Source organism: Dromaius novaehollandiae, chromosome 5, assembly GCF_036370855.1.
Source record: "Dromaius novaehollandiae isolate bDroNov1 chromosome 5, bDroNov1.hap1, whole genome shotgun sequence".
Classification (NCBI taxonomy): domain Eukaryota; kingdom Metazoa; phylum Chordata; class Aves; order Casuariiformes; family Dromaiidae; genus Dromaius; species Dromaius novaehollandiae.
Genome location: NC_088102.1, coordinates 20,682,482 through 20,926,274, shown reverse-complemented (window position 1 = coordinate 20,926,274; position 243,793 = coordinate 20,682,482). Strand labels below are relative to the sequence as shown.

Below are 243,793 nucleotides of genomic sequence, written 5' to 3'. Positions count from 1 at the left end.
GTCAGATTCCCGAGTACGTAGCAGCTACCTCACGCCTGCAGAGGCAACTAAAAGGCCTTTGGGACTGCTTCGGGCTGCAGGTTCGGGCAGCGGCACCAGACCAAATGCCGCGGCTGGGCTGCGTGGGCGCTCGGCGCATTGACTTCCTTAGCGGGGCGCTGCGTCCCCCCTCGTCCCCGTTAGTGGCTTTGGGCGCGCCAAGGCACCCGGTCGCCCCGGGGCCCGCAGGAGCTGTGCAGCCCGAGCACCGGGCCTGCAGGATGGCTTTGAAAAGGAAGCCCTTGGCACCTGCCTCATGCTGTGAGGGGAAAGGGGCCACGAAGGACACGGAGAGGGCAGGGGGGTTGCTGAGGGGGGCTTATAGGTGGCTCAGGCACCTTCTGGGAATATTTTCGTGCCCGCTTGTCTGCCAGGGTGCGTTTTACTGCTTCCCTTCCGCCCTCCGGCTTGCTCTCGCCCTCCTGCTCCCCCTCTCTGTGGGGGGGGGGGGCCGCCCGGGCCGTGGGGCAGGGCGAGCCCCGGCCGTGGTGTCCCCGGGAGGGCGGCGGCTCCCGGCGGGCGGGCAGGGGGGCGCCGCGGTCGCACGGCTCCCCGGCAGGGGGCGCCGCAGGCGGAGGCCGGCGCTCTGCAGCGCGGCCCTCAGAGGCGGCGCGGCCTGCGGCGGGAGCGCAACCGGGAGGCCGCGGCGGCGGGCACGGCGCGGCCATGGAGATCGGCACCGAGATCAGCCGCAAGATCCGGGTGAGAGAGGGGCGGCGGCTCGCTCCCCCCCGGCTCGCGGCGGGGCCTCCCCTGAGCCCCGCTCGCGTGTGGCGGCGCGGCCGGGGCTCCCTCCGGCGCCCCTCCGACCGACGGCGGCAGCGGCGGGCGCCGCGGCCCGGGCCGGCCCCGCCGCGCCCCCCGCTCCCGGCCTCTCAGGCGGAAGGCCGCGGCGGGGCCAGCGCGGCAGGGCCGCGGTTACCGGGCGGCTGCTCGCCGCGGCGGGCGGCCTTCGGCCTCGGGGCTCCCGGGGGGGGGGGGGGCGGGAGCGGGAGAGCAGCAGTTATGTTGTGGGAAGCGAAGTCGCGGCCCCGCCGCAGCCCGTCTGCGCCCCGCCGGGGGCGCGGGCTGGGGTGCGGGGCACCGCCGCCGGGCGCGCGGGGAAGGCCCCTTCCCAGGCAGGTGTTCGCACCATCGGGTGCCATCAGATCGCGTGAGATGGCTGCCAGCTCTCACCGCCCGGCTGCCAGTGCCTCTCTGGTACAACCTGTGCATCACAAACAATGTGAATAAGGAAAATAATCTCGGTTAAGCCAACACTTTCAAAGAACTAACAAGAACAACTTTACTAAATGAGCTTTCCAAAGCTGTGTACCTTGCTGTGTCCCTTAAATGCCATTTTATTATTTTTTAGGGTGCTATAAAAGGAAAGTTGCAGGAGCTGGGGGCTTATGTAGGTAAGTTTTCTAATGTATTTAGCAATCTTCTTTAGGTTCATTATATAGATAGGAAACCACTAGCCAGTTAATGCCATTCTCTGGATCAACATATTCATTTATTGTTAATTGTGTTACTGCATAAAGCATGTGATGAATTTTCTGATGTGCTGGACTAATACGAAAGAAAAAAGACTATTTCTCCACAAAATATGTATAGTCTAAGTGAAGAAGAAGATGGTGTGTGGACATACCATGGATGAAGGGACTAAAGGGAACTAAGGAAGTTCACAGCCTCCTCTTTCAAGGAGAAATGGTGGCAAGGGAGCTGAAAGAAAAACAAATAGTGAAATGGCTTTGTGCCCCTTTAAGGAAGGTTCTTTGAAGCACAGGAGAAAGATAAAGAAAGATGCTTGCAAATACAACAGTAGTTACATGTGAGCACTTTGAGAGAGAATCAGTCTTTTCTCTGAAGAGGGATCTTTTCAACTGCATTTTGAATTTCAGTTAAGACATTTGTCAAGATTAGGAGAAAGAACGTTACAGTAAGACAGAGAGACAGCTTAATTACATTAGTTTTACCGAGGAGCTGGAAAGGCCATGTCAGAAACATTGTATAGAACAAATCTGCAAAATACAAGTGCTTGGTTGGTGAAGGGAAAACTAAGGACTACCCTGAGCAAATGTTGATGAAACAGATGTAACTAAATCTCAGAGGCAGGGTGAAATTTTGTTTTGGATGTGAGGAGACAGATGTGAGCAGTGTGTGTTTTTTCTTGAATCCAGAATTAAATGGATATTGCACTTAAGAGCAGCTATTTGATTTACAGCAGTAAAAGTTGGTAATTTAACGCAGTGTTCTGTCAGAAGCAGACTACCTGAATCCTGCAACTGTCTTGTTGCTTTATGTGATATTCCCTGGAATGCAGATGAAGGAAAGAAGGTGAGATGTGTACCTGAGTGCAGAAATCTCATGATTGCAGGACCAAGTTCAAAGTTTGTAGCTTTGTTTTGAATTCATCTTAGTTCCTATCTAAAATGAGCCATTCTGTTTATGGAATCAAAATTTATTGTAAAAGAGGGTTATCTGTGAGTTGACATTCTGAATGCAATAGGTCCCAAGGAACTGAGTTTACAATTTTGTCATTGCAAGGTTGTCTTTGTCACCATCTCAGTTTGTCACATTGTTGTCTTTCTTGATTACTCATTTTGGGTTTTTTTGTTACTACCATTCTAGGTTTCAGTTTCTCAGTCCTTGATTCTTTTTCTGCTTTTTCCTGCATTTCTGAAAATACTTTATGCTCTCTAATACCAAGGTGCTAGTAAAAAGAATACTTGTAATCTCTGATTCCAGCTGTGGCCACTTCCTCCTCTCTGTTTTTCTTTTCTTTATGTTTCCTGTATTCGGAAGGCGGTTCCCAAGATCATCATACAGTGTCTACATTTTCTTCTCAGTCAGACTCTGAACTTCTTTACATTTCTCTGTATTCTTTATCTCCAAGTATGACTTCCCTTGGCCTCTCTCTTTTAACCGCTGTTTCCAAATTTTTGTCATTTTTCTACTTTCTTTTTTTGACTGAAGTATGGGGCAGCTTTTCAATTAATGTATTTCAAGTACCCTCTATTTCCTCTTTTAGGAAACTGGTAAAATCCCTTCTCCCTCATTCTAGTCACTGTGAGCTAGAGCCATGTTTCCCGAGTTTGCGCTTTTTATGTCTTTCTGTAAGTGCTGGTACTTTAATTTCCAAAAGTCTTTTAGACAAAGACATACTGAATATTATTTGTTGCGTAGGACTTATGAAGGAAAGATTCACATCTGTAAAACAAAGTGAAGATAGTAAAATATTCATTTAATGGATTGAGTGCCGCTATATTAGTGTTTCAGTTCAGATTCACTTTTCAAAGTGGATTTCCCAACTATCTTCACTTACTATTCTTTGGTTCATGTCATAGAAGGGTGTTGGAGACTATGAGCTGTTTGATTAAACTAAATTAAAAGAGGTGCTCAAGGAGCACACCTCATGCTACCACAAATGGGCATTCAGTCTTTGGAGTAGACCAGAGCTAGTTCAAAATAAAAAGCTTCAATATCAACTCTCCAAAGCCCTTAACTTGTTGATACCAGATTCTCAGCGCCTGCATATCCGTTCCTATTGGTAGGCATAGCCGGTGTGAACAGCCATATAATGGGAGCAGATTCTTCACTGCGTATGAAATTGTATATGTTAGAGTGTTAGAGAATCATAGTGCGTTGCTTTTTGTTTTCTTTTTTTAGGTCTGATACTCTGTGTTTTCATAGATGGAAAATCTGGGAGTTTAATGCAGTTTTGATTTGTTTAAAGCAGAAATCGGAAAGCAAGATTTATCTGTTTGGTCTTTGTAACTGGTGGAAATTTCAGGAAGGGGGTGCTTTATTTCACAATATTTGAAGTAATGAAAATTGTGGACTGTTGTGAACATTCAAGGAAAAGGATATAGGCAACAGAAGAGTCGCTTACTTCTATCTTGTCCTTCTTTTTGGGGTTTTATTTACTTGCATTTTAAATACTTTGATCTTACCTTCAGTTTGTGGTCTTGTGAAGTTCACTTTTATTCCTCATTCGTAACTGAAACTTGTATTGATCCTCAGAGAAGATGGAAGACTTGGTCATTTCTTTATGTAAGACTCTGTCTGCAGTCTTTGTAGTAAAACTGGAAAAAAAAAAATGATGACTTGTTTGAGGTTCTATTTGCTGTATCTTGTATTGTACTTTAAAACTACATATTTTAGTGAGCTTTCCAAAAGTAATATAGAGGCCTATTCTTTCTCTTTCTATTAGATGAAGAGCTCCCTGATTATATTATGGTTATGGTGGCCAATAAGAAGAGTCAGGAGCAGATGACAGAGGACCTTTCCCTTTTCCTTGGAAACAATACTGTCAGGTTTACTGTATGGTATGTTTGTGAGCTACTCATCACACTTCTTACCAATAATCAGGACTGTTTTCTATAAATGAAACTTGAGAATGTAAGGAGTTACTTATCCTTTAATTGTGTTGTTTACATTAATCAAAGCTTTTAATTATGAAGCTCTAATAAATAAATTACTTATAGTCTGTGAGTAGTTAAGCCATTGCAGTGGTAATTAAGTGACAAAGGATTGGAGGTCTTATATTTTGCTCGTAGGTCCAATTGAATTTTTTAATGAAATGCGAAATGCTCAGGTAACTGAGGGACATGTGTTGACTTCAAAAAATTGTTCGTGCAAAGCTCACTGTGAGTGCAAGAATTCACTGCAGTCAGATGTAAAGTAGTTCTTTAAAAATAAACTGATTTACTTTCTTGCTAATAGTGCTTCAGACTGCTATTGTACATGGGAATTACTATATCAGGGCAAATGACCAGTGGATCTAATTCTGTATACCTGTTTTTGACAAGGCTTAGCACCAAATGCTTAAGTATTCCCACCTCTCAGGCTGTTTATTTATCATCATCACCCAGCTCTGCAAAACAAAACTAGAGCCCCAGAATTATTGTAAGGAGAAAAAATTAGCAATAGATGAATTCTTTTCCAAGCTTCTGACAGTAGTGGATTGATTTATGCTGTGTTGTATGAGAGATTTAGCTATTACAATATTTCTCAGGCATTTTCTCATGCTGAATTTGGCTTATAGTATTAACCTTTAATTAACTCTAGATTTTAAAGTATTTAAACAGAGTATTCAAGCAGACTGCAGAGTTCTTCTGGCATTCACAGTTGTATATTTTTTCAAGTTAAACTTATTTCTGAGTCTTTAACCTAAGACAGTTTTGTTATTTTGATTTGTGTAGATAAGACAATATATTACATTCTTCGTGCTTTTTCAGTTTACTTCCTTTATCATTTTCATACTGACTAGTTATGTTCACTTCTCACATTTCTTCTATGTGGTTAGTCAGGTTCCCCTTTAGTTGGTAAGGAGCTTTTGTGCAATTAAATATCAGAAGAGAAACATTTTAGAAGTTGAATAAGTATGTTAGTTAAGCCATAGAAGTTGACAAAAAGTGAAAACTAGTTCCAGCTATTATGATTCACTATGTTAACTGTTTAAACTGATGGATTTTTCTGAGACAGTGTTACTCATATGGACATAATTTGAGTCTGCTTTCAAAGTTTTAAGTTTTTCTTGGCATTTATCAAAATATAAGAAAGAAGAATGGTTAATTAACCCTCCTCTCCCTTTTTTTCTTTAAGTACTCAGGCTTCTATGTTCTTTGATCCTGTGGCCTGCCTAAACAAAAATCTTGTCTTTCACTGTATCATTAAGTCATGCAGTTGTCTTTCTCCCAGTGTTTTTTGGGAATCAATTAGACAAATCATTGAGGTTTAACAAGTCGTTAAAGTTACTCCAGTACTAGGATTTTGACTGAATCCTAATGCAAATGAAAAAATAACACAATAATCTGTAGCAGAAATGATTTTATGGCTTTATAGTTAAAACTAAAAGTTAATTGAAAAAAGAAAAAGAACTAGAGAAGAAGAATTTCAACAGAGAAGGGACATCCAAGTTGTTTTTTTTTTTCTTTAGAACTGGATATCAGTTACATGCAGCAGTTACATTTCTTGCTTGTTTTGATGGTATCTTTTTAAATTCCCAAAGTAATGAGTCTTTTAATCTCTCAATTCAGTATTCTCATCTGTCAATAAATAGAAGTTTAATTTCAGACTGCTTTATCAGACAATGAAGTAGATATTGGTTAAAAGAACAATGGAAAGGAAGACTAAATGACATAAGTAAGCTATAAGCATAAGTAAGCTATAAGAGGGCAGGTGGCAAAAATGTTATATAGCATTGTAGTTGGGAGTTTCCTTTGTTTTTACTTCTTCTAAAGGCAATCTAGAATTTTTATATTTTTAGACATTGGGTCTGTGGCTAAACTAAATCATAAACAAGGTCTGCCTTCCTTGGTTTGTCTTTGTAGCTGGTAATTCTGGGTCTCCTAGCAAAAGTTCCGCCTCACTGGACCTGATACTCCTGCTCGGTGGCCAGCACTTCTTACTCCAAACCAAGTGTCAGGTCACCCATTTCCTTAGGTCAATGTGGAAAATGATATGTAGCAGTCACATCAGCAGAGTTGAGCTGACAAAGCTTTTAAGAGTGTTCTAGTGAAAACTCACATGGAGGTTTGGAAAGCTTCTTATATTCACATGCAGTCTTTCTTTTCACACTTTTCAGGATGATTTTGTTTCTCAACCGCTTTGTATTATCCGGTCTAAACTATGAAGATGCCTGTAATTACATTTGGATTTCAACTAGGATGTGCATTTAATTTTTTTTCTCTGTAATATTTGTGGATTTTTAAACAGTGTTCTTTTGTAGCCTTTTGATTTTTTTTTTCTTGTTTTTTTTTTTCTCAAGAATCTGTATTGCTTTAGCTTGGTGCATTTTGCATAGGCAAACAGCAAATTTGCTGCTTCCGGAAATGTTTTTTGCTCACCAGCATGTCTCGAAGAATGGTTTCTGTGTGCACAGAGTTTATTATTCCTGAATATATTATGTGCTATGAATTGTAAATTTGTTAGGTTTGGATTTAGACTTATTTTAACTATTTGCTGTATAACTAACAGTTTCATATATGAAGTAAAATTCTCATCTATACTTTAGGCTTCTAACTGAGACTTTTTTTAAAGTCGCTTCTTTTGGAGACACTTGAGTCACTCCACGGAGTGTAGGACTGGAGTGTAGCGCTTAGCATTGGTTTTAGTTCTCTGAACCAGCTAAATGCCAAAAGTAGACCATGTGATGAATACCTTACCTGCACATGTAAAGTTGACTTACTAGAGATGAGACACTTAAACCACTCACTTTTGAGTTCAGACATATGTCAGCTGATTGAAAGTGAAGTCTTAGATAAACAAGATGCTTATTATATGTGGAGAAAAATGTGATTTGTTTCTGGAAGATATTACAGTTCTTCTATTTTTCCATTTCCTCTTTTGCATTGTTCTCTATCCCTTCCTTCTTCCAGGCTCCATGGTGTTTTAGATAAGCTGCGATCTGTGACTACTGGTAAGTAAGAAAATGATTTAAGAGTGTAAGTTGATATATGCATCTCTTCTGTGTGGTGTTGCAGGTCTAGTGAGTTTCAGAAAAGATCTTAACTGACTTTTTTTCATTTTCAATTTATATGGTCTTTTTGGGTCCCGACTCTTCAGAAAATTGCTTTGATTTTTCTTCTGAAATGAAGAGTTTATTTCTGAGTGGTTCTTGCTTATGTTTTGAGCTGAAATAAGTTTCAGTGTGTTGTATTTTCTGGGCTGGGCAATGTCTTATTTGTAGTTTCTTAGTTAAATTTATTGCATAAGCTTTATTGCTATACTTCGATGTAAAACAAAAGGTACCTGTGTTCACAGAAACAGCTAGTGTAAAATCTTCAGAATCTAGTATCTTTGAGAGCAGCCTTCCTTCCAGCAAAAGCAGTTCCTGTGTGAGTGATGAGAAGAGGCGTGAGGATACCTTGCCACCTCTTGCAGTTTCCAGCACTCGGACTGAAAGAAATGACTCTAGAGTTTCAACTAGCTCACAGGAACAAAGAAACACTACTTCACGGTAAGGCTTCTGATTGTTTACTGACAGGGATTCAGACTTTAGGGGTCGTGTGACTGTGATAGTTGTTCTGAAGAGCACAGATACTTGAAAAGATCAGAATAGTTTTGAGAAGTAAAACATTGCTACAACTTGTTGCATAAAACATGAAATCAGGAATTCCGTTGCATGTCTTTAAGCAACAGATGTGCTTACATTAATTAATGAAACTAAAAATAGAGGTCAAGTGTGTTAGGTTTGTATAAACAATGGCATCTTCATGATTCCTCCCTGCTGGCTTTGTTTAAAGGAAAGTTCTTATTTTTTGGAAGTTGCAAGTTAGGTAATAGTTCCAAATGTCTTATTTTATCAGGCAGTCTTGTGAAGATGGTTCTGCATCCCGCTTAACGTCTACAGTGAAGCCTTTAAGGGAATTGTCACCCTCTGAAGCTGTAATTGACATTAAACCTGAACCAGATGATCTAATTGATGAAGACCTGAACTTCGTGCAGGAGAATCCTTTGTCACGGAAGAAACCTATTGTAACTGTAACTTACGGGTCTTCTCGTCCTACTGCTGAAATCTACCGACCACCAGCTAGCAGGGGTGCAGATGGCAACGTGCATGTGCACAGATTGTCACAACAGGGCAACTTACAGGGGAGTCGGCAGTTAGATGGGCAGAGCTGCCGGTCTTTGGAAACAGTCCAGCTGTGCAATCCAGAAGCATTTGGCAGCTTAGCAGAGAGTTACAGACCCACCTCCAAACTTTGCGGTGATAAAGTAGGCAGTGAGGTTAGTGTGATTTAAATATTGCTATATTTCACACTTGCTAGACACCAGAATTGCTATATACTTCTCAAGTAAGATCTTGACCTCAGAGAAATCAAAGGATTTCTGTCACTGATACCAGTAGGTTTGGGATTTCACCCCTTGGGTTCACTGATCAAAACAGATTGCATAGTTTAACACTTCCCAGGTTGCTGATTCATTGAGTTAATTACCATCTACATCTTGATGCCATACTGAGTTGGACTAATGAGTTAGCGCATTGGCATGATGCTCTTGATGAATAAGAAATAATCATTTTGGAATTGCATGGTCTTCCATGAGTGATATGTAAATCTCCAGCTTCACACAGAATTCTGTAAATCTGTAAATGTATTTTTTGGATGCTGTATATTTGTACCTGTGCTAGATAAACATTAGTCTCCAAAGCTTGGTAATACTGCTTATTAGGACTATTATTACACTATGTAGAATGGAATTTAAGAACTGTCTGGAATCAAATGCAGTCTCAAATGTGATTGCTGACCTTACTTTAGAGGCTAGAATAGTCCAGGCAGATTGACAGTCCCAGCTGATAGTTTTAAGACTGTGCATATGGATCAATTAAGAGCCCTTTGTGAAAGGGATGAAGATTGTTATGGCTGCTAATAATGTTGTAATGGCAGAGAAGTTTTACACGCCACAGAGAGAAAGTACCAAGGTGCATTCCTTCTGTGCTTTCATGCAACCTAACATTTACCTTTGTCACTACCATCTTCATGAAGGATGGTGGTGTTTGGCTGTATGAAAACCGGGCTATTGCACTGCTTATTGCACTGCCTAAGTTGGACCAGTCTGGCTCTGCATAGCTGCTAGCATCCTTTGGAATAAATATATCAGCTTTCTAGATATTAATCCTTACATTTATCTAAAACTAGAGTTGCTACAGTGGAGAGAGAGAAGAATGAAATTGGTATGAATGACTATTAAACTTTAAATATGTACCTTGAAGGGCGCTGTAAGTTGCTTCCAAAAGCCACTCTTTTTTTCTGTAGATCTTGAATAGGTTGTCTGTCCTTCAGACTTTTTTTCTTTTCCCTTGCTAAGCGTCATTTACTGTCACATTTTAAATGACATGTTTCAGTGTAATTACGCCTGATTTTGATATTCTCCAGTACTATTACTTTTGTTTCTGTGGACAGTATGGTACCATTCCTGCACTTTGAACTGAAGTTCTCCATCTTCTGGCTAAAAGTAGAATTGCACTATTTTGATTGCTGGTTTATTAATATGTGTTTCATGCTAAATAAATTGTTTTGGATGCTCTGTTTATTGTAGGAAGAAAGCTCCAGGAAGAGAAGGTTGCCTGTTGTAAGCTCAGTAGTCAAAGTGAAAAAGTTCTGTAATGATGGGGAAGAGGAGGAGGAGGAGGAAGACTATGGTTTACGAATAGGAAGCATCTCCAGCAGTGTGTCTGTACCTGCAAAGCCAGAAAGAAGGTACTTAAGACCTCTGTGATTGTCTGTCTGGTTTCCAGAATTAATTTAACGAACAAAAACTCTGGAGGTTGGTGAAAATTGTTTGCAATTCCTGAAAATTGAGGGGGGAAAAGACAGTGAGCCCCTTTGTTTGTTTTGTTGTATTTTGTGTTGCCTCACACCTCTGTGTGTGAGATGTCTGCTTTTTTTGTTTAATTTTATAATCTATCTTTATTATTGTGCATATGCTGCAACTGACTGAAATTTTAGATTCTCTGGGAAAAGTTCACCGGCAAAAGAATGTTAAAGTTGGCATGCTTCAGACCACATACTTAATTTAGTGTCACAACTTTCCAAGCGTTTTGATTACTTTGTTTTTACTTCAGGAATAGTCTTCAAACCAATTGTGACTGATAGACAAAGCAGATAAAGCTGATTCTCTTTCCTGCACTGTGCCTTTTGATGTCGTTGCAGTCTCTATCACTGTAAAACAAAACCAACAAATCAGTGGAATACTTGGGTGATTTCTTTTTTTAATAAAACTTGCTCTTTATATTGCTGTATTCCTGAAGACTATTTTAACTCTACAAAAGACTTGAGATTATTTTTCCTGACTTCTGTCAATCAAGGTTCATTCATGATTTATATCTGTGTTTCAATAGTGAGAGGAAGAACATTTAAACTAGAGAAGAGACTGTTCCGATCTCCAGTGCTAGCTCAGCACTGAGATCATCAAGTCATTAGATTTGTTTGAAGCTGTTACATTTTATTGAATTTATTTTCAGCCCTACAGCATGTGTGTCTGATGTAAACTTCTTGGTGGTTGACGTTCAGAGAGAAACAGGAAGCTTTATGTATAACTAATTTTTTTTTTCTTTTGTGAGAGTGTGAGTTTTCAGGCAGATCTTACTCCCTTGGGCAGCCACATGATTACTGGTGCAGACACAGAGGTAGCATCAGGAATGTGAGGGGCAGAAGTGGGAGTAGGAGAAAGGCAGAGTTTTGCCTTTTGGATGCAGCATGGTTTTATAGCAGCTTAAGCTGACAGGTGAAATCATGCCTCTGGACTTCCATTTTTGAGAGCATTTGGTGGATCCTAGTCCACTCCAAAAAATGGTTTAAAAGGCTGAAAACATACATAAAGTGAATTTTTAGATGGTGAATTTAGCAGTATTGTGCTTACCTCTGTTTAACATTTCAAAGCATCCACGTTTAACATGGATATAATGACTGTTGCAATTCATCTACAACTAATTGTTTTTCCATTGCCCTTAGACCTTCACTGCCACCTTCCAAGCAGGCCAACAAGAATTTAATACTGAAAGCAATCTCTGAAGCACAGGAATCGGTTACAAAAACAACCAATTACTCAACAGGTAATTAGCATTGTTTTTATTTGTGCTAGGCTACAGTATTTCAAAGCCCTGTTTTATAAATCCAAGCTAAATGTAGTGCCAAGAGAGAAAACAAAGTGAAATAGTGGATGTCAGCAGTATAGGTAATGGCTCTTGCATGTCCTGTGTACATTACAGGAATCTTCAATGATAGATTACAAAAGCATAAAGAAGGGAGGAAATGTCTTTAAAACATATTAATCAAAGTGATAAGTCTCTGAAGCATATACAGAAAATGCCAGTGCTGGAAGTTTTCCAGCGTTAATAGTTGCACATGTGAGAGTGACCAATGTTAGGGAGGTTGTTTGAGCTAACTTTATTTCTATTCCCCTTTCTGCACTCCCTTCCTTCCTTCCTGGAAGAGGAAGAGAAAGGACCAACAGCAAAAAAGCAAAGTGCACAGAGGTAATGGAGGTACAAAATAACAAGCAACAAACTGCTAATGATACATCAACCTATATTCTCTTCAAGCAGTGAGCTTGTCACTGTAGTTTTAAATACTGAGTTGCAACTTATACTGCAACTGAGCAGTTACTTAATTCTAGGCATTCAGTTTTCTGAGCTAGGAAAGACTTCCACTGACAAAGGGCAAATCCAACTGTGATCTTGGGCTTTCATATAACTGGGTATTAATAAATCTAGTGTTGTTGACATGAAACATTGCAAATTGCTGGGGAAGAGCATTCACTAAATTACCTAAACCATGACTTCTCTGTTTTAGTGCTTTCTGAAACGAAAGTTACTCAAAATCTGTCCCACTGTCTCTCAAAACCTACAAGATAACTGTAACAAAGACAGGACTTCCTTCTACGTTAACATATTTACAAAACAGTCATTGTGGATGTCTGCCCTGTTTTCTTGTAATTGTGTTTTCAAAGTTGCATGGGTGCTGATGGGTTGATCTAAAGGCACGAGAAATGTGATGGGAGTCTTCTGTGTTCAAAGGCTCTTGTACTGGGGAACATGTCCTTGCATGGTAGAAGTTGGGTGTAAAGTGAGCTGGTTGTAAAACAGGAGAATTGTATGAGTGAGGTAGTAAAGATCATTGCCAGCCTTAGCACTGAAGGAGAAATAATTTAAGAATTGTTCTAGTGGATAATCGTTGAATCACTTGATTACTTAGAAAACGTATTTTGTACAGTAAATGAACTTCTAAAAGAACATTAAGCTTCTTCATTCATAATGAATAGCATGAGTGCCTCCCAAGCATTAAGAGCTTATCTTCATTCTAGACAGGAAGCAGAATGAGCAGTTTTTGTAAAGAGAAGAAATAGGAGCTCTAATATTCCTGAGTTCTGATTCCATTTATACGGTGAAAAAAGGGTTTGTGGTGGGAAAAGCTGCAACATGGGGAACAGAGGGGGTTTGAAGGGATGCAGGAAGCTCTTTCCTGTGCACACAGCCATATTGCAGGAAATGGAACATAGCCAGAAAATTTTAAAATAAATGAATACTGTTGATTTGCAGCAGTGGTGATCTTGTATAGTTTGACTTACCAACATGAGAAGATTTCAGTGGAGAGAGCAAAAAGCACCACTTTGTGGTTTAACAGAAAGATGATATGTGAATTTTATCTGAAATATCATGTAGGTACTTTCACTTTAGGGATAATATTTCATATCTAGTTTAAATATTTTGAGCAGAATATGGAAATAAGCTAAATAGGTAAAACAAAATAAAAAGGTCTTAAATGATATATCCAGTACTGAGCTGTATCTTTTAACTCTGTGTTAATAGTTAGGTGTGATAGTGGTTAATAGGTTAATAGTGTGGCATGATATTCAGCCAGGGAATGGATATGCTTAGCTCCTCACAAGCAGTTTTGATGCTCTTGGCAAAAGCCAGGCAAAGCAGTCAACCTTTCATCCTTCTATCCCCAAATTCCATGCTTTTGTCATCAAGTTTTGCATTCAGTTTACAAGCACCTTAGCACAGATTATCTGGCATTGTATGTACTAGAAGCACACCTTGATAATCCATGATTGTTCAGATGAAAAAGTGGAAAGAAAAGTGATTTTAAGATCACAGGAGTCCGGTTTTTACTAGACTAATGCTGTGTAGAAGTGGATGAATGAATTCTTTGCTGGTGTCAGTCTAATTATTTTTGTGCTGCATTTCAGCTTTTGGTAAAAGACTTAGTTTTGTCTTTCAGGTAGGTGTTCTGAGGTGCAGCTTGTGGAGTGCTCTATACACATCCATGAGTGCACTTTTACACTACCAGTTTTACAGGTAGCTAAAGATACTTTCATAGAGGTACTGAGGGTTGGGGGTTTTTTGAATTTATTCAAAGTTATTTTAGGATCGTATACAAACATAGTACTGTTGAGTGATTGGGTAGTACTAAAATGATTTACCATTGTTTCTTTAAATAAAGTTCCGCAGAAACAGACTGTTCCAGTTGCACCAAGAACTCGATTTGCCCCAGAAGAATCTCAGTTAGAAGTAATCCATGTGCAAAGCAGACTCCCTGCTCTGAGTTCTCAGCTTCAAGTAGAAGAGCCAAAGGAACAGACAGTTGAACGAATTCAAGGTCATTTGATAATGTTCTTTAAAAATCTATACCTGGGAACGTCATTTTTACAACAGGCTGAGCAGCACGTTGTTCACACATGCTTTACCAGAATACTGTATAGACTGAAATTTGTCTGGGGTGCATTAGAGGGAAGAAAAGAATGCATTGGAGAGGCTGTCTTGAACATCTAATTACCTGAGTTTATTGAGTGCAACTTTATTAGCTGCTGTCATATTTATAAGCATCTCATAGAAACGTGACAAGTTCTGGGTAAAATGCTTTTAATGTTTAAGTCAGCATCGAGTTTCATGTGGGAATTAACAGAAAACCAAGAGGCTTTCTGAAGCATGATTATATGATATATATGGATAACTCAGATCAGCCACTCAGGGAGCAAAGGGTTGTTTAGCACTCTGGCGTATCGCTAAATAATAATTTTGTGTAACTGAGCAATAAGCAAATGTATCCATTTATATTGAGATGGAGTCTCTTTTCCCCATCCGTTGCATGCTTGGTGTCTCATGGGAGGAATTCTGTCAGAAAGCTTCTGTGAGAGCATTAAGATATGGTATGTTTGGAATAATTTTGCAGTGTATGAAGTATTAGAAGATATTTTCCAACATACGGTTATCACATAACTAGTTTTAATGTTTTCATTTACTTTGTGTAAGTATTAGAGTACTACAGCTGCTGTTACATGACAGTGGATATTAGGATAACTGTGTGAACAGCAAGCTTTCTTTCTACTTGTTATAAAACTCCTAAGAGGAAAACAGCATACCATTTACAGGCAACCAAATACTTTTTCAGCATGATTATGCTATAAATAAAGCCAGCTGTGTGCATTACAAAGAATTATATACCTAACATTAAAAAAAAATGCTTCTGTAAGAATAAACTTGCTTTACTCTTGCAAAGTATTTAGATTGAAGAGTAAAATTTGACTGGAGTAAGATCTGTGTTATATTGGCTCGCTGTCATTGTCAAGGAGTGGTAAATATTTGTCATTAAAACAAAATGAGCTGGGTTTCTTTAGTCTCTTATTTTTCATGTAGCTATACTTGGAGTTTTTCTGCCAACATAAAATAGTTTGAACAGTTTATGTGGAATATGTATGAAGAAGCTTTTTCTGTCTTTGATTTAATGTACAGAAAATAGTTATGCTAAATATTTTTGGCTCTCTTACCGTTGAAATTGAAATGACAGCTTACTTAACCTACCAAAAGCAAAATAATTTTTTTCAAGCTGTACAGTAAGTCAGATGTAGAACAGTGCGATTCCGGTTTGTTTCACCTCTTTTAACTCGACTATAAAGTAGTCCCTTGTAGTTAGCTGTTTTCCATGTGTATGTATATTCTCTGAAGTAGTTAACACCTCTAAAAGTGAAGAAGAATGTGACCTTTATCAATTTTTGCATGCACAGATCTAGTCTGTACTGAGCGATGATTATGGGAAAGACTAAATTCTTTTAATAATTCAACTTTGCCGTGCCATCCTGCTAGAGAAAACTTGCTACTGCTTCTGAAACAATGAGAAAGGGGTCCATAACCGTGAGAATTGCCTTTTCTTTTAGAGGTGTGGGGGGGGGGGGGTTGTGTGTTTTTTGTTTTTTTCTTTTTTCCCCAAAAGAATTAGAGGAGTATGCTTCAGTTCTTAAATCTGTCGTTTCTTTTAACATGCAGTAAAATATGCTCCCAATTCCTGGATTTTTTAGGAGCTGAACAAAAGGAGCTCTCTTCTCGGCTCCAGATTGACCCTGTGATTGAAGATACTTTGCAAGTGACTCAAGGTTAAGTCTCATGATCTTTTATTCCTAAAAAAAAATCCCTCGCTCTCAAATTGATGCCTACTGGTTGATGAATATTAAAATATAATTTCCTTTTAAATTAATCATACTGATTTTTAGCATTTTCTAATTTCTACTTGTTTAAGAAACAAAGTGTTACATCAGTAGACACTCAGAGCCTGAGAGATTTTTTTTTTTGTGTGTGTGCGCGTGTGTGTGTGCGCGTGTGTGCGCGCACGCGCCCTTCAATGCTGTTTCAGCATAGCCAGTCCAGTAACAAAGTTTCCTGGTCAGGCCTAATATGGCCTATGGCTTCTGTTGATGATTTTTTTTTTTTTGTGGAATAAGCAAGGAAGTAAAACTTTTTACTGTAAGCGGCTGGTAAGAATTGAAAAGAAAATTAGTTCATCAGCTGTATAAAATTAATATTCAGAAATATGCTGTAAGCTAGAGTACAGCTATGTGATCATTTTTCTCTTATTTTTTCTTTGTAATTTTTCTCCAATTCAGGTTACTATGACACAGACTCTGTCGTCCATACGGACACTAGGTCATTTATCCTGAAGAAGCCAAAGTTGTCTGAGGAGATAATGCCACAGAATCAGCAGCTGGGAAAGAGGGCCACAGAGGCAATACGAGCACTCTCGGGACGTCTAATACAGACGCGGTAAAAACTTATTTCTTTTATTACGCTAAAAATTTTAAGAGCTGTCATGCTGTCATAATAGGATTAATGAGAGTGCTTGTTTGTGATCTAAATGGAATCCTTCTGTAGTTCCTGTGCTGTATAAGCCCAGTCAGGATCCGTGACATCATGGAAAATGGACCGATGTTGACGAGTGGAGAGGTGGGAGAGAAGCAAGGTCCAGAAATGTCTTTCTAAACTGAAAGTAGTTCCTGGGGTGAGCTGTAGTTAGAGTAGTTCTTTGATTTTTAAGAAAGCAGAGGAGCTGAATAGATCAGAGCATTAACCTGCTTCTCTTTCTTTTCATCCTGGTTTCTAAAATCTTAGTTATAGAATAATTTTGCTTAAATAGCCTGGCAGTATAATTCAGTTTTATACCTATTTGACCTTGAGATACACTTGTTACAAAACGCCTTTTAACTCACTACTGAGTATGGCGAGCCCTGTTTGAGCTTTCACAGAAGTGTTGGAGGAAAAACAGCACACACTCTGGGTAGCTAAGTACCCATAAGCCAGCAAACAGTAAGTGGGGTGTGGGACAAGTCATTTAAGACTGTTTACTCTGGAGTTTGACCAAGAGAAGTTTAGAATTCATGTCAGCTGGTAAATGATGTGTTGTGGTAAATGATGTGTTGTGGATGTTTTTTCATTGACTTAAATGAGTGAGCAGTGAACTGTAATCTTCCTTACTCTTTTTATGCTGTGGTAGTTCCTGCTACTGAATAGTTTTATCAATATGTATGCACCTTACCTGTTAGGGTACAAACCACTCTGGGCAGTGTGATGTGCTTCATCATGTAGGCTGTTGTGCTCTGCCATTCCATTGCAAAAACTTTGTGTTTCATTTCCACGAGCAAAAAGGGTAACCTCACAGAGTAAAGGTTTAAAGCTGTGACTTCCTGCCATTGGGGAGTGGTGAATTTTTGCATCTAAATAAATCTGCTTTTGACTTCTAGCACTTGAAAGTTTTGGTTAGCGTGTGGTTGTTATTTTATTATTATTATTTTTTAATGTCTCATTTCTTTCTATTTTTAGAGGTATTATACACCATAATTGCTTTTAGCTTGATTTCATAGAGAAACAAAGTTTATATCATCGCTCTTTATCAAAGATGAGAACTCTTTAGTGGGTTACCAAATATTTAGAACCACATTCTGCTCAGGAAGTCCCTCAGGTAAAATGGGTGGGACAGTGCAAAAGTATTTGGAAAAAATATCATGTATGCATCCCCTGTTTTTATATTGCCTATTTTATCCCCTTTGGTTACTATCAGACATGGGACACTAGGCTAGATTGCTCTTTCGATCAGGCTGAGCATGCTTACGCATCAGTATCTCAAGTCTCGCTTCCCAGCCCTACGAACCTTTATACCCACTTTTATCATGTTCAGCATTTCTGAGGAAACACCTGTTGGTGTGTTTTTAAAATGTTCATGATTCCAAGACTGATATTTACCCTCACTTTTTTTGTCTCAAAACTGTAAATTCCTTAACAGATTAATTATTATCCTGTATTAAACTTTGTCTGTAAACGAGCTTTTGGACCCATCTATTGAGCAGAATGGACAAACTGAAATATAGTTGTAAAATCTTCTGCCGTATGCCATTGGAAGCTCTGTTTCTTCTTAGTGCTTCAGAGAGCCCAGAAGGCAAAATGTTAATTGAAGTAAATTATTATTTGTCTTAATAGAAGATTGTTACTGTGTTACACTCTATAGGTTAGCTCGTACTGCAATGTTAGTTATTAACATCGTTCATTTTTACTCAGACTTCTTGAGTCAAAAGCACATTTCTTTCTTTGGCAGCGAACAGCTTGCACAGCCAGAGAAACCTGCTAGTCCCAAGTTCATAGTGACGCTGGATGGTGTGCCCAGTCCACCAGGATACCTTTCTGATCAGGAAGAGGAGGATATAACTGAAGGATTAAAGCCAGTTACCCAAAATATGTGTGCAGGCAGAGGATTAAAAGGCCTTCGAGCACAGCAGATGCAAATTGTAACCAGGCAGCTGGAGAGCTCTGATGGTAATTAACCTAACCAGCAGGACCCAACAGTAGTGTGGTGGTTCGATTCTGGATATATCATTCTTAACAAATAAAAGTGATGGTGTTTATTCTTTAAATTAGAAAATCCTTTAAGCAAGAGAATGACTAAATGAGGCTGAGGATGGAATGAAGCTGCAGCAAGTGTATCACTAGCGAGGTTAGAGAGGCATGTCTAGGAATCGTGGAAAGCTTTGTAAAGCCAAAGGTTTATGCGGATTTGCAGAGCTAAGAGAACAGTGAAGGTGTAAGAATATCTGGCTTAATAGTCTGAATTTGGGAAAGTGAGGTTTTTAGAAATAATGTAAAATAGGGAAAAGTCAAAGTCCCAGGTTCTCATAGTAGTGAAGGTATTGGTTTCAGATTGGAATTTCTTAAAATCCTTTTTGAGAGTCTAGATTCAGGTAACTGAGGTAAATGTCTGTCAAATAATTACATGAAAATAGTTCTTTTTTTGGTCTGCCCCCATATTCCCCATACTAACAAATTGTATCTAATTAGTGTACAAATTGACTTTTTTTTTTTTTTTTTTGAAATAGTCTTCTGGAGCCAAAAATATCTTCTAGAAAGAAAGCAGAGCTCAACTAATACATAGCTTAACATGTGTAACTAAGATTCAGTTGAAGAATCATTTTCGTAGTCTTGCTGAATTCTTTTACTTGTAAACAGTGGATATTTGATCTTTTATCACTAGAAGGCAGCTTTCAGTCTAACATTATGGCTTGTCCACTTTCTAATTTTGGAATTTCCTTCAGATACTATGGTTGTATGTAAGGTTTTACTGTGAAATACTTTTTTTTTTTTTTTTTTTTTTTTTTTTTTTTTTTTTAATAAAGGCTTATCAACATTTGGGGTAAAAATAGAGAAAGAATAGGAAATATTTTGAATTTCAGTTATGATATATTTTATAAGCCAAATTGCACATGGAATTTTTAAGGTTCCAGCTTGGGGTTTTCTTTTTTCTTTTTTCTTTCTCTCCTAGTGGAAGTGGAGCAGTTGAGTGTGCTGCAAAAACAAGAGAAGGTGCTTGAGCGCTGCAAGTACTGGCCTGCTTGTAAAAATGGAGACGAATGCGTGTACCATCACCCCACACTTCCTTGCAAGTAAGTAGTACAAAGCTCATCCACTTGACATCATTTTTATTTTTAGTTCAATATTCCCTTCTTTCATTAAATACTTCAAGGCAGTTTAAATCTGTTATGGTAAGTGTAGGAGCTAGATTATTGCACTGTAATTTCTTCTACCAAGTGGCAGAATACAGTGAAGTTTGTAATAAGTAGAGTCACAACTGTACTCTTGCAGAAGAAAACTTAGTTTTAACATGCAGGGTGATGTTTTTATGTTTTGCTTATGGATGTGGGAATGGGAGTTGTCTTAAAAGAACAGCGCTCCTCTGCTAGATATCACAATGCTTTAGAACATGTTATATTACACTAATATGGTAATGCAGCAATTTTGTGATTTGAAAGCAAAGGCTAACTCTTGAATGTGTTGTGTCTTTGATTTCTCTTCCACAAGCAGTAAGAAATTAGGAACACCTACAGAGATAGGTGTTATGAGATTGGATGGCTTCTTTCATTTACTGAGATGTATGAATTTTCTTTTAAAATCACACATATGTAAATTCGAGGTATCAGTTTCTCTTCAGTAAGTGAACCATATTATGTAGGGAATTTCTGGTCCCCCATTAGCAAAGGTCTGAATTCACAGTTCTTTGCTGCTCTGCACTGCACACTCAGAATGATCTATATTAGCAAGTACTTATTGCAAGCTACCAGACTCTGCTGAGTGTAAAGTAGTTCACTTATTTACTCTGTGTAAAGACTATCCAAAAGGAAATGAGTAGAGATCGGTGTACAGCTAGTACACTACACCTGCATGCCCTGCTTTGATAATAACTAACACATATATATAAGCCCTGCTGTAGTTTGGATATTGTGTAATAGCCTGTTTTTCATGCACAGCAACTTCTTGGCCTCTTGTTCTGAGTGTGGATATGCAGCATAGAGTAAGACTAAAATATTTCTTTTATTCCTTCTTCCTCAGAGTCTTTCCTAACTGCAAATTTGCTGATAAATGCTTGTTCATCCATCCAAATTGTAAATATGATGCGAAATGCACTAAGCCAGAGTGCCCTTACACCCATGCCAGTCGACGAGCCCCACTTCCAGCTCCTAAACCAGGTGAGCACCTCTGGCTTTTCTGTGCTTCAAATAAATGTACAGAAGGGAAAATAGTGAATGTGGTGGAAGCAGAAACTGACACAAGTGAAGAAAACTTTTTTTTTCCCCCTTGATTTGACTTTGTTTTCCTTAAAGTCTTAATGTCAGGTGAAAAATAATAATCCAGTGTTATCACAAAAACTGTTTTTGCTCTCAGAAAAATCCCTGAACACCGTTATGTAGAAGTCCATATGAAGGAAAGTCCACAGGTTAACTCGCACAAGTAGTCACTTCTTTTGGAGGGATACAGTAGTTAGCCAACATTGCAAGAGCAGATATACTCAGATTTGTTGCTCAGATTGGATTCCTGTTGTAGCAAGAACTTACGACACAAACTGAAAACAAAAGTTGTTTCTGTCTTTAAAATTTATATGAACATTTTTCTCTCATTTGTTACACTGTAGGAGTTAACTCTTTGTAATGATGAAATGACTTTCTGGGAATGAGGTTGCTCAGTGAATGCAATTACTGTGTTTGGAATCTGGGTTGGTATTTCTGAGCCTTTGAACAATGCCAGGGTAGAGGGCCTTTATATCACTGAAGTCATGATCATGACTGATTGGAAGCCATGACTGGAAGTGGCTTAGCCCTTAATCATAGTAGGATACAGTTCTGCTACTTTACCAGAGGGCAGAGTACAATGTGCTCATCTCTTGTATCACTTCCAGTGTATTCCTGGAAAGTGCCCTGCTTGTGCTTTTCAGTCCTGTTAACTTTAATAGGCTTGCAGCTGTCTAAATCCAAAATTTGAATTTTTCTGCCTACCAAATTTTCTGCTTAATTTGTTAGAAGCAGTACCTTGGTACCTTCTGTCCTGAAATGGTAAAGAACTGATGCTAATGGTTTTGCTCTACTCAGGATGAGATTCATTTAGTGCATTGTGATATGCTTCCTATATTTTTTGCAGAGCTTTGGGTTATTTTAAGACTTAATTCCTTGCAGAAGAATTGAGATATTTAAATTTGTATGGAATCATATTAAAAATACGGATTATTCTGATCCAGCCTGTATTCCTGTTTTTTTTCTCTTCTGCTCTCAGCACCATTACCCACACCACCTATATCCTCCAGTAGTCCGCTGTGCAAGTTTTTTCCTGCTTGCAAGAAAATGGAATGTCCATTTTACCATCCAAAAGTAAGAATCATTTCCTATCTCTTTCCTTCTTTTCTAGAAAGATACTTAAAATATTTACTTTGAGTCAGGAAATGTTATTAGCATTTGACACTTTTTGCTTTCACTTTTCATGCTTTAACTGTAGCTCAGAAATAAAATATGGAAAAGCAGTGACTAAAAAGAAAGAACATAGAAAATCATATTGTTGAATAAGCTTCATAGAAGTGTAGCACATGTTGAATGTTAGATGAGAGCAGTTGCAATAGACTGTCTTCAAATAAGTCAGGGGCACTGTGCTGTGTGTTCAGAGGGGTGGCTTGATGATAATACTGAGAATGTTGGATTTGGGATTTTTTTCTGCCACCTGGGCATTAATATGATTAGTTTGGAGTATGTGCTAATAGAGGGTTACCTCATTGAAGACATGCCATCCTGGAGTTGGATACATTTAATAATAAGAGCATCTGCAGAGAGTGATGTGATTGTGTTGGTAAAATGACAGTCATCAAAGTAAGAAAAAAATGTAAATGCCGTGGTGAATTTCATGGTTTTTTGTTGTTTCTTTTTTTTTTTTTTGTATGCTGAGATGGTTGTCTTCCTTCTCTTTATGGCTAGCTCTGTAATTAGGAATTTCTGTCATTTTGATCAGTGGTGGACAGAAAATCTGCTTTTTTCTAATTATCTTTCAAATACTCATCAAGGGAGGGTGTGGCTTCTGGGACTTCAGAGTATTTTCTAGGATCTTACTAAAAAATAGCTTAAAAGTTCAAACTCTCATTTGTTAACGTTCAGTCTAAAAATAAATCTCGTGTAGTGCTACACCAAATTAGTAGTATGAGAGCAGTTCTTCGGAAGTTGGACACAAGGATACAATGGAAGAACGGAAGCATCTGGATTCTTACTGAATATTGAATGTATTTTTGACATCAGTGCTTACCCTAATGTAATCATTGCTTTATTGCTGTGAAAGCGAAAGGTGAGGGAAGGTGGTGTATTCATTGCTTTTATGAGAAGATATGAAAAGCGCAAGAAATAGTTTGCCAGGATACTTACTGGCAGTAATTGTCACAGGTAGAAAATTCCTAACAGATTAGCTCTTGAAACTGTTACATTTATTACTATAGTATTAGTATATATATAGTATATAGTATACAGCATATAATACTATATAGTATTACTATTTATTAACTGTAGTAATAACTGATAATGTAGTATAATATAGTATTGACTATAGTTAGTTAGTATTAACTAACTGAAATGCCGTTGATTACATGCTTTAAAATTGGGGTACTTAAAATTCTCAAAGTGAATCCTTTCTCTGGAGCCTTTGAATTAATAAGAATGACTGAGGGGCTGGCTAAGAAAATGTACAGGAAAAATTCCAGTATCTGTTGTAAACCTTCAAATCACAATTTTTAATGATGAGTATTGTATAGGTTTTAGAAGAGACAGAAGACTAGATAGCTATGTTTTTGTTTTTCATTAGTTAAACTTTCATTTTTAGAGGAAAACATTGGATCCAGCTTTATCAGTGTATCTCTTAAGCCTCTTCAGAATCCAAATCCATTTTTCCACTTCTCCGAGGAGCATCCTAGCAGCTAAGCCAGAAGCAAGGCCACCCAGATCTCTCCTGTTGGAGTTCTTTGATGCATCAAGTCAGAGGAGAGAATGACTGCTGCCCAGTATGAGGGAACCGTTCTGACAGAGAGTCTGAAATTTTGATTATTGCTGTCTTCCTGACTGCTAGCCCATTTTGCTTCAAGTTGTCACTGGATAAAGCAGACAACCAATTTGCTGGGAACAGGCACAGAAGCCTGGGACCTCTGTCAGAATCTGTAAGCACGCTCTGAGAATGCCTGATAATTTGAATTGCCCTGTGGGAATTCAGGGAAGCGTTTGTATCACTGAGCCTTAGCCAGCTTCTCCGTTAGACTTCATGGTCATATTACTCTCAGAAGAGAAGACAGGAATTGCTCCAAAGCAGGTGCAGACAGGGAGTTCTCTGAATCACCCTCTAGACAATACAAAATGGTCTCTCTTTATGGAAAAAAAATTGCTCTTTGCACAAAGGAAATTGAAAATTGAGCTGCACTTATGGGCCAGTTTCCTAATGTATACTTTGTAACAAATGACTCTGATTTTTGCATAAAGATTGATCCTCATTATCAGAGAGGATTGATGGATTCTGTTAATTCTCTCTGAAATAAAATACTCCTGGAACTCTTTGTACCAAATTATAAAATGAAAGACCCCAGGCGATCTTAAGTATGTGCAAAATCTCTTAAGAAATATGTATTCCATTAAGAAACCTTGTTTCTTGATTCTGTCTCCAGCTTGTTCTGTGTGCTTTTTGGACCAGCCAATGCAGTTACTTTTATGCACGTACATATCTCTTAGGGAGACATTTCATGACAGTTACAGAATTCTTTTCTTGACTGACCGAGGAGTCCTGTATGTAGATTATTACTGTCAATACTTGATAGGAAGGCACTTTTCTTAACCTAATCCTTTGATATCGTAGTTGTGCCAGTAAGACCTTGCCTACCCTGCTTATGCTTACCTCCATCTTGAATACTCCTGAAGCCTAATACTGCTCTGAAGCCATATTAGCTGTTTTCCTGGAAGATGGAAGAGTGACATCTTAACAAGAGGAGTAGATAAAATGTTACTACTTTAATTTCTAATTTATCTGCTTTTTTATTCTTTTTGAAAAGAAGGATGAGAATTTGAGGGATGATAAAGCAAATTTGAGGTAATACTAGTAGATATTCATGTGACTGACAGGATGTGCAGCGAAATGCACAATTATTCACAGCTACTGTGAGATCCACCTTTGTGTGTGCCCTTTGAGCTTAAGGCGGCAGTCTCCAGACTAAAGACCGATAGGTGACTGTGGCAGTGGAGTTTGAGTGACAGGCCTTGTATAGATCTTAGGCTTACTAGATCTGGGAAGTAGTACAGGCTATTATTTAGTTGCCTTTATGGTTAGGGAAAAAAAAACAATGAAATCTGTACAACATCAGCTATGGGCCTTGGTTATAAATTTATTGTCTCAAAGTGGTCTTGACTCTTCTCTTAGCTGAGAGAAGTGAAAGAGAAATTACATAAAACCAGCAGTCGTCTCAATACTGTGTAAATGCTGTGTATGTAACTGCAGTGTTTTATCTTTGAAGAATATTTACATTCCGCGTTTCAGCTGAATTTGAATTTGAGCTTCTCTTTCCCAGCTCTTCTCTCCTGTCCTGCTTCATAACCCCTGGGTCAGATCTCTGCACAAGTCCATTGCTGTTATGGAAACTGCTGCTTTCTCTGTGCTGTTGCCAGCACAATTCAGTGGTCCTTCCTTCCTCTGTCGTCAGCCTGCTGGCTGGTGACCGGCGGAGGTCACCCCTTCACCTGGGTCTTCCAGGAGAAAAAAATATTAGTTGCTTCTGGGGAATTTCAAACTAGCGGACAGCTGCAGCACTTGTCAAGCATCTGCCCAGCCATGATGCTGGGGGCAGAGGAGGATGACATTGTGTAGCCTTATGTGGAAAGAATATGTTTCAAAATCTGACTTTCCCTTTTGGTGTGCTGTGATTACCAGGAACTTCTTAAATTGCCCAGTGGCTCTAAAGTATATCAGCATAATTTATATAATACAACGGTTTATAACCTGAGTACTTTTGTTCTGGATTCTGTGTCCATGCATGTTCTTTGCTGCTTTTTTCAAGCCCTGACAATGCTGAAATGCACTGTGTCCCCAGGATTCGTTCCCAGATATTACTAGCTAGTTGATTTTGCTCTCTTTCAGTTAATGCTCTGTCATGCTCCTAACTTTTATGCACACATCAATTGAAACTAAACTCTGTAAACCCCTAAAACAAAGGAACTTCACCTGTGAGTTCAGTGGTGGTTTTGGAGCATTTTATTTGTAATTAGTATTTATGAAAGAGGATTTCCTTCTCTCATTGGGTTGAACTGATAGCAATGTGGGACTATGAAGCTGTTGATTCAGTTACCTATCAGGTCATACAGTAATACAGATTTGTATGTAACATTCCAGGTTAGCTTGTTCAGGACTTTAGACAGCCAACTCTGAGCAGCATTTTCTGAAATGCTTTTATTTTTAGCATTGTAGATTTAATACTCAGTGTACAAGACCAGACTGCACTTTTTACCATCCAACTATTGCTGTACCTCCACGCCATGCCTTGAAATGGACTCGAGCGCAAACCAGGTAAGTGATTTATTTATTTATTTATTTTTATTGATTAGGTTTAGAGGCTCTGGCCTTAAAAATACTTAAGTCACAAATGTAACTTTCCTCACAGGAGTAGGTATTTGTCTGATCAACAAGAATGAAGATGCCTATTATAGGGTAGCGTTCTTTTAAAGAGAACTCTGTACTGTTTGTTTTTAGTATATAAACATTTACTAATGATGTGATGCAACGCTGGAAAAACAAGTGCTCTGCAGTTAGGGTATGGCAAAGTCACTGGATTCCTGACCTAGGAAAAATCCAGTGGTCTGGGTTTTGTTTGAATAAAGCTGAAAATCCAGTATCAGTTCACCTTTGTTTTATATTGCATCCAAGCTGTCTGTCTCACAAAATATTCAGATGTTTCTCTGAGTGTTTGTAAACCCTATAATTCTCTATTTATAGGAGAGTTTCTGGCAGAACAGCTCCCTCTTGTCACCTATCCATGATTTCATAAGTAGCGAACTGGCACTCTCCAGAATATAATGGGAATTAGTCAGTGTTTAACAGTGTATGTTTTCTTCAAGTGCTATGAAACAAAAGATGATAAAATGTATTCTGAAAAGATTGCCATAAGAGGAATTTGCTCTTAAACTAAGCTAAAAGATTAAGCCCATGTTTAACACTGAAAATGGCGTTTTTCTGTCAGTATTTTTATTTCTGCATGCTGTACGCAGCTTGGTAATGTTTTTGCTTGTACTTATTGGCTGGCATGGCCACAAAGTATGTGCCAGGAAAGCCTTTGTAAAATCTCATTAAGAAAATCTTTCAGTTGACCTTAGGTACTTGGAAGACTGCATCCTGCAGGGTCAGCAGGAGCTGTAGATTTTGAGTGGGATATTATGTTTAAAATCTGTGCTTCAAATTTGACATCTCAATAAATGGTCTGTTTTTCAGAAGTGCACAGATGCCAACTGAAATTAATAGGTAGGTATCCTCAGAATGAACTGATAGAGATGTGTAATTGACATATCTAAAATCAAATTGCTACTGAAATTTAGATTCCCAAAGTTGCAGTCATCGGTCTGTCTTAAAGATATTCAAATTACTTAACCATTCACTCTATCTAATCCTACCTGAAAAGGCCTTAATCAGCTCTCAAATCATGTTTATGAGATGGTAGGACCATTACTTACCTGAATTGTTTTTCTCTTCCCCCTAGTGAATAATTATGATACAACTTGGGACTGAAGTTTGCCTCGTTTGGACAGTAGTGGAAAGGAAGATTAACCACCAGGGAAACAGGATGCTAGAAAAATTCATGCATTTTGAACTTTTAATATACATTGTTTTCATAAAATGAAGTTGATTGCCTACTTGAAATGTCTCTAATTTTCCAAGTTTGTAAGTTTGAGCAGTTTTAAATTTTTTTTACACTGTAAGAAGAAAATGTCTGTGTAAGAAAAGTTTTACTTCAAATTCCATTAAAAACTTTCAAAGCATGTTTTGTGTTCTATGTGGGTAATGTTTCTTTGCTTAACATTAGATGAAGTAAATATCATCAGAAGTTCTTACAAAGCTTATTTCTGTATTCAGATTGTACTAGAAATATTTTTTGTTTGGCAGATGCTTGGTATCATGCATACAACTGAACTGATGTTCTAGCAAATACTGACTGAACTCTTCACCCACTCCCAGGGAAAGGAGAGATAATGGTTTGTCTTTTGGGTTTTGTTCCATGTAATAGTCTTCACATACCTGATAGTCATTCAGACAGTGGAAGACAAGGACAAGGGCACCATAAGCAAGAACAATTAAACAATGACACTGTACTATATTTAAAAGAGAAAAGCTACTGAATTAAAAACTAAACCTGAAAATAAATGATTTCAGATATCTACATTTATGTCGGGAACAAAGTACCTCTCTGAAGCTCTTTCTCAAGAATCCATTGCTTTACCAGCACACATGCCTACTGGGCATACTTGTTTGTAATTACCTCATTTGAGAAAGTTCCTGTGACTTGCACTGAAAAAAGTAATCCCACTAGGTGACCCCCAGGTATTGTGAATGTTTTTATAATAATGGAAAGTGTTGAGCAGAAACATAAATACACTTTTTTTTTTTATTAAATCTTTTGTATCTTTTGGGGAACTACATTTTCACAAAAATATACAAAAGAATTTCTTTTTACAAATATTTACATTTAGATATCAGAAAACAATGTTAGCTACATATTTTAAACTTAAATTTGACAAATATAGTTGAATATAGTTGAATTCTGAAACTTAACACTCCAGGAAAGTATTTTTAAATATTATTTGTGAAATAAAATACTCAAAGTTCATATTCAAATTTAAAAAAATCTTAATTTATGCAAAAATCTGAACATGTAATTTTTGTTGTGTATATATATATTTATATATAAATGTATATGTATTTAATAACAAACTACAATATTGTATGTTTACAGGGATTAAATGTTCATGGTGGAAACCAAAATGGAGTTCACGTAAAACCATGATCCTTATTACAGTACTACATTACCATAGCTTTAGACTAGTGGGGTTTTTTTGTTGGTTTTTTTTTTTTTTGGTTAAAGCACGAGGGATTATCTGACACACTCTGTAATGAAACGCAACAAATCTAAACAGACAACTGGATCAGTGATTTTAAGCTTAAAGAACTACAGTAAAATATTTTCCTAAAGTGACGTGACAGGGAGTGGAGGCCCAGAGAACTGGCTCTTGCTTTGTAAAGAACAGTGCTGCTGAAATGGTTTTGTTTCTCCAGAGATGAAAGACTGTAAAATACATTATTTTTCAATAGAATTTTCCAATGCCTTCATTAGCTGCCCCATTCAGAAATAGCTGCCACCATGAAGCTATTTTCCCTTTTCAGTGTGAGATGAGACAATAATCATTCATAATACATAGGGTAGCAGAAAGCTAATACTACCTCCATCGCTGAATTTCAACAGCTTTGATGTTTTATTACCTACTGTACATGTTTAGCGTAAGGCAAGCTGCTGGTTCTTCTCTGCTAAGAACAAATGAATAAACCAAGCCGCTAAGCCAAAAAGATATGTATTTTTAACCTAAAGGGAATGGTTCTAACGCATGTTATTTAGATTGTTACACTATTTTAAAGCATCAGTGTGGCCTTGAGTGTAACCTTATGTGAATTTTTTACATTAAAAAAACATTAATTTTCTTCACAAATTAATAACGCAGCTTTTCCATTAGTGTAGTGTGCTGTATACCCATAAATGAACTAAAAAGCATAAACAAAGCTCATAATTACCACATGCTGCTTTAAAAAAAAAATTAAATAGCTACATCAAGCCTAAAAAAAATCCACACAATGATAAGTAGTAGCAAGTAAAGGAAATATAGATGAGAAACATGGAAGATAATACCTGACAGCACCAACGTTTTACAGAAGTACAGAAAACCAACTTTTTCATGCAGTTTGTGCCAATGTTCATGCTTGGAGTTTCTTTAGAAAATGTGTTTACTAAATTCCCCAAAAATACAATATAGAGCATGTCCTGGCTATGACTAGTGTTTGGGGGGGGGGGGGGGAATCACAAAGTTACAGAAGTACCATTTACAGTTCTGTAATTGAGTATTACATTTTACATATTCAGGTTTTAAATAATAGCCTTAAAGAAGGTATTTAACTACTCTGTTTCTTGTGAAGAATAAATATCTTATTTTTACCTGCTTGGCATGGAAAGCTCCCCCCCCCCCCCCCCCCCAAGTATTTGCAAGTAAATATGTTACCATACATTTCATTTCCAGCACTGCAGTGTTTTGTATTGGCAATTTTTGTTGTTGCAGAATTTAAAGTCACTGTGGTAACCATACAGCTGTGGTTAAGGCTGACTGACCTTTCACTGCCACTGCATTTGAAGAAATACCTATTTGGGGTGGTGGGTGGGAGAGTTTGGTTAATAGCTCCTGTGAGAGGAAAATAAAAACTTAAGAATAATGGCAAAAGCTAATAAATTGTCAACTTTTGGAGGAAATGACATGAAACATTCATTTTTCTCAAATGGCTTATAATCCTAAAGAGGACTGAAACTAAAATACCCTTAGTAACGCCCTCTTTCAGAACCCAAGGCAATTTTTTCCTGAAGCACTCATCTACTGCCTCAGGCCCACAGGGACCAGCTGAAGATGGCACGAGCTTTATGAAAGAGTCAGTTACACAGAACGACTGAGATAGATAGATAGATAGACAGATAACACCATTTGTCCCCTGCAAAAGAATCTGTTAGGAACACTGGTAAAACATGAACGGTATTCATCCTCTATTTTAAAATACCTGTTAACAGTGTGCTCCTTTAAAAGAAGTGGGTACAATAAGCTTTTAAAACTGTCAGAAAGAGGAGAAAAGACATTGAATCTTAGGTAAGATGTAGGGGGCTGCAATCAGTGTCAGTCCCTTGCAATACTTAAGCATGGGGAATACCATGTTATGGTATGCCTCTGATGCATCTTTAAATCACTGGCCATAACATGGCAATAATTTGTTGAGTCTCTTGTAAAAAACACCTTTTCTTAAATAAGGTCCTACATAACACCTACGACAAAAGTGAGCAAGATCGGTACCAGTAAGGGGCAGCAGGGTTCTGTAGGTTCTTGAAGTTATCCCACAACAAGCATTAGAAACTTGGGGAAACGCCTATTTTTGGCTGTTGGGAGAGAAATCCAGACACACAGGGCTAAAGGAACAAGCTGCCTCTCATGGTGCAGATGCTCAACCCTCCTCCAGCGGGTGCAGGAGGTGGCGCAGAATCAGCACAGATCTTCATGCACAGATTTTAACTGTATGTTTCCTACCAAGAGTTGCTACATGATAAAGTCAAGGCTCATTGCCTAACTGGAAACTGTAATGAGTTTGGATTTTTTTATTTAACGTTTATCTCAGTATTTCCTTACTTTGTAATGATTTCTTGTGGGATAATCAAGAACTTAATGATTTTTTTTTCTACTGATGTGTATTCATAGGCCTACGTTCACCTTGCCTGACATTATACCTATATTTGGAGGCCTAAGACAAGGAACCACTAAAGGGAAATTCAGCCCATGTATGATTTGAATTGTCCTCTGCAGATACATGTTCTGTGTCCATCAACTGCGCGTACCTAGTGTTAAATGGAACAAATGCATTCTGTGCATGTCTGGGAACTGAAATGAGAACTTGTGAGTAAAGGTTCATTAGAAAACAGATAAAAGAGCCAGTAATTGATAGAGGTTGGTTGCAGAGAGTTTTGCAAAATAAAATATTTCTTTGGTTTAGTATTTTTTTGTTTAAAGAAAGCATTTAAACACAGTTGCACAGGAAACTGAAATATGGATAATATCAGAAGAGGCCAATTAACATAATCCCATGTTTGGTTAACATGAGAAAGATAAGTAGCATTTTAAAATAAATACATTCTAAACTCTTTTACCTGAGCTCTCAGTACTCCGCAGCATTTTTATATTTATTTGTATTACTTTCTTCACTGCCAACACATGAACAATGCCAGCAGTGATAAACCTGTTTTACCTGCTGTACTTCAGCACTAAGTAGTTGTCCCATAGTTTAGTATGGGAGCAGCTGCATCTTCCCCAAAAAAAGAGGGAGGGTAATTGCGTGTGGCTTTTCCTCTGACATCCAGAAGCCAACTCGGGGCATTACTTTCTCTGTTTGCACAACTCAGTACTCCTCACTCATCCTTGCACTCCAACACCAGCCACTGACTGGTTTCCCGCTGAAGAGGATGTTTTCTATCCATTGGTAATTGGTATGACCCCCCCGCACGTCAGTCCTGCCTTTGCCTATTTCTGAGCTTTCCTTCATTTTCCTTCCTTTCTCCTTTTGTTTCTCTAAATTTATATTTACTGGTTCCATGGTGCTGCTTCCTCCATCACATCTTCCCTAATTTAATAAATGGCAAGAAATGATGACAATTGCCTATTGTCACCATGCTCAGACCTTACACATTCTTTTTCAATTGAAAGGGGGAAAGAACTTGTGTTCCTTTTTATTTTTAATAGGAAAAAGTGATTCGGTTGGATTCCTCGTTTAATTAATAGAGCTAACAAATGATAGATCAAGATTATGACTGATATTCCGTAGGTAACCTGGGAAGGAGTCAGTGAGTGGTTATCTGTTTCATCATCAAATAGACCAGGAACCCCCCTCCTAGGTTATTTTTAGTTACTTATGAATGATTTTGGCAAGGAAATCAATTGTGGCATTTATGCATACTATACACCTAAAGCCATTCACTTTTCTGAAATAAGATATACGGAATTTAAGTTTGAAAGTAAGGTTGATTCCAGATCAGAAGCTGGAGAGAACCAAAGAAAAGGGTTTGGTCTGACCATACCACAGTGACTGGTATAAAAAATGCATAGTAGGCTTTGGCAAGCTCATGTATCTATCCAGAAGTAAAATCCAGCAGTGCTTTAGGAAAACAGAGCAGATTGCAAGGAAGCATAAGAAAACTCTGAGAATGGAAGAATATGTACGCGCAATGCAGCTAGTGATGCTAAAACAAAAAATCATGACTGGTGTGACAATTTATTATGCGACTTGCAATCTTTCTTCCCTTTCTCTATGGAGACTATAGATAGGATGATTCACTTTGTCCAAAATACTGAGAAAAAGACATTTGCCTATACTCTACGATAATGAATAGAAAAAAGAAAAGATTAAGGCTTGTCACATCTTTGACACTGATAATGAAATAGGGAAACACATCATCTTGCCTCTGTAAGAAGAGTATTTGAAACCAAGTTCCTTAGCTTCTCACACTGTTACAACGTATGGACTAAACCTGCTAAGGTCCTCCAGTGCGGAGGTGGACAGTGAAATCCATGTGCGAGCGGCAAGGTAAGCACTGCTGGGAGGAATCCAGGCAGCAGGTTTGGAGCAGCACAGAGAGAACTTCTGGGCTTGTTAAGAGCAGGACTCTGTTTGCCTTGGCAAACTTTAAAGTCAAATACGGAGTTTAGGCAGCAGCTGAGAAAAGGGGATCGCAGTATTGAACTAAGCCACTCCTGAATGCTCTCAAAGTCCTGCCCTAGGTACTGAAGTCCTTTATTCTGATCTAGCTTCTGGATCCAGGAGATACTTGTCTGCAGCGTGTCTGCTTTCTGATGGTATGAGTCCAAGTCTGCTTTAACCAGACTTGCATAAATTTCTGAGCTGTTCTGAAATGAAAATTCTGTTAAAACTGAAATCCTGATATTGAGCAATATCAGAAGTTGATCTGACTGCATGCTTGCTTTCAACTATCAAACGAAGTGATGAAGTTGCCTTAATTTTCTGAAATGCTTTCTTGTATCCTTGGTTTTACATTGTCCCTTGCCTTCCCTGTCAAAATCAAAAAGTGATATAGGATGACTTGTCTCTTTAAGAATGAGAAATTTAAGATTTCAAGTCTAAATGATTCAATACATTTGGCTAATTAGTTCTCTCTATCCTAATCTAAACTGTTTTCCTCAGCTCCTGCACTATGCTAATTTTCAATTCTAAATATATTTATTTTTCATTTTTGTATGTTCTTATAAGCTGGATTTTCCTTCTCTTCATCTCTTTTTTCCTAACGTTATTTAAATAGCTTTCAAGAGCACACTTGTTTTTAAGTAAAATGGCATTTTGCTTTAATCTAGTTTATTTCTGTTATTACAAAAAAGATATTGCTGACTTTAAAGATCTCACAGATTTGTGTTTGCTGACAACTAGAAAAGAGAGTTAGAAAAATAATTAAGCCAGAAAACCAAATCATCCAGAAAGAGCAGGTGAATCTTACACAGAACTTTTGCCTCCCTTTCTTTAGGGCTGCAAAATCTCTGGTTTCAGATAAAGCCTTTCGGCCCACGCTACGTCTCTCTGATGCTCCCACAGGAAAGTCTATCACCAATCCCTTCCCGTTCTAGCTTCTTTCCTGATATACTGGTGCATGTCGTCCTCTGCCTTTTTTTCTGAACAAGCAATCGCAATGTCCCAGTGTCCCCCAAAATGGACGCTCTGCTCTGGTATACACCTGCTCTAACCACTCGCCACTCTGGCTGGCAATGATTAGCAAGTAACTACAACAGCACTTAATGTAAACAGCAAAGGAGGCACAACAGCAAGCACCATCGGGGGCAAATCTGACCAAAAAGACAGCAAAGCTGCCACCTTTAACTGTGGTTACAGCCAGCTGTATCTGGCATCTTGTCACACAAACTGCGTCCCAAACAGCCTTCAGCAAGAAAGCTGCAACTCGGCCTGTGCCGCTGCTCTCCTCACCACTCATGGCCACTTCCAGCTGGCTGACCACAATCCACCCGACAAACCACTGGCGGGGCCATCAGGGAAAATACTAGCTGCCAAATTGGCTGCAATAGGAGGAATGAGGCTGGTAGCTTTGTTTTTAAATAGCTCTTGAGCTTCCAGCTCCCACCCAGCCCTTTACAGTTCCAGTGAGGTTTGGAAGAGGATGAAGCAGGAGGAGGAGCTGGAGGCTCAGCACTGCGAACCACAGCTAGCAGCCCTGCTCTGCCGCACGCAGCCCTGCCGCAGGTCGCCCCTCGACTTCTCACTCGCACTCCACCTCCGACGCGGCAGCTGAGATTCCTCAGGGCGAAAGCACCACTGGGCAAATTATCAGAGGAGAGGCACAGCTAGAGCAACAGTATTAATGACTGCGGCAAGGGGCAGGAGGGAAGAGATGACTAGAGTGATGATACAGTGGGGAAATACGGGGATCAGAGGAACAAACCTCCTGATGGCCCATACTTCCTTCACTGGATGAAGGCCTACAAAAATCATGTGTTGGGAGATACTGAGCCTAGGATTTTGAGGGGAAAACTCGAAGAGGCAGAAAAGGAACTTTGATCTGGCAGTCTGTGGAGGACAGGCTATGAGGGAGCTGTTAACAGCCATCCAACTCCAACTGATGAAAGGCAACCTTAAATTAGAGGCAGGACAAATCTTCAAGTCAAGAGCTCCTGCTTAGATGCATCTAACAAGAGATAGAACAATTGATTTCTCTGGCATAGGTAACATTTAAATACCAATTACTAATTTTCACATAACATCATCAGGCAACAAGGTTATGAAACGGACCAAGTCTAATCTCAATTCTCAGCTGCAGTTCCCCTAAAGTCAAAAATGCTACTGATAAATCTCCCTGTACGGTCATGACCAAATCCACCAATTTTTTTTGTGCCTGTAGAATAGCAGCTGCATGACTGGCAAGACTTTGCTAAGAATCATCATGCCGAGAAACCTGATAATAGTTTAGTTCTTCTTCTTTAAAATAAGTATCTGTTATAGTTTGATATATAAAATATATTCTCTAAAACTGTTGGGTAACTAGCTTTGTATAGTGCATAACAAGAGTTTTGGACACAGGAGAGCACAGAAGTCTGGCTCATTTTCTTTTTCCTCATATATACAAGCCCTCCCATTCCCTCTATCACCACCATCCATGCAAGATGCTTACAAGAAGAGAGGAGGCTTATTTCATTTTTACTTTTATCTGGCATAAGAGAATGCAAGAGGTGAATAATATCAAGCCTGCTGACTGACCTAAACAAATGCCACCCTTAAAGCAACACTGACTTACATAGACAAGAACTGCTTTATGTTCACAGCAAACTGCCATTACAAGAGTAGTGATGATAACTGCAGAGATAAATTATTACTTCTGTTTCCTTCTATGTTGCATGAAAAATAACTGCACTGATTAAAAAACAGGTTTAGTCTGCAATGCATCACGACAACATGATTTAGACAGCTGATGTAATCTTCCTCACTTGTACCCAAAACGTAACTTGGTACAGGTTTTTATCATCACTGTAATATTTTTTCATCCTACAGTCTCTGTTATGTTGCAGTACAGAATAAATGCACTTATGCTAGAGGTGACAGTAGGTCCATTTAAAGAAGCATATGATTGGATGTTTTTACAATCAGGAGAGAAATCTAAGTAAAGATCTCACCCAGCTAGTCCCAATTCTTTTAAAAAGTCTGAACATACAAAATAAAATGTTTGGAAAGTTTATATTCTCTCTGAATCCCCCCTATGATGCTGAGAAAATAAATTCAATTCATATTGCTATGAAATTCTATTTTTGCAACTGGTGACACCCCAAGCTTTATCAGTCATGAAGACTAAAATCCTCACCCTCGTTCACATTTTCACCATAGAGGCTAGCAGCCCACTCAAGCAACACAGCAAAAATCTTTCTTCCACGAGAATACATTTATTCAAAGGCAAAAACTGGAGTTAGACTTTTAGGTTGTGGGCAAGGCACTCGCAAAGTGAGCAAATCTATTTTTACTCACAGAACTAATTTAATGTTTAAGTGCAACAAAAACACTAAATTAGCCATGAAGATCATGCATATCCAACAGCTTTCACCAGACATGATTGTGACCCAGGCCTCTAAATACAGAAAAACTTAAGTCCTAAGGAATCAGCTCTGTCTTTTTTTTTTTTTTTTTTTTGCTTTGCCAGATGATTTTTCCTTTTTTGACCAGTCACAGAAATATCATTTTCCATTTTAATATTTAACCATTTATTAAAATATTATATTCTTCAGAGTTAATATACGTTTTCTTTCAGTAATAAAATATGGAATACTCTTTTTTTCAATGATATTCAGACCCCAAAACTTAAAGGAAAAACATTCATGCTGAAAATAGACAATGTACAGCACTAGGTCAGAAATAACATCTCTTGATTAAAAATCCAGGATCTTACTGTGAAAACTGTACATTGATTAACCACTCACTTTTTCCTTTTATCCACGTATTTCTTTTTCAACATCTGGCAGTGGGTGAAATACAAACAAGGATTATCCAGTGCTGAAGCAAATCTAATGGCCTCAGCATATTTGTTACAGTCCATCCTTCTGATAGACTCTAGACACTGTCTTGCAGAGACAGATCACTCTGTGTCTTGGATCAGCACCATTTCTCAAGCATGCAGGGCACAGCAGAATGTCACATTGCAATCCTGGGCGTTTCATGCCTGTTACTTCATGCAGTGTCCTCTTGGCAAGTCTCCATCTCTCTCTCAGTGAGGCATATGCACACATTTCCAAACAAATAAGCTGCATTTTCAAAAAGATATTAAATGTGAGACATAAAACACTACAACATGGTTAAAAAGAAATGGCTAACAAGGTTAAAAGTATGTCGCTCTAAATTAAAAACATTTTAGTCTTTATTGACTATAGAAATACATGTGCATCTTAACTGTTCATATCAACATTTGGTCTATTTATTTTGTTTCAAATATCCACTTCTTTATACACAGAAAAAGCACATAGGTAAAATGATGTGAAATTTTGAACTCAAACTTCATACTTTAATAGATTGTCCATGTCTATTCCTATTTAGATAGTAATGGAAAGGATACATACCTGCAGTCATCCCCTCCAGCACTAACAACGTATCTATCTCCACTTGTAAAGCGAATATTAGTCAAATGGGCTGAGTGCCCTAAAAATCGTTTGTGTTTTGCCTGAAAAACAATAAAATGGAAGTCTAAATACAGTATAGCCTTGTAAATCAAGTAAGGTGTGCATGTTTGTATCTACCTTCTCACTGCATCATATATTTAGAACATTCAGAACACTATAAAGGTTTTCAGATGTGAAAGATCTCCTGAAGAGCTACCACTGAGCTGCTGCAATGCAGATTAAATTGTCTCCAAATGAGAAAGTGCCTGCACACTTGGGACAATGCTCAAGCTAACACAATAATATGAAATACATTTTGTCACAGGATTGACCTGCATAAATTTTGTGTAAAGTTCCTAACACTGAAAAAATTAGTCTCATTCTAAGTGTGCAAGCAATTTACACCGTGCAGTCTGAAAATTACCAGTGCTAGTGTTAGTGAAAAATCTGTAAACTCTTCATTCATGGAAATACACAGATGGAGCTAAAATTACCAGCTGTCTTCCTCATTTGTTAAATGGAAATTGTAAATGTAGCTAAATAGAACTAAGTGCTTTGAGATTTTCATTATAAAGGCACTATGCTAGTGCAAACTGGAAGGCAATATTATCACCTATCAGAGCTTATAGCAACAGCTATTGCACAAAATGTTAAGAAAAGCTGGAGATGAAGCACGCTTATAATAACACAGGCTGAAGTTACACAGATGAATTAAAAAGCTACAAATTTAGAGAAGGAAATATTTCTATCACACTTCCACGAGAGAAACAACACAAGGGCATAATATTGAAAGTACTTTTTGTTATACTGAAAGTACTTTTTGTTACAGTCATAGAAAAAAGAGTACTTACAAATTTTTCAGGACATGGAAAGTCAAAGAGTTTGACCATGCCAAAATCATCACCCGTGACAAGGTTGATTCCCGAATGAGACACACAGGCACAGTTTACATCAGCTTTTTCAGCATGCCTGGACCAGATTCCAATTACTTCATCCCCTAGGACACTGAAACAGAAGAGTGAGAAATTCTTTTGAATGTGGGAAAAACAATAAAGTCAGGACATGGTAAGCAACTATTACATTGTAGATGATTTTAAATCATCTACATATTACTTCTATGTTTTAATGCTTATACATACGAAACTCATGTGGATTTTATTCTGCAACTGATTTTTATATTATTCTATAATTGCTTTTGAAATTGATCCAATGATATAATGTCGCCAATGACAACACCAAAAAGACGAAAGTGAAATCAATAGTGCAAATACTGTTCACAGAGTCATTTGCCAAAAATACGAAGAAAAAAAAAAAAAAAAGAACAATGAAAAACAGAACTCCATAGCAAAGTTACAAAAACTACTTTTAGCTGTTGGAAAATTCACAAGATTTATTTTCATTATAACTGTGTTTTTGTTGATTCTATAACATTTCCAGAGACATCAATTAGATGAAAAAGTCCTTTGCCCTTCAAGTCCAATGAAGATTTTTCATTAATACCACAGACAGAGATAAATGTCCTAAACAGAAAGCACAATTATCTTAGCATTCCAAGAACTGACCCTGAAACAAAATTTCCTTTGCAAAAGCTTTTGAAAAGCTGGTTTTTATTCAGCTCTGCTCAGAATGTACACTTAAACTTCCAAGAATGCACAGAAACAAGGACTTTGGAAATTTTTCTGGGACTTCCCCCCCCTCCCCCCGCAAATCAGAACACAGTATATGATATTCAAAAGGCAAATGATGATATACTTAGGATGTACTGGATTGGATCAAAAATAAATAAATAAATAAAGCAACACAGGTTTCTTGTTTTCATACCAAAGAAGTGACAAAATGGATTACCCAAAAATAGAAAGCTAGCAAAACGATTCAGAACCCTTTAAAAAACTCTTCATCTCTGTCTGGTCTTGCAAGAATGTATTAGGGATTACTACTGTTTAAAGTGGTCCATATGTGGAAATTTTTCAAGCATTTATTCTCAATTTTTGTTTGAGGATGTTAAGCAGAGGACAATAATTGCTAGCAGGCAATTAGTTCATGAAGAAGCCTAGAATAGGGCATAGGCTATCAGATCTGCATAAAAAGCAAAATGTATAATTTAAATATCTAATAGAAATAAAAGTGTCTTTTTCATATAATTTGTAAGTTCATTTTAAATGCTTTATCACTTTAACGTATTTTCAATTACTTTCATATACTTTTTAATATGCAGACATTAATCACAATTTTAGGATACAGATACTACTGTAAATAATGTAATAATGTAAAACTGAATTACTGTCTTGTGTTGTCTTTTCCTGTTTTGACATGTTTTTATTTTCACTGTTCTCTTATCCCCAAATCACTGTTTTGAAGCAAATGGTGCAATACTCCAAGTAACTGGAACAGCAGAATGAAAAATTACTGAGGCTGCTATAGCTACTTGATTAAAGGAGACTAGAGATGCATAATAAATAGAAAGGCACTTTTTAGAGAGAATTTTTATCTTATATCCTTAATGGCCAAACAGCCCATGCTCCCCTGAGAAAATGTGTAACATACTTTATTTTGTTGTATAGCACTTATCTGATTTGTTACCAGAACAAATAGGTACATTTAAAAGAAAATACCTGAATGAATGAAGAGCTGAAATACACCTTTAAATAGTATGTGCTTCTCCTGAAAGTTACACATCTTTTAAAAGGTGTAAATCTGTGAATTAGTTACCTGGTCCAAGTAGCCCACGTTATTCTGTCAATCACAGCCTGATCCACAAGCTGTTTTCCTGAAGGCACTTCATAGACTTGCCTTTTATAAGACCCAGTAGAGACCTTTGACATGAAGAGAACAATTCAGATGAACTTAAAATACATGAACATGTTTGAAATGATGAAGACAGAATTCTAAAGGGCTTTGAAAAAGCATTTTTTGATAGCACCTTTTACCCTAAAAGTAACTTATCTATTGATAAAGCCATCTTTATGAGTCATCTGGCTCAATGAGTTGAGAATTCTCAAAGATCTATACAAATAAAAATGAACAATGAGAAAGGGGAAAGAATCTGTAATTTTAAAATGTCCAATCAATAAAATGTAATTTAAATACATTTCATATTCTGCACATAACATTCATTTTATGTATCCATTCAGTTTGCGTTAGTACATGTGTGCATAAAAATAAATAAATAAATGAGGAAAACTTAACTTCCATCTTTAAAACTGAAATGAAGCAGTTCTGCTCAGCCTGTAGATGTTGATTTGATACTGAAGAGGCAAAACCAGGCTCATGTTATTCCTCTTCTTGAACGTGAACAAAATGTGGAATGTATCCCTACTTTATTTTAAGAAATGTTTTTATCCCTTTGGCTGGGAGTTGTAACACCATGGTTTGGGTGCTGCTCAGAGAATGCTAGCACAGAAAAGATGTGTAATGGCACCATTCTGGTCTGGGATAGGAAGGATCTCCCCTTTCCCTTGGGGTTATTGAACAAAAGACTATACTCCTTCAAGACAGCCCATCCACATCAAGGAGATAACAAGGCAGAGAAACACATTACAGTCATTCTGAAATCTGTTTCTCCTTTCTATGTTTATTTCTTGCATTTAATACCCAGGATGACTTTTTTTGTCATCCATTTATGATTGTAACAAAATAACAGCCTAGTGACAGTAAGACAGTATCCAGCACTTCATTACAAAATACAGCACAGTTGTCAACGGAAAATACTTGCACAGTATCTGTCATCAGTATGTTTGCCATTCAGTTTTTTTGAACAACTAACAACTGATACCTGAAGATAAGAGCTATCTGCAGAGAAGTCCATCTGGATCACGAAGCTTGGGATATCTTTGCAGTAGCTGACTCGATTTAGTGTGGGACCCAAGGTCAGATCATAAAAATCCACCGCATTCTCGCTGGAACCCACCGCTAAGTAACGAGAATCTGGGCTAAACCTGAACAGATAAAAGGGTTTAAAACGGAGATTGGCGCTTGCAGTAGAATGTAACGTTTGAGAATCACAGGTACATTTGCATTTCAAGTATCTGCTACTCAGAACTGAAGAGGGAGGTGCTTCTACCCTACAGGGTGCATAAGCAAACTTTTCTTTCTGCTAACTGTGTCTTTTCTAACAAAACACAACCAAAAGTAAACCGACAAAAATACATTTCTATCATCTCTCACAATCCAGTCTTCCTCTGTAAACCTCTAATCTCATTTTACCTCCTAACCATCATCTCACCTGTTCGTTTGCACACCTGTTCGTTTGCACACCTTCAATCTGCCTCCGATTAGGGGGGACTCTTACTTCCGATCCTCCATTTGCCTCCCTATTCACCCTTCATTTTAACTAATCCTTGGCAATATTTCCTGAGCCTTCCCCTGCTCCAGTACCTGTTTTTTAATTGCTTGCTATCTTCTATCTTCATGTATCTCCTTCTTCCTCTTTATTCTTGGTATCAGAGTAATTGCATGAACTCTGTAATTCACTCATTGATTCCAGCTCTCTGAAAAGCCCTTGTAATGCTTCTCACAATGTATACAATATGTATGCAAAATACATACAACTATATATTTCTAAAAATTAAAAAGTGCATTTAACAGCTATGCTGAGTTGGGAAAAAATGAATATATACTTCTTGGTACAAAAGCCAAGCAAATACCATCTTTAAATCTGGGACTTTTCTTATACAATACAATACATTCTCTTCCATGACATTACATTCATTTTTCTAATTTTGTAGTCCCATCTATTTTTCAGATTTCCAGGATACTACAGCAGACAAAGCCATTATATGTTCTGACCTGATATCCTGAATAGCTGATCTTCTGTCCCTTTTTTTCCCCCATATTTTTAGAGAGGTCACAAGCAAGATAATAAATTCTCCATTTTTCATGCCAATAGCTACCATATCACCTTCTGGGCTGTAACAAACAGTACGAGCTGCGTGTCCTAAACTGACTTTGTTCAGCATCTTCTGTGAAAAAATAACAAGAGAAGAATAAATGTTTCTATTTATTCATATTCCAAAATTACCTTATGCTAACAGTGTGCCACTATCAGATGAATTATTCTCAAAATACCACAGTCTATGTCAAACAATTATAAAAGCTTAGTTTTTCAGGCCACACTAAAGAAGAAACTTCAAGTCCTCAAAAATTAAACAAATCTAAGATTTTTGGCTTTGCCAAAATGGCAACTATCCTTCACACCTACCTTTTCAGCAATATCCCAGAGTCTTACTGTGCCATCTTCTGCAGCAGAAAGGAAAAAATCTCTGGAAGGATGTGTTGCCAGACCCCAGATTGGTCCATCCATATGACCATTAATGAGTATGTTACATGCAGCATTTTTCTCTCCAACTTCGATTATTTCAGCATTCCTTGTCCCAACAAGAATTTTTCCCTTCAACAACAGCGAAAGAATTATCCCCGATATAATACATTAACTACCAGTGCTGAACAGCAATAAAGGTAAACACCAAAGCTATAGTTCTGTCAAGAACACCTGCTCAAATCTAAAAAATAAGTTAGCTTTGATTATTTAACTCAACTATGATCTATTATAGGTCAAGGTTGTATATAAAACATGCCATTAGTTGAATTCTTGCTGGTGAGACAAGTACTTGTCTTTCTATCACACAGAAAAGTAATCCCTAATTATTGTTTACTCAAAACACATACAAAACATTGTCCAAATTAAGGCCCAGATTTCCTGACATAGATTTGTGTTTCTTCTGTAAAGGCAGCTGTAGATATGTTGTAGCCCAATCTTTAATTTCAATTAATTGCAAGAGCAAGAGGAAGCAAACACTTTAATACATATACACTGACTGAGATTGATGCCCAGATTATAAGATTTATTTTAAAGACAACATGCTTTACCTTGCCTCTACAAACGGAGCGAACGCAGTCAGTCATTTGTCCTGTCTCCAGTCTGAAGGCACGACATCGTTTCAGCTCTTGATCCCATAGTTTAACTGCTCCCCCTTCCTTTGATCTAGCATGAAATCAGTAACAACCATGAGTATAAAGGCTGGTGCAAAAAAGACAATGAATGTATAAAGAACTTTGTTATTTACTGTCATTTAAGGTAAATCAAGACATTTCCAGTCTATTTTAAACCATTAAGTGTCCATTAGTTTTTACTACACAGATGATACTAATATGCTTAGCTTGCTAGCTAAGTAAGTAAACAAGAACACAGCTTTTACATAGTTACCAATTGTGAAACTATGACCACTTTTAAACTGATTGCAGATTTTCTTTATATATTTTTAAACTTCTCAATTACTTCTTGGTACAAATTATTAACGTACAGTATCCTTTTAGGCTGCACTATTTGGTTAAAGTAACCACATTCTGTATCATTGTCCAGAACAATGTTTTTCAGAAGGAAAATAACCAACACTTGTATTGCAGCTCCTCCATTTTAAGTGTATTTATTTACTCAGCTAGAATATTTCACCAAGGAATTGTAAAATCGCACTTAGAAAATCCTTTGACTAAAAACAGCATAGGAACGAAAAGTATATTTCCCAAATTGATTTACTACCTGAGAACAGAAAATATTTCTTGTCACAAAAATTTCCAAAGCTGAGAAGAAAAAGGAACATGGCTACTAAAAGACATTACGAGGCAAAAGCTGGGGAGAGTGCTGAAATACGAAGAGAACCAAGAGAAACGGGGATTTACAATGAAATAGAAAATATTTGCAGCACATATGTTTTAGCAGTGTACTGAGGAATACTGACTCAATGCCCTCATTGTAGCAGCTGCTTTAAAGAACAAGTTGAAAGACGGTCATTTAGTTCTACTAAGCTCAGTATAAAATTAGAAAATGCACAAGATGATGACAGGAAGATGGGAAAGGATAAAAAAAAGGGGCCAGATTCCCTATCACTCCATTCTTGTGCCATGTTTAGAAAAATGGAATTAAGGTGCCTTTACATGACTACTTCTATATCTCCCAAAATCTACTGCAGAACTTAAGTTTCTAGGCTACAACCAGTGCAACCTCAACCAGTCCGAATTACACTTACAGAGCAGAACTGATGTATGCAACAGACCAGTGAAATTGTACCGTTATTTTAACAGGTGCTCCAGATTTTGGAGGTTATTTTAATTATGTATTCTAGTTTTTTGATTTTCTTAGGCCAAAGGATATAAAGGGAGGAAAGCCTTAAATTTATGTTAATTGAGTCTAACTACTTGACATGGGCAATCAGAGATGTAAGTTATACATTTTTCCATATCCATAAAAATAGTTGTATAGTAGCTCTTTCGGAATTTTTCTGGTCAAAAAAGCAGTTGGCTAAGTGGAAAAAACTGCCATCTTTTTATTAAGAAAGGCAGATATTAGCAAAATCTAGTCGAGGGAAACAAGACAGATATGCCTTTTAGTACATTGGTTGCAAAATAAATAACATAAAGGATACATGAGAAAAGCAGAGAGAGAGTTAATTGCAAAAGATATCCAACAAATAAATGTTAATCATAAAATCAAAATACTACCCACCCCTTTTCAAGAGAAATGCTTTTTCAGTAAAGAAAAAGAATACCTTTGACTCAAAACAGTTTTTGAAAGGAAGCTTATATTTAATGAAATAATAAAAATCTAGCATTTCCAGTTCAGATGGGATATAATGTTTTGTCTATCTTCAAAAATAACACAAAAATTACATGTTCCATAATACTGAGCTACCAGTGTTATGACTTTGATTACTGAAGGGACCCCAACAAAGAACTCTGGAAATTTTAATCACAAACCATTACTGCTTTTATAGCATTATTACCAAGAGAATTGTAATGAGTTGTAAATTGATAGTCCTTTTAACGCAATCTTCTTTGTTTCCCAATAGTACTGTTTTGACAAATGACTGGTGATCATGCTCACCAAAAAGATTTATCAAAAGAGGCTGGTGAACTCCAATTAAGAATGCCAAGGAAGAAGTAAATATGCAATTTTTCTAAACGCAAAATTTGTCTGGAATAATTTGAATATGCCATTTTCCTATAGGAGATGAATCAAAAAAAAAAGCATGCTTCTCAGTAAGAACTGCTGTTTCCAAGATAAAATGGAAAAGTCAATTTCTTAAGATTAGGAAAGTTATTATTGTGGTTCACAATTACATTTTTAAAAGTTAGCCACTGCTTATACATGTGAACAATGCACAAATCTCACAAAATATTGTTTATGAAGAAGAAAAAATATCTCCTAGTAACACTTGTCACTTGTTGTCACAATTCATTGATGAAAACAGCAGATGAGTATGGCTGGGGAGAACTGTGATTATTAGTTGATATGTTGTTTTAATAACTTTTTCCACATTGTAACTCCTTTTGACAAATGAGACAGCCTGGGTACTGCCTAAAGTGAATTTGAAGTTCAAACCTTTGGAAGATAACTGAACTAAGATAAGGTTATTCATTACTGTTTCTTCTATGCCAGAAACAGTAGTTATTAAGAGGCTTTCAAACTAAGTGCTAGAGAGAACACTATCCTCATTAAATCACAGCAGTGATTCATAAATACTGGATGAAAATATTTTAAGCACAGGAATAGAGAAGTTTTGAACTGGATCTGAACATCAACCAGGACCTTTCAAGACTATCTATGGAAAAGGTATTAAGTGATCTTTGTCCTACAAAATGGGACACCATGATGCCATAAGATGGACCGTATTACAACTGAACCATTTCCCTTTTTTTGCTTGTCCATCAGCAAGACACTAAGATGATGAAAATGCTTGAAGTAATATTTTGCTTCCAACTTTGGAAACAAAATGAGGATGGTGCTGTACGTTCAGATTTGAGAGAAGACAGTTTACCTCTGCCATGATAACTAGACAGATGCTTCCTATAAAATAAGCTGTGCATTTATGCTACGACAAAATTTTTCATACATTTATTTATTCAACACTGTGCAAGTGACTTGGATTAACAACCTTCTACTCAATTCAACTTCACAAAAGAAAGTAACCCAACAAGGAGTAGGTAACTTTTTTATGCTTACCTCTATCTTTTGAAATAAATGCACTTGACTTCTCTCAAAAGTAATACCATTGCAATAAATGCCATTGAATTATTCAGTAAAATGATAAGCAAGGTGCTTTCAAGACTACTTTTAATTATAACAGCTCAGCCACCTTCAGCTTAGGGGGGGAGAAAAGTGCACCATCTCTTTCAGAACTCATGCACTTGCACTTGGAGAAATGTTACCTGCCTGATGTGATGCAGTGTGATTAATCATTCATTCATGTATTTTACACTTGCCTAGTTATTTGTAACCAAAATAATGCAGTCATTATGAAATGCCTGAAGTAGCCTGCATATGTGCTTTAGCAGAATGACTACTATCTAGAAGTTAAAATTATGAAGAACTATTTGTGCATCATTTAGATTCTCTCTCATCCCCCATTGACTTTAGGTATTTAAGCAAGGCACCCAGGTCAGAATTGTAATTACTGTAGGCTTTCTCTTATAATCAATGGAAAAAATTAGGTTCCTGAAGCTCACGTGGGCTAACATTTTGGAAGTGGTAGCTATTTTTTCTTCCTATCCACTATTTAGGGGTCCTAAAGTGACTTCTCTTCCAACTTTGACGTCTCAATCAGTTGAATCAGAAGCCCAGTTTTAGATGGAATGAATCCAAACCATAATTTTTAAAGAATATGCATGCATACAGAAAAAAGAAAAAAAAAAAAAAAAAAGACTCACGGTCTTTCCTTGCCTCCTGTAACGATCAAACCATCTCTTAATGTAGTATACATTGTGAAAACAGGTCCATTGTGAGCTTTGGCCACAATTCGTATCAGTACATGATCTTTCCAAACACAAACATCTCCACTGATAGTACCTGTAAATGTCAAGTTATTCTGAAAAGGGGAAAAATATATTCATCATCTGATTCTGAGTAAGGCAGGAAGAAAAACATTCAGAAATAATTAAAGGTCATCACCATTTGCATTTAGGCTAGACTGGTTTTATTAACTGCTGCTGTAGAAGAGCAGGTTGCAGAGGGGCAGTAAGAACCTCTAGGGTCAGAACAATCAGCTGCTATATACTCCCTTAAAGTCTGAAACGTGTGCTTTCTTGTAGCTAATAGGTTCTCCACTACAACAAGAAATGCAATGACAGATTCAGCCATAGCATTTTCTGTGTTGTCACCCCATCAGACGTGCACAATGTGGTAAAAATGTGGAAAAGCAAGAACAGCTCTAACATTTCACCCAGAAATAGGCAAGTTGCACTACCACTGCTGCAACATTATGCTTACAGAGACTTTCACTGTTAAGCAAAAGTACTCACTGGATTACAGTACCATTAGTTTAAGAAGAAAACTGTCTGATACTAACTCAGAAGTAAAAAAACTGTTTTTCTTTACTTCCGCTTCCTATTTTTGAAAAGTAATAAAAATCATTTTAATTATCTTTGGTATTTAAAATGAATTTATTAGGATACATTTAAAACCCATTGGGACTGGTTATTGACTTAAACTGTTTTATTAAGTTAAGTGAAGAATCCCTCAAGTTCAATATTATGTGTATTTTACAGTACAGATATTCATGTATAGATCTGGCAAGAACACTTTCCTTGACTGAGTGTGTTCCTGTTCTACATCCTCATTTAAAGGGGTGTGTGTGAAGATGGTGCCCCCAATAAATAAGTAAATAAAAGAACTTGAAGTGAACCAGGGAGAAGATCCTCTGATCATCCTCATGTTTCCAAGCCCTGTTTTGGATTACCCAAAGTAGCTCCTCCTGATACAAAACTGAGGAAGAAGTGCATTCCTGGAACTGCTCCCTACAGGCAGTATAGAGAACACACCACGTCTGGCTTCAATCTCTCTGCACAGTGTTTCACAAAATCCCTGCAGGCTTTGCATCCTCAAACAATCCTGAATGTCCTCATACCACACCCCAAGGCATTCAGCATACAGCCTGATTTTCCTGCTGAAAATCTGTCCCTCCATGGGAAAGTTCACAGAGGCTTCTCGAACCACAGATTAATGCCTGGGCTGTGCTTCTCCAACACCTATCTTTTGGAAGATACCTTTTTGCCTTGTAATATTTATCTGATTATAAATTTGTCTCCACTTCACTATAGGTAGAATAAATCATGAGTCCTGACATCCACTCCTCTAAGCAATCCTAAAATACTCAACACAAGACAGAGACAAAACTAAATGGCCAACAAAACACAAACCTTGTGTCTTTTTCTCCTCATCAAATATTAACATTCAACAAATATATGTTCCTTAGACCATACTCTAGTCAACTAACCAGGTTTTCTTTTTACAGCCAAAGGTTTCTCCTAGAAAGGGGATGTTGCCCTCTCTTAAATCAGAGGTAGCTAAAGAAACACCACTGTGGAAAGAGAGAGTCTCACAAACAGTGAAACCTCAGGACATTTACAGTTTCAAAATCCAAAATCAATAGTAAAAATTCAGTCTGGACCCAGCTGGCAGTTCAGCAAGCAGAACAGTAACACGTGCAATGAATGAGAAGCACCCTTTCATAAGAAGGCTGTGGCTTTTGGCCCAGCTGAAGATAAGAGTGCTGCTCATACAGAGCAAGATCTGAAATGGCAAAGATACAGAACTTAGCAACCAGGCCTGCATCTGTCAAAAATAAAACAATACCAAACCCCAAAACAGTCATCTAACAGCCATAGATGTTAATGAATGCCCCTGGACAGTGCAGCTCTCGGATCACCCATGCATAGAGATCATAATGTAGATCACCCCCAGGTGGGCATAAGATTAGCCTCATTTCTTCTGCTTCGTTCCTACAGTCTTCAGTCAGCATTGTTTTATCTGGATTAATGCCAACGAGCAAACAAACATCCCAAAGCACCTCTATTTGCTTCTTTTGAAAACCTGTTCATCTATAATCTTTTTTTCTTTTCTGTTCTAATGAAAGCTGATGTTAGTTCTAACTAAGAGGCAAGTATTAGAAATGTTAAACTGAGTTTAATAAATTAATTGACATACTCATCAGCGGGTTTGAAAAGTCTCACTTGAACTGAAAAAAGGCAGAAGAGTCAAGACATTTTTGTACACATGCATTTTTAAATAGTTTGTTATGGTACATACAGCTCCGAAAGCTACAGATAGCATCGTCTGCATTCGGGCATCTTCTATGGAACTCAGCAGCCCTTTTTTACTGAGAAGAGCTCTTCCAGCCAGTGTCCAGAACCTCACGTGTTTTACTCCCACAGAAACAAACTGGGTGTCTGAATCTGGTCTGAATTCTGCTACAAATATACGTTGGTTATGACCAGCTCGGCTGGCAATTTTGGCACCTGACAGAAAGAAAATGGACATTTTAAATTCACTGTGAAAATATGTATTTATAATTAAAAAAAATTATTTTGCAGAATGATGAATCATCCAAGACCAGAGAGGCCATGAAAAGCACAAATGATTCCTAATGCAAGCCTTGAACATGTTCTGCAATATTTTAAATTCTTGAAAATTATCAATATTTTCAAACTATGTACCCGGAGTAGGAAAAATTTGGATTAAGATGCAGATGAAATAAAAATTGTCTAATAATACCCCAGTATCCAAGGGTGGCGCCTAATGAAGGTGCTTATAATTTTCAATTTCCCCAAGAGCCCGAGAGAGTTAAGAGTCCAGATCCAAGCAAGTATCCAACTCCTATTAAATTCCTAAGATTCCTCTGAAAATTCCAAATTCTGGATAAGTTTAAATTTTTATTGTCTGAAAAGATGTTGTATTACCAGGCTTCCTGAGGTAATTTGCCCTTTCCAGGGCACGTACCACTTAACTGCCATGTTGAGGCTGTACGAACTCTTAAGGGTGAGCCCAGAGATGTTCTGACTGAAATGGCAGTGAATTGCACCGCAGGCTTTTACTTTACTACACAACCTCCATACAACGTAAGACTCTATAAATGCACATTTGACACTGCACTCAACCCAACAGGATCTAGCAGACACAAACTACAAAGGATCATTTTTAATAACTCAGTAGCTGATCTTTATATACCTGAGAGATACTAGTAGATCAGCAGAAATCTCCGAATGTAGAGGAAATAAACCCCTAAGCCTGGAGAAGCAACTTCACAGTCTAGGCATGGTTTTGCCAGACAGAAAGGAGACAAAGAAAGGAGATGACCAAATCCCTTTAGCCAATCTGTAGTATAGTTTAAGAGACAAATTACATAGTGGCATAGGACAGCTGTACTGGCATCATATTTTTGCAAATTACAACGTTTTGGGATGATTTTAGGAGTAAAACAACATAGTAGTCAGACTAGGGAATTTCTTCTGGGAGCAAAAAATATTTATAAATAGTTTTTACTTTGCAGCAAAGCAATAACTGCAGTAAGAAACTGAATGAAGAACAGGATTTTTTTCATTATTCCAACTGGAAATCAAGGAAGCACCTTGATCTTTACCCAAAAGTTCCCAAGGGGATATATTTAGCAATTATTAGAATGGATAAGTACATTTAGCTTACCTTTTCTTGTACAGTGCACACGGCACAGCATTTACTGTAATTACGTTCTATCAGCTGATATTTTTGTTACAGTTGTCCTCGATTCAACCCAACATGCCTGTAACACTATAAATGCATTTTACAAAAGCAATCATTTTCCTACCTTCCTGCCATTTCCAAATGGTAATGGTATGTTCAGGATCCAGCCCTACAGACAGCAGTAGTTTGCCAGTGGCACTGAAACTGACTGAGCAAACTCCCTTTGAATGGTAGCACCGCAGTACCGATAACGTCTGTTTGTTCATTGCATCCCACACATGGATAGAAGGGGCTGTAGCTACACAAATATAAAAACAATTTATTAGTATATGTTTTGGAATCACATAAAGATTTTGTTTACTGAAGCAATTAAGATTTTTTAACAATAGACAAATAAAATTGTTCTTGTAAGGAGAAAAAAAAGAAAGGAAAGGAAAAGAAGAGGTTTTGGCCTCCATTTGGAAACCAGTTTACAGCAAATAAGATCATTAAGTCAGGACTGAACTCACTGGCTTCGTAACACTACTAGAGATGTAAACTTTGCTTAACTTGTTACTTGGACTTTTGAAGCACAGCAAAAGCTCTACAAACAAGGTGTCTTCTTCTGTTTTTCTCACAGGAAAACTTAGTTCAGTATGCTAACTCAAAAATTTTCACAAATAGTGAGTATATCATCAAGAATATAATTTCTATGTGGGGCTTTCACACAACTGATAGCTACAGAAAGATTAGTTTACTGTGCAAGACCAAAATCTTCTTTTCTATAAAATAGTCATCTGTCTGAAATGCATGCTCTCTTAGGAAAATGGCAGCTGAATAATCAGCTTGCTTACTGGTGCAGAAGAACTAGGGTATTTAATGTAGTTTGTATTGTTTAGACTGAAAGCTCTTTGCAGTAAGGACTAACTTTCCATGCTACTAATGTACATGGTTATTTCTATTATGATGACATCTAGGATTTTCAGATGCAATGCCTTCTCCAGAGATCTTGCAATCTAAATACGGTTTACAATCTCTGAAAAACATCTAGGGCATCTTCAGCACAGTAAGAGTGTGTCTCAAACTTCTTTACATACTTCTTCAGTAACTCTGACTGCAGAGCCTGGAGGTTACTGGTTACTGTCTTAGACTCAGATTCATATAAACTAAATTCTATTTCAGCTCTATGCTTTGTGTTTCTGATCAGCTAAATCTAGCCCTTCAAAGGCACCCATCTAATAGGAACTTCGGTAAAATTTCAGCCACATGAATCTAGATCCTAGTGCATAATACCACAGCTGTTCCAAAACAGTCTTTAAAATAATCTAATTTCTTCCATTTCCCATCAGAGTTTTCTTGCTTAGCGTCAACATTCCTTTATCATCACTTTTTTGAGGTGCTACAGCATAATATAGACATGTCATTAAGCAGAAAGGGCAACATCCAGCGTTCCTCAAGATTTTCAACAAGCTCCTTGCTGTCCTTGTGGGAAGTTGAGGGAATGGAAAGCTTTATTATGGGACCTGAACAGTTTGGTTTTTTTTTTTCTTCAGCATTCCCTTGGATAAAACTATGTATTGCCCTTGGCCTGTGGACCTCCCACATAACCTCAACTGAAATTTTCTGTCGGGTGACAGATGGGAACCTTCATCTTGATTTCACGAATAAGAACTGAGGAACTATATCAGAGCAAGATATCTCTCTCTGTCAGGACAGAGGATGTGGACTCTTGATTCCTCCTACTTGATTGTGATCTTCTGAAAGTGCCTATCCTGATCTTGTATCATGCTTATGGAGCACTCCAGCTGCTCAGTGTCTGCTCTTGCAAGAAGTATTTTCTAAGATGTCATCACCTTTTGGAAGAAGTTGAAAAAAAGCTACCACGGGACAGCAGGACAAAAAATATCTTTACTAAGACAAATCAGACCTATACCAAGTCATTGTGAAACTTTACTTGCCATTTTGGTCTATAACAAACAACTCTGCTTCAAAAACCCCTGCATCACTACAGACAACAGAAACTGGAACTAGAAAAGTGAAAGTAGGTAAGAAGGCCGTCAAATATACATCAATCAAATTGAAGTGAAACTATCTGCATCTTTATAATGAAGGCAGGCAGCAGCTTGGATTCTAGACTAATGGTTGCATAAAGAATGAAAAAAAATAGAGTGCTGGTTTCAGGCCATGACAACAGAAGTTATTAATATACACAAGCTCAAACTAAATTTGCAATAGGAAGAAGGCAAGTGAGAAAGGAAAAGTGTCCAGGCATTATATGCAGGACTAGAGATGCTCTTTCATATAAATAAATTTATATTTATTTGTAAATATATCTGTATATATAGCTGTATCATCACTGCCTCTTTTATACAGATTAAAAGTTATCTGTATTCTTCCTCCCATCCTTGGAGCAAGCACAGTTTGGTGTATTTGAAAGAACTCAACGTATGTATTAAAAATGCCAATGTACATCTGTTCTTCACAGAGTAAGTTTTAGATCCACATAAAGATTATTAAACTTTCTAGGTACATACGAACACACATTTATGCATCTCTTCGAAGATGTGTCACAAGACAATTATGTCTGCCCAACAATGAACTCACTCACACATGATGGTGATGAATTTTTAAGATTACTGTTCAAAAACAACATACTAATAAAAATATCTCAGTCAAGACTGTCAAAGACCCAAAATGATACATAAAAAATTAAACTGACATCATAACAAGCATTTTGGATCAGTGGTAATAAGTGCACGACAATCATACATAAATGTGAAAAGTGATTGCTTTATTCACTCAGTCACCTAGGCCTCCTCAATGGAATTTACTTTGAAAATACATATTTAAAATTATACTCAATTGAGTATCTAAAACAAATGTTAATCATCAGCCCCAACATGTCTATAAAATGTAGACATATATATATAGGTATGCTACAGTAGCAATATGTATTAGAACTCACTTATCATTGGGCAGCAAGAAGGGAATACGTTACAACAAAAGTATTTTTTAAATGTGTTCTAACATTTTAATTGTTTCTATATTTACAATTTGCTGAGCTATTGTGGTTTATGTTCAGTAGTCACAGTAATATGATTGATATAGGGTTTTAATAAACTAGAAATGAATTCACAAAACTTATTGCTCTATAAAGCTGTAGACGGCTACTAGATACGCTAACTACACCTGAAGATTTTAAAATTTTATTTCCCTTACCTGACATATCTGCTGAGTCTCCTGTAATGGAAAAGCAGCAGAAAAATAATTAGACCAGAAATAAGATAAGTTTTAAAGAAAATATACGCCACATTTAGTGTAATGTCTTAGCACACACCTTGATGTCATCTCTTTGTATTGCAGCAGCATCAATACTGCTTTTAAAGATGAACAATTACTTATGACTAAGCATAAATGGTAGTCACGTCAGAAATATAAGTTAGTAGAATGAATATATTTTTATTTCCATTTTGAATTACAACACAAAAATGTCATTTAGGTGTATGTTAGGTTTATCTTTGCCAAACTCTTAAAAAAAAGCCCCATATTTTACATTTTACTGAAATGTTAAACAAATGAAGTGGGAAAAAAATGCGAATTGCTACTCTGCTAAGAAGCCATGTTGGAGTCTGAGCCTGACAAGTGGCAAGCACTATCAATACTATTCTGTAGTGGGGGTAAGAAATCAGGATTATAAAGATTCAGGTTTTGGGAAATATTACTGACACTCTATATAGTGGCATTATACTTGAAAAATACTTTAAAATAATATTTCTGTTCATCTTTTGAAGATTTAAATCATGACGGTGAAGCTATGTTTGTGTCAGTCATATCAGTAGCAAAAGCAGAAGCAGCTAAGTATATTGTTTATTAAGTATGTACTCCTTAATGTCTGTTCAGAATTTTAAAACAAGTCTTGTTGGAAAATATTTTGATTCCAGCTCATTTTTCAGATGGAATTCTCCACTTTGAAATTTTTTTTTTTTTTTATAGTTTTAAGTGTCATCTGCTCCTGCTCTGCATTCCTTAATCCAGGCTATGAAACAGCTGAAATTGCTCTACAGTTAGTTGATGCAGAAATGATTAGGAAATAAACAAGCATTAAGGGTCCCGTGTTTCTTCTTGGGTAAGATGAACACTGAGGAAAATGATCCATACAAGGAACCAGTTTTCACATTATGACTACATTCTTCCCATGTATTCTAGCCCATGGAAAGGCAAACAGGGCCAGATTAAGAAATGCGCTGAAAAAGCAAATGAATTCCTGAAGACTAAAAAAATTCTATTTTCCTGCAAATATATTTTTCAATCAAATCATAAGTAAAAATCTCCAGATATTTTTCCCTTCAAATAATTTCCATTATACATTAATGATTTCTTTAAATTGATGTGAGGCAAGCAGCTCACCAAGAAATGAAGCTATTTTAGCTAGGCAGCAATGGTGAATATCATTGTTGTATACAAGATACTGCTATCAATGATTCAATTTTAATGAAACATGCCACTAGAAATCCAAAAATCACAGGGATTCAATTTTAATGAAACATGCCACTAGAAATCCAAAAATCACAGGGAAGTAGGTAATGAAATCTGCCAAACTGACCATATTTAGATGAAACACCTAAAAAAAAAAATCTACAGAAAAAGTAAAAAAGTTGTTCTGTCAAAACAAGACTTTCTGTGCTTTATGCACTAAGCAAGACAGTGTGTTCTTGAATCTGCTCAGAGAGAACTGCAGGTATGAAAACTATACTTGGTTTGTAGGACTACAAATAATTACACTATTGGATAAAACTATAGAAACAGCAGTATTAATTCAGCTGTGCAGATGCACAGGGCTTTTTTATTATTTTGCGAGTTCATAGATGAATTTTAGTGTTACTATGAAACATATTTGTTTTCCTCAAAAATCTAAATTTAATCTGTAGGGAAAAAAACATTAGGGGCTTAGTTCTGCCTAGAATATTAGAACTATGTATTATCAAAACACTAAGCAGGTATTATAAACCTGCCTGATGGGATAAACCTACATAAACTGACAACTATTTTAAGAATTCTCTTTTGAGTCCAGATGGAGATGAGGGATAGCCTAATTAACCTTCTATGGAAGGCCTATGATTGTCCTAATAAAAGTTCATAGTTAAAAATAGACTAATTACATGGGGCTTATAATTTCTAAGCAATATTTTTGATAATGTTCCAAACAAAAGGTAAGCTTCATCTTCTTACACGCCTCATTGTTTTTGGTTTAACTTTATTAAATTACACTGAAAGAAACATATAAAGAGGACAGGTAACTGAGTAACACTCATACAAACGGAGATAGCATAATCAAATATTTTTGTGATTTATCATGAACTCACAAGGCCCTAATTGCATGCTCTTATGTTAATTTCTTTTTACAAAATATACAAACATACCTACTTGGCCAGTTGCCACTATGTTGGTAAACTTGGGGTGCTGATTTACAGTGAGGCACAGAATATCATCATTGTGTTCCTGGTAAAAGGACTGAGAGCCTGAAAAAAAAAGAAAACCCAACTTTTGTTTGCACACACGTGGAAATGATTAGTGTTTGAAAACTTTATGATATTTAATAGAAAACAGCATTATGGTGACGCCACACTTTGGAGCTTAAAACTGGGGAACAGGAACCTGGTGTTTTTTTAATCTTTATTTTGACACACAATATGCAATAACTCTGAACTATTCCATGAGCTTTTCTGCATCAATCTTATTCCTTAGGAAAACAGAGATAATGTTCCTGAATTACTGGTAAGACCTTCACACATTTAACTACTATGTTAAGTTGACAAGAGATGGAAGTTTTCTTATGCATAAGCAAAAATGTGACAGACACTGTAATGGGATACTGTAATGATTCTGATATATGGGGACTTCAGGGTGACACTTTCCAAATGTGAACTACCAGGTGCTTAAACATCACAGAAACAAACAGCACTGTGTGACTCCAAGTCATCTAAACTAAACTGGATACGGTGACTGAATGTATGTGGTGTGGAGGATTGAAAAGTAAAACAGATAAAATAATTAACTCTTTTGTTCTCATTCTCTAAATTAACTACAATGGCCACCTTGTTTAGCTGTTTTAATTTCTGTGATTGTCTTTAACAAGGATTGAGTTTCAGAAAGCTAGTACCAATTTAATTAAATCCTTACTTCCTTCAAAATTCAGTCAGAGATTTAAATATATCTAGTGTCTCTTATGCAGATATTGTAAGTCATCCCTACAGCCTGAATTTTCACAGGAAACAAAAACATTATTTTTTCCACATAATTTTGTAAGATTCAAAACATACCAGTTATTATATGAACTGTATCTCAATGTGTGAGAAGAAATATTTTTCTCAAGTAGCTTATCTCCTACCTGTTGCCACATTATACAAGATCCCAATAGATGCAGTATGATAAATTACATCAGCACCATCATTCAAATAGTGCACGTTGTTCCTGCAGTCCTTGCCTCGGTACCCAAATACCAGCTCCAAAATTAGGTCCTAAAAAAGATATTTAAATCTATCAGATACTCAAAAACTTTAAAAAATTATGAACTTCATATTTTTTTCAGGACTCTATTCTGTCCTTATGCAGTACAGGAAAAGGAGCTCTAACGATGCCTCAAACTGACGGAAATTGAGGTCCTGCCTGTTGTGTCAGCTCACACTGTTTCCCACCCTTGCTGTAAACAGTCCCTTCATCCTATCACCTCTTCTTGGTGGATCCTGTAGAATACTTATATGTGCACACATGCACACACACACACACACAACCACACAAATAAATTACAATGAGTCAAGGAGAATACAGCTATTTTGATACAGAAGATACTAAGAAACAAGTAACGATAAACATTGGTCACTAGTTTAGTATCAGCTGGCAATTAAGAAAGAATTACCACCTACAACTTCTAGAATGTTTATGGCAAAATGCCATTTGTTATACTACACGAAACATTTTGGTTCAAGTCACAGAGAATACTTCAGCTTATATGAAAAACTGCACTTTGCAAGTGTTCTTTTCATTTCATTTTAATTTCATTTCATAACATTTTCATTTCAGATTAATCAAAACCGAGTATATCTACTTATTTGTATTGGCCATGTACTGAAAAAAATGGTGCTGGGTACCAAAAGTCATCGAGAATAAATTCTTCTTTTACAAGTGTTAACAAGAGCGAATTTTGAATGAAGTTTTAAAATAAACTTAAATAAACTTTAAAAGGACAGATACTTTGTTTTTATTAGTGATAGTATATCTATTGATATACCAGTTATCTAAACAGGACATATTACTTTTTACACATGGCATTTAAATGCTTTTAGCATTACTAAGAATAAAGTCATGCTCCATTGCATCTGCAGAAAAAGCAACACCAGGCTTTTCAGGATTTAGAAAAAAATAATCTTTCCCTCCCACCTTTTTGCTGCCTATTTGCTGCCTGCTCAATATTTCTATCTTCAAAACTGTTAAAATGAATACAACCCCTTGGTATACCCAGAAATGTGTCTACTTCTGGCAAAAAATCCTAAAAGGAGAGGGAGAGGGAGGAGAAATCAGTGTATTTTTTCTTACCTCTATAGGCCTCTTTTTTTTCCCAACATTATTTGTCTGAAGTTTCTCAGGCTGTGGCAATGCCCTACTAACTGGTGGTCTGAAATAAAGAACTGTGAATAAGAGAAGGCTGTCTGTCACCCATTCCATACTAACATAGTACTTCCTAACCTGTCACTGCAAATGGAAAACTTATAGCACCATCCTGTTTAACTGGCATTGGCATTTATCTTTAAAAGAGATACCTCTGTCAAAGGGAAGAAAAGGAAAAAAAACCTTTGATTTCAGATGTGGTACATGTTAAACATGGTACATTTTCTGACAGTTCTCCAACAATCCATGAGATTAATGTAGATTCTTGTTTTTTGATGCATATGACTATTGATCTAATACTCTTAGCTTTTTCATGGTATACTCTTATGGTACTTCCTCCTTTTCTGTAGCAACTACTGTTGGATAAAATTTAAAGGCTTACCTGATTAATCTAAATACTTGACATCATCTTTCCCTCTTCCCACATTTCTTCAGTAGACCCCTTGTTTTCCCATTCTTGCAATAGTCTTTTCCTATTCTTGCAATAGTGCGTAAAGAACCCCAGATACTCTTGCCCATTCAGTTCTTATGTCAACAGAAAAAATTACTGAAGAACACCCAGCTGTAAGCAAACTATCACCATGCAAAGGCATGAATGTTAGCATAATATACGTTCCACTGTTCTGAATAGCTCAGACTTAAGAAATCTCATATAGATATGCTAGATAAATACCTGCTCATCATCTTTGCTGTATATATTTTTATACCACAGACAACATACATCTTTCAGACAATGTTCAACTGTATATAAACAAAGAAATGTAAAAACAAAAATAAACTTTATTTTTCAAAGTTCTGAAATTACTTCTAGTAATTTGCAGGTGCAACAGTTATTAATTCTACATGTACAAAATACCTGTTCCTTGAGAGGAAAAATTCATTTAAAAATAAATTCTGTAACAAGCTACAGTGAAATCCAGGTGATTTAATCCAGTGGGCAGGATAACAAGCTAATATTACACATACAGCAACAGTTCAGCTGTCTTTCATATTCCCTTTTTAATATGAAGTACTTTATCTTTTAATTACATCTCTGCTCTTGAGTAATGATTTGATGCAAAATAAGCACTCTTTCTATGCACAACAGACTACTTGACTACATATGTGAACAGCAAAGTGTTACTTCTGTTATTTAAATAAAATACAGTTTTCTGAGCTTTGTTACATTTCCCCATTTTCCCTGCTCAAGTTGCAAATGTAAGTCATATCATAAGTCACAAACAAATTTCAAACACTGGTACATACTATGAGGCAAATTTCAGTGTAACTACAAACTGTTCTGAGATACTTCAGATACTTCCTCTATCCCTGAAAGTACGTACAGACCTCTGAAATAGAAATTTCCAAAAGAAAAACTGGTGATGAAAAATGCCCATCTGGTTAAAAAAAAAAAAGTCCATTGCATGCACGTATCATCCAAACGTGATCAAGTTCAATAAAAATAGCTATTCTGTTAGAGAGGGCAAGAAGTAAATATTTGAAAGAAAGGAAAGATACTGAAATATTTAGCTCAACACCATAAGCCTAGATTTTATAACATTTAAGATACAACAGAAAATCCAAATCCAGATCTAAAAATAAAACTCTTTTACACTGAATAGTTAACATAATGCATCTTTTCACAGTATTTTACAATAAAATATGGGCTAGATCAAGCAAATTCTTCTCAGAGCAATGTATAAAATAAAAATTTAAAGTTATAAAAGATCAAAAACCCAAGGAATGAAAGAAAAGTAACTCTCGTTTCATACTGAACTTCATACTTCATTCATAATAAAGTGCAAATTTTATTAAGAACAGAAAATAGAGAGCATTAATTGGAAGACAAAGAAAGACCTTCAACATTTCACAAAGAATTTTAGTCTAACAGTTGTTTCTTGGAGTCCAAAATTCTTACTCTCGGAGAATACACTTCTAATATACACCGGCAGCAAAGTCTAAATTCGGGGACAACTACCATAGCAATGGAGGTCAGAAAAGGAGTCCAGCATGGACCTGCACTAAAGGCTGTCTTAGTCCAAGACAAATGTGAAAAGATAACAGCATTCAAATACATTCCTTCAGTATTTCTGGAAAGGAGCTTGGCGGGAATGTACCGAAAGACTTCATTCTTAAAGATCCTCAGTTTTAGATCTTTTTCCCTCCCAGAGGACTCCAGTTAGAAGAAATTCACAGGCAGCTCAAGACCAAGAAGCAAAGTAGTTGAGTTTCTCTTTCAGGTATAGCCTGGACCTAGCTCACAGCCAGAGCATCCCATGCCTTATTCTGTGAAAAAGGATGAAAAAGGATGCTCCCAACTTTGGGATAGGAGGAGGAAAAGCAAACCAAGCATGGGCTGGGCTGCCCTCATCTTCTACACAAGTGTAGCCCAGTACAAGAAGCAGGGAATAAATCTGATTTCTGTCAGCAATCCCAACACCAACTTCATGACGACTCTCTCAAGCACGGCATTCCAGGTGCTAGACTTGACACAAAACTCCCAGTCTCCCCAGCTACCTTCCAGGTAGTTTCTCCTGCCCTGTCATCACCGACTCCTGGCATCCTCTCATCTATTCTAACTCTTGACTGATACACTCCCAACATCTATTACTCTGCCTTTTATTCTTGTCCAACCTTTAGCTCAGCGTTTTTTGTCAGCCCTCCTGCTTGTAATAGCCACTCCATCTTTTCTCTGCAAGAGACTTCTCTTTCCTTTTTAAAAATCCGTTTTTAAAAGTCTATTTATTTCCTGAAGCTTTTCTGTAATTTTTACCACGTGTTCTTTCACGTAAATTACTGAATCACCTTTTCTTCTCCTCTCAGTGTTTTTGTTTTGTACCTGGTAAGTTCTGTTACTGGAACAATATTTCCTAGTACTTGTAAATTAACATACACGTGTCCTATATTACAACAATATGATCACCAAGCACAACAGAGATTCTCTATTTTTGTTAAAAATAGAGAAAGTAAACTTTTAAATGAAAGTTTCAAAGTTATCTACAGAAAACATTCCCAATAGGTCACAATATGTTTATCCCATTAGGTATATGGGGGGGAGGGGGAGTCATCTTCAGATTTGCAGAGGAAAAAACTTTGATCATGTTTGTTCTGCATTATGGTAGATGAGCAATTTCAGTTACAAATAGACTGATCAAGATCTTCCAGAGGTAAAAGGTATCTCCTACCATCATAGTAGCCTTCTAAGTGCTGTGTGCTAATCAGATCAAATTCAATCAAATTAAACCACTGAAATGCGTGAACAAAAATCCAAAGGCATGGATTCTCTATGGAGAATGGGCTTTTCAAAAGCACTTAAGTGATGTAAGAATAAAAATTTGCCCTTTTTCGTTCAAGGAAATGAGGAGAAGGAGAGGGAGAGATATTAATACAGCCCAAGTCCAATTAAAATTAGACTGAGGAAAAAAAAATGGATGGCTTCAGAAAACGTTTAATGTAAGTTTACTTTAGAATTCCCTCATCTTTTACAAAGAAAAACAGTTATTTTCAATATCTTTCTGGAAATGGTCACACTGACCTCCCTGAACTAGCTAACAAGTAGCATTTTATTTGGGGAGGGGGCTTACATGCATATCTGAGTAGTACTGGTTAATACTGAACAGATTCTACTGCTTGCAATTTCTGAAGTTAAATGACAAAATAATAACCAGTTCTATGCATATGCAATCAAGAGCCTTTGAAGAACGGATAGGATTAGAAAGTTAAATGAATTATATATACTCATGATTATACATATTTTGTTATTTCATGGGTAAGAACTGTATTCATGAAAAAATATCTAACATCTAACTTGTGTAACAAGTTAATGATATTAAGAATTGCTAACTATTTTTTTCCTACTTAATTCAAAGTTATAGCTTGTAAAGTTCCTTATTTCCTCTATTATATAGAGGCATTTTGATACCTCTATAACTGCTGCTCATTTAGTTGACTAGGAGCTTATATATGCAAATTTTTGCTTATATATGCAAAAAGTTCCTTAAAATCACTTATACTAACGTTGAGTTTATATCCTTTTTCAAATCAAGCCAATACAGCAGTCTATGTCACCAGACGTGTACCTTCCTCCTTTTAAAATGGTAAGCAGGAACAATGTCGAAGTGGTGAACTTTGAAAGATCATGTACCAGTGATTCTGTTGGTTCTAACCATTAGTTTCCCCCAGAAATGGGAAGAAAAATGAGGAACCTTTGATAAAAAGCATCAGTGTTTACTAGTTTTCCACTGACATGTTACCTCTTCTCGAATCCCGTTCAGCAGCTATCAAAACAAATATATAGTAGGGAGTATCCCAGGAATGAGAGACTGTCATTTTGTCCCTACTAGCAGAACTGTGCAATCAGAGAAGCTTCGTGTGTAAAGAAATCCAGCTGTCAAGGACATATTAAGGATTAAAAAGATAAGTGCAATGTCACCTTACTCAGCCAAGAAGTATCAATACCCAAAAAACAAATGCTTCTCTTGACAAACATACTGAGAAACAGAATATGGTTATCAGTCTATGCAAACACAAGCTGACAAAAACCCAAACATGCCTGAAGAAAGAAAAGTAGAATAAGAAGCAAGTGTCACAATCTTCTGACACATCCAGAAGCCCTTCCTAGCTGAGAGAGAGCATAGTTTCTGCTGTTTTTCAGACAGCAATTAAATTGTTATTTGTAGGTGGCCTCCTTTAGATTACATTGCAGCAAGCACACAGAACAAGGGTGTCAGATTCTAGGTCTTGCGTAAATTTCTCCGGTACTTCAAACAGCAGACCGAGAAGCATATCGGTAATTAACGCCTTTCTCTAAATCTATGCAAAGTAGCACAAGAGCAAATGAAGATTTCAGAGCAAAACAGGACACTACTACATAAACCACCAAGAAAAACTGATCCAAAGCAAGAAGTCCAAACTCTAGGGAATCGGGTCCTATTCTCTAAGGACAGTTCCTGACTTCATCTATCCATAAGAATATTTTTATGCCTCTCTCGATTTAGAGCTTCTAAGAAAACAGGCATTCCCAGAAATACTATTTTTAGGAGGAACTGTGTACGTTTATCAGCAGTCAGAGGCTAGTGCTGTTTGACTGCTGCTGCAGACAAGGGGATATCCAAATCAGAGATGGGGAAGACTACATAGGTCAGGAGAGATTCAAGAAGATGAAAAGGATGCAGCTAGAACAGCAGAGGAAATCCCTGCAATGACACGTGTTTGAGGAAAAGAAAACGAATAGGGGGTTCAATAGGTTTTTCCCTGCAAAAGAAATACTAAATACCCACTAAAACCAAACTTGACAGCACTGGGAAATTTGACGACCAAAGGTCATCCAAACAGCTCAGGAGTACAAGCAAGTGAAAATGCTGCTGCTGAGGAGGCAGGCATGATGCCAAGGCTGTGGGCATGACTGGTGGTCAGCCCTGTTTCACACAGGGAAAAAGGGGCAAAACTGTGTCCCTTCCACCTCTTGGTCCAGCAGGCTTCCAAATATTTCTGATTGAGGATGGGTAATTACTGCTCTAGGAATTGACAAACCACAGCATAAGGAGTCCTTCTTCCTCTCATCACCATCACATTTGACACAGCACTCAAGTGCTTTCCCCTTCCTTTCTTTCCCTTTCCTTTCTCCCTTTTTTCATTTATGTCTCTGAAAGATAAAGTGAGTTAAAGAAAAAAGGAGAAAAATTAAACAGAGCAGGAGAGCATAACTGAAGTTTTGCACGTTTCATTTTTCTCAGTAAAGAAAGCAATGAAAACAGAAAGGATATGATTCTGGCAGAGGTTTATGTTATCAAGACTGGATTGGAAGAATTCTCTGCTGTTTGCATCTAGAATGTGGCACTTTTGTAACATTTGCTGTTGCATCTAGAATGTGGCACTTTTGTAACATTTGCTGTTGCATCTAGAATGTGGCACTTTTGTAACATTTGCTGTCTGCTAATCTCTTGTGACAGGATGGCAGAAGAGATAAAACCACCTCCGACTATACAACTACTTGAAAAGACCATCTATATTTAAAAGCTGTACAGACAGACAGATGTAGACACAGGCAGATACCCACCCTTAGCCAAACATGTGGGCTGGAATATTTACATCCCATATTATCATACAAAAAAAATTGCAGGAAAATTGAATGTATGTTGAGTCAATAAAAGCGGACTTGACAATTTATGCTCAGTTATACCTCTCACAAGTCATCTAAACAGTTTATGCAAATAACCATCTAAGACTAACTCTCTATTGATTCAGAGCAGTGGAATTAGAATGCAAGCTACAAGAATGTATATATTTTTTCCCAATTAACCATTAAGGTGACAACTGGGGCATTAACAAGCCGGAATATCAAAGGATACCAAATACATTTTCCAAATGCTTCTTTAAAGGTACAAAATCTGGAGATCTTTTTCATTTGCCATTTCTTAAATCTAATGTGTAGGAAGATGATCTATTGCACATACATAATGGTCATATATCTGCATGCATCATATTGGCTGCATTCTCAAAAACTGTGGGCAGAAGATAGGTGGCAGGGGCATGAATAATATTTTGGATCAATGGACATGTGGATGGGGTTGCTCTGAAAATGCAGAAGGAGGTTCAAGCCATCTATCACAAGGGAAACAAGTACCTTAGAATGGGCACTTTATTTTCAGCATGCAAACAGAACGAGTATTTGTATTTTAATATTCCTTGTTAGGAGACTAAAAAAAGGAATAGAAACATTTTGAGGTAGTTTACCAAAAAAAGAAACCCTCCCTTCATGCTTTTAGATATAATTTCAATGTTACTGATACTGTTACCCATGTTGCCTTTATGATACTACTTTATCTTTCTCCCTCTATTTATTTTTGATATGCAGTTTCTAAAGTTACTACTGGAACAAAGGATGGTCTTTTGAATTGTGTTTCGTATAAACTGCCATTGATTCTTTGAGTTCCATGGTAACTTATGATGATGCCAATTAGGATTCTTATTTCTGTTTTAAAAATCAAAAATTTATTTTGAACGTGACTTCATAGAGCAAATTACAGCTGTTGGTACTAAAAGTTCTTTGCCTGTGAGTCATCATAGCTACACCTTATACTTTGGGGAAATTGCATATGACTTAGGCAATTGATTTTGCACTAGCCTTCAGCACAGAGTGGCTTCGCCACCCTTCCCCAAAAGGTGCCAAGTAGAGAATGAATTACAAAAGCAAAAAAGGGGGTTTTTTTGTTTTTTTTACATTTATTCCAGGTGAGATTTTCAAAGTCACTTGAGAAACTTTAGAGGTCTGATTTCCATTGGAAGATAAGGATACATGGCAGTTTTTAAATACTGCTCACTGACAATAATTAGTCAAAATGATTTTCATGTGTCCTATGAGTAAAAAGGGCCAATTTGTAAGCAAAATGCAGATATAGGTAATCTAAGGCTTAAATAATTTAGCAACATGTAAACCTTGACATTTCAGGTAAAACTGTCAGATCAAATGCAAAACAGTCCATCTGTAAGTTGGACAGTTGTCAACTAGGAACTGGACAAATTTATATATTTTAATGAATACTACTGCAAATTAGCATTAGTAAAACATAGGCAAGTTTAATGGTCATGTAGCTGATTTTTCCTGGTAGACAAAGAAATATCTACCTTGTTTGTATGGCAGAACAGAACACAGAATTATAATCAATTTAGAATTCGTTAAGTAGTACAGCAATATTCTGAAGAGTAATAGGTGTGCTGTAAAACACCCCAAATGACACCAACATGACAGATGGCTTTTTAAGGGTAATGAGAAATGACAGTAAAACATGGACTAGTTAAAAAAAAAAAAAAATAGAGCATTACCTGGAACCTCTTTTCAGCAGCAGGTAAGAAAGAGAAAAGGATTACTTATACAAGTCTGCCTAAAAGTTATGTCAGTGAGTTATTCACAAAAAGAATTTCTGGTTTGTTTACTTTTTTTTTTTTTTTAAACAAACAAATACATTTTATAATAACGGGATTATTCACAACTCCATAGTCTATGTGACGATTATTTGTGCAGAAAGCTCCCACTTATTTACATGGGAATTACGCACGTATGATGGCATGAGAATATAATTCTTAGGACTAATTCCTAATACAAAACAGAGAGAAAGCATAAACAGACCCCCAAAATTCCAAAGTGTATCAAGCATTTAAAGAGTTGGCAAATAAAACATCTGAATTATTCAAAGAAAGGTTTAGTAGACTTAACTTCTCTAAAAGAGGATATAGATAAAACAGATTCAATTCACTATTGAAGACAGATATACAAGCTCACTCACAGAAATATGTTCAGTTATCTCAGCTAGCCAAAACGCGGGGGGTATGGAGCACTACTGATACATAGCTACTCTGTTTTTCCTGATTATTTAATTCTATTTAAGTTGACTGAAGATACTTGGGCATCCATTCTACAAATTCGCTGGACGGCTTTTCTCAGTCACGTATGATGCATGCTCCTATATTCTGACTAGCAAAAAGCCATTATTAACCATCAGAATATACAGGTATGTACGGATTATTCCCTAACATTTGTACGATGAATCGGCACTTTCATTAGTCTCATTAGCAGGCACACTTTCTCTGTTTTGCTTTCCATTTCTTTCAAGAACTTCCAAGCAATTTGGCTGCAGTACAAGAGACGCTAGTTACCAATCTTTTCACTTTTAGGTCAAGCAAAATTAAGTTTTACTTTACCTAGAAGGAAAATATTCTCCAAAACAAAGTGTTATCAATTTACTAACAGATTTTTCTTTTCCCAAGGAAAACAACCCAGTTTACTGAATCTTCTCTGATTTGTTCCAGTTTTATTCTGTGAGGCAAAGCTCTAAGAATAACTGATGCATTATTTCTTTATAAAGGAAACCACTAAATTATAGTTGTTAATCCCAATAAAATTCAAATCCATCTTGATCAGATTTTACATTCACTAACGTGTTTGATCCTTCAAGGACTACAGAGTTCAAATATCTTCAGATACATTTTAGGATAAGCATGATGCAGAGACAATGACAACTGTGCTTCATGCTTGGAAAAACTTTCACGATTTTCCTCAGCCTGCTGAACTGAATGTTCATATGAATAGCCAGAAGGTAAATTTTAGGTTGCATCTGGCCGTTCTAGCTCTTTAATCTCCAATTCCACTTTTTCAATCTCATGACTGGAACAACATTTGTAACCCAGATTCAAAATTCCCCCTAGATTTTCACTTGGATTACAGTTTGAAGTAAACACAGGTAAAAGCCACATTCTCTGGAAATCCAAAAAATCCAATCATAAGCCACAAAGGTTTCAACCAGATAATTTGGATAAATCAAGGGACAGTGAACTCAAAACAAGCCTTTACCTCCTATCTTTCCCTAGAAGGAATAGCTTCTAAATTCAAGAGTACGGATTAACAATTTTCCATCTTGGATGATACTGGCTTTTTTTGCCATGTACCTCAGACTTTGGATTAGTTCTTCCAAATAATCTAGATGTCCCTGAGTCTTTTAAAACTGTGAAAGTAATGTTTTTATCACACCTTTAGTCATTACAGTTACTGCATTCAACAGAATTAAATAATCCTATATGAGTCCTCTAAAGTCCTGTTCAACATGGTCCCTTCTTTTCATCTCAGTTTGTGTCTAAATCCCTTTCTTTCTCCTCCTTGGGAAGTGCATATATAATAACACAGGGATCCATCTTTGAAACATCCAGAATGTCACTGATTTCTATCTATAGTATCAGAATTTTTCTGCAAATTTTCTAGAGCTCTGAAAGCACAAAGGAAATCTGAAGTTCAGGCCATTTCAGCTCACAAGTTATCCACACATACTGGAAGGGACATACCCTATTATTAGCTGACAAATATTTACATATATGGAGACAAGATGGGTACCCAATTAGGTACAAGGCAGCTTCCATAAAAGGCTTCTGCAGTGTCTTCGTCACTGAAATATGCAAGACTATTACTTGGAGCTGTATTCCACCTATTTAGTAATCCGCCTGCATTCCAGTTATCCTTTTTTTGACTTCTATGACAAGTGCATATATGGTTCAGGTAACAACTTCTTATGTTTTGTTGATAAAGCTAATGTACACAGATCATTGCTAACCCAAATACTAATACTCTAACTCTCACCACTGGGGTGTGTAATTGTTTCTCTAGGCATTTTTTTCTTGGTTAAATCCAATTATTTTAGTTACAAAATTAATAGTTTTATTTTTATTTGCAATCAAAACAGGATTTTGTAAATCTTGATATGTTGGTAGTTGGTTCTTTAATTTCCTAAAAGAGACGAGTTAACCAGCTCAGCTTTGGGAGGAAAACAATTTACCTCTAAGTGGAAAAGGGAGAGCATCTCTTTCCACAATGTTGTTCTAGTCTATCCTAGGGCTCAGAGACACAGAAATACAACCAATAATAATGATATTCTTGCTCATGAAGAATGAATCTCCAGAAGTTTCATGCTTTTTAACCTCAAGGTTAATGCCTTGCACTAATATACATGCCAATGTGCAGAAACTGATTCACAGGAAGAGAGTTTCTTCCAAGAAACTGTTCCTTTTCTAAAACTGTAAAAAATCCAACTGCAAAACCTTAGCCTTAGAATAGTAACTTGAAATTACACAGGTTAAAATTTAATCAGTTAGATGTGTAACCCTTCTTTAGCATATAAACTATCCTATAATTTATTTATTTTTTCTACAAAGAGGGTGAAGTGAGAGAGTGAAGACACTACTAAAACTAAAGCCCATTGGTTTAATTTCTCATTCTGATACACAGCTTCTCCCCTCCCCCAGATCACACGAGTTGAGACAGGAAAAGGAGATTCTAAAACAGACATTTTATAAGAAGCTGTATTTACAAATGAGTAATAGAAACACATTCAAGTTCCCTTTGTAAAGAGAAACCTATGTAATTAAAACAATTATTTTGCAACTGGGCCATCTTCTGACCTTCACAAAAGAATCCTGAAAGAATTTTAGTGGAAGAGATTATAAAAACTCTGGAATTCGTGATATTTACATTCATGTTAGAAATGACTAGACCGGCAAGAAGAATTGTCTGGTTGCATTCCATCTATTCAACCAAAACATATTCAACATATTTGTATGAAATCTCTTAATTTCTCTTTCAGTGCCAATTTTTAAGGTGGCAATTGCGAGGTGATTCAAATTCAGATACAGGAATCTCTATTTCAACAGCTTCCTCTTCCCCACTGTGAGCACAGTTTAGGTTTATTTACTTTCTGTATCAGGTCCAAAAAAATATTTCATTTCTGGGTCAGTAGAGGACTAGTTTGCTAGCTCCCTATCCATTACAAATATGCAAGGATCTAAAATTGATTGATTTTTTGTATGCATCCTTTCAGGCACACAAAAACCCTTTCAAGACAAAAAGTACTCAGAAGCAATTCTGCAACAATGCTTGGTTTTGAATTGCACCTGGGAGCAGATAAAGAACATCCGAAGGATTTTAAATAGAAATACAATATATGGGAATCTTCCCATGCAAGTGGACATGCACATGGACTGAGTAATGATATCTATTATGAAAACAGGACAGGGATGACTATCACAGACAAACATTTTTAAAGGCTTTGGTTGCTTGCAAATCTTTAGTAGGCTAAATTCATGGTGAATTAAACCAGAATTCCCTATTCTTCAGTTTCGATTTCTCTTGGTACAGCCATTCTAATCTAAGGGACATTAATCACAGTATCATCCCTCTGACAGTGACAAATAGTGAATGCCTCTGGGAATCATAACAACAGAGTAAGAATGCAGTAAAGTTCCCCAGAACACTCCTCCAACCTCCAAGGAGCAAGAGGTGTTTTCATAATTAATTGTCCATGATGGATTTTTTTTTTTTTTGAGCATAAAAACATACTAGGAAAGAAAACTTTAGTAAAGGATATAAATGGTTTCCTAATTTATTTTGTGATCCCAAACATTCATAAAGCTATTATAAGACAAAATTAAACACCCAGACATCTTTCACATAAAAATATCTTATAATAATGTCATTCAGAAATACAAATAATTCAAACTACAGACATAAGTGCTGCTTCACAGCCAATACCATTTTGTATTTTGATAGAAGTTAAAATAAATATTCTCATACCAATGATATATTATGGCAATCCTACCTCACTAGGAAATGATGCATCATTAGTAGAGCTGACCTTAAACAATACAACAAGAGGTCCTTAAACTGATATGAATCTGCATGAAAATTTGAATTCTAGCAGCACCCAAATTTTTTTCAAAAAATACACCTAAGATTTAAGGCATCAGTATATTTTTAAGCAGCAAGTCAATTTTTAAAGCTGTAACATCTCTTATTTTCAAAAGATACCCTCTCTCACTTCCTAAGTTAGATGTTACATTCAAAATCTTTTAACTCTAGCGAACCATCTGATGATGTTTTTGTATCATTACATCACATAATGATGTAATGCTGATTTACATTTAGGACTTGGAAAGAATGTCTCTACTGCCATCGTTTTTCACTTTGAAAACTTCCAATAAAGTGAAAAGTCCTTTATGGAACCTAAAACAGCAAATAAAAATAAGAAGTTTTCAAATAAAACTACTTTTTATTCTTGTAAAAACTACAGAATAGGAAAAAAATCCATCTTAAAAGAGTTTACCCCTGAAGTATTAGTATATTTGTCACTTCAGGCGCTTGAGCTAGGTATATTACAAAGACAGGAGTGATAACTAAGATACTTCATCAAAAGCAAGCTGAAAGAGATTTCAAGCCAACGCAGTCTGTAGCTTTTCCGTTCGCATTTCTCCTTGCTATCCCAGAACAAAGATTCAATAGTACCACTGCAATGCTATCAATATTTCACTTCATTCTCAGCATCAGTGGGCCATACTAGAATGAATTAATGTCAGCTGTATTATTTCACAGCTTGCATCTTCTGGACATGTGTGCTCTCTTATACTAGAGCACATAGCTTAATTTGGTTGTTGCTTTTTGTCCTGTGAACTATGCAATGAGACTGCAAATGGTTATGTGTGAAGGCTGGGGCTTGGTGTGCAGCAAGTCTGCCACTTATCTCTAAATGCTTCTTTACAACTTCTATTATCTTCTTTAACTGCCTCAAGCAGCAGAGAAAACAGACCTAAACATTTAAGGCTTCAAAAATATTTACACGATTTTCTTCTGAATACTGAATTGCATAGATAAGATCGCTGCCATAATTAGCCCCCCCATCCCACCCCCCCAAAAAACGTTGTCCCACAAAAGTGGCAAAATCATGTTTCTCCTGAAGGGAAAAATAAAGGCAATGTTGCCTAGAAATGTGACTTGATTCAAACACACATCCAAGTTAATATGCTAATTATAAAAATGATTAAGACAGAGCACTGTCCTTCCCTTGCAGTGAAACTGTGCTGTTGTAATGGAGAGAACAAAATGTTTTTTTTTTCCTTCTGCTATTGTTAAAGAGAGAAAAAAAAAAAAGATTTATCACTTCCCAAAAAAGTGAGAACAGGACCTTGACAGAGCAAAAATAACCCTTTATTCAGGTTCATGTTCCAGGAACTACATTTACATTTTGCATTGAAGGGTCATTAGAAGAACTGAAAACAGAACCCCAAATTCCCTACTCCACAGAGAAGCTCCCCACCCACCAGACTGCAGAGTTTTGCAGTCTCTTTTTGCTTCCTCTCTTTCTGACTGTATGATTCTTTTATTCTTTTATTCTTTTCTGCAGAGCTTTAACAGAAAGGAGTGACTCTATTTTGACACACCTGATAATTAGGCCTAGCATATGTATTTGAACTCTTGACAGACTAAAGGCCCTAAAACTCTTATGTCCTACATCAGCCTACTACTTACGACTTGGCCATTACATAAAAGGTGAGGTCAACTTCTCATCCTCTCTAACAAATCAAAATGATTCTAGGGAATCAGTTTTTGGTACCCAATAAAATCATTTCTGACTCTAAATTCAGGCCACTGTCTTGGACTACAGCTCCTGGCCTCACAGATGTGCTTGTGTGAGACAGAAACAGGAGACAGATGAGATTTCAGGTATGTTTGTTTCTTTAGCACTGCCCTTTTGTTTGACTTCTCTTGTTTAGCATTCTGGATATAAAAAATCGTATTCCTAGGTGTCTTTCCCTCTTGCTTCTGTACTTAGGGAATGTCAATAATGAACTAGGGTTTAATCAAGCCCACTTCTGCTGTCAGGCATCTCAAAATTAGGTGCAATCACACTAAGTAGTAACCACATTTTTGATCTGGCCTTTAAAACCTACATAGACTTAGAGTTCAATTACCCGGTAGTATTTAGCTCCCTTTCTCCCACACAGAAGTACGCTCTTCCTACACTAATTAGCAAAAAATGTTCAGATACCTTCCAAAAAATGGATTATCCTTTATACACAAGATTAAAAATATTTGAAAGACACATTCCATCAGAAGCTTAGTCTACGTTGGTATGTACCTCTGTTCCTGAGAATACATGAAGTCAGAGAAAGTGTTACTACAGGAAATGTTTCTCTTTTATTGTTAGGTGGTCAATATAACAAGCTTACTCATAATGTGGAACGTCACTGATGTGCTACCACATTCTGAGCAGTATATCCAAATATTGTGTGAATGAATGAACATAGAAGAAAAACACTTGTTTTATCTTATACAGACTCTCCAGGCACACTTTTCTTTTTTTTCAATAAACCTAAACACAGAAATAAGATGATAAAAGTTGCTATTTTTCTCGGATGATCTAAAATTTAGCTAGAAATGCTGGTGTTCTTGATTGTGTCAAATTGCTTACAGGGGGATATGCATTAATCCCTACTGTTGATCCTATCAGGGATTAACACAGCCCTATCAACTGTCACTACAAGGGTATGATTGTGGAAAAGGAGACAGGCAGATATGACAGGCGTTTTGCTTTCTTAACCAGTGCAGAACTGAATGCCACGGCAGCTCAATATACAGCTCTGGGAAAGGGTGGATTTGTTGTCCTACAGATGTAGGAGTACATCTGTAGGTATGCATACATTCCAAATGGAGTACATGCAAAAACTCATTACCTTATGGAGATTCCTGATCTAGTAAATCTTTATGTCACAGAATAATGCTGTACGGACTTAGCAGTGCAGATCCTTAAGCATGAAGGTGCATTGGCACAATGATGCAGCAAAGTTAATAATGCCTTTCTCACCCCTGAAGCTTTCATTAACTCCGGCACAACTGTGCAGACATGGCGATACTGCTTGTGTAGCCACTTCAGGTACCTCTGCGAGATGTTCCCCATACTTTTTATCCCATCTTGGACCTCTACACCAACAGCATAAATGATGTCGCAGAGAAGTCCCCAAGAAGCTAGTTTAGCTCTCGGACCATAGCTACTTAAGTCAAGCTGTTCCTTAGCCACTCCAAAGTACCAGGGAACACAAGGTAAGATCTGATCACCTCCTCCCATATATACTATTTAGTGCCCATTCTATCTACTCAGACTGAGTACTGGGCTTTTTCTTTGTCCATTCATCCCTTTTCTACTCAGTAATGAACTACTATTTAGTAGTAAACTGTTAAAGTATTCACATCTATTTCAAAGTATAACTCTACTTTTCCAAGCAGTTTAGTTTTCAAAATGTGGTTGATCCTGCACTTTGAGAAAATAAACTTACCTCACTACTCCCTGCCTTCATAGGAAGCAAAAGGGAAGGGAAATAAAATTAAAAAATTAGTGGCTGTACAAGCAGACTTGCTAAAACATTTACCAGTCTTACACAATATTAACTTCAGTAGACCAGAAGCTAAAATGCATACAGTTAACGTATTTTGTTTTCACTCTTCAAAAACTTCTCTTTCCCTCCATTTGAAGTTTTAGGGCCCCAAACTTTTAGACCCCTTTTCAACAATGAAGGCAATGGAATTCTTTCATCAACTTTTGTGCGTTTTGAATCAGTTTAGTTACCTTACTACAGAATTTATTTTCTTTAATTTGCTGTTTGAAGCAGAAAAACATAACCCAACCAGCATCAGAAAACAATTACTGAAAGAAATACAAGAGGTTTATGGTTTCATTAAAAACAAAAAAAAGCCTCTTTAATTACAGCTTTGATTTACAAGAGTAAATATAAAACATGAAATGTCAATTCCAGGCATATTATTTCCTTTTGATTTACACATCAAATGTGCACAATTAATATACAGAAAGATGATATTTAATTTTAAACGCAAGACTGACAACCACAGCTTTATACGAAGCTATCCCTTCATTATTTTCGCAACATAACTTAAAAACAAACAAACAAACAAAAAACAAACCAAAAATCCCCCATACTTGAGGCTGCATTTTTCAACGAGGGCATCACAGACAGTCAGCTTCATTGAAGAAAGAGGCATACATCATAACAGAACCCCTTGCATTCCTGCAGGAAGTTATCTATGCTATTTCTCTATATCCTTCCTTCTAAGTAGTGTATGTTTTCCCTCACTTCCTACTCTCTAATACTACTGTCAATACTGATAATGCAAAGCAAACAGCTTCATTTTGCAAGGCTCATGCACAGAAACTGCAGAACCACTGTGGACAGAAACTTTCAGAGGAGGAAGTTATCTGGAGAGAGGAACCATGCATAAAGCAATTTCAGAGTGATTAGTTACATTTGGGCAAAACCAGGAACAACTGAAAACTGCCTTACAATAAAACAACTGTAGATGGCCATCACTATGGTGCCATTGCTGGCTACCACTAGGTATTTAAAAGTTTCAGAAAGAACATGATACTGTCAAACATTAGCAAATAATTCAATTATCTTAAGAAACTCTCCAAACATAATATACATACATCAATTTCAATTGCAGTCTTTTGTTCTCTCTGAAAAAAAGATTTAGCCTAGTCCCCAAGGCATGACATTTGGTAGGCAATTTCTTCTTTCTTTTTTTTATTTTAAAGTATTTCCACTTTTTTATACACAGCCTTTTTAGTTGTATATACATTCTAGGATAATTATATTTTATTATTAATCACCTTTTGAGATTGCTTTTTCTTGCTACAATTGTAATTGAGCAATTACCTTTCATCTAATGTTGGCTCCTTTTGTTGCAGATGAGGCTTAATTCCAAACATTGGTCTAATGTTTGTTGATAAGGCTTTGATGGTGTAATTAATTTCATTTTCCCTTGTCACATCACTGTCATAGCCTAATAAAAATCACAGAGTGAACGTTATTAAAACAAAAAAGATACAAAAATTAAGAATAATACATTTATTTCTGCAGCTCTCACCAAAGTACTGGACTACAAAACAACTGTAACATGCACCATTAATAACATAAAAACACAATTGAAAGGAAGTACATGGCAATCATCAACATTGTCCATAGAACATTTTAAGAAAAAAAAAAATCCTCTGCATTATCCTTTAAAATTGGAAAATTACTATTAGAGAAGATTGAAGAGATATTCAAAGCTATCCCATTCTGCTTGGCTGGCTTTAACTCAGAGTCATTACAAAGCACCTCACTACATGACACCTGCTGCTAAGTTCTGGAATATTTATTGCCAGGTTGCTTTCAATTTCAGGATCTACTTATTAGATGCCAACCCTTGCATGGTATTTATAGCTCTATACCAAGTGCCTATATAATGCTTAGAGCAGGTCAGGCACATCACGATGACATTCACTATAGTAAACACGGCGAAAAGGGTAAAATAGTGACATAGTTGTTACTTACCCTCCAATTCTTTCAAAGCCTGAGATTACTAATACCAACTTCCTAAGTAGTTCTTTAGCCTAAATGAAATTAGTTGGGCCTGATACAGAGAAAGCTTTGTGGAAAAAGATGCCACTGTCTTTTCTAGTAAAGCCTAGCAGACCTTTTGTTTGCTTTAGAACATACCTGAACACATACCCTAAGAGGATTCTGTGTAAAGCACCAGAGCCTCGGGACTGGTACTGGGCAAGGATGTGCCAATAGGTCACAGGCAGAAGCTAAGCAAGAGCTCTACAGACTGTAATTTTTGATTCAGGTGGCTGAAGCTGACCAAGTTCCCCTGCAGGTAATTAAATTCCTTTGTTGATGTAGCCTTTAATACTTTTTAAGCAGCAAGTTAGTGCATAAAAATTCTTCTCCAATGAATGTTTAATATGCCTCCAATATTTGATATGCTTTAATAATAATATTTAATGTAGTAATGTATCTGAGATGCCTCTTTGGTCATCTAGTAGATTTCAGAGAAAACTGAAGTTAAATTTACCATATATAATATTTAAAGATTAGCAGAAATAGTTTAAAAGTACTTGAAGACTTTGATTAATGTAAGAAAAGGAAGAAAAAATGAATTTGGGAGCAGAGGGGGAATTTTCTTTAGGAAGTTTTTGGGCACAGGAACCCATGGAGTTATAACATGAAAAGGGAAACATTAAGTATGGCAAAAACAAAAGAACTTAATTCTACAAAATATAATTAACACTTTATAACTACTGATTTTATAATATTGCAATAGCTTGTTGTTTAATATGAACACTGGTCTACTTCAGTCTACTATGCTTTTATGGTATGGACTTGGATGATATAACACAAGATAACTATGTTCTCATATGGCATAGATTTCAACATAATTTCATATAAATAGTGCCAAAATCTAAACTGTCATGAATTTACTTTTCTATAGATGTCTGTAAATTACATATAACTGGCACCTAAGTTTTTTCATCTTAAAGATGTCAAGATTCTTTTTATATACTCTGACTCAAAACATTAAGCTAAGTAATTCACTATCATTTTCTTCACAACAGTTTTTCAGTCCTTTCCTCAAACAGCAAATCTAATTAACATTTTAGAAATATCTCAAGTATTTAAAATTAAAGCAATCAGATATAAAATTTGATTATTTCTAAATTAGCAGCTTTCCATTAACAAAGAAAACAGTTTTCTGAAGCCGGCCCAGTTTTATAAATTATTACTAACCTCCATCTTCTTCAGAATCTAGATCAGACTCTTCGCTGTCACACTCTCTGCTATCCCGATGTCCTTCCATCTCATAAGTCCACAACATTAAAGAGGTGTCTGCTCCTCCAACAGTGACCAACAAACTGTCATCATAGGTCCAACGGACATTTGTTACATGGGTACTGTGGGCCACATACCTCTTAAATTTTCCAAACTTTCCCTAAGAAATGAGAAAAAAAGGCACAGACTAAAAATCAGACCAAAACTGAAATGAGTTGCCAGTGCACTTTTGTTCAACAGCACATTCTTAACTTCTTTACAGTTTGTGTGTTTTGCACTTGTATGTATTACATGATTGGCCAAATTGCTCTCCTACAGCAACTTCATGAAATATTAACCATATTTCCACACTAAGTGGGAAACACTTTCTATGAAAAAAAGAGAGTAAAATTACTGTAATTTGAAGCAAGTCAACATTTCATTGCTTGATCAGTTAAGAATCTGTTTCTAAATGGATTCCAGCAATAAACACTGGACTATTTTTCATAAAAAAGAATAAAATCTAACAGATTAAGAATAAAATGCACACAGAATATTTTGGGTCAATACCTTGTGCGCTGTTGACATCACTGGCATGATAAATATTCAAAACTGAAGAAATAGTCACTGATAAATACACAAGAGAACTAGAAAGGTCCTAGAAGAGCAACAAGAATAATGTGCTTCTGGAATGGCTTTTGTATGATGCATGATTAGAAAATATTAAAGCTCTTCATCTTGGAAAAGAGCAACCAAGGTGGGACAGAACAGAGGTCTATAAAATAATTACTGACATGACGAAATAAGGAAGAATCGTTCATCGTCTTCCAAAAAGAGAGTAAAAGGGGCCAAAAACTATATTGATAAATCTACACTGAGCATACTAATGCCTAAAACATTAGTAGAAATTGCCTGCCCCACAAACTGCTACAGCCTGGTAGGGTATCACTAGATGCCTTCCCTATTCTACTTTTTCCTAGACATTTGCCACTAGATAGGACACTAGACAAGATGGATCCTGGAATGGCCAATTCTTATTAACTAAAAGTTTAATCCACTGCAAGTTGCAATATAATACTTAATGCTTTCTTTGATCATAAGGACAAAAGTTTAAAATCATTATTTTGTTCATAGTGGTGATTTTTTTACAGTTTTGAATAGGCAGTTTTATTAACCAGTGTTTCCACACACATAGCTGAAAGTTACTTACTTTAGCAGGGTATCGAAACAGTTTCACAAATCCAAAATCATCTCCTGTGGCTAATACTTTACTATCGCTAGTAAGGCATGAAGAAGTTACATCCGTGACTTCACCAATTATTGGCCAGATTCCTTCACAGCAGGAGCCCAGAACACTTGTCCATGATGCCCAACCAATCTTTTCTACCTACAAAAATAACCTGTTTGAGACAAAGCATGCTTCTTCCCAGGCAGTTTTCCTTCCTATCTGATTTCAAGAAAAAGTCCTTGCATTGTAAAATGTCATCCAAAATATAGTATTTTAATCACTTATGTTATTACTCTTTCAGATTTCTTTTGAGAACATTGATTTTTATCTCTGTTAACTTCCACTTCCAAAGACTCCAGAAGTATTTAAAACATACTTTTGACCTTACCTAACCTTCAGTGCTAGACAAAAATTGTTTTTCAACCTCACAGAAAGCATTATTTTGAAAATCACCCATATTCACTTTACTCTAAAATAATCCTCTAATATTTGAGAAAACAATATTACAGCTATCATAAACTACTTTTGTCTGTATATACTATGTATACTATACTGCATTATAATATAATGCTAGACATGAGGTCTTCAAAAGCAAGGTTATTCATTATTCCGATTACATTACTAGTTGAACAGGCTGCAAAAAAAAGGACAAAGCACAGCAAATGCTCAAAGAGAACTTTTTTCAACAGAGAAGTTAAGATTATAATTTTATACATCATTCTCTATTAGATGGCATAGGCTGTTAACTCTTTTGCAAACAAATTAAGACAATGTTTCCTCACCTCCAAACTAGGAATTGTCTGTTTCTTTCCACGAGGAGCTTCAAAAAACAACTGCTCTTTAGCACCAGTGTTCACTTGCAAAAGCTTCCCTATAATACATAATACATATTGTATATTAACATTAATTAGAACATTCAATTTTACTAAAAAAAAAAGTTTATTTTGAAATATTTTGCTAACAGCATTCCACAAATTATTTGTTTCTATTGAACAAGCTGTTGCCTATATAAACAATGGAACTAGAAGTCTGGTTTTCTGAAGATCTGAATCTTCTGATCCCTTACATTCACGACCCTTCCTTCTTTCTTCGAAAACTGCAGTAATGCAGCACTTTCCCCTATTACTTATGGCTGTCCCATCAGACAGTAGACAGCATAGCATGCACTGGGTCTAATTCAGAGCTCATCTGTGCTAACTGGATGTGCTCTTTGGCTTGAGAAGCATGCATTCTGGCTTGCCAATGGCTGTTTCCAAACAGCCGAGTTCTAGTTGCCTTTATACTTCTTTTTTCCTGAGGGAGATTCTCATTAAGGTGTTTGTCCTCCTCTTATTTTCAAAATTCTCAAAGGAATTTAACTTCTATCACTCTTTCAAATTCATTTTAAATTGGACAATGCACAATTGTGCAGCCTTGTTTTTGTATGAAACAGAACTAAAATTAGTGTTTAAAATGATCACATATTAATATTCAGGAATAAAGCAGAAAAGACAGTCTTTCTTCCATTTTTGACAATATACAAGGATACATATTCCTGAGCTACTAATACAATTGCATTTGCTGCATCATTTTTCAAGACGCAGCAGTCAAACAATATAGAAGATGTAAAAATATGACAATCTATAGAAAGAATATCTTACTTCATCAAGTTACACAACTTAAAAAAAAATCATATATTTATATTTATTCACATGCACGAGCATCTTCATAAACTGAAGGAATGTATCTGTCAGTGGCACCATGAATTCATGCTGCAGACATAATTTACAGTGATTTAGTCCATAATATAATTAATATTCCAGTAGATTCTTAGAATTCAGATGAACGCTACTTACCTCTTACATCCCAGTCCATGTGTGTTATATAGCTGGAGGCTCCCTTGCAGATTCCTACTCGCTTACTGCTCATTACATTGTAAATATCTACAAAGTTATCACATGATGCCACAGCTAAGTACTTTCCAGCCCCTAAAATACATCAGTAGAAACACAAGACATTTTCAATTGTGTAGTGTTTTGTGCAACAAACTACCTTCTGGAATCTAGCTATATTCAACTTAGCTTTCTTTGAAACAATTTTGGTAATTCATACATAGCCCCTGACAGACTAGTGTTCATAACACATAAGAATAAAAATTTCAGTATTTTATATATATAACCATTACATCGTTACATTTTTAAATAATAAACTATTAGACCAAAATTTAAACATTTCTTGCAGTCAAAGAGCAGCAAGGCTCAGGTAACCAAAAGGGGGAGGGGGAAAAAAGGAAAAGGCACCACAACATTCTGACATCTCAGTTTCAAGTGTTCTCATTAGCTAAAAATAACCTAAGTGAAGAGCCAAAATGTTACGCAGTTCATGCAGCAGAACGCCTTTTTTTTTTTTTTTTTTTTTTTTTTTTTTTTTTAAACAATCTTGCCCTTAAACAAGCAATATAGGACTACACCCAATAATATTCAAAACATGAATATTAGTTTTGCTGGGTTTTATTTGTTATGTGTAAAACAGTACTACAAATCTCCACTTCCTTAATCTTTTAAAGAGTATCTGGAAAACAGGAGTTGAAGGATATGAGTTAGGTTATTGCAGTTATCTTTTGTTTCCTTTTCCCACAGAGTAAGTGAAAAAAGGCACTTCATCAGGCCTATGTATTTGCAACATAACCCATCTTCATTGCATTCTATCAATCCATTTGATGCAACTTACAGAGCAAGACTAGAATGTCCTCAGTGAATTAACCAATATTCACAATGTACATCCTTATGGCTGATGATGAATATAAAGTTTGCTTAAAGAATTTGGATATGAAAATCTTAATTTAAAATCACTTACCAGGAGAAAATCGGATCTCTGAAATAACATCTTTTCTGTGGTGGAAGGAGACTAGATCCTCCAGAGTATCTGCATTAACTATCAAAAAACTTCCGTCATTGAGACCAACAGCTAATGCCTTTCCATCAGGAGAAAAGCAGCAACATCTGCCTCCTACAAGGAACACAAAAATGGCATTCAGGTACATCTGCAGTGAATAGTCCGTCTTTTTGTTTTATTCCTACAGTAGTAAAGAAAAGTTGTTCTTATAGTCTGTGGACTAATGAAATTTTTTACATGCTACCAAGATCATTTCCAAGTTCTACTTCTGTGAAAGTACACAGAAGCTACTGGCAAATCAACAAATACACAGCACCAAAATCTTTATTAGATTTATATGCATATTAATCAACATTTATTCTACATTAGTAATGTAGGTTAATCACTATTTTATATATATTTCTAATTTGCTCTCCTTCTTAGCATCTGATGCCAGGTGTTTGCTACCATGTGCTCTTTTAAGGAACATGCAGCTGGAAAAGGCCTTCTGGAGTTACAGAATCCACTCGTTTGCTACATGGTCACTGTGTCACATAATCCTTCTAATAAACATGGCAACTTTCATTTGAAAAAGTTCAATTTCCAATCTAAATTTATTTATAGCCATTTTATACACATTTGTTTCCATTCCAGAATTTTCCATTAGCTTAAATATCTTCCCTACCATTTTTCCTCTGATGAACTTAGAGACAGTAATCTTCTATTTTGCTATGCTGACTCCATCAGACAAAGCTCTTCAGTCCTTATCCTGTAGCTGCTCTTTCTCTGTGCTCAACTTTAAGTTCAGCTGAACATGGATGAGTAGAAATGTACATCAAAAACATTCTGATCTTCTAAACTAAATGAATACCTCAATGTGCCCTGGAGAAAATACCTCACTTCATCACAGGTAATTGTCATTCTCTGATCAGCTACAACATTCTGAGACTTCTCCTCCTCAGCTATATAGACAATTTTTTCTTACAGTCAGCAAGTATATCGACCTTGCCTTTTTAGTTACCAAATATCACACCATTTCTATTACTGCAGCCTGCAAAAAATACCAATTTTTTTCCTCTATGGTATGCAGATGCTTTTCAATATATCAAAGTGCCTCAAAATTTGTCTCATCAGCAAGCTACATTATCACAGTCCTTACATTTATGCCAACTCTACTATTAAAAATATTAAACAATATCAGCTTTAAGACGCCAAACTCCGCCAATAATCTTCTACCAACTTGAAACTTTCTCTTTTAACATTACCATCCCTGCTTGGGCCAGCTCATGACTCTTCTTACAGTTACTTTATCACATCAGATCCTCTTCAGCTAAGTTTGCTATACAGCATGGATTATAATGGTTTACTGAACTCCAAACACATGAAGTCTATTGCATTTCTCTGTCTAGGAAAGCATACGTATTATAAAAAGCTAGTTAAGCCCCGTCTGGTCTAATCCTAAAGAAAGAAAATCTCCTTATGTGAAGTCATGTACAACATATTTTCATCTGTCAAAACAGAATTTTATTATATAGCACACAATTAGTAAGAATTTTATGACTGTCTCTTTCCTTGTATTTCCAGATTCTACTTCTAAGACTCCCAAATAGCAAAGAACAGAAATTCCACATTAATGCTGAGATTTCTTCCCAAAACTTCTAGATTTGAATTCTCCCACTGTTCAAAATGCTTGCAATATATATGCAAGATGGCAGATTTATGCTAATACCTTAGTTTTTTTATTGTAAATTCACTGACTTATATATGTTACAATTGCAAATAATCTTAAACAGCATTACACAAAAATCTTTTGTACAGCTTCATTAGCTGAAGGGCTACATAACACTCTTGAATATATCATCAGTAAAATAATTTGAGTAAAGAAAGCAATTCCTCCATACTCTGGGGCTTTTGCAAGATTCACAATGCTGACAAAAGTCAACTGAATTCCGTTAAATCTTTTTTCATACTAAGTATCTTACCCTTCTTCAATTTGCGAACAGCTAACATACAATGGCTAGGAGATAAATCCCATATTCTTAAGGTTTTGTCATCACTTACAGTGGCACAAATAGGTAAATGAGGATGAGTAGCTAGACCCCAAACTTCCCCCTCCATGTGACCCTGAAAAAACAAAAAAAATCAGATAATTTCATATTAAAAACTGCAAAAATAATACATATAAGGAAGTTGAGAAAACCAGAGTGAGAACATACAAATCCTTACAGGATAATAAAGACACCTCCAAATAAAAACAAAGAACACCTAAAAAAAAAAAAAAAAAGAAATAAAGAAGAAAACCCTCCTACTTACAATAAAACTTCTAATTATACTAATTAGTACTAGAGAAAATTACTCTCTGAGGAATAACCCTCACACACATTTATTCTACCTTTAATTGAGGTTTTAATACATTCTTTAAAAATCTAGTTATTTACATATTGCATTGTCCACTCATAAGTGATTTAAACACGCACAGAATTTTATTTAAATACTAAAGGAAGTCACATGATGATATGATTTTATAAAAAATCTGTTTTACAGTCATGCTTAAGAAATGCAGTATATTAAGTACACCAGACAGAAAACCAAAGCAGTTTTTAAGTAATTACAAAGAAAAAAAATGAAAATAAACCTAAAAAAGACCACTTTTAAAAATAACACAAGTGATTAATACTCAGAGCAACTTAATAAGAAACCTGGCAGAATGTCCATTGTTTGACCAGATTTTTTAGTTTTTTTTTTTTTTTTAATGTACAAAAGCGTGATCGTGCTCTGTTTGAAAGCATGAACATGATGAACAAATTACTACATGAAATTCTGTGATCTGTGTTTCGTCCACCAAAGAGTGGCAGTGGTCTATTCTAGCCTTAAAAAAATCTATGAAGTAACTGTAATAACTCACTATCTTTGCCAACAGTTAAAATGCTTGTTACTTAACAACAGTCTTTACTTGAAAATTAAAATAATACTTGTGGTATGGAGTATTTAATTGACATTTAACATGTACCTGAACCAGCAGTGTTATTGGCCCACTTTTATCCACCTCCAATATTTCACCATTCTTTGTGCCCACTAAAATATGACCATGTCCTAAAGATATGGCACGTATAGAAGGATTATCTTCTAAGAGGAGACCTAGGACATTAAAGTGTCAGAAGACAGAAGATTTTCAAGTATGCACTAGTTCAGAAGGATTTTTCACACATATGAACATTACATTCTCGGTGCAGAAAACGATACTCAGTAGGAAACAAGTAAAACTATATTCTGGCATGGAAGAACTTATATGTGAATTCCTTTTGTGCTATTTAGCAATATATAATTGATTAAAGAACGTACAGTAGTCGCTCTTCCTACCTCCTGGTTTGAGGCCTTTTTTCCCTAACTAAACTGCTGTATCAAGCAATTGCCAATGATCTTTCTGCTCAACAGATTATCTTTGAAATTTAACCAGTCTGATTTATTGGCAATCTTAATGAAAAAGCATGCATATGAAGTATCAGCTATATTACTGCCTTAATACTATCTATGTTACCTTCAAACTTAGCATTATATCAAACATGAGATAAGCTGTAACAGAATTTTTTAATAAATGGGTAACACCATTAATGATTTCTGAAAGTCAGATCACATACAGGAAATGTAATTTTGAGAGAGAGGTGAAGGCGAGAAAACTATCCAGAATGTCAAATAGGGAAAACTGTATATAAGCACTAAAATCAAAAATAAATAGAAGAAATAGGAAGGAAAGTGTGTTCGTAAATCATTTCAGCACAGATATGCATTTACAGAAAAATAAGTCACAAAATGCACTAATCCCTTATGAAGCTAAATAAATTCTATTCCTCTTAGACTCCTCCTGCAAAAAAACCCAGAACAGACAAGATACTTCATGATGAGAAATACAATAGGCGGCTTCTTTGTCACTTCAAAACAAAAAACCAAAAACAACACAAAAAACCAAAAACAACACAAAAAAACCCAAAACCCCCCCAAAAACACAAAGAAACCAACCCACCTTGGATAAAAAAAAAAAGACTCAAGTTTAAATCAACTCATTCAGGCAGATTAAGGTAAAGATGCAGATCTGCCCCCTACCAAGTGTACAACCAAACTACTACTACATGCCATTCCCCTCTCTCTCTCACACACACGCACACACACCCCAGAAGTATGACTTATTTGGAATCAATAAAGCTCTAACAGAACTTCATTTTTAGTATTTATTATGGCAAATCTGGATTTCCTTCCATTGGGGACAGCAATTCCATAAAAGGAGTTTTCTAAAGAAAGTATTTTAAACAGAATTAGAGAGAAAAGTCTGATGCTTTACCTTTAGACCCAGGGGCCAAAGCAGCCCTTTTGATGGCATAGGTTTTGAGACAGCGCTCAAAGGTATCGTCCCAGAGAGCTACTACCCCGTCCTTTCCTCCAGTGACAAACCCCTGGCAAAAAAATCACAAGTTAAAATCATTTCATTATTTTTACTTAATTTTGCAGTGATTTCTGACAATACTGACAATGGATTATGCATAACACTGTAATTGTACATGCATAGAACTACACACGTCAGAGATGGAAAGATCAGGAATAAATGATCCAATTCTCTTCCTGAACAAGGTAGCATAGGTCTCTACATGCCATAGACACAGGCTGGATTTAAAAGTTCTAACTAATAAGCTCTATCACATTAGCAAAGCAATTTAACTGTCTAATATATCAAAATGTTTTTCTTGATATTTAGCCTCAATGTTGCTTTGGTCTTTCAACTCATTACTCTAAGTCACACTTGGTACAACTTCCAAAAATTTCTTTAGTGTTTCCCTCCTTCAAATGTGTGTATATTTATGCCATTTTATCTTCAAAAGTGATTTACAGCTATTTAATGGAGCCATAGGTATACTTAATACTGAAATTGTTAATACTTTCCTTTGAAGAATTTAATTCTTGCAATAGCAGTCAGTAAGATATGATTTGTCCAAAGCTTTTACACTGAAACCCTAATCTTACAAGGTGCTGTAACTTGTCTAATCTAGCAAAACACATAGATATATACCGAATTTTAAACATACAAATAGTCTAACTGGAATACCCATTTGCATTTAAGCACATGCTTAAAGGCTTTCCTGAGTCAAGGAAAGTTGAGAGTAAGGACAGAGTACTCAGTGATTTACAGACTGAAGGCTTCCACTACGGGATTGTTAACGACAGAAAAAAATAATAGTGAAAAATGAATTAATGCTATTATCAAGCAGTCATGTCTAATCACCTTACATTTGATATTCAATGTATATTCAATATATATTCAATATCACAGTCTCTGCTGAATACTTTCATCGAAAATAAAAAAACAAATACAAATAATAAAACAGTATCAATCTGTTGTATACAGGTAGTAGTAATAGGTGTGAAGAATCTCTTACAAAAGTGGTCAGAATCCTTTTCTTCATGCTGTCCTAGCTGCATTTCTACACTAAGTCACTACTCTCCAAAAACAGGTCGGGGAAGTAAGAGCAGTGAGGTGCTGAAAACATTAACAAATTCTTCTCCTCTCACAAAGTCACATATTCATTAAACTTATAAGTAATTTAATAAAAAATTATGTTTATTTATCATGGTTATAAATTTCCATTATTACTTTAGTAAGAGGCCATGAAAACTACTGAATAAGATGTCATCAGCCTGAAGAATTTTGAGAAACACCATGCTACGCAACAAGAATTGGAAACAGGCACAAACCACTACTCTGAATCTGGACTCACAAAGCTTTTCTATAGAGGAAGTAAAGTAATGCATTTCTGAGTTTGGGAAGGTCTAGATCAGCATCTGAATTTTATGAACTTTTCTAAGTCTGTAGATGCTTTTCTGTCCAGACATCAAAAAATTGTTTCATTAAGGAGCAAATTAACAAGATACAAAAAGTAATATAGCTATGAACTTTTGATATTTTAACTGAGAAAAAAGTGCCTTTCAGTCTTAAAAGATTAACAACTTTTTGTCTTAATAAATTATGTTTATTTTCCCCAAAAGCAAATGGCATATAAAACATGAGGAAAAAAGAGCTTCCTTAGCTCACAAATAGGTAATTTATTTTTAACATATATCCTTTCCAGAGATATCAAAGCTGTCAGCTGATCCTCAATGACTGTTCAAGTACATGCTCCTAGTCTTACCAGTGTGATCAGTTCTTCACTGAGGGAGGTTGACTCAAAATTTAGAATTTACAGATGAGTTAAAAGTGTTCATGCTGCAATCTCTGATCAGTTCACAAGCAACAGCTCACTACTGCACAATAACTTGTACTATTATCCAAACTCAAAAGATTCTTATAATCCATTTTTAAAATCTGATTATTTTGGTTAGAAAGTATGAGTGAACTAACCTCAGACCTCCATCTGCAAGCAGACTGTACTTCACAAAAACCATCTTGTAGTAAGAAATACGGCAGGTTAATGCAGTGTAACAGAATTCACCCTCCTTTCAGAGGGTGAATATCAAATCTCAGCCACAACAGTCCATTCACTTTGACTTTTTTCACTGTCATCCTCAGAGCATCACTATCAGTGAGGACTCCAAGTTAACTGACATAACACCAAAAGGCATATAGCTCTTAAAATTAACCAAAGGATTACTACAACATAACAACGCAATGCATATCTTTCTACTTCTAAGAGAATTCTTTCTGAATTCTGAATTCTTTCTGGCTTGACAAAGAGGCAACTGGAACACCATACTTCATCGTAGCAAAAGACTTCATTTTTGTTAGACCTAGCCAAAAAAAGAGACAGTCCATAAATCTAAATTAGGTCTTTTGTAATATCCTCGCAGTTTACTTACTTTTTCTAACGCATGCATGCTGAACACAGGACCATCATGTGCTTTGACAGTTTTTATGAGAAACACGTCTCTCCAAATGCACACATCTCCTGTGGAAGTCCCAGAGAAGGCCATCTCTTCAGTCCAGCCATACACTGCACACATCATAGTGTCAGTTCTTCCCATTGCACCGATGCAGCCCTTTCTCCCAATGAGTCCCCCACCTAGTTTAAAACAAAAACAAGGCACCAAACGTTTGCTTACAATTATTTTCGAAAAACACCCTATAAAAACAACTTTACCCAGCGTAATAAATCCTTTTTTTCTGGTTAACTTGTACTTCCCCCAAAACAAAACTTGACATGATTTCTCACAAAACACCTACTTGGTACCTTTCAAGATCAAGCCTTACTTTTAACTGGCTACTTGAATCAGGATTTGAATACGGACATACACCCACATAGACATAATACAAAGAGAAAGCGTATTTGTAAACTCACACTGAAACAAAAATTTAACATCCACCACACTACCAGAGAAATTCTTAATGGAATGAACTTGAAAGAAAAAAAATTCAACTTTAATATCACTTTCCTTCCATGGTATGCTTTCAGTGGCAGGATTTCTAATTTTAATTGAAAGAGCTGCTATATTGGCCTCTGGATGATAGAAATGTAATTGCTATATAAATTTTAAAAATCTTTAAAATACCACAATGTTCTAAAATAATTTGACAGATATAACACATAGTAATTCCTGTGTAGAAAGCCAGATTCAGATTTTCACCATCCTCAGAGAAACTTCACGTTATAAAACAGAAATGTCTCAGGATGTAAATTTCCTATCATTCTCCTACATTTACAGAGCTGAGGTCTCTCAACTTCTTTGCCATCACTTGCACTGATGAAAATTTAGTCCTAAGTATACACAGCAGGGTCACCCCTCACCTCAGGTGCACCTGCTCTAGTGCAGACTTCATCCGAGACTTGTTAAGGTGGACTCATTCCACTCCTTGTAGTGACACCGGCAAGTGTGTTTTGCAGTGACTGCCTTACCAGTCAATTTCAATTTTGCACAGATAGGCTTTAGCATTATAGAAATCTGCTCCCTGCTCACTCTAAGCAATGGCTGCTAATAAAAAAGTGGGCTTTTTTTTTTTTTTTCAAAAGCACCATCACTAGCCTCTTATCATCATAGTTAAGACTTCCTTCTAAACAATTTATAGCAATTCTCCAGTAAATATTTTCTCACACATTTAATTCTTTCTTTACTTAGTAATAACAATTAATAATTGATATAGACTTCAACCACTTGCCCTCAGACAATCTTTGCTGATTTCTGGTGGAGCCTTTAAATGAGAAAAATTAGTGTCATTATTTTCCTCAGAGACCCTTCTTGCAAAAATTACTTTAGCAGAGACTCATCTGAGTTGATGTGCATAGGCTCTTAGAGAATTTTTAGCACAGAAGCTAATCTGTCATAGCTTACTTGTCTTCACATGCTTTCTGACGTTCGATACAATGAAGTTCAGACTAACATCGGGGAATAGCTTTTCTTACTGTTCTAAAGCAAAATTATTCAGGCAGATAAAACCCAAGATGAGCAGCTTGCTTTAACAGTCATGTTTAATAAAGGTATTTAAATAAACAGGTTACAATCACAGCAGATGAATTCACTTCAAGTACTTCATCTGAACTTTTGTATGTGGATTTTTATCACCTCAGTTATTTATATTTTTGCCTCTTTGTGACATGCACTCTCAAATTGTTCTTCTTCCAAAAATTGTTTTATTATTTTAGAGCAGCTCTACAACATTGAGATGTGTGAGATTATCATTAAATACAAAAATAGATAGTAGGAAAATCCAATGTCCTTTTCACTTGTAATGCCAATTCATGTTACTCGTAATAGAACTTGGGCTAAGCCAACCTAGAGATATGCAGAGAGAAAATATTTCCCCATAATGTGTGAAACACACTGTAACAGATGCTGTATTTATACCTTAAACAACATTAAAAGCTGTTATGATGAAAAATTAAGAAAATGCCTTTCCTTACCTGCTCTGCGCCAGAATTTCATGTGTTTAATTCCAACTGTAATCAATTTATCAGGCATATAAGGATTAATCTTAACAACAAAAATTTTATCTTTACTTCCCCTGAAATACAAAGTAAAATATTTTATTGTTTTAAATAAAAATATATCTATTCCTATTTTAAACATGTAATCTTTTATCTTGCTAATGTATCCTTCTCTATCTTGCTAACAGTTACATCCATATCATTAACATTTTTTTTTTAATGAGAAGTAGGAAGGAAAGACAGAGAACTAAAATACTGAGTGCTGTTCCATTTTCATTTGCCTTCAGTTTCCAGAATAAGAATGTGATTATGCTACTTCAGAAAGTCACTAAGTAGCATTTTCTTTGCAAAAGAATATACTTAAAAATGTAAATAAATAATGGCATTTAGACCTCTGACAGCTACTAATGAAACTTAATGGTGTATAGTTGCATACCTTATTTAAGATATCTCTCATTCTGAAAACAAATGGCCATTCTCATCCACCTTTTAACTGATCTTTTCTGTTTTTCCTTTTAGAATAATACAAATGCTGCAGTTATATCAATTTTAAATGAAAATTTCAGTTGCTGAAAAGCATGTTCCTTACCTGTCCCTAAACATATAAACTCAATGCTTCAGTTCTATAGTTTGAAAAACAGCTGTCAGCTATAGTTGTTATCCATGAAAGAAAAAACACTTGCTAATAATTTTGTTTATTTTAAAATGCAAAAGAGGCTCTAATTCCTAGGTTTTGATCCCCAGTCAAGAACAGCAGAACTCTTACCTTTCTATGGTTTTCAGATCACTGAATAAACCTTTCAAAACTCTCACTGTCATCTTCAAAGTAGAGATGTTGCTCTCAAATGTTCTATTCAATTCCTCTGACTAGACAGAAGAAAAAGTTCCCCAGAAACAAAATCCAGACTAAACTGAGGGAAAATTCACCTCCAAAAGGTTTCTAAAGATTAGGCCAAAGGCAGACAAATGAAGCACCAGAAATGGTATCTTAGGAGAAGCCAAGCTAACCGAGCTTCTGGTAAGTAACTGGGAAGGGAGTAACCCTCCTTTCTCTAATTGTATCATGTATTCAGGATTTTTATTCCTCAGTAGATAAGAAACTCAAAACATGTTCAAAACAAAAATAAGAGTAAATGTCACTGAATGGCAATAATGAAGTTAATGGGTAAGTAGGAAGTTGAGGTTTTTTTAATTGTATCTGGAGACAATAGTAAAACCCTTTCAAACTCATCTAGAGCAATGTTTGCAGTAGGTATACTGAATCCTGAGAGGGAACAGAAAAAAATCACTCACATGTTTGCCAAATTATATGCAACAGAACCTCAGAAATAATAAAACAAAAGATTTCCAAAATATCTCTCAACATTAGAAATTAGATTCCATCCTGTAGATCAAATCCCTTTTTAATAAATGAGTATGAAATAATCTGTGCAGAGTCAGAGAAACTCGGAAAAGTCAGCTTGGAAGAGACCTTTGGAGGTTATCTAGTCCGACCTCTGGTTCAAAGCAGGGCTAGCTTCAAAGTTAGATCAGGCTGCTCAGAACTCAGAAAGCAAAAGGAAAGAACCTTGAAGACAAGATGACCTCTAAGCAAAACAGCTGCAATCTATAATCTACCATCACAGGAAAGAGATGACCTCTGAGATCTGAAAGAGTACAGCATAGGCTGAGCTTTTTGCCTCAAGAAACCTGAGGTCTGGAAATGATATTTTTTAATCAGGCACAGCCAGTAGCTGCAGAAAGGAGAATAATATGTGAGAAGCATGGGAAAAAATGAGTTATTTCTGTTAGCGCTGGTAATGACTAAAGAACAAGCATGCATCTATGCTGCAGAAATGCTGAAGAGGGCCACAGAAGCTAGGATTATTAGGGAGGAAAGGCAAGACTCGTTCCCAAACTTTGATCAGACTGTTCAGAGGTACAGAGCCTTTGACTACTGATGTAATTATTTTTTAGCATAACAAATTATAGAAGCAACAGGTGGAAGTGTATGGGAAGAGTTTTAAAGAGATTTTTTCAGAACACATCAAACAAATGTAAATGAATTGTTTTCTGTCTTCTCTCAACAGTTGAGCTGTCACAGCAATTCCTGTTGACTCTATTGTAGTTTCAGTTTTTCTCCCAAAAGGCTGTGCTAAAGCTATTGCCTGTATAAATTAACAGGTAAAATGAACAGCAATTTTATTAGATAACTATTATTCTTTAATTAATATATTTTGTTCACTGTCATTTGAGACTAAATCTAGGTACAAATTTTAAAATGAACTCAAATTCCTACCTTACTGCTGAAAGCTTCTCTCCTTTCTTCCAGTCCCAGAGTACAATAGTATGATTGTCATCTATTCCAACAGAAGCCAAGCGTTTCCCATCCGCTAGAAAAGTAAATTTACGATAAGAGAGTAGATAGATAACATTATGCTGCAATAATAAGAAACTAGATTATTATATTACAGAACATTGTAACTTCAGAAATACTATTTGTACAAATAGTATGACTAAATACAGATAGCATATATTTATACACAAACAAATAGTGTATATATGTATGTATACACAACATTATATACATAAAAACACATAAATAATAACATGACATGGTGTGCTTAGGGGCAGCTTCAGCATTTGCTAGATTTTAAATTAGAGTGGTCAGCTGGATGCAGTTTAGGACTTCAAGTTAAGAACCCTAAATTCTATGTAAACATGCAGAATTGACTCAGCAAACATCTCCGGCTAGATGATTAACAACATCACAACTATCATTCTTAGACATTTGAATTATCCTGTCTAGAAACGGCACTAAGACCCTCTGTATTTGGACTAGATCGTTTGTTCAGCCAGCTCACACAGCTGCACAAAAGCCTTAACACAAGTTGTACTACGAGTATCCTCTGTTCACTGTGGGAATCCCTCTTCATTTCTAAATGGGAAAGTACTAAAGCAATTCCAGGAAGTTTATGAAATATTCCTAAGCTTCGTAACAGGGTAAAATCTTCCAGCAGCTCTGAATGTGTACCACATGAATTTTCCAGAAAGATGGTATTTGTGCTCATTTGAGATTAACATCTTTCTGTTATGTACTCGTCTTTGAAATTGCTAAGCATCCATGCTAGAATGTGGGAAATGACATTTGGGTAATGTCCTGAAAAAGGAGAGCAAAGAAAAGCAAGAAGCATGAAAGACCTAAGATCCGATACTACTCGTTCCTTGCAACCACACACCTTCACTGTGAGGTCAGAGGTCCTATCTAGTAAGACCAAACCATTAAAGAATGTACAGAAGCCAGTGGAGAAGAGGAACTTTAACCCGGTACAGGAATTCAACACATGTGGTGCAGAAATCTCAAAAGATTTAACTGACAATCTCTTATGGTAGTATGAAGTAGGAAAAAGAGGAGGTTCAGTTCCTTCCCAGAAGGACTCCATAGTGGGACTTTCAGAATTTTCAATGTGCTACTTGGTGGGCTTCCCGGATTAAAGCACACACCTGATCAATTGTTATTATTTGCTAAAAACAAACAAACAAACAAAAAAACCCTTACAGTCCTAATGCAGACTCAACACTTCAGAGCTGTAAGCCTCCCTAATGCATCAAAAGAAATTACAAGGTGATCAGCACAACTCCCAAATGCCACAAAACCCTTCTTTGTGGTTTACAATAGGCAAGACTATACAGCAGCACTGTTTAAGGAATGGTTGCTCTGAGATAGTCATTCGAGACTGATCACTGGAGAATATTTTTAATACAAATATAGTGTATTAGTGTATAGAGCGTAGAGTGTCATACAGTGTAGAGGAATTCCCACTAGCTCATTAGAACTGAGTAGTCTGCATTGTCATACAGAAAAGAAAAATTGTAAATAAATAAATAAATACTTATTACCTGAAAAATCAACAGCACAAACACCATACTGGTGATAGCCCTTTAATACCGACAGTGGTTTTATTGTTTCTGTATCCCAAATGTGTATTGAGGAATCTCTACCAACCTGAAAATATTAATAGTTATAGGCATTTTTTCATTTCTCTTTCATGTCAGTTATTTGACATTGTTTTTTAAAAGCATAATATTACCTTATAGCAAATACTTCAAAAACTATTTGAAAAAAGTTAGTGATAAAATCTTCCTAGTATTATTTGTTCTGGCTAACAATATATTATTCCCTCTCCTGCTTCACAACTACCATTCCCACACGTGGCTGTTTCTTCCTTCCAAAGACTTTGACATATTAATTACAATTAACTAATCTTACAAAAGATTCCTCTGTGAAAAAACTTCATTGATTGCACTGTGGCATATTTATTCCATCAATTACTTCTCTTATCAATCATTCCCTGTCTAAAAATAAAGGTTATTTTTATTGCTAGTATGTAAGTTACTCCATGCTTGAGAAATCAAGGTGACTTCTACTATTTTCTGGTGTCACTGCAAGTAACGAAGTTTCTGCAAGTCAGGTGCTATTGCACCGATACCTGTGGAGTTGCCTTCAGTAGACTGGCACTAACTCAGCTAACTAGAACCTGATTAGAGGGAACAGAATATAGCTTATTCTTTTTTAACTATGTTGGAATGTACAAACATTATGAACCATTATTTATAGGACAGTACGCAAGATGGGTTGCAAAAACAGAACATTCTTCTATGTTTAAGACAAGAGCAGGACTGAAGAAAAGTAAGCTCTGTTTCTGGTTTTGCCACAGACTTATGTAACGTTTGTAAAGTTTTTTGTAATGTCCACTCTCAGGAGAATCTGAACTAACGTTGCATGGGGAATTTGATTACTGCATTACCTAATTTTACTCTGCAAATTCAATGTTCTTTTGAGAGAGGAAGATACTTTAAAATACAGCAAATCCATGCATGTTTTAATGCATATTTTTTACTACCCCAAAATTCAATTGAATCCATTTTCACATTTATGTATTTATTCTATACAGTGACCAATAAATTTATGTTTATCTCAAGCATTTTCATACAAATTAAGAGTATTATCAGAAAAGTGTATTTCTATTAGAAATTTGAGCTCTCCCCACTTTTTTTGTGTGTCTTTCACTATGCCCAGAGGTTCTCCAATTTTCAACCTATAACAATATAAACAACAACAACAATTCAATCTCAAGTGTCAAATCAAACCTTCAAGTCCTGGTATATAAACACGTATAGGAAGGGTTCTTTGTCAGAAAACACAAGAGAATAATTACTTCAAATTACTGTCTAGAGAGAGATAAAATGAACTATTATAAATACTTCAGTAATACCGATACCTGTGCTGCATGTACAAACCATGGACAGCTTGGTCAGAGGTGATAACCCAAAATACAGTACATAGCTCATTAAACTGGAATGCCAGAATATAAGCTTAATGGATTCTCATGGTTGTGATTCTCTTCAAAACTAAGAAATTGTAAAAAATTAGCTGCATACTTTCCTCTACTTGTTACCCTGCAGCAGCAATATAAAACAATGCTGAATAAAAACATTAATCTTTTTATAAATAAAGAAGAGATAAAAAATCCTTCAACCAAAGACACTTATCAGAATTAATAAAGACAGCTGGAAAAACACATGTTATAGCTTTTAACACGATTGCATCTGCAACAGAAATACTGTCCTTTGCTGAAAAAAATGTAGACTGGACCCTTTTCCTCCCAAATACGCTTTTCTAAATTCAGTGTGGCAATTTCAGATTCTTACTGCAGATAAGCAGATAAACGTGCATCCTACCTGGCCTGTTGCCACGTAGTCCTTTAAGGGATGAATAGCCAGGCAGAGGATGTCATCATCGTGACCCAGATAAAAGCGCTGGGTGTTCTGCTGCCGATTATACACCACGCCCACTGCTGCAACATGGTACACGATCTCACCCGTCTGAGTGTAAAATAAGTTGCTTCGGCAGTCGTAACCTCTGTAACTAAAGAAAAAAAGATTTGCACATCAAGATCACAACCAAATATACTAAATACTTAATGAGATAAAAATATCCAAGATGCATCTGACATACTAAAAGCTCAGATTACTTACCAATTACTATGTTGCTATTTTAAGATTATTAATGCGCGTATGCCAATTTACCATTTTCAGCTACTATTCAGAAATCAGTACTACTGGCACTAGTTTGAAAGTAGCTGCTATTTAATAGTTACTCTTCACGCCAAGTTTGGGAAAGGATGTAATGGCTAATACTTTTTCCAGACCACACGGGAAATTCAGACAGGCAACACATAATTATATAAATTAGAATATGGCCAAAATAGTAGTTTTGGCTATCTCTTACTGCTCAAAAATCAGACAGCAGAGTTTCCACAGGAAACAGACAAAACAGATTCCATGAAATTGAAAGTTTCTGCAAACTTTCTATCAGGAAGATAAAAGCATAATATTTTTTTTCCAGATCAGTTTCTTTTCTGAAGGGACTGTCTCCTTTCTCAGATGGCATGAGCAGGCCAATTCTCAGTTAAGGCCTTTATGCACTGCCATAATATATATATTTCATCCTAGGTATGATTAAGATTCAGCATCCCATGAAAACCAGGGGTGGTATTTTCAAAAGGCCAGGGTCATACTGTCAAAAGTAACTTAAGATGCTCAGCAACCTAAAGAGAATTAAACACACGAGCAAGTTTTTAAATGATACTTTTAATAACTCTGTTCTGGGCACTTAATGGAGATAACATTTAATTGCATAAATTAAACTGGTTTCTTTCTTTCTTCTGATATAAGCAATGCTCTATAAATTCCCGATGCATCCTGTTTCTATGCAGCTATTTCCCTGTTTAATCTCTTCCTGTTCCAGTTCTTAAAGATCTTCGCTAAAGTCAGCTTTTTAATTATTTCATAAAGATGCAGGCAAAATCTGGTTACATTTCTAAACACACAGTTACATTTACCAGAAGGGAATGATTATGGGTAGAAGATGCCTGAATGTATTCGAATTGAATAATTATGAGTAGAAGATGCCTGAATGTATTCGAATTAGCTATGAATTATCTTGATTTAGGGATCATAAGGCTCTACCTAAGTATTTTTGCACTCAGCTACTAATTGCACCAGTTAAGAAAAACCCAAAGATGACTACCAAGTCATTCATGGCAAACAAAACAACTGATCAGTCACCATCAGCAATTCAAAACTAGCAGAAATCTCTAATGTCTGTGTTACAAGATACTTCTCATGCTATTAATTACTTTGCTTAATAAAAAGCATATATCATCAGAACAAATTATATTACTTTTAAGCAGAAAACAAATGCAGGATCTTTTTGTAATAGCGCGGTTAAGTTGTCACATAAGGCCAAGATGTATCTGTACACATACCACTGTGTATTATACACAAATTGAATGGGTTATTATTAGAAAATTAGTAGATACAAGACACTTAAAATGGTATAAATGAAAAACAGAAATACTGCATTCAGGGTAGAAGAGTCCTTGATAAATTTATATATTGCTTTCTTTGCATACATTGGGCAACAATATGCAGTGGTCAACAAACAAGTCTTTAAGGCAGTTGACCAACTTCAGCTTAATGAATACTATTCTGACAACTCCAGCCACGGATTCATGTTCACAAATACCTGATCTGTGTATTACTGGATAATGGTGCAGCCCGTATCTGGACCAGGTTTGAGCACATTGTATTTCTGTTGACTAGCCTACAATATATGTAATGGTGTTTATGTCAGATCATATGCGATTAAGGATAAATTGCTTAAGTCATCTCACAAAAAATTTTAAACAGACCAGCAGAAGGTCTGTCAAGGTCAGCAACGTGTGCTATGTGGCTGAACTCGTTTTCCTCAGTATCATATATTCTAAACACAGATAGACCACCTTGTCTAAACCCTGGCCACAGCGAAAGAGAAAATGAGAATAGCTACATAAAGATTAACACTTTGCACAAAATTTCCCACAGTAGGCTATCTTTGTAACCTAGTCTTGCACAGTGAAAGAACTGGTGATTTGTACTGTTACATATGCAAGTATTGTTCACATTTTTATATCAAAAAGAAATCTTTTGATTAGTACAGCCAATTCAGTTTTTCTGGGCTATGCAGCATACCCAGTTTATTTGCAACTACTCATTGCTAATGAGAAGAAAATAGGTAGGAAAATACAAAAGCAGTCTTTTTCAAAGGAATTTACACACCCAACCCAAGCCACAGACCCCCTAAAACATAAATTGAAAAATTTTCATAGAAAATTTCTGCGGATGGTTCTGTGCTCCTTGTTACCAGAGAGATGCTGATTAGCAGAAGTCATAAATTAGTTCTGGAAGAACATTTCCCTTTTACGCTCAGCTGAGGAAATGTACTGTTGTCTAAACAGTTTGGAGAATTTCCATTTAAAGAATCACCAAAACTTACCTGAATAGTTTACACTACACAGCTTTGGTTTGGTCCCAGTCAGGCAACCTTTCAGTGCCCCCTGAGTTACTGTCCCATCCAGGTCTCTAGGAAAATCTCTCCATCAGCTCTGAGGCTGAGTTATGTCTGCTCCCTGCTCTTCTCAAAGTGACCCACAATTCAGACTCATGCTAGAGGTGCTCTCTCCAGCCATGCTTCACTCTCCCTCCACCCATAGCCTTCGCTAGCAACTTCCCCCAGCAGCACACATGAGCCGTTTTGAAGCTGGTGTCTGCCTGACCCAAAGCGCAGCGGCCAGGCAAGGCAAGTAGGCAGCTGCCTTCTCTGGTATTCATCCATGGCCTTTTAAAGGGATATAATATACAACGGTCTGTAGTAGCTATGAAGAAACAAAACTAACCTGTTGCAGTAAGCAACATCAACCGCGTAAGGACATGACAACATCCAGTGAAGGGCAGGGATTACACTTGCATTCCCTTTTCCTATGCTTCACTGTCTACACAGCTTCGTTAAAAATACTGGATTACCTCTGCAAGCACAGAATCATAAAAACTGTGCTGAATACACACTGTAAACGAGACTATATAAAAAAGCAGCTACAAAAACATGTACAGTGAAATGCTTTAGAAATACTAGATATCAAGGAATTTCTTTAAAACTTTCTGAGAAAACCTGAATGGAACATATCCACTGCATAATTAGCAGGCCAGGGATACATAGTAGTAACATATAAAAATAAACATTAAGGCAACAAAAGAGTCTAAGACCCTTTTACTTGCAACTCACAGAATTCTCCTAGCTTTTGTCAAGGCAATTGTCCATATATTCTAAATAAAGCATAGTGAAACCGAGTATGTTAATGCTATATATCACAGGAATACCAAAAAAACAGAATGCATCTAGAATACAGGAAAAATAGATCTTATTACTCATATCTATAACTTCTTATAACCAAAGTTTGTATTTTAGTTCACTTCCTCAATTTATGGAATATGCTTGTAAATCAGTTGTTTATAATGAAAAAAACCACATGTTGCCAAAACTAATACTGAGTTGTGCAAGCAAAGAAATTTTGTAAGCTACCTAACCCATCCTATCTTTCTCACATGCCAGTATAGCAACTTCCCAACTATAAAGGTAGACTTTTCACCAGAAGGGTAAAGTGGTGGGCTCAGGTAGTCCAAACAGAGATGAAACAGAACACCTTTCAACATTCAAGACTATTCCCTGATAATACACTATGCAGTTCCAAAATACTTACATTTACATGTTATCAAGCCAAATAGAACTGAGGTTATCAGTTAATCTCAGTTCCTAGAAAAAGCGTAAACAGAAGCAATTTCTCAGCATGCAGAACACAAACCACAGAAGTAATTTACAAGTAAAAGACTAGAAGCAGATTACTAAAATTGCTTGATTAGCAAGTAGAAACTAAATAGTAATGAAAGAAAGCTCTCAATCATAGCCACTGGATCATATATATTCCATACCTAAATCAAGGCACAATAAACATAAAACTGCATTCTGTGTTAGCTGAAGTTTCCAAGTGGTGTTCATTAACAACTAAGCAAACCAGCAGTCCACGAATGGTTAAAGTTATTATGACAGTAATTTTCAGAAGACAGTTACCTCACCTCAGTGACATGTAAGAAAACCTTTTGTCATCTCAGCATCGAAAACAATCAAAATGCCATTATCAAGGTCATGAACAGCAGGGGCCGGAATCAGTTGGAGATTAAGATATGTAAACATAAGTTTGTATACGTGGGTTAGATATATTAAACCTATATTTTAATCTATAGAGTTCTAGTCAATAAATCAATGGAACCTGGGGGGCTACTCAGCTGACCAGCCCAGTCAGCCTTTGATTTTACATGAGCTAAATCACTATCTGTGCTCCATTAACTACTGACTGGATCTCCACTGACTGTGACTGAAGTTTAGATACATGCATAAAACACCTACTTTTAGACTCTAATTGTAAGTACTTTAATCTGAGGCTGTGGGACCCACAGTTGCAAGTTACACATCTATGGCTAACTCGGGCATCTTCACAAGCAGTGTCCTGTTTGGAAAAAAATAAGTGTCTGTATTTTGTGTGATGCTGAAAATGGTTCAAAAATGTGTGTGTTATTCTTCAAAATATCTATGGGAGATTTTTGAATGCAGTGCACCACTTCTCCCTCTGCCCCCCCCCCCCAAAAAAAAAAAAACCACCAAAAGAACCAAATGTCAAAATAAACATGGCAGATGGTCAGAGTTTAGCACAAAGGTAGAGATTTTAGGAAAACAAACCTCACAACAACGTTTTCTCAACAGAAGTCCCTCTAGCCCCTCTCATCAGATGTTATATTCATTCTTGCAACTTGTAGTTAACAGCCCCTGGTAAGAATTTATGCAAGGTGTCACAAGAATCTCACTTAAGAGTGTGAGAAATCCAATGTCATCTTCAAACCAAAACCAAATTTCACCTTATGATCAGGTCAGTTCAATGAATATGCTGAAACTCAAACCAGACTTTGCTTAAAGTTCTCAAATATTTAAAAACTCATTCTTGTGAAATGAACAGCATAGCTTGTAGACAATAAAGGACAAAAGCATTATATCTGCACCCGATATATGCCCTGACGACAAAAAGAAAGCATCATAAGCACAGAGTCCAAGAAAGGTATTCTCCTGAATACCTCAGAAGGTGTATCCTTTTTACGTTATCAAACCACCACTGTCAAAGACATGGCAGAAGGATAATACAGGAATTGCCAAAAAGAAATCGAACTAGTAAACCACTTCAATCTAATAACCTGTTTCTGATAGTGACAGCATCACATCTCTTAGAGAAAGATGCACATAAAGATTAACTTGATAACAGGAGAACTTGCTTTTTCATCCATACTAACCAGTGGCTGGTTCACATGCTAAGCATTATTGTTTTTATCCCCTTCCAAAATAGGAAGTAACCAGAGGCTTAAGATTTCTTACAGAAGAAAAGATTTTTTAAAGTTCATCTTTCAAGGCAGTTCACAAATTCAAAACACAAACAACTTGCTCACAAAGAAAGGAAAAAGAGCTTCCTATTTTCCTAGTTCAAAAAAGCACCCTTCTTACACTTTTAAGGAACATCCAAACATCCATTACACCTAAAAAAGATGAAGCAAAGCAAACTTCCTGAATCAGAGAATATGCCTATTACTCACTTGGAAGTGGGTCACTTTAAAGTTAACAGCTTGGGCATTGAGAAAAATCTGTTGTTCAGCATGGATTCTTCATTAGTTTCCTTGATGCACACTGGGTAACCAGACACAACTCAACTGGACATTCTACTTCTGGTCATTCCTGGATATTCTGGTCAAGCTTCACTTCTGTTGTGAAGGAAATAACAATAATCCCAAAGATCCAGGTCCCTTGGTTGTGCTACAGCTTCCTCAGGACGGTTTGGTTTGGTTTGATCTGATCAAATTTGAAAGACTACAGCTACCCACCCTAATGCATTTTCTACATAGGTATAAAAGTCTTCAGCTGAGACTCCTCAAGTATCAAAAAAGAGTAATACATATCAACAGCTCTGTACCCAGTTTCCTAGTTGTCATTATTTCCAAACCATTGCTCAAATTCTATGCTTTCTACAGACAAAATTACCGCGTTAAATGATTAACTATTCTTAGCCAATTAATTTATTAAGGATTCCATGTGGAGCCCTTCTAAAAATTTTATAGTGACATTACAGACAGTAATGTCACTATACAGCTAGAAAGTATCAGCAACTTACCTGTGCATTTATTTAACTCTACAAAGTAAGTTGCATTCCTGCAAAGAGGTATGTTTTGAAAGGAACACACAGTATTGTTCAATTTCCAATGCCTTATTTTAACAAAGGCTTTGGTTTTTCGTGAATCAAGGGAATTCATACTTGTGTTCATTATTCTAATGTAGTAACGTCTACTGTCAGTTTGCTTTAAAATACCACATTTTTGTTCTGATGAAAAAGTCTTCACTTTTGAAGAGTCATGGGAGACTACCAATCTACTACTGAAGAAGAAATCGTAAGATTTCAAGGAGTCATGTGGCAGTTATTTTGTTATTGAAATTATTAATACCAAAAAGCAAATTAAATTGAATTCTAACACTCTTACAGGACACACTAAGAATTAAATTTAATTCCTAAACTAATTAGCAGAGGTACTTGTACATTTTCTCAATTTAAAGGCAAATAAAGAGCTTATACATGATTGTTATACAAAACAGTGATAGAAAAGCCGCTAAGTATAAAATCCAAGTCATCTTCAACTATATGAAGTCTCTGTTGCAGCTTCAGTAATATAATACTAAAGAGAAATATTATTTTTCAGATACTTAAAAATATAGGTGAAAGCCAAATATTATATTTATTCACCACTATTCAAATATAAGCATCAACTAAAATTTCAGTGCATATTCATTTTAGGATACATATTCAGAATTAGTTTATCCTGGCATCAAAGCTTTCTAATAATCAAATGTAAATTTATTTTTTCATAAATATACACAAAAAAATTTTCCAAGTAATTGACCTAAAAGTCTCTCATCAGATTCTTAAATCATAAATTACAATCTACAAAGCACAAAATTAGTCAGTACGGTCTGCTTGCATATTTCAAAGAATTCTATTTTTCATACCCATGAACAAAATGTAATCTTATACTGTTCCCTGGAGCTCTCTCTCGTCTCTTAGAAGCTGCACTTTTTCTTTTTTCTTTGCATTGCTCTTTAAGTTGAGGTAGATCTTCTTTGTAAACCTTTAAGAAAGAGCATACATATAAATTAAGAGATTCTCAAGAAAAGCACGTTTCTCAGAACTCAGCCACAGTTATCACTCACAAAAATGTTTACTGACATCACTTAAAAAACCTTCAGTTGTTGTAGCCAGTAATTATACAGTTTAATTTATTTTTAAATTGCAACCAAAACTCTAAGAGAATATGCTAAGAATACACGTGATCATTTATTTTTTGTTGTGTTTGAATACTTTGAGTGTGTCAGATAGCAACGGTTCTAAAGCTTTTGCTAAGTTTCTCCTCAGACCTCAGACCTGGGAGGTGCTGATCAAAGACCTACTGAAACCCCGGGAAGCATTCCAGCTCTATCAGAACTAAAATCTTTACCTGTCGACGATAGGTGATCTGTGTCTCTTGCTCAATTTCAGAGTCCAGCTCTGGAACATCAGACTGATCTGAATCTGATTCATCACTATTAGAATCAACCAGACTCTCTGCAATCAGGACAACAGAAGCAGAAAATGAAGCAACCTAATTACAACACAGGAAGTGTTTAAAACAACAACTTAATGTTTCTAAGTATATTATCAATGCTTACAATGACTACAATAACTGCTAACATCTGATAAGATCACAGGAGGCTTTCCTGAATTCCACTGATACTACAGATAAGCCAACACTGTGATTAATTATAAATCTGTCACTGTGACAACAATTTTGGACATTAGCAACTGAATGACTGCAATGGAACTTGATTAGCACAGAATTTAAATTATGAAATTCGATTAATGCCAATCAAATATGATGCATAAAAACAGAGCTTGATTAATGGCACTTTATATAAGACTATAATCCTGGTTGGTAAATGATAATATTTTTGGACATCTCTGCAATATTTGATTTGCTCTTGCATAATATTTTGATTCAGAAACTGGATGCAAAATCAATCTAGAACACGAACTTTAAAAGACCTCAGAACATAATCAGGATGAGAGAATCATCATTCAGTAAAAATGTTTCTAGAGATATGCAATAAAGAGCAATCCTTCAAGCTATACTATTTAGTAGTATGTGGTGTATATACTGTCATGCAGCCTGAAATAAGATCACATACCTATGAACAAGGAACTACACTTACAGCATGAGAATTTTATCTTGGGAAGCAGTGGCTAATAAGAAATTTGGGTCATGGGAAATAATTGATTGAAAATGTGTTCCCAGCATGAAGGACCAAAACAGCTGGCTTTTTGGAGAATTTCAAGATGATGTGGAGAACTACTGCTTCTTCATTTGGCACTGACAGGTCCAGTACTGAATCAGTACTCGCTTCTGATGTTCACATTCAGAAAAAGTACTGATACTGAGAGAACTTGAGTAACAATTAAAGGAACTATGTGTAAACATGACATACTGAAATGATAATGGAATCAAAAATCAGTGTATTTGGAGAAACATAAAGACAACTGTTAGCTGGGTCCACGCTGACACCAATGAAAGGGTAAAATAACATTTCATTTTAACTGTAGTCTATTACAAGATAAGGTTATTGTAAGTATTATAAAAAAAATTCAGTATTTAGGTAAATGCTACACACTTACATAAAAAGTTCCTCTTTATATATAAACATGCAGACTGACAGATTTTATGCAGGGTTTTAACTAGTAGCTTTTTTTGTGGAAGCATTATGTCACTATGTTTAATTTACACCAAGGTCATTTAAATTACTGATTCTAATACACATTTATAGATGAAGAGTGTTATTGAAGGCATGATGCTCAAATTACCTTAAAATAACATTAAGGTTTTGCAAAGCATTTATCTAACCTGAAAGATTGTTCTGACAACGTCAGCCTAATATGAACCAACTAAATACTGACTTAAGGCTTTATTCTTTTTACAGTTTTGTCCTATGTATTTTATTTGTGATCAATATATTCCTGTATAAAAACTAGCATCTTGCTTTTCTACTTCAGTTTGCATTTTCAACTATCAAGATTATTCTTTCTTACCTATTACTATCTTATCTCCTAAAAATACACTCTGAAATCCCTAATTTAGCATGTGTCAATTTTGTATATTTGACTCACCCACACAGCCTGAGCACATACTCAAATTACACAGTCTCTAAAGGAATTTCCAAGCAAGGAACACAGATACTGAGTTTCACAAAATCAAAGAATATCTCCGATATTAACATATTCTATCTTTGGCTACAGAAGAATTACGGACAATCACACAGTTGCAGAAAATAGCTTTCAAGATCAAAACCATGAATAAAAATGTAAACAGGACACCTCAGAACAGGACTTGAAATCTGATCATCAGTGTATTAAAATTTAAGAAATTCTAATATTATATTTATAAAATGTTTACTTAAGAAATTAACAACTACACAATTAGAATTCATGGGCAATATAAATAAGAATTTTAATTCTCAAGATTATTTAAGAATTAATCTATTTTTATCCATTCTATTCTAAAATCAAATAGCATAACCAACACCATACATATTTATACAAATTGTTATTTTTTTACGAAAAACTTCCTTCTCAGCTATAACAAACTCCCCAAATTACAGGCAAATTCTCCATGTTCCATTCAACTTACTCAAAAAGAGATAAAAATGAACTATAAAAAAAAAAAATTAACATCCTGATGTGGATGTAAGTCAACATGACTAATTCTCTAGAGAACTCTGCATGTATTTTACTTCATATGCTGCAAGTAGAGTTCAAGATTTTAACACACATTTATAGAGCAAAGCCCTTAATAAAGCTATACTAGTCAGTGGTGAAAACATGATCTACTTTTTTGCAAATATTAAGCATCTGTATTCTGCTTCAGCTTTAATGATAGTGTGCTTTAAAAAAAAATCAAAAACAATGGTTATGGTTAAATTATCATACCAATGGTTATGATGGTTAAATCACAAACCAATGGTTATGGTTAAATTATCATACCAAAACTTTACATACACCAAAATACATCAAAAACTTTAATCGAATGAGCGTATACAACAACTTTTTTCAGTGACATCTGAGCATGACCACAGTGACATGAACATCTCCACTCTTCCTAAATTCAGTAAAATAAGATGTGTACAAAATTCATAAATTCATATTGATGATCAGAACTTTTAAGATTACCCTTGCACAAGGAACTCAACACTGAGTTATTTTCACAGGCTTGATAGACTGAACATACAGGGTGCAAGCAAGTCTTTAGGTGATGCTATCAAAACTGCAAAGTTTAAAGAACAAAAAATTTGTGAAGCCTGACAATGCTGAATATTTATTTTTATATTTACACCAAACACCTTTACTTCCTTATTAACACCCTTCCTCCCATTATTTTATAAGTTACTTACCTTGGGGTGCTATATGAAGAGAGTCCTTCAACTTCCGATCAGGGACAAATTTCCACTGAAAGACAGAATGATCAGCTCCTCCAATGGAAACTACCCACTGGTGATCATGGGACCACCTGACATTTGTCACATGAGCAGAATGTCCAAGATATTTTTTAAACTTTGCTCCTAGAACAAGAACAAAAATCCCTTTCAGTATGTGTGGAATAATTTTTTCAGAAGTATAGTAGAAAAATGTATCAAGGAACCCTTCTATAAAGTAATAGCTTAATTAAGAAACCTTAATTGCTAGTGCTACCTTAATTTATAGCACTAACTTTTGGCACTATTCCCAAATTTTAATATGTCTTTAAGATAAATATTTTAATTTAGGTTTTATGATATATCATCTTTAACAAGTCAAAGAGAGAAGACACACAACAGTCCAGTATGAAGTGTCATTTTTTTTAATTAAACAAAGATTTTGCCACTTAATATTTCTACACTGAGAAGATGCATTTATTTCATTTTTAAATCATGTATATTTAGCACAGTGAAAATAACCCCATATGTGTGCTCACAAGTGCTTGCTCTCACTTTTCCCTTCGTGGAATCTGAGCACTAGGCACTTCCATCAATTCACGTCCTCATATCTTTATTTTTATAACTACATCAAGTTAAGTTTTTCGAAGACTCTGACATAATTACAGCTCAATAACTGGATCTGTTACTGAAAAAAGTTCCTAAGAGCACTCCCCTTACACAGGTTCTCATTTCTTTAGCTTCATGAATCTACTGCAAAAATCGAATGAAATGGGAAAAATATTAGTCTCCTTCAGCTAGAAAGGAGATGGTTTCATAAGAATACTTTTGGATTATCTGAGTTGCCAATAAAAGCCTTAGCACTCAAGACTGACAAACAAAATTGGAAAGAGTGTTTGTAAAAGGCAACAATATTAAAAAGAATTTCATTTTAGAGTTAAGAAAATTATGAAGGAATATCAGTCTTTTTAAAAATTTCATCTCTCTAATAACACCTACTGCTTAAAGAGATATCCTAAGACCCATCAAGAAGATCATATGGTGGCAGACAGCATTAAACAAAGTATGATGCAACTGTAAGACATTCTTTCTTTCTCTCTCTCTCAAAACCTAACATTTAATATAGTCCCTAGGAAAACTTTTTAGGGTAAGATGATTCTTCTCTTATCACCATCACTTTGCAAGTTTGAAGACACACAGATCTCTGGGACTGATGCACTGTTTCGGCTCTATTTGTATGATGTTTACAATGGAGTTCTTGAATAACTGAAGAATGAAGCCCTTCTTGTCAAGCACATGCCTAAAGACAGACATTTCTCCCTCTTTACTTAGTCCTGAGGAGTGAGATACCTGGCTTTAGGCTTCAGCCTTAAAAATTTCCCCTGAGATTTCTCTTTACCATTAGTAAATTTTTTGAGTAAATTGTTTTGAAGAAGTTTTCAGACTTCAAAGAACAAAGACAGTGGGATAGTCTGATTGCAGAATCAATTTGCTGTTCACCTATTTATTGCCCCACTCTGCTTAATAAATTTAGTTTTGGTAGTCCCTGGCCCAGATCTCCATCACAGGGCCAGAGAAAGAGAACTACTTGAAGACAATGGTGAAATACTTGAATATATGTATCTTATATGAAAGGGTAGCTATTGCTTCACCTCATGGAGTTCTATCAAAAAAAGGAAGAAACTTTTTACAAATAAAAACATGCATAAAGCCTTTGAATATGCTATTCAAAAGTAGGCAAAAGAATACATTACGAAAGTTACTTTTATAGTTGTCATTTTACCAGCCCATTACTGTTTTCTACCTTTGAGCTTAAATTAAACTTCTAAGAATAAATACTGGCCATTTAGATAATTTTCAAAAAAGTTTCCTAAGGCTTTTTTATAGAATAACCAAAATTCATAAGCATTTATAACTGAACTCAAACGAAGGTACTACCTTTTCTTAGACATGGGTATCGAAAGAGTTTTACTATTCCATAATCATCAGCTGTAACCAAAACTTGCCCAATAAAATTTGCATCTACAGAATTTATATCATTTATATCTGAATATTTGGGCCAGATTCCATTAACTTCAAGGCCAGAAACACAGGTCCATGATGCCCACTGAATGCCTTTTAATTCTTCCTTGTTTGTTACTTCTTTTCCACCTAAGAAAAAAATGCAGTTATTTTTCAATATTCACTTATGTATTTTCTGAATAATGCAGAGTTTTCAAAAAATACCCAGAAATCAAATCCAACTGAGACAGAATTAAAAACAGGCACTCTAATAACATCCTGATCTAAAATTCTCTGCTATGATTGGCAATATCAATGTTAAGGCCTGTGGTCAAAAGCACTTAATGGAAGACCTAGTTTTTTGTACTTCAGATGTTTCCTCAATTTTTGCTCTAAATAATCAAGTTTTTAGAATATTTGAACAACAGAATTTTTTCAAACTTTATCTTAGAATGGCTAGCTGTAATTGGTAAAGCTTTAAAAATAACACAGCTTCAAGCAGGTATCAACAAATAATAAAAACTAGATTTGGCCATTGTAAATTCCTGAAAGTACCAATTTTACATTTAGATCCTTGTTACTTTATTTCATGTTAACTCTACCTGTAACAAGATTGTTTCTCTCCCAAACAGCTTCATACAAGAATGTGAGTGCTGAGTCAGACCAAAGACCCGTTTAATACATATAGTGTCTCCAGGAATGGTCAAAAGCAGATACCATGGAGGAACACAAGAAGAGTGCAAGTGAATATAACAGTTGTGAAGTGGACTGAACGTGAAACTGCCAGACCTGCAGAACCTGAGCAGGACATTGCCTACAATTTTCTTAATGCTAATAGGGTTCTGAGCAGTCAGCAGGGGGAAGCAGCTGCGTGTACCATAATGCAGAAGCTCTAGATGGAGGAAAAGGCTACTGAAGTAGACTAGAATAAAAAGGGTAAAGACCAGCCATGGGAAAAAGACAGAACAAAATGGGAAAATAAATCGGAAATGAAGACTTTATGATGAACATTAGAAAAAAGACTAACCACTGTATCCTCCTCCAAAAACAGAGAGGAACTCCGGTGCCCTTTTTGAACTTTCTTCAGCTAAGATGTAATAACTGAACCCTTCTACAAGGTATATCTTCTAATCTTTTCCAGTCACTAATCCATGTAAATGATGACTACTAATACTGATTATAGCCATAACTAAGTCCTACAGATCTCCTATTACACAGCTGTAAGTTCCTTACTCACTTATAGTGGAATTTCAAGTGTTAAAGGATTCAGTTCATTATTTTAAAATATTAAGGAGATTCCTCTAACCTCCCTGTCCTCACTAAAATATTTCACATAAACAAGATTTCAAAATCACACACTATAATATTAAAGAACTGCAGGCTGAAGGCTGCCCATGTTAACTTCAATTTGCTCCTCCTTTGTGCATGCATTTGGTTACAGTTTAATAAAATTCTATCTTTTCTTACACATCTTCTGTCTCACTCAGTGCACAGAATCAGACTTGTATACAGAATGAGTTAGACACTTCAGCAAAAAGAGTCACAAAAAGCTCCATGGAACTGCGAGCAACATACAGTGCAAAGTGCAAATACCACATAATAAATGAAGGGGCAAGACAGTAAGCGATGATGACAAAAAATACTTAATGCTAATACTGTGAGTGTAAAAATATAGAATGTAATTATGTAATAAATGCATACACACAGAAGAAGCAAGTTAAACCTTGTGACAAAGAACACTGCCATATCATGACTACTTAAATTTGAAGATTTATGTAATATGCACATATAATGTCCGCTGCAGAGGGCATTATTTTGACCAAAAACTGTTTCACAGGTGTGAGTCTGTTCCTATTGTCTTGGAAATATTTACAATGACGGGGCTGCCACATGCTTTGACTCTGAAAACTGTATCTTAATATATTAATTAATTCTTTAACAGTCCCCTGCCATAAAAGGGAAATAAAACCTGCATTTCAACTTATGTTATCCATGAACTGCCCAGCTAAATTTCATTGTAATAGTTTTATTCATTTTGAAGGTTGCAGGCTTGAATCATATATGTATCACAACTTCAACATTTCTTTTGCATCCACTGAATAGTTCCTAACATATCGATATCCTTACATTAGGTAACTTTTATCTCAATTGTCATTTTCTATACAGTTGTCTAATCCAGTTATACTGCCACACTCACTGGGGTTCCATTGCTCTATTACTGTGATTGTTTCTATCAAATATAAATTTCCCACTGTAAAAGCCTTTGTAAATTAAACTCCTCATTTCTGCTGCAAACATAGTTCTAAAAAACAAGATGACCTGAGACTGAATTTACTGATCTTTGCATACATTTTCAAAAACATACAGTGCAAACTATAACCCATTTAATATTCAAACTCAATACTGCAATGCTATTAAGATACTGCAAAACTGAAGTTGAATACATAATTTCTTTTCTTTCTCTTAAGAAGTGAGAGTGAAGTTTTACTTTTGAGAAATAAAATGAATTATAAGAAGTCAGCATCTCTACCATTAAAATACGTGTAGTAAAGAAAAGTAAATATATAAGGACAAAAATATTTAAGTAACTTTGGCAAAAATGCTGTACTTACTCAAATACAGCAAGTATTTATACAAACTTGAAAAGGAAAATTTTTCTCTACAAACCCGTGCTTTGAACCAGGATCTATGTTTAGCTGTTTTCATAAAACCACTATATATATACTAGCTGTAACATGTACCGATTATCATAAAGGCAGCTCAGAATCTTACTTGGCATCCTGTAAAAAAGTCTTTTCCCATTGCCATCATTGGTCTGTAAATATTTACTGTCTGAAGACCAATCCATATGGGTGATGAAACTTAAAGATCCAATACATTCCCCAACTTTTTTGTATCGCTGAACAACACCATATATATCCACAGAGCTGTCATTGGAACCAACAGCTAGGAAATTTCCATCTGGTGAATATTTCAGTTCATGAATAGCTTCTTTCCTGTCTTTGATATGAACAACCTCAGTCATATCTCTGCAGTATGAAAGAAAGCAAGTAATAAGTATAGAAAAGTTTTATCATATGGTCAAGTTGCCAGTTTTAAAAAATGACAAAATTATAAAGTGACAAAATAACTTTACTACCATATATACAAACATAGTACTGTTATTTTTATGGTTGGGTATGTCTTAGTGCCCCCAAAAAGACAAAGGAACACTGACACAGGAAGGTCCTGCATTGGCTGATGGAGAGAGAACAAAAGCTGTGGCCACAAAAAAAAAAAATGAATCCGGTAGAATACTAGATCCTTATTCACTAAGGGGAAGGAAAGTTCACTGACATGAGCCACAGACCTTCTCTGCCCTTTAAAACTGTGGGATCACAGCATCAATTCTGCATGGGTGATGGGCTGACTGTAGCATTCCAACACATGGAAACAACTAAGGAAGTGACAACAATTTATTTCCTAACAGTTCAAGAATAATTAATGAAGCTAAAACCTAGAGTAAGTTATATCCTAGAACCCTGTCTTTCTTCGTAAATAGAACAATATACTTTTCCAAATGTGCTGTTACGGAAAGTCTTTTTCATCAAATCAGAATGGCACGAAGGTATTTAAGCCATCTGAGCACCCTCAGGACCAGCAATTTCAAACAGAAATTAAGTGATCTCCTGCATGCTCACTACAGTATCAGTGTGTATATACATAGTTTGTAAAAACAATTAGATTCTAAGTTTGAAGGAGTTTAATATAGCAATTTTTAATTTTTATAGCATACCTGACTCGAAGCACAGTGAAGGAGCCGTCCTTCATTCCAAGTGCAAGATGGATTCCATCAGTACTAACCGCTGCACAGCGAATTGGTTCCTCCATATTGCACCGGGCAATCAGAGCATGGTCTATCAAACTCCAAATTCTAAAATAAAGTAATAATAAAAGATGTAGGGAATAGTTTGCAATTGCGTGATAGAAAGGATGAAGCCTACAATTTCAGTAGAATGCTGGATGTGGTAGTGTCCTATTTTAAAATAATTTTCCATCAGGAACTTCCAGGACAAAAGTCTAAGTTTTCCATACAGAAAAGAATACTTTTATATTTAAAAGAATGAGGAAGAATCTAATGAAAGAATTCAGGGGCTGATTAATCTTATTTGATTTTCTCAAAATAAAGAGAATAACAACATATTTTTAAAATACTCAGTGAAAATTCTGCTGAGTAAACTATTTTGCTAATCATTGTACCTAAAAAAGGTTGAAGAACAATTAAAGATTTTACAGTATAAATATATGCTTTCCTGTTAATAAGTTATCATTCATAATACATCTAAACTCCCTACATATAACTAGGTAATATTATAACTTCTAAGTTTTACTAGTAATAGCCGATTGCAAGACACATTACACAAAACATTCACAACATCTATCATTTACAATATACATCTAGGATTCTAGAGCAGGATTTCAAAATTTTGAATTCAACAAATCTTTGCTTAACTGTGTTATAGTTCGATATTTAACAAAAATGCCAACACTTAATTTCTAAGAAAGAAGAAAAAAGGCTTTTTTGGCAGAAAAGGCAAATTTGTAGAAGGCGGTCATCACCACGCTTTCTCAGAATATAGATTTTATTTATTATTTAATGGATGCATGAAGTTTATTGCAATTCCTAAATAAGAAGTCAATTTTCATCATATCAAAAAAGTGAATCTGGTAAGAGTGAAAATGATAAGTGCTTGACTATACTACGCAAAGATTATAAAAGTAGAGATAAAATTCATAGTCTGGATGATTCACTGGATACATCCAAGAGCTCAGGTGGTTAACCTGACATCTAATTTATTTTTCTGTGTAACCTGTGAATGTCCACCATAATTCCTGAAAAGGAAACACTTACTGGATACTTGTACACATGCAGGTGTGCTTAAGGTTAGCCTACATAAAATTTGTTAAAATTTGGTACTCTATAAATTTTGTGAAGTATCCATTTCTACCACATTTTAGAATTGAAGATCTCCAATATCATGCATAATTTAATGGTTCACAAGCACTTCAACACCACATTTTAATGCCATTAAAATCGGTACATATCAATTAAGTTATCTATAAAATGAACTGTGGGTATAAAATAGTATGCAGTATAAAAAAATTTTTTTTAACCTGACTGATCGATCGTCACTTCCAGTCATTGCTAATGGTTTAGTAGGATGGACAGCCAAAGCCCACAGCTCTCCTTCACAGTGCCCCTGCATTATCAGGAAAGGCTTATTACGTTCATGCACCACAATCTCAAAAATTTCACTGTCTTGTGTCCCAACTAGTATATGGTCTCCTCTCCAGCACACACTTCTTACAGAGAGACCTGCAGAAGGAGAAGACTGTTAGAGAGGTATATTCTGTGAACAAGCAAAACAAAGGTAACATAACATACCACAAAGAACATAACAAAACCATGAAAAACAAAAAAAGTATCAAGAAACACCTATATAATCTTCTCTTATTCCTCCATTTACTTGCATTATCTATTCCACACTACATCACATACCACTGCCTTTGGAACAGTAACTTTTCAACACAGTTCAACTCAATTTAAAAAAGTCTAATTTTAATAAATGTCTGTATTTTAATAAAGGTAATGTAGTCAATATTTGTATTATGAGATCTCTAAGAGAGTAAGATAATACTGACCTTTGCATTTGAAAGGATGTATTTAATACTCTTATATTTCAAAATAGCTGACAATATAAAATATAATTTCTGATCAAACAGTGGACCTATATCACTAACTGGGCTAATCCAAATTATGCAAGTGACAGAAGTATCAGTGGGGCATATCTTAGAGTAATGTAAGACAGTCCAAGAGCCTGATTCTCTTTTTCTCAGCCTGTTTCTGAGACGTTTTCCCTAAAGCCAGTCTTTGTAACATCTGAAAAATATCTGGAACTATTTTTCCAACTAATTAAAAAATAAAAATAGATCTTACTGGCAACAACATATAAAGAGTTGAACTGGGATTAGGATGGAATCTAACACACATTTCTGAGTAACAGACGTAGCCTCCAGGTTTACAGTGGAGCCAAGTACTCATGAGTTGCACTTGTTTGTGGAGAAGGTTGGCAATAATAAACAAAATGAAAACTAGGACACATATACTGAGAATACTGTCTTAGATGCCCAGTTTTAGGAATATACATTTTTTAAAACTGTATTCACTACAGTCTGCTAGCGTAAATCAATTCTGCCAGTTTCAGGTGTAGGTAACAACCAGGTGGTAACAATGCCTAACTCCAACTCACTTTGCCTAAAAACTGACTTTTGTGAGGGACAGGTCAAGAAAGGTTGTTGAAAAACTATTCTGGATTAATATAAATGAGGCAAAATTATACCCATCAGGCTAGAGAAGGGAATATTGTAATAGTGTGAGTTGATGTGCTCCTGAAAAATGTTTTTAACTGTGTAAGGGGAAAAGAAGTTATTAAACTTACAAAGAAGAAAAAAAATTAAGTCTTAGAAACAGTGAATGTGAGGGTTAGCAGTCCAGTCTCATGCATCTACGCTGGTGTTTTAGTTCTGACAAAGAGAGCTTTTGAAGCAAAGCTCCTCCTGGTCATGCCTACTTACCATGCTTTGCGCCCCAGAACAGCCTCTGAGTGCACAAACAAGATTTCTTCCACGTGAAACCGAACTGAAAGATGTGCTCCAGGAGTGCATTAAATTCGCTCCAACTGCTAAGCAACGTTCAGTCCACAGAACCAGACCAGCGGTAATTCAATTAAACGTCCCTCAAAATGAATATATATTATGGACATCAAGCCTTCAGCATCAACTGTTCGCTTTACACATTTGTTCCTACTGTGCTGCACTGGTGAATATTGGCATTACAAACCTGTCATTCACTCCCATGATCTAGACATTATATGGCTACATTGTCTACAGCTATTAAAAAATAAAGAAAGAAATAACCAGGATGTTTGATTAAGAGATCTGTTTTAGTAATATGGAGCTTCTTGTGGCAGACACAGATATTTTTGAAAACAGTCTGGTTGGAAAGAGATATATCTAGAGTCAACAGACAGCTCTGTGAGCCACCCATACAGATATGGTACTTGAGTCTGCATGTGCAGATAAAATTACCCACAGATAAGGTACAGGAGAAGCACAGAATGCAGCTAAGAAAATGAATAGAAGGAGAGGTCATGAAGGCAATCCTCAAAGGGATATGGTAAAAATAATCAGCAGTGTAAAAGACCAAAGGGAGAAGATTCAGGAGACTGAATTTAAGAAAGATATGATTTTAATAAAAACTGTTAGCTGTGCTACAGGCATTTGACAAGTCAAGCAAGATGAGGTAGAGTTCTCACAACTGATCAAGAAGAATTCAGCAGAGCTCCTGGCAAGAGTCTGTTCTGTTGAAAGCAAAGGAGACCATTTGGAGTGGAGATGAAGTTTGAAAGAAAAAAAACAGGGAAAGAAATGAAGCTTTCAACTACACACAATAGAAATGAGAAATGTAGCAAATTCAAAAGTAAGCCTACCAAAGCTTCTAATACATATACCAGCAAACAGATTTCCCTTTCTGTTCCAGTTGCCCCAATTATATCTTTTCCAAATCTGGATGGATTTTTACACTAGTGGCAAAACACAATTTTGGCTTTGGGATATTTTCCTTGGCAAAAGTCAAATTCTTATATAGTTCTTATATTAGTTCTCATACAAACTATGTTCTGTGGTTGTTCAAACTATAGGAAATTTTAACACTGTGAAGGTGTATGAGTTTACCATTAAACTTCCTATTGAAGATAGACATCTGTTTATGCTCAAAAGAAAAAAAACTGGAGGCAACTGACAAAATTATAACAAATGTTTCACAATTTTATTACAACAGCCACTGCTACACTACATTATTTATTCTTATTGCTAAAATGAAAAGACATCTAATTTTGTTAGAGACTTAAAGGGGGCTACAGTTAAATAAACTACTGAAAGAGAAAGTATCTACAGATAGATTGTTTTGAAGGAAAACTATTAATTAACAATAGCAGAAATGACAGATGCACTGATACTAGTAGCATTTTGAAAATGAGACACAACAGCAGAATAGCTTCATTTCAAAATGCATTTGATAATGTATAAATTCACTTAGAATCTAATTAACAGATCTGGCATATATCCGAAGAACATTAAGTTAATTGGTTAATAGGGTACCAGAAGACAGAAACATAGCTGAATGTAAACATATATTTTTCCTTTACTCTTGACAAATATATTGAAAACTAGATTTAATTTTCCTAATTTGAAGACGCAAATCCAATTATGTACACACTACTGTGAAACACTAATTAGGGTTTCAATACAATCCTAACATGCAATTACTGTATTTAGAAATAATGCATTTGTGATTTTTTAATGCTTTGAAATAAATCTGTCAGATATCACCGAAACAGAAATGATTATCCAGAAAAAGTCAGCTATGGAGTAGGTTTATAAAGTATTGGAGACAGAAAATGAGTCTATCTTCCTATGAAGTAAAGAAAGTATGAATATGGATATGCTTGTCCTTTCTTTGGAGACTGAAGCAATTATTTCTTTTAAACTGTCCCAGCCACAACAGTAACTATACTCCAGGGCATTTAAAACGGACTGCATTCAATCTTGTTGGAATATTTGACAATCTTGATGGGATTTCCAAACCAATTACAGAATACAAATATTTATTTTACTTGTTTGTAATCAATTTTATTGCCACTGATGTATCTGATTGTCTTCAGACACTGCACCACATGCCAAATTCTTGGCAAGACCTTAGAAAAGATCAGAGCAAAATGACTGGGGCAGGGGGAACTAATGCCAGTGAAAGCAATATTGTAAGTGACATCAGTGTTGCAGTATAAGTTTGTTTTATTTTCCTGAATTACTACAGCAACAATATCTAGGACAATAATGTTAAATATGCTGTAAATTGCTAGATGTAACGTTTTAGTGTGACATAAACCATAAACTGAAGTCATCCTTTATCATATATTTGGTATATCTAGGCAGAGTTCTAAATACTATTAAAGTGTAAATTAGTGTTTCCAAATAGTTTTGCTAAAAATCTGGCTAAGTATGTAAGGCAATTTCTGCACTCTGCTATTTTTCATCATAGACCTCACTGTGTCTTCAAAGTTCTCTTTCAGCATTACTGTTCCTTGGTAAAACCTGCTGTACTGTAGGGAAAACATGCATTTTACTAGCTCAGAAGAAGAAAGTTTAATCTCTGTGTCTACAACTTCTTTACGATATTTTGCATATCTTTGAAGGACTATGCGATCTTCACATCGGTGGGCATCATCAAAACAAACGATTTCTCATCTGGCAGATAATTCATATTAAAATACATGAAACCAATTTTTTTTTAAGAAGTCTTTTCTGTTCAGAACAGTGACAGTTTTCCTACCTGATGGTATACCAGAAGTTCTTTTTACCTTTATATCCTTGGTCTGTTTCCCTGAGATCAATCACAGTAATTGGTTTAAAATTTAAATCCCACAAGCGAACACAGCCATCCCTGCCACCAGTGGCAAACCCCTCTTCACAGGCATTCATGCTGAAAATTCCTGCCTGAAGAGAAAAGAAAATTCTGTTTAAGAGTACATACAGATTACAGATACCATGATGCAAAGCAGAATTCTTCTCTGTGATGGTAGAGAATGTTTTCCCATCTGTGATGCTATTGAAATTAGCACAAACGTATGCAACAAATACAAGCTTTGCATATGAAAGAGTCATCCAAAGAGATCTTAGGGCTAATATACATACGAAATACGGCCTAGTTTAACCGCACATCCAAAATTGAACTGAACTACATCAGTTCAAATTTTGTTTGACAGTTTACAAACCTGTCTTAATTTTATTTTGTCATAAATTAATTGGGGTTAAGTTTAAAATAGATAAAGATAAGCCAGTTAAAGCAATTAAATGTCCATACACAGTTGACAGTTGTTACTCTTAAAAAAAAAAATCATAGTTTCTAAGGACAAAAGGAATATTATAATCTTGATTAATAAAAGTATAACATTTTATTCAATAAATCCCGCAGCAAATCAACAACTTCTGTTTCAGTTATTCCAGTGCTTTTTGGAGAGTCAACAGATCTTCATTTGAAAGAAAAACAGACAGAATAAAATATATTCTTTGATAAACTGAGTGATGAATACTATCAAAATAAAATATCTGTGCTGTGTGTTTCTCAGTAATTTTTATGACTTTAGAACAAAAAAAACCCCAAAACGAAACCAACACATTCAATTTCTCAACAGTTCCAGTAAATATCTTAGTAATGCTAAGCACAGTGTTAATACCCATGACTTTATATTCTGTATTTATATTCCTCTACCTTTACAAGAAAAATTGCAATTATTCAGTTGATTATCCATCTTATTCATTCATCCTTTCTCATATTATTTGTTTAAAAGAAACAAAGAAATGAACAACCAAAACAGTATGCAGTTACCAGATTAACCTATGTCCACATCATAAAAACAATCTATTAAAACACTTTACTCATCTAACCTACAAATTCAAATTAGCTCATAGACTAGACCTCTAAAACACCATTTATCATGATTCACCACTCCAAACTCCTACAACAAACATTTACTATTTCTAATTAATTCCTTTTAACTTATATTTGTGCAAATATCATGTACACAAATGTATCGTGTTTTGAAGGTACAGGCTAAGGATTCTGAACAGATAAGTATTTTTGGTCCGTCAATAGAAAGGTTTCCAGTGATCTCCATTAGGCTTGGTTCAGGCTCTTTGTTGTTACTGGTCTGCTTCTATGCAACCAGCTCATAAACATATCTGAGATTTTTTATATTTTATGACAAAGAGTATTAATTTATAATGAACACACTGATCTGATTATTTTATACCACTTGATTTATACAAGTGATTTTAAAATATATGCTTTTATTTTAAAGGTGGGCCTCAAGAAACAAAAACTCACCAGTCTCACCAAAACATCTCAGGCATTTCAGTATGTGGTACTACTGAAAACGCAACTTCAGCTAATACTTCTATGAGAACTTTAAAAATTGTTCCTATACCTATTGAGAATATTTAACATTCAGCTATGACAAGAAAAAACAAACAGGAAATCATTAAAAATCATGGAAGGGAAAATGTGGCTGGAACTACTGTCCAAGAGACAGTAAAACAATTAATAACAAGCATAAAACTTCTATAATATTGCTTTAAAATATCAGTTTTGTAAAGGAGCAGAAGTACAGTTCCAATAGTTTCTCCATCTGGGCCGCGATTTTGAAGTACTGAAGCACATTATTGTCAAGAGTGAAAACTATTTCCAAAGGGGAGATTAATTTTGAAGTCAAATACACCTATACAGGTAAAGAACAAATTAGAACCCAGTGGCTTATGAGAATTTCCAGGTATTCACAACAGTCCTCTCCTACCGAGTTGCTTCTTCTCCTCAAACTATAACTAAAGCAAATATCACAATGGACTGATCATAATGAAGTATGGACTGTATTTGCTTCTCCAGTGTCAGTTACCAGGGATATCATTGCTTTAAGAGTTAAGAAATAAACAATCTTTGTCAGCTTTTACAAAAAAAGCAAAGCGTTGGTAAAAACCTCCAGTGACAATCAAGACTCAAAAGATCAATGTGGTAGAAGTCATTTTTTTCCAATGTGAAATGTCCACCCTAAAGCATTGGCTTTTAAGACAAGCCACATTTTCGTACGTATTTGTGACTAAACAGAAATGTCGTGGAATTTTCAAGTCATAAGCAGATTAGAAGGCTAACTCGCATTATCTCTAATGTTTTGAAAATCCTCCTCCTGTTTCTTTAGAAGCCTAAAGATTTTTGAAAATACAGTCCAAACTATGTTTGGTTTTGTGTGTGTACATCCATCTGTTTTACTGCATTAAATTTTTATCATCGTTGAGCAAATCTGAGGCTGAAAGAGTTTTGGCTCATTTTGTATCCTCTACCAAATTTTGCCCAAGTTTTGGCATATTGAAATCTTCTAAAGCTCTTTTTGGAATACAGCCTTGATAATAGAAATAGATTATTTTCTTTTCTTTAATTAACTCCTTTCAAAATCCATTATTTAATTAGTCTCTATCAAAAACAAATCAGACATTTAGTGATGGGGATACTGGCTGAATGTTCTGAAGATAAGATCAAGTGGGTCCAGGATTAATCTGCTTTCCATTTCACAGAATATTCTTATCCTGAAAAGGACATACTGGTTATCAAGGAGATTTGGCAGATGTGCTTGCTCAATCTCTTGAAATGCAATAGGACATCCCCATTTCAGTCTATGTGCTGCTGGAATAGTAGAATTATAGGCAAAAGTGAAAAAAGGCCCCTTATTAATAGGTATAGACAGGATCTACTGGAGGAAGTTGAACTAGCTACCCTTCATTTACTTGTTAGGCCTGCACTTAAGGGGGGGAAAAAAAATTCTTTATTCTGCTAGCTTGGCCAGTCATAATCCTTCCACTAAATCTTTGCTATTAGAAACTGTCAAGATTGTTAAGGCAGAGCAACTCTGGAGCCTTCCAGCTTCCCTTAATCCCTCAGTCTGAAACCATCATTAACATAATTCGGTTCTTAATGGTCACTAGGCTCCTAACAGTAATGAGGGGCAAACAAATGCACTGACTTTGTTTGATCCAAGTAAATAATGAAGGTAACAACTTTTTTTTAATTATTATTGATGGCCTTCCTGAATCAAAATAAAAGGTATAGATCAAGGTCTTCCACCTTAAAAGTTAAAAAAATGTCACCTACAGTGTTCTTCTGCTACAAGAAATTTCTCATGAAAACGAGACAGATCACGAAAGGTCACCCGCTTTTACTGTGTTATATTTGCCTGTTCAAAATGAATGGGAAGATCCTGGAAATAATAATTCAAACTGACTGGCAGTTTTCACAAAATCCAAGACATTTCCTATTTTTCCAGTATAACCAGCTGGTATTACATCTGTGTTCCCTCCAATTGGGAAAAAAAAGAATTGAATGACAGCGAACAAAGTAATAAATGTTGGATATACCAGAAATGATATTTGGAAAATGGAGAAGCACAAGAAGAACTGGGCAAAAATGGTCTCTACTGCATGAATATTTTTCCATTTTCTCTCTCTCTCCCCACTTCCTCCTCCCCAAGAAATCTGCAATACTGAGGTAGTCTTAGGTTTCCTACTGCTTCTGGACCTATTTTGCCTCCAACAGACAAAAAACAATTCTTAATTTATCTAAAATGCAGTAATTCATGTAAAATCTACCACACTAATCCTGACTACGCAATTCCTAAAACACATTACTGCAGTTAGCTGCAATTAGGGCCAAGCTATATATGGAAAAGTCAGGAAGGTACAAGAAGAAACTGTCTTCTACTGAGCAATATGGAAGATGGAAATATTATACCAGTTCTATGAAAACTACACTGGCTCCTTTTTACTCCTAGATACAACACAGGACATCCATGCTAACAACATACAAAGCAACACATATGCTGGGCCCTTACTCTAAGACAACCCCTCTAACAACGTACTGCATAACAAGGAAAAGGATCGCAAATGTTTAGAATTGGTTTCAGTACGTTCACAGTGGAGAGACATCACAGTACAATTTAATCTTCCTAACAAATTATGCCTAAAACAGTTAATCGAAAATGTGCATATTACTACAACAAATTAAAAACAATTGTCTATATGCCTCTCATGTTTGAAATGATGCAAGTGGACAGTTACCTTTCAAATTCACGAGCAGCCTAAGCAGTAGAAGAAAAATACTGTGCGACTTAATGTGCCGGTACACGATACCAGCTTAAAACCATTCATTTAGGTTCATTATATTGTTTCCATCTATATTTAATCAGCGTTCAGCCAACCAACATAGACGTGCAATAGTTTTAACAGGGTGCCTGTTATTTAACCTCAAGCTTGTTATTTAACCTCAGTTTCTGACATCAATCCACACAACTTTAATGTGTACCTCTGAAAGACTATCTCAAAATAAATTATTCAGCTGCTGAGAAAGCATCTTATGTACATTTACTATGCAAGGCAAAAGCATAGCACACAAGAATCTTTAAAATATACAGTGTTTTTAAAATAAACATACTAATTAGTTTTAGTACTTGATTAACATCTTGTGAGTATGTTTAACATACTTGATAATTATGAACTACCTCAAATTTAGAACTTACAAGATGATGAAAATAAAAAGAAGATTCTACTGTCTGCTCTTCTCAGTGGTAAAGAAGTGTGACATCGGATAACAGACCGCTGTGTTTTGGGTTTTTTTTTAATCCATGTATATATACATTGTTAACTCTCCAGAATCAGATGTACTGCTTACAAATAAACTCCTGCCGGGGACTCCTGTCACTGCCAGTAAGTTTACATATGCTTTCATGTTGCCCTGTTTTCCTTCTCCCTTTTAAAAATTATTATTATTATTATTCAGGAGAGATTTGCAAAAACAAAATTCCACAATTTCCCATTGCTATCTAACATCCTCTGCATAGAAGTGCCATGCCTTTACTCTTAACTCCTGCTCATTTTCATCTTCTCTACCTTTCATTCCTACTTCTGTGTTCGATGGAACTGCAGTCCTCTTCCAACTGATTCCCCAGTCATTCCAACATGCTGTTTTCTTTCACCTTTTTGTTTCCCAGTCAAACTCTGATATGAATCTGCCAGCAACTCTGTTTTCCTCTGTCTACAGTTCTTAGTATTGCTGTGACAGAAGACAGATAATTTGGTTTAGCTGTGAATTCTTATTTTGCCTGCTAGTGTTAAAGCTGCTATCTATTTCCTCTGTTACTTACACTGGGACATCACTGTTTATTTTTTATATTGCATTATTCTTAAAATGAAAAATGCCTTTTCAACTAAGGTAACTGTAATAAAGGTAGCCAAAACTTTGAAAAGAACCTGTTTGCTGTATTAACACAGACCACTACCAGCTGGACAGACTATGTCCTCAAATCCCTAACACTTCAGAAAATGTCTTCCTGTATCTCAAATCCCTACTATTTATGTCGCAAGAAAGCAATACATGGTGCTTCATGCACATAATGAGACATGTTTCCTCAAATAAATTTTCAGCCTAATTCAAGCCTGGTAAGGAGTGATGATGACAGATGATAACCAGGCATGCAAGAAGGATGAGGATTCCAACAGGAGCATACCGAATACAACATTGGGTGATTTATACCAGTTCCTTACCATGCTCTCTCTGTGCCTTTAACGACAACATATTCATATCACAAATATTATCATTTACGTCCACATTTTCTTTTAACAGAATAGACAAGATATGATTTATTACTTTAGTTATTTTGTATTAATTTTATAGCTTAGTATGGCTGAAGAGACACTGTTATTCCAAACTTTTATCTTGTGCTTACAACTGCCTGACAATATTATCCTTGTAGCTAATATTTTATTGAAACACAAGCTTTCATTTTGTTAGAAAGAAGGTTTTTTAAGAGAGATTTTATTGCATTTTCTGAAACTGGTGAGATTTGCAGTGACTCTAACCTCTTGTGAAAAGAATTCCAAAGTCATGGACTGGTGTACCTACCGCAGAGAACAACTCCATCGATCCGAAAGGACACAGCCAAAAATAGAAGGTTAGATGAGACCTACTCCAAGGTCACCTGAGCTCTGCCCACTGATGCTACAGATAAGGATAAGGAACAGAGCACTTCAAGTTTGATCTTGTGCTCAGCAAGGAACCAACACAACACCTAAGGTAATGCAACAACAAGTTCTCCTCATCCTGTGTTTAACAGCTGGGCTTTTTCATACTGAAACAGCTGAAAAGCAGTACATCATTTTGACAAAAAGCTGTTGAAGTTTTGAATACTTGAAGTAACAAATATTTGGATATACAGGACAGATGTCTTTTACAGCACTAAACTGGATGGAAGGGTATTCTCCTAATCCTAATGGAAGGGTATATCTCCTAGATAGGAGACAAAGTATGCTGTTCCTTTTAGGAATCCAGGTCTGTGTATGCGATCTAAACCATTCAAAAACTCCTTTTCCCAAACTTTAATATTAAAAAATAAGTATCCAAGTCACTTTAGGAAAATATGAATACAAAAAGGAAGGTCTGAAGAAGAGTAAGAATCAGGGAGTATTTGAAGGCTAAAATATTCCCTTATACTCTCTGGCTTCTGACTTGGGCCTTATTGAACACTTTACATATTCCAATAGGTGCATACAGGAGGGTATGTGTACATATATTTTTTTGTACATATATATGTATGTTTAGAAAGAAATCTCAAAAGCAAGAAATGCAGTCTAGGATCTGTTTCCCACACTTAAGTTCTTCATAACTCTACTTTTTATTCAGAATCAGATACACTGTCATATTATACAGTTTTCTGAGTTAACTAATAATTTAAAAGGGGTTGGATTGGTAATTCCTAAATGTACATTTCTAAATGATCAGTAAACCAAAAGGGTCTTCTTACTACAGACTGACTGAAACCTCTTCCACATAGATAATTCATCACTTTTTTGTTCTCTCCATTCTACCTGAACAAATTAAAAAGAGTGGTTTTAATATTTCAGTTGCATGCATCATCACATCCAGTCCAGTACTGCCAGCTCCAGTTACAAATGTATTTTTATGAAAAATACTAGAGAATGAAACAGAAATATTTTTATGAGAAATATACAGAAATTTTCTTTCTTATGTGAAACAAAATTAACTTTTACTGCTTTTATCCAGACTTTCAAAATTAGAACACATGAACTCATACGTTTGTATTTCCACATTATTTCAATTAGTTAATGAGGGAGTAGCTTCAAATAATGTCTAGAAGATATAATGCTTTCCAAAACTAAAAATCAATCTTCAAACAGCAAATAATACAGCACCATAAAGTTACTTGACAGTTACATGCCTTTTAAGTTCAAAGAACAAGAAAAACTGGTGGTGGTGTTTTTGAGTGATACATGGACAACCTTAGAAGTTAAGTCTTGCATTATATTGCCATACATTACCTATTACAATGAGAGGAAAAGGGCTATCATAGTTTGGAATGTACAAATTAGATTATGAACAATTAAGTGAGGTTTTTTTTGCTGCCTGGCTCTATCAGAAAACCATATGGTGTGAAAGAATATTGATAAAATAATGAAAACTTATATAAAAAAATCATTTCATAGTTGCACTAAGCATGTCATTTATAAATAAAAAGAAAAATCTTACCAAGCACATTTGAAAAAAAATTATTAAACTTTCCCTGATATGTTTTCACTTTTCACGGCTGTATACTGTTCTAAAAAGCTGAATTAATGCAGTAAAAGGCAGCAAGATAGGACAAGTAAGGAGTGACTGAGTCAACTTAAAATGACTAAACATGAGTGCCTACAAACGAGCTAGGTGTTAGGGTTTGCATCATCGTTAGTACAAACAATGGAGTCTAGAGAGCTATCAGATGATCAGCTAGTAGGACCTAATTCACTCAATTCAGAATAGCTGAAGTTGGAAGGAACCCCTGGAGAGCATATAGTCCAACTCCCCTGCTCAAAGCAGGGGTAGCCAGAGCAGGTTGCTCAGGGTTGTGTCCAGTTGGGTTTTGAGCATCTCCAAAGATGGAGACTCCACAACCCCTCCAGGAAATCTGTTTCAGAGTTTCACCACCCACTGCCTAAAGACAAAGTTTAGGCCTTCTGAGACGCTCTTGGATAAATCAGACATCCACAAAAGATGGATAAGAAACACCCACGGTCTCTTGAGGAGGCAGCTGTACATTGAGCCTGGGTATCTAAAATGGCACCAGATACCTACATGTGGGTGAATGAATAGAGCCACAGATGCCTGCTTAAAGCTAAATTAAAATGCATTTCAGGCTCCATTGATTATTGACTAAATCCCCATTGACTATAATAGGAGACATAATACACAAATAGACACCTAAATGTAGCTCTCAACCCAGCACTCAATACCTACCACGACAGTGATCTTCAGTAATGGGAGTGGGGTGGGGTGAGGGATCAAATCAAATCACTGAGCCTCTGTCATCAGAATCATTTAAGAACAAGTCAGACAAACACACACCAAGAATGACACCGGTACAGTTCATTCTCTCTGAGCAAGACAGATCGGGTGATCTTGTACTGCCCTTTCTGGCTCTCCAGAAATCTGTTTAACATTTTATATTAAAGAGAGATACTTACAGCATGTGCTCCCTGTATTGTCCGTACAAGGTTAATTCCTTTCCATACGTATATATCTCCATTAAGTGCACCGGAATATGTCACTTCATCTCTTGCACAGGCCAGGCACAATATAGTTTGGAGATCACCAGTTTTGCCAAAAACACCACGTTTTGGTGTCAATGAATTGCCACACAAGCTCCAGAACTGCAAGATAAAATGATTATATCCTATAATTTAGCATGTGCATCTAAGAGAAAAGTACCTTGCCTCTAAAAGACATGATCTTCTATAGTCTTCTCACTACTTTAGTTCCTCAGCTGTTTAAGAATTTTTTATTTAACCAACCAACTTTATCTTTCCACAAAACCTATGTAGTAGACTAGGCAAGCAAGAGTTTCTAGTATCAGTTTCAAATCAGACTGAAATTCAGCAAATTGTAATTTTTAAATTGGCTGTATTTTCAATAATTTTTGAAAAGGGTTTCATGACAGAATTAGTTGATCTTTCTTTGATGTAAGACAAGTGGTGCACTTTCAATCTGCAAGTGCTGTGTTTGTACTTTGTTACTTTAGGCATCTAACATTCAATCTGCGTATGTAGGTTTCAGATAGGGTTGCTACTTGCTCTGTTTGCAAGTAGCTCATTTTGTTATAGACTTATCACTTGTCATCAGAAACACGGATCACATAAAGCAGCTATCTGTCTAAGGTAGACATTTATGAGATCTTTTTAATAAACTGTCAGCTTGTGATCATGGCAATGATGTAAGGATGAATTTCCCCTTTGGTGGTGCAATGTGTGCTATTGACTCCTAACCCAAAGACAGGCTCAACAAACATGCAAAATCTCTTGTCAGAACATGGTACTTGCCAAGCAGATCTCCAGCTACACTCTATTTTCTGACATCTCTTCAGACAAGCAATACTTGCATTTTCCTGTCAAGCCCTCCTGTCCACACATGCTAGCCTGCATTAGAAACTCAACAGGCTGCCGGACAGAACTCATAAAACAGTGCTAAATATGAAAGCATTTCTTTCATCACTGCTAACAGGTTACATTTACATGGGTCATGCATCTTCCCTGTATACTTGTTTACTAAACTACATTTCAGAGCAAATTTGTTACCAATAATCTATTCAAAATTCTGAGCAGAGAGCTCAATTAGTACAGGATAATGTAGCAGTGTATCAGTGGAGAGATTTTTATACTAACAATACTTTAATTAAAAAATAACCATACACTGATTAGATAAATCCCTATATCTTAACAGTTATTTCTTTAACCACAGCTCCTGGATTCACAGATTACGCTGTTGCCTGAGAAGTACCTGCACAATTACTGCATAAGTTAGACATCCGGATACAATACAAAAGCAGATAACATATCTGAGAACAGTAATTCCTTGACATCTGTTCACTTGGAATTATCTACATAGCTTAAATCATATTACAATTTGCTTATAATACTTTATGAGGTAACAAACACAATAATATTACAAACGTTAGAATAATTATTTGATATCTAAAGAAACATAAAGAAGGAATGTGTTAGGAAAAAGACATCAAATTTCTTGCCTGATCAAAATAATTTTAACTCTCTAGGATTCAGATTTTTATTTAAAGTCATCTCTAAGGAAACACACTGTTTTTAAAATGCTCAGAATATTATTATTTTAAAATGCTTTTGAAATCCTCAAAGTTACTAAAACAAACTTTTTCTTGTCTCAATAGGTAGGTATTGACAACAGAAAGCCACCTTAAATATTTTAAGTCATAGTTGGCAAACGTTAGCTCACTGGTGGCATAATGGCCTATCTTAGATCTTGAAGCAGAAAAAGATAACTACTAATCAAGGTCATGGAAATCTTTAAACCTAATATTAAAGTGTGCCAAATCAATAAACCATTCATACGCATTCATCTAAGAGTTCATTGTATAAAAAGCAACAAGATTTTCCCACCATGGGAACCTAGATGTAAGAGCAATGCAGAACTTTCAAGCTGCCATCTACCGCTGTTATGCGGTAACACAGAAGACAGATAGTACCTGGGAGAAGGGAGTGACTTTCCTTAGGGAACCCGTATGATGGCAGCTGAGCACTGACAATCCTGCTGGCAGAAAGCTGAAAGAGGAACTGTTTCTGCATGCTTATTGGTACATGGATCAAAAGAAGCAGAATGTTTCTATGAAAAACTCTGCTTGAAAAGGGTGTGAATTGTCCAAATTATGAATCCTCTAATGGGCAGTATTACTCTGGTGTTCAAAATGACACAGGCAGGAAAAACAGCAGTGAACAGAAAAAGAATTAAAAGAAAGATTAAGCATTTTTCCTTTATCTTTACACTATATTCTTGTATTCTCTCAAACTGTAAGACGTTTTCTCAATTCATTTCATCTCTGCAGCATGCCAATTCATTAATTTCTCAAGGGGAATCAGAAACTTGGGTACTTGAACCAACCTCAAATCAGTGTACTTTATCTCATACTCTCTCATGCTATTTGGGATCTCAGTGTATTTTAGATTACCTAAATTTTAAATCATATCATGATCATTATATATGATGCTCCTGACAACTGTTTCATTCCTACTGCTTTTCTATTTGTCAGACCACAAACGCCTTTGAGCAGAGATGGTCTGTTTTCCACTGTGTATACTGTACAATGTCTAGTGTAATCAAGCATGATCCATTAATACAGTTCCTAAGAATTAGTATTATTTTTCTGGAGAAACTTTAATATTATAATTATATGCTCCTGTTAGATTCTGTTTTTCACATATTTGACAAAGTATAAACTAGTACCTTAAATGCTTTATGAACATTTATTTCATTACCTTGATGTGTTTTACGCCGCAACTGACAAGCTTGTTCGGCTGGTACAAATCCCAAGAAATATCAAATATCTGCATTAAAAAAAACCAAGAATGTCAGTAAAGATGGCCTTTCCAGCACGAGCAAGTGAAAACAGTAACAACTCACATCAAATTAACAGACAACATGCTCTCCACTGATCAGACAACAAAACACATATTTAGAAGCATTTCTGAAATGTTTTAAATAGGATTATTGGAATGACCTTTTCATCCCTTATAAGGTGCAATGCACATCTTATATTGTTTCTGGTTTCTTTCAGAGTAAGTACAGTACATGGTAAAATAACATAGAGGTTCATTTATGGACTAGAAAAATCTAAGAGATTATTTTCATTTTCATTTTCCACATTGGGATTATGATCTAAGTACCATCTTAATTTGGCACTTTCCATACATACTCAGTGTCACAAAAAGCATACAAAAATAAATGAGTTACACATTTTATTTTAGAAAAAGATTTATGCATCTTAAATATCCAGTATCTTAAAGCTGGGTCTTTATGCAAAGGAAATCAATTTCTGAACAAAAAATATTTTATGTTACAGACAAAGCTCTAGTATGTGTACATACACGTTTTAACAAACTAAAATTACATTGACACTCATATCATTTAGTTATACTTACCCTGTCCGTATGACCAGGTGCCATTGATAACAACTTTCCTTTTCTCCAGTCCCATACACATACTGTATTTTTTGAATCCAAACCAACTGAGACCAAACGCTAAAAATGTCCAAATTAAATAAATAAATAAAAATAACTCAAAACATTAAGGAAGGCTAGAGTCATAATTTTGAGGGATAACAAAATCACAATAAATTTGAATTAGAAACAATATCTATCTGTTGAATTGCATCACGATCATAAAAAACTAACGTCATCTCAGATAACAACATAGTGCTGATTTACAATGTATAATGTATAATTATCTATAATATATATGGCAAGCACCAATCTGGACAAATTTACAGAAAAAAGGAATAATATCACTGAAGTTAATGAAACTATTTGTGTTTACATTTAATCACATGTAACTTGCAAAACCTCAGTATTTATTTTAAAAGTTCAGGAGATACAAAGAAAAAAGATTTTCTTCAAAATTCCTACAACAAATAAAAGATTTAAAATAGTTAAAGGTTGAAAGAGTCTTTTGTTTGAATCTTTGAAACATGCATGAATAACTCTGTCTGAATCCTTTACCTAACCAGAATCCAACAAGGCCCCAAACTTTCTCTAAAGGATTTCATCAAGTATACTCATATGCAGAAAGAGTCTGAAGCCAATTAAACTATAAAACCAGAAGAGACCAAAAGATTGTTCCAAGGAAATATAGAAAAGAAAGTTTAAGATCTTCCTATGCTCTCTAAGCCTTAAGATCTTATTCTCATCTGTGAAGATATACTGCAAAAATTTCTTTACACAAATCATTGATCAGAATAGCTAACAGTCCACTTTTATTACATCCATTAATCAATGAAAATATTATTTGTGCTACATAAATTCTTAACACAAAAATTTTAGCAGTATTAAAAACTATACGAAATGAAGTTGTGTAGTAATCTTTTTTATGGAAGTGAAGTCATTTTATTGTTTATTCACGAACTGCGACATCTTAATTGAGAGATGAAAGAATTGCAAATCTTTCTGATACAGTTTTTTCTCTGTTCAATAGCTAATACTTATACAAATTCAGGAAAATTTAGTTTTAATTTCTATGTAGATCAAAGTGAGCTTGAAAAAAATAAAAATGAACCTCAGATATAATCAAAACTTTCCATCAAATACAGAAATCTACTTCCAATAATACTATTTCTTTACTGTCTGAAAAGTTCAAAGATCATGGGAAGAACAAGAAAAAAAGTTAAAAGCAAGTGATCTACATATTTCTTATTTACTAATGTTAACTCAAAGTTCTCTGATGCTCCAAAGTCCAACTTTTCTGTTCCACCTGAGAAAGCGTCCTCAGAAAGAACATCAGTTTCAAGCCTAGCTATACTTCCAAACAAGTCAATTGAAGTCCTGCTTCCGAAGGAGAGGAATAAAAGCAGGCTAGTTCTACAATTACTAAATACGCATCACATTTTGTGTGATGCCTTACCAGATATAAGCTGAAACATTCACTTCTCAAAAAGTGAGATTAAATGATGTTTTCAGTTTCTCCTAAGAACCAAAAAATCTGGATTTAAAAGGGCTGGCAAGATATAAAAAAACATTTTGCAGATCTTTCTGGTCTAGATTATGTTTTACTGTATTCCAATATGGAGGCAATTCTGATGACACAGATTTTGAAAAACCTATATCCAGCTTCCCTTTGAGAACACAGAATTCTAACAAATGTTTTGAAAAGAGTGATCATACAGAAATGCTGAGATAAGCAGACAGTCCAGATTCTGTCCATTTATGGCTCTAAGTATAAAAATCAGTACTTAAGATCCACGGATACTCCTAGAACAAATCACACATCTACAGTCAAATCTCTCCAATACACACAGGAAATACCTGATCTCTTTCTAAGAAAGTTTAATTGTGAAGGGACTTCAACAAACAATCTTAGGTAAACTTTGACCTTCAACTATGAAGGCTGTTCATGTGAGGAACTGAGACAAGGGTTTATACAGACAAGAATGGCATAGACAAACACATCACCGCCAACTAGAAATGATGTTCTAAAAGCAATTGACTCTGAAAAGCTGTAAAAAGCAAGTAGTCTAAAGCATAAAACTTGTAAATCATTATGACAAACTCAAAACTTCCCTACAATAATTTCAGGATGTTTTAACAAAACCAACACTTAAAACCAGGCTTTCCGTTACTTATGTTCAATATCACTCCACTTCATATCATAGTGAGGACAGCAACTGGTGTCTCCAACATTAAATCTTCACTTGGAAGCACAGTAACAAATAATAGAAATTGCCCTTTTTGGCAAGCAGGGGGAACTGGGAATACAGCTAAATCTGAGGATCATATGGCAGGGCTAAGTGGGAAGGGAAGAAGTGCTGCGTAAGACCAGGCAAGCACTACTACAGGAAGGACTTCCCTAGCTAGTACCTCTTCAACTGCTCAACTAATACGTATTTCTCATTTCTAATGAGACACCAGGGGGAGGGGGAGGGGGAGGGGGAGGGGGAGGGGGAGGGGGAGGGGGAGGGGGAGGGGGAGGGGGAGGGGGAGGGGGAGGGGGAGGGGGAGGGGGAGGGGGAGGGGATGGTTTTACAGCCTCCCTGGGCCTGACTGTACCTTGAAGAATCTCCCTATCACCTCATCTTCATTCAAATCTCTTTTGAAGTTACACTTTTCTTGCCAAATGTAAAAATTTGTCAGTCACTACTAACTCCAACATTTTTCTGGACCTGAGAATAAGCAGATAAAACCTGAGTCAATACATTTCCTTAAAAAAGAAAAAGCTACAAAAAAAGACTTCTGACAGATACACAGTTTCTTAAGTGTTTGAAAAAAGAATGTTAATTACATACCTGACCATCTAAATCAAAAGCCAAGCAAGCTATACCATGTGTGTGAACATCTTTCAGAACAGATACAGTTTGCACAGTGTATGAGTCCCACACACAGATATATGGTTCTTTTCCAACTTGACCTGTTGCCACCAACACACGCTCAGGATGCAAAGCCAGGCTGCCAAAAAAAAGTAAACCATTTAAAACACAAAAATGTTTTTGCACAAAACTTTTTGCATTTGTCTGTTTTCTGGGTTAATATTACTCCTTAAAAATTACTTTACAATATTTTTCATTATTATATATATAGTAGATATTAACATGTTATCTTATATCACAGATTTCACAATAGCTGTAAAACTTCCTTTAATACAGTCCATATCCCCACCTTTCTCCAGTTTGAATCTTCAAGCCTTTCTCCAATCAAACTCTCCAATATTCATTATCCTTCTGTTCCAAAATACACAATTTATTAAATTAAGCCAGATTTTCATGCACTAAAAAATATCTATTTTCTCTTTCTTGCCATATGACATTTGAAAATACAACGACAAAGGATATGGAACTAAAGTTGTGTATAGCTGTCAACAGAGAGAGAGATACATCTCCAGAGGCATTTTATTCCAAATATTCTTTGATGGCCTTTTCATGACAGGACTGAATAGCCTTCTGAAGGCTGTCCACTGACTGTGCAGCAAGCCAAAGCATCATTAGTTCAGACTAGATGGCTCAAGTTAAGTGAGATGAAGATCATCCTAAATGTCTTAATTTTACTACAGAACAATTTGAGATAGCTGATTTCCAATAATTATTTACTTTTCACATTGCTAACATTGTAGAAATTTTCTTAGGGTCGATATTTCAGTCTGTCAAAGTCCACAGAAGACATTCTCAGTTTTTTTGTCAAATCAGGGACCAAGCTAAAGAGCATGTTAGTCATTAAGACAGTTTTTTTGTTTTGTTTATGCAAGTAAGCTGCAAGAGAGGACATGAGGTCTCTTGATTCATACGTTATAATACGGGAAAGAAAGAAGAACACATTCTAATAGAAAACCAACCTATGTATTCGACAAAATTCTACACAAACTAGATACAACAAGCCAAAGTGATCTGAGAAACGTCACACGTGAGACAGGAAGACAAGCTTTTGAAAGGTGACTATTTAAATTTGTTAAGTTAATTGTGTCGCCCCCCCCCAAACAAATCGTAGAGGAACAATCTTGGGAGACTGGAGGGCTGAACCATGAACACATAGTATATGCATTTGTCTCCTTAACATTACTTGGAAAGAAGAGGGGTGAAGCACTTTGCAACGATAGTAAGATCTGACACCTGAACATAGATTTTGATAAATGAAGCTTCAAAGGGTGAAGAAAAGGGGAGTCTATATACATAGTGGAAATAGGGAGGATAAAGTGATCAGGAAATGACCAGAAAAAGATCAAATTCAAAAGATTGTATATATACTTTTATGTACAAAAAGAGTTAGACACAACTGCACTGGATTTTACTTAGTATTTCAGTAAGTCATGCTATACCATGCCACATACTTCTGTATTTTTCTACTATAACATAGTGTTTTGGATGGTTGCTATTGCATGACAAATTCCACATGCACAACTGTAAAGAGAGGAGTACCTTTTAACCCTCAAAGGTTCTACAAAATGTAAAGACTCTGCATCTTGCAGCTTTTCTTTGGGAAGTCCTCTTCCTTGCTACTCTGCATTATCCTTGGTACTGGGATCAAACAACCAACATTTCCCCACTTCGTTTCTCCTCAGTACCAGTTGTTTCTCTGGTCTATCATTCCTTCTTTATTTGATACAGCAACTTCATAACTAAAGAAGAGTGCAAAAAGGAATGGGCAAACAAAACCTATCACATTTCTCTCTAGCACCGCTACCTAGTCCTCACCAAAACCTGCACATCCCTTCCCAGAGCATGCACAGGCAGATTGTGTACGTATGGGGAAATAGTAAAAGCACCTGAAGCAGGAGAAAACGCTACATTCAAAAGGATCTGATTTTTACAAAGACACCATGAAGTGGGAGACAAAGGCCAGATGGACAATAAAGTGTAAAAAGGAGAAAGAAGAGACTAAGCAAAGAATAAAGTCAGAGATTGAAACTAAGAGGAAAAAGTAAAAATAAAGCTGACTGATTCATGGAACTTGACGTCAGGACTCTTCAATCCCTAGTTAGCTCTGCTGTTAGTGCATTGTGCCATTTCAGGCAAATGAATCACAGGAACCCAGAAATACTAGAAGGGATGAATAGATTAGGGTTACCACCCCACAACTGCAAATTTGTTAGACAATTTGTTCGAAAAGCTCCCTGGTGTCACTCTGGACACACACATGCAAGAATACCCTGGACATTATACCTTACAAAACACTTCCCAGCACCTTGTAACTAAAGTCCAAAACCCACAAACAATGCAATGCATCAGAGACAGAAGGGACAACCCTTGTAAAGGCCACCAAAGACTTAGGAACCTGCAATCCCACAGAATTTGATAAATGAAAAAGCATGGATAATTTCAAGAAGTGAGTCATAGCCCATGCTATAAGGGAAGGCAAAGGAAGTCTAACACAGACACTACAATGAGGAAAAAATTATATCCTAGAACCAAATTTCGCAACTAACTCCATTCTAAGCATATTAAATAAACACACAAAATCCTGTTCCCCTCCTTCTAATTAATAAATGGCAAGTAATAAATTACAAGTTAATAATATCACAGTATTAGTTCATGCTGTATCATGATACAAAATACTTCCTTAAACAACAAGCTCAAGCTCTACCTTGATATGGGATCGTGAAGCACAAACTAGGATCCAAAGCCTGTATTTTAATCACAACAGACAATATTGTAGATTCAACGATCTCCTGCAAGCACTTTCCTTCACCATTTGTTTCACACTACGAAGTAAAGGACAGGTTAAAGTATTACTTGCAAGTATTTTATCTCACTGGCTGTGGCTATCAGGATAGCTGGGAGATGCTCCTCCTTAATATTCAAATCCTGACTACTTATCTCATTCATGTGGCACTATGTAGAGTTCCAGGTCTTAAATCTTGAGTACTGATCAAAGCTCAGAAACTAGACTCTAATTTTAAGAGACCTGGAGACCCTTGTGTGTTCTTTCCTTTGTTAGAGTATGAACAGTTAAGCAGTCCTTACATACACAGACATTAATACCAAAATATCATATCTTGGTCTAACCTGCAGAATAAAAGCATTAATACAGTTCACAGGTTCAGGAATTTCCAGTATTAGAACACTCTTTGTGCAATGCACTATACACAGCTTCTTGTGGCAGAAAGGAAAAAGAATACAAATAGAATGGATGCTTGAGAAAGGATAACCATAAAAGTTTGCTATCCAGCAACCACTTTGACTCATGGATGTCATGCAGTTAACAGGATCAAACAATGAGCGTATGTTCTCTCCGGATGCCCCTGCTGGGAATCTCCAGGACACCACTCCAGCTGCAAAAGCTGCTGGTGTGGGCTCTATGGACTTCAACACGTTATCCTCACACAGACTTTTTTGCATTTCTTCCCATATAGAGAAGAAAAGGAGAGGACTGCTTAGTGAAATAAGAAAGTTCTGCAGTCATACCCGTTCTTTTTACTGTCCTGATAACGAACACTGGGATGACCTATCCGGATTAGACTGCTGACACTGTGCTTGCATCCAGCCTATATAGCTAGACTGTAAAATTGCATCTGATTTCTTTCCTCTTCACTGAGGGATGACTAAGTCAATGAATGAGAAATCACCACCTATCCAAAAAAGGAAACAAATATTCCTAATAAGACAAGTTCTGCAGGCCTTCTTGCCTGCCTCCAGCCTTTACGACCAGGCCTCTCCTAGAGCAGACATTGGATCTAACGTAGTACCTCTGAAGAGGCAGAGCTGAATGAATACATCCAAAAGGCATATGTGGCTTTGAAACTATTTGAAATTATTAATGCCTTCCTCTTGAAAAAAAAGTATAAAAGCTGTAAACACTGTGTCTGTTTAGGATGAAAACAGAGACATGGATGTGACCTTCTAATTTGTATTAGATTTTTAGTGGCAAGGGATCCAGAGGAAGAACATTATACGATAGACTCTTTTTATAATAAAAGAAATCAGCATTTTTCCATTCTTTTTGTTTTGTCCTGAGCATTAACAGGCACTGATTAATACAGACAGGCTGCAGACAAGGATACAGTATTAAAGATGATGTTTCCTTAGCAACAATATCAGATGAAAATCTGAGAATACTTTCATGTGACTACTCCTAAGCTTCATAAAACTAGGGCACCAGTAAAAATGCAAAAAAGAATACTGCAATAAAATAACAGCACCTCAGCTATCTGTCAACTAACAATTAATTTCAAGCGTGAAATTGCTTCTATGACAAAATACAGAAAAATCTTTTCATTAAATGTTCACAGAAGTTTTAAAGATACTTCTTCTGTTTACTTGTGGATATTCTCTTATTTGTTGCCATGTTTCCCCAAAAAGAATGGCAAGAGAAACTGCACATCATTTCTGTCAAACCATATAAGTTATTATAGCAGGAAGAGCTGTAAGAGTTCAGCAAACTTTTCTTATCAAAATTTAAATAGATGGACACATGTATTTCCCATAGGAGGAAAAAAAAAAACAAAAAAACCCCACCACAGTATCCATCAAGGAGCATCTCTATATGCATATGGATCTTCCATATACTTACCGTCATAGCACCAGCTTTTTGAAGACTTCTTAAATAGTATAAGCATACAACTTTAAAGTAAGAGAGACTGATAAACTGTTCAGAATTAGGGTGGAAAAAAAGAATCACTGAAACTGTATAGTAATTATTCTCAACTGCAGTTTCTCTCAATACTGCTCCAAATTCTCACCCTACCAGATCTGAATATTTTTATGTTAACAAGAACTAAGAGTTGAGACTAACATAGAACTAGTCAGAAGAGTCTAGTAGGTCCATTACCTGCAGACTATACTTGTCATCCGCTAAAAAAATAATACATTAATACATAGCAAAAAGCACCTATCAGAATTTCCATTTTCAAGTTTATTCTGAAATAATTTCAGAAAATTAAAATAGCAAGGCATCAGCTTTGAAAACTACAGTTTTAGACACTGTGTTCTCCATTCTCTTATAAAAGCAAAGGTCTCCATCCAGATATTCCAGAAACTTTGATGCTCTCTTGCCCAGACCAGCTGAGAATAAAATACAGGAGATCCATGACAGACAAGAGGAAATTGCAACAAGCAGCTTTCCAATATTGAATTTTACAAGATAATAGACTAAAAGTTTGATTTTTCTATTTTTGGTAAAAGTGTATCAAATTTCAGATTTTTTTTCTGGAATGTAATTTTTTATAGAGGAAGTATTTTTTTAAGATAAGAAATACACTAAAATAGCTTTTATTATAATTTTAATTGGAAAAGACATCATATTTTCAACACTGCCAACAGGTTCTCACTTTGAGAGGCAGATCTTCCACATATATAGTTTTCAGATCTATCTAGAAAAAGCAAGGGCCATTTTGACTATTCAATTTGCTGAGGAGATGACTAAGAAAAGGATCATTTAGATTTACAGTGAAAACTCATAAAGATCTTAATCTGTTGAACATAATTTTAGAGAGCAGTAAGCACTCCAACCAATGCATACAATGTTGAACAAACCGAATTCCAAACAGCTCTGGTTAAAAATCTGCACGCTTCCAAGCAACAAAAAAATTGGAGGACAGTTCTTTATTTATCCTAAATGTCAAAATCTTAAATAGCTTTTGTAAAGTCTGATTTAAAATTTTGCTTATTTTGCATTCCCAATGAATAAAGTAAGGTACTATGCTCTTCTTGGGGCATCTTTTCTAGACTGACAAAAAATTATTCTCTCTCTGAAAGCACCTGGAAATTTGTCCTCAATTTACTCCATCAACAAGAGCTTATCTGGGTCTTGACACTTTCATATGAACCTATGCATATTCTTGAGGACGCTCTTTTTATTTATTATTTATTGAAATAACCAACTCCAACACACACTCGCTACATGGTGATATTAACTGTTCTCAGAAAACGTGTTGCAAAGGGGTTTCCTCCTCTCACATTTTGGTAGCTTATAACTACTGATTGTGGCTGCCCATTTGCATAACATTCAAACAAGCAATGCAAGAGAATTCAAAAGTCTAGGCCCATACTGACGGAAGCCATACAGCAAAAGAAGTACGGGCGAAAATCTAGTTCACAGGAAACGCTCACACGGTCCACAGACATGTTGTCATTTACAGGCTCAACCGACCCCCAAAATACTCTAACAGGATGGTGGAGCCAAAACTTCACTTCCTTTGCCCGCAGGCGTATTTATAAGCAACCTAAAGAATGTTAAAAATAAAGATCTCTTTGGCCTTTTATCTGTTCCAAATCTTCTTTTGAAATATGAATGATTTTGCTAGCGCAGACAGGAGAATTCACGTTTTGATGGTAGTGTTGTTTTTTTTTAAAACAAATACTGTATGTGATCTTGACACTTAAATTTCTTTTTAACATTTAACATTTAAAAATTTCTTTTTACACATGTTCCTTGGAGAAGAAAGCTACAAATTTATTTGAATTTCTCTTTAATAAATCTCTGCAAATATTGATCTCAGAGAAGTCTGAAATATCACATACTCCAAAAAAGTTTTGGAGAATAATTTGCTAAAACAATGTCCCATTGTCTTCTGGTAACTATTCATACAAAAGAAGCAATATCTTTTTTCTGATTATAATAACAGCTGGTACAACAATGTGACCTACTAAAGCCTGAAGGTAACCAAGGAATGGAATACACCTAAAAAAATCCAAGTTTGTTCTTTCCTTGTGAAACAATGCAATGACTTTGACTCATTCTTTAAATCATTGTTAGGCATAAACTGACAAACATCCCCCACACCCAATAACAGCAGTAAAAAAAGAAGAAAATAAAAAAGGAATGCAAAAGAACAAGATGTGGGCAAAGAAGAGGTACCGCAGTCAACTGTCAATAGCTTAAAAGACTGAGGCAATCCAGCTATTCAGCTCCTCTGGGTCAAATACTGTGATGACCTAAGGACATCCCTTACCAAATCAGCAAACATTATTAAATAATATGGTCAGTAATCTGTCAGTTACAAAGTTAGAAACCAGTTCTTCACTCTCAAATATATTTGGTGAAATTATACTAATCCACGAAATGATTGTAGCTAAAAATTGAGGCACTACAGAATTAAACTGAAAATAGTGATCTCCCATTCTAACCAGGTGACAATCTAAGGAACTACTTAATTAATGCAAGTAAAAGATTATCATGCTGTAGCCACAGAATTTCAAATTTAATTTCAAATTATGTTTACAATGAAATACAGGGAGAAAGGGAAACTGAAAGACAGAAATCATTATCACAGTTATAACTGCCCTCATTTTTCAGTGCAAGAAAACTCATTGCACTACTTGTAGAATTAGAAATACACAGAATAAAAGATTTAAGGTCAAAGATGTGTTCACTCCAAATATGTTAGCCAGAAAATTTTCAAAGCATAGATATTTTCCAGAAAAAAAAACTTTGGATGCTCCCAACTTTATGAGCTAACTAAATAAACATGCGTGACATTCAAAATTTGTGTGTTCTTAAAAATTTCGTTATCATGGTACAACATTCAAACCACATTTTCTCAAAGTATCTCAGAAGACTGTTACAAACCTCATATTGTCATTACTGTTTGTTTCCTTTCCAGAACTTATTTGCAGTACTTTTTAAACTACTAGATTAATTTTCCTTCTACTCTTTTTGAAAATTATACCAGATCTTCTAATATTATAAAGAAAAAAATTGTGTATTATACAATTTTCTTTCACTTTTCCAAACAAGTCATGTAGATTAAACAACATTTTATTCTTCTCTCCTCTGGGCCATATTACGAATAACTTATTTGAATATGGGATATCTTATCATTTGAATATCCAGGAATGGAGTAATGGAGTAATTAGCATGAACTTTTGAAAGGTTTTTCTTTTATACAGGTCACCTTGATAAAATTAGCACTTGGCTTAAAATAAGGAATGGTGGGAAGCAAGCAAAGGCAGAGTTGCTAATGAAATAAGCCAACATAAGCATAATATGCCATGCTTCAACGAAGTCTATCTTATTACAAACCAAGTTAGGGTTAGAGTAGAAAGGAGCACTGAGACATCCTTTATCTGGCCAACTTTGGTGACTGCATATCCCTAGATTTCTTCCTGAGCTAAGCTAAAGCATCGTTCCTTTGGTGACTGCATATCCCTAGATTTCTTCCTGAGCTAAGCTAAAGCATCGTTCACCTTGCTTGCTCTTGTAGAGGGATTATAAACAGAGAACGAGGATTAACATGGTTCTAAAAGTCAGGAGGAGGTTTATATAGCTGCCAGCTAACCAAAACGTAAAATTAACGTCATTCTATGTCCGTGCTGTCTTGATAAAAAAATGAGACATCTCATGTCATCAGTCTAATGACAAAGTCCACACTCACCTTCAAATGACTAAATTGCTTAGATGTTTTTAAGTGATTTCTACCCTTAGTTATTTTTTTCCAGTTAATTTTAGAAAATTGTATAGGAGTATCTGTGTGTAGGCATAATGTTTCCATGTATCTGTATCACAGCCTGGCATTTTCAGGAGCCTTTCTATTAACATAAGCTACTGTATAATTAAGAAAATTGTAGAGTTACTATTATTTACAACATTATATCACAGCAGTTTTAGCCACAAAAACAGCACTACATGAACAGAAACATGCAAAGAAATAAAACAACTCTTTCATCTTGTCTTTCAGAATATCTTTATAAAACTGTGTCATATCTACAAACTTCATATTCCAATTCTGTTAAAGACAAAATAGAATATGTAATCAAAAGTGGAAAGTATGAGTTAGGAATGAGATCATAATGATTTTACTGTAATTATGGGCACTTTGTAATCATCATTTTTAGCTTGGACACATTTGCTTTACTGTTAGGTCTGTCATTTGCTACAATTTTATTTCTCTTCCATTCCTGGTTCAGTTGAATTCTTCACCCTAATTAAGCATTCTGTTTACGTATAATTTTATGTCAAATATTTAACATGATATAGCTTGTATGAGGGCACAAAAAAAATTTTTTAAATGTAACACACCCAATAGTCAACACAATATAAAAAGAAATATTTTCCTGTGTGTTATCTGTCATAGATCTGGCTGAATGGAAGTACAACCTGTGGTGCTATAAAGTCAATCACTTTGTTCAATTCAACACATTATTCTCCCCAAATTTACAGCACTAATTCTTTGGACAAGTTATTTTGAGGGGTGAGGAGTGGCAGGGAATTTCAAGAAAGTCTGATAATTTGAATTTTTTTTTTCCACATAAGAAATTTAACCCCTAGAATTAGAGCATATTTTCATCCTAAACTGAACACCTTCACTAACCAAGCTATCTACCCTATATCTAATATATTTCAACATGCATATAAGCATTCTACAATTAACAGTAGCTCTTGACTCTTACATAAAGTCAGTGATGTAAATATCTTCAGCATATATCTAGGAAACACAGGCTTATAATAATTTAAGAATCATATTAATCCTCTCTATAAAAACGTCCCTCTAAGTAATACTGCTCATCAGCTGGCTCATTTATTTTTGCTTTATTTTGACAATGTCTATAATATCCTTTCAAACAGCTATTTCAACCAGTTTTAGAGGACTGCTTTAGAATAAACAAATTTCTTTCTTCTTATTAAAGTCCTGGTTTAATAATCTTTTTTATTTTTTTAAAACTATGAAGCCCAAAGGATGCTGCAGCATTAAATTACTATGTAAAGTATACATCAAAACATTCAAGTCACCTCTAAGAGCCTGATTTATTCAACAAATTTAGGTCAAATCTGCATTGATTAAGATTGCTAGAATGTAACATGGCTGGAAAAATGCAGTTCAGAAGCACACAGGATTTTAAATGATTTAACGAGGTGGGAAAACAAAACAGTAGTTACAGCAATCTTAAGACAGGTAGTTTTTTATTTCAATTCAGATCTACAAGAATTTGTCTGCTAAGACATATTAATGGAAGATAAACAGTGTAATTCTTAACTGGCTTTACCACATCACTTCCTCTAGCTCCTTAGAGTTGTGTTCTTTCTACCAGCATCCTCCAGGCTCTGACTACCTTCAGAGACAAGTTGGGATTTTGAAAACTGGAATTAAATTCTAGTGAATTCAGTACTATAAATGGTAACAAGATCTTTGAACTTTTCTCGAAAACCTCCTTAGAAAAACTTCTTTTGTAGAAGCAAGGTTCCCCATCACCCTGTACAAGTACAGTAACTTTTACCCAGAGCCATAGAGAGTCCTTGGGGAAGAAGGTGCAGATTATCCTTTTGGCCTGGATCTCCAGGCTAGGGAGAACAAGGCACTGTGAAGGCATCATGCTGCTCTCATTGCCCTCACTACGGCTCTACTTCCATCAAATGTTAGACAAACATTTGTTTCTCGAATCTGAATTAGAGAGTCATCCACTGCAAGCTACAGATCACAGCAATCTGTGTGAAGAGAAAGGTCTGAACCCGAACAGAACTCTAGGGTCAGCTCCAGCGTCCTCTCGTGATAACCGCAAATCCCAACCACTACATATTAAAATTAGGATTCCTTTCAGTGCAACCTGTGCCTAAGCGAAGATTTACTGAGGACTGGCTCTGAGATTGGGTATGCATCCCAACAGTATGTTAGCTGAATGGAACACAGAGAAATCTCTTCGAATAAATCTGAAGTGTATATTTAAGTTTCCTTTATTTCCACAAACCTGTCTTAACACCTAGTAATACTGTTAATATTTGAACTGTCTAAAATAAATTTTGCTTGTGAACAAAATGGCTTACCTCATTTCAGGAAAAGAAGCATTTCAACTCAGAGCTCAGGAGGAGTTATTACTGCTTTTATATTAATCCACTGATTTTCATGATAGAAATATCATTCTCATGCAAAACAATGCTTTCCTCCATGGAGAAACAACACTAAGATACATCCAAAGAGAAAAGAGAACCCTCAAAAATATTTGTCAAAGATGACTCCATGCATATTTAAGCAATAAGAACTTGGACTTTGATGGGAGTTAAAAAAGGAATTTTTTTTTTTGCTGACATGGGAGAAAGTAACCAATGTTTTTAAAGCAAAAGAATGACTGATCTGGGCATACAGGTTAGGATGCTCAACTGTTTAATAAGCAGACTAAAGCAATAGGCACTATAATGAAAAATTCCTCTGAAAAAGCTTGAAAGATCAGTCAGAAACAAGAAAAACAGGAAAAACTGCTGGGTGGATTGTCCTCTGCATCTTCTAGAATAAAATCTGAATATCCAAGGCTTTAATGGGAGCATAAGCATCAAGCACTATCTTACAGATTCAACTGAAAAGAAGTCTACCAAGAAACCTCTCAATAATAATGAGGACCTCCAGTTAATGGAAAGTCTTTTTCAACTAGGCCTAGGAAAGTCATTCTGCAGAAGAGATCCAATATTTCAATGGAGAATTAATAATACAGATATTCTCTAGAAGCTAGGTAAAATATAAAGAAAACACATTTTTCTAACATAAAAGGTCAAAAACTTTTTCCTTCAGATGCAGTATAGAAGTGGAATATCTTACCTATTGCCAAATTAATATTATTAAGTAAGGATATGGCCTTTAACGGACAGACTTTCCCCATGTTCATAGGTTGATGAAGATGTCTCTAAGACTAATTTCATTCAAAGCAGCTGTCAGCCATTAACAAATAACACAGTTTATCCCCTTTTTAATAATCCTGACATCATTTTTGCAGTGTTTGTGACTGAACAGCAGGCTGAAGGACAAAGACAGAAACTTGAAATGAAAGCAGAGGTGGTCAGCAATAAACCTCTGGAACTTTTGTTGCTATCACACGAGTACATAGAAACCACAAAAAAGTTCAATATATCTTTTGGAACATGACTGACAAATCATATGCCTGGCTTAATAATTCAATCATATAATTTGCTAGCAAGAGTTACAGCAATCTTGCTGCTGATTTTGACCTTCTTAGTGCAAATTGAGCACTGTATTTTGAAGGATAATGTCTATTATTATTACAACCGCTACAACAACAATACAAATAATAATGATCTGGGTGATTTCTTGTAAAAATGAAAGTCTTTTGTAGCCACTGTAGTAATCAGAGCAATGTGAGATCCCTAATACAAGTTATAGGTACCTATAACATTTTGCGAGGTGTTTCACTGATGCTCCCAGGAAATTAACACTAAACCAGATGGCACTCACAATAGAGTCTCACTGCACAGAAAATCCTGACTATATACATATTTTTAAGAATGTTCATTCAATAGTATCTAGGTTAGTCGCTTAACTGAATTATTAAGATGGCCAGGGGAACTTTTACACTATGGCACTTAACTTATGCTTCTATAACATAATTTTATTTCATTCCAAGTGCTCAGTAACCTTATTTATCATGTGAAAGCATCAAAAACAACAGACACTTCCAAGTGAAATAAAATCTCTTGTGAATAAAACAATTCAATTGGTAATACTACAATAGCATTATAATTTTAAATAAAACTTAAAAGGAGAAATTTGTATATACATCTGTACATAAATTTTAAATCAAGCACATGACTGACCTTCACCAGTCCAAATTAGACAGCTTTGCCATTTTTCTGAGTAATAAATTATTTTTCTTTGAAAATCCTTGTTGATGGACAACAGTACTGTCCTAAATCACAAACATAACTCTGTCTGCAATTGAAATATAGTATTTTTAAAAAAAAGGGATAAACTATATTAAGAAGTTATTAAAAAAAAAAAAAACCCTTGAGACACTATAAAATGTAAAACTAAATTCCTCATCTCTTAGTTTTATGTCAATGTAAGCTTAAACTTTAAAAACAAAAATTTTAGATGATGTAAAACTAAAATTAATTCTTTCTAATTTGGGGAACATTCTGTAATTACTTTTATTTTTGTCTCAAAATGTTGTTTTCATTTTGTAAAAAACTACAGTACTTGTGTTAAAAGTTACAGTGGCATCTAAACTCAGATTTCCATAAATTACATAGGATTAGCATGCTATGTTTTTAATCTTAAACATTTAGAAGAAAAAAAAGAACTCCTCCGCAACTAATTTTTAAACCTGAAGCTGATTTTGTCTTAATTAAAGCTGTTTTTAATTTTGCACTGACTTCAGACAAATCCTTCAAAAGTATTATTTTATTCAAACATATTCAGCTACTGCCTATCACTATGTATGCTATCATTATAACATTGTAAACACAGTAATAAATTAACTTAATAATGCTGTTATGAAAAGAAATCAGCCAGGTACATTATCTACTTTCCTACATATATCAAGAGGATGACTAACAAATGAAAACATCCAAAATGTAGTTAAGCAGAAATATAATTAGTTTGATTGCAATTTGGAGAAACAGAAAGAATAGGGCAGGCCTCAAAATTTCTGCAAAAAATGCTTTTGAATTTTTAATGATCAAACATTATTAAGCCTTGGCTTATACTTCCTGTTCTTCTGTGACATGCTGCCCTAGAGCCTCATGTTGTCGCATTAGTTCCGAGAAAGAGAGCCAACTACCAATTCAAGAAAAGCATTTCCTACAGCACCAAGATGTTTTCGCATTTCTGTGTTGACCTGATCTGACTCTGCCTGTGAGTGCTGACAGAATCAGATCAGAAGGTGATGTGACTGCTGGCTACGAAAAGCATGAGGCATGAAGGCGAGCTTGTAAGCCTGTAGCTCCTTGCTGTGTTCATCTCCTCTAATCAACTTCTGGTATGTTTTAGCTATTCATCTCTGGTGGATATTTTTTGATATTTATATCTACGTAGTTTTAATTAAGAAAAATAAGGTGTTTAATGATATGCATGTGTATTAAACAACAGGCACATTCTAGTTCCATTTCAAAATGGAATACGTGAAATACTTTATTCTGTATTCCTAAAATATTTCATTTTATCAAATTAAATCCAAACAAAATACATTTTAAAAGACAGCGTGCACAACTTCCGGTTAAAAAAAAAAGAAGATAATAAAGATTCAACAATAAATCCCTCAAACAAAATCTACTACATATTGCCTGACACAACACACACATCCCAGAAGAGTCACTAATTGAGAAACTCTTCAACACATGACAAAATTAGTGAGCGATGTCTGTCTTAATCTACCAACAAACAGCATCGCTGGTGTTATCCATACTTCTGCTGAGAAACAGCCAAACAAAATTAACAAGACTTTGATCAATTTAATGATTCCTGGCTTCATGTATGGGCAGTCAATTTTCTGTTGCTGCCTTAATTGAAAAGCCTTCAGGAAGTAGCATAGGCCAGAAATGGACCAACAGAAACCATCCTCCAAAACTACCCACAACCACAAGAACGAAAGAAGGAACGAACGCATGCATGAACGAACATCTAGTCTTTCTTTCAGCTGGCAAGTGGAGAGCTGGGAGTTTCAAACACCCTCTGAGGAGAAGCTCTAAGATAGAGCCTCTGAGCAATGTCAGAAACAGAACAACTGAAATTCAAGTAAGGAGGCTGCAGGGAAGGAGATGCCCTCATCTGGGTGCTGCCCCTGTAAAACAGATATGCCTCCTCATACCTTGCCCCTCCTACTTGTTCCTTCTGTTAAAAAGGAGTTTTGACTATACTGCTTCTTTCTTAACTGGTAAATAAGAACTCCCTCTTCAAAAACTTTTTTACAGTTCCATTTTCAGAAGAATTATGCCATGGTCCACTAAGGAGCAGAAAATTCTCATATGAATGCTGACCATAGCACTGCTCTCCCAAACTGACCAAGGGAGCATGATGCTAAACCCCAAGAGGAAAATCTGATAAAATATATATGCATATAAATTCAAAGCTGCTTGCCTGAACCACTGCAGAAGGGGAAGCTGCATGAAAGACAGACTTGCCTGCTACGGTGGTTTTCAACAGAACAGTTCTATGAAGAAACAACCTTCTCTAAGGAGCCCTACCAGTTTTCTGCACATCTGCCTCTACTGCAAATTTATTTAGTAGGGTGTGCTCCTCGGCATCTCTCCTAAAAGTACTTCAGTAAACTAACTAAAAAACTTATCTTAAGGAAAAAGCAGATCATTCTCTCTCCATCTAAGACACGAAGACAAATCTTCCCTCCAGAGTTCTACGCACATGAAAATTTGAGATCACTTAACATAAAAAACTGGACAAAGATTAATTGTGACTTGGTCCTTGTGAACCACTGAATGAAATAAAGTGGTCAGAGTAATTATATCACTCATTTTCCTAGCAATTACTTCTGCTGTAAAAAATACCATTTCAACTGATAAACAGTCAAAAGACACTTGAGCTAGAGGCTCATAGGAGAACTGATTAGTTTAATTATGACATAATTTAGGTCCCATTAAGACGGGAGTTTTTTAAAGGAGGGAAATAAACTGATTATGCTCTTAAAGAACATGTGCAGATGACAAAGTGAGAGTAGATGGATTTATCTTTAGTATAAATACAACAAACATGGCACCATATGAACCTATGAAAAAGCTAAGAATAAGACTTGATTTTTAAGGTAAAAATCTAAACTTTCTGGAAAAAACAACCCCTCAAAATTTTCCTAAAAAATTTTCCGTGTTCAATAGGGAAAATAACCTAACCACAAAATAGTATGCTATCTTGGTAATTTAACCTATTTGACTTATTTGGGTTGCTATACCAAAACTCTTGGATTTAAACACACTAAATTATTTCACCATTATATTGCTTGCTTTCTTCGAAGCAAGAATCTTCTCATCAGTTACAACAACGAGGAACGATCCCTCAGCTGTTGCATTTGAGCAGAGACAAACTCCTGAGCCTGTTCTTCTTTTCAGAGCACATTTTCTCACACAAAGAGCACAGATATGCTTACCCACTTCTCAGATATCAAAATTGTATGCTTGCTCCCATCTTCTGTCCTTATGTATGACATTTTCACTCACTTTCACCAAATGGTATATTTTTTGGTATGTGCTAACTAACTGCAGACTCTTAGGCATATTTAAGTTTATTCATACAGCTAAAGACACTCATTATATTAAAGATACTCATTTCCTTCATTTTATGGGTTCCCAATTCTTCATCAATGAGTGACTAGAGTTTTCAAATTTTAATTTTTCATTTTCATCACTGGCTACTACACTTTCCGTGTTAGGAAAAAATCCCAAATTCTAATACTTAAATTAAAAGTACATAGAATTGCTTCTTTTTTTCAAAGCTACATATTATTATTTTCAGCACCCCATAATTAATCTCTAAAATGTGAATGTCAGATGTGTATAATTTAAGCTATTTCTTCAGGAAATTAAACAGTATTTACACATCATAGATCACCTAAAAACTCACGAACATCCTGGGGACCTTTGCCTGAAAACAGAACAAAAACAAAGACTCAAACAGGTCAAAGTCCCTTCAAGCACCTTGGAAGTAACGACGTACTATGGCCTCAAAAATTCTGATGCTCTTTCAGTGAAAGCACAGATTTCTTTGACACTTTCCTTACTCTGTAAACATAGAACTTTTTTCAATACATATCAGCTATGTCCACAAATACACATTCTCTGTTGATCTATAGAACAGGAGCAGTAACTGAGTTCGAGAAGCAGTCAGTCCTCTCACTGCATCTATTTTCGAGTCCCACAGTCTCTACCCTGAGTTTACCACCTCTCTCTGTACTGATACTGACATTATCAAGAGTCCAATGACTTTTGTACTATTTCAACAGTATGATCTGTCATAATAGCTGTGACTTCTCCGAGTAGGAGATTTTCAAAAAGAGTTTCCTTAACTAAATACAGATTTACATGAAATGATTTTTATTTGAATTTGCATATGGGAAGAAGATCAAAAACAGACATTTGCTGTCAGATTCCTGAAGCTCTCAGAACTGAGCCATTTGGGCTGCAATTTTGAGTTTTGGTCGGACAATTGCTTCTCTGTCTGGACGGTCGTTTGTGTCCGATGTAGAGTCTTCGTTACAGCATCTGGAAGGTTCCAGCGAACGAGGAGATGCAACAGGCTTCTCCTGGCATGGGGAAGGTCTCAGAACAGACAGTATCACAGAAGACACAGAGACTGCTGTTCGTGTTACCAACTCTGAACTCACTTCTAATTATATACAACTGGTATCACGGTCTTCAGTAGTAAGCCAGTAGATGATTTTCCATCTATGTTTTTCATTCTGTTGCTCAGAATTTCTGGCCTATATCAACAGCAGACAAGACCACTTCATTCTCCTTGCAGGATTATCAGAATCTCATCTCAGCTGATGTTGCCTCTTTCCCAAGAAGCATTACCTCACCTCATGCAAAACAGCATTAAATTTTCTTTTAAAAAGATCTGATATAATGACAAGGCATGCAGCCAACAGAAGGGATAGGCATCCAGTCATCCATACATCTTGGTGCCACAGGAGGTGACCTGTGCCAACAGCGGCCACTGCAGCTACCTACTCAGTGTCCTTCTTGCTGTCAGGGTATAAAGTGGTGTGTGGCTACCGAGAACAGAGAGGTGAAGATGACACATACATCTTTCACTGCCAGCCTGTGACTGCACCAAATCAAAGGCATGTACGCAAAACTGACTGACTGATGTGCAAAACCTACTGACTGCAAGAGAACAGAGGTAGCTTCAGCTTAGAGGACCCTCCAAGCTGGGGAACCAGTATCCACGCTTTAATACTGTGTGGCCCTTTCTTGACCTAACATTTGCTAAAATCCAAGACAGATACTTTACCAAAGACTTCCTTTGGGACTTCAGAACAATAGTCCTAGGACTATCCCTAATACCATAGGTTGCATGCACCTTGCAGAATTCCCAAGTATTACCCAAGCAATATTTTGAACTGTTCCTATGCATGACCATGCCAGATGACAGGCATAACCATGATACAGGTTTTGTTCTTGTTTTCTCCTGGTAAAGTTATTAAAGGATTCAAGGCAGATGACCAGCCTTCTCCAAAGACTATGACTGCAGAAATAATTTGGGAAGTTAGTTTTCTGTAAGTAAGTAAATAACAAAGACTACTGCTAGGAAAAAGGATATGGACAGCACAGAGTTCAAGGACATCCAAAGAGTTGCTTTTTGGAGATGGTAAAATGAGCAGTCCGTCTGTACTGTTTAATTAAAATAACCTGTGAGGTATATGTAGCTACATCTATATCTGCAGCTACAGCTGTATCTATATGTTATGGATCAAGGGTTGTGGTGAAGTTATGTATGGCATGGGGCAGTGCATCAGGATGTACGGGATTCCAATTTGAACTGCAAAACCTAACTGAGATTAAAGAACATGGATTGGAGAAAGAAACTTTAGGCAAGCATAGTCCCTGCAACCATGAGAACTGTACTGGAAAAGAATTAGTTTGCACAGTTCCTCTGTATTGTTTAGTTGGTGTGAGCTGGGAAGCATATTGGTCTGTGTTTGTATCTATGTCTGTATCTATTTATATGTCAAGGGCTGGGGAAAAGTTGTATGTGGAACTGGCTGGTGCAGGTGGTGCACTGGGCAGCACGGGATTTCAATCTGAAGTGCAGAACACCTTTTGCTGAGATCAAAGAACTTGGATTGGAGCAGGGAACCTCAGGGAATGACAGCCCTGCAACCACCAGAGCTGTTGCACATCGTTTGTGCTGTAGAGTTGCTTACACAGGGACAGTAGTTTTGTTTTGATGGAAAAGCTAATGATATGGGGAGAGGAACTACCCATGTAAACCCACCTCATTAACAAGTGCATTAACTTGCCAAGTCCAGGAACAGGGCCACTTCATCACTCAAACTTCAGGTACAATTTAGGCTGTCCTACCCCTTGATGATGTGGGATAGCAATGGGAATGGATCTATCCATGGACTGGAGTAACAAAGCACTCTATGCCAGCCTGCAGAACCAAAACACAGCTCAGCAGTGCCACCAAGAAACAAAAACAAGACAAGAGAAGGGCAATGCCCTGCAGGTCCACCAAGACTCCAGGGGCCTACCCTGAACCTGCAGTTACTCTGGTCCTACAGCTACCCTTCCTGAGGAGCGGGACTGTACAACTCCACACACCAGATTTGCATAAATAAAAAGCCCTTTAGAAGGTACCTTGCAGCAGCACTAAGTCTTCCGCTCCAGGGGCTTAGCCATCCCAGGAGATAAAACAGATGGCTGTGAAGTGGTGTGCAAGGAGAGGATGGCTATCATATAACCTAACGTTCTCCCAATTAAAATACTCATCTGCACCCACACAAAGGAGCACAGAGGCACGATGGCAGGTGCAGGAACTCAAATCACTGCTCAGGGAAAGGGTGTCTGGGCTTGTCCCCGGATTGCCCCAGGAGAGCCATCAGCCCCACTGTCTAGGTGTGAAACCCATCAAGACAAGTCAGGGAGATTACCTTTCCCATTGAGGGGGGACTACTGCTTGGGGGTATAGGACACTATGGGATGCAGTGAAAGAGCATCTGGGGGATTGGACAAGACTTATTATGGGATGTTTAGAGGAGGAACCAAAGGTGGAGAAAGGGTGATCTGGGTGATTTGGGGAGGAATAAACACAGGCAACTAGAGAGATAAGGGAATAAAAAGGGACAGTTGCATGTAAACAGGTCACTGGTCAGCACACTTGTCTGGCCACACAACCACAGGGGGAGATAGAGACAGAGACCATACGGTCTGAGGATCCACCAAGACCCACTTGTGTGTCTGTCCAAGTGGGGCCACTGCTGCCATTTGTGCAAGTGCTGAGTGTGCCTGTGTAACCAGCCATAGATGTGTTGTATACATGTGTTTGTGTGTAACTACTGGGAATACATTCTCAGCCTCACTACTGGATAATTAAGAAAAAATCTGAAATGGCAACTGTGGTATGCATTCAGTCATAGTCCCTGACAGCTGAAATACAAAACTAGTTGTGAATTTCCTGATGAGAATTGGTAAATCTACTGCCAAACCAAATGACAGAATCCCATTCGATAAAATTTCGTAGCCACACAATTTCTACTGTTTGACATATGTGCTTGATTGTCATTTGGAGTCAGGTCAGAGTCATACATCATTTATCATAGAGAAGAACAAGATGATAACCCTGAGAGCAAATACCCTAATTTTCAATTATTTGAATTATTTGTTGAGCTTTCTGAGAACTAGGATGGATCTCAGGCTGCCAGTCTCCTGGAGGACTGGAGAAGAGGGAAATAAAATAATTTCTCCCTACATTCTTGCGAAACCTTGTCTGGCTCTTTTTTTGAGAAAGAAATTCTCTTCTTTCAATAGAATTCTCTCATGAGCTGGATCTAATGAAAAGGGAACAAAAAGAGGCACAATGATACAACGAGGTGGTGAAAATACAAAGTACCTTCACAGATGAAGCCCAACAGCTATTTATCCAAAGTCTTAACAGTGCATAGTTAATGAAACAAGACAGTAAAAGAGGACCAGAGTCATTGTTCAAAACCAGAATCTGATTAATCACTGCACTACTAAAGTTTCTGTCTGTAAACCACTGTCGAGAGCTATAGTGAAAGCCTGGACCTACCTCTTGGACAACATTTTCTGGTAGCATTCACACTGTCCAAGAATTTCTTAGATATCGCAAGTTAGACTAACATTGAGAGTGCAACGATAGGTAGAAAAAATCTCATTTGAGAGACTTCTGTCTTCTGAAAAATTCTTGAAGCTATGCCTGCTCTGAAAATAGGAAGCTATGTGAAGAGCTGAGGTAGACACTGTGCTATTTCTTTCCCCTATCTTAGTCTGAGACAAGGAAAAATGCACAGTCTTCAAGATGAGTAGGAAAATGAATTTATCAGACACAGCCTATGGTTGCTCTACAGCAGAATTAGAGATAGCATTTTCTGCACAAATTCAGGCAGTTTTTCTAGAATGAGATGTGCCAGCTATTACCTTCAGTAACAAACGTGAAATATATCATAGACATCTTAACAAAGGAGTCACGGTTTACTAGTGATCAAAGTCTAGGAAGAATATACAACAGTACTATTATTTGCTGCCTAACTCATGTGATGGATATAAAAAAAAAAAAAAGGAGGAGAGGAATAACTCTTCCTCTTTTTTCTCAATTTGTTTCCCTTTTACAAACAAATGCAGTTCCTCTTCTTCCTTTGACCTGGATGGCTGTGTGGATTTTTTCTGCCCGCGCACAAGGTTAGACTCAAAATCAATGCTGTAGTTTGAAGTGAAGGACAGATGTCAAGGAAAGCAAATTCTGCATTTTTGCCAAGTCTATTAAAGATCTCAAAAAGCAGCATTGGTTTAATCTTAGCTGTTGCTTTTGATTTAACTAGAATCATTGATACCACCACCACCACAAAAAAAAATTGATTCCCAGTAAAATTCCAATATTCCAAAGCTCATGAAGAGGCAGTCACAGGGCAAGCATAAAGAAAAAAAAAAAAAAGGAGGAAAAAAAATGAAGCACATCAGCACAGAGAGTAATCTTGGTAACATCAAAGGATCCTTTCAGCAAATAGTTATTAAAAAGGTGGATGAGTCCACAGTTTACAATTTCTTCCCTTCTACGAGAGAAAGGGCAAGTCCATAAACTGAACCATACACTTCATGTTGCTCAGACAAATAAAGAACCTGAATATGAGCATCAGTTTCCAGTATGACAAGTTAATACCCTGAGTGGGTATCTTTTGAAGTCTTTATACAGATCAGGATTAAGTATGACCCTACTAAAAGCCCTCTGACATGGAAAGGACGATCTACAGAAAATAACCTATGCCTCTCTAAACCACTAAAATTACAAAGAGAAAACAAAGGAAAAATCTAACCTGAAGATACCAAGACATTATCTCTTCTCTCTCTCTCTACCATAAAGCAAACTAATCTACATCTCACAAGCTAGTTTGGTAGTTAATGAAATCCTACAGAAGACAGCTTAAATCAGTAACGTTGCAGTGGCAATTCACACATTCATCCAAAATGAGCATCTCCTACGCATACACAGCCCAGGCTGGACAGGGGATCTTATTTTCTGCATACACAGTAGATATTCATGCAGTTTCTCTCCCAGGCTAAAATACAAAAGAATATAAGGAAAATGTGGAGACTCCTACAGGACTAAAGCTAAAGTAGCTGAGGTTTCATTTACATAATTTACTCCCTCACATAAAATGCAGTAAAACCTTCAAGGAATAATTCAGTTACCAGCACTCCCAAAAGATACAAATTTCCAAAGCATTGTGCAGCTAGACTGACATCTTCCACAAGTGTCCACACGCTCGGCAGTAAAAGTGTGAAGATGCTTAAGAAATGGGAGAGAAATAAGAATTATAATATGGTACTATCTATCCCCTAGAATAGTGGGTTGATTTTTGGAAACTAACTTTCAGAAGGGTTAAAACCAAAAGATCACTAGGAAGCAAAAAAAAAAAAAAGTCCTTTTGAGGTAAATTGGAACTGAATGACTGAGATTGTTCAATTCAAAAAACAAACTAATAAAAGAGGCATTAAAGTATTAATGTTCAGTACATCTCTGCTAGATAAAGTAACCTAAGTGACCCTAGTCACGCTCTTCTATTACAAAAAACGCTCGACGGAATTGAAAGACAAAACACAGAGGGAAACTGTAATCTTTTCAATGCACAATTAACTCACAGGGTTAAACTGAGGCTAGGGCTGGAAATGTGATTAAGATTAGACATTTATGTTGAAAATAAATGACACTAAAGCATCTAATCATATAAAAATCTTAGAGCAGGTTTGTACATTTTCACTTAATAAAAAGATGTAAAACCTCATCGCAGAAGCCAAACTAGTTACTAATCCTAGAAAGGTATTTTCCTAAGGAAAATACTCTCAATCCATCCATTAATCTAATACTACTGTCTATTACTAAAGATAAAGCACTGATCTCTGACTTAAGGATTGCACTTCCTGTCTTCCTGACTGCTGCTTAAAATTAGAATGTCATTCAGAGCATAATAACGACATACAGGTTCTTATAATGAAGAGTACTAATAATATCAGCATGTAGCATGTGATGTTGCTTAGTCTTTGTGGCTACAGAGTTGTGCTCATTCAAGTTTGATTCTTTAAATATGTAAGATTTCAGACATCAGACCTGCTTTCACAAGTGAGATCCTTTACTTGTACAAAGGCAAGCAGTCCTCCAGTTTCATTCCCTAAGACATCACAAATATCTTAGAATTCATATGGTACTTGCTCACAAAGCATATTAAAAATTTTGCAGGATATTGAGTTTGATATCTTCAGAGAGTAAATGAAACAATACTGATTACTGTATTATATAATCTCATTTTTGCACCCATCTTTAAAAAATTCACTTTAATATCTGACTTTACTGCAACTGCTTGAAATACTGAGAACTAACATCATTAGGTACTCAAGTTATGAAAAGCATGGGATGCTGGCATGTAAATGGCACCAGCTGCTTTTAGAAAAAGGGCAGAAACTGAAGTGTTGATCACTGCAAGTATAACCTTATTTTCAGAAAAAAATGCTGTTTTAAAACTGAATATTCTTTTTTAAGCATGCTAACAGTTCTGTATAGCTTCTGTAAATTTAAGAAGCATAAAAAATTCCAATTGTAGAGAACTGAAGTGTTTTAATAAATTTAGTTTTACATTCTCTCAACATCAGTACAACGCAGGCAGGAGAATCTCTAGCATGCTTGACCACGGTATCATACAAATCAAAGTACAACCCCTAACAAATCAGATAAAGTCATTGCATTATTTCTCTCTGACTTTCCTACTTTTGTCAGATATTCTCACTCTTGGTAGCATTCTGAATAATGAGTTCAGTCACATTTTGGCAAAAACTAGCACATTGTACCAAAGCTAAGAGAGAGAGACATAAAAAACAAACAAACAAACAAACAAAACAAAACTGTTACCATACGAAACCATAAACAACTTCCCTCCCTGTAGTTCAAGCCACATAAGAATTATGGTGTAAGAAGTCCTACTGAAACGAACAGTGTCATTCGGAAGCACCAGGAGGAATGGTGGTGGATACACGATATTAAATGTATAATATTACACCTCGGCAGCTTTGGGCCTTAGATTAGAACAAGTCATGAGGCACTGCTCCCTCAGCACAACAGGCAGATGTGGATCTGGAGCTCCCACAACACCAGGCATTAGAGGTGGCTAACAGTGCTTAAGAAATACCTTTTCCTATATTAGGATGAGAAAGTCAAAACATTAAATAATGACGCAAATAATAGCAATTCAAACTTTTGACTCTATACCCAGTACATATACTGCAGCACTCTCATGGCATATCAGCTGCCCACTTTCTTCTTCACATTTTTAGCACTAAGAAAAAAATATACTATAGCCTTGTAAGGGACCCTAACAGCCATACTTAAAAAGCTACCATAAGTTCTTTGTGAAGAAGACTAAAACCAAGAAACGTATGGCCGTTACGGCAAGTTTTCCGACATGTATAAAACCTTGAATGAAAGACAGAGCATCCATTTTCCCCTCCGCGTGCGATACCTGTTACTCACGTCTAACACATACAGAACGCACAATTTGGAGCACCGAGTGCCACAAAAACAAGTGTTGTGCAGTGAATTACCTACACACTTGGCTACTGCTAACTCTTATCCAAACAGGAAAAGCAGAAGAAATCAGTATTAAAAAACCATCCGCAATGACGCCTACTGGAAGGGAAAAGACTGATGACTCAGGCTCACATCTGCCCTTCATCCCCCACCTCCTCCTGCCGACCGCGCGGCACCGCTGGGGTACGGACAAACATCCTCGGCGTGGAAACACGTTTCAGAAACACCACCAGCACGTCTCCTCTGCTTCCACACCACCATTTTTAGGTCCTTTTTATGCACTTCAGCACCGATAACACCCACCACAAAGTGAACTAGCGGAGGAGGAGGCTCAGTTCTGCGCGACCGGCTGATGTTTAAGCTTGACCCGGCAGCCGCGAGGCAGAGCCGCGCCGCTAACTCCGCACGTAGTCGCCGCCTGTCCGCGGCGAGGCGGAGGCCCCCTGCTGCAGACCAGCCTCCCGCGGCGGGATTACCGCGGGAGAGGCGCCGGATTACCGCGGGAGAGGCGCCGGATTACCGCCGCTCCTCCGCGCCCCCCGGGCGCCTCCCGCCGCCGGGGCGCTGCCGCCCGCCCGCGACCCCTCTGCGCCCGCCGCCCCCGGGCGTCCCCCCGCGCGGAGCGGACGGCGGCGGCGGTACCTGATGATGTCGTCCTGGTGGCCCAGGTAGAATTTCTGCCGGTGCTCCCGGGGGCTGTAGACCACGCCGACCCCCGCCACGAAGTACACGATCTCCTTGGCCGCCGTGTAGTAGAGATTGTTGCGGCACTGGTGGCCGCGGTACCCGTAGACCCACTCCAGCCGCAGGTGGCAGCTCGGCGCGCTCCGGTCAGCCATGTCCCGCCGCCCCCGCCGGCCGGGCACGGCTCGCCGCCACCGCCGCCGGGGACCCCGCGGGAGGGGGGCGACGGGCCGACCGCCCCCGCCGCGCCGCGCCGCTCGGCTCGCTCTCCGCCTCGCTACCCCCTGCCCGCCGACATGAACGCCCGCCCGCCCGCCGCCGCCTCACAGAGGGCGCCGCCGCCGCCCCAGCCCGCCTCGCCGCCCCGCGCCGCCAGACATGGCCGCGCCGCGACGCCGCCCGGGACGCGGAGCGAGGGCGCGGCGCCGCTCCGGCCCCCCCGCGCGGCCTGCGCCTGCGCCGAGGGCAGCGGCGCCCGCGGCGCCACGGGCCTGCGCGGGGCGCTCCCCGCCCGGCGGCGGCCCCGGTGCCCCTTGCGCGGCCGCGCGCCTGCTCCTCCCCCCCGCCCTTGGTGTCGGTATTTTACTGCTAATTCCCGCAACGTACCGCTTCCTCGCCCCCCCGCTGCCCGGTGTCAGCGGCTGCCGCGGCGCTTCCCGCACCGCCCGCTGCCTGCACAAAGGCGCTGCTCGCGCTGCAGCGCGCGGGCTGAGTCTCACCCGGGAGGAAAGCGGCAGCCGTAACTCGTCACGACGAGTATGTAGCCCGTTGACCCCCCTGCCTGCCTCCCGCAGCGCACAGGTCACCTCCCCGCCTGCCTTAGTCTCCCCATCCCTAAAACAGGAGGGCGATGCGACTTCTCGCGCTTAGACCTCCAAGCAGGTGCGTGGCGAAGCCGCCGCCTTCCTCGTCGCGGGGGGGGACAGGAGGGCGCGGGGGGGGAGCCGGCCTCCGCGCGCCCCCAGACCCCCCGTCTCCTGCGGGCACCGCGCCCTCCTCGCTCTGCCGAGCAAAACGCCGAGAGGCGCGTCCGGCTGGCACCCTGAGCACGCACTACGCGACTATACCAACAGCTCTGCACTGAAGAGTTAAATACTTGTTCTAAAAGTTCCTGGATAGTTATCCCGGTTTGACAGCTGAAAATAAACCCAATTATTTTCCCTTTACCTTCAGCACAGGTTTGGCTTTCTAGGTTGTCGGGATTTATTTTTAAATCCCCAAATCTTTAACTTCCATTTCTCTTCTGTTAGTCATACTGACTTCTCTTCCACAAAATTTCTTCTACTTCTGACTAGCTACTTCATGTTGGAGACGTTTTTCCATGGTACCCCATTTATGTTTTACTTGGTGGGAGCTTTTCCTCTTAAATCTTTCTTGAGCAAACTTAATACTGCATTTTTCCTTTCATTGTTTTAAAAAATGAATTATTTTGTAGCAACATAGGCATTTAAGCACTGTAATCAATTAGCTTTATATTAGCATATTTTCACAGTCTAGAACACAGAGATGACATTTATCTCAAGCGCTGACAAGGAGAATTTTCATGACACTAGTATCAGATGCGGTTTTCAATCCCACGCATTTATTAACATCAACACAAAGCACACAAGAGAAGTCTGCAGAGAGATTCATGCAACCTGAAACTCTTGACTCAAATATACAGCCAAGGAATTTTCCGTTCCGTGAAAAATTTCAATTTTTTGAAAAAAAGAAAGAACAAGGCTTCAATTTTTAATGACAACAAAAAGCCATATATATTCACCAATAAATAAAGCAAACATTACTTCCACAAAAATCATAAACTTTTTTCTTTTACTTGCTTCCTTCCAGAGCACTGTGGAAGCACCTTGGAACTTGGGTAGTCCCAGTTTTTTGGGAGTCCCCAAGATGGGGGACTGGCTAGGAAAGCAGATTGGAAAGTACCCTGCTAGCTCCTCTTAGAAATACGAAATACAGTATTCTTTTTAATCTGTTGATAACTCTGCGTAGTTGTTCTGTGTTGGTATCCCAGCTTTTTGATGGGAAGGGTGGTTACAACTAACATCCATTATGACCAACCTTAATCTCTTTCTGAAAATAATATGGAGAAAGAAAAATGAACACTGGTGTCCTTTTGGGGAGAAAAAAAAAAAAAAAAAAAAAAAAAGCAAATGCATTTCAGCTTGGCTTCCCCTTAAATTCCACAGTCTGTTTTCAATATCAATACACATTTAATCAAACTTCTAGTAAGATTTTGTGCAGTTCCATAAAGTTACAAAAAAACTGAAGCAAAAAACCCAAGAAATCACAACTGCAAGGCTGTTCCTTTCATAAGCTGAAAGTAAGATATATTCATAAGATGAGAAAGTAGGTTTGAAAAATACTGAACATACATGGTGACTGAAATAACTTGTTTCAAGCTTTTAAATGTTAATTGGTTTGAATATCAGCAGACAAAGACATTTGATATATATTTGACTGCTGCTGTTGGAAAAGCTCATTTAAAAGTGGGAGTATTTCTGTGCTGTAAGTTGGGAATATATTGATATTCTCCCTGCTGCACATTTCTAGCATATTTAAACATGAATGTAAAAAAATACATACTTATTGCCTCTCTATTTTCTGCTGCTATATATAAATATATACTTTTGTTGGCTTATTACCTAAAGTGAAATTCTGGTTCCCTTTGAGATCAAGAATCATGTGTGGTATTAACTTCAATGGAGATAAGATTTAATCTTTGTGTCTTACTCATAACTCACAAATTAGAACAAGACGATATTTGGCTACTTAGTGAAAATGAATTGGCTGATTTCAGCCACACATTCCAAAAACAGTGTCACTTAACAAACTGAAAAATGAAAACAGGAAGCAGGAAGAAACTTTATATGGTGTATGACATACAGCTTCTCCCATTCTCCTTGCATTGCATATGTATAGTTTTTCAGACCACAGTTTTGGGTTCCCCTGTTCATTATAGGTAATTTGATCTGAAACTTAGTTAATAGCCAATATGTCCTTACATATTAAAGAGCCAATATTGCCTTTTGATTATTCCAAACTTGACTTCCATCTCTACAAATTCTCAAAGCAAACTAGAAGATGAGGAAAATGCATGAGAGAAAATTCCAAAAGGAAACTAATTGTCATAGTTTGATAATCTGATGCCTATGAATAAGGCATGCAAGAGAAATTACACACCAGCATCTATTTTTGCCAGGAATGGGAAGCAGTGTAGTATCACAACTCCCTCCTCTCCCCTTTTTCTGTCTAGCGCTCCCACTCAGCTCTGACACCCGTAATTCCTTTGGTACATACCGGCCTGGCCATCTCTGCCCAGGAACACTCCGTCCAGGCAATCTTCACTTCAGGGACCGCGAGCACCCATGACATCTCCCCATCAGTGCTGTATTCTTGTACACCTTATGCACGTACACTGGGCCTCTGACCAGTCCTTTTCCATTCTTGTTCTTCGCATGCATAGAAACTCGGCGTGACATGCCCTTTTCAAACTTTCTCAAGAATCCGCGCCCTGCTTGCTTGTGGCAGGGTGCAGCCCAGGCCTGCTGTCCCCGCCGCAGGGCCCAGGGGCAGGGGACGATGGCACCGGGCGAAGCCGCAGCGCAGACCCCGGCGGGGGCCGCGGGCCGCCGCCGCTGTCCATGGTGCTGATCTCTGAGCTGGCGGTCCACGAGGCCAGGCAATATTTGCAGGGAGAGGAAATGTCTTTTGTTAGTCCAATTGATATAGTGGAAAATAAGCTTTTAGGCAAATAAGATATCTTATGTGCTTTCAGTAAAGCTTTTTATAAGCAAAACACGGCATTTAGCTGTTTTGTCTCAGCCTCCTATGACAGGTTTTATATCTTTCCTATGATACTAGATAAATCACCGCATATTACATTTTGTTACTCTACCGTGACACAAGTACATCACTTCTCTAACTAATATCATGTAAGTGACATTTTAATATCTCACAACACACAATTATAAAAAGATGTACTTTCTAACATATTGTAAATATATTTACAATGTACCTCATGTATTGCTAAATGGAACAAGGCTTAAAGAAGTGATTTCTTAAACAAATGCTCTTGGAACAGCTAATTCCAGAGCACACAAGATGAGGGATTATTCTCTGTTAAGTCCTAAGTAATGAAGAGTAGCTGGTTCAAGTAGTAATTATATAATATGAGGCAGATGAACGGTGACAACATTAATTTAAGCATTCTTGGGGATAAAAACATCTCCATCTATTATGGTAGCACAACATTTGTCAGTAATATTTGCAAAACTAAGAAACCTATATAAATGCAAAGTCCTTAAGAACTGTTGAGAGAATTACCTGCTACCTGAGGTAGGTACCTAACAGCACCGAGGCATACAGTAACAATTACAAAGGCATGTTGACTACTGGACAAAAGTATAAAGGCAAGAAATAAGATAGCACAGCAAAGTTTAGAACACTATTTGAGTTAACTCTTACAGAAAATGGAGAATTTAACCAGAAGTTTTGCACCATATCAGCCATTACATAAGATGCAAATTAAAAAGGAATTTAAAAGGACTACAATATATTATTGGCAATCTAATATCTCTATAAACACACTTAAAAATCTTGAAATATTAGAAGCAGGAAGCCCTGCAAATAATCAGTAGGTCTACTGCATCATCAAGAAGTAAAGGAGACAGTTAAGGGTAAGAAAATGGCAGAGAAAAATAAATACTGATTTTGCCACATCTCTCCTTAATACAGAAGGTTATAGGAAATACAGGAAGAGAGTAGATATGGAGTATAGTCACGGACAGATATCTTTTCATAACCAGTACCAAAAAATGAAGTCACCGGTACATTATACTATATCTCCAAAAATTCTGACAGTTTCAAAAAGTTGTAGCTGACATATTCTGAAGAGAAAAATGCAACCGCTCTTTAAAATCACATTCTGTTTTAAGAACAAGTCCTATTATAACCTTGGTAATTATAGATCTATATGTTTTCATTTGGTACTGACCTGATAAACAAGATACAATGGTTAACATGAAAAGACAACAATTTTGTGTGTATGAAATTAAATATTACAGATATTAATTTGTCCTGCCTCTGCAAGATAAATTATACTTTGGTAACATGGCAATTGTATTCATTCAGTAAACATTCATCCTGGGCACCAGAAGAAATAGGTACCCTATTGAAAAGACAATGAACATGTAATTATCATAGTGCAGGCAATAACCAAGGCTGCATTACATTCATTCAAGGAAATTTGATTTAGAAATGCCCTCACTTGAGTAACTCACAACTTTACTGGTTTCTTAACATAGGACAGGAAAAGGGATGGACAAGATACAAACATTATTGAAATCATCTATCATTAGTTTAGGAGGCAAGAACTTCTTCCAGAACAGTCTACAGCAGAAATAAATCTGTTTAGGAGAGGAGTTGATGCAAATACATCAGTAAACAATACCAGCTGAAACTGAAGATAGGAACATGATTGCTGAAGCTGAATAAAAGCAGTATCCTGGCTTCTTTAACCTTGACATTAGTGCCACAAGAAGACCTTGTTTAGGGCCTGCCCTGCAATCCAAGGAAGAAATCTTCACTCTTTTAAATTAAAAGAAAAAGGTTTCTACCACGATTTCCATGGCACAAATATCAGCCTAAGAATTTATGTCACAGCGTACATGTTTTTCCAAATAAATGCAAAAGAGTGTCTACATTTAGCTCCAGATTTGAAGTTGCTTTAGGAAAATTACATTTAATATTAACCTCAGAAGTTAGACAGAAACATTTGTATTCTTTCTTAATATGTCTATTACAAAATTTAAAGTTGACCCCAAAATCTGTGTTACCACATGGTATCAGTTCACTAAAAAATTCTTTTTAGTCTTTAAACAATGAAAAAAGTACTATGTTTCATACTGCCAACAATCTGACACTAGAATCTATTTTATTCTTAAAGCTACTCACTGGATTTTTTTCACCAATGACATTATGTTTGTACAATATGGCTCTAGTCACCACACACCCATTTGGATCTGCTTTGGACAGCTTTTTTCAGCTCGCATTTTATGCATAATTATGTGTGTACTGAAGTAATTCAACAAGGTGATTTGAAGAATCTGTATCAAGCACCACCACTTCATATCGCACGTGACAACCTAAACAGGCTTAAATGAAGTGCATAAAGAGAGGCTGATTAAATCCCAATGCATTTTCCATCAATAGACTTATGATGAAAATCTGATTCTGAACTTGAACTGATTTCAACTGTCTATTAATCTAAATATAGAATGCAATTTATTTTAAATTCTGCTTCTGTGACAGCCATTTCAGGCACTATCTTATGATATGATCTACAACAATGTGAAGCAACATCTTGCTTGCATGCAAGGGTAATTTTTCTACCCCTTTTCATTGTACTTCTTTACAACTAGAATGGTGTAGGATTACCAACCCCAACACATGACGCTGAATTTTTTTGGAGGAATTAATATTTCAGCTGGCTGATGCAAATTATTAGATTAAAAATTGTCAGGTCAAGATGACATCTTTTTACACAGTAGTGGACAAGTTTTTGAAAATATAATGCCCTGTACTAAGTTTGCAAAAGCTCTCAAAATAGGAAACACGTTGCCCGAAAAGGCTGTGGATTCCCCATCGACAGAGATTCTCTAACCTCAACTAGACAAGGCCCTAGGCAACTTCATCCAACGTTGAAGTTAGCCTGCTTTGAGCAGGAGGTCGAACTAGATAACCCTTCGATCCCTTCCAACTTAAATCATTCTGTGCTTTAAATACTAAGTTCTGTAGGCGGGTTCCCTAAAATCATACTGCACTTCAGTAAAATTTTTAGAGTTAAGTAAACCTATTTTAAGGACAATAAATACTTCTCTTTTAAATGATTCCACTGTAAAAGAAAATATGCAAGAGACTGCTACATGACATGACTTTTCACTGTACTATACACATGCCTCTGTATAAAACTGCTACTCCTCACTGTAGGAAAATAGATCTTTTTCTCATACTTTCCCTCTAAAAAGGATAAACTAAGAACAAAACAGATCAGCACTCTTGAAAGGAAGAAAGCAGATTTGTAGGGCCTCTACATCATTTTGTGTGGGAACTAACAGCTATATAACAAATAAGGCTGCTGGAAAGAAGATTTTGTGATCAAGACACTAGACTGAGTACCAGCAGATCTGTATCCTCTCTCTGCTGCTCTCCTATATATCAGCAAACCCACTTGCATCAAACTTTTCAGATATGCCTATTAACTCTATATTACTATCAGGGTTCCTGTTTTGATATTTGGGACCCACTCCAAATAATGGTAATGGAAGATGCAGGTGCTCTAAACTTGAAAAGAAATGGAGGGGGGGGGGCGGAGAGAACAAGAACCAACCTTTTTTTTTTTTTTTTTTTTTAAGATGAACATCCAGTCACCAGTGGATCCTTTGCAATTTTCTGCAACCTATTTTTAAATGGAAATGACATACCAGCCTTTCTGACAGGCCACTGTTTTTTTTATATCCTCATTGATTCCCGCTAATGTGATGCACACCAATCTATATTCAGTGTAGCACACAAGGCATCTGCATTAAAGAAATAGTGCCTCATATGAAACACTACAGATAAAAAGGATGTTTTTCATGTGAGGTAGCTGGTTACCATCCTGTTCATCCTGTACACTAGAGAAGGTATGGATCTGATCATGAAGATTGTATACAGTCTATGTATACATACAATAGAGAAGACCTAAGGTCATATGAAAGTTAATGGGTCAGGACCTGAACAGTTTTGCCACCTAAGTTCTGTAATCACTTGCTGGATGATCCCTTATCAGTTAGATCATGGTAACCATGGTTATGATACCATGCACGATCAGCAGAAAGCAGCAGTATTCTTATTTATGATAGCAATTAAGATTTTTGTCTGGCTAGGCACACAAGGAAACCTGCAGCTGTTACTACAAATTTTTTCCACCGACGCTGAAACTGAGCCTCAGGCCAAAACTCTGTTCTTCATACAATCTCATTTGGACTACCTCTTCTAATTTTATACAGTAAATAAGGCATGGGTCCTACAAGCAAAAAAACTACAGGAGCTGGAGCTCAGATGGCAGGTAAAAATAGCATGTGAACAGGGAACTTCCTCTTTGTGCTCTTCTACCACAAATATGTGCTTTCCTTAAAAGGAGACACTTGGCACAGCCTGATCTGTAGTTGTGGTTGGGTTCACAGCTTGCTCCTTATTCTGTTGCTCTCAATTCTCCCAATATAAAATTTGTCTGAATCATCAGAATGACCCCCTTTTGCACGTCACCTTTCATCATGCCAATGCTCATTCAAAGACAAGTTGAGACATCTTTAACTTAGGCAATCTGCAGGTAGATATGTGGTAACATCAATGTTGATTTTTCAAACCCTTGTTAATTGTATTGAGTTGGGAATGCTGTCTTTCCTCGGTATCTTTATACCTTGAGAGAGACGAGTAACTGACAGAAACAGTAACCTTCATCTGTATGACTTAGCTACTCTGAAGAGTACAGCATGTTTCACCCCAGGGTTCCATGAGAAATTTTAAGATACCAACAGAATTCTGTGAACCAAGAATTTAGATTCTAGTCCTGGTTTTACCATAAGAATGTGAGCTAATGATGAGAGACGAGGCCTGAGAATTAACATTCCTAATTCAAAAAACAAGTATGATTGCCTGGTGCACAGAAGACCCCATGGAAGACTTCCAGAGAAAGGAAAAGTCAGCTTATAGCTTCTATGTTTTTAAAATGAAAGCAGTCTTAGACGTCTCATCTCCTCTCCCCACATACACTTTGTAAGAGGCTAACTCATGTATCTCATATTCATAGTTTAAATGACTTATGCAGAACAGTCATAAAAGCATTTGGAAAATGCAGTTTCTTTTTTGTTATAGGTAGAAGTGTCTCCCAACTTTATGCATTCACTACAGAACTCTTTACTGACTGTATTTCAACTCTTTCCTCTTTCCTAAAGTAATATGAATTGTTTTGAGTTACCCCTTAAGTACAGCATGAAGATTAACTCTCTCCAGTCATTTCACATTATTTTCTTAATTTTCAAAATGTTTGGGCATAACATAGTTTACTCTAGGATAGCATGCAGAGAAAGGCAACATGAAATTCATCTATCCTGTCAGAGCTAGTTTTCAGTATCAATTTAAAGCACCCTTGTCAGCAGGAAGAAAAAGAACTGTATTAAAAGGGGAAAGTAGGAAGCACATTGAAATTTCTAAGCAACGTCTAATCTTGACAAGTAATTGAACAATTAATTGAAACATAACTGAAATCCAGTAAGCAAGATACATATGTCAACAAAACCTACATTTTACAAAAAGCAATTATACAAACCTGTGTATTTTATGAATAAAGGTCAATAATAATAGATTCCTGATATTCAGTAGAGCTCCTTGATATTTTCATTTAACAATAATTATAGCAAGGGTTTTTACTGTCCCCTTTCTCAGGGACATCTAGTTTTCAAATTAATAATAACCCAGCCATAGACAGAAGGGGAATGAAGCTGTCCCTTACTTCTGATTCCTGAATTTTATGTTCTGTGACAGTGGTATCATCATAATACCCCAGCTGTAAATGAAGCAGCACTACTACATTTCCTGTCCTTTCACGTAAGACGATAGTAGTCCCTCAGAATATGCTAGCCAAAGTTAGGTCACTTCTAATACAACATAGGAAACAGTTAATACTTGACTTTTCCTTAATAAACTCTGGCCATTTATATAGTTATATCACATAACTATCATTGTCCCAAGATAGCACCAACACAAAGACCATGGAGAGATTCACAATAATTGGAAGATATTTGCGCACTATGACCAAATTAAGTACTTGTACTAGAAGTAGGTGGAAAACACTATCCACTAGAGTATAAAAACTTTTGAAAAAGAATTTTTCTCTCTCAAATCAAGTACATCTGAGATATAATTTCCAAAACTTATTTCATCTGATGTCCAACAGGATTAATTTTCCTCAATTTGGGGAGAGGACATGTGAAAGAAGCTGATACTGATGGCCCAAACACTGTCTTAACCCTGAGCTATGGGAAGGAAACTAATCAGTTTCCATACACATTCAAAATTATTCTTTCTCCACAGATTATACACAAGAACTCCAGAAGTGATCCTTCCTGAAGTATAATATGGAGACATAGGCACCACTAATTTTACTGAAGCCAAATACTAATCTGCCATAAGCCAGTGAACAGCTATTTTGTGTTCTACACAGATGTGTGCTACTTCTTGAAATTCTCAAATGGGATGTCAGGGATTTATTTGAATAAAAGACATCATGAAGTAAATACTCCAGAGCTGAAAAACACTCAAAACCTTGATACCAATTCCAGAGCCTGAAATATACCATTTTTTAGCTTTTGTAAAGAAGGTCCAGCACATTCAATCTCCCAAGCTGTGATTGTGCACTTCTGGTAGAACACAAATTTGGTGTTGCCCACTTCCAGTGACAACAAATGCAATCCATTTGGTTGAGACAGAGCTACTTCATGCACTGCAGCCTGCGTGAGAAAACTCCCAAAAAGTAAAACACACTCTCCAGGCTGCTGTCAGCCTAATAAAGAATTCAATTTGATAGCAGAGTCATTTTATTTATAGGTCAGTTGTGCAGTGTGGCTACATAGAGGGGACTCAGGTCACTCATCTGCTGCCCAGCTGATTGACTTCTTTTTAGATCTATCATACGCAGCTTAAATGACTATAATTAACTCACAAGTCACCAGCTCACTTGATGCTCAGTTGTGCTCACTTGATACAAAAAGATGCATGTACAAAGCGCTAGCTCATGAGGCTGTAACTGTGTGGAGCCCTGAGAGTAGAAAGCTTTCCTGTAGGAAACTTCTGTAGAGCCAAATTTCCAACTTTGTGATATAGAATGGCTTTAGAAAAATGGGTATGTTGTAAACTGCACAGCTTTGCAGTAGATAGGAACTTGTCTTTGTAGGAGATCAGAAGGAGCATGCTCCTTTTTCACGTTCACAGGAATCAGCAGTGACAACTGCCAGGACGTGGGGGCAGGAGCAGGAGATTGCACTGTAGCTCAGCATCTGATCAGCTTTGTAACTGGCCTTCTGTATAGACTCTTTTATATGCACCTCAGCCCTGCAGAAATTCAATAGCTAGGCTTTTCCTTTTACTGTTAGCATCAGCCATACACAGAAGGTACATTTCTGGGGGGTGAGGCTCAGTGTTCACAACAGAGGCCTGTACCAGACACCTCAGAGGATAGGTTGGACTTATCAACATCTAGGAAGGTCACATCACCAGAGCGAACATGGCCACTCTGAGCCTGACATACGCATGGAAAGGCAAGACTGTTCATCTTACTCCAAAGAAACTGAGAACAGTAGCTGGGCTCCTTAAAGGCATCAGGTGAAGAATGACCAGTAGCAGATTCTTGAGGAAACGGAAAGAGCAAAAAATAGCCAATGTATAGTTTCCCTCTACTATAGATGCCTTACAGCAGGGCTCTAGAACACCCCAGTTACGCAGCTGGACAAGGGATATTCTAAATGAACCTACTCGTATCAGAAGGTGACATGGGAAAGACTATTTGCAAGCCTATGCTCAAACTGTGCAAAATGACCTGAGGCTGAAACATGAAAGTACATGGCTGCCCATGTTGATGGCCTATTGTAAAATTTAATGTAGCTGCTACCTAGGTGAAACACAGAAAGAAAGGATATGAAAATTCCTGTACAGTTGCTTCCTATAACGCATTATCTCAGTATCAGTTTTGGAGGACTGCAACCCAGAGTCCAGGAAATAACAGCCAGAGCGATAGTGGCTTTGTTCATCAGATTCTGTTTTACCTCCCTGTCAATCCAATTCCCCTTCTTTCCCTCATACACTATAGAATAATTAATCAGCACCACCAACCAGCCCTAGAGTTAGTCCTAAACCATGATCAGGACTTATCTCTGAAGTCAGCCAGGTATTTTAGACTTGCCTTCATGGACTTCTGTATTTCTAAAAGTAAAGTTTTTCTATGTAGTCTTATTTGGCAGGTTCCTCAATGTACAAGTTGTCATTTACTAGATCTCCAAATCCTGTTATCAGTGTTCCAGAAAGTGGGTAGCAAATATCAGAAATACTTGCTGGACTACCTTTCTGGCTTCTATGCTGTGTTTGAGAATTACACAAGCGTGCAACAACGCATCTACACATGCCAGAAATGAATGTTTTCAATTCAAAGTTTCAGATCCACACTATTGGGCAAATAAATACTATAAGCAGATGGATAGGGTGAGCTGCTCTCTTGAACAAGTGTGCAACTTCTCCCAATTTTACATGTCACTTAACTTCAGCTCAAAGGGATCACTCCTTTCTTTCCCTGGGGGTAGGCTGCTCATAGGCCCTGAATCTAAATTCTGAACATTTAGCTTTCATGCAGTTATACTGGAGGGGGACTGCCATACAAGAACCTACACAGCAGACAAAATCATAGGGGCTTTGTGTGTCTTAGTCCAAGATTTTAGTAAGTTAGAGACGTGGAGTGTGGCTGCCTGCAGAGATTATTATTTAGTGGAAGCACTAGGCTGCTTACAAGGTTTAAAGTTTGAGACTGGGATGATCAAGATAAATGACAGTCCATATATTTAAAAGAACAGAAGACTCCCCTGTGCAGGAACTGGAATTAGGCATTGTCAATGGAAAAGACTTCAAAGATCACATGCACAGGGTGATTTCTGTGCCAACACCAGAGACAGGCCAAGATATAAAGCTGCCAGGAAAGCACACCAGAAGAATACTTGGCAGTTTGGCCTTACTTAGTCACAGCAGCAGGCTGTGATGGATGGAATGGCTTTTTTATGCCTGTTACTGAAGTAGGACCAGACCCCAAGCATGAGAATAGAGTATGCACTGGAGACCGGTCTACCTGAAAGGTAGGCAGGCTGAATTGTGTGTAATTTTGTGTTTAAGCACTGTGTCCATGCAGAAACCTGTTGATATTGGATTGAATCTTCTTTACAGTGTTCCTCCAGGATCATGACATACTTTTTCCACAGTCGGATCTTCCGGTGGTGGAGCGAGCCCAATGAGTAATGCCATCTAAGTTCTACCTCAACTGTGAAAGACAGCACCCTTTGCTTTCAAGAATAAAACAGTACTGCACCTCCAAGATACATGGCATTACTGATGTTCTCTAACATTTTACAGAAGATGAACACAGGTACTGTTAGGTGTATATTTGTCCTCTGAATAATGCATGTAGAGAGGCAACACATGACCAGGGACTTATATCTACCCTAACCATTGACTTGGGTTCTGAGAACACACCTTTCTCTGTCCATCTTCACTTTTTCCTACCTTTACACAATAAACTCCTCTAGCAAAAGCATTTAACAGCAAAGTGTTCAATGCACTCAGCGAAACTGATGAAGCAACCTGGAAGAAGGACGAGCCTGACAGTATATGCTCTACCTTCTGGCAGGCAGGTCATGAAAGTAAATGATTTGATGAAAGCTAAATTTCCAGAATCACAATCTCCACCTTCAGTTCAAAAAACCATAGTTCAGGCATTTTTCTATGGAAAGGAAGAAGAAACAAGGCTGTTACTGAACAGAGCTTTGAAACTTCTGATGCTCAACATAACCGTGTAAAATGATGACTTTTCTTGTTACAGATAGAATCTTGGCACTATAAAAGTGATAGCTGAAGTTCAGTAATACGCAGTATTACTGATGTAAGATAAGGCAATCCTGTTACATGAAAAAGCACTCATTTTTCTCCTCCACTGCTTCTCCCAAAAGAGCTATTTGAAATGCTTTCTTTTTTTCTTGCTTTAAGGGGCATCCTCCCATAACTGGGGAATAAATGCTGGCAGCTCACATGATTCACAGACAATTTGTTCCCTTTGCTTTCTAGTCACACAGTCTCATCTCATTCTTTTCTTCTGAAAAGTCATCAGCTTTCATCAGAGGAACTCCAGGTTCCTCACACATATACAGGAAGACAATTTGGAGCTTCATGCCTTTTTTTGGATTTCTGCTCCTTTCTTCATTTGGAAGATCTATTCTCTTCTCCAGGGAACACAAAACAGTTTCCTTGTCAAGCAAAAAACCCTCACCTGAGCCTTAGTGGGGAATAGTTGATGACATCTGTGACTAATCCAGCTACTTTGCTCAGCTGAATGCACAGCTCCCAGGTTGACTGAGTACATGGCAACCTTCATCTGCCAAGTCTGCCCACAAAGACTGCTTCATTCATTTTCTTTTTGATTCACTATCTCAAAATGGAAATAATTTAGAAGTGTTATAATCAAACATTCTAAGCATTCTTAAGCATTTCATTTACTTTGCAGTCTGAAAGCACTCATTAAGATATTACAGCTTAAAATAGATGTCACAAGGAGACATTTATATGTAGAACCTTACATATGAGTTTTTTAAGAAGGCAGGATGGGAATCAATAAAGTTTAGGAGCTGATGGTCTCCTCTGTGTTTTCCTATGCAGATAAATGAGGTGTTTAACTAATGTGGTAGTTGTTTGGAAAAGATAACTGGCTTTTAACACCAGCAACCATGAAACAGCAACTATGAAACTTTGACATTTTAATCACATAACTTTGGAACAAATGTACTGACCTCATAATGTATCTCTACAAACAAAAAGTGCCCTTCACATTACATTCTATAAAAAGGTAGCACCCTAGACAGGCTAAATTACTTAATATGGTAACAGCAAGTATTTAAAAACAGACTATCTCATAAAAGTTCAGAAAAATACTTGGAGGAACTTCAGTTTAGCTTTCTAATAAATCTGTCGTTTCTGGCTAGCATTCACAATCTCTCTGAACAGCACATCCTGCACATCATACTATGCCTAGCAATGTATTTACATGCTGAAGAATTCGCAGTCTTAAAGAATTTGTAACAACAGAACTTACAACAACGTAAGATACCATCTTAGGACTCAGTGGTTACTCAACCACAGTGGCACAACTGCACAGTAGTATCATAGCAGGTGGTCAGACAGAGCAACAAAAAATACTGTGCATCCTCCTGACCCACCTGAGGTACAGAGCTCCCTGTGCACACCTGCTACATCTTCTCTGGGAATGCAGCCCGTGCTCTTCCACAATGACTAAAAAACAGAGAAGGGACAGAACATACTATGCTATTTCCTTTCCACCCTTAACTTGGGATTGCTTGGGTCCCAGAAAACACTTCACTCGTAACATTTTTTCCCTGTGCAGTCTCCATGGGACAACTAAAACCCAGCTGTCCACAGCGGCTACTTCAGCTCAAACCATTTACTCCCAGATTAGGATGCGCCATAGCCCTAGTTTAAAAGACACTTCTATTCCTACATCGACCAGCCTGATACTAATCTTGTCAGCCTGAATATGAGTTTCATGAAGCTTACATCATGGACAAACTGATACTTTAGGTGAGACAGAAGGAATAAAACAACAGCAATCTACGAAATTACCAGTGACATAATTTTAGCTATCATGATGTTCATCCGCCAAAGACTTTTCCCATCACAAACTCATTTTTTTAATTCTCCAGGCCTCCTTAGAGACTTTTTCTTCCTTTTACTTGGGCTGATGGCTGCAATCAGTATCTTAAAATACATATACAGTAAGAGTTATACTGCAGCTTTTTCTTCTCTAAACATCTCAAGTTATTTTTCCTCTGCAAAAGCATACAGAAGCTAATGCAGTCTGAGAGACCGAAAACACTGCTGTTCACAGCAACCTGTGCTTTCCTCAGCCAGGACTCCCATGGCTCTATAGGACTTTCTACCTGAGTAAGAACTACAGGACCGAGTCCTTATCGTTTAGGCATGTATGCCAGCTCCAAACGCCTCTGGATACTTTTACATTTTGGAATCTTAGAAATAGGCGCAGCTACCGAGATCAGATTCTCCGTTACACTTACTACTATAGGAGCAAATAACAAGACACAATTTAGAAAACAGGGGTTATTTGAATAATCTACTGCTCCCAGCATGACAGATCAAACTCTGCCTTCAGTCCTCAAAGCACGGGCTTAAGCTGCCTGTCTTTGAGGTCAATATGAAGTTTATCTACGAATTCAGTGAGATTAGGGTCGGCTACAAACCCACAGTAAAGTCACAGGAGTTTCCCAGATTTACACAGCAAAAGCCCCTTCTGCCCCCGGACAGAGCCGCTACCCGTCGGCCGGCCGGGCCCCGGGAGCGCCCTCAGCAGCGGCGGCGCCGGCTGCCGCCCAGCCGGGCCTCGCCCGCTGCCCCCTCCCCCGCTCCGGCCCCTTCAGGGCACTCTCGCGGGGCCACCGCGCGGGAGAGGCCACGGCCCCACCCCGGGAAGGGCGCAGGCGGCCCCCGGGCTGCCGCCCGCCCCGGCGCGGGGCGACGCGCAGGCCCCGGCAGGCCGAGGCGGGGCCTGCCGTTGCCCCGGCAGCAGCGCCGCCGCCCCCGCTCCGCCCCAGGCCGCCCTCGGGCCCGGCAGGAGCCGCCGCGGGAGGCGGGGCGGCGGGATGGGGCCCGACATGGAGCCGCTGTTCCAGGCCTGGAGCTGCTTCAGGCGGAGGAAGTTCTCGCAGTGCTCGGCCCTCTGCTCCCAGCTGCTGCAGCGGGCGCCCGGCGAGCAGGTATGGGCGCCCGCGGGGGCCGGGCCGGGCCGGGCCGGGCCGGGCAGAGCAGGGGGCGCCGCGGGCGGGAAATGGCGGCGCCGCTTCCTCGCTCCCTCAGCGGCCCCGCCGCCCTCCCCGGGCAGGGGCAGCTGGGTGTCGGCCCGTGCCGGCCCTCTCTGCCCGCTGCAGCCGCCTGGGGAAGCGGGTGTGCGCGGCCCTCCGCCCCTCGCCGGGCGGATACCCTTAAACGCCCCGCGGCGAGGCGACGACGGCGAGAGGCACCATTTTAGCCTAGTGCGCGTTGGCTGTGCTCTGCCTGCGCTGTTTCTCCGCTGGCAGAGGTGGTGGTGTAAGCGCCCCTCTGTCCATTCCCGAGATATGGTAGGTAACTTCCAGTGAATTTTGCTAGTTATTGTGAGTCCTCAGAGGACCTCCTGTACCTCTGCAGGTCACTTTGCATCCCTCCCTGCGAGGGATCCCGCCGCCACTCAGTGCTTGGCTGGGTAAACAGGTTTAAAACAGCCCTCGGAGTTCTTTTGTGTAAATGGGAAAGTTCAGGTAAAACGTTGTGAAAAGCATAATTTACTGTTCATTGAAGGTACACCCTCAAATACTTACATGTGTGATTTTTCAACAAACTGTATTTGATTCAGTGTAATCATGAGCAAAATGAACTTTAATTGACTTGTTGTATCTGACCTGCTCTGAAAATGCTGGACATGTGTTATTTAGTGTGTGTATTTTCTTACTCTTTTATTAAGAAATAAGGATTTGGGAATGGGGGGTGTGGGTGGATGGGTGGAATGGGCTTTATCTTGGTTATAAATACTTTACAGGAAATTGCTAAGTCTCCCAAAGCATCCTATAGCTACAGACTTTAAGGATCTTGAAGGTAGTTCTTTTCAAGGGAAAAGTATTTAAAAAAAGAAAAAAGAGGAAATGCTGCACAATCACATGATAAATATAAAGCACAGTAAGTGTTTTTATTAGTTTAAGCTCAATATTTTTCTTTGTGTTATATACTGCAAGGCACCAACTAGGACCCGTGAGCAGAAAGCAGAAAAGTTTTTAACATTCCAAGAAAATTGGTCCTGGAAACTAAATAGGATCCAGTGTCAATTCTTTGCAGATCCTTCAAAAATTTGTCTTGAATACAGTGTCATTTATGTATGTTTACATTATTGGGTCTTGATGCATGAAATCTTTGTATGTGATTGTACAGCACCTAATCCATGGTTGAAGCTCTTGAGACTATTACAGTGCAGCTAATAGCGGTAAATAAGAGTTGTAAAGATCACAGCGATTGTGTTAGTATTCATTTGTAGATCTTTAGATTTAGTAAAAGGTTTTTCCAAGGTATGATCTCAACATGGAAACGTAAAGACGTCTGTATGTCTAATGTGTGCTGAAGCTCAAGTATACAGTTGTTATGTTATGCCTGTTAACTCCAAACTTTTGCCAAACATTGACTGTCCTTTTTTCTGGTAGTAGTGGGGAACTTGTTGAAGAGATCTGCAAGTGAGAGAAGTAGAGTAAGGAATATAAGGTATACAAGGCTGAGAAAAATGCTTATGAGGAAAACTGAAGTAAGAGGATATAGGTCTAATGCTGATTTTTTTTTTCCTGTTAGGTTTTCCTTCCAAGTCTTTCATCCAAACATTGATCACATATTCTGCAAACATCTAAGTATATAAATTAAATCATTGCCTTAGGTAAAGTTACACATTCTCCTTAAAAAATCAGAACCCTACATACCAGCAAATATCATTTTTTTTGCAAATATTATACAAAGCTAAGACAAATAGTTGATCACTTAATCTTCAGAATGGATGATACCACCCTATATGCTTCATCTTTATCTTAAATGTTTTCACCCTTCTTTTTCATTTTTATGTAATTATGCTTGGAGAAACAAATAGTGGAGGATAGGGATATGTATGGTGTCTATAAACATCAAGTCATAAGCTCTTAAAAAGAAGAGGAGCTGTATGAAAGTCTCTGAAGTTCAGTTAAAGATTGAGTTTTGTGCCTTTTTTTTTAAAGGCTTCCAGGTTATGTCTGCCTGCAAAAGACTAGATTTTATAATTCGGCATGTTCATTTCAAGACTACATTCCTGTTCACAATTTTATCTCAAAATATACTTCTCATCAGCATTGCAAATCTACCTGAAAGATTAGAAAGAAAAGAAATGTCTTTGCTTTCTGTAGAGGCAAACTTGAAGTATAGTTAGTTTTGCTCTTGTAGGAGGAATCCTTATTAAGAGCTGTGTTTAAGCAGGAATAAATTACTTTTAAAATATTTCCAAATATATCTACTTTATCATAGCAAATGACAGTCATCCTTTTTAACATTTTTTAAAATGTGAGGATCAATGTTTCAGTCTTTCTCTGAAAAGAGATTTCATAGAGTAATGTTCAAGTAAAGCACATCTGTTTTTTACACTGCAACCTTGCACATCTCAGTAAATGGATTTTACTCTGTATAAGTACTTTATGTAACAGTAACAGTTTAGAGACTTTCAAAAAAATTGAGTGGCTGTCATTAAATTGCAACTCAGTGTATTTCTTCAGAAGGATTATGAGGTATACTGTATTTCATGATGTATTTACATTTTTGAAATGTAATGGTTATACAGCTGTTTTCTCCAACATTCCATATCGGGTGGTCCAGACCAAGACACAGCTCCCAACAGGAGAAGATGTAGCATTATTTATATCCTCTTTTTGCTCTGATACAGCAAGGTGGAGAAACTAGAATAACAGTTAAGTAATTTTCAGTGATGCAACTTGAACCAGACTCTAATCTGCTCTTCAGGGTACAAAATCTTACACATAAAATCTCCTAAAGAAAAACATTTTCTAATTATGTAGCTAAAATTTAGCTTTTAACATAGAATGGTATTTCTCCTTTTCAGTCAACTGTGCTCATCGTGTTTTAGATTTTACAGCTTTTATTGTTATCAACACAAAATACTGGTTACCTGTCCAAGAAAACCCGTATTTTACTATTCTGCTTCTGATGTGTTCGGCCTTATAGGTCTTTCCCCAGCTATGTTGTTGCACTTTTAGCTACTTACTTTCTAACACTTGCCATTTTCAGATACCGGTCTGTATCTGAGAGTCTGTGACCCTGCTTGTCTTCAGTTAGAGAGAAAAGGAAATAGTTATATGCCTCAAGAATCTACTTTATTTGTAGTTGAAAGTTTACAGGCTATTTGGAGCCTTCTTAAGGCAAGAGAATGAAAAAGCAAATCATATTCATGTACTGCAGTGTTTAATTTGCATTTAACGACACTTATTTTATAAAACATTTGAAAGATACTAAACTCCAGGGTAGAACATTGAGTCAGTTAGAACTCAAATAAGTGGCATACAGTACTCAATTTTCCTGGCTTCTTTATTCTAATGCTATTTATTATTATGCTGATAGTATTTATTCTAATCGTAGCTTATCAGTTAAGTTATGGTAGTTATGAATATTTTAAAAGTGATCTAAGATTACTTTTTTAATTGATGAATTAAGATTAAATAATGAATTTTCAAGCAGATTGCTGATTCCTGAAGTCCGTTTTACTTTTGAATGTGGAGTGTTAGCGAAATCAGTAGTTCCTGAATATTTTGAGCAAACTTTACTTCTCTCGTCATCTTCAACCACCTACCAGAAAAACGATGCTGTCTTCCATCTGTATGGACTAAATGAATAGTATTTTAGTATAATCTGGAGAAATAACTCGGTCAAAATTGTTAAGTGTATATCAGTTTTGCTGCCTAACCTGAAATGACTGGTCCATAATGCTTAAAAAGCACATAGCAGGTCTAAAACATTTAATCGTCAAAGCCTGTCCCCCTTAATAGGAGCACTTCTGCAAATCAGGCCCAAGGTATGTCATGTGGGGCACCAGAAAAACACAGACAAATGACAACACTTACAGGAAGTTTGGATTAAGTGAGATGTTGTGAATCACAAGACAATACTCAACTGCTGTAATCACAGTGCCATCTGTTCTCATCCCGTTGTCCCATATTTCACTAAGAGCGTGCCTCCCAACCTCTGCAGCCAGTGAAAGAAGGATCCTATGAGAACAGCAGCCTCATGCGCTGCTGAAGGGCTCGCTTCCTTGAACAGCATGCTTTAGGAGATGATAGTAGGAGTTGATATAAACCAAGCTGTAGGAGATATTGCCCAGGAATGGTTGAGTTAAACCATGACTGTTACAGGGCAGAACATTTTTGTGCTCAGGCAGCTAGCTTTCTTCCTTATAAGACATGTGATTTAACTGTAATAATTAACATAAGAGTCTAACAGTGCTTAATCTGAGTGTTTTCATGTCTAAAACAGAAGACCTTGCATGTCTGAAACCCTGTCCATTTTTCCCTTTAATGTCAGCTGGTCTATTAAATGATAGCACCACTCCTGCTCCCTTGCAACTGCAACACTGTCGCAAAGCTACATAGCCTTAGCAGTAGGCATCTTTGCCAGTCGTGCTTATAAATGTAATAATAAATAATAAATTTTCTTGACCAGTACAGCTTCTTATATCTCTCAGTTTGCCACTCTCTGTACATACACCACAGTATTCAGGATATGTTTTTGTTGGGAATATAAGAATATTTAAGAAGCCTTCCTTTCAAGCACAGTAAGAGAAAGATGATTTGAAGGTCTAAAAGACAGGTTTACTGATAAAGCTCTTTGAATTCTGTAACCAGATGTGGTAAGTCCTAAAAGCTTTTTGAGGTATGGTGTTGATCTTTCAGCCAACTGGAAATTTTTTGATGTAGCAGTATAAAATGCTATGCCACTATAAATCTGCACTCTTAAAGAATACATCAGTGAAGTCAATGCATTTTAATATCAATTCTGCTTAATGAAGAATTCTTTATGAATAAAATGTAACTAGATTAACATTTTGAAAGAAAATATCAGCTCCTGTTGAGTTAGATATTATAGAAGATTAAAATACTGTTTATAGAAATCTCTTGTGCATTTCTGAGTTTAAGAAATAGGAATATAAACTTTATTAATGAAGTTCACTTCTGTGCTGACAGTCTCAGGATAGATGACACAACGTATTCTACATGGCTAGCATTTGGGAATACAAATACATAAAGCAGTGATGTTAAATTCATTTATTTCCTGTCATAAGTAAGCAGGTATTGTCTTGTATGTTTATAGTAATAGCATGACCTAGAGGAAATACGTGCCATGGCTGTCTCTGCTGATCATCCTGATTAGTTATCTAATCTGATTACTTTTCTTTGTGTTCCATATGTCAGATTCAAGGCAATAAACCAGCACTGATGTACTAGGCCTGCTGTAGTTTAACAATGAAAAAAAAAAAGTCTGATATAATTAATAGACATGCAGTGGATGTCCTGTCTTGTTTAATCGTCTACTATGAGAATTTGCTTTTGTTCATTTGTTCTTCTTCTCTCAGGCTTATACTTTCAGCTACTATTATTACTTGCACATTGGTTTTTGTAATGTCATGATAAAGGTATCGCTGATGTCTTTATGTTCATGGAAATTCTTCAACTGAAATCAGTTATTGGTTCAAAAGATAATTAACTAAATGTGCATTAAAATTAATGATAGATACAGCAATGTCACTGTTCTTCTTTAATGTTTTCTCTGTGTTTCTGCTCTTAATCATTTGAAGAATACTTTCAGAATATACTGTTTTTAATATTCTGCATGTATTAAATCATACTCAACTGAAACTGTAGTTGTATATTGAAGCTCTTTTAGAATTTAAAATGTGTAATCTGCACTTTCCTTCCTTCCCTCTTCTAGGCGGTAAACATCAGAAGACTCAATTTTTATAATATATTTTTGGTCTTAAAGTAGACTGACTTTACACATTAACTTTAATTTTAAAATGCCCTCAGTGGATTTAGAGATCTGGATTAAATCCTTCCTTTACTGCTTTTACAATCTTATTAATTTCAAAAGGGCTTTATATCTGTAAATGAAGAATAAATATGACCTTTTGTTTTGAGATACAGGCTTACAGGGCTGTACTATTTGTTAATCCTCTCAAAGAAGTCTTTACTGAGGCATCTTGTTCCAGTGGATTACTTGCATGAGTAGCAAATGCTGGATCCACCTATCTCAAAACATATGATATTTTAATGTTGGTTTCAGTTGTTCCTCACTTGTCCTTAATGAGAGGGTTCCATTGCTTTCTTGAGGGTTATCTAAAATTTTAAGATACTTCTTGTCAAAGACTAAAAAAGTAAATTAGGATGTATGAACAATACATACTGACACCTAACATTATAACAGAGCAATTCTTTTAGAAAGTATGGTTGGTCAACTTGTTTTTTTCAAAATGACAAGGTTGTCACATTCCAAATCTCTTTTAGCAATGTGGATGTTCTTACATAGGCAAATTTAGTTGATTTTAAATTATTTTTTAAATTAATGAGCAATGCCTAAAGTAAGATACACAGCTGTAACATCAAGGCATTTTTGAGTAAGGGTTGATGTAGTATTCCTAACCTTGTCCTTATTAGTTACTGTAGCACATATGGTATGGAAGATCACCTACTGCTCTTAAACCATTTTCTAATACACCATATGTGCTGTAATACTTGGATGCAATGGGGTGAATAAAATGCTCTCAATGTCCTTTTCTTTATTACTGAGAAAGCTAAAATAGTTTATTTTCCAGAAGACTTGAATACTGTATATAAAACAGCATAATAAAAGAATTTCGGGTTCGTTTAATTACACATCTAAAATACAGAGGTAGTTTCAGTGACTTAGTCAAGCACAGATGTCTGCTTCACTGGCACACCGCAGACAGATGAGATGAATCCCTCCCTTAATGTTTAGTTCTGTAGAATATTCAATTTATAAACTGTATTTTACACTTTCTAGCAGTGATAAACAGGCTTATGACTCTAAATACCATCCACAAAAAGCCACAGGAATTCCAATATGCTACAGAAGGAAGATGAGAGAGCATCGCCCGTGTCCCAGATCCCTGCTGGCATGGAATTCACTAAGTAGAAATGCTCTGACTGAGAGAAGTAGGCTATGTCTTGCTACAGATGAAAACAAATAGCCTACCGTTGCCAATCTGTTGGTGAATTATGAACATACACCAGTGGTGTGCCCTGGCAGCAGAGGAAGATAACAGTGTGCTGGGCAGTACTTAACAGGTGTATGGCCACAAGACTGAGGGAAGTGATTATCTGTCTCTACTTGGCAGTTGTTGGACTGCATCTAGAGTGGCATCCAAGTTTGAGCCCTCCAATATTAGAAACATGTTGGTTAATTGGAGCAGAGGGCCACCAAGACAGCTGGAGGCTGGAGCAAGGAGAGACTGAGGGAAATGGGCTTGTTTGGCTTGGAGCAGAGAAAACATCCGGGTGCAGCCTTCCAGTTCCTGCAAGGAGAATACTGAGAAGACAGAGCCAGGCTCTTCACAGTGGTGCATGGCAAGATGACAAGAGAGAGCAGACAAATTGAAATGAAAGAGGTTTGGGCCTGATGTAAAGAAAAGGACATAAGGATAGTCAGGCAGTAGAACAGGCTGCCCAGAGAGGTTGTGCAATCTCTCCATACTTAGAGGTTTTCAAGACCCAGCTGGAGAAAGCCCTGAGCAACGTGGTCTGACCTCAAAGCTGACCTTGCTTTGAGCAGGGGATTGAACCAGAGACCTCATGAGGTACCTTTCTAGCCTGAATTATTCTGATTCTATATTTGACCTAACATCAATTTAACACTGATAGCTTTTTACAAGGCCAGATATGTAAGGAATTTTCCGTTGCCTCTAGGAGCAGAAAAGTAACTATCCAACTGTACAAAAGACGAATAGTGCTTTGGAAGAAGCAAATCTCTACTACCCACCTTCCCTGTCTTTCTTTCTAAAGCCAAGTAATACGTAAGAGAGGAAAAATTCCTCCTTGGTCCCTGGAGGGTACCAGCAGAAGCTGTGTAACATCATATTAGTATTATATAAACATGATAATTATACAATCAATAAAGGATGATAAATCCCCATTTCATCTGTTATTAGTATTTACTCACCTTCAGCTCAAGTTTTCAGGTGTATGTAAGTTCCTGAGATCCTGGTTGGTGTGTTGTAAACATCATCTCACAGGAGTTTTCTTTGGCTTTTTATTTGTTAATTGGATGATGCAATATACCATTAGTTAGAAGTTTATTCTGCTTGCAGCAATACTGTCTGGAATGCAATAAATGCATCATTTCCATCATAAAAATACGAAAAACTTTAATATGCACAGAAATTTTCTTTTATGTACTTCATTGATGTCAGTGCGAATACTATCAGCAACTAACAAAAGTGCACAAAGATATAATTTTTTATGTAGGGATTCTAAAGCCCATGGCCTAAGAATCTAGTTATCTTTTGAGATTTACTGTCATCTTCCAAGTGTTTCATATTTGGTTATTAAAATGGACAGTTTTTCAGTTTAAGCATCTTCTCATGTTAATCTGAGATTTGGCCAACATGATCCAGCAGAAGCAAGAAAGCAAATGCTATCCGAAAAAATACTTTTAATAAATATGCCTTCATTCTGTAAAACATTGCTTAGCTCAGATGTGTAAAGTGAGATAATGCAATAAAATGGTGGAGATTTGGATATTTGTGCCACAGAGGGAGTGCTTGTACAAGAAGTCACAGAGTATTTTGATTTAATTTTATAATTCTGTTTCTTTTTTGTTCTTTTTATTGTTTGGTATTTACATTTCTTAATTTATATCTCCTCTCTTTTCAGGAGCCTGAATCTGAATACACTGTGTTTCAGGTAAAATCCTTTCCATAAATACAAATACTAAATGAAATAATTAGGAAGAGTTTCTAATACACTGAATAATACCTTGTTTTGTATGTTAAATCCTTAATACCGTAAATTTGTTTCTGATAAAGTTTTTTTAAAATTGGCAGCTTTAATATTTACTAAAAGTTTATTTCTTTCTTACATGTTTCCTTTAGTTTTATTCAGCAGTTCAGCAGTAGCTCAGTGCCTTTTAAAAGCTAAATTGAATCTATCATGAACTGAATGACCTTCATCTGCTGATGAGATTAGGAAAAAGTCAACGAGTATTTCAGATACAACAACCTTGATGCTCTTAGGGCTCTGTTTCATGTTTCATTTAATTTAATACATAGAAATTATAGTCTTGTTTCTTATGGGTCCTGTAACTAGTAGATAAGAGTTTTGAATTGTCTTTTTGTTATCTATCTATAGCTTAAGTAACATTTGACATTTTTCTCTCTTTCTGTTTTGATCAGAAGACCTATAAAAACGTTTCCACAAGCAGTACTTTAATCTACAGACTGATATTTAATTAAGGAATAGTATGCGATATTTAAGGTTATTGTTGCCTGTTAAGTCACAAACTAGGAACTTAAAACTGGAAGAGCAGCTAAAGGAACCTATTTTTTATGACAGATATGTGTCTGATAATGACAAAGAGGCATATTGCTTTTAAAAACATCAGGTTCTCTGATGTTTGTTATGGGAAAAATCACAGCAATTTACCTATATCTATGTTAAGACCTGGCCCCAATTTTAGCAAGTAGCGGAGAAACTGCAATTCCCAGAAAAGGAATGTTACTATGGGCAGCTTCTCTTATTTCCACTAGGAAATTAGCCTGTGTTTGGCTACTGAGATCTCTAATTTCAGCATATTCCCGATATAGACAATGAGTGTGTTAACTTCAGGCACATGTCAGTAAAAAATATATTTAAAAAAAAAAGAGAGTACATTCAGGGTGTTAAGAAATTCAGCAAACTAAATACTTACATAGAGTGATGAAAATCATTTAAGGATGGTGAACATTTGACTGTAATATCTCAATGCTAATTAAAGGTTGTCACCTAACTACATAAGAAGAAACTAAAAGATGATAAAGCAGGTCTGGATTATGTCTGTCTGGCCTAGATTCAAATCATCCTGCCCTGTTCCTTTCTCCTGTTACTTAAACAAAGATGTCTAATTCTGAATGAACTGGATGGCTAAATTCCTCCTATATTTCTGCTTGGAAATCATTTTTAAAGCATAGAGTAATATCTTTCCTCATTTTTAGGCAAACTTGCTTTTTGGTAGACAGTTATAAAATTGTATAGAGATATTGTATGAGGTAAGTGTAGTGGAAGATACGGTTTAAAAACCGATGAATGAGAAATGTCCCTATGAAGTGATGACTTATGTTAATGAAAAGTCTGAAGTCCAGATCTTCTTGTGCCTCTTATTTAATGAACAAACGTTTTTCTGTGTTTGACCTTTACTTCCATTAAGAGTAGCATCATTCTGTCTCCCATTTGAAATGTCTTCTTAGCAAATATTGAACATGCTTTTCCACTGGACTGCTGTAGCACATGTCAGAAAAGAAACAAATCTGATTATTTTGATAATGAGTTTTATTCTGGAAAATTTGTGGTGATCTGTTCAATATCTGAAAGAAGTTCAGTGATTGATTTTGTGGCTCTCTTTATCATGCCAGCTTTATGAGTACATTACAGGGCTATTAAGTTATCAATAAAGTAGTTGCATCTGCACTTAGTCTGTTGGGACTTCTCTATGACTACTGCTTTTTTTTCCTCCCCATTGATTTGGTGTCTATATAGTGTGCAAGCTTGTCACATAGTGTAGGATTATGCTAGCCTTTCAACACTGCTCTCTTAATCCTCCAAGACATTTACTTTAGCCATTTGTCAGTTCAGTTCACCAACAAGTACTTCAGTAATCTCGCAGTCTGCTAGAGGTGCTTCATCTATACATTTACACATTTTTACAGCTGATTCTTTGAAGCAAGGAATTTTAGATTATCTTTTTAAAGACTATCCATTGTGGATATTTGATAATGCTGTAGCTAATACCTTCAACTGTTGATTGTAAGATTTTCTTTCTTTCCCTACTGCTTGGGAAGGGCATTACTTTGCATTACAGTGGTTTTACTTAACCTCTCTTCTCCCATCCCAGTTTGCATAAGGTGTCTGTCACCTGTTTTTGAATGACAGTCATGGCTGGGGATGTCTTCAAAAGCACAAGACCTCGAACAGTTGCCCGTGACCTAAATCAGTTGTAACTTTTCATGAGGTGTGAAATTTTGTCCTCCAAACTCAGTGACTATATCTGTCCTGTTCTGAAAGAGCTATCTTAAGTCTGCTGCACAACCCCTTTCCACTTCTGTCAGACAGCTGGGTGGTGAGACAGGCAGGGAACTGCCAGCACACTGCCTTGACTGACAGGGTAAACCATGCATGAGCCTACAGGGTCTACTTGGATAGATGTTTTCCCAGTGTGCTTTTTCAAATGTGCACATTGGGGCCATGCCTCAGGCTGCTTTTGTTACCTGCATGTCAGGCAACTCTGATTTTAAAAGTAGCATTATGTCTACCTATAGCATTTGTTTAGATATACGCAGTTGTTTAAATCAGTACCTTACCCAAACCTATTAAAACTGTGAAGGTAATAATTAAAAAAAAGAGAGAGAGAAGAAAAAGGGCAAAAATGCTAATTAGATTATTTAATTGGGTCTCTTAAAGATATTTGTCTTTTTGCTTTATCCTTATTCAGGCTGCTTGGAGCCTAAAAACACGAGCTTTGACAGAAATGGTGTATGTGGATGAAATCGAAGTGGATCAGGAAGGAATTGCAGAGATGATGCTTGATGAAAATGCTATTGCTCAAGTTGCACGTAAGAACAACTTTCACTTAAACGCATTGAAGCAACAGGAGCTCTTCGAGCCATTATTGTCATCTAGGGTAAAACAATATGCACTGAACTGACAGCCTTTTAGTTATTGTTGCAACAAGAGTTTTAGATTGTTTTCATGTTGCATGGTAAAGTTGAGATATACCACAAGAACATGATGTAGTGCTTCAGACTGTTAGCCAGGAGTTCAGACAGTGTTTTGTCAGCTTTTCCTTAACATCTTTATACTCATTAGCTCTTTTCCATCAGTGCATAGATTTCTTTTAACCCTCCTTGGTCTCTATGAGAAGCTAGAGAAGTATATCCTCTTGATGTGCTGTGAATCCCATCCTTATACTGTACCGTAGGCAACTGTCTGGCCCAAATCCAACATCACTCTTTTGCACCATTCCCACAAACATTTTGTAAAGGGCTTTTGCTGTCTTCTGTACAATCCCTTCCCAGAGTGCTTCTTCAGCCCTGTTGTTTCTTGAATGCAGCTCTCTTCAGATTCCTCAGTCACATTCTAAGTGGACAGTCAGTAGTAATTTTCCACTATTTTTTGGCATCATTTCTGTTTCTCTCTGTTTCTCTGGTACAGTCAGTATGAGAAATTTTTTTGAATCATTAAAAGCTTTTCTCATCTGGTTAGAAGGCAGCAATCACATATTTGTATGTATCTGATTACATTTAAAAAGAAACCATTGGCATTACTTGCCTGGTCACATGAAAAACAGCCAAGCAGTACTCAAGTTGCACTTATACATTATGATAATCTAATTACATGTTTTTGTCTCAAAAACAGCATAACTATATTACTTATACTTTTATTTGATTTTATGCCCCCTGTGGTAGAGACCATCTGCCAAGAAAAATCATTTGATGAATATTATTGAGAAGTAGGGCATTCTGGAAAAAATACATTCATACTATATTTAAACGGAAAAAGAGGTGACTTTCTGGATGGCATGTCACAGATTTCAAAGCCAAAGAAAGTCAGTGTGATAGTATAGTCTACGCTACTGAATCACTGAGATAACACTTCGCTGTTCATGCTTCACATCCACTGGATGTGCTTGAACTAGTATGTAGTTTTTCAGAAACTGTAAAAGCTTCCTGGAGAGAGAGAATCCACTGCAGTCTTTAGAAAATTATTATGCTATTTAAATTTGTTAGCTTTATGAGTGTGTACCATATCTCTAGAGGGAATTAGCAACTACAGCTTCAGCTGTTGGTTCTTCTTGTACATATTATGCTCAATATGAAGTCTCTATTTTTAAAGGTATATTTCCAAAGTAAATAGCTAAGGACTGTGATAATTTCACCCATTGATCTTCTTTTTAATAAGCTAAACTATCTCCTCATTCTGAGGTATGTCTTTTAATTTTTGTATGAGTCTTGAAACTCTCTTCGGAACCTTTTCCAATTTGTTCACATCCTTTTTCAGTTTTAGTCCACAAGACCAGACAGTAGTCCAATAACAATGACAACTGCATAGAAAATGCATCTTTTCTTCTGCATCTTGATTTTACCATGTTTATATATCTGAATTGCTTCTCTGTTACAGTTTTTATAAAAGAGGTAGGCACAGCTATCACTTCTACTTTTACATGACTTAATAGAAACGTAATCAAGTTTAGGTAGTGTTTTAATCCCAGATAGAAAATCTACAGGACATATGAGGAGGAAAAGTAAGAAGGAGCACAACATCCTTGCTATCTCTAGAGGAGGGATGAGGAGAAGAACAGAACTAAAATAATCTTCCAAGAGGATTACTTTTTCTCATGTTCATTATGACAGATTTCTTATAGTAGTCTGACAGTTTACCACAATAAAACAGTGTCGTGCAGTTTGTTTTTCTTGTCCTCTTTGTCTAGTGCTATGTCTCCTCAGACTGAACCAACTCTTGCAGTTTATTAAAAGACACACTTTTTAAAGTCCCCTGCACTGGGGTGCAGTATCTCAATGTGAAGTGAGCAATGCTCTTATTTTATAGGACCAGGAACATCTTTGAAACTCCCTGGAACTAGCCAAGGTGGAGGTCCCAGCCCAGCTGTTAGGTATGTGATTATTTATTTATAGGAAAAGTGACTTGTAAAATGCTCTACATAAATGAGCAAATCCTAAATTTAACATCTAAAATGACATGCTTCAGATATAGGTATTTAAAGTCTCTCTATTGATAAATACTACTCAACATGATGATAATGTGCTTAACATCTTCAGGCCAGTAACTCAGTCAGGAAGACCTATTACAGGATTTGTGAGACCCAGCACGCAAAGTGGACGGCCAGGTACTATGGAACAGGCCATAAAAACACCTCGAACAGCTCACACAGCTCGTCCAATTACTAGTGCTTCTGGGAGATATGCCAGGCTAGGAACGGTAAGCTCTTCTTAGACTCTGCTCTTAGAGAGATGGATTTCTTGACCATAATATATGGCACAGTGACATTGTAGTTGACTTAAAAGCTGTATCTAAACTCAAGCTTGAGGGAGCTCAGCATTTTTAATTTCTTGTTTAAAGTGTTTTCGAAGTAGGGTTTGAAAATGTAACCTCTCATTAGTTTGCTGGTCTGTTTATGTATACATACAGACAATATCGCAAGTTCTGTGAGACCAGTTTTTATTCACTGAAGACCGTGAAAAGTCTGTATCGTGATTTCAGCTCAAACATGTCGAAGCCTTCTCCAAGTTTTTCAGTTTACTAGGAAGCAATTATTAATGTCTCAGTATCTGTCACTTCAGAAGATAAGGAAAATTAATTTTACTAGTTTTATCCTATTGCATTAGCAAAATTAATACAGTACAACTGGCATGAGTATGTAATGCAGATTAACATCACATTATTGGCAGTATGTGATGTCTTAATGACTTCTCACTTTCCTAGGTATGAACTCATCTCCCTGAACCTTTCTAGAAGACTTTTTTTTATTAGGTATCCCACCTATTTTCAAATCATCTAACAATAAGTCCAAGCTACTTTTTTAGGCACGTTATAGTAAGTAGAGAGAGGGAAGAGAAAGGTAGCTCCAGAAGATAATTCATCCCACCTTTTTTAAAGACTATTATGGGAGTAGGCAGTTGTCTTAGACTAGATTCCTGACTTTCCAAAAAGTTGAAATTCTGTAAGATAAATCCCTATTTCACAGTATAGCAATGGATTTGCAGATGCTTTATTTCTATTTTTCTTTGTATACTTCTACTAATACTTTGGAAATTTTCATTAAAAATACAAGGAATTTCCCACTGAAAAGTTTTTTTCTCCCTTCAGGCCTCAATGCTAACAAATCCAGATGGCCCTTTCATAAATATATCTCGACTGAATTTAGCAAAATATGCTCATAAACCCAAACTGGCAAAGGTATGTAATTATTTTGGTTGACATTCTGGTATCTATTTCTAACTTTCTGGGATCATTCCAGTGTAACTATATATGGTATTGTGGACATGACCAGTGATGTAAACTTCAGAAAAATAGTGCATGTTTATGTTCTGTCCACAAGCAGTAATTATCAGACTTGAAACTGAAAACATGTCTGAAGAGGTAATGCTGAAAGTATAAACTGGGAAAAACATTTGGATAGAATAAAATATTCCATTGGTAAATAATCTTGAACTGTGCATATAGAAGTGAAAAAGGGCAGTTAAAAAAAAAAAAAAAAAGCCCAGCAGAACCCTCCTCACTGCCCAGAAATGTAGTTCTGTCATACAAATAGATGGCAATACTGGCCTAAAAAATGTTCAGATGGTTTGGATTTTTCCCTTTGATTTTATGGCATGAGTTGATACTCTTTTTATATATAAATATTTAATCTTTTTGTTCAGAATTTTTTTTGTAGTTTTTTTTTGACAGTCACTGAAACTGAGGCTGTCTACCAACAGAGTAGGTTTATCAGTATTTCTGCCCAACTTGTGGGTTTCAGCCCTGACTGAAGAGGACCTAAAGGTAGTGTAATGCTCTATCACTCTGTGGCCTTTCAGCTGGATCTTTCCCTAACGGGACCAGTTGTATGGATAATGATGTTTTGTGTGCGTACTTTGTTCACAAAAAACAACTGTTGGACTGAGACCAAAAACTCATTTTGCAGAAGGTATCAAAGGACTTTCAGATGGACTCTTCTCTCATGAGTTATTGGCTCGTGACCTAGAAGTGAAAGAACTTTTATATATTCAGTCTATTTTGAGAAAGTCTGCTGGTGGGAATCAGCTCCACCAGCCTAAAACTGCAGTTAATCGTTTTTCATAAATGATTAGCAAATTCCTATGTTTTTTAAGCTGCTTTTTTAAAAAACTGATTTAGACTGATTTAGGGCATTGTTTTTCAATGCGATTTTCTGAGGAAATAGGTCTCGTGTGATCAGTGCATGCCCCACCTACTACTTACGTCTCTGTCCTTTGGCCGATTAACCAAACTAGACAGGTGAATAGATCTCAGCTATGGTGTGTTCCTTAAATGTCTTATCACTGGCTAGATAGATAAGACTTGCAAACGAGCTTCTCCACTGAGGAGAGTTACAAGCCAATTCTTTATCAGTTCTGAAAAGAATGCATGCCTTTTGTCCGGTTATGTCCTGGCCACTCAGTCACCACATACATCATTCTAAATCCATCACAGTCAGTAAAATAGGAGAATGTAAGAAGCCTGGGAAGAATTAAGGAACACACGAGACATCCATAAGAAAGGCTTTATTAGTTCATCTGTTTAAAGACAGCTGGCTTTTGACTGTTAGGTAACTCTATACACTAAGTAGATAGGTTAGCTGTCAGATGAAATATTTATTCTCAGTGACAGCTCTCAGGCATGCAACACACATTTTTAACAATTTTTTTTTAATTAGCTTTTGCCAAGGTAGAGTAGCTCTGTCTTTTTTCAGTTTTGTGTGAAAAGAAGCTTAAGCCAAAAAATATAAAGCAACAGTCCTCCCGGTAACATCTGTAGACAGCAAGTGCACTTGTCAGTATTATGAAGCTAATGCATTATGACATTAATGTTTCACACAGAATGCAAAATCTAAGTTTAAAGTTGGAGCTACATGGATTTGTGACTTTTTTTTAAACAAGAGAGCATTAAGGCTAAAGCCAAAGCAGGAGGTTAGACTGCAGGGTGCATTTCATGCTAAGTCATTGATTAATGTTTTAAAATTCTTTGAGCTATCACCTTTCCCAGGTGCAAGGAGATGATAAATCCTGCAACTATTGAGTTCACATAAGTAGCCTGTTTATTCATGTCGGTATGTGCTCCTCCTACTCACCTCTTCCTTATGCGTCTACAAAGGGTACTTATCGCATCTGTCTTTAAAGTACATTATGTTATTTTTAATTGCATGACTAAGTCTTCCTGTGTGTTTAAGTGTACAAGAATGGGCTAAATAAGTTTGCAAGTGACTTATGTCTGGCTGGCCAGGTGCAGGACTAGTGCAGGAAGCCTCACAGTAGACATCTGAGATATCATCTGTCCCTAGAGAGAGCCTCTCTTAAATCTCAGGTAGCAATTGGTTTATGCCATGAAACAGGAAGTTTTATCTTTTTCAGCTTGTGGATTTTTCATAGAGTTACTCAGATAAATCTAGATATTTTTATCCAAGTGAATGTCCACTCATTTAAATCAGTTTGAAGGTCAGGGTCTATAGATACTGGCAGTAAATTTCTCATACCAGCCATCCAAAAAACGTCCTTTTTATCACTTTTAGATTTGCTTGCTTTTATTGAATGCTTCCTTGTTATTGAACTAGAAGAGGAGATGTTTCACCACTTCTTTATTTTCTCTTCTTTTATTATTTTCATTTTTAATAATCTTCTGTCTATTCTAATCTCCCCATAAATATATTTTTGCTAATCATTCTTTACTGTCTTTTGGTTGTCTGTTCAGATCCTTTTCAGAACAAAAGTAGAAGAAAAGTAGGTTGAGATTTACTTTCCTCATCAGACGTGACAATTCATCAGCAATTCTCTAGTTTCCTTAAGGTTAATCTTTTAATAATTTTGCCTAAGAAAAGCTAGCAGAAGAGTCATGGAAAGCCTTTGGAGGATTGCTAGTTCATTCTTTCATTATTTCTTTATGTGACAGTTTTTTGGCTAGGGAAGTTTATATTTTATGATGCATAATTGCCTTGCAATTATTGCGGACTAAGAACATGCTTATGAACAGTTACCATAGCTCAGCTGATATGCGTAACTCTTTAAGCTTTGATGTTATGATGGTGTGTCTGAGCACCAAGTTTTAAAAGTATGGTATTAGCATTTCTTATTTATGGGCAAAAAGGAAGTTGCAGATTCCAAAGTTCTGTAAGGGTTTAAAGAATTTTTTTCCCCTGGATGACAAAAATTTGCTCAGCTACATTCTTAATAAGTCTGTTTTTAGGTTAACTAGATTTTGAACTACTTTAAGCACCTAAATATGCATTGCAAAAAGTCTTTGTTAGATGACTTGTTGATTTTACGGTTAAGTCACAAAAATGATACTGGGATTTCAAATGTTCAATCACTTTCAAATTATAGCTACCTTTTTTTCTAAAATGACTTTAAGGCCCAAAGATTAGAGCTTTCCTTTAATGACAGTATAGAACATCTATAGTTTTTTTTTTCTATTCGAGTCATAATTAAATAAAAATTTCAGCAACTGTGATTGTAAATGTGATTGCTATCATAAAGATTTAACTTCTGCCTAACATAATCAAGATCCTGGATTCTTCTAAGATAATTTTAATTAATTTTTGTCTTCAAACTTGACAATATTTTAAATATTCTCTTGACAGGCATTATTCGAATATATTTTTCACCACGAAAATGACGTAAAAAATGTGAGTAATCTATACATTTCATTTTCAGTTTTTGTTAAGTCTCATTCTGTTATTTCTGTCAGTATTCTGCTAAATTAAGGATCTAACTAGTATGTCATATCTCAGTACAGAAATGAAACTTTAAAAGATGTGTAGAAGAAAAATCCTTTCTAGAAGTATTTACAAATGCCAAGATACCAGTTCATCTCTTTTTTTTTCAGAAGCAAAACTAACATTCTAATGCTGTGAAAATTAGGTCCCTCACCTCTCAACATGAATAGGCCCCCATATTTAATGATTTGATGTTAACAGAATTTACTGGAGTACAGAGATTCTGAAACGCCCTTCTGACTTCCTTTAAGACAAAACTCAGTGTAGTCTTCCACACTGTAAGGATAACTTAAAATATAAGAACCAAATATAAATCAATGCCTTTCTTATATTGCAAAGAGCATGTGAATATGAGAAGTGAGAAGATTCTCACTAAACCTGTTCCAAAAATATTTTGTTGTTCCTGTCTGGATTATTGAAAAACTGCCAAATCATTGGCTTGCAAATTCAGCACAGTATCACAGCTAGGTATTTGGAGCTTTGTTATGTTTGTTTCTGTCCTGCTGGGACCTGCCTTCAGCTACCATCATTCTAGTTGCTGTATGTGGTTAGTTTAACTGGATTACAGCACATCTTCTCACCACTCCTTGGTGTGGTAGGTGTGTCACACCAGGTAGGTGTGACAACATACACAAAAAGAGACACACTGGGTTGGACCAGAGGCGCATCTATCCAAATATCTTGCTTTAGACAGGGGTCAAAGCATCTGCAAAGGTCATCTGCAAAGGTTATAATGTTAGAGCAAGCACAGAACGATACCTCTCTCCACTGTTCTCCCATCTTCCAGCAGTTTGCAGCCCAAGGATTTCTTGTGCAACTGATAGCTTGCATCCGCTGGTAGATCTCTCATCTGTGAACTTGATCAGCCTCCTCTGAACCACTGTAAAGTTTTAGCGTCCTCAGCATCCTGTGTGAGTTCCACGGCTTAACTGCATAATAACTAAGAAATCACTTTTTTCTTTAAATCGTTGTACCTACTAACTTCATTTACTATCCTCAGTTCTTGTACTGGGAGTCAGGGAATGATCAATCCCTTATCATGAATTTTTTTCCACTGTTTTTATAGACCTTTATAATAGCCTTCCCCCAGTTGTTTATTTTTCATGTGGAAGAGTCCTAGCCAAATTAGTCATCAAATAAGAGCTTGAGTCCATGGAGCAGCATAGCTGGAACTACCTGCCAGATAGCTGAACTGCCTAGAAAGTTCAGAGTACCTGAGACTTGACATTAAGTGATAAGTTACAAATGATTATCCATTACTGGAAGAAGGTGAAAAAAATCTGACAAAAATAGATTAAACTGAACATCATTGGACATTTTAAACTACTGGGATGATTGTTTATCCATTTCAGTAAAGGAGGAATAGGAATGAAAGGTGTTTGGTGAAACTGCAGTGGACTAAAATATCAACAGGAGATTGGACACTTTCTGGAAATTTAATTCCATAGAGGTGAAGTATATTGTTGTCCCAATGGAAAGATTATATTGTACATACCATTGTCTATAACATTTATTCCCTGAAAGTTTTTCCCATTGATTTTTGACATCTTTTATAGCAGAATCTGACAGTCTGCCCCAGGACTGAGGATTTTACAGTACTTTACCCAGCTCTGAGGTTAATACAGTTTTCCTAATTATACAGTTTCCCTCCTATGCTATCGAAAACCTTTCTTCGGCTGTTTATCGAAAACCTTTCTTCGGCTGTTCTTCCTGTGTTACTGTTCTCAATGGGCAGGATCAAGTTTGGTACTTATTGTTTAAACTTTCAGAAATACTTAGATCAAGCTTGCAGAAGTTTTTTGGCAGCTCGTCCAGGAAAATAATTAAATTACTGAATGAATAAAGTGTCAAAATATTTCATTACTCTGTTAGGTATATGCACACAGTCGAAATGGAATCAAAATTTCGTCTCGAAGTTTGTATGAAAGGACTGTTTCATGCCAATACTGCAAAGCTGACTAAACAGTTATCAAATTTTCTGCAGCACTTCCGATGTATGATTAGAGCTGAAGATAAATTCCCAAGTTGCTTCTTTGATTCTGTCATTTTCAGCCAGTTGATCGATAACACACAAAAAATATTTTCTTGGCATTGACATAGATCAGAATGATTTCCAAATATACTGTAGCGTGATGCTTTTAATCTAGTATCAAATGACTATAGTTTCAAACTGTCAATTTTTTGCAGAGAGTTCTTTTAAGAATATTGAGTTGCAATGCACTATTAATCCAAAACATGGCTGAACCAGTAAGTGCAAATGTCAGAACTGTCAGAGGGAATTAGCAATTAACATTTACTTGTTCTGATACTAAATATTAAGTTATTTTTTGTGCCCCTACTAATGAAAATAAAAGTTTATTACTGAGAACCCAGTTCTCAGGAATAAAAGGGTCACTTAATAAGGTGTCACACATGCCTATGAGCTACACTTTAAGGAGATGCAGGATCTCTAGGCTGGACAGATAATTTTAGATAATGCAAGCAATTTTCCAAGCACCCCAGAAAAATTTGTAAAATGGTGTTACATTATATTGCATTTATTTTGAAGTACCTGATGAGAATCCAGGATCACTGTCTATAAGGAAAAGTTTTGGCTATGTTTTTATAAATACCCTAGCCACAAAATTTAAATCTGTATGAACAAAGAATGCGTCAGCTTAATCACCATTGTTTCTCGTAAAATGGCAGGGAGATCAACGTCTTTGGTTAACGACAGCATCCTGCAGAAATTTTTTTTATGTCTCAGTTCACAGCACAAGGGACCTTTATGGTGTAAAGTATATCACTGAACAACTATCTTTTGAAATTATTCACTGTTCAGCTTGCTTTCTCTCGCTTGCTTTTACTCCTCTTTTGCTCTTCTGCACTTCCTTTTCCTCCATGTTAAATATAATGTCCTTCCCTCCATTTGAACCTCCTTATCTTCATTAATTTTCCTTAAACAAACAAAAAACCCTTTTTAATTTCTCCTTACGCTTTGCTGTCCTACCAATGGCATTTCACTAATTCTTTTTCTCACCTGTCTGTGAAAAGGGAGTGGTTGGTGAGTTAGGATTCAACAGAGAAAGAGAGGCTATGTTAACAGTTTAAAAGTTGTTTCTGCATGAGATGAGATGAAAGAGCTTGGAAGTTATTAGATCAAAGCCTGGGAAACTAGCTTGCTTGTGTTACCGTGTAGACTGAAAAGCCTTTGTTGGCAGACCGTCCACACGAGTGGAACTGGAAGACCAATTGCTGCAGATATATGTGCACCCAAGACGTGTAAGATCCTGCTCCACACCTGAAGAAGAGTGTGGAAAGCGAAGAAGCAGATTGTTTCTTTTCGTCCACGGTTCCCCAGTAAATTAGTAGAGTATGAATTATAAATTTCTTTATAATTCACATGAAGGGTTTGCTACAAATACAGCGCAGAAGTAGTAGAGAGGGTATCGTTCCTTTGTCACTTTGTTGATCTAGAACGGTCTATATTTTTTTCAACTTCATTATTATTTAAAAATCAAAGGTAATTTTATTATTTCAGTTCTGGTTAGTATTCAGACAGTCTATAGAAAGAAAAAAAATGCCTCAGCAGTTTCAGTTGAGGAATAGCAGTGTGCCTTCAGCTGGACAAAGGAACCCGGCTCAAATTAGAAGTAAATACATCTATAAGCTATCAATTATCAGAAACTAGGGGGTGGAGGAAGAGGAGAGACGCACTTTGCTCCTTCATCACTTGAAAATGTATTCAAAAGTCTTTCATTCTACTTAATGAAAAATTAAACAGTTCTCTGAAGAAATTAATATTACCCTATCCATTAGTGTTCTTGACTTGTTTCCTTTCGGAGTGATATATATTCTGTACTCCTTGAGCTACTTCTAAAAGGCATTTTTTGAGCTAAACGCTATGAGAGCAGGGCAGTTTAAAAGGCTTCTCCAAAAATAGTTCAGCTTCTACTTATTTCAGCGTTAGGCTGTGACGTTGTATTCTGCCGTTATTCTTAGGTGAGTAATGCTAACAATGCACTTTGTCCTGGGAGAGAACAATGAATGTCCAGTATATACTTGGGGTCAATAGTCATGACCTGTGATATTTTTTTGGTTTTTCCTAACAGTCTGAAGTTTATACTCTGTGATAGGAAACGATTTATAATAGAATTATATTGGATTTACAAACAAAGAAATCGTCTTAAATTGACTATGGCTGATGTCCTTTACTCAGCATTCTGATAAACTGTCATATGCTAATTTATCTACAAAGAAGTCAATACCTGTCACTGGGAGAATTACTGCCATTGAACAGCATGCGAAAGAAGCAGTAGACACTTACTATAGTTTCCATAGGTCTAAATTTTCTTGTTGCATACAATCTCATGTATGAAATCTGTAAATTTCAAACAAATGTACATTTATGAATATAATTTTGCAGTGCTTTAGTAAAGGCTTGTAAGCCTACAAACTGTTTTATTCTGAGTTACAGCTGGTAGAAAATTTGGAAGTCTTAGTTATACTACAGTTTAACTAAGGAGAGTAATGGTAAAAACAGAATCATGCTAAATATAGTTACAGCTAAAGCATCTGCTTTCTTTTTCATTTAAAAATTGCTCTGATTCATTCCTTATAAAAACTGCTTTTCACCAGAAAAAGCACCAAGTATTGCAGTTTATTTATTTATTATTTGCACAAATATAAGAACTGAGAGTAAAATACATCTGTTCCATTAATTCTGAAATGCTTCTCTGGGCTAATATTGTTATTAGTACAGACTACTGTATATGGGAGTAACTATACTAAGTGTGCTATAGAGTAACAGTTTCAGCTGACTGGCATTCCCAGATGATGAGCAGTATTCTATAGCTATCAAAACTTTTTGGACCATCAGTGTTTTTTTGGGTTTTTTTTTTTAAGATGTACATTAGAAGTGAAAATGCTTAAAAAGAAATATCAGTATCTACCATTCTGTGAAAGGAGTAATCCACATCCATGATATCTTCCTCTACTGCTTATTAATGCAACTACACTAATACTCAGCAAGGCACAGGAGTGCAGGAGACTGAGAACACTTATTATTGTTATTATAGATTGGTTTTAAATTAATGTGCTGTGCAGAGTGTACATTGATTTGTACCTAAACTTTGCAATTAAAAAAGTTTGCTGTAAACTATGAGAGTAAATTATGCTAGCAATTGGTATTGACATGGCAAGGCAAAGGCTTTGACTTTTAAAAGTTTATTTTAATCAAGTTACTAATATTTCAAAGGCAACATTGTCAAAAGATTTTGTTGTAGTGCCAGCAGAAATATATCTACTAGCGTGCAGAAACCTGACATTTATATGTACAAAGCCTTTTCAGGCAAACACCTTTCAGAAATATTTATAACATCTGCAGTATTTCTGGATTAACATTTTTGTAATTGCATGTAAAATATCAGAAACAAGATGGTATGTTGACTGTTTTTAATAGGAAAACATACAAACAGGATTACTTAATTTCAGAAACTAATTTCAAAATGAAGTCATGCTTTGTTTCTTGGTGCTGGGTAATAAGATTTCAGGATCTGCGCAAATAGAAACTGAACTGCTGATGATGATATCTACTGAGCCTGAAACACTCTTACTTCCCACTGTCCAATAGGAGCCAGAATTGTTAGCCTGACATAAAATAGTTGTCAGAAATAATTAGGTACCACAATGCAAGCTGAATGTATAGCTACAGAAAAGATAGTTGTTTGAAATTCAGTCCTCCTTGAATACTTGTCATGAGAACACATGAAGGAAAGCTCTTTAAAACATGTATTATTTGCCGTTTGGCCTATACTCATTTTAAGCGGCTGCTCATGCTGCATTAGAAACAAGTATGGGATTTGGCAGACACATACATTCTTTATATATGTGAAAACACAAAAAGAAGTGATGTTCCAATCTCAGCTGCTTTCCAAAATTTTCCCAGTGAACTGTATCGGACAAAATTGCTTATATAATTTCAGATTAAAGTATTTGTGAAGAAGGGAAACTGGTAACTTCTGTCCTGAAGCAGACTTCTTCCCCATCAGAACGGTAGTGTCCGGAGGCCGTTTTGTGTAATTTGCCATTAAGAAACAACAGGCAACCAAAATAAGCTTTGGTCTGTGAGGTCCACCAGTCTGAGGACTTCAAGGACTCCACATGACTGGAAGAACTAGTGAATTCAGAGCTCCTCAGTTTTTTCTATTCTGTCACAGAAGCTGAGACTGACAGCCCTCTCTTTCTGATTTAGGAGACAGTAAATGCAACTCCATAGCCTGAATTGCTACTGGAAACAAATTATTCTCTTCCACAAAGCCAAAAGACATCAAGTTGCCTAAGTTGTCATAGCTCCATTGACTTTGCTGAACTGTGCCAAATCTAAACCTGCTGAATATCAGGTTCATGCAGCCTAGTTAATAGCAGGAGGAAAAGGAATAAAACCCAGTGGTAGATATCACTAAATAAAGCTGTTTCTGGTATTTCAAACATTCAGATGATGCTATCCTGGAAATTATTGGTTCCTCTGCTGTAGAGTGGCCAGAACTTTTCCATATTGTTCTTAATAGAAGTCTAGTTTCTGATTTCTGTGGTCTGCAAAATGTTGGTGAAAAAAAGAATGAATACTTTGTTGTTAAAATACTGCTCTGAAGCTTTTTAGACTATTTCTGATGGTATCGCTAAAATGGAAGTAACAAATGTAGCATGGCTTTGATACGTTCTGGGAGAAACTAAATTAAAAAAAAAAGAAAAAAGGAACACTAACAATTGCTTTTTTGATAGGTTTTGGTACAGAACAGGCATCAATTTGTTTTGACTAAAATGCTGAAATTTGCATTTTCATGCAAAACATGGATAGCTATAGATTCTATTTGTGGCAACCCATGGTAGCACATTGATAAGCATACCTACTTTTCAGATATACCAGATGGAAGAGGCTTTAGAACTCCACCGTCTTCAATAGCTGTCTCTTTCTTAGAATATTTGTCTATTTTATTTCATAGAATAATTATTTATATCATAGACTTTTAAAGGAAGAAGTGTTTCCCACAGAACATGTCTGAGGGTTCCCAGAAGTAGAGGCAGCTTCATATTAGTAATGAGATGACAATTTTCGCAGTATTTCAAACTGGCTGAATTGATTTGTTTGTTCTAGTGTATTTTTACTTGTTTTCAGCAAGCTGTAGTGAAGGTGGATGGGAAGCTGGAAAAGAATGTGATAGCTCATACAAATATTCTGTATACTCTGAAGCAGCAATTCAGCGGTCTAATCAAATTAATTTCATATTTTCTCTTTGAATTACTAGAAACTTTTAGGGTTACATGTTTTTATAGGGACAAATTATCCTTTCAGCTGTTTTATGTAATAAACTGTACAAAATAGTAAACATAAAACAGTGCACCCTCCTCAAATTTACTGGGCCTTTTTGCTCAAACTAGTCTCTTTACAAAAATCTTTCCCTTGTTCACGTCATTTTCTTTTTCTTTGCATAAACACAAAAAGTATTAATGTTGAAATGATGGGTTTGTTTTGGAAGGCTCTGGATTTGGCAGCCCTTGCCACTGAGCACGCACAGTTCAAGGACTGGTGGTGGAAAGTCCAAATTGGGAAGTGCTATTACAGGTAAGCCATTTTTTGTTTTTTCTGTGATGAGTGAGTGTGAGTGCTGAACCTCAGCTGCTGTGTGTATTGTGTAATATTGGAGACTGAGAAACAGTACGCTATATATATAGTTGGCAAGTACTGTGCTTGTAGTTAAATCACCTTTAACAACCGAGCAGATTATGCTCAACTGCTTGATGTAAAGACACCAACAGTGACTACCTTTAAGTGCCTGAATTATTTGCATCTTCATCTTTGTTAAAGTGCTTCAAAATCACTGGCTGAAATTTCAGTAAATAAATACAAAGAACTATTGTTAAAACAAACTGTCCGAAAAAAATTACAATATTAGATTGAGAAAATAACTATTAGTGAAGGCTTCAACTTAGTGAAATACTAAAAAATGAAATATTTATGTTAGACACTTTTTGCCAGAGATGCATTGCCCAAGAAGTACCGAACAGTTTGAAAGATGGAGCCAAGGCCCAAGGGGAACACCCAGGACCCAAGCACCTGACACAAATGGCTTAGGACTATGACTCACTGAAGAGAGGGCATCAACAGCAGGGAGGCGAGCTTGCTGCAGGCAGCTTGGACTAGTTGCTGAGGCGCTAGCTATGACTGTGACAGCCAGTTCTGACAAATCAGGTGAAACTGCTTCTATTACAACCCTATTTCCCATAATTTAAGCAAGTACTGAGGCAGCTCTCCCTTTCCTTCATTACACTGCTTGTCCCATGAGTGTAAAACACAAGGAACTTACTGGTTATTACAAAACTGAAGCGTCATCTGCAGTCTTTACAGTTGTATAAGCAATAGTTGTATGAGCAGGCTGATAGTACAAAGCAGTTAGCCCTTTAAAATTCCACGTTCCTTGTTTTATCGTGGTCTGAAACCATTTCAGATGCCTAAACTAATGAAATTCTTCATTATCCTTAACCTTTATTTGACGTTCTTTAGAAGATTAGGCTGATTTCTTTTGAGCTTAGAGGTCATTCATCACTTTCATGATTTTTATGAGTAGTGCTATAGAGAGTAAAGCATCCAAGCAGGCATATGTGCTTCCAGCATCAGAATTACATTATGTCCCTATTGACTCTGTTTCTTTGCTCACCAAGTATATGTGCTCTTTGGCTGAGGGAAAGAAAAGGCAATTTGGATATGAGAATATGTACATTTCTACAGTTTTTGAAATGATATGAGCCTCCTAATTTGAGACAGTTTGTAGTTTATTTAGCACTTAAAGATCACTGCAAATTATTCTAGAGTAATGCAGTATTGCAAAACAAATGCTCTTGATGTGAAACAGGCTCCTGCGAGGTTTACATGCCATACATTCCCCCAAGAGCAAGCCAACAAGTGGTCTGCATGAACAGTCTAAGCTGTGGTGTGGTTTAAAATACAGCATATTTTTTCAACACACAGTTAAAGAGTTTTAATATCCCAGCTTCTTTTGGGACAAGGTTGCCTAGAGGATTGAGCTGGCAGATTCCTGTGCAGGAACTCAATGTGGAATGAGACAATAATAGGAATAAGGACTGGGGAGAGAAGAAAAGCTGATTGAAAGCTGCCAGTGAGTGTAGGGAGCCTGGGACAGGCTAAGCAAGGAGATCAAGAGCCATTGTACAGTGGAGACAGGTAATAAAAGTCCTAGTAGCCATGGATGAGGAACCTGGAGAGTAAGGGAACTCTCTGGGGAAAAATCTTAGAACTGTGTGCTCAGTGATACAAGAACACAAATTGACAAATGTTTTGAAAGGAAAATTGGAAGCTGGAGGAGAGCAAAAATAAAAGAGGAGTCAGGAGGGAAGAAGGAAAAAAAATACCTAAACAAGACAACTTTGGACTGGGCGGGAATGCCCAGTATATATAATATATATAGTGTGTATATATATAGTATATATAATCCCAGTAATGGGATTATAATGAGACGGTTCCAGTTGGGACAGACAAGACTGGACCTCTGTGCCACATGTGTACAATAAGTCAGAAACAGTGTTACCCCAGCCAGAATACATTCTGCTCTGGAGACTTGGACAGAACCCAGGAATGGCAATTCTCACTTTCTCTGCAGTTGGCAAACTTCCATGAAAACAGCTAGAAATGTATCCCCTTCTCTCTATTCATGGTGCCCCGAGAGAGTGACAGTCCTACTGTTTCTATCCGTTGTTTGGCCAGGTGGTGGAGGCCTCTACTACTGTATATAGAGCAGTAGTTTTCATGTGGGACTGGGTTACGTTTAAGGATATTTACAAAAGTAACTGAGAAAAGCAACCTGTTCTTAGTGAGCGTAAATGTGTTAAACAGGGTTCTGTGCCTTCACTGGGAAACTCATGGGGACCACAGATCAAAAAAGACTGAAGCTCACTGATCTAATGGTAGCAATATCCTTATATGTGGGGGGATTTTTTTTTTTTGCTTGTTTTAATTGAAGAAAAAAGAGCACATAAAAATAATATTAAAAGAGTGTTAAGATTTTATTGTCAAACAGTGAAAAAAGTTGCTGTACAGTTAGTCACTATGCACCTGTATATGACAGCCTTCATTATCTTATGTACTGATCAGAATGGATCTGACCTAGGGGTAAATAGGGTTTATGACCCAAGGGGAACTTGTCTGTAGGAACCTAATTACTTTGTCACAGAATATAGAAGGTAGCAAGTAGGTCAGGAAATCAAAAGGTATGTGATGGTTACATGGATGATGCCATGAATACTCCCTGGAAAATGTATGTTCTGTCTTTTCTTCTGGCACAGATTCTGAGGACTTGCAATGCAAGTGGGGTCACACCAGTTCTCAGAACAAGGTCACTAAACATGTTTTATTGTTTATTTGATGCCCAGAGACCCAGTGTTCTGCTGGTAAGAACTGTAAATGAAATCAACACAAGATGAGCTTTGACCATGAAATGCAAAATTGTAAAATCTGTTTTTAAGTGTTTTATACAGGACACCCAAAGTTTGTGACAATTTTTTATATCTTAAATATTGTCAGTTCACCTCACAATTATATTATTAATAGACTTATTTTCATGTCTAAAAACTCTGCTATCCTAGTGATCAGCACCCATCATTATTTTCAGTTATTCAAAACATTATTTAAATAGACTATTCTCACACATAAAGACTAGAATCACACAATGAGGAGAAAAATATAATTGCTTATTAACTACTGTCCATTCTGTACATAACACCAGAAGGCTGCATGTATAAGAGGGGACTGACTTAAGATTTCATGGATGTGCCTTTTTCATAGTTTTTGAATGCTTGTCTTTGTAACCTAAATATATTTAAAAGCATATTTTTTGTTCACGTGCACATACATACATAACCTTAAAGTATACTTTTGGATAGTTCCTCTTTGGCTTAGTATGCACTGTTTTCTGATATAATAAGTACATAAAAAACACAAAACAAAAAAATTTGTATGTCTATCTGTTATCTCTTTTAGGTTAGGATTGTATCGAGAGGCTGAAAAACAATTTAAGTCAGCTCTCAAGCAACAGGACATGATTGATACAATCTTGTATTTGGCAAAAGTAAGTCAATGATTTGCTTATTTTGGAATGATGTAAAATTCCAGCCTATCCTTGAAAAGTCCATATACTGGAATAGCTGAGCATCCAGCTTGAGACGCTGTAAAGTTTTATAGTGTGTGACCTCCACACAGACTTGAGGCAATACATGTTAACAATTAAAACAGAATTGATGTATGTAATTAAAAAATGTCTTTTGGAGCTTCCAGGCTTCACAAAAAAACCCAGCTTTCTTCTACTTTACTGTATTCTTTGCACTAAACTCCAGTGAGGATTATACAGCTAAAGAATTATTGGAGTTTCAGTGTGGAAAACAGTGTCGCTATCTATGGTCTCCTAGGAAACCAATGCAACAAATCAGTAAGTGACGAGTGAAGCTCAAAAACCTAGTTTCACAAGCAAAATCAAAATAAAGGGTGCTTACAGGAAGCAGTCAGAGACCTGGAAACAGAAAATGCTCTGTCAAAATAAAGACATTAAAAGCTTTAAAAGAACAGCTGGCACAGCTAAGTATTGGAATTACTTGTTTGTGAGGGTACACATCAGATTCTAGACATTTTCCAAGGCATTCAAGAAGAGATGGCCTGTGGAAAAACTAAGACTGCGTTTTTATTCCTCTAGTCCTAGAGGAAAATGAAATCAGGTGCTCTTTGTCAGCTCCCTTCAAGCCAGCTGTCACAGATCTATCCAAAACAAGTCATCACTACTAATAGATAGTTCAGATATTCATATTATGGTACTTGCTCATATTATGATATTTGCTGTACCTTTGTATTCCTTGAGGAATTTACATTTAGTATTTAAACTATTATCATTGGTATCTGAAGACTTGTCTTCAGTACAGCAGTTTGAGTTAGTTTACTCAGTTTGGCTAAGTCATTTTAGATTTCTGTCCCTAGCAGGAGTAACTCTGCAAAACACTTGAGCTACGCAGAGTGATAAAATTAATAAGAGTAATTGGATTTTAAAAAAACAGTGATTTATAATGGGAGCTATGCATCCCCTCCGTATCATTACTAGCCTGAGTAGGAACAGCACTTGAACTTCTACCTCCCCCTCCATAGACCAGCTAGCTCAACTATAAGGCATCACACAACATGATAGACTGTGGGTGGACAGGCAGTAGAGTATGGCAGTGAGTTACTGCTCAGTCTGATAATACTGGAACAATAAGGCTAGAGTTAAGCAGCCATTGAAAAGTAATAGGATTGCATCAAGTTCTATGCAAACTGATAGACACCACGGCACCAGTTAGTTTTCTAGTTATGTTCATTATTACAACAGCTATCAGAATTCTTTTTTTACTGAAAGCTAAATCTCCTTTGAAACATAGTTTATGGAAAAATAAAAGACTGAAAGAAAACTAAAAAATAAGACTCTTTTCATGCAAGTCAGGAATGCAGAGAATTAACAAAATATTCCATGACCCAGCAGATCTGGAAATGGGATATTTGTACCAGAGATAAGAGAGATTCCAAAGAGAAAATGCAGGTGCTCTGCATTTAGCATCTAAAGCTAAATGACTGTAGCTATAGTACTCTTCAAGAGCAGGTCTCCCCAAAGTAGCTGTGGTATGTGGAATTTTGTCCCACCCATCTTTTCATTTCTCCTGTCACCCATGGGGGAAGCGGCTGTACCTCAGAGATACCAGGAAGTATGATACGTGGTGTGCTTGGACATGGGAATTCCTTAGTAGAGTTTGTGGCCTTGTTGCCCTGGCTCAGAGGGTCTGTAATGAGTGTATCTTTGGAGTGAACCTCCAGATGAAGCATAGACTGGATCTTGAGTCATTATGTTCAGAAAGCATAGTTCATAAACAAACAAGCAAACAAAGATAAAAAAGGCTCTAATGGAGTTTCCTGTCCTCCATTTTTTGCATTTTTCCTCTAAGGATATGAAGATAGCTGTGCTTCATAGCTAGATCAGATTTAAAAAAAAATTAGTTAAAATTCTCCCTCTTAGTTCCAAAAAAGTTGAATTATTTGAAGGTATGGCAGTATGCACTGGCTTACTGCACTTATTTAAGATAAATTAAACTCAGATAAGTCACTCACATATGTAATACTGAAGAATAAAACAACCAGCCTCGGCTCCTGCTAATTAAGAAGTTATACCCAACTATCATGTATTCTCTTTCATCTGTGTACTTTCCACTGAAACTCTTTATGGAATAATTTAGGTGTAGAAAGCTGTTGCTGAGAGAAAATAAAACTTCAAATGGTGATTAAAGAAAGGAGAATGGAGCATGACAGCCACAACAGAGGCATTTATTTAAAGTTTAAAATTTATAAATGAAAAACTATAGCAAATGATTTGAAGGCTATTTTAGATACAGTGACATCTACAGATGGAGTGAATTAGGAATAAACTGTTGGTTTAAAACTTATCTTTAATTGCTGGTGTCATTGGTGCAGTGTTAGTCTACCAGGTACCAACCTTTCCACAAAACACAACCCCTTCACTATTTTATTGCTTTTTACAGAGAGTAATTAGTTTCATAGCTTAATACAGGACATGCAAGTGGTAGCAGCAAAATGACCGGGTGATCAATTTGAAATGGCAAGTCCTTTCACTAGGAAGGCATTCACAGTCTACAATTCTTTTACATTAAGAATGACACTTGAGTGGTCTTAGAAAATGATTCTTTGTAAATATCTATAGCAGTATCTATCTATAGGTATGCAAGTACAGAACTCACAGGTTTAACTAATACTTTGATTGTTGATACTCAAATATAGTTATCTTAATTAGACTATTTTATCTTCATTACAGAGATTTATTCAGTATTAACTCTATTATTTTCCCAGTATTGTTCACCATGTTTGCTAATGGTTTACTGCATAAAGGCAGCAGAGTGTCATTCCTTCCATTTATCTCCCTTGTCAAACAGCAATACCAGCATAAAGGTCAGACATTTGACATTTATATACACTTTTTATTTACTTAGGTGTATTTGCGCTTGGATCAGCCTGTAACAGCTTTAAACCTTTTCAAGCAAGGATTAGATCGATTTCCTGGAGAAGTGGCTCTTCTTTGTGGAATTGCCAGGATCTATGAGGTATGCACGTACTATACAATCTGTAACGTGGCCAAGGTTAGCTGCCTGAGCAAGAAAAAGAGCCAATCGTTCAATATACCTGTAAGGTCATGAAAAATTAACTACACTAATTTCCAGTATCACTAATGCAAACCAGGTAACATTACACAAAGAAGCTACCAAAGTAATGTCAGGGAAGCCTTGCAGGCTTATTTGTTTGACTGGTTAATCACACCAGTGAGATCCTACTTTTCCTTGTTCAGACACACAGAAGGAAGCCCACATTAAGTCAGGTGATCCAGAAGCTGTCCACATAGCTATGTCTACTTCATATATTTTTCATTGGACTAAAACTACTTGAGTCACCGACAGCCTGTTGGCAGGATTAAACAGCAAGATAGTCTGCAGATCAGTGCTGTCTTTATTAGTCCTATAGTCACTGTTAATTTCTTAAGGCAGTGAGAGCAGTTGGAATGTGAATGTTTCTTAGTTTAGGAAGTAGATTTTGTTTTAAATGGGACTAGTTTTAAAGCTGTGGTTTTGTTTCAGGTTGGTAGCCACATATTTTGCATTTAAAAAATATATATTTTCATATCAGGCAGCAGGCTTAAAAATTTGTATTATACTGAGTTTTGGTAATGCTGCTATTCCAAAACAAATATTTTGTTCAAAGTCATGAATTTTTTTGGCTAAATCCATACTTGGCGTTCTTGCCTGTTCTCATCATTCTCATATAAACCCTAGGAATTAATCCATTTTTGTGTTAAATGCTTTTTGTCCTTTAGCAAGGAAGAAAACAACTGCATAATTTTTGGAGGCCTTTCTTTCTGAATTTTTAAACAGGTTTTTAATATGGATATTATTTTGCAGAGCCATACAAAACATTACATAACCCTTTAAGAAATTCTTGAAGAACAGCATATAGCTGTCATGATATAGTTTTGCACTGACACCTGAGTGCAGGATTATAGCTTCATTAGCAAAGATTTGTACTGCAGCACAGGACTGTTCTTGTTACCTGCACTCACAAGTGGAATATATGTATCAGGCATCTTAACAGCTTCTCTTCTGTATCACTACCTTTTGACAGTGGAAAGAGTTGCAGACCTTTTCTTGGTTTAAAAAAAGAACTTCTACTATTTATAAAGGGACTGTTTTAGTATTATTTCCTTTAATCAAAGAAAGTGCTGTTTTTCAAAGCTAAATGTGCATGTGCTGCTAAAATTGACTAAAAGCTTTAGTGTAGTGTATCTACAGCACATATTTAGAAAATATTCCTCTCTAAATGCAAAAATATTTTTTGACCATTTTAATTTGCTTTATACTAATAGGGGGTGGGTCATCTGGTGACTTTCACTCCCCAGAAACAGTATGACTTTGTTTAGAGCAAAAAGTCCACCTCACTTCATCATCTAGCTGGCATACACCCAAGCATATGTTTTGATACAATATAATTGTCTTAACTGGCACATCCTAATAAATACAAGTTTTGGTCATTAATCCATGATACTTGTTTTCAAAGGCACATAATAGTACTTCACATGCAGTTACATTCTCATTTATGGTCAAAGCATTTCATGAATTAATTTACAAAGCATTGAAAATAAAAATCAATGGTACAATACTATCTATCATGAGACATTGTACCAGAAGTAGTAAATACCCATTGCACATGCTAAGTTTATGACCAATATTAAAAAAAGAAACTCTTCCTGTACCAGTGGTATCCAGTTATGACAGGTACAGCTAGCCCTGAAAAAAAATCAATAAACATTCCTCTCATGGATGTGAGTGTGTCACTTGTGGAGATGCCAATTTGTGATGTTGCATTGATCAGAGAACGGTAACAGCATACATAATTTTCAGGTAGTTAAGTACTGTACAGGGCACAGATCAAGCACTCTGTGGATTGACATTTTAACAAGTTTCATAACAAAAATTGGTGATACAAAGTAGAATTAATCTTATTTTTCCCCATTGTATAGGAAATGAACGATATCTCCTCAGCTGCAGAGTACTACAAAGATGTTTTAAAACAAGACAATACGCACGTGGAAGCCATTGCATGTATTGGCAGTAACCATTTTTACTCAGACCAACCCGAGATAGCTCTGCGGTTTTATAGGTATCTAAACTTGTAGAGGAGGGGTGGGTCAGGGAATAGGAATCTAGATACATAGGAGGGTAATTAAAGGGTTGATTTTTGTTATACTGATAGCAAAAAAAGAGTATTAGGAGATAGACATGCAAGGATGAGCAAGCATTTGGAGAAATATCACCATATAATCAGCATACTATCTTATGCATCTTCTCTACCAGTGATAATTACAGCTGTCTTTTAAAAACTTGTAATCACTGCATGCAAAGTGTGCAGAAGTATCAACATAGAAGATTATCAAAACAGTTGATTATTTGATTAATAAACAAGAAATGATCTTTCACAGCATGAGGCAGTCTGAGAACCCTGGGTCTTTCTCTCAATTTCATTTGCATTTGGGAGGCATGTGGACTTTCTATTTAGCTCTTTGAAAAGGAGCAGTCTTTGAAAAGCTCCCTTTAAAGTCACGTGGAATATGACAACAGAATCTCTTGCTTGAATGTGGGCTGGGGTTCCCCGTACACTTTGCTGAAAGCAATAAAAAGACCATGTTAAACCATGCTACTCACTTTTCATCTGAATACAGTCAGAATGCAAAGGAGCCTGACTGATGTTCCCAAGCCTAAGAGCAGATGAAGTCAATGTAAGCACTGCCACGTCATTTCTGTAGTACCTGAGCTCTTCTGTGCTTTAGGTTTGCAAGTAGACAGTCATGCTGCACAAAGCAGCCCAGTTTTTCCCTGGCCCTCTTAGCATATCTGTTTTTCCTGTAAATATTAATAAACAGAATTTTTATAAAACATCTCTATCCTAAAACACACATTAAACAAAATCGATTTGAATCAAAATCTGTGGGTTATGCTTTAAATATAATATTAAAGTAGATTTGTATACTAAATGTACTAGTAATGATTAGAATAATGCTGCAGGACAGGAATTGAGCAGAAAAATGAAATCTGAGGAGTTATTATAAAAGTAACTGCAAAAAACTACAGTTTGATTAAGGTTGAGGGATTAGAGAGGAGAGATGGAGAAAGAGGGAATCTGCCTACAGCTCTGACTTTAACAGTAAAGTCAGATCATATGGCACAGTCAAAAAGCCAAAAGTTTTCTAATTTACACGGAGAATGTTCTGCACAACTTTGATTCTACTAATCAAAAATGCCCTGCACTGCCCCTTCAGGAAACCTTTACCAAGTGTAAGACTGTAACAAAAAAAGCTTTAAATGTACTTGGCTATTACATCCTTGGGGGACGGGGAAAAGGGAGAAGAAAACTTCATCATTTAGAATAGAACCGATATATGTAATCCATCCAAAAACAGATTTAACAAATATTTTCTCTCCACATAGACGGCTCCTGCAGATGGGTGTTTACAACTGCCAGCTTTTTAACAATCTTGGCCTCTGTTGCTTCTATGCCCAGCAATATGATATGACACTAACTTCATTTGAGCGTGCACTTTCTTTGGCTGAAAATGAGGAGGAGACAGCAGATGTGTGGTACAACTTGGGACACGTGGCTGTGGTATGAAAAATATTAACAACTTTTCTGAATAAATATTTTACGAAATGAAAAAGTAACTGGAAAAAGAATAGCTTGGAAGTAACCATTGATCTAGCTTGAGATAAAGTATGAAAACTGATATAGCACAGGATAAAGTACAGTATAAATTTAATTAAGGGTTTATTTGCACTTCCAAAGAGAGAAAGAAGCAAAAGAACAGTTCTGTACATCTTCAAAGAATATAGATTCTTCCTGATAAAAGATACTCCCTCCCTACCATCTTTAACCTTCCTTTCCAAATGTTTGCAACTCGTACAAGAGCCTTGAGGGCCTTTGTTGAAATATAAGCTAATTTGACAAAAAAAGAATTCAAGATACTTTGGGTTTTATTTGACGTTGAGTATTAGGTGGATTCCGTTGCCATAAAAATGCACGTTCAGCAGCATGTAGTAGACGTTAAAGTGCTACACACATTATAGTTGAGATGGCTGCCTTATATGCAGCAATAGAAATATTTTGTAATTGTGTGATAAAAATTATTAACTTCCTATACTAATTTACATTCATTGCCCATTTTTGCAGATGCCCTTCTAGAAGTTGCATTAGATTTCTCTTTAGCTAAATGCCCAGAGTAAGGTTACCAAATAATTTTTTGATAGCTTCCTAATATGAGTTCTGATCAAATGCTGATTTTGGTTTAACTTAAGTTGCTGAGAAACTCACCTGTTCATCTTGATTTTACTGGAACTGGGATAAACATATTAATTTATACTGCCTAAGCACTCGAATTTGAACTGATGTACATGTATTTTTCAGCATTTGTCACTTTTAATGTTTGACCTGTCTTAGTCATAAAACCAGAACTTTAAAGAGTAGTCAGCTGCTCCAAACAGAAAATTTTATCCCCATTAATTTTAACCTTCTAAAAGCTAGGCTTATATGCTCCTTTTTAATCTGTGTAGAGACAGAGAGAGGCAAGATGACTCTCCCTCTGGACATGTCTCTGGGTGTTTCTTTTTACTACAGAGGGTAGCATATAGCTTCACCTTTAGATGACACTTTAGTCATCTGGAAGTTAAATTAGATGAAGTGAATCTCACTTGGATCATGGCTGTTTGTATTAGAGAGAGAAGATTCTTTCTGGTTAAAGAATAAGAAGCAAATGAGAGGAACTGGGAAGAAAGCACATATGGTTCTAATCAGCATGTTTTTATTGAGATTTGTATTCCATGGCAGTACATATGGATGAAAAGATACTCAGGACAACAAAACAGACATGTGTTGTTTCAAATCTTTTGACAAATTAAAATACAATCTTACTTTTAGGGGATAGGAGATCTGAATCTGGCTCACCAGTGTTTCAGGCTGACATTAGTTAACAATAACGACCATGCAGAGGCTTACAACAACTTGGCTGTGCTGGAAATGCGAAAAGGTCACACTGAGCAGGTTGGTATTAAATCTCAGCCTAAGCAGAATGCTTCCTTTGGCTCTTTTGTACTTAAAAAAACATGTCATTTCCCTGAGATGGAGGCATCATGTGAGTCTTTAGTTTACTATTCCAGACAGACAACATGGATAAATTTTATGCTTGTTTCAATGTAACCTCCACATCCTCAGGTCATCCCCCATGAAGTTCCCCAGATGAAGTTCAGTTTTAGTTTTGGTATTATGGTCGGTCAGTTTACAGACATGTAAATCTCAGGTGGCATTTATGTGCAGTTATAGCTAGGGAGGTTGTGATTGCTAATAATTAGGACTGGATAGGCCTTCTGTTACAATTACTTGTTTCCATCTTTTCTAGTTTTCAGCTTAAAATTTTCTATTTTCTTCCCTTGTATCACATGTATCATAAAAATTCAGGATCAGCATGGCAATAAAAATATGCATAGAGAAATAAACGTGTGTGAAGATATTTTGCATATTTTGGATTTTATTTTATTTCACAATGTTATTCATAAATATTGTTACGTATACTCAAAGTTGTTGGATTGAGGGAGTTTTAATAAGTTTTTATCTCTGCCTTCCAAATAGTTTACAGATATCTTTGTTTTTAAAAGATCTGGTATGTTCCCAGACTCTTTAGTAGTTTTTAATACTACTAACTTACTAGTCAAAAAGAAGAGTGACTCCTGGTGCCAACTGAGTGGATTGTTTGGTGTTTAACAGAGTACTGTCAGGCTTGACAGCTTCAAAAAAGATCCCTTAATGGTTTGTTTAAAAATCCACCCCAGTTTCCAACATTTTTTCTCTTTCTTTCATGGGAGAAAGATTTTACTGTCATTTTTCCAGAAGTCTGAACAAATTAGGCTGAGCAAACCAGAATGCTGGGTCATTTGGGAGATTGGATAGTCGCATACACATTTCTCCATCCTTCAGTTCTCCCTGCAGCCCTGAGGAAAGAGAGCGAGGAAAACTCTGCTCTCCAAACACTGTGGTGAGCAGGACTCTTGGCAATTGTAATCCCTTGCCAGCACACAGGAACAAGTTTGCAGAGAGAATAAAGGAGAGGCATAATATTTAATGTATTTTCCTTTACTAGTTACCTAGTTCATCTTGATCTCGCAATTTTTTTTTAACCTACTAGGAAGTGTGAAAACAATGTAAAGGCTTTCATTACAAATTTAGAAGGTGAAGATCATGTCATATAGGTTTTCAAGGATGCTTATGATTCTAAATCATTAATACACGGTGCTTTCAGAGACAGTAGGTAAATACAGCAGGACTTTTCATTCTTTTTTGTCAATTGATATATTCTGTTGCATATTTAGAACGGAATTACCTAATTGTATATGATCCCAACACAGCCCTTTTAACTCAGCCAAAAGTTTTATTCATTTCAATGCTATTAAATTGTATTATGCCTAGATGTACCAGAGGTATAAATTTTATATACTTGAAGGTGGCTTTATTATTAAAGGCTTATACAGAACCCAGCATGATTTCTTTAGAGAATGAAGAAGCTTCTTGTCAGCCTCCCTCCTTCACATATTTCACTACATTTTTGTTTTTTTTCCTCTGCATAGGCAAGAGCTTTGCTACAGACTGCTTCATCTTTAGCACCTCATATGTATGAGCCCCACTTTAATTTTGCAACACTCTCAGAGAAGGTAATGCACTATCCTATTCTTGTAATCTAAAAATTAAGCCTTTGATGGGATGGTTGGGTTTTTTTATTATTATTATTTTAAAGATTTCAAATAGGTAAGACGAAAGAATACAGAGCACCTAAACTTGAGATAAAACTAAAGTTACATTTTCATTTTAATACCCAACAGCTCTGAGTGAAAGTAGTCATTCAGATGTTTGCTTTTGAGAATAAGCCAAGTTATAGAGTTTATATATAATATATTTAACAACTTATGTAACTATACAGGAATTTTAGTATTTGTCCAAATGTACAGAAGACTAACAATTCCATCTAAAGTTATTACAATCATTGGCTTTTTCAGAACATAAAGTGAGTGGTATCAGGTGATTTATCAGTAATGATAGAAAGCATATCAATTATTCAGTTCATGATCTTAGTGATCTCAAAAGGAAATTCTCTTCAGCTTTATGACCTTTGAATTTTGGGTGTTAATAATTTCTTTCATTAAGGGGTGCCTCAGATACTGAATTAACAGTGTATCTGACATTGTTGTTCCCATTAATAAGGAGAAACTTGTGCGAGTCCTAGAATTTTACAAAAAGAAATTACTTTTTTGCTTGTGCGTACACCTTAAATATTCTGCTATGAGTGTATGCTGTGTGGGCAGCCCAACTCCTACAGATACTGAGGTACATGCGTCAAGAAGAGAACAACCCATTAATTTGTAAGCATATCCTCTCCATTGTGAAACATAAGATGGTTTGGAATAATTGCATTTTTTACTTACTGATTAAGGAGCAAATCCTAGTCTGTAAATGGTCTATTACGTAGTTTTTGCACAGAGGAACTGCACAGGCTGTGGGAGAAGACAGATGAAGCTTGCTATATTGCTTTATGCAGCTTGCTAATGCAATCCGTATATTCAGTGTAAGGGCGTGGTTTATGAGACATAAGCTCTCTGGCCAGTACCCCGAGTTTCTTCCCCTGCAGAGAATTCTTGCCACACTGTAGCTTTGTGGTCACTTGCACACTGGCAACCCAGGTCTCCTACTACAGCTTTCTGCAGCTTTTTCCTATCCATCCAGGAGCTGAGTTCCCAAACCTTTTTGGTCCTTTTTTGCTGAACCTACCTTCTGAGATGCACACCTTGTGTACACTTCCCCCTTCCAAAAATGATTGCTATTTAGAATAAAGAAGATTCCCTAAGTAGGGAACCATGTGGAAGCATGCTTCTAAAAGCAGAAGAGCAGCATACAGCTCATCAGCTCTGTAATACTATCATGTTGTTCTCTGAGAGAAAGCAGGAAATCGGAGGGAGTTGATGGCTTTACAGAAGCAAAGTACTGGTGATTGGCTCTATCTTGTCCCTGTATAAGACAACACTGATAAGGAGTTTAAAATCTTCAATTTTTTTATTCCTCCTTGCTTCAAGCACTGAGCATGATGTACTTTGTTGTACAATCTCCAAAAAGTTGAGTAGGGGCATGTAAAAGTCACTGTCTTGATGAACCCTTCCCCTTCAAATCAGTCACACTGCTCTCTTTTCCTCTCCACCCCTTGAAGTTTGTCCCCTTCCCTTGAAGGGAGAGGGAGACAAAACACTGAGTTTGAAAGCCTCCACTCTGTACTAGTGTCATTTGTTCAGTCTCAGGACCGGCTATTTTTAAACATTTGTGAACATCAGAAATGTACTGCATAGAATACATGGCAGAAATATTGCAGTGCTTGGCTCTGTAAAATGAGTTTGTGTCTTTCTTACAGGTTGGAGATCTTCAGAGGAGTTACATAGCTGCTCAGAAGTCAGAGGAAGCATTTCCAGGCCATGTTGATACACAACAGCTCCTCAAACAGTTAAAAGAGCACTTTGCTATGCTCTGATGACATATTTTTTTACTGTGTAAAAACAGTTCAAAATTAGCCAGAGTGGATGTCCAGTACATTAAAAAAAGAAAAATAGCTCAAAGTAAAGAGAAATACTGTACTTAATCCATCCCTGTGGCAAAACCTGTGCTCCTTTCAGTAGCAGGAAAGATTTAAGAATCCTAATTAGTGTCATCTTAAAACATATCACTTTTTGAAATGCAGCCAGAACACGTGTTGCAACTACATACAAGAGAGAATGTAAGAGGGGCAAGATACTGCCACTGGGACGGCTTTGAAATAGTTGTCTGATATAATAGCAAGTAAGTCTCCATTTAATATTAATGAACTTTTTAAAGGATTTGTTCTGACTTTTCTGCAGATATAAAGTGTTTTTAAATGTTCCTGTGTGACATTCTGTCAAGCAGCATGGAGTAAGAATACTTCATAACTGGTCTTCAAACCTGGCCTTTGATACTGTGCTTTCTTACTGAACGTTAAGTTTTAAAACTGAAGTACTTAATAAAATGTGTTTAAAATACACATGCAAAACAGAAGTTCATCTATTGCTTGTTGTACCACAGGAATGAAATAAATTCCAGTTTGTATAGTTTGTCTCCTTTGTTTATACAAATTAAAATTACATCCTTATTGCCTTGAAAAGAAGAGCCAGAGATCTTGAAGTATTTTGAAAGGCTCTCAGAATTGATACTAAATAGCACAGTAATAGCTTCTCTCCCAAGAAGAAAGTGCAATCTTGATTTCAGCAAGGTAAAAGAGTGCTTAAAAGCTTGCAGTGGTAGGTACCAACCATTGAGAACAAGACATTGATTGGGTGGTTACCTGTGCCACCACATAAGCGTGGTTGCTAAATAACTACATGAGTCAGTGTCACTACAGCAACGCTACTAATAGCAACAAACATCCGAAGATTTTGTTTCAATCACATATCTCTGTGTTTCAACTAAAACAGATAAATTTGCATGATTTCCCAACCTGACCTTTTAAAAAGGCCTTTAAGAAATGCGGGATGTTAAGATATTCTAAAATGGCACATCCTGAAACAGGCCTTTAAAATCTTTGCATGCTTCTCTGTGATACTTAAAGGATTCTCTTGGCTTAGGGAGCAGCCCTAAACATGCTTATGATTATGATGTCTTCCTTTTCTTTCTACTATTCATGACTTCTCCACCCTCATCTTTCTATGACTGTCGTAGCTGGTAAAGGTGGCTACTGGAAAGCTTAGAGAAGTGTAGCCACGGGCTGCCCTACAAAGCAGTCTAGGTGATGGAGTTAGCAACACTATAATAAACTGATGACACAACATGTTCTGAAATGCAGAAACAACGTTATTGGGTAAATAGATGCAGCATTTTTAATGGAGGTGTTACTTTTTCCACATTGCATTTATATTGCCAGAATTTTGTCACAAATTAAGAGAGAAAGTTATTAGTAACTTTCATTAGCTAATTAAGATCCTATGTTTCTGCTAGAAAGGAAGATCTGTAAGGATGTTCCATCCTTTGATCTACTGCAATTATGCCTTTCCAGCTGATGGTGCTAAACTAAGGAAGCTATCAAACAACATGAACATGTTTGTCCTAGCAGTTTATGCACAGCTGTTGAGAGTTTGAGTGTCCTATTATTAATTCAAATTATTTTTAAAATGGCATTGTAAATAAGATTGTTTCTACAAGAATTAGAATAGACACTAATAACATAACTTCAGTTTTTAATCCACTCTGTGGCAGCTCAATAGTTCCTCATAAATGCATATAAGATCCCACTTGTGATCACCTCTCAAGTAAGTGATCTGAATAGCTCTTCCTTTTAGCAAACTATACTGCTTAAAATATATATCTGACATTATTATTTTAGTATCGGACTATGTCTGGAGATTGAGAGGAGAAAGGCCAATACATGGCAAGAAATTTTTCACAGAAGATGCTTGTGTTTTTAAAACAAACAGAAACAAACAAACAAAAAAACCCCACACAAACAAACTTCTACACAGGGACCTAAAAAGATTTTAATCCTTAACGTGTAGCATCTGCAAGCCATTCCAAATTTATCTTATGTGGTGTATTTTGATTGCCCCAAAAGGCAGTAGCTATTTGTTTTGTTGACCTTTTACGCCCCAAAGCAAGGGTATTACAATGTTTTTTTTATGACTAGCACACATACAAATTAAATCAAATGTGGTAACAAGAACAGCACCACAATGAAACAACAGATGAACGAGCAGGCTGTTTGTCGTGGAAGAATCTTTCGATTTTGTTTTATGTTAATTCAATGCGAGCTCCAGTGAACAGATGAATCGGCAGGCCCTGGGGCAAACTGCCTTCAGTTAATTTAGTACGACATAGCATAACACAGTGCATCAGAATCTGTACTCATCTCTGTGGTAGAATCATGGTAGGACGGTGTGACCTTAATATTGTAAGCAGCATTTCTACAACATAGAAATATTTTTTTCCTCTAACCTGTAGCACAGCCCCAGCTGTGTCAAGCCAGCATTTATAAAGCCCTTTGGCTTTAAATATATATATTAAAAAAAAAAACATAATAAGGAAATACAAACAGTTTTTTAATCTACTGGGGAGATGATATCCACAGCAATGCAGCCTGGAAGGAAGTTCAAAACAGATTGCTAGGAGGTCTTAAAGTTTCCGTATCCCTTCAGGAAAGGTCTCTTGCTATTAACCCCAGTCCCAGTTGGTCTTTATATCAGCCTTATTACTGGGTTCCTTCTGATGGATGAATCCATTTAAAAGATGATAATGAACGGTTAGGATTATGAATGGGTTTGGATTATTCTGCAAAATATCATGGAAAAGTCTAAGCCATAGCACCTGCCAAAAAGCTGTGGCTAAGATTAATCAGAATTCACTGTTATGGTTATGGAATATTTTGTCTGCAAACAACTGGTCTCAGAGGTCATTGAACAGGACAAGTTTGCTGTTAGGTACCTGTTCAGTCAGTAGAAGACTCTGGATAATGATTGCATTTTCTTTTTCTGCTTGTAGGCCAGAAGAAGAGATACTGTGTCATTCAGTCTGATCTCATGTATAACGTGAACCAAAATTTGTAAGCCAGTTACTCTTTTTAATGAGCCCAGTTTGTGCTTGACTAGTACCTATCTGTCAGAGCAGTGTTGAGCTTTGATATAAAACAAGTTACAGCATCTCCCGTGGAAGATTTTGTATTTAGTAACCCTCTCTGCCACATGTTTCTCTTCTTTCTAATGGGTGGCTTCAAGTTCATTCATATCCTTCCCTTCTCCTTCTCCCTGCAGAACAGCTCCTCAACGCCTGCCTTTGCAGCAGCCCCAAGCCCTCAGGCTCTGCTGCGGGGAAGCAAGGAGGACCAGCGCCGTTTTGCCTCCTTTAGGCCTTATCTCCTACCTGCGTCACCTCTGTAAGGACACCACAGTCACCAGATGTCACAGATGCTAGAGGGTGTGATAGCGTCTGTGACAACTGTTTTTGACCAAATATGCTGTTTTCCTATTAGAGGCAGAATGAGCTACACAGCTCAGAGACCCCCTGGCACAAACTCACTGATCTGAACCAAGGTGGGCAGTTCTTCCTCCAAAAAGCAAGAAGCAGCTACTGTGAAAATTTACTGGCTCGTATCAGCTATGCCCCATGAGCAAGGGCAGAGTTGGAAAGTCTAAAATTCATGTCAAAAATCAATTCAACATAGGGGAGGAGGGGAAAAGCAGCTGATGTAGCAGGAAACTAAATAAACAGCATGAAAGCCACTGTAAGGTCCTATCCTGTTCCTCTCTCCTCTGGAGGAGGTTTCAGAAGTGCCAGTCCTGGCTGCTTTCCAATGAGGCTGCACAAACACACTGCAGTATAAAACGTGGACACGAAGTCCCCCTGTGACCCCATTCAAAGAAGGGGTGAGCTTTCATCAGAGGGCAGGACCAGAAGCAGCCCACACAATTTCCTCTGCCTGTTGGGATTTATTTAAAGCTCAGGGCTGCTGCAAATTTATGGTTCCCTGCAGATGACTATGTGTACACACATCTCAGTAATTTTGCGCTGCTGAGCTCTGCTGGCCACCGAGGAGTATTTTCCTGATATCCCAGCCGTTACTGGAAATGAATGAGCAGATGGTGGATGTAGAATGGAAAATGACCCTTACTCCATAAATAAAGAAAAACTGAAGTTCCTCTAAGTACTTTAGAAGATGAATGAAGCAAAAGCCAAGAAATCTTGATATTTAAGGCATAGATAAACTCACATCTCCAGTCACCCACCAATAATATTTAAATCGCTGCACTGGTAAGATAGGTGTACTACTAATTAATTCCCCTAGTCACAGTTTCTGCAGCTCACAGTTTGGGAGTCTGGCCTCAGAAGCATTTGTGAATGGATTAAATCTCGGAGACACATCATCAGAGGGAGCACAATTTTTATAGCAAAAGCTACCAAGCAAACATGCCCTGAATTATGCTGAATAAATGAATGATCTGAAATAGCAGTATAGTTAGCTTCTCCTTTGGATGGGTTACTTACACCAATTGCTTAGAGCACAGCCTTTCCCTTTCTCTTGTGAAGTTTACAGAAGTGACACAAAGGTATAGCTGATAAAGACTTTCTATGTAGATACTAGATCCGTGTGGAATACATAAAAAAAAAAAAAAAAAAGGAGAGAACGAGAGAGACACATTACTTCAAACCACTAAGCTGATAATAGAGACCTCTCTTCCTGACACATAATGCATTATGTATAATTGTATATTTAAAAATATCACCACATACACAGATTTGGTTTTTTCTCCATCCTGTGTTTGGTTTTTGACAGATGCTGTCTGTGAAACCAATTATATTGCTTCAAAGATAGGCTTCCAAGCCATAAAAAATGAGATAAACAGCAGCATGCAAACTCGCTAAGTCCTACGGAAAGGGCAAACTCGTTAAGATCTAGGAAACTGGGTTCCTGCAAGCAGACGACCCCAGCAATTTTTTCTTATTTTTAGCTTATTAAGTTTAAATAGCCATAAAGTAATTGCCAAGATTTTATGTTTTAGCCTCGGTAATAAGTAGTATTTTTTACTACTACCAGTTCCATATTTTGCCAAGTTTATATCATCTAATAACATCAAGCATCTTTATAATCTATTGTAAGTGTTAACTAATTAATCCTTATATACAACAAATTTAGATTGTCCTAACCAAGGGTCACAAGATCTTCCATCAAGAGATTCTGCTCTATTTGTTTATAAAATATCACAGAAAAACTGTTAGGTTAGGAACACATGACTACTTCTAGGTCTTCTGAATAAGCCAACTGCACAGGGCTCAGAGAAAAACATGTTCTAAATATATGGTCACTGATTTTTTTTTTAATCAGTAGGAGAACCAAAACAGATCTATGTGTTTGTCCTAGCTTTTAAGGATGTCATTGTGGGTTCTTCCAAAGATATTGCTATGAGCAACCCAATAGAAAAACCTTAAAACCTCCTGATTTACTTCCTCTTGCAGCCCTCCAGTGTCTCAAGGTACAGGCTTAAAATGCTGTATCAGTACCAAGCATTTATTTATTATAGTATTAAATGGTAGCTACTTGGATGAACACAAGATTTTAAATTCAACATAAATCCTGGGAAGGCAAGCTAATAAGCAGAGGACCACAAGGAATGCCGAAGTCATATACCAGAAAATCTCTGTAGTATAATATAGGGATATCATTGCTGCATGTGTGCAAGACATCCAAGACATCCACAAATAACTTGTATTGTCTTCAAATCGGATAGTAGCTGTAGGCAGTGAAGCGTGCAACTCTCCAAGAGTTTCCTTAGGCTGGGAACTGAACACTGGGAAAGGTGGGTGGAGTGGAAAGCCCTATTTTGTAGGGGGTATTATTTGCAAAATATAGATAATTAGCATTTAATAGTAATAAGTGTAATGGGGCTCTTCATGATTAAAAGAACCTAGATCATTTACACTTTGCAGTCACACCTATGATAAACTGTATTAACACCACTGTATATCTTCTGCAAAAGGATCTATTTTTAAGCAACTGCAACCAAAGCTCAGAACCATTCAAACCCCTGACATCATGTGACAAGTCTCATGTTATCATCTCCTGTAAAACTTCATCATCTTTTAAAGAAAAACTCAGATGTACTCAGCAATCCTAACTCAGACAGTGGCTCTAACCTTTCAAAGTTTCAGATGCTCCAGTGCCTATAAAACCAAAAAACAAGAACATGAGAATTGATACCTTTTCTGTTAGAGCATAATTTAAACTTGAAACAAATCCTGAGTAATGACAGGTATTTGATTTTGAAGGTGAGTGAGAGTTCCTTTCTTGCAGTACCCAGTGACTGATGTCACATCAGCACATGTAACATCATATCATGTAATGGTGGTGGACTCCACCAATGTAAGCCAATGGCGCTATGTAAAGTAACACACACCATAAGCAAATTTTTTCTGACTAAGTACCTCTCACTTCTGGACAAATGAAAATCTCCTGAAAAAAGAACAGTAAGAGAAAACCTGCACAGTGTCACTAGCTTTGGAAATAATAGTCTCATGTTATACTGAGAAGCACCCTGGGTCTCTTAGAGATTTCCACCTAGCACCAAAGCAGACTTTTCCAAAATTATGTTCTATTACAGTCACATGCTTATAACCACATGCAAACGGGCAGATTTTACCCACTGAAGTCTGTTCAAGCATCCCCAGGGAACATAAACACTCCTATTACATGTGACCCTAAGAGGCGCATGCAATAAATACATTCTCCTTCCCACTTTGTGCCATAAAGCTGTTGGCCTGCAGCCAGGCAGGGCTCCACTGAGCATAGCGAAACGTCACTTTGCCACATTTCTGGAAATAGAGTGATTCTTGCCTTTGTAACCATGCGAGTTTGAAAGCCAGTACTAGGGCATGGTCATAACATTTTTCTGCCCCTTTAGCAGTCTATATCACCAGGCACACTGAGCTCATAACAGCTCTGCGTTTAACAGCAAAGGAACTACATACAAGAAAGAAAAGAGCTTCTCCCATTCTTCTGTTTCCCCATACATATCCACAGGGGTAGCCAGTGATGCTCTTCTTGCCAGTTGATTATACCTGTAGTAGAACAACTTTTTTTCCTCCCATCTTGATTTTAATTTTTACCAGCATTTTGTGGTAAAAAAGGGGCCCCTCCTTTCTGCTGACAAACGAGACCACTCTCATACTGAAGACACCCCAGCAGGCAAGAAAGGACCACCATGCAGTGCTCCCAGCTATATGTAGAGCTGCTTTCTTACACATTGCTTCAGCTTGAACATCATGTCTCCAGTGAGGCTTTGAGTCACTTTCGCAACTAAAGATACACTTGACAAAACCACAATAGTCCAAGAACAGCCCAAGAAGTTGTTTTAAGACTTTTCTTACCTTTAAAAGAAAGTTGTTGAGAAGATATCAATGTCTCCCAGAGGTCCCAAAAGCTCAGGAAGCTGCTTGCTGCCTGCCTTGGTAGCACCTGTGCGGCCCAGGTGCTGCCAGTGGGATTATGAAAGGGAGCTGCAGCCTTTTTCCATGAGTTTACAGCCTGTCTGTGTAGCTGGAGCAGGCTGGCATGTGACAGCTGAACTAAGAAATATCTTTTGTTTCAAGAATTAGACTTGCAAAAGAAAGCTTTTTCTTAAAAGCAAACTGAAAATAGGAATCATTTTGACCACTGTGAAATCCGTCTCTGAATTAGCCCTCTGACCTAACCTATAGAGCAACCTAAGAATCACTAACGAGTAATAAGTGGGGTTTTTTCCTCTTTTCTTGGTTCTGATGACCTAGTTTCAACATTTTCTCTCGGGATGAGCAGTGCCACACTGCTCGTACTCTCCATGACTTTGTGTCCTGTTGCCAGGCAGGTTCTCAGTGTGGGGTCAGCATAGGGCAGGTGAGAAGACAGTGGAAAGTGTGGTGGCTTAACTCCCAGGCCACGTTGGAGAAAGGTAGAAGAGGAGGCGGATCTGAGTAGAAGTTAGCAGGTGAGAACATGACTTCACCAACCATCTCCTGGAGATGACCTGAAAGTTTCTTTCTCTTTTCAAATATTGAAGAAAGTATGTTAGCATAGCACTGAAGTGGTACTAATTTAAGTACTCAATTTTCCAGAAGTGTGCCCCTCAAGAGCATCAGTTAAGACACAGTAACACAAGAGTCCTTCCAGATCTGCCTAAAAATCCATCCCCCTCAGCTGCCCATCATCTGCACATCCTTCTTAGCTGACAAAAAGCAAAGAGGAACAGGAAGCCCTGAAGAGATCATTAAAAATGAGTCCTCCTTGTGGAGATTCCCAATTTCTCTATTTCCCCTCCTGCCGCGTGCACGCGCTGCACCATGCAGCAGCAGTCAGTGCTTTCCTGTGAGCTGGCATCCGCATTGCCTGTCCCTGGCACAGGTGCAGCAACCAGCAGGAGAGCAGCCAAGGAGCAGGATTCATCTCCGGCTCCCCAACTCTAGCAAGGAGCACGGATTCATCCAAGCTCATTCCCGCCATGACCCCAGTGAGTGTGTGGTGTCATCTGAGAGGAACTGAGTATCTCCACTCCTGCAGTAGGTGCTGAGGATGTTCAGCACTTTTTCTGAGACTCTTAGCATCTTGAATCTTAAAATAACCAGATGGGGCTTCTTTCAATCATGTGCGAAGTCCCCTATCACCAGTGCATTGCAGCCTGGCATACCATTTCTGCAAGTTCTTCCTTTTCCCTCAATAATACTACCACCACAAATAGCAAGCTGGAATTCAGAAAACAACATTGCTTTTAAACCGTGCAGGAAGTCCTCTTCATTTTATTTATTCACCAAGCCTGAATCAACAGCTGCCCAGACAAAGATACTTAGAGACAGCAAATAAGAAGGAAACTGTTCACGCTGGGCTGCAGATACAAATAGAGGAGAAAGAAGAAAATGTCAAATCTGCATATGCCCTAGATGGCTCCCCGATGGGTATAAAAGTATCTCTTTTGAATGCCATCTTGTAGCTACACAAAAGTTGAGGTAACCTTTTCTTTTTTCCAGAAAATATTTTCCTTCTAATTGTAATGTCATTTTCACTTGATAATAACACAATCAAATTTAAATCCGTACTTACCTTTATTGTTCAGATTTTACACTCATTCTATTTATTGACAAAAATGTTTATGTTTTCTAGCCATAGCTCTATTACAAGTTATAGAATATATTGTTTCCTGTTCACTCGGCTAATGTGTAATGCATAACAGCAGAATAATCACTGGTAGAGTCAGCAAACTCCTGACATGTAATTATTAATGACTAATTCTGATATCTTAAGAGTAAATAAGATTGTTACTACAAAATGAGAAATGAAGATCTGAAAAAAATACATATTGTCCTAGAGGCAGACTCTGCTGCCTCGGGACTGCTATTTTCATAAGGATACAAGACTTTCGTCAAGATTCGAAATAGTTTTATGTCAACTAAATGGTTCATATGGCCATTGCTCATCACAGATTTCCTCTCTTCCTGTTGTTGCACATATACACAGAGGTAGAATCTACTATTCCCTGGGTTGTGAAGGCTATCCCAATATTCTCTAAATCTTCATGTAGTCCATTTCATCAGGCAGCCCTTGCAGCATATTTTTCTTGTAAAGCAACAGAAGGCTCCAGGACAAGAACTAACAAAATATTTCCTGTGAAAAAAGATGGCATTTTGAGGAAGGAAATCATACATTAAGTGCAGCTAAGCTCACAGTCACAGAATACAAGATCCCTCATGAGAAAGAGTTTATTCTTCCATCCATCAGCAGCTGGAGTCCTGACAACATTTCTACCATTATATGAATAGCAGATTACCTGGTGCCACTGCTCAGAGTTGATCTGGAGGAAACCCACTGATCCCAGAGGAACGTAAGGATCGCGGACAACAGGATCGCCCTTTCCTCTGGCTCCCCTGGGCCGTCCAGATCTCTTGCCAGGTCTAATGCTGGAGGAACTTTCATGTCTGACACAGGCAGAGTGAAACCCTAGAGCAGCTTAAATACAGGCAAAATGAGAAGGAAGCAACAGTAATATGCTGGGAATGTTATTTTTGGAGCTTTAAAATGGAACAGATTCTTCCTACTCTTCTCTTTAATAAGAAGCCCACCACTTTCGGGGGAAGTGTTTTAAATGCAGAATTTCATAGCATCTTTAAAACATGACTAGATAATAAATACAACTTTGGGAGGAGGGAAAACAGGCAAATATTTAAAGAATAGAACCAAAAATAGAATTTTCTGCCTCAAGGATCTCAGCGGGGCTCCCTGCATGATGAACCTTCTTCTCTGTGTATGGAAAGTAGCAACCTCAGCACACACAGTGCTACCTTCATCTGGACAAAGATGATAATTTAAGGAAGTATTTAGACATTTTGTTACACTGAAAGATTGCCATTGCCTGGCAAGGAACGCAGCCACAGAGTATCACAGGTACAGGGGAATTTGTCTCAATTGGCAATGAAAAATAAAATATGGATGAAAGCTGGAGAAAAAAACATCTGCCAGCTGCAAAGCCAAGAAGCTCAGCGGAAATGAGAACAAGTCACACTCGCCTGGGCTAACACAGCTGAGAGTCTCTCACCATGCTGTTCCCCAAAATACTGCTTTACGCAGCAGTCTCTACAGCTCAGTTTACAAAAGTGGAAATAATTTGAGCTGCACAGTTGACTTAAGCGCTGATAAAATACTCTGAGGTGTTATGTGTAATGTTATTGTCAGTATGCCAGTAAATGTCATTGCTTTTCCTGGACTGTACCGTGTTAGGAAATCTTTTGGGGTAGGATTTTAATTTACCCGCTGGGCTCAGCAATAAGGGAGTGCTTGCATCGCTCCACGACACCGGCACGGACCAGGCTGCCCTGCCAGCTCCCACAGGCGCGGGGCGCGACGGCTCCCACGCTCGCCGCTTCCAGTCCCTCTTCCCAGGAGTAAAGCAGCATTTTTTTATTTTGTCTGTTTCTGTGCAGCATTACAATTTTTCAGACTTCAACAAGAACAAATGACATGACACCTCCAAGCCCGTCACCATGCTGCGCTGTGACCTGTCTTCTTGGCACCTCCAGATTTCCCGATGAAGGGTTGTAGCGTCTGTCTTTGTCTTGGGGTGGTGCCTGGCCCGTGCGGCAAGGCTTAAGACCTCTCTGGGCCAGACTCTAGCCTAACCCAGGACAGAAAGATGGTCCCAGCCCCAAGAGCTTAAAATCTAGAAAACAGGATGTTCTGCCTGCTGACATGCCTTACTTGCTGGAGTGCTCTTGGGGCAAAACTATCTCATACTGTTCGAGGCAGAGGGGAGCCTAAATTGCTTTAAACAGCTTACTTCACCTCCTGATGTCTCTGTTCTTTGCTTATAAAAATAATGCAGTATAGTTACTTCACCCACATGTTGTTGTGGAATTAATTACAAATGGCTTTGAGTTCATTATATGAGAGGAGCTATAGAAGTGTGACTGTTATTTTTAATAATGCACAAGTAATGATTTATTTAACATTGCTCTGTATTCCTCATCATGTTCCCGAACCTGATCGCACTTTGCTGCTATCTGCAAGTTCTTTCATGCAAGTCAACAATAAGCTGCAAACTTTTCTGACAATAATGAGATACTGTGTCTCAGTCATTAACATTGTGGCATCTGTTCTGTTAAAAAAATAGGATGTCAATTTTAAATGGAATAGGATGTGACATTAAAAGAATCAAATAGCTACTTTGTAAACATAATCTGTTAAATTCAATAATTATGTCTTTGTAATAGAATTAGTCATAATTCTCAGCAATGAATTTATTCTGCGGTGTAACAAATTTCTGTCAAGGGCATGGTGTCTGGATAGAGCTAAACAGAAAGTTACTTCAACTAAGCGTTGAATGCTGTGTGCTGGACTGTCTGCAGGATCAATTTGTGTTTCAGAACGACACAGAGACAGGGAACATTTACTTAGATGACACTGAACTATACAGAAGGGAAATTTTTCCAAGTGGAAAAGCAACAAATAACGACGTGTCCTCCGTATATTCTGCATTGCGGAGATGCATGTCTGGTATAGAGCAGATGAGCACGCTGAGGCAAAAGCATAAAGCTCAGCCTGGCTGGTGAAAGCTGGTGTGTTTTGCCAAATCAAGCACAGAAATCCTGGGTCAGCCGCCACCTCCAAAATCAAGCAACTGTAAAAATAATGCAGCTTGGATCTATGTTATTTTAGATATTCTAGAGCTTTCTGTGTTTTCTGCAACTATAATGGGGGCAATGTGAAGGATCTGGGATGTCTCTGAAGGGGCAACAAGAAGGAGCCAGGATGTCTTATCATGGCTTTTGCCTGCCAGCATCTACAACAGCCAAGAAACCACGGGGCTGAAGAACCACATTAAATAAAAGCTGCTGCTGTTTTCTTCTAAGGGATGATCCAGAGAAAGCCAGCTTCCAAATGCCCCGGGAAAAGTCCTGCAGATTACAAACTGTCTTAAGTGTCTAAATATAACTTCACTAGCAAATTTCCCTTGGAAGAGCAATGCTATCATCTCCTTACCTTTTAGCCAACCCTTCTGCTGTACCATTGCACCTGATGCAACCTTTTTAACAGCATATCATCCAGCCCTTAAATATTTCTCACTTAAGTAATACAGACCTTATAACAGGGAGAAAGAAATGGTGGAACACAGAGTTAAGAGTTGGAAATGAGAAGGAAAATTAAAGCTCATACGATAAGATGGTAGGGTCTGTGAAGAAAGCTATTTTATCACAAATAAATTGTGTGACAGGATAATGCTTTGGAAAATTTTTTCTAAGCAAGACTCTGAAATTCATAAATTGTTTTGGAGCATGATTGCAGTGGAAGAATGATGTGTTGAAAATAGCAGGAGCAAAGCATGGATTAGAGCACGGGAGTGCATTGGAAAGTCAATTTTATTTATTTACTAGGAGGAAAGTAGCAATATGTCCTGTGCAGCCTTCCAGTGGACAGAGATTTTCCTTCAGGAACCCTGAAATTAGGGAACACTCCTTGGTAACTAGACATCAGCTCTTTCACTAAGTCTCCAGCCTAGACCCACGGTCCTGCTGCCTCTGACTCCGAAGCGATTGCAGCCCTGCTTCGGCTCGTCGCTGCCCCTGCCATGTCGGGGATGGGCTCGGGGAGCGCCGCGCTGCAGTGCTGCGGCAAGGGACGCGGCCTTGCGCAGGGGCCTCCTGAGCAGCTGCGCAAAGACAAATAATAGGAAAAAAACCACAACACACACCGAAGAAGAGGGAAACAGCATAGCAAACAAATACGAACGGGAGAAAGGCAGCTGCTGCCTCACCAGTATCTGCCTCCCACGTAAGCGTAGCCGTAGCTGCAGTGCTGTGCCGCCCGGCAGCCTCCAGCCCCGTAGCTGCAGACGCAGGTATAACCAGGGGAACGGCAGGGCACCAGGCAAGGGGCAAAAGCCCTGGAGGAGCGGGGACAGCGTGGGGCTCAGGCGAGGGGAATGAGGAAGCTCGGTCGTGGGGAGAGGCTCCGGCGCTGGGAGGCTGGTGTCGCGTGGGCAGATGCTGCGTCTGGCGGGGCAGAGGCAGAGAGCAAAAGGCCCCGTCTGGTGCCCCAGGGCCAGGAAAAGGGCAGCAGCACTGAGACTGCTGCTTAATACCTTTCGAATACCCACTGCATCCCTCTGTGAGCAATTATTTTGGAAAGGGAGAAAGAGCATGAGGCAGGAAGGGAGCTGTGCACTAGCTATAGCAGCATGAGGGGAACCTGTGTCCCTCTCCTGTAGAGAGAGACCAGAGAGGTGTCTGATCTTCTTCCACCCTTGCTTTCTACAGTCCCTTATGTCCAAGTAAACAGGGCGCAGAGTACGAGCAAACTAGAACTGCCAACCCATTACACTGACTTCACACTTTGTGCAGCTAAATACAATAAAAGGCGGAAGAGTTAGATTCTCCAATCTGTTGCAGTGAGTTTTGTTCTCATTTCCTGTGGTAATAAATAATTCACCTTATTAATAACAGAAGAGTAATGGAAAAGAGAAGAAAGAACTTCCATTATCTAAGAGAAGATACTGGCTGACCTGATGGGTCTGAGTATCATTGTTTCACAGCGAACAGGCTCCGTCAGTGCATAATTGCCTTCACTGTGGAAGAGCCCTTGACTCAGCTGAGGCTGGTGCTCACTGTGCCAGGTACAGACGTCGATTAAGAGATGGTCCTTGTCCCCATGACTCATCGAACTAGATGAAATCCATAAACAAGGTGGAGAACAAGTCGATCCCTGGGCACCAGGACTACACAGACCTGATTTCCCAAAGAATTTTTTCTGAGATGAGTGTTTTTATGCAGAAGAAGGGATAAATTCAGAAGTTTTATCTATGACTGGCATATATAAAAAGACTTTATCACTTGATTTCTCTGCTGTCTAATAACATGTGAGTTTCCCACCCAGGCTCCTTCCCCATCAATGCACTTAGAGTCAGCCTCCTCCACAAAATCACCTGTTTTTATGAAACTTGTCAAAACATTGTCTCTTTTAGATCATTACCTCTCTGCCAAATGTCACTGAAATTGGAAGGGATACAAAGAGACAGACAGCACAATCATGCCAAACCTCATTCCTGCAGAAAAACAGTCATAAATTTCAAGTAGAAAAAAACGGATGGCAGGAAATAGCACACCACTTCTTTGATTTTTTTTTGTTTGCTTGCTTGCTTGTTTTGTTATTTACATCTTTCTGTGACTTGACATTGCATTGCTTGTTTCTCTCCTAGTAGAAGCTGCCAGTCAAACATTTGAGAGGCAGGACACCCAATCTGTATAACTTCATTATGAGAACAGCCTTTTATAAAGCCTTACATCTCATTGCATAGATATCAATGTAGCCTTTGAAACTCAGGCCTCCAGAAGCAGAAGACAGGGTACAAAACTCTCACGTGCAAATCACTAAATTTGGAGGAAAAATGAATGAAAAAAACCTCTTCAACTCTGAAGGAAACTATCATTAACTGGAAAGTGATCGTCTAGTCATTACTTTGTCCAAGTCTGGAAAAATAATTGTTTATGGGGATGTTGGAGGTGCAGAAAATACAGGACAAGACTAAGCAGAAGCACTTGAAGTTGGCTCCCACGCTTGGTCCTTTCCGAGGACTTCCTTCACAGGAGGGATGTGGCCTGGGCACGGAAATCAGAACCACTCCCATGATATGTGTTGGAATTCATTACAAATACTGCATACCAGGCTTTCTAGCATGTAGTAGTACACGCTGATCACTTATACACCATGTAATGCTTGAAAACAAATTTCAAGTTTATATCATGAATATCACTTTTAGGTGCTATTTAGACATTTCAGTTTTGAGATCAAACCTGTATTTAAAAGATTCTCCCATACTACAGCAAGCAGAGCGACTGAGAGGTCTTTGGCTTAACTGTGGTGGCACTTCCCAGACCGGTGGCTTTGGAGCTGGAGCGCAAAGCCAGGCTCCTGCTGCTGCCGGCAATGCTTCTCAGAGGCCTCAAGGCAAACTCAGCTGGGCAGCAAGGTGAGAAAAACCTTTTGAGGAGCTCTACTGAGAGATCAGGAGTGAAACCCCCAGAGACAGGGAGATATATTCCACTCATCAGAGAAAGGTGTTTGGGGTCTTCCACGGTCGTAGCCTTCCTGGTGAGAGTTAGTATAGAATATAATATATATGAGGATGAGTGCATGGTAAATTTTCTTGGGCATTACAAAATATCTAAATGCAAAGAACATCTGCATTCTGACATTTTTACACCAGGAAGGTGCCTTTCTTTTGTAGAGACCATTCTGTGGTTTTTGCCTGAATAAAAAAGATTAAATCTTCCTGTATCGGTATAATGGCCAGTGGTGCAGCCTTTAGTTCACAGATCCCAAGACGTTAAAGTGTCAGTGATCTTTTGTACACCTCAATTTTTCTGTCTGTGAAACCGTGGCAAAATATTTGTCTCTTTTGAGGGGGTTTAATGTCTTAAAACTGAAATTGCTTAAAGATTTTTGATGCCTTGCAAGTATGAAATTTTAGTAAAATAAAATGAAACCAAATCTTCAGCCTGCTTTTGTCAACATGTCAAATTTAAGCATGAAGCATCACAAGCGTTTTAGCATACCTAATGTAAAAATGTGTTTATTAATTCATCCAGTGGGCCAGCTCATGTTCCCATCGAGGAAGACATAATCCTTAGCCATTATTTAGAACCTTTCATCTATGGATGTCAAAGGACATCGCAAGCACCACAGTAACTTTTGTCAATGCAAAACTTTCATTATCGCCAGTGGAAGAAGCATTAAGCCCAATACGCTTGCTCTAAATAAATATTTGTTGGGAAATCACCTTGTTTGTTCCACATCTTTCAGTTGTGAGTGCCACCAGCGCGGCCGCTCTGTACCCGGGGCGGCGACTCGCCCTCGCAGCTCGCGGGAGGCCGGCCGTCATCGCTGGCAGCAGCCGCCTAGCGCTGCAGGGGGGACTTGCCGTGTTACACTGCCCGTCGCCACTGACTGCAGCGGTCAAAGCAAACAAAAGCACGGCTGTACATTAATCACACCGTTGCATTAGTGCCCTCTGAACAAGCACAGTCAGCTAGTCCTCCACCGAACTCTGCTGTGCTGAAAGGACCTTCGGATGGATTGTGCTTAACCAGAAGCATTAGCGCTGCATGCAAAACTGCACCTTGCTCCCTCCCACACAGACTCTAGTCAGTGCACTATTACCACGAAGCCTCTGCTATTAAAGCAGCATCTGTGAATGCATGAAATAGTTCGGGTTGGCTTTTTTCTAGAGCAGGATGAGATGCCGGTTGCAGGCTGGGCAGCTGACCCAGCTGCGCAGGCAGGCGTCCTCCTCCCAGCACCGCCGCTCTGCGCGCCCTTGGCACGGCTGCCTCTGCCCAGCAGGTAAAACACAGCTCGCTGCCTCTGCACCCTCCTGCCCTGCCTCGGGGCCAGGACAAGGGCTGCTGACACATAGGTAGCCAGCTGGGAACCCCCCACCTAATATTTGCAGGGGTGAAGGAAGGAACGGGAGGCTCCTAGCACCGAGCGCCCTTCCCCAGGCAGCCGACTGGAGTGCTTAACGCACTGGACTGCAGCCCGCCGCCAAGGCAGCTGGAGGCTGCTCCCGCCGCGTGGCGAGTTGTGCCGTGGGCAGGCCGGGCATGGGTCGGATCAGCCGCAATTCCCGTGGGAATCGTGCCACCCTGGGAGCCCCTGGTGCCCCACCGAGCTTGTGGATAGGTGCTGGAAATCCTGTTCTTGCTCCCAAGTGCAGGTATTTCTCTGCAAGCTGACACTGGTGCCTGTGCAAGACGGGTATTCGCCGCTCAAAGCCCTCTTTTGAACTCACCCATCTAGGCCATCGCTTTCAGAACAGGCAGCTGACTTGCTCTTTCAAAGTGCAAACAACAGCACGTCCAAACTTGTAGTCTCAGGAGAAGGTGGCTGATCGCCCCTCGCTCTTCTCTTAGCAAGAATATTGTTGGTCTGAAATGAAATCACATTTAAATTTTATCCTGAACTCAGGACAGTGGCTATTTGCACTAAGTATGCCTGAATATGTTTGTGGGATCCATGGAGGACGAAGCTGAAGAGGGTCTGATTTCTAGACCAAAGTGGAGGGGTGAGACAAGCATGGGGACACCCAGCCCTGCAACAAGGACAGTTTTAGCACAGGCAGTAGCAGAATACCAGGAACTCCAGCAGCGAAAGCTCACGGGCTTGTGGCTTTTCAGGTGTGTAGGGCACTGACAGCAGTCCTGGGGGCTGCACTTGAACTTTGCACGCTGCTCTCTTGCACTCGTGAATTTGGACCTGGGGCTCCAGCTCGGCAGTGCAGAGCTGAGGAGCTCAGCTTGGCTGAGAAATGCCAGGTCGCTTCTCTGGGCCAAACTGAAGCTGCTCTGCAGCCTTGTTTGGTAGCGCAGGACTTCTGCTTAACAATATTTTTTTGCAACATTTCTACCATGGGAGGAAAAATAATCTCTTCAGTCCTCTAGTTGCTGGGGTGTCTGGTGTCAGCCACAGAAAAGTGAAATTTCATTAAATTTGAACACTTTCTCTGCACTGCGGGTACAATGGGAGTGCAATACAGAAACCGCAAGGCAGGTAGCTGTTCTATCAGTCTCCACTCAAATACTTTCAGTCCCCATTTCAGCACAGCTTCAGCTTAAATAAATATTGAGCTAAGGGAGATGGTTTATTTCAGCAACACTTGAATAGATAGATTGGTAATTGGGGCAAACAAATGTAACCCCAGTGAGACCAACGCAGTTGATCCTTCTCATGATAGTCAATGTGGCCTTTGAAAGATTTTAAAGCAATCAGCGTAGCTGGGCCTCTGGAGCTTGCCAGCTCCTATTAACCTTGATAAGCAGGCGGCAGGCAGGCAGAACTAAGCGGCCTCATGATTCAACGTTGCAGAGTTTGACCTCTGCGTTTGCCTCCTGTGCAAAGCCATGCAGAACAAATTAATGCTTAAACACTGCAGCTCCACTAGAGACGGGGAAATCCAAATATAGCCAGCTCTGTCTGAGCTATTTCTAGAGACCGAAGCCCAGGCCAAGACTATACACGCTGAAAGCGCAAGCCCCACTCGAATGAAAAAAAGCAGCCCTAGATCTTGTACAAAACTTGCGGTCACTGATTGATCTCCCCAGGAGAACGGCGAGGACTTGGACGTGGCAGGAGCTTCCCCGGGCGGCTGCAGCACTGGGGGTGTGCCGAGCATCCCCCCGCCCCAGGCCTGCGCTGGCATGAGGGGCATCTGCAAGACGTGGAAACGCGTGGCCGCGGGGCTGTGGATCCCGACGCCGGCCCGGGGGTACCCACCCGGGCTTCCCGCGCTCCCGCTCCCGGCGGTGCAGCAGGACTGGGCCGGGCTGCGCCAGCCTCCGCCAGAAACCGCTGAAATGGTCTGTGTCCAGAAATGGACCCTCCTGGCGTTTAAGCCCCATGAATTATTGAGGAGGCCATGTCGGTGCGCGGCTCTCCGCGGGTGCTACGGACTGCGCTGCCGTGCGCTTTGGGGCTGTGACTTGGTTATGCAACAGGGGGAAATCATCTGTAAGCGTCACCGGCGTGAGAAGTGGAGTCCTGCAGGTTTTGGCAGCTGCCCAAAGAGAAGCAAAGTACAGTAAAATAAGAAGTGACTCTGCCTGATTCAACCCTTGACTCCTTCTAAAATAAACAGTTCTTGGAGGACCCTAATCATACATTTGCAAAGCCACCCCTCCTCCCAGAAGAAAGCATGCATTTGTCTCCCTTGACTTCTGCAGTGTTTTTAACAGCTGAAAGCCTGAATATATTTTCTTTCTCTTCAAAAATATGTATAAAGATGGTATAAGACAGCCCTTTTTAGTAAAGGATTTTGATTTCTTATTATTAATTTATTTCTGAATTGCATTTTGTGTTATTCCTGTATTAAATTCAGTCTGATATGGAACTACGACATTTCATATTTATCTCTAGGGCATGCCTGGTTATTTTAAATCAACATACTGTATTTTCGTTTTCAGTGCTAAGCTGGGAGCTAAGGTTTGCTTTGATCAACTGAATTTTCTGACTGAGCACATTAGTGCTCCAGATTGACCTGAAGATTAAGAAAAAAATATGTCACTGTAATTATTTCTGGAACTGTGAAACATCTTTGCTCTTTGTACATTTTTTCATATTTTATACAGCAATGTATAACAATGTAATAATTTTTACATTGTAATAATTATCCAAAATGTGAGAGGTATAATCTTAGGATACAGACAAAATGAGAAACAATCTCATTTCTCTTAAATGAAGAACACTTTCGAAAACACTGTTTTGCCTAGGATTCCAGACTGGGACTAGATGCTGTGCAAATAACCAGGTAGAATTCGTCCCTGGAGGAATGAAGATTTTAAAAAGAGGGCTTATAAGAAGGGGGAGGGACAGGGAGGTGCGACCTTACCATTTTTTAACATGCCCGCACTTTTTCCATCACTATGTGACTGCAGCTCCCTCAGATTTTATGGAGAATAACACCTGTATGCAAACAGAGGAATACGTACGCAGAAAACATACACACTCACAGCAGAAAAACGGGACAAGCTGGATGATGTATTCACCATCTGTGGTAGAAATCGAAAAGACTGAAGACCACTCCTAAATTTCCTGCCCAAGAATGGCTGTGGGCGAGCAATTGGCTCACGTTTGAATGTGAGACCATGGTCTGTCTTTCTCCTCCTCCTCAGCTGGAAGCTATCAGGCGGTGCTGGTGGGTGACCGACCGCTTGCGCTGCCTGCGTGCCAGGCGGTGACCTCCACCTTCGCAGCCTCTCCGCACCCCAGGAGACCTCCCGGGGCACCGCCAGCCCTGAGGCCGGGGGACCTGGGCTTACGAAGCAAATGCAGACACGGGGGTGATGGTGGCAGCTGTGACAGGCGTATTACGTGGCTGAAGGAATATGGCAGGCAAAAGCCACCCCACTGGCATTTAGCTTTGCTCAGTGTATGTTGCCCATTCATAGGAAGTGAATGAGTTAAATAATGTACATAGGAAGCAAAGTTCCTGTTGTCCTACAGCACCACTGTGTTGTTTTAGAACAAATGAAGCTTTTGGTGTAAGGGAGCCATGAACCTGATGACTCGCAGGCACTAAAGGGCCCCTCTGCTATTTCGCCTCAAAATAATACATTTTGCCACTTTCAGAAGTTCAAGCACGGGTGCCTACTGTCACCAGTGGCACTTTAGGGCAGCTGAAGCATCTGCACGGGGCCAGCAGGTACCACATGGGGCATCTGGGAGATCCTCAGCCCTTGCAACAACAGCTGGGGGCCAAGGGGGGGTCCCCTCGGGCATCGCAGGTGGCACTAGGCTCCTGACTTTGGGCGACTGCGTCCCACACCGTCTTCAAAACTGTTGTGTAATTTCCTGCTCACGCTTCTTCAGATGCCAAGCTTTTGCCAGAGATGGCTGCAACCCCACTCTGGATGGACTGAATCCCAGCCTCTCATGTAGATGAGAGTATGCCACGTGCTTTGATAGCCTTCTTTCCTGTTTAATTGCAAACATTACAATGCATCACTCCGCAAATGAGCCTAATCCCACAAGGCAGAAAGCACTGATTGCAACGAGAAAGAGTGGTGAGTACTTGGCAGATCTTTGGCTCAGGCCCAGCATCTGAGTCACTGAGTTTGTATCTCAATCTAATCAGCATCTCTGGTTTCCAGAGGAACAGTTGTTAGAAATATTTGTTTATTGATTATTCTCTTATTTATCTGACACTCTCAGCACCATGTAATTATCTCATGCTCTGTCTCTTTACTTGGTTGTAAGAGTAATTAGCAGCAAAGGTGCTAGCAACACCTGAATGTTTCTGCAGATATTGGAAGGAATAAAATACTCTCATTTTCTAAAGAAATGCTGACTGTGATGTACCTGCTACTACAGATGGCAACACAGAACTTGTCAAGAGCATGCATAACTATTTTTTTTTAATTAGTATTTCTATTATGGGTCAGAGCTGACATGCCTGACTGACAGACTGCAGCATATTGCTTTCTGTCAGATAAGACTGACCTCCTGGTTTTATGGAGGACTTGATCTTATGTTCATCCACAACTTTTCTCATCTGGGCTTCCAAACCTCCAATCTGTAAGAGCAATCAGGGGTTCAGATATCCAAGGGGCCTTCATGCAGTGGCAAAAGTGGGAGCTGCAAAATCTGGTCTACAATGATTAAGCCAGTAACAGCAGTCTTAATTGCATTCCCATAGAAAGTTACACCACAAATGCAAATAACTTCAAAACGAGTTACAGCTCTTTGCCTAACAATTAAATTTGCACATTGTGGAATAAGGGCATGTTTTTCACTAATAATTTTTCAGCTGCATCTTTAAAATTATTGTAAATTTCCCAGCTGGATGATCAAGTCAGGTGGAGACATAGATCAAAACCGGTATATATTAGAACACCTTTTCTTAATTAAGCTGTTACCATTAGTAGACTCCAGCTGTTATTGTGAAGAGTCAGTAACCACCACACAGCTCATTCAGCTGCTCCCCCAGGCTCTCACATGCGCTCACAGTTACCTTGCTGGAGCAAGAGCTGGGGGGCTGATCCCAGCTGCGTCCTCAGAGGCAGAGGTGCCAGTGGGTTCAGCAGGTCCCTCAGGGGTCCTTTGTTTCAGTAGGTATATATGGAAACCTGTAGTCATTTTCTGCATATAGCAGCCACTGCCTTTTTGGATGTGGTCCGACTTATAGACTGTGGTGGATGCTGGTGCATGATGGTGGCCTTGGATGAATTTAGTGGCCTCCTGGTGTACTGAGATAATCTTGTGGATTCAGTAGGACCACGATTCTCCGGAGCTCATCAGGGCTTGGGAGACTTTCACATGCTACCTGTCAGCACAAGGGGACTCCAGTTTTCTGGGAACTATTTTTCCATTCGCACACATAGGCACCCACAGAGCCCATTCCCACACAGAAGGGGCTTTTTAGGACACGATAAGGAAAGCAGGGACCAAAAACCCGTAACTCCCCCAGCTGTATACACTGAAGTCTAGAGCCAGATGTTCTAAGCTAGAGGAAATTCAGTTAAACTGCCCTCAGTGGGTACCTAGCTCAGGCAGAACGTCAGGCTACCGCTCTTACAAAGCTTGGGGGTCCAGAGCCGACGTCCTCAGAAGCTCACTGTGATCTGCCTGCACCTCTCCATCACTCAGCTGGCAAAACAGAGACAGCAGAACAGAGTGAAGCTCCTGCAGGGCCTGCAAGTTCATTACAATGCATGGGTAAATTATTTTGCACGGTATTTATGTGGTCTCCTGTTTGGTTTTGAAGAACAAGTTGATTTAGATTTGTCAGGCTGCACCTGCACCTACAAATCCTAGTGGCCTCAAAGTGCAGTGCCCAGAACCTCTGAATAAAAGTCAAGCAAGGAAACCTAGCACTTTCCTCTAATCCAGGCTGCTGCATATATTCTTCCCTTTCCTTTGTAGCTGTAGTTGGTCTACATCATAAGCTGCCTGTGTTAAGAACTGTGGCTGTGCACCTCCCTGCAAAGCCCTAGCACCTTCAGATGCTGGGCAAATAAAGGCTGCTGTAATCCAAATGTATGAGGAAATACAGATCACATTCCTCCTGGAACATTTTTATTCCCTAGTTTTTGCCTGCCTAAAATCAAAGTCCTTCTGTTCTCCTAACTGAAGCAGTGTGTTTTGGCAGGAAATATAAGTTACATTTTTAGGTCTTTGGCTGGACGGTCTTAAAAATATCTGTCAGGCTTCATTGTTTCAGAGACTGGATACTGTGACTATTTTTAGTAAAACTGATTTGATGGGTTAGGATTAAAAAATTAGAATTTATATTACATTTCAAAATATTACTGTAACATTTTGAGATGCTGCCATGGAGACTGCAGTATTACCAGGCTTCACATGCACATTTAGTCACTAGGTCTCCCCAGGCTTTCAGAGCAATTCAGTTTGCTGAGGGTTTTTTTCCTTCTTGTCACAGCTTGTCTGTCTGATGTCTCAGATGTTTGCAAGTCCTTGTCGGGGGAGCAGACACCTAGATAGCTACTTAGCCTTGGTGCTACCTGTTCAATCCTGTCTAATGTAGCTGCTTCTAAACCTGGCAAGACAGAGAGGGGTCTGGACTCTCAAGTCCCCTCTGACTCCAGTAGGAACCATGAGCACTCAGCTACTTAACAAAAATAAGAACAGCCATGACACAAATTTTATAGAGGAAATATTGCATTTGGGGCATTAATCCTCCTTTTAAACTTTCTAGCTCAGCTGCCCATGACCTGCAGAAGGATGTGCATACACAGCTGTAAGTCCCTAACCTCCAGGCCAGACACCTCATCACTTCTGTCTCTTTAGCCATGGCCCCTTTCCAGCTTCCAGAAATGCCTCTCCGATTCACCCTGCAACACAAAGCAGTCAGCAGAGCTGCTACAGTAGCCTGATGCCACTTCTCCAACTTATCCTGGCGCAGAACTGGCTCTGTCCTCCCTCTGCTCCAGACGTGCTGCTCATGATTAGGAAAAGGCCGATGTCCTGTCGTCACACCCAGAGCACCAAAGCCAGGCTGGCAGCAGGGCACAGCACATCATGCCACTGCCTGGAGAGGGACATGCATAAGGCCTGAGCACAGCAGGAGTGACTCTTTCCATATTTTCCAATTTAGCTCACTTTTACCCAAGCCACAGCTCTGTCCTCCAGCCCACACAACCTGCCAAGGGCTGTCCCTACTCCATCACATCCCCTGAGAAAGACCAGCTGTTCCATAGGAGTGGACCATTTCTGAAAAAGGGTTAAGATCTATGAGGAAATTGGCAATTCTATGGCCGAGTATAAGATGTCTGTACTTTCTGCCTTGAATTTCAGTTGACTTCTGTAACATGCAGTGTGTTTCCTTTTGTTCTTTTATTGCCTGAGCCTTGATTACAGCAGAGTATTATTGATGTGGTTATTCAAAAAGTGGTCTTATAATGTATCTACCCTGTTACCATGCCGATCCCAGTGGGCAACAACCATACAGTCTTCTCTCCAATATACTTCTGAACAGCAGAAAGTATATAAAGCAAGACTTGCAATTGAAGCTGTCAGGCAACTACATTGAGCAGACACTGTTTCAGCTCAGATGACAACATCAATGCCTCTGAAAAAATAAAAGAATAAAAATGTCTGAACCAAATAATGAGGGTGTTTCATTCAGTGGACAGGTTCAGGTAGGCCGCTAGCCTGACCAGGTAAGATTCAGCAATGTCTGACATTCGTTACACATGTTTTTATTTCATCTGTACTTAAAAGTTGTTATTAAGATTTTTTTACACATTTTTGCTCTTAGATGAAATAATACAATTGCACCATTTGCAAACCAGTATCTTCCCTTGAAGGCCACTAACGTCAATGAAGCCAGAAGGACTTTGGGTCAGGCCCTAGTATTTTTTCCACTTCAATACCCATATGATCATTAGAGAATAATAAATTCTACATTAGAGAATAACAAATTCTGGAAATACCTTCCTAATGAGCAGGGCAAATACATTCTTCTCTGTCATATATTTGAACAACATTTACCCTTGATTTCTGTCAAGGTCACATACATCATCAAACAAGAATAAGACATAACGGAAAAAAAGTGCAGTCTAAAATCTATAGAACTACAAAAATATATTCTACAATAACCTAAGTCAGTGGCGGTATGGCTGCAATACTGCTGGTGACCACAAAGGTGATGGGGTTAATGCCTGGAGTTCCTTATCCCAAAGAGTTCCCCAAACTTTTTAGTTTTGAGAGCTGTTCTTTTAGCACAGCACTTTCACAAAAAGTATTTTCTGCAGTGCTTTAACACCACAGAGAAGCAGTTAGTGCAGTACCGCCTTCATATCTGTGGATAGCCATAAGGCTTCTGTTTTCAAACTTACTGTTTGAATATTGCTGTGGAGGAACATAACTCCCTAATTCAGCAGGCAGGGCCAGGCACACGCTGTAATTTGCTGACACTTTGTGCGCGCACAGCTGTGTTCCCACTGCTGTCCCTCCGAAGGTCAAACACCAATGGTCGGCACAGCTCGGCTCGGCTTCCCAGTGCAACGGCCGTGGAGAAGCCCTAGAACAAAACCCTTTCCCCAAACAGGCATAAAGAGAACAATTTACTGTTAAATGCCAATGCTTTAGAGGTGTGGGGGGGTGGCTCTTGCCTAACTGCAGGTGATAGGAATTGTTTAATAATAGCAGCAGTTTCTGCCTACAGAGCTGGCATGCATCTCTGTGGTGGGGAGAAGTGACGCTGTGTCAGTCTCTCACAAGTTACATCACATCATGTCACGCAGCACACACTGATGTGACCTGATGCAGTAGGTGGTAGGATGTGTGCCAAGTCACTGAACAGAAGGAAAATGTTTTTTCCACATGGGCCATTTTAACATATCAGAATCTGCAGTTGTATCAGGGATGTTTTTGAAGGTTTTTATGGCCAAATAGAGCATGCATGACTTGTATATACATCACTGTGCTTCGTTTCCAGTAAAGAGGAGCAGCTAACAGTTACTGCCATTGCACTGGAGGTGGTCACCTGTATTTGTAAGGTAAGCTCTCCAACGGGCAGTAGTCTTAGTTTTGCCCGAAATCAGTAGATTAGCACTGGGCCAACAGGAGAGACTTCATTAATCACCATGAGTGAAGCACCAGGCAGGGTGAGCTGGTTGAGGCAACCCCATAATAATCTCTTCTTCCCTCATCCCCAGCCTGTGTATCCATCACGGACATGAGATAGGAATCCCAGAATATTAAATTGCACTCTATTAATGAAAATCTGAGAGGAACTGTCTGTTACAGCACAGCCTGGGGATGGCAACTCTTGCTGTCTGGGTGGACTGTACACCTACCTTGCTTCTGAACTAGGACTGCCGAACAGATGTGTGTAATGTCCTTGAAAAAGGGAGATGATTAAAATGTTGCATTATGTCCTACTTGCTAATGCTTTCTTCTATATGCTTATCTGGAGAACAGAGAAGCTCTGGAGAGCATGGAGTACCTACCTGGGCTTCCAGCTTTGAAGATGTTACTCCACAGCTGAACTGCATCGTTTACACATTGGCTCACTGACACTGAACAACCTCGTAGCCCTACCGCAAGGTGATTTAATAAACTATTTTCAGTACACGTTCTTCACCATCTTCAGTACTATAAACAAAACCCCCACCTGCAGAAAAAGAAAAATCCCATCCAGCTACTTCTTGACAGAAGGAGAAGCACGCTGGGGAATATTCAGCGTGTGACTGCAACACAGTCAAATTCCAAATGCAAGCACACGCACCCGGACGTGCTCGATATGTAGTTCCCAGACTTCTGGCTCTGTCCCACTTTTAACACAGACAGTAAAAACTGAACAGCCCCCGCTCCCAAACACACACAAGAAAAAGAACAACTTCTGCTTAGCTGAAGTC

The 243,793-nt window shown here is 37.4% G+C and overlaps 3 protein-coding genes across 8 annotated transcripts; 2 read left to right on the top strand and 1 right to left on the bottom strand.

Annotated features, from left to right (window-relative positions):
- The first annotated feature begins 584 nt into the window (after positions 1–584).
- Positions 585–27,639, top strand: ZC3H14 (zinc finger CCCH-type containing 14). 2 transcript variants are annotated; one of them, XM_064512211.1, is made up of 18 exons: positions 585–741; positions 1,394–1,436; positions 4,235–4,349; positions 7,404–7,444; positions 7,789–7,984; positions 8,334–8,754; positions 10,066–10,226; positions 11,481–11,581; positions 13,974–14,129; positions 15,826–15,900; positions 16,408–16,564; positions 18,387–18,604; positions 19,605–19,725; positions 20,669–20,805; positions 21,884–21,978; positions 26,070–26,176; positions 27,095–27,124; positions 27,360–27,639. In XM_064512211.1, the coding sequence occupies exons 1-18, from the start codon at positions 706–708 to the stop codon at positions 27,364–27,366; spliced, it is 2,217 nt and encodes a 738-aa protein (XP_064368281.1). In that variant the 5' UTR covers positions 585–705; the 3' UTR covers positions 27,367–27,639. The 2 variants fall into 2 exon arrangements, with proteins under 2 accessions (XP_064368281.1, XP_064368282.1); XM_064512212.1 differs by lacking the exon at positions 27,095–27,124.
- Positions 27,640–30,931: 3,292 nt separating this feature from the next.
- On the bottom strand, positions 30,932–159,434 carry EML5 (EMAP like 5). Of its 4 annotated transcripts, none has more exons than XM_064512207.1 (42): positions 158,941–159,434; positions 133,682–133,841; positions 130,830–130,928; positions 130,167–130,235; positions 127,353–127,538; positions 118,601–118,736; positions 114,297–114,498; positions 112,918–113,055; positions 111,915–112,171; positions 109,080–109,292; positions 107,121–107,288; positions 104,141–104,247; positions 103,656–103,774; positions 96,365–96,551; positions 94,523–94,628; positions 92,922–93,015; positions 90,620–90,720; positions 88,584–88,786; positions 86,080–86,191; positions 84,754–84,881; positions 83,726–83,867; positions 81,726–81,878; positions 80,726–80,857; positions 79,673–79,761; positions 78,873–79,049; positions 77,642–77,843; positions 75,746–75,872; positions 58,655–58,733; positions 57,450–57,579; positions 56,482–56,580; positions 54,281–54,301; positions 51,207–51,380; positions 49,673–49,881; positions 47,296–47,453; positions 43,462–43,576; positions 42,794–42,982; positions 42,382–42,554; positions 41,369–41,531; positions 40,306–40,409; positions 38,448–38,601; positions 37,558–37,658; positions 30,932–37,245 (listed from the first exon to the last, which is right to left on the bottom strand). In XM_064512207.1, exons 1-42 carry the CDS (start codon positions 159,135–159,137, stop codon positions 37,209–37,211), a joined length of 5,910 nt encoding a protein of 1,969 aa, XP_064368277.1. In that variant the 5' UTR covers positions 159,138–159,434; the 3' UTR covers positions 30,932–37,208. The 4 variants fall into 4 exon arrangements, with proteins under 4 accessions (XP_064368277.1, XP_064368278.1, XP_064368279.1 ...); XM_064512208.1 differs by having other exon boundaries at positions 42,382–42,551; XM_064512209.1 differs by lacking the exon at positions 54,281–54,301.
- Positions 159,435–175,309: 15,875 nt separating this feature from the next.
- TTC8 (tetratricopeptide repeat domain 8) lies at positions 175,310–217,482 on the top strand. 2 transcript variants are annotated; one of them, XM_026112259.2, is made up of 15 exons: positions 175,310–175,613; positions 184,344–184,373; positions 187,153–187,273; positions 189,267–189,330; positions 189,497–189,656; positions 190,545–190,634; positions 194,029–194,073; positions 201,681–201,766; positions 205,196–205,283; positions 208,228–208,338; positions 210,303–210,442; positions 211,768–211,942; positions 213,248–213,370; positions 214,948–215,031; positions 216,774–217,482. In XM_026112259.2, exons 1-15 carry the CDS (start codon positions 175,500–175,502, stop codon positions 216,888–216,890), a joined length of 1,548 nt encoding a protein of 515 aa, XP_025968044.1. In that variant the 5' UTR covers positions 175,310–175,499; the 3' UTR covers positions 216,891–217,482. The 2 variants fall into 2 exon arrangements, with proteins under 2 accessions (XP_025968044.1, XP_025968055.1); XM_026112270.2 differs by lacking the exon at positions 175,310–175,613 and adding an exon at positions 182,487–183,268.
- The last annotated feature ends 26,311 nt before the right edge of the window (positions 217,483–243,793 follow it).

What these genes read in the sequence shown, in the direction of transcription:
- ZC3H14 (XM_064512211.1), top strand. Translation starts at nt 706, where the DNA reads ATGGAGATCGGCACCGAGATCAGCCGCAAGATCCGG. An exon ending in CCTGCAAAGCCAGAAAGAAG is followed by an intron (nt 10,227 to 11,480) that starts GTACTTAAGACC and finishes CATTGCCCTTAG; the next exon opens with ACCTTCACTGCCACCTTCCA. An exon ending in GACAGTTGAACGAATTCAAG is followed by an intron (nt 14,130 to 15,825) that starts GTCATTTGATAA and finishes TGGATTTTTTAG; the next exon opens with GAGCTGAACAAAAGGAGCTC.
- EML5 (XM_064512207.1), bottom strand. Translation starts at nt 159,137, where the DNA reads ATGGCTGACCGGAGCGCGCCGAGCTGCCACCTGCGGCTGGAGTGGGTC. An exon ending in CACCAGGACGACATCATCAG is followed by an intron (nt 133,842 to 158,940) that starts GTACCGCCGCCG and finishes TTTTTTTGGCAG; the next exon opens with CCTGGCTTTGCATCCTGAGC. An exon ending in TGTTCGCAAATTGAAGAAGG is followed by an intron (nt 81,879 to 83,725) that starts GTAAGATACTTA and finishes TGTTCCTTGTAG; the next exon opens with GAGGCAGATGTTGCTGCTTT.
- TTC8 (XM_026112259.2), top strand. Translation starts at nt 175,500, where the DNA reads ATGGGGCCCGACATGGAGCCGCTGTTCCAGGCCTGGAGCTGCTTCAGG. An exon ending in GAATTGCCAGGATCTATGAG is followed by an intron (nt 208,339 to 210,302) that starts GTATGCACGTAC and finishes CCCATTGTATAG; the next exon opens with GAAATGAACGATATCTCCTC. An exon ending in ATAGCTCTGCGGTTTTATAG is followed by an intron (nt 210,443 to 211,767) that starts GTATCTAAACTT and finishes CTCTCCACATAG; the next exon opens with ACGGCTCCTGCAGATGGGTG.